General features: G+C 44.3%; 3 protein-coding genes and 1 long non-coding RNA gene across 10 annotated transcripts in view; all 4 read right to left on the bottom strand.

The window, feature by feature from the left end:
* Positions 1–83543: 83543 nt before the first annotated feature.
* DICER1 (dicer 1, ribonuclease III) lies at positions 83544–139253 on the bottom strand. Of its 4 annotated transcripts, XM_081172062.1 has the most exons (29): positions 138990–139159; positions 129372–129438; positions 128078–128173; positions 125658–125850; positions 124141–124303; positions 123477–123607; positions 122021–122155; positions 119069–119229; positions 118605–118773; positions 116279–116751; positions 114689–114821; positions 113470–113712; positions 112310–112464; positions 109843–109975; positions 109005–109080; positions 107662–107801; positions 106383–106562; positions 104996–105209; positions 104016–104169; positions 103356–103538; positions 102507–102612; positions 101855–102030; positions 99911–100691; positions 98500–98655; positions 92605–93487; positions 92208–92476; positions 91452–91614; positions 91284–91359; positions 83544–90501 (listed from the first exon to the last, which is right to left on the bottom strand). In XM_081172062.1, the coding sequence occupies exons 4-29, from the start codon at positions 125799–125801 to the stop codon at positions 90336–90338; spliced, it is 5763 nt and encodes a 1920-aa protein (XP_081028188.1). In that variant the 5' UTR covers positions 125802–125850; positions 128078–128173; positions 129372–129438; positions 138990–139159; the 3' UTR covers positions 83544–90335. The 4 variants fall into 4 exon arrangements, 3 of the variants coding, with proteins under 3 accessions (XP_081028188.1, XP_081028189.1, XP_081028190.1); XM_081172063.1 differs by lacking the exons at positions 116279–116751; positions 118605–118773; positions 119069–119229; ... (5 more) ...; positions 129372–129438; positions 138990–139159 and having other exon boundaries at positions 113470–113597; positions 114689–114818; XM_081172064.1 differs by lacking the exons at positions 83544–90501; positions 91284–91359; positions 91452–91614; ... (7 more) ...; positions 104016–104169; positions 104996–105209 and having other exon boundaries at positions 106412–106562; positions 107681–107801; positions 138990–139252.
* An 18528-nt stretch (positions 139254–157781) lies between these two features.
* Positions 157782–236630, bottom strand: CLMN (calmin). 4 transcript variants are annotated; one of them, XM_081172829.1, is made up of 13 exons: positions 236525–236630; positions 188051–188112; positions 186977–187072; positions 185606–185689; positions 180390–180482; positions 174096–174286; positions 172719–172912; positions 172423–172505; positions 170443–171711; positions 168147–168334; positions 166369–166429; positions 165329–165393; positions 157782–162733 (listed from the first exon to the last, which is right to left on the bottom strand). In XM_081172829.1, exons 1-13 carry the CDS (start codon positions 236613–236615, stop codon positions 162571–162573), a joined length of 2640 nt encoding a protein of 879 aa, XP_081028955.1. In that variant the 5' UTR covers positions 236616–236630; the 3' UTR covers positions 157782–162570. The 4 variants fall into 4 exon arrangements, with proteins under 4 accessions (XP_081028955.1, XP_081028956.1, XP_081028957.1 ...); XM_081172830.1 differs by lacking the exon at positions 236525–236630 and adding an exon at positions 235249–235500; XM_081172831.1 differs by lacking the exon at positions 236525–236630 and adding an exon at positions 188827–188925.
* A 49617-nt stretch (positions 236631–286247) lies between these two features.
* LOC308576066 overlaps positions 286248–288358 on the bottom strand; it is a 300866-nt gene continuing 298755 nt past the window's right edge. The window contains exon 2 of the long non-coding RNA XR_014003046.1: positions 286248–287932. This is a non-coding gene — a long non-coding RNA (uncharacterized lncRNA). The remainder of the gene's footprint in view (positions 287933–288358) is intronic.
* The window catches only part of SYNE3 (spectrin repeat containing nuclear envelope family member 3), an 87922-nt gene continuing 86263 nt past the window's right edge, over positions 286700–288358 (bottom strand). The window contains exon 19 of the mRNA XM_081172768.1: positions 286700–288358. This exon is cut by the window's right edge and continues 533 nt beyond it. The gene's annotated coding sequence lies outside the window, so the exon portion shown is untranslated.

Here is a 288358-nt window from a genome sequence, read left to right as displayed (position 1 = left end):
GCTTGTCTTCAAGGCCTTTTAACTTCAATTTCGCATGTTGTAAGCCTTTCGAGTCTGGTATTAATAATAAATATTATTGCCATGCATCCTTTATTTTTTGCTTAATTTAATTACGGAAAATGTAATAGCCTTATGAAAACAATATACGAGTTTTCAAACCTAATTATCATGATACAAGCGCTCTCAGGTCACTAGAGCTGTTGTTTTATCTGGAACCCTTCCATGCAAATAGATAAAAACAAAACTGCATTTAATTCAGCAACTTCAGCTAAAAGTTAAATCAAAGATGACTAGTTCTGGCCCGGGGGTGCAGACTTCTTGGTAATAAATACTTTCCTTTTGTCATGATTTTAAGGTGGGGGGGAAGAGATATACATACCCTATCAAAGGGAATTTTTTTAAGGTATGTCCAACTCAGCCATGACCAGAGCTGGGCTGTTTGAGCAGCTCTGGGTCAATAAGGAGAAAATCAATCCAGATGTAACACAATCTCTTATTGGACTGCAGAAAGTATTGGAGGGGGGGTAGAGAATAGTGGTTTCCAGCACGAATCATATGAAGATCAGAACTCTTATGGGTCTTGTTCTAGTAGGCAAAAGGTAAAGGCCCTTTGGATGGTTAAGTCCAGTCAAAGGCGACTATGGGGTTGTGGTGCTCATCTCCACTTTCAGGTTGAAGGAGCTGGTATTTGTCCACAGACAGATTTCTGGGTCATGTGGCTAGCATGACTAAACAGCTTCTGGCGCAACGGAACATTATGATGGAAACCAGAGCGCACGGAAATGCTGTTTACCTTCCCTCCGTAGTGGTACCTATTTATCTACTCACACTGGTATTCTTTCAAACTGCTGGGTTGGCAGGAGCTGGGACAGAGCAATGGGAGCTCACGCTGTCGCACAGATTCAAACTGCTGACCTTCCGATCAGCAAGCCAAAGAGGCTCTGTGGTTTAGACCGCAGCGCCACCTGCATCCCTGCAAAAAAACACAACAACCCAGAAGTACAAAATGGCCAATCAGGAGGAACAAGGAAAGCTGGCCTATACAGAGTGAGACCATTGGTTTATCTAGGTAAAAAAAAGATAGAGTGGTGCCTCGGGTTACATACGCTTCAGGTTACAGATGCTTCAGGTTACAGACTCTGCTAACTCAGAAATAGTACCTCAGGTTAAGAACTTTGCTTCAGGATGAGAACAGAAATTGTGCTCCGGCGGCACGGCAGCAGCAGGAGGCCCCATTAGCTAAAGTGGTTCTTCAGGTTAAGAACAGTTTCAGGTTAAGAAAGGACCTCCAGAGTGAATTAAGTACTTAACTCGAGGTACGACTGTATAGGACCCCTGGACAGTTAAGTCCAGTCAAAGGCTGGGGTTGCGGTGCTCATCTCGCTTTCAGGCCGAGGGAGCCGGTGTTTGTCCGTAGACAGCTTTCTGGGTCAGGTGGTCAGCATGACTAAGCAGCTTCTGGTGCAGCGGAGCACCATGACAGAAACCAGAGCACACAAAAACGCTGTTTACCTTCCCAACGCAGTGGGAAGGTTATCTACTTGCACTGGTGTGCTTTCAAACTGTTAGGTCAGCAGGATCTGGGACAGAGCAATGGGAGCTCACTCCGTCATGGGGATTCAAACCGCTGACCTTCTGATCTGCAAGCCCAAGAGGCTCAGTGGTTTAGACCACAGTGCCACCCACTCAGTCTACACTGACAATAGCTCTCCAGGGTTTCAGGCAGAAAAACACTCTCAGTCTTATCTGGAGGTGCCGAGGATTTAATCTGGGACTTGCTACATGCAAGACAGATGCTACTCCGCTGAGCTGTGGCCCTTCCTTATGTCAAAGGCTGCTTTGGAAACCAATGTCAGTTCCATAGAACTTGAGTGGTCGACCAAAGTGGATCCTCCTGCAATTGTGGCAATGCTTCCAAACCCTCATTATGGGCATCCAAGATACAGGGGAGGGGAAACACCAAGCAAGTCGGGTGAGAACCTTGCCTTGCCCTCTAGGCCAAGAAAGGAAGAACGGAGTGACCTCAGCTCAGCATGATATACATCATTTCATTCATATACATTCATTTCAGTTCCCTGGCACATCTCACCCCAACACCTTCCCCTGTTGACACCCATCCTACCCATAGGATCATATGTGTGGGAGATGTGTTGAGTTGCATGCATTCAGCATCACATTCAGGCAGCACTCCATGATAGCCCCACAAAAAGAGAAGAAAGAATAAGTATATTTATTTATTTATTTATTTAGATTTTTTTTTTTTTTACTGCTTTATATTCAAAAGAAACCCGGCATGATGTACAAAATATAATTCAATGCAGTGTATTAACAATCAAGCAAAAGGCTATTCAAAAATCAGTATACTATTCCACCGATAATATCTACAATCGCACGCCTACCCATGTCCCATATCAAGTTTTAACTTTCTCTTAGTCCCAGGCTTCAGTGAGTTTCCAAGGAAAAGAAGGAGCTCACAGGAACTGTGTGCAAAAACATCACCACCACCACCATCAAATTTGTATACCGCCCTATACCTGTAGATCTCAGGGCAGCATGAAAGCGTCTGTCTCTGATTTTCCTACTTGGTTCAGCTTTTCTGCCTGCATGATCCCACACGAGTTTAGGATGACCCACTGGATCATCACGAACACAAGTCAGAGCGAGGAAATCTCATGGCCTTCAGCTTGGACATTACAGTCTTAAAAAAATAAAAGATCTTGAATGTATTGGTGCTTAATTCAGAGCAAAAATGTCAGTTTTATGAGGACACATAAAAGCTTTAGGACAGGACTGAGCTGAGTGCAGGTGCATACATGAAACCAAGCCTTCCACAAGAAACCCCAATCATATGGCCAGCAGCTGTAATCCAAAAAGTGCTAAGTGTCACCATGATTTTATGGCGTTCCCCTGTTGACAGCAACAGCACAGTAGTGCAAGGCCAGAGGTATTTTGTTTTCTCACCAAACATGAACAGGTGGAATTAACCGCTCTTATGAGAACTACAATTGAAACTGGAATTGATTAATCGACAGTGGAAACCAGCTATGCATCCATCAGTTTAAGGTTTATAGCGGCCTCTTTTATTCTACCGAGATTTCAGACAGTCTGTATCTTGCAGGAGCGATTCGAGTAAATATTGTAAATTTAGTTTCGCACAGCCAAAGGGGCTAAAGTGCTCTGTTGCTGTGGCACAACTGCTCCAGTTTGAAAATGAATCAGACTTGTTACAATTTGGGTAGTGATACAGAAATGCTTTGAGTTTCCTTCCAGCTCACAATTCTATGATGAATTGTGAGTAATATAAACACTCTAGAGGCGAATCAGGATGAATGCAGGAATTATTTAATTTACTTATTATTTCACAACATTCATACACCACTTGATTGCAATAAAACTTTTAAGCGGTTTACAAAAAGAATAAAACATTAATATTATCAGGAGCAATAAGAAAGAAAAGAAAAGAAACCTTAAAGTTTTACAACATTTTAAAAAGAATTAATATCAACAATAAGTTAAAACCAGATTAAAACAGTTTCTACATATGTGGTTAGGCTAACCTAAACAAAAATGTCTTTCAGCAGGAGCCAAAAAGAGTACAATATGGGCACCTGCCTGGTGTCTATGCTTATTTATTTACTTTTATATTTCTATCCTGCCTTTTCTCCAATGAGCTCAAGGTGGTCTGTATAGTTATCCTCTTTCCCATTCTGTACTCAGAACAACCTGAGAGGTAAGTTAGGAAGGGAGACTGTGACCGGCCCAAGGTCACCCAGGGATTTTCAGGGCTGTATGGGGATTTGAACCCTGGTCTCCGGGTCTTAGTCCAACACTCTAACCACTCCACCACACTGTCTCCTTATCCACATCACAAACTCCTTGCCTATTGACTCTCTGTGCATAGCCGATCGTGTGAACTGCCCTTCAAAAAAGAGCTTAGCCTGTATTTCTAACAACATCATTTATAAGAGAAAAGGCTTGGGCTGCCTTATAAAGAATGCTGGTTTGGAAACAGCTAAGAAACAGGCATGTGGCCTCCTCTTAAAGCACCCTTGGGGTTGTAATACATGTGCATATGAGGAGAGAGACAGCATTAGGGAAAGGGTGTGTGCAGCTATTTGCATCCCACTAGCTCTCAACTGATGACATGGGTGGCTCTGTGGTCTAAACCAGTGTTTCCCAACCTTTTTTGGGGAAAGGCACACTTGTTTGATGAAAAAAATCTCGAGGCACACCACCATTACAGCCCCGTGACGTCAGCGCGCAGCGTCACGCCGGGAGGGACGCACGAAAGTGTAAGTTTCAATTTTTTCCCCTCCCCCTTGCCGGGGAACCTCCAAGCTTTAGGGGTGGGGGAGGAGGCAGCAAAGCGAGGCAGGAAGGAGAGCGCGGCTTGGCTGGGTGAGCTTTGGCAGGGGCAGGGAATGAGAGCCGCGAGGCGGGCGCTGCGGACGGAGGCGCTGCCCGCCGAGCTCGCAGGCAGCCAGGCAGGCAGACGGCGAGAGCCCTGCGCTGGGCGGCCTCTCCTCGCCGCCGCCGCCCCGCCTCTCGCCGCCCGACTCGCCCGCCTCCCTCCAGGCAACATCTCGCGGCACACCAGGCAACATCTCGCGGCACACTAGTGTGCCGCGGAACAGTGGTTGGGAAACACTGGTCTAAACCACTGAGCCTTTTGGGCTTGCCAATCGTAAGGTCGGCGGTTCAAATCCCTGCAATGGGGTGAGCTCCCTTTACTCGGTCCCTGCTTCTGCCAACCTAGCAGTTCAAAAGCACACCAAAAAGTGCAAGTAGATAAAAAGGTACCGCTCCAGCAGGAAGGTAAATGGCGTTTCAGTGCGCTGCTTTGGTTTCGGTGTTCCGTTGTGCCAGAAGCGGCTTAGTCATGCTGGCCACGTGACCTGAAAAACTGTCTGCGGACAAACGCCGGCTCCCTTGGCCTGTAAAGCGAGATGAGCGCCGCAAACCCAGAGTCATCTGTGACTGGACTTAACTGTCAGGGGTCCTTTACCTTTACCTTTTTTAGCTCTGAACTAAAAGCAAACCACTACCAGAGCTCGATTTGGGCACTTTAGAAATTCTCACAGTGCTTGGATTTCCATTCAAATATACAGTAGTACCTTGGGTTAAGAACTTAATTCATTCTGGAGGTCCATTCTTAACCTGAAACTGTTCTTAAACTGAGATACCACTTTAGCTAATGGGGCCTCCTGCTGCCGCTGCACCGCTGCTGCCCGATTTCTGTTCTCATCCTGAAGCAAAGTTCTTAACCCGAGGTACTACTTCCGGGTTAGCGGAGTCTGTAACCTGAAGTGTCTGTAACCTGAGGTACTACTGTAACAAGAATTAGAAATGCATTTTTCTTCTTCTTCTTGATTAACCTTGCCTTCTAGGAGCAACACCGTGTATACCTACAGATACGGAACCAAAGCTGTTTAATTATCAGGTTCCCAAATCTACCAGATGATGGATCTGCTTGTGGTTTCTACTGCAGTGAATATTTTATGCACAGATCATTGTGGCAAGGGGTATTCACTCAGGTTTTAACATTTTCCCTACATCCATTGCAACTGGCGCTATGCTATGCATTTACTCCTCCTCTGTTTTAAATGTTTTAACTGAAGCCCTTTCACACCACACGCCAGCGCACAGAAAAAGCTCCCAGGACAAGTTATGCAAGGTAGATTAAAAACAAGGCGATGGCTGCCTGAAGGCTTGGAGTGTAAAAAACACAATTCAAGGAAAAGTGACTCAGGAGGGCAGAGGAAAACAAGCAAACTCTGTTCTTAAGGCAACTGTTCTTAACTTATAGTAAAGGTAAAGGTAAAGGTAAAGGTAAAGGTAAAGGTAAAGGTACCTGTCAGAGCCGCTTCCAGGTCCCAGCTCACAGAGGACCACGCTAGCCGGCAGTACTGTACAAAAGTCTTTATTGAGTTACAGTTTCCATTTTCAAGCCGCAGCGCACAGCTCTACGTCTTAGAAGCTAGACCGGCGAAGCTCCGTCTGAGTCTCCGCCTCCTGTACACCAACTTAATACTCTAGTCTTACTCCACCTCTTCCGTCTTTCCTTCCTCCTCTGGGTCCCTCTACCCCCCGTGGTCTCTTCCTTCCTGGACTCTTCTGACGCGGACCCCCCGGACTCTTCTCCCTCCTTGCGGCGGGCTTTAGGACCTGGCTCCCTATCCGGGCTGCTTACTGTGCCGCCTTCCTGTGCATTTGAACTTGGCGCGCGCGCACAGCCTTCAACCTTCCTCTTGACCGTTTCCTCGCTCCCCGATGGAGGTGTGGCCACTCCTGACTCATGCCCTCCTGCTTGCGGCGAGCCGCCAGATCCCGATACCTGGGACCCCTCCCCCCTACTGCGCTCTGGCGGGGAAGCTGGTCCCGATTTCCAACTGCTGCTCTTTGAGTCCCCTCTGGTCCCTTCTTCCTGGGGTGTCCCCCTAGGCGCCCCCCTTGCTCTGACCACTGGCGCCCCTTTCTGTGAATCTTCCGATTCACTGGAAAGACTCAGAGATCTCGGGCCGCTGTCATCGCTCATATTTCCTTCGGATTCCTCCCCCTCGCTCTCTTTCCTGTGCCTCTGCTCCTGAACCCCTGACAGTACCCCTGCCCGTACGGGCCAGTCGTGACTGACTCTGGGGTTGCACGCTCATCTCGCTTAAGAGGCCGGGAGCCAGCGCTGTCCGAAGACACTTCTGGGTCACGTGGCCAGCTTGACGAAGCTGCTCTGGCGAGCTAGCACCAGCGCAGCGCACGGAAACGCCGTTTACCTTCCCACTATAAAGCAGTACCTATTTATCTACTTGCACTTAGGGGTGCTTTCGAACTGCTAGGTGGGCAGGAGCTGGGACCGAACGACGGGAACTCACCCCGTTGCGGGGATTCGAACCGCCGACCATACGATCGGCAAGTCCTAGGCACTGAGGTTTTACCCACAGCGCCACCCGCGTCCCTTAACTTATAGTAGCCAGGGTAAATTGAAGATGTTCAGGGTGTGAAAGAGCCAAACAGAACTATTTCCCAATAATCTGAGAGGATTAACAATCAATCTTTTTTCCCAGGGAACTCTGGGAATTATGGGGGGAATAGGGGTCTCCTAACAACTCTCAGCACCCTTTACAGTGGTGCCTCGCAAGACGAAAAGAATCCGTTCCGCGAGTCTCTTCGTCTTGCGGTTTTTTCATCTTGCGAAGCAAGCCCATTAGCGGCTTAGCGGATTAGCGCTATTAGCGGCTTAGCAAATCCGCTGATAAGCGGTTTAGCGGCTTAGCGGATCAGCTGTTAAGCGGCTTAGCGGATCAGCTGATAAGCGGCTTAGCGGCTTGGGGAAAGGGGGGGAGGGAAAAAACCCCGCAGGAACTCGCAAGACATTTTCGTCTTGCGAAGCAAGCCCATAGGAAATTCGTTTTGCAAAGCACCTCCAAAACGGAAAACCCTTTCGTCTAGCGGGTTTTCCGTCTTGCGAGGCATTCATCTTGCGGGGCACCACTGTACAAAGTACAGTTCCCAGAATTCTTTGGAGGAAGTGCTTAAAGTGCCACAGTGCTGCTTTAAATGTATAGTGCAGATAGGGCCACAAGATAAATATTTATTCATTTATTTCACAATGATTATATAATGCTTGATTGGTTTCAATAGGCAGGGAGTTCCAAAGATTGATTTCTTACAAATGCAGGAAAATTATGTGGCACCTGCGTCAGTTCTGCAGATTGAGTGGCCATATCTGGGGTAAGTCTATCCCACAAGTAAACAAACAAGGAGTCTTTTGGAAAGGGAAATCTGTTTAAAGAACCCTAGCACAAAAGAGCTGCATTGTAACAAGAAAGGAATTAGGTGGCTTTACTCCCCCAAAGATGCATCTGGATTGGGGGGGGCAGTTAATTTGCCAAGGACAGATGGGGCCAAAGCCTGCCTAACTTAAAATCAGCATTACAAGAGCTGCATTGCTGCTTTGGGGCAAAAAAAGGGTCTCGCTTCTTCAGTCACATCAGAGGAAATGCAGATTAACTCCTGAATTACAATGAAGCCTTGCCTGAATTAACCTCAGAATCTATGATTCTGCAAATGGCATTTTACAGCTAGCCACTCCACCCCACGTCCCCTGCTTGCGACTGTTTGTCTTTGCAAGTTGCAACACCAGTGTGTTAGAACTGAGCACAGTTTCACAAAAATCAAAAGGGTACATTCCAGCCAAAGAAAAACACTTTCAGTTTCCACTAATTCCACAGGAGTGTTCATCCCCCATTGGAAATCAATCATAACTTCAGGATGCAATCCTGTACTCACTTACACAGGAGTAAAGCCCATTAAAGTCAGTGGGATTTGCTTTCAAGTAGGGATGGGGAAATGAACAATTTTGGTTTCTTTTAGTTTCTCATTTTTTCCAATCTTTGGTTCAGTTCTTCACATTTCTTAATCAGTTTGCAATTGTTGTTGTTGTTACTTTTAAAAGTCCTCATGGAAATCCATAAGCATTTTTTCTAATATGCACATTGTTATAAGATGCACATTTTTGTAAGCAAAGTTCTGTAATGCAATGCATTCTGACATTCCCCCCCACACACACACCAGTTAATGCATTTCAATGCATACTTTCCCCTCATACTCACATTTTAGTACACATCATTTGGTTGGAGAACTGCATGACAAAATTCAGTGAAGTGCATGTTTCAAAGACCTACATTGGCTCCCAGTACGTTTCCAAGCACAATTCAAAGTGTTGGTGTTGACCTTTAAAACCCTAAATGGCCTGGGACCAGTATACCTGAAGGAGCGTCTCCACCCCCACCATTCTGCCCGGACACTGAGGTCCAGCTCCGAGGGCCTTCTGGCGAGTCCCTGACTGAGAGAAGTGAGGGAACGAGGCAGAGGGCCTTATCGCTGGTAGCACCCGCCCTGTGGAATGCCCTCCCATCAGATGTCAGAGAAATAAACAACTATCTGACTTTTAGAAGACATCTGAAGGCAGCCCTGTTTAGGGAAATTTTTAATATTTGATGTTTTATTCTGTTTTTTATCTGTTGGGAGCTGCCCAGAGTGGCTGGGGAAACCCAGCCAGACGGGCGGGGTATGCATGTATGTATGTATAAATAAATAAATAAATATTGTTCATATATTACACTGAGCACAAGAACAAGTTGTCTCTACACAAATGTCTGTATGAAAGAGGCACCCTTGTTCATCTGCATAGCTCAGCTATTGTATACAAAGTGGGGTTCAAACAACAACAACAACAACAACAACAACAACAACAACAACAACAACAACAACAACAACAACAACAACAACATAACGTCTGAACACTTCCAATACACACACACTTCGCTGTTGGTCTTCATGGTTGGCCCGTGACATTTTACTGCCTCAGACAGAGCAGCAAATGACATCCCCACCCCAAGTCATTTCCAAAGATTTCTGTACCACTTGGTTGTAATAAAATCTCAAAGTGGTGATACATAAAGGCGACCAAGTTATTTCGACACCGTTGGGAGAAAAATATCAGACAAGGCTCTTCCTGGTAGGTCAAAATAGAATAAAAGATTGTTATAAGATGTACATTTTTTGTTTCTTCAGCTTGTAAACCGCCTTGAGTATTGTAAGATAGAAAGACGGTATACAGGTTTTTTTAAAAAAAATGATGATGATAAAAACAAATTGATTAATTTAACAATTTCCTACTGCGGCACCCCAAACCAGCATCAGTTTGATCTGCCTTTTTCATCTGTCTCATAATAGTAGAGCAGGCATTCAAATATATGGTTATACCTCACAACCACGTTTTCATCTACTGGGTTCTTCTCTACAAGTGAGCTTTTTTCCCCCAGGGGAAAATTTTCTTACCTCCAGTTTTGATCCATGTAGCTTTAAAAAAACCAGCAATGATTTTTTTTAAAAGCCCACAAAATCCTTCACTATTCTTTAGCATTTGTCTGATACATCACAGCTTTTATTTTGCCCGTTCTAAAGAAACCCAATGAAATGTAAATTGTGCACCAAAATCAACTAAACCCATAAGTCTTTAATTTAGATCTGGAGTAAGGATGAAGTTATCGATTCATGCTTAATGAAATATGTAACGGTTCATAATATGATAAAGAAATCTGTTGGAGCTTTTAGAAAATGCTCCTTGGGCAGATTATAGTGGCTGTTTTGTTTTCTTAGTAATCACTTCTAGCTTTTTTTAATGCTACATTTTATTATTTTTTAAAAAAAGAAAAGAAATCTTGAAAGATGCATTAAGAGGAGCTAAATGCAAAGTAGACTTTAGCTGAGCCAGGTAAGCAAGGCTTTATTAAAGAATCTAATTCATTGCAGCTCCATTCTGAAAGCATTGCAGGATATGGTTAATGTAGTGTATCAGACGGGAATGGCATGCCCAGAGCCACCTGCATTTAATATACAACTGTCAGAATTCTCTACTCACTACCACTTAACCCTGAAAGAAATATGCAACCATTTGATTGGCCCAGAAATCTTCAATGTAAAAATGGAAGGAATTGTATCAAACATTCATGCAGTGATGTATTAAAACACAAAGCACAGGAAACAGGGTCCTCTGATGCACACACCTTGCACTAAAAACATAATCTAGATACGGTATACTGTTGTTGTTGTTGTTTTATTTGCACCCAGCCCATCTGATTGGGTTGCCCCAGCATATACAGAAACATAATAAAACATCAAACATTAAAAACTTCCCTATGCAGGGCTGCCTTCAGATGCCTTCTAAACATTGTATAGTTACTTATCTCCTTGACATCTGTTGGGAGGGCATTACACAGGGAGGGCATCACTGCAGAGAAGGCCCTTTGCCTGGTTCCTTGTCACTTCATTTCTCACAGTGAGGGAACTGCCAGAAGGCCCTCGGAGCTGGACCTCAGAGTCCAGGCTGAACAATGCGGGTGGAAACGTCCCTTCAGGTATAGAGGGCTAAGGCTGTTTAGGGCTTTAAAGATCAGCACCAACACTTTGAATTGTGCTCAGAAACGTGCTGGGAGCCAATGTAGGTCTTTCAGGACCAGTGTTATATGGTCCTAGCAGCCACTCCCAGTCACCAGTCTAGCCGCCGCATTCTGCATTAGTTGTAATTTCTGGGTTGCCTTCAAAGGTAGCCCCATAAAGAGTGTGTTGCAGTAGTCCAAGTGGGAGATAACTAGAGCATGCACCACTCTGGTGAGACAGTCTGTGGGCAGGTAGGGTCTCAGTCAACATACCAGATGGAGCTGGTAGACAGCTGCCCTGGACACAGAATTGACCTGCGCCTCCGTGGAAAGCTGTGAGTCCAAAATGACTCCCAGGCTGCGCACTTGGTCCTTCAGGGGCACAGTTACCCCATTCAGGACCAGGGAGTCCTCCACTACTCTTCCATGTTGGTAGATCAGGTCAGAAGCATCTGGAGGTGGAGAAATTAAAATGCTCCCCTCAAGCTGCTGAAATTTACAGATAGCATGTTGGTCACTAAACCAACATAGGGATATTGCAAATTCCTAAAAACGTTTGTTTGTTAATTGGATTGATTTACTGACACCATATTGATGTATAACTTGTCGGAAATCAAGCCTTTATCGGGAGAAACTGGCAGCTCCCCCAGGCCCCCGGCTTGGTCTCCTGTTGGCCTCCCTGGCTGCATTCCCCAGCAAGATCCAGGCTAGGTCACGATAGGCGATTCTTCCCAAACGTGGCAAGAACACACCCCTTCCCTCCTGCTCTCCCGGCAGGGAAAAGGAGATAGACAGAAAACGTATTTACTGCTCACTTCAAGCTCCAGCAGTCAAGTGACTAAGACTTCCAGTACTTCCTGTACATACGCAATAGGAAGAGCTCATATTACACTCTGAGCTAATTCCGGTGCATTGCCCTGTGAATTGACTGTCCCTCTGTTTACCACGGACAGTCCCAACATTCCCATCATGTGATGTTGTCAAGCTAGCAGTTTGCAGCTACATTGCATCCATATCGTAACACAACTTGCTTGTAATCAATCCTCTAAGTGCTTTACAGTAAGAATAAAACAACTATTTAAAACATCCCAAAAATAATTGAAATCAAAAATATGATGAAAACACATGCCAACATTCTACCTGGTGGGATACATGCCTAAACAAAAATGATTTTAGCAGGTGCCAGAAAGGGCACACCTCAAAAGATGGATTTCTTACAAGCACAGAACAAGAATTATGTGGTACCTGTAACAGTGTTAGTTCCGCAGATTGAAGTGATTATGGAAGCATATATCAGGTGAGGAGATCTTGCGAGTAAACTGGCTCCAAGGTGTTAAGGGCTTTATATACTAACAACTTGAACTTAGCCCAGGAGCCAACAGGCAGAAATTTCTGAGCAGAAAGATTATATGATGACATGGACACATTTCTGGCAGCATCATCGTGCCACAACATTCTGCACAAGGGATGCCCAACATAGTGTGCCTTACAGTAATCCAGGCTTGAAGTAGCCAAAGCAGGAACTTACTGAGTAAAGAATGAGACTCTTAATTACAGCTTTGTGGGTTCGAGCCCCATGTTGGGCAAAAAATTCATGCATTGCAGGGGGTTGGACAAGATGACCCTTGTGGTCCCTTCCAACTCCACAAATCTATGATGCTATGATTCTACTATGGCCCAGCATTCCCATTCCAGGAATGGTGGTACATGTTGTACCAGTCATAAGTGCTAAAACACACTCCTTGTCACTGAGACTCCAGTGGCAAAGCTGGATCTAGAAGCACTGCCAGCCTGTGAATCTGCTCCATTAGGAAGACAGCCGAACAATTTCTCAAACATGGCAGCTACTCGCTCACAGTCCCTCCGTATTGCCAGGATTCAAAAGCTGCCCTCCCTGCCCTCTGATGGAGGGCCAACAGGTTTTTTTTTCTAAGAGAAAGGCATTCTGGATGCGGTGGATGAGAATTTGCTTTTGTTGCTGATGCAATGGCTAGAAATACTGTTTATACATACAGGGAGGGGGCATGAAGTTAGTTTAAAGTGAAAGTTTAAACTTTTTCCAAACTGTAAGCAATGGCACAAGCACCACCTCACCCAGAATGCCTCATTCTACAGGAAGGACCAGGCTTGCGGGTGGAGGGCATACCCTCCAACACCACAACAGCAAAATCTGAGACACCATCTTCCTGGACACCATCTTCCCTTTTTTCCCCCTCACGAGAGCATGGCGGCCATTTTGGGAGCCATGATCTTGCATGATTTTGAGCTGCAGTTTCCACAGGAAAAGGCACTTGTTCAGGCATAGAGCTCCAAAATACATGTTTTGGGCTGCCGCACAAGATTGCTGCCCCCCAGCACTTTTTTGGGGGGGGGAATCGCAGTGTTAAATCACACGAGATCACAGTGCCCAAAATGCCTGCCGTTGTCTTGAAAGAAAAGATGGGATGTTTTCCAGAACACTTGTGGGGTATTGGGGGGGGGCAGAGGGCCTCACCAGGAAGGTGGGTGAATGAGTGGTGGCAGCAGCAATAATGAGAGCCGGTCAAAACAAAGCAAACATCCAGGGACTCAGGACTGTGCCAGTTTCCTGTGTCCCTGCTCCTGCCACCTGAAACAGTTGCCTCAGTGTGCCTCTTTATTGTGCAGGCCCTGCATACGACGACTTGTCAGCGTCTGTCAGCTGCTTGTGTGAAAGACTTTCTTAGAGGAATATGCATGCTGCTTTGACTTTCATGCTGGAAGAAAATGGGATATAGCTTAATAAATTTGGAACATCATAAATCATTCCCCCTTAAAAAAAAAGAGTTAATAATTGTAGTTACCACTAATGAAAAGGTCCAGCCATGAGCACTACAGATTCTAGCTTTCCAAACAGAACAGGATCGATATATTAACAATATGTTATGTGTCTCTTCACAAAAAGCAGCTTATGGCTAAATACAATTTTTAAAATATTCAAATAAATAGAGCACCATTTCCTGAGTTTCTTTCAGCTGAAGATCAAGATTTCAGTACATGAGCAACATACTGCTAGAAAAGTTTAGGAGATGGGAAATCCTGATTCACTGCAAACATTTGGTCTGGGTTATCCTTGAGATTGCCTGAAGGAGCCATGGTGTTGGGACATGGCATGAGTAACTGCTCCACAGAAGTTGTCTTCCAAGGGCATGAGGCATAGGCATCATTACCCCCAGTGCTTTTTTTTTGGGGGGGGGAGAACTCAGGGATACACATACCCCTAAACATTTTGTGAATATACCGGGAGAAGAAACTAAAAAAAATTTTAGTTTCTTCTCTAGCACGGTGAATCATCAGTTCCGTTGCTACCCTCAATGGCGGCCTCATTTCCTGTCACGGTGTTTCCTGAGTCTCAGACGGAAGTGAGCGTTTAATGTGTGAAGCAGGAGTTGGAATCTAGCACAGTGATTGGTCAGTTTCATTGTATTTACTTTATTTATTTCCCCCGATTTGAACTATAAAATGGTGATTGTCTTGAGTCAAAATGAGAGTACCCCTAAACATTTTTTAAAGAAAAAAGCACTGATTACCCCAATAGGTGGGCCAGGAGTTTGAGAAGCCAGCAAAGCTCACAGAACACTGTAACCTACAGCATGTTTGTCACTTGACTGAATTGTGTTGCTTTTTTAAAAAAATTAAAAAAAATTGTAAGAACGTTATAATTATATCTTTGCTGTTTTTCTAAACAAACCTGCAAGCTACCTTGAATGGATGACTAGTTGGCATGAAAGCAGTTAAATCATAATAATAATAAGGAATCAACACAGCAGACAACTTCTCCACAGGTATGGCAGAACTTGAGTTCATCCTTATTTCTAGTCATTTATTTCTAGTCCCCTGTGGTGAGTGCCTGAGGGCCCTGCTCTTGCCACTTACCATCTGGCTTGGGGCGGGGCCTGGGGCCTCACAAGGACTGCTCTGCTGCCCAGGAAGACTCCCCTGTGGTGAGTGCCTGAGGGCCCTGCTCTTGCCACTTACCATCTGGCCTGGGGCAGGGCCTGGGGCCTCACAAGGACTGCTCTGCTGCCCAGGAAGACTCCCCTGTGGTGAGTGCCTGAGGGCCCTGCTCTTGCCACTTACCATCTGGCCTGGGGCGGGGCCTGGGGCCTCACAAGGACTGCTCTGCTGCCCAGGAAGACTCCCCTGTGGTGAGTGCCTGAGGGCCCTGCTCTTGCCACTTACCATCTGGCCTGGGGCGGGGCCTGGGGCCTCACAAGGACTGCTCTGCTGCCCAGGAAGACTCCCCTGTGGTGAGTGCCTGAGGGCCCTGCTCTTGCCACTTACCATCTGGCTTGGGGCGGGGCCTGGGGCCTCACAAGGACTGCTCTGCTGCCCAGGAAGACTCCCCTGTGATGAGTGCCTGAGGGCCCTGCTCTTGCCACTTACCATCTGGCTTGGGGCGGGGCCTGGGGCCTCACAAGGACTGCTCTGCTGCCCAGGAAGACTCCCCTGAGTGAGTGCCTGAGGGCCCTGCTCTTGCCACTTACCATCTGGCTTGGGGCGGGGCCTGGGGCCTCACAAGGACTGCTCTGCTGCCCAGGAAGACTCCCCTGTGGTGAGTGCCTGAGGGCCCTGCTCTTGCCACTTACCATCTGGCTTGGGGCGGGGCCTGGGGCCTCACAAGGACTGCTCTGCTGCCCAGGAAGACTCCCCTGTGGTGAGTGCCTGAGGGCCCTGCTCTTGCCACTTACCATCTGGCTTGGGGCGGGGCCTGGGGCCTCACAAGGACTGCTCTGCTGCCCAGGAAGACTCCCCTGTGGTGAGTGCCTGAGGGCCCTGCTCTTGCCACTTACCATCTGGCTTGGGGCGGGGCCTGGGGCCTCACAAGGACTGCTCTGCTGCCCAGGAAGACTCCCCTGTGGTGAGTGCCTGAGGGCCCTGCTCTTGCCACTTACCATCTGGCCTGGGGCGGGGCCTGGGGCCTCACAAGGACTGCTCTGCTGCCCAGGAAGACTCCCCTGTGGTGAGTGCCTGAGGGCCCTGCTCCTTCTTGCCACTTACCATCTGGCTTGGGGCGGGGCCTGGGGCCTCACAAGGACTGCTCTGCTGCCCAGGAAGACTCCCCTGTGGTGAGTGCCTGAGGGCCCTGCTCTTGCCACTTACCATCTGGCCTGGGGCGGGGCCTGGGGCCTCACAAGGACTGCTCTGCTGCCCAGGAAGACTCCCCTGTGGTGAGTGCCTGAGGGCCCTGCTCCTTCTTGCCACTTACCATCTGGCTTGGGGCGGGGCCTGGGGCCTCACAAGGACTGCTCTGCTGCCCAGGAAGACTCCCCTGTGGTGAGTGCCTGAGGGCCCTGCTCCTTCTTGCCACTTACCATCTGGCTTGGGGCGGGGCCTGGGGCCTCACAAGGACTGCTCTGCTGCCCAGGAAGACTCTCCTGCGTGAGTGCCTGAGGGCCCTGCTCCTTCTTGCCACTTACCACCTGGCCTAGGGAGGGCCTGACAGGCCTCACAAGGACTGCTCCTGCCACTTACTATCTGGCCCAGGGTGGGGCCTCACAAGGATGGTTGTTGCCATTGATGCTGCTACTGCCCAGGAGGACCCGGAGGAGTGCAGAGCTCTTTTTAACATGTTTTGTTTTGTTTTTGTTTTTTAATATTTCCCTTTCCCTTTCGATTCTATATATGGGGGTGGGATGGATGTTTGGGTGGGCTGGGGAATTTGTTAGATTTTGATGAATTTGTAATTTTTGCAGTTTTTGTTTGTATTGTTTTACTGTTTTCTGGGTTGTTTTTGTTTTTTGTTTTTATTGTTTTAAGGTTTTATTGTTCTAGGCTGCGAAAGAATAATATTAATTGCCATCAATGGAGGCCACTATGAGGCCTGGGATTGCTACCGTGGAGGGGCGAGGGAGGTATGGCGGTGGGGGCAGATGTTACAGGCGAAGGGGATCGAGATATGGATACGCTCGTACCCTTTCCAATCTGCGCCCCATCCCGAGGGACGAGGGTAGGGTGAGCAAGGATTACTCACCTCCGTCACTGGTGCTGTGCAATGCCAGGTCTATAGGCAATAAAACCGCCACCCTGCGAGATTTCTTTATCTCGCAGGGGGTCGACCTGGCTTGTGTGACGGAGACCTGGGTGCGCAAAGGGGCAACAGTTACCTTACGAGAGATGGCGCCCCCGGGTTTCTCTGTCCTCCACCAGTCGCGGACTGTGGGCCGGGGGGGAGGGGTGGCATTATTAATCCGGGAAGATTGTCCTTTCAGGGCTCTACCATCGCCATCGATCCCCGGCATCGAATGTGTTGGCCTAGTGTGGGGCTCCGAGGAGAGCTTGGCTGTCTGGCTGGTGTACCGGCCACCTAGCGCACCAGCAGCCACCCTGTCAGGCCTGCTGGAGGCGGTGGCTGGCTGGGCCTTGGAGTTCCCTAACCTATTGGTATTGGGAGACTTCAACTTCCATGCTGATGCCACTCCCTCCTCACAGGCTCTGGACCTGGTGTCTTCCATGGCGACACTAGGGCTCTCCCAGTTTGTTTCGGGCCCCACACATCAAGCAGGCCACACGCTGGATTTGATCTTTGGCGTCGGTATAGATGTGATCATGTCTCCTTCGATTAAGGTGCCATGGTCTGATCACTACGCTCTGAAAGCCAGGATTGACTTTCCACCCCCACCCTGCTTAGGTGGCGAGCCAATTTGGGCTCGCCCGCAGAGGCTGATGGACCCTGAGAGATTCCGCCAAGCCTTGCGGGACCTTGCTCCCCCTGGCGACTCATTGACTGAGCTTGTTGAGGGCTGGAATGCCCAGCTCCTGGCAGCCATCGATGAGATCACACCTAAGCGCCCTCTGCGACCCCGCAGAAACCGGGCTCCCTGGTTTACCGAGGAGCTCCGGAAAATGAAGCGGGACCTCAGACGGCTAGAGCGAGTATGGCGGGGTGCCCGTGACGGAGCCTCAAGAACATCTTATAGGGCTTTTATGAAAACCTACGAGATGGCGGTGAAGGCTGCTAAGAAGTCATACTTCTCGGCCTCCATTGCATCCGCTAGCTCTCGCCCAGCGCAATTATTTAGTATAATCAGGTCTTTAACGTCCCTTGAGGGACAGCCAAATTTAAATAACAAATTGACACACGGCTGTGAGGCATTTGCGAGCTTTTTTGCGGAGAAGGTCTTGTCGCTCCGCCATGACCTCCCTGCCAATTTGGATACAATAAAGGAACTGGAGGCCCCTCGACTGTCCTCGGGTCCAGTATTGGACCACTTCGACCAGATATCCCCAGCCGATGTGGACAGACTCCTCCGAGCTGGAAAGCCCACCACCTGTCCTCTCGACCCGTGCCCGTCTTGGCTGATTAGAGTGTGTCCAGACGAGGTGCGGGCCCTCCTGGGGGATATCATCAATTTGTCCCTTGGCACGGGGACATTCCCAGGGGAACTGAAGGAGGCAGTGGTGCGCCCGCTCTTAAAGAAAACATCATTAGATCCTTTAGATCTATCCAATTACCGCCCGGTTTCGAATCTTCCGTTCCTGGGTAAGGTGATTGAGAGAGCGGTTGCTGAACAGCTTGGTGGGTTTCTGGATGAAACATCGGCTCTGGATCCATTCCAGTCCGGCTTCCGCGCTGGTCATGGGACCGAGACGGCTCTGGTCGCCCTAACAGATGACCTTCGTAGACAGCTGGATCGAGGCGGGTCGGGGCTGCTGATTCTTCTAGATCTATCAGCAGCTTTCGACATGGTCGATCACGAACTTCTGGACCACCGCCTTGCCGACGTGGGGATCCAGGGCACAGTCCTTCAATGGCTGCGCTCGTTTCTCTCTGGTCGGGGACAGAGGGTGGCGCTTGGGGGGGAATTGTCATCGCGCCACTCCTTGGTGTGTGGAGTACCTCAGGGTGCGATACTCTCCCCGATGCTTTTCAACATCTTTATGCGCCCCCTCGCCCAGCTTGTTCGGAGTTTTGGGCTGGGTTGTCATCAGTATGCCGATGACACCCAACTCTATCTGTTGATGGATGGCCATCCTGACTCGGCCCCAGACACACTGACCAGATGTTTGGAAGCTGTGGCTGGATGGTTACGTGGGAGCCGGTTGAAGCTAAATCCTTCGAAGACAGAGGTCCTGTGGCTGGGACGGGGCGATATGGGATTGGGGGAGCAACTCCAATCTCTTGCGGGGGTGCAATTAGTGCCAGCACCGTCCGTTAAGAGTTTGGGTGTAATCTTCGACACCTCCCTTTCCATGGAGGCGCAGATTGCAGCTATAACAAAGGCGGCATTTTTCCATCTCCGCCAAGCTAAGCAGTTGGCTCCTTACCTCTCTCGCCCTGACCTAGCCACTGTGATCCACGCGACGGTCACCTCCAGACTGGATTATTGTAACTCGCTCTACGTGGGGCTGCCCTTGAGACTGACCCAGAAACTCCAGCGGGTGCAGAATGCTGCAGCGAGACTCCTTACGAGGTCTTCGCTGCGAGATCACATTCACCCGGTGCTATACCAGCTGCACTGGCTCCCGGTGGAGTACAGGATCAGGTTTAAGGTGCTGGTTTTAACCTTTAAAGCCCTATACGGCCTAGGACCCTCGTACCTACGGGACCGCCTCTCCTGGTATGCCCCACAGAGAAGCCTACGGTCTTCAAATAAAAACATCTTGAAGGTCCCAGGCCTCAGAGAGGTTAGGCTGGCCTCAACTAGAGCCAGGGCTTTTTCGGCTGTGGCTCCGATCTGGTGGAACGCTCTGTCACAAGAGACCAGGGCCTTGCGGGACTTGACATCTTTCCGCAGGGCCTGCAAGACAGAGCTGTTCCACCAGGCCTTTGGCTAGGGCACAGCCTGACTCCCTCCCTCGGCAATCTTCGCAGAGCTCTGGCCCAATGGTTGCCAGTGGCTTGAATTAATTAATTTTTATAATGAATGATTTTAGAATGTTGTTTATGTTGTACTTTTGTACTGTTTTATTGTTGTTAGCTGCCCTGAGCCCGGCTTCGGCTGGGGAGGGCGGGATATAAATAAAATTTATTATTATTATTATTATTTGATTCAACCCACAGCTTCCATCACCCTTGACCATTGGGCTGTGCTGGTCAGGACTGATGGGAACTAGAATCCAGAACCATCTTCAATGCCACATGCCTGCTTTATGGTGTGGGTGGAATCAAACAAGGATGAAATTAAGTCCCGGTATCCCTGTGAGGAAAACAGTTTCCAGTATTGTTTTCTTTCCGCTGCAAAGGCCACAGTCACACCTTACATTTAAAGCACGGTTAAACAACCGTGGCTTCCTCGAAAGAACTCTGGGAACTGCAGTTTCATAAGGGTACCAAGGTTTGTTAAGATTCTGCTACAATTTCTAGAGTGGTATAATGACCAATCTCTTTTCACAAAGAGAACTGTAGCTCCATGAGCGAAAACCCTAACAACTCTTAGCACCCTTAACAAATTACAGCTCCCAGAATTCCTTGGGGGAAGCCATGTCTGTGGCTTTAAATGTGCTTTAAATGCAGTATGAATTAAGTCTAAGAATCGATGCGGTGCCTTGTGCAGTTCTGATACCGAACTCATTCTCTGCATCTCTCTCTATATATATGCCCAGAAAATTGGGTTGGTCCCTTCATCTTCTTCCCCAGCCCCAAGCCCAGACGAACGGTGTCATTGTTGCACAGCCTGTGCATTGCTTACCTTATAATCAAATTTTCGCTGCTCTTTCTGACAGGTTTTTAAGTTGCTTAGGGGATCTATTTATATGTGGAAGCATCAACATCATGCAGTAAATCCAACCACAAGTCAGTCACATATTTTATTAAGTCTAAGTTCAGTGAAAGTGCAGAGTAAACTAGGGCCCTCTGTCTCTCCGTTACATCTGATTTGCGGTTGCTATAAAAAGGCCCACATGCCGCTCTTTCAGATGTGTTTTGGATTGAAAATAGGATTAATGTGCTAAAGTGTGATTAGAATGGTTAAACACGATTAATTGGAACAGACTTGTATTGCCAAGGGAGCTCCGCTGTAGCTGGCTGGCCTCCAGTTTACCAAGTGAACAAAGCCGGCCAACTGTCCAACTTTTTCCCCTGCGTCTTTCTGCTTATGTGCCTTTTTCTCTCCCCCCCTTGCATTTTCTCATAGCCAGCTTGTCTCAGAGCAGATTAAATACAGCTGAGAATGTTGGTCTAGGTCTGCAACAAGGCATCCTGGGGGAATAAGCAGGAACCTCGGGGCCCAGACTTGGCTTCTCTGGTGCTGGTTGAAAACTGCCATGCACCTAGGGCAAGGGTCCAGGTGGATCGACTAGGGAGCCGGAGTAATTTGGGGTTTTTAAAATGATCTATTAAACCCCTGAACTTTAATCAAGCTGCTACCATACTGACAGCTATGATTTACTCTTCAAAACGGCAGTAATGGATAGGAAAAAGGACCCGGGTCTAAGCACTTGCCCTGAATTTTATAGAGGGCTCCGCCATATACAAACACACGGATGGCAGGCAAATGAACAGGCTGGGGGGGGGGTTGTTTCAATAACAAGCAAACTCACAGGTATCTGGCATAGGAAATTTATCGTGTTGTTTATTCGATATTTGACTAGCTATGTAGACCTCCTCTATTCTACACACACACACACACACACACACACACACACACACACACACATTAATGAGTTTAAATCTTGAAGCTGCAGACCTAAACTCACTTACCTGATAATAGACCTGAATAGCATTGCATTAAAAAAAGAAACATTTGGAAGGCCAGTGCCCATCCATTGTGTAGAAAGCCTGCACCAGCCATTATGCATCAGACAGATGTCAAGGAGATGAATAATTATATAACCTTTAGAAGACATCTGAAGACAGCCCTGTATAAGGAAGCCTTTTAGAGTGTTATTACATTTTTATATGTGTTAGAATCCATCCAGAGTGACTGGGGCAACCAATGCAAGTTGGGCTAAGGATAGACTAGGGTGGGGGGAGAAATTCAGTTCAGTTCACATTTTAATCTAAATAGACCTAATTTCACCTCCTGAAACAATAAACAAACAGAAACACACATTTCTTCGAATGTGAAATTCACATTTCTTCAAATTTTGCAGTAAATATGTGTGCAGAAGTGCATATATTCAGGGCAGGCCTGAATAGAAATAGATATACTCATGAAAGAAAATATACAAAGATGCGCATATTGAAATAAATGTGCACTAAAACACCAACACATTTTCATATAAGAAAGTATTTTGCAAACAGTTGCTCAATTGTAGAGAACTGAAAAGAGGCTGGGAAAATTAAACAGCTCAGAGAAACCAAAATTGGCGGATTCATCCACTCATAGAGAAGAACCAGTGAACTCAATCTGAATTGCATCCCACTTACCCTCCACAATGGAATGCAATGAAATTAAGCTCCAGAAAGATGCACTAAGGACATTCCTAGTAGTCCCAAGCTCTTCTTGTTGGCATCTGTCTGTCTCAGGATACAATGGAGGAGTGCTCCTTTCAGGTGAAGTCAAACTGTTGGACGGTTACAGTGTCTTCTGTAGCTGTGGAGACTGATATGGGAGAGACATGTTTTGTTGAAGCTGGGGCAGATGCAAATGCCCGGTTGTGCTGTTGCAGATGCACCATGACTTTTCTTCTCTCTGTGCTCCTCCCAGTGGTCATTTCTCCTCTGGTCACTGCTATGGATTCACAACCTGTCTGTCTCCAGGCACTGCGATCATCTGCAAGGGATTCCCACGCTCCAGAGTCGATGTTGCCAACTTTCATGTCATGTTAGCAGATATCTTGGTAACACACTGTTGATCTGCCAGAGGGCCTGGTGCCTGCTGTTGCCATCCTATGGGCAGCTCAGCTACCAGAAAGCCAGCTAGAATAAAAACCTTCATGTAAAAGCTTCGCCACTGGGTGGAAATGGAGCCACTACACTGGCTTCCCTGCAGATGGGTTGCTTTTGCTTTCTGGGAGGGAGAGGGGTGAGGCAATGAGGAGTCCATCGTGGCACAAATGCACCAGTGGGAGTGCTGGATTGCTTGATAAGCAACAATGACTCATCTGCCAGGAACTCCCATCAGCCCCCACCTGCACGGCTAACAAAGATGGGAGTTGGAATCCAACAACACTTGGAGGGCCATATTCCCCATCCCTGACCTGGATTATAGAACAGCCTTCCTAAAGGGCTCTAGATTGTAGGAACATACACTGTTGCTGTATCTAGCTCAGTATCATCTGTCAGCGGCTCTCCAGGGTTTCATCCTGGGGTCTTCCCCAGCCCCCGGAAAAATAGGGCTTGAACACAGAATCTCATGCATGGAAATTAGCTGCTATGTCACTGACCCTTCCCCAATGTGGCAGCCGTCTTAGAGGATTTCATTGGACCCTTTCTTTGCCTGCATTTAAGCTTGCATTCAAAACTGTTTGGTTTCAGTGGTGCACTTTTTAAGATATATAGTTAGTGCCACTTTTTTTTTTTGCACTGCTGCCATTCATTGCCATATTTTTATTGCTTCTGTTTGTTATTGCTGTAATTTTAGGCTCTCAGTTTAATTTTTGCATTCTTAAAATTTCATTTTTTATATTCCACTTTTTTTGACTGAAATTTTATTTTGTTTTTTTAAATTTAAACTTAATGTAGGAGTAAGGAGGCAGGGTGTAAAGTTGAAACCAAGAAACAGATAGACGCCTTAACAATTGGCCTTTGCATTTCATTACATGTAAAACTGAGTGCAGTGCTTCTGAATGCCAGTTGCTGGAAGCTACGGGATGGGAAAGTGCTCTTGTACTTTGGTCCTGCTTACAGGCGTCTGGTTAGCCACTGTGATAATAGGATGCTGGAATGGATGGACCTGGTGTGGTGGCTCAGTTGGTTAGAGCATGGTGCTGATAATGCCTAGCTTGTGGGTTCAATTCCCGTATGGGCCAATTGCATAGTCCTACATCACAGGAGGTTGGACTAGATGCTTCTCTGGCTCCATTCCAACTCTATGATTCTGTGACCACTGGCCTAATCCAGCAGGCTCTTCTTATATTCAGAGCCAATCTGATGCTGCCAGCATTGTGCCTGCACTGCACCAAGATCCCCACCACCTTCCCCCCCTTACCAGCAGTGACCTCCACATTGGGAAGCCATGGAACAACAACACCCCACAGATTTTTACTGAGCCCCAGCATCCCTGACAAGGGTGGAATCTACACACATATAAAAAACTCTGTGAAAATGCTTTTTTAAAAAACGTTTTGAAATATATATTAAATTTGTCATAGCTCACCATCACCATCTAGTGTCACATTTGTATAATGCACTTTACAACACACTTAAAATGTTTTATTTGCAGCTGTACAGCTGAGTCCAAGGGGGCATCCAGATTGTGCTTAAACACCTCCAGCAAAGGGGATCCCACCACCTCCCAAGGTAGTTTGTTCAATTGTCAAATAGATTCCCTTTAGGAAGATGCTGTTAATGTTCAGCCTTTAATCTGGTTCAAAATGTGGAGGTCCAGGATCCACCTTGGACACAAGGTGCCCAAAATGTAGTGTAATAAGTGAAATTAAAGCTGAAGTCCTGTGCACACTTACCCTGGGAGTAAGTCCCACTGAACACAGTAGGGATTACTTTGGACAGGCTTAGGGCTGAGTGGTGTCCGGTTTTCAGCATCATGATATATCACCAGCTAAACATAATAAAATATCGATATATCATGATGTCTGAAATAAGGATGTAACTATGTAAAGGCGAACAGCATAATCTCCTGCCAACTGCTACGACTTCAGGGTCTGATACATTTGTACCTACCTTTAACACATTCTTACAACTGTTATTTTATAGTACAGTCGTACCTCAGAAGTCGAACGGAATGCGTTCTGGAAGCCCGTTCGACTTCCAAAATGTTCGGAAGCCACGTCAAACGTTCAGGTTCCAAAGAACTTCCAGGTTTGCGCCGTTCTGGAGCCAAAATGTTCGGCGTTCGTCAACCAAGGTACGACTGTACAGAGCAAAAGGAGATGCAATGGAAGGCATCACAGTTTTCCCCACGTCACAATTTTTTTACAAAGCCCCCCCCCCCATTGTGATTTGCGATACATCGCCATGTTGAATATATGTCCACAATGTGGACTTCAAAACAATTTTGAACACTGTATTGGCACATCACCCATCCTTAGACGGGATTGGGCTGCACATCTTGGTACCTCCGGAAAAGTTCTCTGTCCTCCAGTGCAAGTCCTATTGCGCTAGCAGATGGGTGAGTTTTATTTTGCCCAGTGGAGGGATCCAGTGCTACCGTTGCACTAGCAGAAACCCATTGTGAAACAGACAACATCAACCTGCTTAGCTGTTTTCTTGCACAACAGCGTTCCACAGGCACAAAACAGTTTGCCAGCCGAACAGGTCCAAGTGACGTTAACTTAGCACTACGTTGGGTACAATCCAAAGTCAGGTTTAAAATGATATACCTGATGGTGGTGGTTCTCCGTGGCTTAAGTCCCGAGAACTTCAGTAGGATTTCAACAGCCCAACTGGGTGCAGGAATTCAGCTCTGGTTAGAATCTTCCGTGCTTGTTTACTGAAAACGCCATTGCCAATGATGTGAAGGCTTAGAAGAGGAAGGCGTTCTAGGCAGCTTGCGGAATAACAGGGCAGTAAAGCATTGTGCTGTGCATCTGTACCATGGCGTTCCTGTCATACGTCAGTCTATCAACATAAAACTACATTTGTGTATAGGTCTTATTAGATGAAATCTACTTGAAAGTGACTGCTCGGGTTACCAGTAATTACTTTCCAATGATTGCCTGCACCCCTTCACTCTCTCTCAATCTTACTTTCTAAGTTTGAAGTTTGCTGAGCCTCGGGCAGTAATCTTAATGTTGCTGTACGTCAGATAAGGAGAGGTCTGGTTTTTTATATACTCATAATACATACTGTATATTGGCCATTGCTAAAGGGAATCTCATTTTAACCAAAGCCAGATTTTTATGTCCTTAATAGAGTTAGGAATGGTGTATTATTTTCCAACTTGGACCGACTATTAATACTTTATAAGTTGTGAACATGGAAAGAATTCCCATAAATCTATATACAATATTGCAGTGTGCAGCTGAAAAGATAAGGATGGATCAAAGGTGGGCAAAAGAGAGTCTGTTTCTTCAATTCAGTCCTGGCTGCAAAGGCCACAATTCTGATGTCACTTCTGCACTGAGGCTCTATAGTCTTTGGAAGAAATTACGCACTTTAACTCATGACGGCGTCCAAAGTACATCAGTTCAGAGAACTCCCCACCCAAAAATGCAGTCCTCCAGCTCGGCATGTTTTCTGCATTTTGTAATGGCAAATCTCTCCCTTGTCTAAAGGTTGTGCTTTGGGCCAAAAGAGGAACAGTTTAGTAAAATAATTTAATCTCCTTTGTGAAGTTCTTTTCCTCTCCTGCCTGGGGAAAAAATAAACACAGGTATAAACATCAAATTTAATATATCCAAGGCATCTAATGAAATGAGTAGCATTTTTTAACTGGTAGCTGGTTAAAGAAAGGAAGCAGAGAGGAGAGTGATGTGCAAAAATAAGAGATAAGGATGGAGAAATCTGTCAATTTCAGTTTCCCATTTTCCCATTTGGCACATTTTTGCATCAGTTTTTGACCCCCCCCCCCAAAAAAAAGGCCTCATGAAGTTTCACCTGCATTTTAGCATGAATTTCTCCCAACAGACACATTTTTGCGAACAATTTCCCCTAATATAATGTGCTTCTGTGCGCTATTTTCACTGATATAGGAATTCATACAAACATTTTTGCACACATTGGTTGGTTGGAAGACTGCACCAGAAAATTCTGAAAAGTGAAAGTTTCAGAGGCTAACTCTTTCTGTTCACGTATTGTTTCAGGAAGTTCTAATTAGAGAGTTCTATATTTAAACTTAAAGTGAACCTAATTCCCCCTCCACCCCTAGTAAAAAGTGGGTTTCCCTCAAAAAACTGTATTAGGCCCAGTGCTTTTCACTTGCCCATAAATGCTCTTGAGTTAGGATGAGCAGTAATGTGGCAAAATATGCTGGTGTCACCAAATTATCCAAGGTAGTTAAAACAAAACAAAGTTGTGAAGGGCTCCAGAAGGATATCTCCAAACTGGGTGAATGGGTAGTAGAATGGCACATGCAGGCAGGTGTGCCAGCCCCATGGGGTGGAAGTGTCTTCAGCCCCCTCTGATTTGGGGAAGGGGGCTGAACCCCCTCAATGTCAGACTTCCCAACAACCTCTTTGATGGGCAGGAAGGCGCACTGGTGATCTCAAAGGGACAGGCAGGGTGAAGGTGCTTTGCCTTGGCACATCCCTTTGAGATCACCAGCACACCTTCGCAATTGTCCAAGGGACACGCCAGGGCGAAGGTCAAACTTCACGATGCTCAGTCTTCTCCAGTCATGCACACATCTCACACTCGTGACATGTGAACGTGTGCGATGTCATGTGTGTGCGACGGGCATGTGGGGTGTCCTGTGTCTAGAAAGCACAGGTCCAAGCTGTTTTCGCTTGTCCCATGCTTTCTATACATGGTCTGAGTGGTTTTGCCTTTGACTCACCACTTCCCCCCTGCCAATTCTTTTAGTGCTAAATCTTCTTCTTCTTCTTCTTCTTCTTCTTCTTCTTCTTCTTCTTCTTCTTCTTCTTCTTCTTCTATCACTCGTAGCTGAATAAGATTGTCTTCCATAAACACGGTTTTAACAGTGTTTATGTGACTATGGAGGCCAATTCTGGATCCACACGTCCTTCTACAGTGAGGACATTGGTTTCTGGGTGGGAGTTGATCACGGTGTGGATTTGCCAAGTGTGGCTTCCTCTTAGCACGTAATGCTAAATACCTGATCAGCACTGGCAGCTCATGCCAGTTGTGTAGAGCAAGTCGGCTGATTGTGTTCCCTGCGCTGAAGGCAGAGATGGATGGTGACACGCAAGGCCAGTTCCTGCTTGCTGTTCTTCCAATTCTGCAGGCTTGAGTCACAGAATCAGAAAATCACATAATTTCAGGGTTGGAAGGGACCCAAGGGTCATCCAGTCCAACCCCCTGCAATGCAGGAATCCAGCTAAAGCATCCATGACAGATGGCCATCCAACCTCTGCTTAAAATCCTCCAAGGAAGGAGAGTCCCCCACCTCTTGTGGGAGTCTGTTCCATTGGCAAACAGCTCCGACTGCCAGAAAGCCCCCCCCCCCCCAATGTTTAGCAGGAATCTCCTTTCTTGTAACTTGAAGCCATTGGTTCGAATCCTACCCTCCAGAGCAGGAGAGTCCAACCCACCATGAAAAGGGGTTCAGTCAGCTGTGGGATGTGAGGAGGGGCACCACCCTCCTAGCTGCCACACTGGGGTTGCTTGCTGTAACAGGATAGGATAGCAACTAGGGCAGGGGACCATCTGGTTAGTAGTGGCAGTGAGTGCTGCCCTGCCTTGCCCCACCGAATCCCAGAAAGTGGCAGCACTGCCAAAACGAGCCCTGACCAGACTCAATACAAAGCTGCTTGGCATATCCATACCACACTCATAAAACTATTATTTTGCACTAAGACTGCTCCACTCTGTTCTGAAACCATCTGTATTGCAGTGGAAAAAAGTAAACAAGCGCAGACCGCTTCCTAGTTGCTGTGATGAGCACCACTATGTGTCTATGGCTATCTGACATTGTTGTGGTAATATTCTGAAGAACACGAGCAAATGGTGAGATACTGGGGCAGGCTTCCCTAATCCAGACTAGCACCCTCCAGATAAGGATGGGCAAATCTGTCAATTTCCATTTCTCTCATTTCTCCCAGTCTGAAGTTTAGTTCTCCACACTTCCACAAATTTCATTTTGTGAGGTTTTTTTAAAAAAAATTCCTCATGAAAATTCACCAGCATTTTAGTGCTAATTTTTCCTAATATATACATTTGAATGCAATTTTCCCTAGGATGCCCACTTCTGCAAAGCAATCTTCCCAGTTACAGTATAATGCATTTGTGTGTGTTATTTTCACTAATATAGGCATTCTTATGCACATTCGATCCTAATATATGCCATTTGTTGCACATAACTTGGTTGGAAAACTGCATTGCAAAATTCAGAAAAGAGTGGATTTCAAAGGATGGTTGTGTTTCAGCCTGTGTACAATTATTGGGAGGGAAGCAGAAAAAAAGAAAGCAGGCATTATTTCTTAGTTATAGTATTACAGTAATGGCCACCTGGAATGGAAATATTTCAAGGGAAGGAGGAGCAAAAAATGGCCGCTCTTTCATCAGAAGGTCAAGGTCAAGGACCCCTGGACAACTAAGTCCAGTCAAAGCCAACTATGGGGTTGTGATGCTCATCTCACTTTCAGGCCATGAGAGCTGGTGTTTGTGCACAGACACCTTTCCAAGTCATGTGGCCAGCATGACTAAACCACTTCTGGCACAACAGAACACCATGACAGAAGCCAGAGCGCACGGAAACGCCATTTACCTTCCCGCCTCAGTGGTACCTATTTATCTACATGTGCTGGTGAACTGCTAGGTTGGCAGGAGCTGGGACAGAGCAACAGGAGCTCACCCCGTCACAGTGATTCAAACCACCGACCTTCCAATCAGCAAGCCCAAGAGACTCGGTGGTTTAGACCACAGCGCCACCCGTGTCCTTCTTTCATCAGAACTGATGGAAAGGCCCAGCAAATCCCACCTATCGCAGCCTTGACCTTTAGACATGCTGCCTTGGGCTGCTGGGAGTTGTACTGCTGTCTACAGCAGAGATTCCATCAGGCTATGCAAGAGGGAGAAAGATTGGAATTGCAGGGATTCTTCATCAATCCAGCAACATCTGAAGGGCACCATGTTGGGGAAGGGTGATCCAGAGTAACCACAAAGGGCTCAGACATTAGGTTGAAATCAGAAAGGCCTTCGGCTCTGAGAGACATATGAGAGGTATGCATGGACCATCTACCACTAATTTGCTACAAGAGAAATGTAATGTCTGAAAGCTGGCCTTCATTACTAATAGAGCCAGCATTCCAATACAGTGCTCTGTAGATCAAACCTTGGCTTCATAATCATCCTTTCAGGCTTTGCAGCACATGAATCTATAAGGAATTTCTAGGAGTAATTCCTGGCCAGTCTATGCCTCTCCAATTCTCTTTCTCTCTCTTTTTCTGTGATCTGGAAGAATGGTAATAACCCAATCTGGCAAAAAAGCTACAATTGCTGTTTTTTTAAATTAAAAAAATGGTCACACTTGGTAAATTAGCAAATGTAAAGATCAATTGTAAAGTCAATGAAGGAACTAAACACGCATACCAGAAACAAAACTCATGTTCCGAATGAGGTTCAGATAATTATCTCATTCTGAAATTACCTCATGAATCTGGCAGCCTGGTCGGCTTTTGCCCTTGGAGAAATCTGAACTGTTTGGCGAATCAGTGGCTCAATTTCCGGCTTAGCGTTTTGAGCTAAACTCCAGGGGGAAATGCTTCAGTCACTTAGCAGTAGTCTAGCTTCATTCAAAGATATTTGTTCCTTTTAAAATCTGCATAATCTACACGTGTCTGTGCCACTTCCTCTGTGGAGGGGAAGATGAACAGTGGAGACAGCTAAGTAGGCCTGGAATCAGGGGTGCTCACAGAATTTTCTGGACCCAGAATAATGTGTGTGGATCAGGCCCCACTCACCGCAGAGGACACACATCTACATAAAATGTACATAGATTTAGGGTGAAATGCAAATATTATACGGTGGTACCTCGGGTTACATATACTTCAGGTTACAGACGCCGCTAACCCAGAAACAGTAGCTCAGGTTAAGAACTTTGCTTCAGGATGAGAACAGAAATCGCGTGGCAGCAGCAGGAGGCCCCATTAGCTAAAGTGCTGCTTCAGATTAAGAACAGTTTCAGGTTAAGAACAGACCTCCAGAACGAATTAAGTATGTAACCAGAGGTACCACTGCACTCCCTTTGCGGGTAGCGTTCTATATAAGAGTTCTAAGGGCCACTTATGACTAATAAGATGTCAGACAGGGAGAATGTTCAAAAGGTGAAGCTTTCCCCATAATACTAGAAAAGTGCTTGACTGGTTGAATTTCTCCCTGCCACGCAGCTAAATGCCAAAGGACCCTGCTCTCCTTCAGTGGCAGACCTGGGGCCGGCACACCCATGAGGAAGGTGAAACAACCGTCTTGGGCAGCAGGATCCACAGGGGCAGCAAATCCAGCCTCCAAGGAATGTAAAGCAGCAGCAGCAGCAAACCGCTCAGACCTATGCTTTCTAGGCAAAAAGGCAAGTGGAAGTGGGGACAAGCCCTAAGAAATGTCGTGCCTGCTTGGCTTCTCTTTGCTTTGCTACGCACGAAATGGCTTATTGAAAAGGGCAGGGGAGAAGAAGTGTCAGGTCTCATTTGCTTCCTTTTTGCTTTGCTGCCTGCTGGTCTTGTGGAGCAAGCAGCGGGCAGCTGCTCTGGCCATAGAGTAGGTTTTTTTGAAAGTATCTGCATGTATGGAATGGTGGAGGAAGAAGGGCAGGATCTGCCTAAGGGGTTGCACCCGCAGTTAATTCACCATGCCTGAATATAAGAGAATTGCCTTTTTGGTGACCTTAGTGTGGGTAGTGCAGTGTTTGATTTGGCCTTTAGTCACTCCCTTACTCGAAAAGAGATTTGCTGTTTAATGAGTCATTTTTATGCTGAGATAAGTTGTGTCAATAGAACTAAAACTTAGTACCACAAGGAAAACCTAGAAAGCATTTTTTTTTCTGGAAACATTTGGAACGTCACTTATTTAAAGGGGATGACACTTCATACAGAAAACACTTAAAGTCAGGATAAAGCACATTTTTGAAGTAGTTCCCAGAATTAGCTGCTGCAGCTAGTACCCTGACGTATTCAGAGGTCAGGGCACTCTCTGCTCTTTGATAAGCAATCGGAATACTTAAGGAACAAAGCAATCAAAAACAAAACACAAACTTTAAAATGCATGTCCATTGCCCATTGATGGGACAAAGAAAAATGTAATGATTTTGTATTAGCTCATTGTGCATTAGTAGTACTGTAACAAATTATTTTTATTTATTTATTTGGCAGTTAATTCCTATTTTTACTACTGCTGACTACAATGGCAGTATTTAAAGAGCTATTTACTATAAGGAAGCCTGCCCCAACCTAGTGGACTCCAGCTTTGCTACGCACGAAATGGGGGTTGTACTCCAAAACATCCGGACAGGTTGGCAAAGGGTGCTCTAAGGCTTTTCATAGGTGACTGACATTTGCCCATTTGTATTGTCCATGCCTGTGTTTTACACACTTTTCTACTGCATTTACAGCTGTAGGGGAAAATTCATTGTTTCCTTTATTACGTTTTAAATCAATGCTTTATGTCAAATTGTATTAACTGATTTGGATATTATTATTTTCTAGGGAAAAGGCAGATACATTTTAAAAATAATTACATTAATAAGTAAATCTTAGCTGGCCACATTGGATTCCTCATTGTGTTAAGCAGACCACTGAACAGCCAGGATGATTTCTTCTGCCTTGATAACTCATGGAACTTTGGAGTGTCAGGCATAGCCCTACTGGCTTTAGCCCATACGTAGCAGAGTTTTCCTGCACAGCGAGGAAGCTAGTTGCGGCGGTAATGACTAGTCAGCTAGACTCAGAAGAACTATTTACAGGATTTATTAAAAGGAAAAATAAAACCAGCAGAGTTTCTGCATACAAATAAAACAAAATAAACCCTCTCTTTCTTTCTCTTTCTCTCTCTCTCATAACCATACACAGCACTTCTAACTCCTAACACACCTCACATCAAACTGTGCTAGCAATCCCTAGATAACAGAGTTGAGTGCTGCTCGTTAACCAATCAGAGTGAGTAGTTTCTAGGTCAAGCAGACCTGGGCTTTCTGCCAAGAGTAAATTGACACCAGCTTGAGTTAATTGGTGAAGCTAGAATCTGCAAGTTTCTCACGAGAACCAATTAACAGAAACTGAAACCGAAACTGAACACCCCCTCACAGATTCTGCTGAACAATTAACTCCAAATACACCTATGTAGGAGATTATTTTTCCAGCAAACCTAAACCCTTGCACATTCGCTTGTTCTTTATCTTTGCCAATGGTTTAGTTAACACATCTGCTACATTTTCTTCACTTGACACATAAGTACAGGTGATTACATTGTCTTGTACACAGCAACGTACATTTTGGTATTTTACAGAGATATGTTTGGAACGCGATTTGAAACCCTCTGTTTTACTTAAGGTTATACAAGCTTGATTATCAATGTAAACTTGTACTGGTTCTCCACAATTTACATTTAAATCTGCTAACAAATGCTTGAAATAAATCACCTCGTTGCACAATTCACTCAATGCAGCATACTCTGATTCCGTTGATGACACACTTACAACGTCTTGCTTGCGTGACCGCCAGCTGATTAAAGCTCCACCGACCATTATGACTAGTCCTGTGACAGATTTTCTATCTGGCAAATTTCCCCAGTCACTATCACAGTAGCAACTCAACATTTCATCCTCTGAAGAATTTAATTGTAACATATAGCCAATTGTCTGTTTGAGATACCTCAGAACTTGTTTTACCCCTTTCCAGGCATTTAGTGTGGGTTTTGAGACCAATCTACTTAATATGCCTACTGCATAGCTAATATCAGGTCTGGACCACTGTGCTAGATACAATAAACTTCCAATTACAGAGTGATATACATCAGGATGTTCAAATTCAGGACTCTCATCTATGTGAAGTGTTTTTATGAAACCTGGATCCATAGGCACCGCTGCCCCTTTGCAATCCTGCATCCTGTATGTAGTCAGTAGTTGTTTAACTTTGTTCTGCTGACTAATTAGGCAGCTGCCATCTTGGGCCCAGCACACTTCCAACCCTAGATATGTCCTAACCGGGCCTAAGTCCTTCACTTTGAACTTACTGGACAATTGCTTGGCAAACCTTTTAGTTTGTTTATCTGTTTTACAGGCATACAATACATCATCTACATAAATCAGACAAAATTCTTGATCACTGCCTGTACCACGTACATAAACACAATTGTCAGCTGTACTCTGCTTGAAACCAAATGACACTAAGGCCTCATGGAAACATTTGTTCCAAGATCTTGCAGCCTGTTTGAGACCATATAGAGCTTTGTTTAATTTCAACACTCTATTGGAACCTGTCTCATAACCAGGCGGTTCGGCTAGATACAGGTCTTCTGATATTGATGCATGTAAATATGCAGTCTGAATGTCAAAATGGTTTAACAGGAGTTTTCTCTTTGCTCCAAGCGTTAAAATCAGCCTTACACTGTCCCCCTTAGCAGTTGGGGAAAAAGTTTCGTCATAATCTTTTCCAGGCCTCTGAGAATATCCTTGAGCCACTAAACGAGCTTTGTATTTGTACTCTCCTGTCACCAGAGGTTTAAGTTTGTACACCCACCTGCAGCCTACAATCTTTGCCCCCTCAGGCGCTGCTACTGGTGTAAAAACCTTGTGCTCATTCAGAGAGGACATCTCTTCCTCCATTGCCTGTTTCCAGAGCTCTGCCTCCTCTTTTGGTAACTTTAACACCTCCTGAAAACTCTTGGGTTCTGCACTTACACTAAACACATTTGCAGTATCTGGAGAAAAACGCACTGGAGGCACTCCTTTGTTTTGTCTTTTAGATCTTCTGGGAGAAAATTTTTCTTCTGACCCACTTTCCTCCTCAGAACTACGACCTCTCTTTTGTTGCTTAGCAACTGGTCTCTGGCTAACTCCACTTTCTTGAGAGCTCTTATCTGAACTTTCCTCCCCCTCAGACTCTGATTCTCTGTGTCTACCTTCAGAGTCATAAAGCTCCTGGGAAGGTTCAAACCAAACCTCAGTATTGGCATGTAGTCTCTCCCAGCCACTATGTTCACAAAAACTGGCATTCCTGGAGATCACAATGCCATTTGTCCCTTCAGCAAAGCGGAAACCTTTTCCCAGCTCCTGGTAACCCACAAACACTAATTGTTTGGTCTTAGGATCTCCCTTCTTTCTCATTTGTTTCGGAATTAATACCCAGGCTTTTGATCCAAACACATGCAAATGGTCAATTTTAGGTTTTTTCTGAAACAATTTGAAGTACGGGGTTGTACCTATTGTTTGATGAAAGAGCCTATTTTGGAGATAACACGCGGTGAGCATGCTCTCCCCCCAATAAGACATGGGCAAATCAGCATCCTCAAGCATGGCAAACATCATATCTTGTAAAGATCTGTTTTTTCGTTCTGCAACGCCATTCTCCTCTGGGGAAAAAACGTTCGTTTTTCTATGCCCAATGCCACGCTTTTGTAACCAATCTCTAAAGGCATTTGACATAAACTCGCCGCCTCTGTCCGTCTGAATCCTTTTGAGTTTAATGGACAGAAATCTTTCCACAGATGCCACCCAGCCTTTAAACTTAGTGAACACGTCACCCTTATTCTTCATGGGAAAAACCCAGGAATAACGCGTAGCGTCATCCACAATTGTTAGTGAAAAACGCGATCCACCCCTGCTTACAGCAAATGGACCAATTACGTCCATGTGAACCAGCTGTAGCGGTGACTCACTAACTCTGTCACTTCTGGGGTAAGAGACTCTGTGGGTTTTAACCTTTTTACACACATTACAATCAAGGTACTTGTTACAACTCTTTAAATTACCCCCATCAGCCAATTCAGACATTTTTAGTACACTTTTCCAGCAAGCATGCCCCATTTTCCTATGCAATAAGTGCACACAGTTGTCATGTATAGCTTTGTTATTCACTGCAGGCTGAGATTTACTGACTACTGCTGCAACTTGAGATCCTGCTTTAAGCCAAAACAAGCCTCCCTCTGACTTAGCAGTGCCTAAAATCTCACCAGCCTTCTTAATAATGCAACTGTCTCCTTCAAAATACACTTTAAACCCAGCTTTTAGCAAACAATCTACAGACATCAGATTGCTCCTTAATGACGGCACACAAAGTACATTTTGCAGGCATTCACGAAGACAAGGAACAAAAACTGCACCCCCCGAAATCACTTCGGAAGTACTTCCGTCTGCTAGAGCCACCTGGCTGCGCTGTGCTGAGTTCTTGGAAACAAACAATTCATCTGAATTTACGATGTGGCGAGACGCTCCCGAATCGACCACCCAGACCGCTTGTTTCTCATCAGCAATCTTGACCTCGCCGGTCACCAGCTGAGCCGACTGTTTTTGTTTGAAGAATTTCTTTTTACGCTGCTGCTGCTGCTGCTGCTGATCTCGTCTCTGCTCCTGCACCGGCAACTGAGACTTGACCAACTCCGGACATTGTCGTTTTAGATGCGCTGAAGACCCACATCGGAAACAACGCCTAACAGCAAACGCTGACTCCTCACCGGTACGCTGCTTTTGCTTCACCTCTGGCACGGCATGAGAACTCCTTCCAAACAGCCCGCCTGTAGAAGCCTCTGCAGCCAACGACCTTTCTTGCCTCTTCTGCCATTCTTCAATCAAACGCCCAGTAACGTAACTGACTGATAAATCACGCTCCTGCATGCCTTCTAGAGACAAAACTAAATTATCCCAGCTTTCAGGGAGAGAACTCAAAATAATAGCCACCTTCTCCTGCTGGTCTAATGCACAGTCTCTTTCCTGTAGCGCAGCAAACTTTAACTGTAAACTGTGTAGGTGTTCCTGCATTGTAACCCCAGGCTGTAACATTGCCTTGTACAATGCCTTGCGAATGAACAGCTTGGAAACCGCTGTCTCACGCACATGGAGTTCTTTAAGTGCTTGCCACACACCTCTAGCTGTCTTGATTCCCCTCACATAGGGCAACTGGGAATCTTCCAGCCCCAAGACAATTGTGGCCCTTGCTCTTTGGTCTTTATCGAGGTCTTCATCATCAGGCTTCGTAGGAAACTTACTCACCACTTGCCAGAGACGATCCCTCTGCAGCACTGCCTGCATGCGTTCCGACCACAGCAAGTAATTGGAGTCATTCAGACGCTCAAAAGCCATCTGAACTGGTTGTGAGGTCATCTTGAGAGCGATGTCCCTGGAACCTGGAACCAGCTACTCACGACCACCGAGAGAGAAAACAGGAACCACAGCACCCAGCACTCACACGCTGCAGCTGTTGTCCTTGAGTCCGCTGCGTCACCAGCTCACCACGGTCAGGAACCAGCCAGAGAACAACAACTTCTGGAACTACTGGAACCAACGCCGTTGATGCTGACACCACCGCAACTCAGGCTGGCAGCACAATGCCCATAACCTCATGGAAACTTTGGAGTGTCAGGCATAGCCCTACTGGCTTTAGCCCATACGTAGCAGAGTTTTCCTGCACAGCGAGGAAGCTAGTTGCGGCGGTAATGACTAGTCAGCTAGACTCAGAAGAACTATTTACAGGATTTATTAAAAGGAAAAATAAAACCAGCAGAGTTTCTGCATACAAATAAAACAAAATAAACCCTCTCTTTCTTTCTCTTTCTCTCTCTCTCATAACCATACACAGCACTTCTAACTCCTAACACACCTCACATCAAACTGTGCTAGCAATCCCTAGATAACAGAGTTGAGTGCTGCTCGTTAACCAATCAGAGTGAGTAGTTTCTAGGTCAAGCAGACCTGGGCTTTCTGCCAAGAGTAAATTGACACCAGCTTGAGTTAATTGGTGAAGCTAGAATCTGCAAGTTTCTCACGAGAACCAATTAACAGAAACTGAAACCGAAACTGAACAATAACAGTATGGCTATAGAATGCGCACTTTCATTAAATGCAATTCTACATGGTCATTTGCAATCTACCTGCCTCTTTGCATTAAACCAACAGGTTAAGGTGGAGAATATGTCCTTCGGTGTAATCCTAGTTCATTGTTTTATTCTCTTTGCTTGCATGCTGCTTTACTTAGCCTAATAGCATCTTTGCCTTCTGCTCATAGTTTCGAATCCACAGGAACAGAAGCTTGTCAAAGGGAAGAATGTTCAAACGCTACTAGTTTCCCCCAGGTCACTTTTTCTTCTACTCTGTAATTAGGGACTCGGCATCGCCACAAAGCAGTTAATGCATAAATGCAGCAGATCTCTTTCCCCTGCTACTGAACGGGCTGGGGATGGGAAGGAAACACTCCCTCTTCTTCTTCCTCTTTTCATTTTTCAAAGAGAAAGACAAGAAGCAATAGATTAAGGAGCTAAGAAGAAGCAGCCCCATATAGAATCGGAACAGAGAAATGGGAGACAACTGCACCACACAAAACTTAGCAGAATACACAGGCACCGATGAATCCACCAATGGTCAGTGAGCTTCATTCAGGTGGACTGTGGCATTTCATTTATTATTTACTTTATTTATTAAATTTGTTTGTGGATTTGTGGTTGAAGCTGGGAGATGACACATGTATTCACATTGCTTTTTATTTGCATTTCTATTGCTTTTTATTTGTTATGTTGTGTTTTATTGAATTACAATTTGAATTCTATGGACTTACAACAGGCAGAGAAATGATTAGGTGCTCTACCAAGACCCTCAGCAATTTCAAAGTAGTCCATGAAGGAGAGCAAAAAAAGTTTGGGAACCACTGGTCCATAGCCATTCAAGCCTTGAGAATGTGTTTCAAGCATTTTCTTGGGTCCCGCCCCCCCAGTTACTTGTTATTATCTAATTTAATTTATTATGACCTTTAGATCCCACCTTTCCTTCAAGGAGCTCAAAATGGTAAACATGGTTCTCCCCATCCTTTGCTCACAGCAGTGAGATATTAGGCTAAGAGGCAGTGACTAGCCCAAGGACACACAGCAGGTTTCATGTTTGAGTGCACTCTAATCACTATGCCATACTAAAATGACACCATTGTAGTGATACCAACGCATAACCACAGAAAATGGAGCATCCTTTTGTCGCGTCAGTGCCAGAGAAGGGAAAAACCTAAACACATAGCAGGATTCCCCAAAAATAGACCAGAGGCAATTGTACTTCATCCAGCAGAGCTTTACTTGTACTGAAGGCAAATGACCATAATGGTTACAAATCCAAAACATTCAGGATTGGCACAGTCCATAAGAAATCCAGTTGCAGCACTTACAATAAAACTTACAAACTTATAATAAGACTAAACATCAGAACAAAGAGAGATAGGAGAGAAAGTGAGTGAGATCCAGGCTCCTCCTGATCTCCCTATTATAGTCAGTATAGCCACCCCTCAGTTCCAAAAAACCTCCATTTTGGAGCGCTTTGACTCTTGAACTCTGAAAACCTGGAAGTAAGTTTTCCGGAAGCCAAATGTCCGACGCAGCTTCCACTTGAGTGCAGGAAACTCCTGTAACTAATCGGAAGCCGTACCTTGGATGTCAAACATTTTGGAAGCTGAACGGGCTTCCGGAATGGATTACGTTTGACAACCGAGGTTTGACTGTATGACCTTGACAGAAAGAACAACAAAACTTGTTTAAACCAGCTGTACTCAGCTTCCCAGCGGCAATAACCCAAACAAAAACCTTCTTCCTGTTTCTTTCACATAGAAAGAAAACTTTCTTTCACAAAGAGAAGAAACCTTCTAGAACCCTCTTGAATTAAGCAGAATGGGAAAGATCTCAACACAGCAGATCAATACTTTCTGTTCTAAGAAATGCAAACTGACACCTTTTTCGTTGGTTAGTTTTATATAGCTGTATTTCCATGGCACAATGTGTCTGTATATGTGTAGCCGGGCATCTGTGAGGATGCCCCAAAATTCTTCTTATGTTCTTAATTACAGCGAGGAAATGTCACTTTATGGAGACATTTCCTTGTAAACATTGGCTGCGTTCAGATGTTGCAACAAATCATGGTTTATTGTAGTAAGGATGACCTAGCGCAATCCTTGGGCTAAAACACCCCTCCCTCCTTCATGGTTTGTAGCACACTGCACTTTCACATTTCTCCTGAATAGATTATGGGAAACTTAGAGTTAATTACCAAGCCAAGATATCACACCATGAAAGGGTGAATGGTAGTTAACTTCCATTGTGCATCATGTTTCCTGTGCTGCTGGGGCTCGGGGCTCGCAGGGAAAATAGGAACTGCTAACCAGAGTCTCTGCCAGGCTGGTCTTGTCAGGCAAAGTCAGATTGGATCTCTTTAATAATAATAATAATAATTTTTTATTTATACCCCGCCCTCCCCAGCCAAGGCCGGGCTCAGAGCGGCTTACAAGCAATAATAAAAACAAGATGAGTGATTACAACTTAAAAACAAAAATAAAATACAACATTAAAATAATGGAACATTAAAATATTAAAATGGAGCCTCATTGCAGGAGAAGGAAAAGAAAAGCCAGGGGTCAGCAAACTTTTTCAGCAGGGGGCCAGTCCACTGTCCCTCAGACCTTGTGGGGGGCTGGACTATTTGGGGGGAGGGTTGAACGAATTCCTATGCCCCACAAATAACCCAGAGATGCATTTTAAATAAAAGGACACATTCTACTCAGGTAAAAACACGCTGATTCCCGGAATGTCTGTGGGCCGGATTGAGAAGGCGATTGGGCTGCGTCTGGCCCCCGGGCCTTAGTTTGCCTACCCATGCTTTCAGCAAATGTCAGATGAATCAGTACCATGGAGAGATCCTTATAGGTCCTGTTAGCTGAAGCTTTCTCCCACACTGTAGCTATGGAGAAATGTTGCATCAGCAGAGAGCTGAAGGCATCTAAAACATTATAGTCTTGCAAGGCCTGTACTGCAGCTGACCCTGCCTCCTTGGAGGAGCTAGCTGTGTGGTCATATGGGACCCTTAATAAATTCTGGAAACTCTGGCTTCTAAGATGAGGAGGAGATGTCACTGAAGGCTCATCTCCTGAGTCTGAGGAAGGTAAGAGGGCTTGGAGGACTTGGGGGAAAGTGCTGAGGACCTCCTCTAAGGGAGCAGCCTATGCTTTTTCATCACCTCTACTTTACCTGAGGTCACACGATTGTGGTGGCGTCTGAATGCTACCATTATTTCAGACTCTAGAAGACCTGTGCCTTGTTACAGCTTAGCACATCTTGCTTCAACCCATTTATTAACGCATATAGTATCAATGTATCTGCTGCATGGACACCTTGTAGTATATGGTGACATATTGTGGCTTATAATATACATTAATCTGAATCTGCTGAACATGTCCGTCTCCTTGATTCTATTACTCTCTTTACATATCCTCAAAACATACCATAAATTAAAATGCATTATTTTAACCAGCAAGTTAATTCTTTCATCAGAAGTAGTGCAGTTAACCAACTCTTAAGAACCTACTCTTTTGGCAAAACATTCCTTTAAACTGAATATCACTTGTTACTCCTTATGTAATCACAAAGTTCTCAGACGCTGCTTAGAAAGTATTAAAAAATTCTTTCTGCAGTTTTGACTTTGCCTCCACAAGAATTATCTCAGTCTTTATTGAAAGGGAAAAAATATTAGCATGATTTTACTCCAAACTGCCAGCTGTTCCTCCTTTATGGATATTTCTTTCCTATTGGTGTCATAGTGAACCTTTGCAAAGTAAACTAAGTTAAGGCTTAGCAAAACAGTGGGATGATTCATGCAACCATAAAATTATATTGGTCTAAGGTTTTGGGGTTTTTTAAAAAACTGAAGGCTCTCTCAAAAATGATTTGGATTTACTGGTTTTCAAGCTGTAATCATAAGCACCCTAAACTGGAGTCAACCAAGACTGCACCATGAAGTCATCTAATTCAAAGTTACTGATGCCCATTTCCCCTATCAAAACAGACCTGTAGCCAAATGTACACCAGTTCCAGATTAAGAGAGCTTGTCACAGCAAGGTCTAGATTTTTAAAACTGGGATACTATTTTTTTCAGAGTTAAGTGACTTAATAGCTTACACACACACAAACACACACAGAAATTACTATGCATGCTGGCAATATGTGGCTTTCCCACAGTTCATTTGTCCACAGGTCTTCAGAGCATGCTGTGACACCTTGCCTTATCCAATATGCAACAGTAATGCAGTTTCACTGTACTCAAGAGGTCTGAATGGACTTGACCTAGGCTGCATCTGTTGAAACGGTCTGCAAGCACAGGTAATAATGCACAGGAGGGGAGCAGGATTGCGCCTGCCACCTCTACCTGCAACCCCCCTTTGTTCATCATCCCCATGAACAAAGCCCACAGGCAGACAAGCCAGAGGTAGGGAATTTTCAACATTCCCCATTGGGCAACCTTCACAGATTGCATGTTAGTGTTTGGTGGGGCCAGAGGCAACAAGTAGGTGGGGCAATGGGTGGAACTCAACCTTTGTTCAGTAGCCTATATTCCAGCTATACAAATCCAGTGGTTTCTACACATTGTACTCCAACGTCTCTTTGGCCCCCTCAATAAAATATTTGAGGGTGCTGCCCCTCCTAAGCTGATAGGCATTGCCATTCTAATAGTGTGCCTGCACCGCGTCTTGTGACTGATCATGCAAGGTGGGGCTTACCTATGCCTCCCCCTTTTATTCAAGTTGGCACCCCTGCAGGCAAGGAAGAAACATTATCAAAGTTCAAGAACACTTTCCAGCCTGGCCAAAGCATAAGCAAGCGTCAGGAGCAAGGCCAGTTAGGGGGTGGCCTGGGGAAGATAAATGTAGCCCAACATCCATTTCCCACAATAACCAGCCAGGTGCCCTGGGGAGCCCACAAGAAGAACGTGAAGAAGAATAGTCCTCTCTTGCTGTTCTCCAGAGACTGGTCATTTAGAGGAATGCAGGAATTTTGGGTTTGTGGTACTGTATTCCACAGTTTAATTATGCACTGAGTGAAGAAGTCATTCCTGTTGTTTATCCCTAGGTCTCCCAGCCTTTAGCTTAAGAGCCTGCTGGATCAGGCCAATGGCCCATCTAGTCCAGCATCCTGTTCTTACAGTGGCCCATCAGATGGCTGTGGGAAACCTTCAAGCAGGATTCAAGTACAAGAAGACTCTCCATTCCTCTGATCTATAGCAACAAGTATACAGAATCATGACTGCCTCCGGCTGCATGAGATGACCCCAAGATGTAGGATTATGAGAGAAGGCGCAAAACACATATTCCTAACCACTTTCTCCACAATGTGCATAAATGTATAAACCTCAGTTATGTCCCCTTTTCAATGGCATACTCAATTTTATACCAATCACAGCAATTTATTTGTTTCAATTGGCAGTGGCTCTGAATAAGTCTCCTGGACAGATGCATACAACAAATGCAGATTTTTTAAAAAAAACTTATGCCACACCCTTATGCCTCATTATACTTGCGGGAAAACAACATGCTCCCACATCAAAGAGAAACATCATCAACGAAAGCAATTTCTCCTTCACCCATTTGCTCTGCAACAGATGTCTCAAGAGTCTCCCAAGATTGTTCCCCAGTATTTGGACCTGTCTGTCTATTGTCTTAAGAGTAAAAAAAAAGAAAACGCTCAGCCTTCTGTAGTTATGTTAAACTGTAACAAAGACTCCCTAACTCTCTCCATCCAGGGATTAATTAAGATTATCAGTAGCTTGGTCCCTGTTTAATCTGTTTACCCCTATATTCTTCCTTTTACAAAACAAAAGAACAAACACCACTTTCCTTCTTTTCTTCAGCAGCAATGGGTGTAATTAATTTCCAAATGACTAGGAAATAGTGTGTCGCAGAACTCTTTTTGTCAGTCCAGTGGGAGGGAGATGGGTGAGTAGGAATATCAAATTCTCCTCCGCAGATTTCCAAAGGGTTGTTGTGTGTCTTTGACATGAAGGCAGTTCTTTGCTCACTGCTGACTTGGTCTGCCAGATCAGTGAAGAAGGACCCTAACCCTCTAATTAACAACCTGAAACAAATTGAAAACAGCTGGGAATAATTAGACAATTTAAGTGCTGTTAAGGAGGAATAATTTCTGCAGCCATTGTAATAAATCTTATGCTGTCTGAATTCATACGTCCTGCATGAACTTTCTTCCTCCCCCTCTCCCTTTTTTTTGAGTTAGTGCATTACTCATAAAAGAAACAGTATCCCTTTTGTTTTGATTGGGTCTGCTTAATAACAAAAGAGCATATCTTTTGAGAAGGGAAGTATGATGACAAAGAGAATAGGCCTTTGCGTTTCCTTAATTTTCCAATGTTGTGGTTCAAATCCTGTGTCAGATTCCTGGCGTGTGCATCAGGTTAAAGGCAGGGGGAGGAGGAGTTGCCTTGATTTACACTGTAAATAATACACATTTCCAATCCCTTGGACAAGTTCAGATTTGGTTTTAAATGAGCATGTCCAGAAAACACCCTTTTTAAGCAGAAAAAGAAAATTTTCGGGGAGAAACACGTTTAGAGATGGGCAGGCCAAATACTACATATAGCCCCCCAACAGGTGTTTGGTGGTTTGTTATGAATATTTTAAATCCATTTTATAAGATAAACAATAGCAACACACGATACATGTCTCAAGTAGAGATTCCAGCAAAGAAGTTGAGTTGGAAGGTTAAGCAGGCCCATTCTCCAACAAAACAACTATTGCAGAAAACCTCTCCGGAAATTTCTTTGAGCCTCTGGGGACTTCTATCCACCCTTTTAAGGTGGAACGGAAATATCCTAACACTATCAACTCAAAATAAAAATAAAAAAATTCCTTCCAGTAGCACCTTAAAGACCAACTGAGTTAGTTCTTGGTATGAGCTTTCGTGTGCATGCACACTTCTTCAGATACACACATGCACACTTCTTCAGATATGTGTATCTGAAGAAGTGTGCATGCACACGAAAGCTCATACCAAGAACTAACTCAGTTGGTCTTTAAGGTGCTACTGGAAGGAATTTTTTTATTTTTATTTTGACTATGGCAGACCAACACGGCTACCTATCTGTAACTGGAACTATCAACTCAGTCATTAATAAATGAGAAAAAAGGAAGTTTTGTTATGGTCACTGAGTCTTTCTCAAAACATCCTCTGGGCCTATAACCAACTCAATCACTTTTGCGGAGAGAGCCATAGACTGGCTCCAGTTGTACTTGTTGTCCAAGGTGAAGTCAGAGGACATCTTCCAGCGTCGTTGTGGTTACAACAAATAAAAAGTATATAAGGTCCATGTAAATAGGCAACTGTCCAGCTGCAGAAATAGCAAAGCTAGGAAGAAAGATTTGGGGACTGGCAATATTGGAAAGGTGATCAAAGACTTTGTCCCCAAAACAGTCAGCATAGGAGGGACATTGCCACCACATGTGAAAATATGTGCCAACAGGTGTTGAGCCTGATGACCATAAATATGTGTTGTATGTGAAATGGCACAGTTTCAATCCCAGTAATCTCCAGCAAAACAAAGCAGCAGGTGACAGAAAATATATCTACCCAAGACCCTGGAGTACAGTACCTATACAGTTCTGGATCAGGTGGAAAAATAGTCTGGCCTGGTATGAGGCAGTTTTCCATGTGAAATTGTAACCACTCATCTATGACGATTTACATGCTCAGTGGTGGAAATGTGATAGGGAGTGCAGATGTCATCATAGCATGCTTGGATAGTGGTCCTCTGTTGTGAACTGGATGCGTGAGAACATGCCTGCACTAAGGACTCATTCACACAAACATTGGGTTTACAGTAGACACTTGAAATCCATATGTATGTTCATTGTGGTTGTATGAATACATTGCATATAGTTCAGATCTTATTGCACTGGGGACTTACCGAGGGGCATGCAAAAGAGTTTAATTCTCTGCATCACAGCAGACTTTCATACATATGTTGACTATGGCTATATGTAGCTTCTGCCATCCACACAATTCAGATTTTAGGTCCATCAGAAACCTAGAGGGGTGTGCAAAGAGCTTAATTCTGTGCATGACAGGTTCTATACCAGGGTCAGCAACCTTTTTCAGCAGGGGGCCTGTCTACCGTCCCTCAGACCATGTGGTGGGCCGGACTATATTTTTTGGAGGGGAATGAACACATTCCTATGCCCCAGAGATGCATTTTGAATAAAAGGACACATTTTACTCATGTAAAAAGACACTGATTCCTGGACCGTCTGCAGGCCGGATTGAGAAGGTGATTGGGCCGCATCCAGCCCCCGGCATAGCTGTCAACTTTTCCCTTTTCTTGCGAGGAATCCTATTTGGAATAAGGGAATTTCCCTTAAAAAGGGGGGGAAGTTGACAGCTATGGGCCCCTGGGCCTTAGGTTGCCTACCCCTGTTCTATACAATACCAGCTAGCCTTATTTAAATGTTTCAGGCAGCTATGGGGGAAAGCTCGTTTTAAGCATTGGCTTAATAAGACTTAGCTGATTGAAAAGCTCATTCTTGCAAACTTTTATACATCCACTTAACACTGCAATAATGGTTTTGATTCCACTATCAATTCAATCAAACAGTAGTTTCAGTATTAAGTACAGTTGTTTTTTTACACTGTACTATCCAAACGGTTAAATACACAATTGTTTTCAGTATCAAGTAAAACCTCTTATAAAGAAGAGCAAAGACTGAAGAGTCTATCCTTTCTTTTTTTATATAAAAAAGCGGGGGGGGGGGTGTCACACATTGAAAAATCCCCCAAGATGTATTAGTAGGCAAGTGCATTTGACTTTTCCATGATTTGAATGAGTAGTTATGTTTTGAAGAAGCAGTTCTTTTTAAAGGATTTCGTAAGACTGCACAGAGAAAAGAACTCTGGGCATCACCCTTTTAAAGAAATCCAGCGATTTGAGATTAAAGGTGACCTAGGATTTATGGAGTTGCTTGTCAGAACAATTCCATTAGATTACATAAGGTCCTTGCAGGCAGGTTTCAGGTTTAGTTGCCACACTGGGGAATTAGGAAAATGTCCTCCAGCAAGAGCCATAATATACTATTCCACCATCAAGCAGAAGCACAAAGCAATGTCAGTGTGCATATCTCTAAAACCTCATATATCTTTATTCCCTTCCTCCACCCCTCATTTAAGAGGAGAGGCTGTCGCAGCAGGAAAGATGAAAAGCCACTACCCCCACACCACACGAGGGGGGAAAAGTGATCCAAAGAACATCAAAAACTGACCTCAAGAAAATAGAAATTGCATATCAGGAGCAATTCTAGGGAGATTTTAGACAGGTTAATTACGCTACACTTAAAGCTCGGGTTTAAATTGTCTCAAAAGGAGCTGGAAGGCTCATCATTAGGTTAAATAGGAAAGCAGTTTGTGAGAAAGCAAGCACAACTAATTTAAGGTGAAGGACTTGAATTGGGGTGTAGGTGTGGGGGAATTAATCCTTCTGAAGTCAGTGGAGATTAAATCAGATTCATTCCTACCACTTTAGTATATAGCTGGATTGCGCAGCCCCAAAAGAAGCTTTGGGATTGACTCCAACTAACACTCGGACCCACTGAAATCAATGAACAAGACTAATTTCAGAACATTCACTCCAATAGCTCTATGCTAAGTATGGCATGCTAGATCTTTCTCTTCCCCTTTCCTTTCATTCTCTAGTTCCATCTCAGAGGTGTAGTAGCCCAGGGTCACGGGGGGGGGTCAAAGATCCATTTCTATTTCTAAAGCAGGGCCCCAGTTTCCAGAATCTTGGAGCCACCCATTTGGCATGAAAGGGAAGCTTTTTAGCTACTGAGAGGAAGTCTTCTTACTCCTTGTGTTTAATGGAGCCAATGGGATAGAAAGGAGGTGAGGATCACTCTGGAGAAAGTGGGTGGGAAGAACCAAGGAGCAGTTCTTCTGTTTGCTCCATTTAGGAACACTGAAAACACAAGGTGCTTCAGTTTCAAGAGAATGGAGTGCAATTTGTGTTACGCACAATGTAACTTCAAGGAAACCACAACTTAAGTCACTTTGATACTGGAAAACTCCCAACCATCATCTGCCCATGTATGTGCACAGAAAATAGACTTACCGGTAAGCTGAAAGGCAACAAATGGAGATCTGCACTGAAGTCTGCAATACATCGCTAATTATTATTCTTGTATAATTATAAGATTCTTGTGTAATCGTAGAAAGCTTAGAAGGGTTGTGTGGCTGTGACCATCATGAAAGAACCCTGCAGTTATGAATTTATCAATACACTACCTGTTTTTTTTATTATTTAAAAACTCAAAGCGATTTACAGAAAGAGACAACAATAAAATCAATAAAAGTTCACAACCTTACTTTAAAATACACAAAGGTTAAAATACTAAAACAGATTAAGATTACCTCAACCTTCTGAGCATCTGCGTCTGCGTAGGCTTGTATTAACAAGAATGTTTTTAGCAGACACCGAAAAGAGTGCAGTGAGGATTCCTGCTTGATATCAATAGGTACCGCTACGCTACATGACTGAGTTCTTACAAATGCGAATCTTGTAAGTAAACTGGTCCCAGGTTGTTAAAAAAGAAGAGGAAATCTTTATCCCAGTCTACAGCTGTACTGGAACTGTTTTTTACTATCTTTAGAAATGGAATTATTTTTAAATGTTCGTCTTGTTTTGTTTGTTTGTTTTTTTACAGCTGGAATAATTTTAAGATGCTTTATAGATGCACCTGTTTTTTTCCACCCCTTTGCACTTTTCTTGCTTTATGGTTGCAATGGTTCTATTTGTTTTGTAACTGGATATATAATTAATAAACAAAATAAACCAAAGGCAAAGAGCATAAATAAATACTGTTACAGCAGGTTGAAAGCAGCATAAGCTTGGACGGTATTACTGAACTTGTTCTAAAACATTACAAAAAATGCCCATTTCCCCATAAACCTCGTTCGTATGTAATATATATATATATATATGCTTTCGTAGATTTTCACGGGTACAGGAATGTAGGTTTTGGTGTCTTCGGGTGTCTTCCCGTGTAAGAGTTGGGGTGTCTAGGCGACGTTTCGACGAGGTCTCACTCGTCATCTTCAGGCTGGTGCTTTCGGCTTCTTGTTACTAGAACAGAGCAGGATCTCAGTGTTTGAGTTCCTATAAATACTGTTGAGGGGGTGTGGTGTATAGCCTCCAACGTTCTGGGCAGAGAGGAAGTTCCTAGGTTAATGTGCCTTTTCTTCTTTTGTTCATTAATTACTTGAGGGATATCTTGAGTGATTACTTGAGTGATATTCTGAGTACCACTTAGGAGGGTCATTAGGTGTGGATTAGTTGCTAAAGCTTTCGTGTCTTGACCTCTTGACCTTGTAAAGAGTTTTTCTGAGAAGATGGCTGTACTGCACTTAGTTGTGCTCTGGCTTGGCTTCGTGTATAGGGGCGAGCTGTGGTTTTGTGCCCTGTGCCAGCCAGATCTGTGTAGGGATTGCAGGGGGGTGCAGCATCCGGAGGTGCCACTATGGTTTGGCTACTGGATGGTGTCTGTAATTTATCTGTGGAGAGGGTCTGGGTTTGGGTCTGGTGTGGTTGATTGGAGATGCACCTGCAATCCCTACACAGATCTGGCTGGCACAGGGCACAAAACCACAGCTCGCCCCTATACACGAAGCCAAGCCAGAGCACAACTAAGTGCAGTACAGCCATCTTCTCAGAAAAACTCTTTACAAGGTCAAGAGGTCAAGACACGAAAGCTTTAGCAACTAATCCACACCTAATGACCCTCCTAAGTGGTACTCAGAATATCACTCAAGTAATCACTCAAGATATCCCTCAAGTAATTAATGAACAAAAGAAGAAAAGGCACATTAACCTAGGAACTTCCTCTCTGCCCAGAACGTTGGAGGCTATACACCACACCCCCTCAACAGTATTTATAGGAACTCAAACACTGAGATCCTGCTCTGTTCTAGTAACAAGAAGCCGAAAGCACCAGCCTGAAGATGACGAGTGAGACCTCGTCGAAACGTCGCCTAGACACCCCAACTCTTACACGGGAAGACACCCGAAGACACCAAAACCTATATATATATATATATATATATGCTTTCGTAGATTTTCACGGGTACAGGAATGCAGGTTTTGGTGTCTTCGGGTATCTTCCCGTGTAAGAGTTGGGGTGTCTAGGCGACGTTTCGACGAGGCCTGAAGATGACGAGTGAGACCTCGTCGAAACGTCGCCTAGACACCCCAACTCTTACACGGGAAGATACCCGAAGACACCAAAACCTGCATATATATATATATATATATAGTTGTATATTGTGCCCTTGTAACTCACCCTGGGACCTTACAATAAAGAGGAGGTAAGAACGCCAACAAACAAACAAACAAAAAATAAACAAACACTGGGAATGGGAAGGAGATAGATAAAAGCAGGAATTGGTGTCTGAAAATGATATAGAAATGCTTTAGCGTTGGAGAGACACACCATTCTGACTCTGCCTCCGTCAGCAAAATATATTGGGGTGTCACGGGGTAGTTCCTTAAGCGAGGTTAAGCGCTTTCCCACAAAACACAGCAGTTTATCCGACACATATAATGACTATGGCACAACCAGCAAAATTGCCATCAATGACCCAACCCCATCGGAGGACCCTGCCCTGGCCCTGGCCTTACTTGGTGGCAACAGCTGAGTCTAGGAAACTACCCACCATGTCAAAATTCACACAGTGCCTGAAAACCCTAGCCCAACAATGCTGCAACAGGCCTAACTCTGGGGCATTATGGGTAATGAACATGGTGGACAGCTTTGCCAGATGCAGCTACCCAGAAAAGCCTGCAGCTAGGGAACAGGGTGGTTGGAGGGCAGGGCAAACAGATGTTGGTGTCAGTGCCAAGAGGCCTGGTCATGGTGGTTGAGTGTCATCAGTGGTCCAGGTAAACTGGCCGTGATATGCATATATATATAGTCTTGAAATGTGCAAATCTACAGACAACTGGACTGGATTGCATGCTGGTTGCACCAAGCTATAATTTAAGGAAACTTGTCTGCCATGACTATACTGCTGTTGTCTGCAAGGAATTCTCAATAAGATTTCTAGGAAACCCCCACAGGCTCACTGAAACATACACTAAATTATATCCACTGGTGTGGAGCATGTTGCTGGAAAACAAAACAAAACCCCTTACAAATATCCAAAACTCTAAAAGCATTATAAAAAATAAAATAAAATAAAAAGAGCATTGCCTGAGCTTCTCCTACATGAATTGCATCACCTGGAGGTTTAGCAAATGGACTTGGCTGGCCAGGAGTGAATGAAAAAGAAGACCCTCTGGTGTTTATAATTCCAATTGGTGTAAAATTTCCTGATGGTTAACACATCACGTTACAGGCGCTTTTGAATGAATGACTCATTCCCAGATAATTGACTAGCTTTGTAATCTGGGAAGTAAAATTCACTTTTATGAGTCCCTAGAGCAGAGGGCCTATATTGTTGTGCCTAAAAAGTAGATAAATCATTATTTAAAAAAGGGGGGTGGCTTCATTTATTTATTTGGTAAAAGCTTCCATTAGCCTTTTGTGAATACAGTACATTAGAGTAATGCTTTTTAAATGCATGCAGCTGCCTTAAATCACTGATGCATTTTTAAAAAATCAAGTATTTATATATTTTGAAGTTAAATTACATATTGGCTCTTGTAATGCTATCTTCCTTTTATTTTGGGGCCATCGTTTCCGAAGGGATTTCTTAGTAAGAAGCCTCTTAACAGGAACAATCTTAAATGTACACAAATAAATCCAGCCGTAAGTATTTCCCCCCCAACTAATCCGAAGAGTGCTAATTATGTAAATAGAAACAAATCAGAGCAGAGAGGATTAAAGGCAAACACATGGGATTATCAAATAAATGCCTTTCAGATACAGGTAGCCAACTTGTACCCCAGGTTCTTTCCCCTTAAGTAAGGGGGGCTGACACAACCAATACTTCATCACTAATAGGAGAGCTGCAGGAGATCGCTGCTGCCTGAGGAGACCGTCCAGATTGTATGAAGCCAAAACACCGGGCTGCATCCGACACTGGATGGCTTTCAAAGAGGATTGGACAAATTCATGGAGGATAAGTCTATCAGTGCTATGAACCATGGTGGCTATGCTCGGCTTTCAAAGTCAGAGGCAGCTCAAACATCCTCCCAGTGGCGCACAAGCAACTCGCACACGACCAACTATATGTGCTGCACCAGGAAATAATTTAATAAGGTCCCTATTTTTCATTTCCAGAAGGTCCTGATATGATCTCCGAAGGTCCTGCTATTCCTTAGGATGTCCCTATTTTCATTGGAGAAATGTTGGCGGGTATGGAATTACACGCAGTGGCTTCTGTAAATCTGGGAAACCATCCCTGGGAAATAGGGACACTTGGAGGGTTTGGAATCTGTTTGAATGTTGTTTGCTTGGTAGCCTTTCCCCCCAAGCTAGTGCCCCAATCTAGTGGTTTGGACGACAGCTGCCATCAGTGAGGAGCCTGTCTTGGCTGGTGCTGAAGAGAGTTGTGGTCCAAAAGTAAGAGGGCACCAGGTTGTGGGGAAGGCTATTCTATAGAAACCCACCACTCCCATTGTCATGTTGCAAAGGCCTTGTGTCAAAGACTGTGGAGAAGTCTACCAGGATCAATAGGATGCAGTTGCCCATATCAGACTTGAGGCAGACATACCTGATGAAAGCTATCAACAAAAATCTCAGTACCACCCTCCCAGGCCGTGCTCTAGAATAGTAGGCTCCAAGTGTGCCTGTATTGGAACTACTCACATTCAGCTGCCTTCCCCAATAAGGCCCAAAATGGCTGTGGTTACTCCTATTCAGGGGGAGAAGTGTATCCTGCACATGCTCACACATTCCATACTTATCACATCTTACAGGGCTGATCCCTGAGACTGAAACAGATTCCAGAGCTGGGCTTTGGTGATCTCCGGCTCAAATTAAATCTCGGGTAGTACCTAGAGAGAAAGGGAAAGGGGGTGGGGACCCATAATGGAAAGAATCTTTGAATCAGAGTTCCTAATGTGGTAATTAAATTGGGCAATAATCAGGTCCTTAGTGTGATTGCTCTTTTAATTGTGATGCTTTTGCAACTAAGAAGTTCCCCTCCCTTTCAGATACGCAGCTGTGTTCGCCCCATATATTTTTTTCCAAGAGTACTGTAAATGAGTTTAGTATGCTTGAAAGACCCTGTAATTGTTTCTCCTCTTGTTGACACACCAACTTGATGCCACACAGAACAAGACTGGGTTCAAACCCTTTGGTTTTTGCAGTTCCAGTGCATTTCAACCGCTTGACAGGTCCGGCGCTAAGATGTTCTGAATTAGATTTGAATTACAGCCACTAAATGCCCTTGTCAGAGCTAGTTATGCCTGACACTAGCCATGCCCATTTAACCAACTGTTCCTAAGGAAAGTATACAGCTTAAACAAAGACATGCTCCAAAGTTTCATACTGAATTGTCAGAATGTAATTGAGTTTAAAAAGCAACTAAACTATACAGAGAGCAATCTTTGCTGCTTTCTTGGGGTTTTTTTCTGCCTTTTGAAAATAAATCCGTAGGAAATTTTAGTGGAATCTCAAAATAAAAGAGTTTATATTGGTTTCATGGAGGCACCAACATCCCATAGAAACACCAGCAGTGCTCATCAAAATTGGACACTATGACTCTAGCAATGGCACACAGGGGAGCGACAAGCAGTTCAAAAGTTTGCAGAACGTTTCAGCACATGGAGACATTTCAAGACAAGAAATTAAGGTGTTCTGCACCTCTTAGTCCATGAAGTCAATGTAATAACACATTGCATCGGGCCAAAGGTCCATCTACTCCAGCATCTTGTTCTCAGAGTGGACAACCAGATGCCTATGGGAAGTCTGCAAGCAAGATCTGAGTTCAACAGTGTAGCAGCTGCACTTGGGCCAAGGGTTATACATGCATGGGTTACTAAATGCTATCCAGTTGCCCAGTTTTCCAGTAGTGATGTAGATGTATGGAAGTGAGAGCTGGACCATAGAGAAGGCTGATTGCCGAAGAATTGATGCTTTTGAATTATGGTGCTGGAGGAGACTCTTGAGAGTCCCATGGACAGCAAGAAGATCAAACCTATCCATTCTTAAGGAAATCACCCCTGAGTGCTCACTGGAAGGACAGATCCTGAAGCTGAGGCTCCAATACTTTGGCCACCTCACGAGAAGAGAAGACTCCCTGGAAAAGACCCTGATGTTGGGAAAGATTGAGGGCACAAGGAGAAGGGGACGACAGAGGACGAGATGGTTGGACAGTGTTCTCAAAGCTACCAGCATGAGTTTGACTAAACTGCGGGAGGCAGTGGAAGACAGAAGTGCCTGGCGTGCTCTGGTCCATGGTGTCACGAAGAGTCGGACATGACTAAACAACAACATCTCTTGTATTTCCCCCCAACCATTCTCCATCAGTTAATGAGGAATTTAATGTTCGAAAATTGCGACAGGGAAGATAAGATTTTGGAGAAAACCCCATAGGTGGGGTTCAAGGTTTTCATTGTGTATGACTTACTTTCGGAGAGATGCTTGTGAATGTCATTTCTTTCATTCTACAAATCATCACTCTGCAACCTTTCTGAAAACACCATGGCGTCTTTAGCTGGGCATCACTGCAAGTGTGGGATGCAGGGATGCTGCCTACTGTGTGCCTGGCTGCTGTTCATTAATGTAGAAGCAACATTTTTTTTTTACTTTTAAAGAAATCAGTGCAAAAAGCTTAAAGAATTCTGCCTCCCCCCCCAAAAAAAAAATGAAATTAATGATTATACTGACACCTAACATAAGACAGTAAGAAGAGGTTGCTAGATCAGGCCAAGAGCTCATCTAGCCTGGGATCCTGATCTCACAGTAGCCAACAAGATGCCCTTGGGAAGCCCAAAAGCAGCACAAGACCCCTCTGCCCTCCTGCAGTTTCCAGCAACTGGCATTACTGCCTGCAACTATGGAGGCAGAGCATAGCCAACATGGCTGGAAGCCATTGAAAGCCTTCTCCTCCAGACCAATGGAGGCTGGTGCTCATTAGCACTGGGAGGACAGAAGGCAGGGAGGCCAACAGTAGGTGGCGCTAGAGCCAATGGTTGGTATAGCCAACTAATTCTGCTTTTGTTCCCATCCTCCTCTCTATTGAGTTCTGCAAAGACAACACTGAACAGAAGGCAGAGGAGGAGGTGGGTCTAGAATGATTTTAAGAAAGGAGTTAAGGTCGGCTGAAGGCAGACTGATCTTGAGGAAGCTGTGCCTTTCTTGTCCAGTGCGTAGCAGCCCTCACCCCCAGCTTTCCGAATGCCAGGGGAAGACACCACAAGGTAACTCCTCCCATGGAGCTTCCTGAGATGATGACAAACAGGCAGCTGGGTAGGCTGGAGAGTTTTGGAGAAATGCTTCATGGGAAGAAAAACCCCAGCCACTTGTAACGATAAATAAAACTGCATCCTGCACACACCAAAAGTATAAAGAAATTCTAAAGCACCCGGAGAAAGAGGCAAGGGAAAATGGAAGCCTCCTTTCACAGGTGAAGAAAACTTTTGAAAAACTGGAGAACAGATTTCAAGCGTCGCACGACTAAATATCGCCGTCTTAGCCTACATCAAGTACTCCTGAAGTAAATAAAAGAACAAAGACCCTGGGAGCCTCCAGACTCTCAGTAATTTTGTGGGAGGGATTCAAGTGCATACCAGGAAATTAAGGTTTGTGCAATTAAAGTGGATTAAAACACTCTTGTTGCCCTAGTGCATATAATCCACTTTTTAAAAAAGAAAACAGACTTCGCGGGGATAGGAAAGTGATGGGGAGACGCATTGAAAAGTATGGTATGAATAGGTGGTTAATGGGAAGGCCTATAAACACCCTGTAAGCAAATCAGGATGAATGCAGAACAAAGGTTCAATGAAGACTGAATATTATCTAACCTCTGGATAGCTTGTGATCCATTGCCTAAATGGAAAGATGGGGTGGGCACATGTGTGTGTAGTAATCTCTGACTTTTGTGTGGCTGGAATGCACCCAACTGTACACAGGTGAGAGTCATTGCTGCATCTGTGTTTGACTCTGGTTTTGCCCACCATTGGCATGATCCCCTGGAAGACAGCCTATAAGGAAATGTGATTCTCTATTTGAAACAGGTTGCCCAATCCATGGGTATAATCTTGGTCTGCTGGATTTTATGGGGTGGGTGGGTTGAGCCTTTTATTGTAATTTTGATATTGTTCACTTTATAGTGTTTTGGTCTGAAGAAATGATCTAGAATAAACTAAACATCATCATCAGACTGCATTAGTGGGGGAGCTGGAAAGCAGATCTCACAAGCTTCCCATCCCTGATTGATGGGGCAAGAGACAAGTGGAAGGAAATATTCCTGAGGTCCAAAAGGGAGAGTACTGACACATTGCCTCGAAAGCAGGACACGGGAGGACAGAGATTTGCATGCAATTTGCACATGCTAATGAGTCAAGATGAAAACTTAGAAATAATTGCTATAATGTAAATATAAATGCAACACAGCTCCTCAAAGTGGGAAAGACTGGGACCAGGTGACCTGTGTGTCTAATGTCCAAGTGCTCACCATTGATGGAAACCTCAAGGCTCCTCCCCCTTCTAATTGTTGTTGTTGTTGTTTTAATAATCTTTCAGCTGGACTTGGATCAGATAACCCTTCAACTAGAGGATCCTTGGAAAGGAAAGACTGTCCTCTGACCATCTTACTCATGGAGGACTGACCTTTGTAAAGTAGGACACAGGATTACTGGCTACCCACTGCACTAATTAAACTCAAAGTCAGGAACTCCATTTCCCACCCACCCAGGAGGGTGTTGAAGAAGCAAATGCTAACTGCTTCCGGGGGGGGGGGGGATATATGTTTGCAACCCACATTAACCTTGAGAATCATGGGAGTTTTGTGCTGTGGTTTTCCTACTGTTTGGTTTGGTTGTTTATAAGTCACACTGGGTTATCCTGGGCAAGATAAATAAAACACAACAATAATTTAGTTATTGATGCTGCATATACTGTATGTCTGGGACGCGGGTGGTGCTGTGGGTTAAACCACAGAGCCTAGGACTTGCTGATCAGAAAGTCGGCGGTTCGAATCCCCGCGATGGGGTGAGCTCCCATTACTCGGTCCCTGCTCCTGCCAACCTAGCAGTTCGAAAGCACATCAAAGTGCAAGTAGATAAATAGGTACCACTCCAGCGGGAAGGTAAACGGCATTTCCATGTGCTGCTCTTGTTCGCCAGAAGCGGCTTAGTCATGCTGGCCACATGATCCGGAAGCTGTACGCCGGCTCCCTTGGCCAATAAAGCGAGATGAGCGCCGCAACCCCAGAGTCGGCCACGACTGGACCTAATGGTCAGGGGTCCCTTTACCTTTACCTTTATACTGTATGTCTAGTTCTTCTCTGGTGCTTTCAGTGCATTGCACCAGCCTGGATTCTGTCTGCCTTGATAGCAGAGCCTTGAATCATCTGCGCAAGGGCAGAATCTACCTCCTTCTTGACACAGAATTTTACTTCTGTAATTGACCAACCATACAACCTCCAATGTACATGAGACTCCTGGCAGGACCATATTGTATACATGAAACAACAACAACAAGTGTGATTTGGACTATTAAAAAAAATGAATGAATGGGTGAATGAACTAGACAGTCAGATTTTTAAAATCTTCTGGCAGACCTGCAACTATGATGAGTTAGATGCTTTTACAATCTGCCCGGCTGCATGCATTGTAACCACAGGCGGCAAATTGGTACACCCTTGCGACTGCTTAAAACCTTTTGAAAGTTTTAGTCCTAAGGGCTCTGTACTAAATAAGTGTAAAGTTTCATCGAAAGGCACTTGGGGGAGGCGGTGGCGGGGAGCCTGTAAAGGCCATGCTATTCTTTGTTAATTTTTTTATTCAATTAAGAAGCATATGCTGATTACTTTTAGCTGCGTCCCCCTGATACAATTCAGATGTAAATCACATCTTTGCAGTCAGCTGCTGCCGCTTAAGCAGAAATATTTTGACACAATAATTATAGGGCTGAAACTATGCTTTGCATTCGTGTATAAAACACTCATTAAATTAAAATTCTTCCATGAAATCACGAAAATAAACAGTCTGTCTGAGCTGGCATCAACAAATTCGCAGGATACTTCTGCGTTTTCTCAGAGCTGGCCTTCAGATGACTGAGTTACGGGGGCCCTCGCGTCGCCAGCAGAGTGCTAGAGTTCGCATTCTTTTGAAGGTTCCCATTCTGCTTGTTGTTTTTAATATTCCTGCTATGATTGTTTTTACAACTTGCATGGTTTTAAAGCTATTAAGCTTCAAAGGTGTGGGAGAAATTAGAAAGGCGATCGCCGGCCGCATTCAAAAGGGTCCGGGTGATCTAATGGTGGCAACACTTCTGCGCCAGCGTGGATTAGAGGCGGACGACAGGGCACGGCACCAGATACAGCACCTCAGGTCCCACTATTATGACTAAAAGGCAGGATATGCACTTCATGCTCAATTCCTTGAGAAGTTCAATAGAACTCTGGCAACCTGGAGAGGGGGGAGAAGGGACACGGATCATGGGTATTTGGATAACCCGTCCCTCTAAAGGGAGGGATTTCCATTTTCAGCTCTTAATGGGTCAGGAAAGGCTACAAGCCAAGGAACTCCAAGACAAAAGTGGGAATTAGTACTATTGAACATCTGTAAATGAGACGCGCAACAAAATGGTGCAGTGCATCGTTAAGGGTTCCAGTCGACTAGCCATGTGGTTTTTTATTTGTTTGTTTGTTTGTTCTGCAGTTCCCAACTCCATGGTTTTTGGGAGTGGGTCGGTTCCAAAGTGGCAGCCAATGGCTCCTCAGCACACTCAGTCATCCTTAGGCTGGTTTTTGTAGTTTTGAACACAGGTCTGGGGTTTTTTGTTTTTTTAAAGTTTTTTGTACTTCTGCAAACCTCCCACTTGTTTCTCAGTGATGCTGTTTCTGCTTGAAAACCACCGGCATTCAGAACCTGAATTCAAGAGCCCTGCTCTATTTATCCAGCTTTTCTCACATCCTGTTCTCACAGTTGCCAACCAGATGCCCAAGGAGAGACCACAATCAGGACTTGAATCTAATAGCTCTCTACCACTCGTGTTTCCTGCAACTGGTATGAGAGTAAAAAGGTAAAAGGTAAAGGACCTCTGGATGGTTAAGTCCAGCCAAAGGCGACTATGGGGTTGCAGCGCTCATCTCGCTTTCAGGCTGAGGGAGCCGGCGTTTGTCCACAGACAGCTTTCCAGGTCATGTGGCCAGCAGGACTAAACCACTTCTGGTGCAATGGAACACTGTGAATGGAAACCAGAGTGCACGGAAACGCCGTTTACCTTCCCACCTCAGTGGTACCTATTTATCTACTTGCACTGGTGTGCTTTCGAACTGCTAGGTTGGTAGGAGTTGAGACAGATCAATGGGATTTCACCCAGTTGCAGGGATTTGAACTGCCGACCTTCTGATTGGCAAGCCCAAGAGGCTCAGTGGTTTAGACCACAGTGGCACCCCCATCCCTATGAGAGTATACCACCTCCAATACTAGGGAGAGTAGCTGATGATGGCCTTGTCCTGTGTGAAATTAATCTCCTTTTAAAGCCATCCAAGATGGTGGACATTATTACACTTCACAACCCTCGGCAAGATAGGATGCCCACCTAATCTCCACAAGATTATTGTGTCCTTCCATGACAGCATGCCCCACCCTGCATAGTCTGAAGGTTCATCCATGGATGCCTTCCTGATAAAGAGCAGTGTGAAACACAGGTATGTTCTCGCTCCTCCAAGTCTCTTTGGCATATTCTTATCCCTCTTCTCTCCTATGCTTTCAGCTCTACTGAAGATGGTGTGTACTTCTTCCATTCAAGGAGGAATGGAGGTCTATTCAACCTGGCACATCTCACGCCAAGACAAAAGTGTGGTGGGTCCTTATCTGAGAGATGTTGTTTGCAGATGATGCAGCCTTGAAAGTGCACTCCGACAAAGCTCTACGCAAACTCATCATCCGTTTTGCCCAAGCCTGCAGGGAGTTCGGCCTCAACATCAGCATGACAAAGGCCAGTGTCCCAGGTCAGGACACCACCAGCACCCCATTAATTAAACAGCACTTACGTTTTGGGAAACCAAGCTCATTCTTTTTCAGCAAGACTTGCTCTTCTCTACTCTAGGCCATTTTATCTTTAATATTACTTTCCACCAGTTTTTTTTTTTTTAATGGAGCAGATGTTAAGCTAACCAACAACTGCTACTAGAGGTAGCGAACAGTATCAGCCAACTGTGTAGGCAGCATAGAAAGGACCATTCCTGGTCCAGAAGACTCGTGATCTCATCAACAATCTAATCCATACTCATCACATCTTTGTGAATTTCAGTATATTCAAGTAGGAATTAGTGTGGCACTACACAGTGCAAGGAACGTGGGGCTTCAACAACAACAAAAAGGCCGCCCAGTGTTGTGTTCCCTCTTTATAATTAGAACAGTTTACCAAGTGTCCTTCTGCCTTTGTAGTTCGTATTTTCCCACTCTTGCTCCATCACATTGGCTGCTTCTGAAATAATGTCAGGAAGGAAGAAGCTCCTTTAGATGGTTCAGAGGAGGAACCCAGAACTCAGCAGACTAATGTGAATGCAAAAGTGTGTTTGTTTAACAACTAGCTATGATGTACCGTATTTTTCGCTCTATAAGACGCACCAGACCACAAGAGGAGGAAAACAAGAAAAAAAAAATTCTGAATCTCAGAAGCCAGAACAGCAAGAGGGATCACTGCGCAGTGAAAGGAGCAATCCCTCTTGCTGTTCTGGCTTCTGGGATAGCTGTGCAGCCTGCATTCGCTCCATAAGATGCACACACATTTCCCCTTACTTTTTAAGAGGGAAAAAGTGAGTCTTATAGAGCAAAAAATATGGTATATCTGATTTCTCTTCTGCAGTCGCTACTGATAACACTCGGGAATGATCACACAAATAACATGCAAGATGCAGAAATGTCATATATCTGCGTGATGTAATTGCATGGGCTTTGTGATCCTTAGTTAGCTGGGATCATTTCAGGAAGGATATTGACAAGCTGGACCACGTGCAGAGGAGAGTGGCCAAGATGATCCAGGTTCTGGAAACCAAGCCTTAGGAGGTAGGCTTGAGGGAGCTGGGCATGTTTAGTCTGGAGAAAAAGAGAGGAGATATGATAGCCATCTTCAAATATCTCAAGGGCTGTCATGGAAGATGGAGCAAGCTTATTCTCTGCTGCTTCAGAGGGTAGGCCCCATAAGCACTTGGTTGTGCTTGACCACTGTGAGAACCGAGACCCTGGACTTTGATTTGTTGCAGCAGAGCTCTTCTTAAGTATCTGTAATTATATGAAGGGTCCAAGCACAGCCCAAAACGCCAGCTTCAGAGGGAAAGTGGCTGAATTCTCTCTACTCCCAACTTGAACTAGCGGCTCTCCAGAGTCTAAACTGAAGTTCAAACCACTAAGCCTTTTTCTTCTCCTTCTGGGTGTGCAAGTAAGCACACATGTATATACATACTAATCCTTATAAGCCCTAATTGTGTTTTGTTTGTGTTTTTGTTCATCTGTACAATGTCACTGATCTCTATGACATAAAAAAGCAAGCTGTGGTTTCTCTGGCTTTGGGAGTGAACAACACGGGATCTTTTGAAATAAAGATGATGTAATCTCAGTGGTCGAGAACATTTTTGTTACATCTATATTCCACTAGAATCCTCAATTATGGTTTGCTTGGTCTTTTGACTGAAGAGATTCCAGAAAGATGGTCTGCCACGGTAATTGCACCATTTAATCTTCAGATGCGAATCTTAGACTGATCCCTCCGGTCTGATGAAATTACACACACCATGTTATTTTCTCAATTTGCACAAAATGTATATACAATGGTGGCTGCAGGAATGTATACTCAGCTTTAAGTTGTCAGGATGTGTATGTGCATCAGCTTTAGGTAGCGGGGGGTGGGGAGGTGGGAATCAAAACCATTAAAAGAATTTATTAACCAAAAGATTGGAACGTTTAAAAATAAAATAGCTTCCAGTAGAATAATTTCATTTATTTTATTCTATTTTTTTATTGCACCCTCCCTTCAAGGATCTCAGGGTGGCATACACAATTCTTCACCTCATCCCTCTTTTATTTTCCAAACAACCCTGTAAGGTAGGATTGACTAAAGTTGCGCTGTGAGTTCTGCGGCTCAGTGCAGACTTGAAACTGGATCTCCCTAGGCCTAGTCCAACACTATCATACCTGCCAAGTGCCCTGAGGGGAAAGGGACATCCTGTTTCTCATGTGAGATCATGGTGAGATTTTGCCCCGGGGAAAGCACTTTTTTCAGGGTGAGAGCAAGGCACGGGTCAAGTGACTTGTCCGGGAGCATCTCCTGGAAGACGTGCGTCCCAGTTTTGGGTCTCCAAAACTTGGACATTATGCACGATCTCAGCACCTGGACTCTTCCAGATGTTAGAATTGTAGAGTTGGAAGGGACCACAAGGTCCATCTAGTCCAAGCCCCTGCAATGCAGGAACAGGGGTCTCAAAACAATGACCCTGAGTTGAAGAGTCTCTTACTCTACCCACTGAGCTATCCCAGCTTTTGTTGGACTACAGCTCCCATCAGCCCCAGCCAGCATGGCCCATGGCCGGGAATGATGGGAGTTATAGTCTGAGGGCACTAGGCAGGGGAAGGGCTACACTGGGCTTCATATTTAAGCTCCTCAGAATCTCTCTTTCAATATCACCTTTTCATTTCAGGAGGGAGCAGACTTCAGACTTGCTAGATCTACTTTATTTTTCACTAGAGCCCCGAAATCTACTAACCCGGGAGCATAAGAAGATCCCCGTTGCATCAGGCCAGCGGCTCTTCTAGCCAGCATCCTGTTCTCACAGTGGCCAACCAGGTGTCTATCAGAAACCCACACAAGACCACTCTCCTCCTCCTGTAGTTTCCAGCAAGCGGTCTTCAGAAGCATTACTGCCTCTGACCATGGAAGGAGAGGAGAGCCATTATACCTAGTGGCCATTGAAATGCTTAATCTCCATGCATTTGCATAATCCACTTTTCAGGCCACCCACGTTGGTGGCCATCACTGCCTCCTATGGGAGAAAGTTCCATAGTTTAAAGCTGCGTGTAGAAGTATTTTGTTTTGTAGGACAATTTTGTTGGTCAAAAAAAGCATGTGTGGCTTTCCCTTGCTCCCCAGGCTCACCTACAAGCATCTAACCATTTCATTGCTTACTGATAGGAAGGCTTCTTTTCAGAAACCAGCCCTCCTCTTCTGAACCAAGCCCCCAGCCAGCTGTCTTTGTACTTTCACTTCCCCATCTCTTTAAATAGCTCTTAATAAGCAGCACATCAAACATTCTTAAAGCTTCCTGTAGCTAAACCATAACATCTATGCGGGTGGGGTGGGGTGGGGAGAAGAGAGATATTCTTGACCCAGATTCCCAATCTGTTTCCTTTAAACCCAATAAAATGTACGTTGTGAGGCTTAAGGGCAGAGGGCTTCGCTGGGCTGAAAAATAAGTCAGCAAATGCAAAACATGAAAAACCCCAAGTATCGGTATATGATATTCTTCTATTTCAATATTCCTTTGATATTCCACTGTGAAACCTACACTTGTTGGGGTTTCATGCATTTTTCTCCATTTCCCCCACTTTGATTTCTCCTGACTTTCCCCCTTTGGATTTAGGTTCCTGCAACCACTGGACTGCAGGCTAGAAATACTTGATACTTGTTTCCGGAAAGTGGTTCCACGCAGCTGGTTGTTGGATGAGATACTATGCCGTTTGGTCACTTTCTCTGCTTGGAAACCGGGTTGTCCGCTGAAATGCTTTTTTATATATATCCCGCCCTCCCCAGCCGAAGCCGGGCTCAGAGTGGATAACAACAGTAAAATAATACAACACTCTAAAATCAGTTCATTATAAAATCAGTTCAAATCAAATTAATGGCAACCATTGGTCTAGAGTTCCGTGAGGATTGCCAAAGGAGGGGGTCAGGCTGTGCCCTGGCCAAAGGCCTGGTGGATCAGCTCTGTCTTGCAGGCCATGCGGAAAGATGTCAAGTCCTGCAGGGCCCTAGTCTCTTGTGACAGAGCGTTCCACCAGATCGGGGCCACAGCCGAAAAAGCCCTGGCTCTGGTTGAGGCCAGGCTAACTTCTCTGTGGCCTGGGACCTTCAAGATGTTTTTATTTGAAGACCGTAAGTTTCTCTGTGGGGCATACCAGGAGAGGCGGTCCCATAGGTACAAGGGTCCTAGGCCGTATAGGGCTTTAAAGGTTAAAACCAGCACCTTAAACCTGATCCTGTACTCCACCAGGAACCAGCGCAGCTGGTATAGCACTGGGTGAATGTGATCCCACAGCGAGGACCCCTTAAGGAGTCTTGCAGCAGCATTCTACACCCACTGGAGTTTCTGAGTCAATCTGAAGGGCAGCCCCACATAGAGTGAGTTACAATAATCCAGTCTGGATTTTTATTGAATACTGGTCTTCCCACACCACCCCCGCACCATGCCCTTGTATAAGAGAACTTCAGAGAGATAAAATGAAGGCTGGGACCTGTATCATAACGTTCCAGGACAGAATGCTTCTGTTTTGCCAGCCAGCAGTGCCCTGTTCCAGGATACCCCATTGCCTCTCTCTCCAGTTTTCCATCCCCACCACCACAATACCATCTGCTTAAAAGGATCGGGAAGCAGGAGATGGGAAAGACTTCCAACCTTTGACCTTGGAGCAGGGATGGCGAACCTTTTGCCCTCCAAGTTTATGGAAAGATAAAGTGCTCAGTGGCTGCTATCCCTAATGGCTATGCTCCACCTCCACTGTTGGAAACAGTATGCCTGGAAATCACAAGTGGGGAAAGCACTGTTGCACCCAGGTCCTGCTTGCAGATTTCCCATAGGCAACTGGTTGGCCACTGTGGGAAGAAGATGCTGGACTAGACAGGTCTTCCGCCTGATCTGGCAAGGCTCTTGTTGTATTCTTATGTTCAGGTGTTGCTGCATTACAACTCCCGTCATTCCTGACTGTTGACCTTGCTGATGGGAATTGGAGTCCAAAACATCTGTAGGGTACAATGTTCTCTGTTCCTGCCTGGAGCAGTAGTGAAGCATATGCCCGTGCTGCCCGGGGCAGGCACATGGGGCACGCCTCCGAGGAGGGCGGGGCGCAAAGGGTGCCCTCCCACGCGCCACAGTTCAGGGTAGGAGAGGGGTGGGGAAGCTGTGGTTCACTCTCCCCCTCCTCTCCACTACCGGGTCAGACATGACATGGCGACGGAGGTACAGAAGCTGGGCTTGGGGCACCAACGCCAAGGAGTGGGTGGCAGCATTGCCGCTGACCCTCATGCTCTCTGCCACTGGGTCAAACCTGACCCGGCATTGGAGCTGCTGTCCCTGGGTGTGCCTCGCCATGGCAGAGGAGGGCTGCTCTCTACTGCCAGGTCAGAAGAGCTGCTGCTGCCAGGTGTGCTGTGGCCAAGAAAGGTGGGCAGCAGCGGTGCCGTCCACTCACCTGCTCTTTTTGCCCTGGTTCAGGGCAGAGTTGCACCAAGCACTACAGTACCTTCTGGCGTGGAGCCAGGCTCCAATGAAGGAGTCTGCTGTGGGGGCACCTGTTTGCACCCAGCTGTGTTTTTAAAACACATATTTCTGCCAATTTGTCACCCCCCCCTCGGTGATGACACACGGGGCGGTCTGTACCCACCGCACCTCCCTTCCAATGCCACTGGCCTGGAAACGACTTCTCCTTCTCCTTCTTCAATCACTTGTAGCCGAGTAAGATTGTCTGACTGTGAAGGCCAGTTCTGGATCCCCACGTCCTTCCACAGTGGGGACATAGGTTTCCAGGCAGGAGTTGATCATGGTGAGGGTTTGCCAAATGTTCCTTCTTCTTAGCACGTTTCTCCCTTTTGTCTTGAGTTCGAGTGGTTTCAAAACCCATGACACCTTTGGTAAAGGCTGTTCTCCAATTGGAGCCCTTGCAGGCCAGTATTTCCTGGTTGTTGGTGTTTATACTACATTTCTTTATATTTGCCTTGAGAGAGTCTTTGAACATGAGACTAGACAACACTGGCTAGATCAACAAATATTCACACCTAGTATAAGGCAACTTCCTATTTCTCTTTTTAACAAAAAAAACCCCACTCTTATTATAATGGAATACTGTTTTCATTTACCCTTCTGCTTTACACCGTGCTTTTATACCACAAGTATAATTTCCACATCTAATATGGTTGGCAGAGCTTAAAACATATGAGAAGAAATCAGAATTATTAAGGGTTAACCAAAATATTTATTACTGATTCCCCCCCCCAAAAAAAAACCAATCTGCAAATGTTTCCTATTACAGTCTGATCCAAAGAATTTACTTATTTTATATAAATATAAACACACAATGGTATGGCCTCTTTTCAAAAGAGCTCAATTCCGCTGCTTATGCCCCAGATTTTGAAGTTATTCTCCTTTTGAGTGAAGCAGTAAACACAGCCAATACCTGTTTATTCAGAAGGAACCAAGAATCATTCGACAAATTTGTTGGCTTCCCTGTAATTTGCAAGTCATCATGTCATATGCCTCTTTCTTAGCGCAAATTGCTTAACACATCCACCCACATTGACTAAAGATGCCAAAAATCAATTTGGCAAGTATTCATTATACAGAAATCACTTCTTTTTTTAAACAACGCAGAAAGGTTAGCAAAAGAATCATAGCTATTAAGGAGGATGGAATTGAATAAGGTGCCAGAACATAACAAGAAGGAAAAAAAGGATTGGAACAAGTGGCTGAAAAGCAGCTCTGAAAAGCTTTTACCAGCTTACCCTGGGCTCATCCAGAAGACCTGCTTTTGGCTTGCACAAAACTTTCACAGAGGTTACACCACGTCCAGTCTTTAATGAGCATTCATTCTGACTTGTATGCTGGGAGGTTATGCGAGAACAATCATCCTGATTTGATTGCACTGTGATTATATGTATTCCCATTAAACATTTGTTCCTGCCGCATCTTTCAGTGCGTTTGTCCATCCCTTTCCTGTCCATCAAAAGTTGATTTAGTTTCAGGGTTTTAAAAGTGCAATAGTTGATCTAGAGGGTGACTTGCAGTTCAGTATCATTACAGTAGTGGGTGGCCAGGTTGATTTGTCTCTGCGGCTCTGCCTTACTAAGTTTTGCAGCAGACAGCAGCACAGGGTGCAAGAGGCAGTTTAGAGTGCAGTTCTCAGTCTGTGTCATTCCAGGCCCGTGTGTCACCATAGGCATGTGGCTTGCTCTGCAGCCTCTTTTTGTTTGATCTCCCTATCACCTATATATTGCTGTTGCATGTTGTTCTGCTCAACCTTGCTATGGCATAGCCAGTTGCCACATTCAGGGCCAGGTTGGAATTTTCTTAGTTAGAGAATTGGCTCCAGCCCTCTGGTTTTTGCCATCCTCATAGCAATTGTCACAACTTTGTTGTTTTAGGCATTGGATAGGCAGAGTCTTGGTTGGCGGGGAGGTTTTAGTCTCTGCCTGACCCCTCCGAAAATGGAGTACGTTTCCGAGCACATTTCAAAGTGTTGGTGCTGACCTTTAAAGCCCTAAACGGCCCTCGGTCCAGTATACCTGAAGGAACGTCTCCACCTGCACCGTTCAGCCCGGACACTGAGGTCCAGCGCCGAGGGCCCACTGGCAATTCCCTCGCTATGAGAAGCCAAGTTACAGGGAACCAGACAGAGGGCCTTCTCAGTAGTGGCACCCGCCCTGTGGAATGCCCTCCCATCAGATGTCAAGGAAATAAACAACTACCTGACTTTTAGAAGACATCTGAAGGCAGCCCTGTTTAGGGAAGTTTCTAATGTTTAATAGGTTATTGTCTTTTAGTGTTTTATTGGAAGAAGCCCAGAGTGGCTGGGGGGGACCCAGCCAGATGGGGGCGGGGTATAAATAAATTATTATTATTATTATTATTATTATTATTATTATTATTATTATTATTATTATCCCGTTAAAAGTAGGTGGAATGATGGATGCTAATGTTACCTTTGGGTAGTACAATCTAGTTTCTATGCACACTTATGCACCCCTCTCTATAATCCATACAAGCAAACAAGATGCATTGTCAGAGTTCAAGGACAAATTCCAGTCAGGCAAAGGCACTCGAGGAGGAAGCAAAGTAGGGACCAGGAGCAGGTGCATCTGGGCAATGGGTGTGGCGTAAGGAGAATCCTGAAGGCCAGGCAGAGAAGCTTGGAGAGTGGCGCTCCTGGTTTACAGCAATTTGCTTCCCGCATCCTACTTGCAAGGAGCATCTGCTTATAGAAATTTAGTCCTGCCTGCATGTTACGTTTTCCTTGAAAGAGAGCTGGGCGCGGGCGGGGGGGGGGGCTAGAAGAAGCCTCCTTGTTTCTGCTATGTCTGAGAGGTCAACTTCCACCAGTAAAGGGTCCTGTGAGCACAAATCGTAAGAGCTTTTGGGAGCTGTTTCCAATTTCTGCGAAACAGTAAATCCACTTGTTTTTATTTCTCCGTTCTGTAAACATTTCTCTGTCTCACATGGTAACAGCTGTTTACAGAGAGCAGCAGTAACAACATGGGACAATGGGATTATAGTATTACATCAATATGCCCAAACCATCATAAAACAAAAAAAAAATCAGAAATTAGAAAATCTGAAGATTATTAAATGGGTTGTATTATGAAGCATAGCACTTCTTGCCTCCTGCTGCAGTGAACTCTATCTGTAATTATTTTCTTCAAAAGCACAAAGCAGTCTTTAACGGCATAAGAATAATGGGAATACACTTTTAATGGTAACAAAAATCAATCCTTTACAGATTAGAACAGGGAATAGGTCATAATAATGCTCTATACAATTTTGCATGGGGTGGAGAAATAATAGAACTTGGGGTCATCCAATGAAACTGATAACTATAGAAGATTCAGGAGGAAGTATTTCTTCACTAGGGATAGTAGCATCTGTCATAGAAGCATAGAATTATAAAGTTGGAAGGGACCGTGAGGGTCATCGAGTTCAGTGTTTCCCAACTTTGGGTATCCAGCTGTTATTGGACTACAACTCCCACCATCCCTAGCTAGCAAGACCAGTGGTCAGGGATGATGGGAATTGTAGTCTGAAAACAGCTGGAGATCCAAGGTTGGGCAACATTGATAGTCCAACCCCTGCAATGCAGGAATCTCTGTCAATTTCAGTTCTCTCGGTTTCTCATTTTTCCAACCTTCAGTTCAGTTCTCCACATTTCTGCAGCAATTTGTGGGTTGTTGTTGTTTTTAAAGAAAATCTTCATGAAAATTCATCAGTTCTAGTGCAAATTAATCCTGTTAAACACATTTTTGCAAGCAAGTTCCCCATATGTAATGCAGTTTTGTATGTTAATTTCACAAGTATATTCATTTTTATGCACATTAATATATGGAGTTTTGCAAACAAGGACTGGTTTGAGAACTGCATCACAAAATTTGGATAAGTGTAAGTTTATTGTTGTCTCCCATACTGTTTGGGAAAGTGCCAATTCAATATATTTGCTTTAAAATGTGGAGGGAATTAAATTTCTTCACACACCATGTGATACTTTTATGGACCTCACTATCCATGGCTGTTAGTCATAACAGTTACAGAGAACCTCCAGGTTCAGAGTCAACACACTTGTGAATACCACATGCTATGGAGCAACAATGGAAGTGGGCTGTTGCCCTTGCCAGGTCATGCTTGTGGGCTTACCAGAAACAAATGGTTGACCGCTTTAGGGAACAGGATGTTGGTGTAGACCAGCCTTCCTCAGGCTGGTGCCCTCCAAATGTTGCAGGGCTACAACTCCCATCTCCACTGACAATTGTGCAATACCGACTGGGACTGATGGGTTTCCAGAGGACCCCATAATGAGGAAGCCTGGTCCTGGTGGGTGGTGGGTGTGTTGCAGCAAGGCGATCCTTCTGTCCCCATGTTCTTATAACCCACAGTTATTTTTAAATGTCACAAACTAATTTCAATCTAACACACAAAGAGTTGCTGTTGCTCATTCACAGTGCCGGATTAAACCCTGTGGAGTCCCCTAGGCAGTTGAAATCTCGGGGTGGGGACCTTGCAAATTATCTCCTAATACTCTTGAATATTCTACTAGGGCTGGAGTTGGTGGGAACTCATAAAAATAAAAATTATAATTATAATAATTATACACACACCGCCCATCTGGCTGGGTTTCCCCAGCCTCTAAGGGCAGCTCCCAACAGAATATTAAAAACACCATCAAACATTAAAAACTTCCCTAAACAGGGCTGCCTTCAGATGTCTTCTAAAAGTCAGATAGTTGTTTAGTTCCTTGACATTTGATGGGAGGGCATTTCATAGGACGGGTGCCACTACCAAGAAGGCCCTCTGTCTGGTTCCCTGTAACCTCACTTCTCAAAGTGAGGGAACTGCCAGAAGACACCCGGAAGTGGACCTCAGTATCCGGGCTGAAAGATGAGGTGGAGACGCTCCTTCAGGTATACTGGGTTGAGGACTTTCAGGTATACTGGGTTTAGGACTTTAAAGGTCAGCACCAACAATGTTGAAGGCGTCATTATGCTTGGGTTTAGAAGACACTTTAAGGAACATCATGAATTCCCAGAAAGCAACACACTAACTCACAAAAATCTTTGTATCTGGAGGTTTCTCATGAACTAAGAAAGCTTGATTGCAATTTTCTTTCAAAATCAAATCAAGATTATTTTGACCTATTATCGTAGGGCCCCTTAAAGTTGTGGGGCCCATAGGCCAGTGCCTACTCTGCCAATCTGGTAATCCAGCACTGCTCGTTCAGTGATTGCTTGATCGTGGGACTGCCGTGTGTTGGTGAAGAAAAGGATCTGAAATGAACCAGGTGACATGGTTCAGCAGAAGCCTGTTCATCTGTGTGACACAGCCTGCAGATCTACTGATCGAAGACGTGCCTGTTTTATCTCCATATGCTCTGCTGACATGGACTTTATTATTTCTGACAAGACAAAAGTTTTTGAAGGACATTAATCCTAACTCAATATTTCTCAGGTGTTTTATCCCGTCTGAAAAGCTACCAATCCCTACAGACCCTCATTTGCTTCTTGCCCTTTTGGTCGCGTTCTCTGGGATTGATCAGCATCGCGCTCTTTGCAGAACCTGCCATGGGGCCGATTTGTCATATTTCTCACACAGAGTTCTTTCGGTGGGGGCAAAGTGGATAGACAAATGATTGCCCTCAAGACAGTAATATGATGCACAGCCGGAATTGTTCTTTTGCCTGTTGTACATAAGAGGAGGAGGTTCAGGACTGAGCAATTGCACACACAGTGCTCTTCTTACAGAGCTCAAGAACAGCCCATCGCTAATGGCTCTTAGGAAGCTCAAGGGCTGACCCATCAGTCGTGAATCCTCCAGGATATGCTAGAGTCTAATCTGTCAGCGTTCTTATGGCTGCCATTAAAGGTGGTAGATATTCAGGTCCTGTCACATGACAGGGTTCTAACCCCTGAAAGGAGTCTGGACCGTGTCATGTGACTGGAGCCAGACCCATAAATACCACTCACCAAGCAGCACTTTTCCATGTCATGCCTTTATTGCACAAGACGATCCTGTTTCCTCTCTGTAATATCATGTTGTATTTCCCAGTATTCCCTGTAGCCTTTAGGTCAGTACTTAGGAAGCTTGAGAGCCTTGGCGTTTCATAAAATCAAATGGATTTTCTAAAGCTAATGAAAGAGCTAAAGTAAGGCGCCAGATGTCTGGATTTGACCTGGGAAGCACAATAATTATCTGCAGGAAAGCCTTTCTCCTTGATGCTGAATATCCAGTATATATATATAACACAGCCTTTGCCAACTTGGTCCCCTCCAGATGTTTTGGAGCCACAGTTGCCATAACTGAATCAGGGAACTGTAGCTATGCACCTTAAAAGAAGCATTAGGCCACCCCAAATGCCACTTCCACACCACAAAGGATCTCTCTCTCTTCTCTTTGGCGATCACTCATAGCCGAGTAAGATTGTCTTCCATAAACACGGTTTTAACAATGAGTCCATAAGTGACTGTGAAGGCCAATTCTGGATCCACACGTCCTTCCACAGTGGGGACATTGGTTTCCAGGCAAGAGTTGATCATGGTGTGGATTTGTCAAGCCTGCCTTCCTCTTAGGATGTTTCTCCCTTGCGTCCTGAGTTCAAGTGTCTTCTGTGGCATGCCATAGAGTTGAGTCTGGCCCAATTCTTTCTTTTTCCACTAGGCACTGCCAACTATAGCAACTTCACACAAAACCTCACAATTTCAAATGAAATGTTTATTTAGCTTGTCCTGGGTGTATCTAGTCTCTTGGTGTCTGTCTGTCTTAGGAAACAATGGATGAGTGCACCTTTGGGCGTGAAGTCAAGCTGTTGGAAGGTTGCAGCGCCTGCTGTGGCTGTAGAGACCGATATGGGAGAGACATGTTTTGCTGCAGCTGGGGCAGATGAAGGCATCCAGTTTTGCTGCTGCAGATGCGCTATGGTGTTTCTTCTCTGTGCACTCCTCCCAGCGGTCATTCCTCCTCTGGTCACTGCTATGGATACACAACATGGCTGCCTGTCTCTAGGCACTGTGGTCGTCTGCAAGGGATTCCTGCATGGCAAGGTTGATGTTGCCAGTCTTCATGTTATTTTTCCAGACATCTTTGTAACACTACTTGTTTATTTTCAGATGAGCCATCATAATGATCATCCATTTCCTCCTAAAATAGATGTTCACCGTCTGCTGAACTTAAATCCTGGTTACCACAGTTGGGGAGTTTGCACGTATCCATGCACATGAGCCCATTTTTTAGGCACACACATTTTGGTAGCTCACACTTCCTTGCGCAATTGCAGGCTGGTAGACGAAGCACAGCCTCAGACGCTGGCAGACTCTCTAGCCATTATATAGCTAGCCACCCATCTCTGACTTCCAGCCCCTGCCCACAGGACTTGGTGTTCTTGGGTCCTGCTCTAAACACCTTCTCCATATCATGGGCTGATAACCTGCACATTGAGCGCGTTTAATTAAACATTCCTGCATGGTGGCAATTGGTAGATCTCTACCTTTCCTTTCTTAGCACAGAACAGGTGGTACCTTCGATCCTCAGCATTCAGTGCAGAAAGTATGGGAGCACAAAGACAGCATAAAGACCTGGAGATACTGAATATAACCTAGAGTATCCACAAGTGTACAAGTTATAAGTTAGTGGAGGAAATGTCTGTCAAAAGGTAACAACAAACCAGAATACAAATGAAATATTACAGAGAGAAGCCGGGGGTGGGGAGGAGTTAATCACCATGGTCAATAAGAAATGCTATAAAATAAATAAAGATGGCAATGAGGAGGTGCCTTCTCACTATACCTGAAGAACGCTTCTGCATGCATCCATGCTGATCCAGAAGGCTCTGAAGCAGTTCTGGTCTGATCTGCTGACACAGAAGTTGTTATGTGCCTGGGATTTAGGAATAGAATTGTAGCGTAAGTGCATTTGCCAGTAAAAGGAAGGCAAGTTCCCTAGAAATCTTGGGAAACAAACAAGAAAGCATTTTTTGAATTGGATCCTTGATTATTCGTCTGCGGAGATAATGGGAAAACTATGGACATGTTGACTTTATGTTCCCAAACTTTCTGCTCTTCCAATTCCATCCTTCCAGGATAGCAGTTGCTTGTACTGAAGTGAACCTCATAATCCCCATTAGTTCCAGTGGTGAAACAAACAATGCCTTGCTCCACCACAGCTAAGGGACTTTCCAGACAATCAGCCTGTAGTGCAGCAAATTGGGCAGTTGTTGCTCATTTGTCACAGCAGATCTGCACAGTTCCCCCAAGGTTTATGCTTCTGTTGCAGAAGTGTAACTTTTCCAGCGCTCAAACCACAATGTGGAAGGAGAAGTATTTCCCTCCCTCCATAGTACATAGCAAGTACAGTGGCACCTCGGGTTACAGACACTTCAGGTTACAGATGCTTCAGGTTACAGACTCCGCTAACCCAGAAACAGTACCTCGGGTTAAGAACTTTGCTTCAGGATGAGAACAGAAATCGTGTGGTGGCGGTGCGGTGGCAGTGGGAGGCCCCATTAACTAAAGTGATGCTTCAGGTTAAGAACAGTTTCAGGTTAAGAACAGACCTCCAGAACGAATTAAGTTCTTAACCCAAGGTACCACTGTATTCTTGCCAGTGCTGTGTGCAGTATGATTGTATGAGCATCATGAACATCTATTGGATCATCATACCTGTGATATGGTTGTTGATGAATGGCGATGTCCATCATGCCTAAATAATTTTTGAATTTTGCATTTAGAAGCTGAGCAGTCTTGCACCCGCACTCACATAAAACAGCCTTAAAACAAAACAAAAACCAGCAAGGCGACCTCCGTCTTCCATTCTGAGAACTCTGCCTTTTCATTTCAGGTATTGTAGAGTTATAGAATCATGGGGTTGGAAGGGACCCAAGGGTCATCTAGTCCAACCTCCTGCACTTCAGGAATTACAGCTGAACAATCCCTGGCAGATAGCCATCCAACCTCTTATTTAAAAACCTTTAATTAAGGAGGTTATGCATTTACTTATATCATTTCTGCTCTACTGCTCCCATCCCAGCTACGTAACACGGCTCACAGTATGAAGAAAAAACCAGGACCATCAAAAATAAAAATAAAAATTGTCCACAGCTCTAAAGCAGTATAATTCAAAATCCCTTTAGAATGACAACAAAAAATGAACTGGACAATTCATTATTCATTCTGATTTGCTCTCTGCCGGTTTTATGCGCCCTCTCTGAGTTTCTCTGGATTGCACACAGGATTTTCCATTGTTTTGTTTTTATTTTAAGCAGTAGACACAATTCCCTGAAGCAGCCCTACTCCCACACTATCCATTAGGTAAGGGCTGAATGGCATATTACTGGCTTTGAATCAGGATTTAAGGGGCTATTCCACAAAGGCTAAAACGTGTTAGCCTTTGCTTAGGCTCTGCATTATATTTGTCTGGCAAGTGGAGCAGAGTTGCTTGGCACATTAAGGATATAAGATGAGCCTGCTAGACCAGGGCAGTGGCACAAATAGACCAGCATCCTGTTCTCACAGTGGCCAACCCAATGAGTCTGATGGGAGTTGCAGACCCAAACTTCTGAGAGGTACCAGGTTGGCAAAAGCTGATTTAAATTGGGCGCAGATATGGTCAGGTTTGTTGTTTTTTTAAAGTGCTTCCCACAAGTAACGGCAAAGGGCAAAAAAGGGGGTGAGAAGGTCACATATTCATACTCTTATATTTCTTCATTTATTTGATTTGTATCCCACTTTTCCTCCAGGGAGCTGCGAGTGGTTTTTGCCTTCCCCATTTTATCCTCACAACAACCCTGTGAAGCAGGTTAGGCTAAGAGGCGGTGACTGGCCCAAGGCCACCCAAAGACCTTCACGGCCAAGTAGGAATTTGTTCCCTGGTGTCCCAGGTCCTAGTTCAGTACTCTAACCACTACACCATACCCATCAACTGCCCCAGAAAAAAACGGGGCATCCATTTTTTGTTGCACGACAATGGTGCAAAATGGCCGCCGCTATCCCATGCAATTTCAGGCTGCACTTTTTCAGGCATAGCACCCATAAACAAACATTTTGGGGTAATGTGCCCCCAAAAGGCACTTTTGCATGGGTCACATGACTTACACAGAAGTGCGGGCCCAGAAGATAACATGCAAATAAATATTTTGCAGTTTAGTTTTTCAGGTTTTAATTTTGTTTCTTTGTCTTGTCTTGTGTTATTTATTTGTTTTGAATAGTATGTATGTATATCTATATCTATGCAGGTTTTGGTGTCTTCGGGTGTCTTCCCGTGTAAGAGTTGGGGTGTCTAGGCGACGTTTCGACGAGGTCTCACTCGTCATCTTCAGGCTGGTGCTTTCGGCTTCTTGTTACTAGAACAGAGCAGGATCTCAGTGTTTGAGTTCCTATAAATACTGTTGAGGGGGTGTGGTGTATGGCCTCCAACGTTCTGGGCAGAGAGGAAGTTCCTAGGTTAATGTGCCTTTTCTTCTTTTGTTCATTAATTACTTGAGGGATATCTTGAGTGATTACTTGAGTGATATTCTGAGTACCACTTAGGAGGGTCATTAGGTGTGGATTAGTTGCTAAAGCTTTCGTGTCTTGACCTCTTGACCTTGTAAAGAGTTTTTCTGAGAAGATGGTTGTACTGCACTTAGTTGTGCTCTGGCTTGGCTTCGTGTATAGGGGCGAGCTGTGGTTTTGTGCCCTGTGCCAGCCAGATCTGTGTAGGGATTGCAGGGGGGTGCAGCATCCGGAGGTGCCACTATGGTTTGGCTACTGGATGGTGTCTGTAATTTATCTGTGGAGAGGGTCTGGGTTTGGGTCTGGTGTGGTTGATTGGAGATGGCGTTCTGTGTGCCTCTGGTTCTGGTGTCGGTTTTTGTGGGGAGGGCTAATTTCCAGATGTCTGGCAGGCGGGACCACACCCCCCGAAGACACCAAAACCTGCATTCCTGTACCCGTGAAAATCTACGAAAGCATCTATATCTATATCTATATCTATATCTATATCTATATCTATATCTATATCTATATATATATATATATCAGCAACTTCATACCCAGTGGCTCAGGAACACTACAAAAGAACGAAAGATCAGTGCATTTTGGATATTAATGGTTAAAATAATAGAATCATTGAGTTGGAAGGGACCCCAAGCGTCATCTATTCCAACTCCCTGCAAATCAGGAATCACAGCTAAAGAATCGCTGATGGATACAAGAATGCATTATATTAGGCAAACTTGCACTGCGAAATTATGCACATGAGGGAAAGTTGCATACCAAAATGTGTTACGTTAGTAAAATTCGTCATGAAATGCTGATGAATTTTTGTGAGGGCTTTAAAAATGATGAAGAAAAGAAATTGCAAACCGGCGTGGAAAGCCGGAGAGCCGAACATAAGAGTGGGAAAAGGAGAAATTGAGAGAAAGCAAACTTGACAGATTCGCCCATCCCTTCGCTCTGCACATGTTGCCCCCATTCCAGTTTACATTTGTCAACCATAATTTATGCCCCTGCATAATTCATTGCTTAAAATAAATATTGAAGCCCAAGAGGAAAGCTCTGTGCAGGATTTGTAACGTTAAAACAGAAACGCACACCCAAAAAAAAAGTGCCAAGTAAATGGAAGTTGTGGTTAACTTCAGTTCCAGTCTTATTAGCATTCTCTGGGAGTACTGTAAAAGAGACTTAGCATTTAAAAAAATTGGGGGGGGGGGGTATTTTACTAGCCTCTTTTGTGTCTGTTGAACTGCTGCTCTGTCTTTAGTACAATCTCCCGCAATCGAAATCTTCTATTAAAACCACCTGCAGGGCTTTGTCAGCTGAGGCGAAGGCTGTCAAATAATGGGCCTGCTTAAGCCAATACAAGTCATTAGGACGGAGGTGAATTAGAGATCTTGACGTTGCCAATAGGAGCTATCTATGATCAATTGATACCTTCCTCTGATAAAGTGGGGCTCCGCAGAAGACACCCGCTCCCCCCCCCACAGTACCCCCCCCAGCCTCATCCACCTAGGCCTCTAGCCCTGGATCCAATTAGGAGTGAGGAATACCAGGCCCGGGTTTGTGCTGAAAGGCCATCAGTAGGCCTATCCATTAATAACTCTCCAGTGCGCTGTACATTGTAATTGTCAGGCTGCAATTTACAGTAATCCTCCGATGCAAGGGGGGGGGAGAAGAAGAAGAAGGGGGGGTCGTCTTAAAGAGCTGCAGCTGATTTGAAATTCATACAACCAGTTGAAAGAGAGAAAAACAAGATGCACGGGTTAAAAGGCCAGAGCGTGCAAGTGTGTGCGTTGAGTGACAGACATTTTAGTACTAGCAAGGGACCATATTTTAAAAGGTCACTGAAAACTTTTGGCTTGGGCCCTCTGACAAACAATGAACTTTCCATATATTTATTTGCCATCTCTTTGTTTTTACAGCAAGCAGAATAAATGAGTTAAATGACGTTGCGGGGGCCTGCACATTGTCAGCACAGGTTATAAGTCATTATTAAACTCCATCAAATCAGACCCAACCCGGTCTAGGCAACGAGACTAAAAGTTATTTGCATTCCTTCTGTCATAAAAAATCATATCCCCTTACCCCGAGACTTTCGTTTCTTTATTAAATGCAGCCACAAGAGTATTTCAGGTCTGGCAACGTGAGCTCAGGAAACCTTACTCTGTATAACTCAGTGTAACAGCTTAGAACCGATTCCACTAAAATGTCCCAGTTGAGTGTATCTGGGCACTCAATCAAGAAACACATATTACTTTTAAATAAGATTAGCCTTTCTATTTTGCTGCTTAAGTTAAAACTTTTCATGTCATTCTCTGGCTTTGTGTAAACCCCAAACCTTCCTTTCTGGGTTTTTTTTGGGGGGGGGGAGGGGGATGCGTCGCACAAAATTAAAAACCTGAGGCTAAAGGTGTCTGAGCAAACGTCACCTAATGGCAGGGCCGGCTGGTCGGTGACGAGCAAGTGCTATTAAAGAAGATGGATTTCCCTTGTGCTTCCCTGGGTTTGTAATTATGCTGGAGCGGTTAAGTGCCTTTTCCTTCCAATGGCAAAAGCAGCATCTCTGAGTCAAGGACTTAAATGACCTCTCCTCTTGCCCTTTCACCTTCTCCCAAATCCCAGGTCAATACCTGCAATCCCCTCCACGGTCCTTTCATACCTTGCCATTGGGCTAGAGAACACATGGCCCACTGGAGATTATTGGATTCCAACTCCCATTAGCCTTGGACAGTGTTGCCAATAGCCAGGGATGATGGGAGTTGAAGTTCCCCACAAGTTCCCCACCCGTCCTATAAAGTAAGCGCTGGATGAACCCAATACAGTGGTACCTCTAGTTACGAACTTAATTCGTTCCGGAGGTCCCTTGTTAACCAGAAACTGTTCTTAACTAGAGGCATGCTTTCGCTAATGGGGCCTCTTGCTGCTGCTGTGCCACTGGCACACAATTTCCGTTCTCATCCTGGGGCAAAGTTCTCAACTCAAGGTAACTCTTCGAGGTTATTGGAGTTTGTAACCTCAAGCGTTTGTAACCTGAGGCGTTTAATAAATCATACCACTGTATGAGGCTCCCCCTGCTTGTTGCATACATACCTGCCAACCACAAGATGTTTAGGAATGCCCTCCTGTATATTCCCCCAATTTGAGATCTGGTGATAAGGTCTACGTATCCCGTTGTTCTCTCGTGCTTTATTTTGCAATGCCAAAATTGGCTTCTGAGTAGCTTGCAAGTTTAAAAACCAATAACACAAGCATTGAAGTATAAAAATCCACATTAACATACCCAATAAAACAATTTTGCCAAAACATTAAAAGGTAAGCATCCATAATTAAAACATAAAAGGATCGTCATCCATGATCAGAACATGATTAGCATCCATGACTAGGTAAACGTAAAGGGACCCCTGGCCATTAGGTCCAGTCGCGGACGACTCTGGGGTTGCGGCACTCATCTCGCTTTATTGGCCAAGGTAGCCGGCATACAGCTTCCGGGTCATGCTACCAGTATGACTAAGCTGCTTCTGGCAAACCAGAGCAGCGCATGGAAGCGCCAGTTACCTTCCCACCGCAGCGGTACCTATTTATCTACTTGCACTGGCGTGCTTTCGAACTGCTAGGTTGGCAGGAGCAGGGACCGAGCAACGGGAGCTCACCCCATCATGGGGATTTGAACCGCCGACCTTCTGATCGCCAAGCCCTAGGCTCTGTGGTTTAACCCACAGCGCCACCCGCGTCCCAGCATCCTTGATTACACTTCCATATTTCACAGGTGAAAACAGACACACCTTGGTGATGCCCTTAAGTCTCCTAGAATTATAGAATCACAGAATTGTAGGGTTGAAAGGGAACCCTACAACTGAGAGCCAGTGTGGTGTAGTGGTTTAAAGCGGTAGTCTCGTAATCTGGGGAACCGGGTTCGCGTCCCCGCTCCTCCACAAGAAGCTGCTAGGTGACCTTGGGCTAGTCACACTTCTTTGAAGTCTCTCAGCCCCACTCACCTCACAGAGTGTTTGTTGTGGGGGAGGAAGGGAAAGGAGATGGTTAGCCGCTTTGAGACTCCTTCGGGTAGTGATAAAGCGGGATATCAAATCCAAACCCAGGTGTCATCCAATGCTGGAATCACAGCTAAATAATTTCTGACAAATGGCCTTCCAATCTCTGTTCAAAAACCTCCAATGCAGTAGAGTCTACCACCTTCTAAGGCAGTGTTTCCCAAACTTGGGTCTCCAGCAGTTGTCGGACTACAACTGCCACTATCCCTAGCTAGCAGGACCAGTGACCAGGGATGATGGGAACTGTAGTCCAAAACCAGCTGGAGATGCAAGTCTGGGAAACCCTGTTCTAAGGTATTCCTTTCCCCTCTCAAATACCTGTTACTGTCAGAAAGTTCTTCCTAATGCAGAGCTTTCCAAACTGTGTGTCGCACACGTAGGTGTGTCAGCTGCAGAGTGCAGGTGTGTCGTGTGAACGCTGCCTGCAATCCTCCTGGGGCTGGAGTGGAGTTAGTTGAACCTTGTTTGCTAGTAAAAACTGAATTACTGTGTTGCAAAATGATGCATGTCTAAAAAGCATGTCACCAACATGAAAAGTTTGGAAAGCTCTAGCCTAATGTATAGTCTCATTCCGAGGATCGCTGGCCAAGCCCTCCAGGCACACCATACACTTTGATGAAGACTGTATTCCAGTTGCTATATGCTAGGGTTGCCATATGTCTGGAATTTCCAGGACATAGCCGGAATACTGCAGTTGGAAGCAGTGTCTGGGCAGAAATGGCAGAAATGTCCGTGAAAATCCTGATGTGTGGCGATTTTGCCCAAAAAGCTCAACACGTTTGGCCAAAAAAATTAAAAATATATGGCAACCCTACTATATGCTGTATTCATTCACCCCAAAGTAGCCTGCAGCACACCACTTGAAAAAGGATAGGGAATGCTGTAATAGAAATATATAATTGTCCTCTAATATGTCAACTCTAGTTTTAAATAAACCTCAACACACAAGGCTAGCCCAGGACATTTTGCGGCTGGAGGCAAAGGAAAAGATGGCCTCCCATACACTGTTCCAACTGGGCATGGGGGCGGGGGCTTCCGAAGTTGATGGGCATTGCTATTAAAATGGTGTACATGGGCCACATCTTGTGATCAGTTATGTAGGGCAGGGTTTACTCACCCCCACCCCAATATTTTATTCAAGTTGGCACTTCTGCAGGAAGGTACTTGAATGGTCCTTTGTAACAGGTTGTGGGGCTGAACCTGAGGGCAGCAAACTGGCTGTGTGGCCTAAATACCGTATTTTTCGCCCCATAGGGCGCATTTCCCCCTCCAAAAATGAAGGGGAAATGTGTGTGTGTCCTATGGGGCGAATGCAGGCTTTCGCTGAAGCCCGGAGAGTGAGAGGGGTCGGTGCGCAACGACCCCTCTCGCTCTCCAGGCTTCAGGAAGCTATCCACAAGCCTTGGGAGCCCGCGGGAGTTCCCGCCGGGCTCCCAAGGCTTGCGGGCAGCAGCCTGCATCCCAAAGCCTGGGGTGCGCTGAGCAGCGCGCCCCGGGCTTCGGGCAGATATCCGCAAGCCTGGAGAGCCCGGCGGGAGTTCCCAAGGCTTGCGGATAGCAGCCTGTTCTGGGGGCTGGGGAAGCTCAAGCTTCCCCCGCCCCAGCCCCACGCCTGGGGGGGGGAATAAAACTTTTTTTCTTTATTCCCCCCCCAAAAAAAAACTAGGTGCGCCCTATGGGGCGAAAAATACGGTAGCTCTGTCCTCCAACAGAGGGGAATGCCCCAGGAGCAGCATTCAGGAGGAACAGCCAGGGTTACCAACTCTGATCACCACACTCCTCGATACAGTGGTACCTCGGGTTACATACGCTTCAGGTTACAGACTCTGCTAACCCAGAAATATTACCTCGGGTTAAGAACTTTGCTTCAGGATGAGAACAGGATTCGTGCTCCAGCGGCGCAGCAGCAGCGGGAGGCCCCATTAGCTAAAGCGGTGCTTCAGGTTAAGAACAGTTTCAGGTTAAGAATGGACCTCCGGAACGAATTAAGTACTTAACCCGAGGTACCACTGTATTTGATGTCTGAGGCAGGTACCTCAACCTGCCTAATGGTTTTCACCTGCCAATGGAAGGAAGTCAACTATGTCTTGGTAGCTCCCGCTGCCTGAGGCAGCAGCTTCACCCTGCCTAATGACGCATAGGAAACTGTTTTGCTGTATTTGCCATTTAGCTGCCTCACCAGCTTGCTGGTTCTCGGATCCTTATAACTAGAGGTTCTCTGACCCTGAGCTGTGGTTCTTTTTCACGCGACCATTTCATTACGGAGTGAAATGATTCTAGCCTGAATGCCCTGTTGCTAAAAGTGGTTTGGGATAGGAGGCAAGACTGTATGTGAAAAAAGAATCATATATATGCTATTAAATCAACGAAACTCCATTCATCATAGGTGATGAATTCTGACTTTGTGAATTTTGAATAGGCAGTTGCGACTCCATTGAGTTACTGCAGAGATTGGTTATGAAGAGTGTTTATGAATTGCTTTTACAGTTCTTTCTCACACGAAAAGTAGTTTTATGACAGCTTATGGCAAGAATTGATGCTGGATTCATGCAGCATGATTAGACCTTAAAATATTTTCACTGGGATTTGTTCACTAACGGTATATAATGAACCTTAATGTAATGAATTAGAAGGCTGTGTGGAGAAATTCTGCAGAAGTCTTATTCTCTCTCCCCTCCAATCTCCCCCGGCTTTTAAACTTGCAGTTTCTATTTTAAAGCAGCAAATCTCAGGTCGGCATTTTACAACCATGGCCCCAGCCCCCAGATGCTCTCACACCATAAAAAGCTGTGCACGTGTTGCTGGGCAGGAGAATCTCTCGTGCTGAATAAATGGATGTCAAGTCAACTTTGACAGAGGAGTGGGGAAGGAGCAGAGAACAGTGGTTCTGCCCCTCAAGCACGTGATTAGACCTCTCAAAGCTAGATTTGATCACACACAATTTTGCTTCTATGGCCACAATCCGGGGATCCATTCGTGGAAATCTCTGTCTCACTACGAATACAAAAGAAAGTTCTTCACACAGTGCACAGCTAAAATTGGATAGCTCTGAAAGATAAATTCAGGGAAAATAAGGCTGCTCTGGTCCATGGGGTCACGAAGAGTCGGACATGACTAAACAACAAGGCTATCAAAAACTACCAGCCATGTGAGCTACATTCCATCTCCAGGGTCGGAGCTGCTGGAAATCACAAGTCAGTAAGATTAGCTCACTGATGGCATTTTCCTCTTATTCTCACTATTATCTACTGGGTAAGAGCCCATTAATTTAATGTGCAGAGCAGTAAGGCAACCTTGATCACTCAGCTACTAGCTCTTCACTTCCACACTACTAATGCTCAAGTGCAATGAATACAGTTACCTGGAGTGCTGTTGTTTTTAACGTATATGACTCCATAAGATCTGAGTGTCAAGTTACGATTCCAAATACATTTTGTGAATATTTGAAAATAGATATCCCTCCTCCCAAACTGGTTTCAAACCAAGAAATGCAGTCACTTATATGATATCCTAGTCACTGTTGTGAGTTTTCATACATTTACTTTTTCCCTCTGAAATTGTAGTGAAAGAACCAACCTCACCCCATTCAGCCATGCTTAGGAAATAACTGGATGACCTCAGCACAGTCATTAGCTGTCAGTCTAACCAATCTCTCAAGTGTGTTGTGCAGATAAAATGGAGGAGGCAGAGAATTATGTACACTGCCCCAGGCTATTTGAAGGGCAAGGTAAAACGTGATCAATATTCATGTTAATACTAACACTTCTACATTTACATGCATTACATAAGGCTTTAAGGAAAACAGTAAACACAAAAATGAACAGACCATAACTTTATTGGAGATATATTCAGCTACAATTATTACAAAAAAATCTATTAAAGGTAATTGTGATCCATAAGGTGCAGACTGCAAATTTCTGCAGCATGATTACAGTATGAATGAATTACATTTTATGTCCCTTAGACAGCTGCAGCATGTGATGGGAAATATTTTATTGTCCATCAAATTATGTTATTCATTCTACTTGATTTTAACCATCTTTACAGTCAAACTATTTACAATAAAAAAGCCTGCAATTTTCAATGCTTGTTCAACTTCTGTTTCTCTAGATAACTTGCTGCTGTAGTAAAACTGAGTGCATCAATCATATCAATTTAAACAGTCTGTGGTTATCCAAATTAAACATATGCAAGTGGGGAAGCTATAAAAGGACTTAGGAAATAAAACTGATAATGTTGAGTTACTCTTGCATGAAGTTGCAATTAACGGTTTTGGGCTGGATCAAAACTAAGATAGCTGAACTTAAATTCCACTGAAAGCAATGGATCAAGCTAGTCGTAAGTCCCACTGATATCTATAGGAACTAAGTTCAACTCGCTTAGTCAAGATCCAACCCTTTGTATTCTACCTGACTTTATGGATATCTGTTATCAGATTTCTGCTGGTGAAAATGTAGGTTTCAGTTACATTTCATGGTTGTAAAGTCTTAAGGATTTAAAGACACAGTCTTATAAATATTAACACATCTTCGCTTCACTGAAAGTGAAAATATTTGCCATTAATAGTGTAACATTGCCCTAGGTTCAGTCTCTTTAATTACTCACACACAACTAATTCCATTACATTCAATGAGGAAGGTAGAACAGCGCATGGCTCAAATATTGTCAAATAACTTTTTTTCCCCGTTAGAAAAGGCTGTGACTTTGGGGAATGCCAGTTTATGCCACTTGCAGATGTAGCCTTACCCCTTACAGGACTTCTCACAGTTCAATCTGGTTAAAAATTCTGCCCTCTGCACTTGACCAGATGATACCTACAGATAGATCCCTTTGTATTCAAAACGAAGGAGAAATCTTATTGACTGTTATGTATGCATGTTCAGTGAATTTACAGCAAGGCAGGGCAAGGGAAGGGGGCTGGAAAGAGTCCGTTTTAAATGTTAACCGTTTCACAAGACAGTAAAAGGATGGCAAAAAAAGACACTGCTGGGACCCCAGGAGTCCCTGGGCAGTGTTCTGCTTGTGCAGTGTGGATCTCACGCCTCCTTTTTGCAGCCCTTTGCATCCACTGAAAAGATAGGGGAGGGACAGGGACTGGTGGCCAGCCAAATGTTCCTGAACTACAATTCCAATCAGCCCCAGCCTGCATGACCAATGGTCAAAGATAATGGGAATTGTAACCCAGCAACATCCAAAGGTCATAGATTCCCCATGTCTGGGTTAGTGGATCTCCAGAAGGAAATAGGATGAGGTGTGGGTAGCTGCATCTGGGAGAGAAGACTCATTGGAAATTGGAGAATACCCCTCCCTTCCCACTTGCAGAAGCACCTTCCAGTCATGCAAGGGGCTCTCTGGATCCTAGACCAAAGTCTTTCTTCCTTAAAATATAGAAAAAGTTACAGACAAAAAACCAACAAATAGCCTATTTCAGTTGTGCAATTTAAGTGACACATTGCAGGTATTCTAATCATCTTTTTTCAAATTCAGTAAATCAAAGCAGCAGCAAGGCCCAAACCACATTAATTCCTCTAATTAAGTATCTTTCTCCTTGAAATGAGGTAAAGCACGGTACCAAGTGCAATGCTTATTTGTGCTAAATGAACAGAACAGCACAAAACAAAGCCATAACAAAAATAAAAATGCAGCATAGTTAGGAGGACTGTTTTAAGTATACAGTGTAACAGAACACACAAACACACACACAAATCCAAAATTAGGTTCATGCCAATTAACCCCTCTGCTGTCTACATGAGGGGTCTGTGTGATACATTGTGAAGACAGGCTTGCAACAGTCCATTTCCTCTCATGCTTGTAGCATGTCAAGGGATTTCGATCCCAACCTTCAAAGGGTGAGATTTAGGTCTAAATAGCATACATTTTGCAATACTCCAACTGTACTAAAATGGGGACGTGGGTAATGCAGTTGCACAGCATGGAAACTAGTGTGTTTTTGCATTCTAACAACATTATGTAATATTTGAATTAAATCATACAGCAAAAAGGTTGTTGCATTAAACACGCACACACACAAACAGCAGCAGGACCTACATTTACCATTGGCCCCTACTCAATATTTTCAGTTTCAGTTCATTAGCTTTCTTCAACAGGGAGGCATTGAATACTTCTGATTAGAGAGTGTAATTATTCCTATTGCCATCAGGCTACACTCTTAACCTTTGAAATTATCCAAGTATGAAACATTTATGTGAAGCATTTACTATCTTTCAGTCTCATGAGATTGGTTTTGATTTTACATATGGCATTTCACAAAAAGAAAAGAAAAACCAAAGCTTATATATTTGATTGGGATAATACATGCCCTTTTTTTGAATTACAGAAACTTGCGAGCTTTTAAATGCTGATCTGGGCAACAGCAAAGAAAACTATCAACATTAGTAGCTATTATTTACTAGAGCTGCAAAATCCTTGCTGTGGGCTGCAATTGTAGATTTAACAGTGTTTATTCATAAACTACCTATGCATGAATAGAATTTAGATGGTAATCCTCAATCCACTTACCACTGAAAAGTCTTGTTAAACTCTGTTTGTAAGAATACTTTTACAGCACCTCAGATTAGTGGTTTGAGGACTACAGCTTTACCTAAACGTTGTAACAAATGTCACAATACAAAGCTAAATTTCGGGAATACTATGCATGTAATGGGCATTTTCACAGACATTTTCACAGCAGCTGCTCATACTGAAGCTGAAAAGGGCCCACTGGAATCAGCTGGAATCACCTGAAGGGTGTTTCTCTGTGCCATCCTGGACCCAGGTAGGTTAGTGCTGCCTAGAAGTCAAAGGCAGGAATATCAATAGGTTCACGGGAAGTTTTAACCTCTGTGTTCCTGTGAGCAGTCTCCAGGAACAGTTTTGCCAAGCTAAGAAGAAGAGACAGACAGAAGACCACGCATACAACATGCAGACAGGTTGAACTCAGTTAAACATCTCTGTGTGTGCATATAACCACTCCCCAAAAGTTTGATCTGTAGGCAGCCATTCATGGAAAAAGTAAGATGCGGCCCTGGGTGCCAGGAGAAACACCCTTCAGGTGAGCTTAACAGACCCCTCTCCTGTACTGGCATACTGGACCCAGATGGGATGTTTGAAAGCTGACCAATATCAATAGGGTTATTGGTGGCTGCCTAGGGTGGAGGAAGCACACTTTGTAAGACTCATCTTCCAAAGGCCACTTCAGCTGAAGCAAACAGGTCTACCTTATGACGACAAATTACCCTGTAGCTCCCTGGCATACCTCCTAAAGAGGTGTGCTGGTTGAAAAATGCTGCTGGAGCGAGCGGTAAATTTGTTGTGGTGGGCAACTTTAGGAAGTTACAAGCCAGGGAAATGCCAGCCTTAATCTGCTTTGCCTGGGTTGAGGGCAGAAAAGATAACAAGGTATTTTTTATGTTTGAGTCCTAGAGATGTAGCGCTTTAAGGCATCTTAGGGAGTGCCACACTTTCTCAGTGGGGTGGAGTGGGGAGCTGCAGAAGGTAGGCAGAATGACCTCTTGGTATCAGTGGAAGGTCAAGTTGGCTTTTAGGATGAAGAAGGGATCCACATGTCTGGGAAGGTGCACAAATGTTTGGCCAATGAAGCCACTAGTCTTGTCAGTACAGAGAATTGAGTGTCTTGCAAGGCTCCAGAAAATACTTGGATGCCCAACATTTGGACACAGTGGACCTGCTTCCCATAACTTTGCCCAACACTGCTTTTGATTCATTCATACGGAGACTTGAGTGCAAATCAGGGTAGTCATGACATACAAAGGCAGGCCGCAGTGGCACAAGTAGAGCTGGCCCAGGCCCTGGCTGTTGTGCAACAGGTGCTGCAGTAGGCTGCTGCTGAATAGGTTAAGTTGGGGGGAAAGAAATTTGTAATTTCTGCTAACAAAAATTGCATGTCGTTAGTTAATTGTAGCTGCATGAATAGGAAAAATTATTTGACTCAACAGCTAGGGAGTTTAATCAGAGGGAAAACCTGGGAAAATCAACAGTGGGAGGGGTAGAATCCATTGCAGAAGGTATTTTTTTTCGGAATAAAAATGATTTTAACAACAACCAAACCTCTCACACACAGAGACAACACAAACTGTAAGAGAAAAATAAAGCTATCTGAGGTAGCCATGGTGAGCTAAAAAGCAGGAGGATGCTGAACTCTGACTAGGACTTGGGTAGATGGGAAAATCCCCCATGGAACACAAAAAGCAATCAGTGAAAAATACAAACAGATCAAAGCACGCAAGAAGAAAGGAAATTAGAAGGATCCTGGCCAAGTACACAGTACAAAAAGAGCAAGTAAAGAAATAAGCAGGTGAAAGTAGAAAATGCAAGCCTGAAGCAGAGGAGAAATCAGAAACCTTCCTAAAGCTGCTGCTCTCGAGGAACGTATTTGAAGACCGATTCCAGGAACAGTTAAAACATCCTGTGACTCTAATGACATTCCCGTCTTTGAGCTCTAGGCAGCACTAACCTACCTGGATCCAGTGTGCCAGCATGGAAGAACGGTCATTTTCCAAACTGAAAATGAGGCTTGCTTCCTCATCCAGGGGGGTGGGGGTAGGGGTGGGGTGTCTGCAGCAAAAAACAAAGAAACTTTTGAGCCATGTGTGTAGTTCATCCTTGCACATGAGCTTGTCTTTTAATCCTTCCATGACATTTTACTTGCTCACTATGACTGAAGTCACACAAAAATCTTTCATTTCACTGTCATCGTTAGAAAGATTTGTTAAACTAAATTCTGTATTTCAGAAAAAGTTTAATGTCTTCTGCCACTAAGGTATGATCCTTCTCTTTTAGAAAGGTAAGCCAGATGTTTTTCCCTCTAAATTTTGAATGCACATGTGTGAGGAAGGGGGGTGTCTTTAACACAGAACACAGTATTATCTGTAATTTAACACATAAAACAGCATCAAGAGCAGACCACTGTGCTGGAAAACATTAAAAAAAACTTGCTCAGCTCTCTCAAACTTCAAGCATAATTAATGGGGGGAAATTGCAGCAAACCTCTATTGATATTGGTGGGAGTGCAAGACGACCCACAGCTTTTTAAACAAGGTAAAATTAAGAGGTATTATAGTTACAGTGCAAAAATTAAAATTTCAAGCATAATACATACACATAGCACCAAAAACAAACAAAAATGCATGCAAAAGGGAAAAAAGACACAAAAAGAACAAAGAAGAACTGAGGTATTTAAGTGAAGGGTGCCTACAAATATCTAAAGAAACTTAGGCATAGCCTAAAAAGTATGCTTTCATATCAACTGAAACAACAATAATGAGCTAGTTATTCTAAGGTAAAGGACCTAAATCACAGATGTATCAAAAGTATGGCAATTTCTCTCACACAACAACTTCCATGGCATTTAACAGCACAGCTTTGGTAGGTGAAATATGCATGCAATTCTGAAAAGTACAGTAAGAAATTTACGTGGAAATCGCTCTTAAAGGTGTAAAGGTGCTCCGTTTGTTAAATATGTATCCAATATAAAATCTGCAGCATATTTTAGGTGCGATATGTCAAAAGTTCTTTTTAAAGCAACAGTTTGCACTGTGCAGTTAGCTATTATTACAAAGTTCCAATACTGGAAGCAATGCCTGCAATCCACCAAGAAAATCTCTTGCACAAGTCCCTTGAAGGGAAAGGAGGTTCCACAAGAGTGATGGACTGTGCTCAGTCTCGGTTTCTGTAACAATGGAAATCAGCGAGAGACTTTTCTGTTTGCAATAACAAATAAGATCTGTACTAACCATTTCCTCTGAATTGTTAAAAAATAACCTCACTACATATATATGAATACGATTTCTATTACAGTCCTGTAATAAGTTAGGTCACAGCTAAACTAACATGTTGTACTGTAAATATGGAGCTTCATCATTGTAAAATGCGTTCTAAAAATGAAGGGAATGTAATACGGTTTGCTCCAAGGAGTTCAGAAATGAAAGGTTGCATTAGTGAGGGCTTATGTACTTTTAAGGCAAGAACCTTTTGATGCAAGACTATGCAGCATCAGTTTTAAAATCTATCTGATGCCAGACATTTCAATTTAAACCTGTCCCTAACAAACAAGTGCAATAATGATTGGGAATGCCATCTTAATGCAAAGATGGCATGGAAAGAACAAGGACAATACTGGCACACTTAATCCTTACACCAAATCATCCGGTGCAGTTTATAAACTGCTTCGTGACTGGCACTAGTGCACAGATTTGAGGAATTTCAAGATTACTATATATATATACATATATATATAAATCTAGTAACTGCAATAGGCATAAGCTCCCTGGCCTTTACACACTAAGCAAAGCTGTACTGACAAAGTAAACCAAAGATACCTGACAACAATTATTTTGAACACTTGCTAAATGTCATCATTAAAGCACTCTTGTGATTAAACAAAGCAGAAGTGAGGAAAGAAGACAAGATTGTGTTTGCGCAAAAAAACCCTATAACTACATTTCGTTCCAAAATTATGTGTACATGTTAAATGTTGTTAGCTATTTGTTATCAAACTTTAAATGCTGTCTTCAGTTTGTTCCTCTCAACATATATCTTTTAAATTTCTCTATTGAGTGTGTGGTTGTTGTTGTTGTTTTTAAGAGGTGTCTCAGCTATTTGGAACCTGAGGTTGATTTGCTTTGAGGCTTCGTAGAGCTCTTCTTGCTGCAGCAGATTTGGCGATCCGATAGCTTCTTCCAACACCTTTGAACTTTCCCTTTCCTACAACTTCCACAGTTACTCTGACCTTTCCATCATAGGTTCTTTCCGCAGGACTGCGTGAGTGGAGGGGGAAGCAGGAAAAACAGAAATAAACACATATGCCAATTAAAACAAAGATACTCAAAGTGGAATCAATTCCGGAAGAATAACCATGTTAATCTGAAACAGTGTACGGTCCTGTGAAACACAATTTATTGCAACATGAGCTTTTGTAGAAGCAACAGCCTGCTGCAGGGATGCATGAAGTATAAAGACATTGTGTACATATACAGACATGCATCCAGTGGGAGGAAACAAAAACCCTTCACATACTTCAAATGGAAGCAAAAGTGTAGCTGGAAGTTCGTTACTGTTTTTCCTCAGTTTTGAGATTTCTTTTCCAGAAGAGTATGTCATTAAAATTATTACAAGAACACTGGGTGGCATCCAGCTAAGCAGTTCTACTAGCAGACGCACTTCTAACTGTGCAGCAGAACACCCCACTCCTTCTCCCCTCCGGTCCCTAAATCTGCTCCAAAGTACTGGAGGAAACCCTAGAACATATTAAAGGGGTGTACAGCAAGAGGAGGAGGTCCACTGTTAGGCCAAAAAAAGAAAAGCTTGTGCCAGCAGAGCTGTTTAGCTAGACATCACATATTACTATTAACTCAATTTCTTACCTGCCCTTCAATATAAGGTCACGAACAGTTTTAAAATGCAGCAATTTTAAAATACAGGGGTTTTTTCAATAATACAAATATAATTCCTATTATACAGTAAAACACAATTATAATCCATTGCAAGGTGCATGACTTCAGGAATATTTTACAGAAATATTAAGCAGATTAATTCTTACCTAAATTTAGCTGTCTCTGGCTCCATTTCCAGCAGCTCTCGTACTGGGGAACGGGGCACATTTGCAGAGAATTTCTCTGTGATTAAGAACAACAACACCATGTTTGTAAACCCTCTTAACGACAAACAATGAATTACTGAACATTTCTTCTGAGAGCTCCAATGTTACCTATTAATGGCCTCATCATTGGATAGTACACTTGCCAAACCATTTCAAGAGACATTCCACTATCCATGTAAATGGCACCAGCGAGTGACTCAAATATATCCCCCATGGCCTTTGGTACTTCTATGTCCTCCTCTTTTTCTTCATCTTCTTCAGATCTTCGGAGCTAAAGCAAATACCAAAACAAAACTGTGTTACAAAATTGTTTTTCTGTTCTTACAGCTGTGAAGAAATGTTTGAGTGATGCCTGTTGAAGTCTGAGAAGCAAGAGGGTGACTAAGATATCAGTGACTGGGAACAGGCTTCAGTGTCCCCCACTCCCAACTAAATAAACCTCCAAGAATTATATGCAAAATTGTAGCATTATGCAAAAGAGAAATGGTGTAAATATGCTCCATTTAAGTAATTTATACTGGTCTCAGAACACTGTTTTTATTGGCACAGAATTTGAATTACTTGGCTACAAAGTTTAATTTAAAAAATAAATACAAATGCAACACACAGCCCTGGTCATAGGGTCAGTAGTTCACAATAATTCTGAAGTAGTGTGACAAAAGTCCTTGCTTGTATGCAGCACAGACAAGGATGAAATTTAGAATGCAGCCAGAATCCAATAACTAGTTGCTATTCACAATGTCCTATTCAGTAGAAAGCCTCTACTTGATCTTGCCATGTTGTGCTAGATGTTTAAATTCTTCAATATAAACTCACACTAAAATGAGCTTCAACACACGCAAATGATTTTCCAGTGCCACTAACCTCGGAATCCATTCCTTGCATTTCGTTTTTTTCCATCTGAAACTGCACAAAGTCATCAATAACATGAAACAGCTCGGGAGAGACAGCTTTGAAGTATTTGTGGTAATCGTACTTTACAGCCAATGAGGCAAAGATGGTGTTGTTAACAAGAGCAGATCGCAGGTCTGTTAGAACTCCAGGAGAGTGCTGCCGTGGGTCTTCGTAAAGGTGCTTGGTTATGAGGTAGTCCAAAATTGCATCTCCCAGGAATTCCAACCGCTGGTAACAATCTTAACACACAAGGGTTGAGGGATTGGCAAGAAATAGATAGCAATATAATTAACAATCCTCCCAAATAATCTGCATCTCTTAAGACATGTAAGCTTAATGCAAAAAGGGGATTTTTCACATGACTTACCAGTAATGGTGTTGTAATGATAGGAGGCATGAGTAAATGCCTGAAGTAGATAAGCCTTATTCTTAAAACTGTAGCTAATTTTCTTCTCGAAGTTTTCAAAGCCAGATATAAGGTGATGTAAGGTTCGCTCAGCATCTGGATGATCAAACATACATCTTGGAGGAATCTTTAAACAGCCATACATCAAGTCTTTATACAGAGAAGACTCTTGATTGGCTAGAGAGGCAGAAACACAGATTGCTGAAGAATGTTTCTGCTGGTGGTTAAAATGCTCTCTGTAGGAATACAGAGCACTCTCCCAATCAGTTTTCTTAATAACCGGAAGCACTTTTAGCCCCAGTGAACAGAGGAAAAGCTGGGCAGCTCTTTCACCGCAGCTGGTCAGATAGCAGCCCAGAAGGGCTTCCACACAGTCTGCAATGCTTTTGTCAGCAATGCATTGTTCCGTATGTAAGTCATAGGAGATGGACTGTTTTCCAGCATCAATACCACAATTTTCCTCTGATGGATTCCAGAAACCCACTACAAAGTCATCCTCTTCAACAGCCTTGCTAGGGTCTAGATAGCACATTGCATCCCAGGAGCTGTAATCAAAATCATCAAAATCTGATGCAAACTGGACATTAGTCAAGGTTGATTTTTTGGGTGCTTTCCATTCATAACTGTTATCAGTGGGTGAAAATGGGGAAAGGGATATTTTCTTCACAAATGCTCCAGAACCCATTAACATATTGTCAATGAATTTGATATGCTCCTGATCGTATTCCATAAAGTCATCCTCAAAGTCAGCTTCCTCCTTGGGTACTCGCCACATTAAGTCGTCGTCATTGTCATCGTCATAATCATCATCAAGTTTTCCATTAGACATCAATCCCTCTTTTGCCTGAAAGTAGGAAAAAAATAAAACAGGAAGGGCCACTTAGTTTAATTACAAAAATAATTCCACAGCATCACAATAAAATGGTTATGGACAGTATTAACTATGCCTTCCTTCCTTCCTTCCTTCCTTCCTTCCTTTCTTTCTTTCTTTCTTTCTTTCTTTCTTTCTTTCTTTCTCTCTCTCCTACATTAGATCTAAATACATTATTATTTATGCTGTCCAAGAACTATAGATGCCTGAACCACCTAGAAACAATGCTAGGCATTGGGAGACACTGTTCTACAGTGTTTTCAGTCCTTTTTGGAAAGTTTGTCTCAGAATGTGGCACAGCAAAACTACAGAGAAAACAGAAATCTCTATTATCTTGGACTACTGCAATTATATTGTGCTTAAGCAGGAAAATGTCAATTTCTCACTTTAGTAAATAGAGCTTTTTGCAAATCAGTGAGAAGCCGATTTGCTCAGCATGAATGAAACCAGTTTAGACTATTGTTAAATTATATCTATAAACAGATGCAAGAGCTGTAGACCAAATATTTTAAGCAGGGGTTGACACTGATGTAAACAATTACTCGGATAGTACTGAAACACCATGCTAGGAATTTGATAGCTTGGTAAATGCCATAGGTTTAAAGAAAGTTTTAGCTTTCAGATACATATTATATTTGGGGTGGGGGGGGATCACAACAAATTGTGATTTTTTTTTAGTTTTAATACATAACATTTTGGATATTCTGCCAACACATCAATTATGATTTAGGACAAGAATGATACTGTATTCAAATCTGCAAAGTAAACGAAGCTAAGACTGAAATACATCCAAACAGAAACAAGCCATTTCCTTTCCAATGCGCTCTCGTTTTTACAATAGAGTAAGAAGAGACAATGAGGGACATCCAATTGTGCCTGTGAACCAGTAATATGAATGGACAATTGAACATTGGGTTTTCTCATCCCTGCAGTCCCTTGTATACCTCCCAAATCTGCTTTGGATGGTTAGGTGACCTGAGCAATAGGCCTGGGCAACATATCAATAAAAGGTAAAGGTAAAGGACCCCTGGACGGTTAAGTCCAGTCAGCTATGGGGTTGCAGCGCTCATCTCGCTTTCAGGCCGAGGGAGCCAGTGTTTGTCCGCAGACAGCTTTCCGGCTCATGCGGCTAGCATGACTAAACTGCTACTGGCACAAAGGAATATTGGACTTTTTCGTCAACACAGTGTGCGCAGCGACTGGAGCATAGAAATAAAAGGCTGTCCGCAATATTTTTGCTTATTTTTATTTTCGAAAACGTAACAGTCAAAAGCTGCAAGCTATCACCAGTCCTCACCAGCAGCTTACAAAACATTTGATCAACTTAAATACAATTTCAAATAATCAATTATCCTATCACATCCCTTCCTGCATCTGGTGCAGAAAGTAACTCCCCTTTCTAATTAGGGAAAAAGTCAAGAGACCACAGGTGTGCAGCTAAGTAGGTCAAACTGCAAACATACACCTGTGAGCTTCAATTAACCAACCCCGTTCCTGCGTAGCATCATTGACCACTTTAAGATAAAGAAAAACCAACATGAAACACTGTGACGGAAACCAGAGTGCAGGGAAACACCGTTTACCTTCCTGCCACAGCAGTACCTATTTATCTACTTGCACTGGTTGGCAGGAGCTGGGACAGAGCAACGGGAGCTCACTCCGCTGCAGGGATTCGAACCACCGACCTTTTGATCGGCGAGCCCAAAGAGGCTCAGTGCTTTAGACCACAGCGCCAGGATTGGTATGAGGAGCAGACCACGATGTCAGCTTCGCTGAGTAGTATATCACTGGTGAAACTGCCACTGCTCCTAAGTCCCTCTGCTAGCAACTTCCTCCAGCAAGCGTTGCTAGCAGAGGGACTCAGGACAGGAGCAGTGGCGGTTTCACCAGCAATATATCTGCCCTCATACTGCGTAGAGAGAGAAAAAAGCTGCATTGGTGAGGTGCCGATACAGCTTGTTCCCCCCTCTGCATCTTTTAACTGGTCGGCTGAGGAGTATGCGGTTGCTGCCCCCTTCAGCCGAACAGTTAAAGGATCCCCCAGCCCGGCGCTGGCTCCCCCACGAGTGGGAAGAGCACCGGGGACGGGGAGCCCTCCCCACCCTCGGCAGAGGGCAAAGGATCCCCGCTGCTTTCCCCTCTCATGCACGAGCAGGAAGAGCACTGGGGATGGCTCAGCTGGGCATCAGGAACCCTCATCACAGGCTCCTGACTGCAATAGTGAGGCAAGAGGACAAGTTTTCTTATGGATCAGTAACTGGTTAAAGAACATTTTCACAATGGTGGGAATCAGTGGATTATCACAATGATATTTACTAGGGTTAGTGTTATTTTAACGTGCTCATGAGCAATGAGGAGTCGTGTGAGTGCTGAGATGGTCAAGTTTGTGGATGACACCAAGCTATTCAGGAGGTGAAAACTGAAGAGTTCCAAAGAGCTCTTCCAAACAATCAAAGACGATCAAGTTTAATGTAAGTGTAGAATAACTCCCATCTTGCAGCAAAAACATCAACTGACAGGACCTTAAAAGGCTGTGACTATGAAAGAGATGCTACGTCTTGATGGATGAAGAAGATGCCAATGTAGAAAATAGTGACAAGGAAAATAATAATGTTAGGGATCAATTTTAGCATAGTCACATTTGAAATATACCAAACATAGCCTGATATTGTTGGACTACAACTACCATCACCCCTTACCATTGGCCAAGATGACATCTCTCTCTCTCTCTCTCTCTCTCTCTCTCTCACACACACACACACACACACACACACACGGAAAGACAGTTCTGATTTGGCTATCTCAAAATTCCCAGATTTTTTATTATTATTGCAGAGTGAGTGAACAAGACTCAGACGGACAGAACAGCTTCTTCCCTTTTTTCCTGAGGAATTCCCACAATCAGTGCATTCAATCTATACAGCTAGAGTGTAATGGATTCCCTGTGTGCTAGTGCTTGTCTTATCCGTATACCTTCAAGTGTTTCATGGTGTTGGCAGAAACATTCCCCACCTTCATGTCACCCTCTCAATTTGTGTACCTTCCCTTTCTATAACAGCTTACATGCTGCTAAGAGATTATAACATACAAACTATATTACATGTTATGTGCACAAGCTATATCATTAAAACCATTCCATTTTAAGAGCATAATAAAATAATACTGTTTGAAGTGAGTATACTTGAAACGTTTTACTCTACAATAAATATTTCACAGTGCAAACATTAACAGTCTTTCAGTGTGCCCTCTGGTGGCTCTGTAGTCAAAATATGAATTTCAGAAAACTGATGAGCTCAAATAAAGCATTATTTGCTTTTTTGAATCAAAATATGATTTTTTTATGGAGGAAAGCTAATCATAAAGTGAAGGACCACTGTAGTCCCCCCCTATTGAGCTGTTTTATATGAATATTGAAAAAGAAATAATAAAATACAAACAAGGCTATTATTCAGGAAGTTATATCACCAATGAATCAGTAGAAGTCTAGCAATCTTTCTAGCAATTTGACATCTGATTATTTTTACCAGTCAATATTCTTTACTCAACAGTGAAACAATTCATAGTACTAGACACATCTGGACTTTGTCCAAACACTATCTGTGTCAGTGTTTCCAGTAAATTGAGCGATGGCTTCAGAACCCCAGTAAATCCCACTAGGCAGTGACAGTTTTGGCAAAGCAAGACAAATATTAGTTCAGATCTATGTTTTTGATCCTTAATGAAGATTTAATGAATGTTAATGAGCTAACAGTCCCATTGCAAAATGCCAGCAAGATGACACCCCGCACTGAAAGCACTACAAGTAAAACCTTTACTTTTGTACTCCCTGGGATAAACACGCCAGCCACAATATAATGCAAGTCGCATATGAACCAAGCATAAGAAAAGATAAATGTAAACTCACAGCTTTCCTTACATCCCCTCTTGGAAGGAGAAGAGGATTGCTTAGGTCCAGTAAGCAACATGCAAATCTGTACATGCAGTCTTACAAATATTTCCATGCATATTTATATATCTGTAGAAGCAAATAATTACTGCTCCTGAGAGGAGGGGAGAAGCATGTGAACCTGAGGATACTGACTGGTAGTTAACGTAACACCAAACCATGGTGGGGGCTACATCTGAACCACCTTGTGTTTGACACTGCAGCAAGTGCATGGGGCAGAGAGGGGTTCTTAAAAGACAACCCTCTGCCGTGAGACATAGTAAAAGCTGCATACACACATCTTTAACCCAGACAATCTTGCTCGTTTGGTCACATGAGGCTGGAATTGCTGAAAACACATTCTTTATCAATTTCCATAATAGGTGCTAGCACCAAGGTAAAAAGGCCATCTAGATTTTAAAAAACCCTTATTTTTCATGAGTATTCATGTTCATTCATAGCAAAGAGATAAATGTTCCTGAGGGACATTAGGAGTTTCCTAACAGCACGCCAAGGAAAATATTGACAGTATATTTTCACTGCAAGTATTTCTGTTCTTTTCCACTTTATTAGTGAACCAATTTCCACAAATTGCCCTTTGTTAGTACTCCAACATCACTTTGCTCCCTATTTTTATTAATTAAAGCAGTGGTTTAAGAGGAGTTAAACACAAAGATGTAGTAGGTGATATTCTGCTGAAGTATGATAAGAAGCAGAAACCCCATTTGCCTGTTTCACTTGTAATGATATACTTATACACCAAGACATTCCATTTTACATGAAGAAGAAGAAGAAGAAGAGTTTGGATTTGATATCCCGCCTTTCACTCCCCTTCAGGAGTCTCAAAGCGGCTAACAATCTCCTTTCCCTTCCTCCCCCACAACAAACACTCTGTGAGGTGAGTGGGGCTGAGAGACTTCAAAGAAGTGTGACTGGCCCAAGGTCACCCAGCAGCTGCATGTGGAGGAGCGGAGACGCGAACCCGGTTCCCCAGATTAGGAGACTACCGCTCTTAACCACTACACCACACTGGCTCTCATGTATTTCAACAAAGGCTTACCATTTCATCTTTTTCCCATTTGTCTGTATTACTCTTGTCTTGGTTTACTATGTAACCAGGAGGAAGCCAGTTGACAGGTGGGTCAAAAATAGATACCACCATGCGACTAGGAAGCCCTTTCTTTTTTCCAAGACGATACAAGTTACAATTGCTGACCTTTAAAGAAAAAGAATTTATTATAATCTATAGGCAATCAATAATTCTGAGAACACAGTAAACACAAACTTTGATTTAAAACTTCCATTTATAAGCTTAATTTTGTGGTAAATTCCCCCATATATCTCAAAACCACAGCATTTAAATACACACACACACCCCTCCATAATTGTTATCTAACTATGCTCAGATATGGGCTGTTACCTACTATTCGTGGTTTATCCAAAAAAAGTTAATATACAGTCCGTGTGAAGGACAAGGAATTAGGACAAAACAAAGCTGCTCTTAAGTTTAGGGTGACATGATATAAGACAAAATCCCATGCTCCTAATATTTGCATTGTATCTTTTATTGAAATCAGGAACAGTAAGCTATCATGTTTCACACTCGAATCAAAAAGAAAAACTCTTGGTGAACAAGGATATTGTAGAAATGGGAAAGGTTGAGGAAAGGGCAGCCAAAACGATCAAGGGGCTGGAGCAATTTACCCATGAGGGTTTACAGCATCTGGGGATTTTTAGCTTAGGGAAAAGAAGGAGAGTAAGGGACACAACTGAGGTGTGTGAAATTATGTATGGTGTGGAGAAAGCGGATAGATAAAAGTCTATTTCCCTCTCTAGTTCTAATCTAAGAATTTGGGCAATCCCTAATCATGCAAATCACTGTGTGAAGTGCTTCTGCAGATTGGGGTGAGCAACAAGGGGTGGGGTGGGGGAAGTTTAAAGGGAGGGAGAGTTGTTCAGGTGTGGGGAAAGGTCAGCTGCCCCTAGTCAGATATATTCAGCCGTCCCTTCTCAGTGATGATAAAGCTGCTTGCCTTTAGAAATCCCTATTAATTTATACTAGCATTGGTTATATAACATTCAAAAGCTGCCTTGTGGAGTCAGACCACTGGGTCTATCTAGTTAAATACTGTCTACACTGACTGGCAGCTGATCTCCAGGTTTTTGTCTCTCCCAAGGTAGAAATGCTAGGGATTGAAATGTAGGAATTTTTGCATGAAAAAAGGTGTTCTTCCACTGAGCTATGGTCCTTCCACACAGCATATTTCTATCCTGCCCTTCATCCCAGGATCACAGGGTGGTTTATAAAACCACAAAAATACTTAAATCATGCTAACAAACAAATAAATCCAGTGGCTGAAGTTCTTAAGAAATCTGTGCATTACAGTGCTACTGGCATACCCATCCATTTCCATCCTGTATGTGGACTTATTATTTTTGGAACAGTTAAGGATCATGGAAGTATTACTCACTTTTTTGCTTCTCATATACGACAGGCGTCCCTCATGAGCATCGGGGTAAGTGCAAAACAAATATGTAGTGATGGCATGCTTTAGAAATGAATCACCAAGCATTTCAAGACGCTCCAGATTAAATCCATCGCTAGCATTTGAGAGAGTCAAAGCCTGAAGAATGAGACCAGGGTTTGGGCCAAGGGTTTTTGAGGAGTATCCCTTGGAAGGGCTTGTTACAGAATCCATTCTTTCCTTTGAAAGATCACAAGCATCTGAAGCACTGGTGTTCAGGGCCATTCTGGGACATCCATCTGAGGTAGATTTGTTAGCATTTCCATCAAGATATTTATTACTCAGTAGAGTACATTCATTGCTGGGCTTGAGCTGGTTCTCACTGTTGTATAAATTCTGAATAGGATACGAGGTAGTTGGTTGTACAGGTATTTCCTGCCTGGAGTAATTTAGCTGATTTCCTTGGCAAAAGTCTCGGCTAGCTAAGTCAAAATTGCCGTTGGCAAGATTTTTATTGTAAGAAACACCATTAACTGTTGCCAGTTCTACCGAGACGTCATTTTGGAGTTTACTAGGTGACTCAATCAATGTTCTGTTGCTCACAGACATTTGGTCATGCTTATCTGCAGAAGAGGTTTTATTAGCACCTTGATATGCAGCATTTTCAGGGACTACAATTGCGCTGTGCTTAAAATAATTTTCATTCTCTGCTACAGAAGAGCTAGAAGCAGAGATGAAGGATTTGCTGTCAATAGACTTCTTCCACCCAAAGTCCAGGTTAGGATATCTGTAAAATAAATTAACTGATTAATCATGTGTACACATACATGTAGATAGATGCTGATGTGATTATTATTTTTTACTGCAAATGTTAATTATCTGAAAGCATTTTAATTGATTTTGTTTTTACTGATAATGTTAACTGTTCTTGTAAACAGTTTAGAGGTTTTATGACAATCAAGCAGTATATAAATTTTGTTAGCTAAATAAATAAGGCACAGGGCCACAACGTTGGTGCTTTCCATCTACCTACAACAATCACACACCCAAATAGCACAAACTGAAAACTGCTTTGAGAACTCACATTCCAAGTCAGCTCCTGAACAGGAATTGAGCCACTCCTAGTAGCAAAAGAGGAAGATCCCACTCATAGGAGCCAACTTCTAGGGGCTAATGACCCTCCCCCCCATAAAATATTTGAGGTGGGCAGACCCCCGCAAAATTGATGGGCATTGTGATTCAAATGGTGTGTGTATGCTGCATCTTGTGATTATGTGGGGCGGGGCTTACCTCCCCCCACCCCAATTTTTTATTCAAGTTGGCACCCCTGATCCCGCTGTAACACTTCATTATGCTGGGCAGTGGGCATAGTGTAACAGTTTGATATCTATATTTTTTGATAGATGCTGGTTATAAAATACGAAGAACCACAAGCGGAACAATGTAGTTGCTTGCACTGTTCTACAAATACGTGAGCCACATGCTACTATAAGAACTCTGAAACTAAGTGCCTAAATTAGTTCCCTGCCACCCAATTCCTTTTCCTTCTGCCATGCCTTTTAGATGAATGATAAAGTCTGGGATTAGGAATAGTCTTTTTATTGATCCTGGTAAGCTGCTCTGGAAGACTTTTTTGGTGGATGCATGGGATAAAAATCCTTCAAAGACACAACTACAGACGAAGAGTCTGCATAGTGCTATAAGAGGCATGCTATATAATATATATCATGCTTGCGCATCGAGAGCATTATGTTTGAATTCAGCTTCAATTATTGCACAACATATTAGGCGTGAGGTGTATAAATAGCCCTTCCATGAGCAGAAGATGGTTTCTACATATGGAAGGCACACCTTTGGCAAATGAGAAGCTACCAGAGGACATAGCAATGGCAAAATGTCAGACTACTATACAACATAACTTTATAGAGATTAACTACAGTATTCCAATACCTGAAATCTGAAGGAAGTGACTTAACTCCTACACCAGCATCAATGGCGGTTTGGGATCTGAGTTCCTCAGCTGTCAAAAGGCAGTGAAGACGATAAAGAATGCTGGGGAGGCAAACTGCTTTTCTCCACAGCGATGCTGGAATAGGATGGATAGCACAGAGTTCTGGAACCAGAATCTTTAATAAAGAATAAAATTTGCCTTTAGTCTCTCGATATTTCAGAGCACAGGTGGCAACCCACAGTTTAAGGGCCTGATTTCCCACCAAGGTTTTATTTCTACCCCCCTTCCCTTCCCCAAGACCAAACTAATTTTGGCAACAGCAGCCAAAAGGGAAAGGAAAAAAAGGAGAATATTCAGCACTGGGAAGGATAAAAGCCCAACACCTTGATAGAGTTGCAGATTCCCACCCTACCCTCCACTCATCAGATCGAACATTTGATGAGTTTGGAGTGGGAAACAGCCTCTCTTCAGACAATCTAAGTGGAGGAGTGCATACCTTGGAGGGGGGACGTGCAAAAACGTGCGTGAGGTGCAGCCTCCAGAGGGTTGGGGCAAAAGTGAATACAGTCCTCAGACCAAAAGTGGTTAGTCAGCCCATTTTAGGGTACTAAAGAGGTGCTGAACACCATAAAATAGGAAATTTGTCATTACCTGTTTGTTCTGTAGACTTTCCCACTTAGCTTTCCTCTTCTCAGCACTACTCAGTGGAAGAGCTTTCCCCTTCTGATTCAGATGACGAGGAGTCAAAAGATTAAGTCTAAAGAGAAAATGGGAAGGGCTGTTCTTTAAAACATGCAGTATAACTTTGCATTTCACCCTGGAAGGTGGTGCAAGGAAAAATGAGGAAAAGCTTGATTAAAAGATGTTAAAACCAGGGATGTGGGAAAATAATATTAGATATGTTACCAGACTTTGAGAAATTATTTTTGTTTCCCTTGAAATTCCCCAGATATTTCTCCTGAGCAGGAACCACCAAATGCATTTCAGGTAAAAACTACCGTATTTTTTGCTCTATAAGACTCATTTTTTCCCTCCTAAAAAGGGGAAATGTGTGTCCGTCTTATGGAGCGAATGCAGGCTGTGCAGCTATCCCAGAAGCCAGAACAGCAAGAGGATATGCTGCTTTCACTGTGCAGCGATCCCTCTTACTGTTCTGGCTTCTGAGATTCAGAATATTTTTTTTCTTGTTTTCCTCCTTCCAAAACTAGGTGCGTCTTGTGGTCTGGTGCATCTTATAGAGCGAAAAATATGGTAATTTCAACTCTATTTAACAAGTGGGGCCTGCAGCAAAATATTGCAGCACGGAGAGCAGCTGTTCTGGATTCCAAGCATTACATTCTATTCTTCCCCTTCCCATATCTCTCTCTCCCCACCCTCTCTCAAACATACGGCATTCTGCAGCCATTTTTTTCCACTTCTGCAAACCTTGAGAGATCCCATGTTGACTATATTGAAACAATACAAATTAGAACTATTTTAAGCTATCAAAACCCTCTTTACCTTGAAGATGTGTGGTCCACATCCAGCAATGGCTGGTTGAGATTGGTCAGGTCAAGGTTATACTTGGTTTTATAATATTCAGCAAAAGTTTCATATTCTGGGGAAGGAAATTTGCTCAGTGGAGTAAGATCTGTGTAGACATCAGCAACATAAAATCGATGAGGCTGATCAAAATTTCGATACCTAGACAGAAGCAGATATTTGGGTTGCAATGTCAAATGTTCTGCTGAACAGGTTCCCTAACATGACCTGAAGTTATACATCAGAAAAGAAGTCCTACTATACAACCACAAGCAAGTCCAAAATAAAATATAAGTTATTTCCATTAATGCTGAGTGGAATGACTGGATTTATCAAAATAGTTAAGCACTGGCCAGGACACAAAGGGCTACTCTGGGCACATCCAGTAATCTGTGCCAATGATAATTTTATTGGTTTTAATTTTATTTTTTTATTTCATTAACCATATTATTTTTTACTCTCCTGCATATCAGGAGGTGAGCTACTGTAAGCCAGGGTTAAGAATCTTTAACTATGTTTATATCTATGAAGTATTAGCAGCTGACAAATACTGGTCTCTCTCTCTCTCTCTCTCTCTCTCTCTCTCTCTCTCTCTCTCACACACACACACACACACACACACACACACAGTATAATCACCTTGGAATGATAACTGCATCCTGGTAATCTTCTAATTTAAAAATAAAAGGTGTCTCTTTTGTATACTGTGTACTGGGAATGCCTGTACGTGCTTCAGATTTTTCAATATCTTCCATAAATTTAAAATCAATGTCCAAAGTGCTGGAGCCATCAACTTGAAAGAAAGAAAATGTATTTGTTTTAGCTGTCAGAACAGATTTTTTTAAAAAAAACAAACCCCCTTGTGTACATTCCCAATCATCATCCATTTAACTATTGTAGCAAAACCTACTAAGTCTTAATGCTGCAATAGATCTGTTAGTATCACAGGACTCTTGCTGAACTATAGTTGTAATCCACAGCATCTGGAGGGCATTCTGCAGCCCACAACTTCTAAGAGAGCACCAAGCTGGTTATCCCTGCTGTATTATATACCTCTGATGTAATTCCAACTATAACCATTACCCTTTTCTCAAACTGTGAATCTAAAATAAACAGAACAATTCACTGGATACAAAGAAGAATAGAAATTAGCCAATGCAAACATATTCTGCACAGGAGTGCCTGAAGTGATGTAAGGGGTAGCTTCTACAACAGTTCTAAATATCCTGTTTTGAAGTGCAAGTGGAAGAACAAAGCTGGATTTATTTCATTTTTCTTGTACAATGCCCCTCACTTAAGCAGAAAACCCCTTCTGCATGCAGATGGATCCAACCCATTGTATAGAAAAAAACTCCCAGGTTGTGGAATTCCCTACCCATAGAGGTGTGCCTGGCACCTTCACTATACAGCTTTCAACGAACTCTCAAAAATACTTCTTTACCCTGTCCTTTGATACCTAAGGTGTGTGTTTTCAAGACCCACCCACAAAGTATAATTTGTTTTAACTGTTTTTAATAATGATTTTTAAATTTCCACTGGACCTTCTGGGATGCATAATAATAATAATAATGACAATAACGATAATAGCAAATTAATATTTACAACAGTCTTCTCCTCACCAACATTAAGAGGTAGAACACAATAGGCTGAATCAGCATCGGTAGGTCTGAATTCTAGTGCAGGTTTCTCAAGCCGAAGAATGTGAGAGAAAATGTACTGGTGAAGTCTTGTGATCAACTCAAGCATTTGTAAAGACAAAGTGAATCCTGATTTTTTTAGCTCAATAGATATGGTCACTTCTCCCGAGCGGGTATACACAGGAAAGTGAGGAATCTGAGTGAAGAAAGGGGGGGAAAGACAAGTCAACATGAGATTGTTCCAACAAAGAACTGGCCAAAGTGCTAATGTGCAACTACTTATGCATAGTTTTTCTACCTGAAGACAAATGACTGGAATCTCATAACCACAGTAATACTTCTGGATTGAGACTGGCTGAGTGGTGAAGAGAACTGATGCACAGAAATGTCTCTCCAAGAATCTCTAAATTCAAATGGATTCTGGAAGGGTATGTGTGGCTTTGAGATTTTGGGGAAAACTTTTTTTTAATTGCTTGGCATATCACTTGGTAGGGCTAAGCCCTGGGTACCTAATGGACCAGCCTCCACTGACTTTAATCATGAAGTAGGAGAAATGAAGAGTGGAAATAATGCAACAAGCTAAAATACCAAAATTCATTAAGCACCATTAATTGCTTGTAGTCATGTTTCAAAGGTATCCTCTCAGCTAACAATATAAACTAAATAAGTTGGGGGCGGGGAGGCTCAGTCGAGCATACCTATAAATCCACCGCCTGGGATGTGAATGGCTCAGTGGTCTAAACCACTGAGCCCCTTGGGCTTGCCGATCAGAAGATCAGCAGCTTGAATCTGTGCAATGGGATGAGCTCCCGTTGCTCTGTCCCAGTTTCTGCCAACCTAGCAGTTTGAAAGCACACCAGTGCAAGTAGATAAATAGGTACCACTGCAGAGGGAAGGTAAACAGCGTTTCCGTGCACTCTGCCACTCGTCATGGTGTCCTGTTCTGCCAAAAAAGGTTTAGTCATGCTGGCCACATGACCTGGAAAACTGTCTGTGGACAAATACTGGCTCCCTTGGTCTGAAAAGCAAGATGAGTGCCGCACCCCAGTCTCCTTTGACTGGACTTAACCATCCAGGGGTTCTTTACCTTTAATAAATCTACCACTGTCTGTTTCCAAGTCATTTTTATAAGATACAAAAGCCACTGGATTGCGACATGGAAAGCCACAGATACCAAAAAGCCCTGAGCTACTGCTTTGAAAGGATAAATTATGCTGGAATGATTGAGGCAACTCTTTGTAGTGAGCTAAAATGAAATGATTTAAGTTTGTTTCATGAATATGAATGAGTGATGTGGCACAATGACCTGCTTCCAAATCTGCCACATCTCAAAGCAGACTAGATAAGACTACAAGCACAAATTTACTACCTGAGGTATAGGTTTGGCTGTCAGTATTCCAAAACATCTTGCAGTATCTTCAGGAGGATATAGCTTTCGCCGCCTGAAGTTGAGCTCATCAGGTAGAGGGGTAGTTAATACCATTCCAATTACATAAAGGTAACAGGGTTGGTCAGGTTTGGGATAACTATCCGTCAAACATTCTGGAATCTATAGGTATAGGATAAATTGAATTTATTTTTAAAATAAAAAGTTCCCTTATGAATTACTTTTGTGCTTATTTTTTTACTTATTAATTTATCTTTGTACACAAGTAGTTTAAAATGGAAAAGACATCAGGATAAAGGAACACATTTCAGTGTGCATTCTGAGTGTAAGCAAAACAAGAAGATCAGAATCTCTGCTCCACAACGTGCATAATTTCTACCCTTACAAGTGTTCTGCCACAACAACAGTAAAATAATAAATCCGCAAATAAGAGTGCAGCAGTATGGAACAAATAATTCATGGAGTGAACTCTAGCCTACAAAATGCACATGATCCAATAAGCTGGTGAATCTTTGCAAGGACTCTGGCTGCACACGGGGGCATAAAAAGCAGTGTATGAATACACTTGTTCTTGTAATAAAGTAGTTCATTAAGCAACCGTTTAAAAGATGGAATTGTTAAGAGTTAAAGGCTAAGTGACTTTACTACACCATAAAACTTATGGGTAGGACTGTAGCGTAGTGCTAGAGCACCTATTTTGCACACCAGAAGTCAGAGCATCATTCTCTGGCTTTCTGAGGACTTTCACACAGGCACTAATTAGTCCTACATCTACTTGGCTTAAGTAAGAATGCTGCAACATGCGCCATCAACCATGTCTTGTATCACACAAGCAAAAACCTGAAGTAGCAGCCTGCCTTTCTTTACTCTGCTGTCGTTTAAATATTAAAAAGTACTATACATTCTTAAATGAAGCAAAAAGTATTAATTTTCCACAATGTCAGATTGGCGTCCACAACATAAAACTTTATACAGAATTATTTCCTCCCTCAATCTCCTTCTCCACCCGCCACCCCCCAGATCTGAATGGAAAAAGTCTGTCTTAGCCTATGTGATCATAGTATCCATTACTCCGTGGTAGAGTATCAAGACTCCTTTCCCCAAACATATGGGAATTATTGTTTGCAAAACATTCCTGTAGGACCTTGGGGTTAGTCTATTCATATCCTGCCTCTGCTATGCAACTTAGAAGAATCTTAAGTAAACATGGTTCAACACCACAGCACAGTCACACATAGTGAGGGCACAGAACTATACTAACAGCTTTAGGGTAGCATTGCCTTCGTTTTGTAGAGCCTGGCCTTCCTGGAACACTGGTTTCTTCTTCATCATGCAAATCAAGTTCCTCCTCATATTTCACTGTCTCTTTCCCAACAGGCATCAAGTGATCATCCAGTTCACCTAAAATGCATTGATAAAGAACAAGTTATAAATCCAATTTTATTTCATAAAATGTGGAAATATCTATCCCTTCAGGGCCGGGGGAACTTTTATAAGACCTATGATAAAAATGTTGAGGAACTGTGACATTTCAGTGAACTCAGTAACAAAGCATCAGCAGTCAATCCACATGCACCTTATATTCATTGCCAATGAAAGGTCTTAAATTCCTCAGTTGTTTAAGGCAATGTTGTTTTTTGGTTGCTTTTTTAAAAACCTTTCCAAGTACATGCAAAAGAATTAAAAATAATCCTTTGTTGGAAGTGACAGGGAACTTAATTTCCTGCACCAATGGCTTGGTGAAAGCTGCCTAAATTTAAATAACCGACGAAAAGCTTTTAAACGTTCTCAGATGCTACACTATTTTTGTTAAATGCTATTGTTTAGAGACCAATCTATAACACTTAGCATCTAAAAGTAATATATTCAGCATGATCCTATTCATGTTTACTCAGAAGGAAGTCCCACCAAGTTCATTGGGCTTTATTTCCAATACACGTTTGCATTATTCCCAAACATATTGACTGGGATCCAGACTTGTGAAGGTGGAATTCCACTCAAGCAAATGGCATGGCCTCTCCTCTTGACGATAACCCCAATAGTCTCAAAAAAGCTGCAACAGCTGGCAAAAATGGGGTGGGGTAGGAGAGTTATAATTATGTTTAGTTGTATATATTAAAAATGTAACAACATCTATAAAAATCAATAAAAAATATTTACTACAACAACAAAAATGCTGCAGAGGATCTGAAGAGCTTCCGTAACAGCGGGGGCGAGAAGAGAGGAGTTTCAACTTGTGGAAAGAATTGGGGGAAATCAAGCTGAAATACCTTACAAGTGACCCTCACGAGTTAGGGGTGGGCACATGGGGGCTGCATAAAGGAGGAGGTGGGAAACTGGCATTGTATGAGTGGCCTTCCACTCACATGTTTTTGGCTCCAAATCCTATTTCCCTGCAGCCAATGATGTATCAGTTATATAATCAAATATATATATATCTGGAGGAAGTGTTCCCAAATTTCTGTTGTGCTTTCCACAGTTGCATGAAATGTTTTTGGCAGCAAATATGTAGGCGTTGACAAGCATATCAATAAAAAAGTACAAAATTGTATCCTTTAGGTTTTCATGACTAAATAAATGTTCCTCGCTTTCAAATATGCTTACCAATCTTATGCAATTTTTCACAGCAAATAAGAGCAACAACTCTCTCTGCCAATCTTGTACAATTCATTGGAGGACCCTAGAAATAAAATTTGAACCAATTGTATTAAAGGAAGCATATGTTCTCATACTCATGTGTGTGTGTGTGTGTGTGTGTGTGCGTGTGTGTGTGCGCGCGCGCGCACACACACACACACACACACACAGCTCCTATGCAAAGGACACCTTAAATAATAATAAAATCACATTAAAAACACATGACCCTAAATAGAATAGATAAAAATTTGATTACCAGCACAAGTTGTTAATTTTTTCTCATGCAGCAGCAAATAAGATACATGGGATCTTACTGTATAATAAATACCAAACCACAGATGATTAGTGAACACAGAACATGAAGGAATAATGTATTTTCCTTTAGATTCCAAAAGCTCTGTGCTGAGACAGCTGCTAACAGAAACTGGGCCCGGACCCAGCTCAATGAAGCACTTCCTATGCAATTTCCAATGAGTTCATTCATGTCTTAATATGCTAGTCTAGTCAGGATGATGAAAAAGATTAAGATTATCTTTTCTCACTTCCTATTTTGGGCTCTATGCTCTACAGGGTTTAGAACAGTCAACTGTGCCCCATTTGATAGTTTTAGCTGATGCAGCATAATTCGCTGCTTGCACCAATTATCGAGCTTATGGCAAATCCATGGGATCAAGCTGCCAAGCAGAACAGGGCTGCAAAATAAGCACTACAGCAAAGCGTTATCTTAAACCAGTGCCAATGGAAAAAAGTAGAACTTTGAACATATTCCAAGCATAAAGTAACCAAAATAAACTGAAATACTTACAACTATTGATGCTCGTAGAGGAGAATTGATAGGTAGATAAAGAGTTGAATAAAATGTGTTATCAGGCAGTTCTCTAGTTTTACACTTGGGAGCTAGATGAGTAAACGGGTCACTTGGCAGTCTAGCACAGTACCTATGTAACACAAGATTAAAGATAATTAAGTTATTCTAGGAAAGAGCCATGCCACTGAAGAATTTAAAATAATGCATTGGGTTTACTCTGGGAAGGGGAAAGTGAGCATCACGTGCTAGCCCTGCTTCCAACATCCCTGCAGCTGCTCCACCTCTGATCTTTTTGAAAAGTCTACAGGAAACCTGAATGTTCAGCTGAACACAGTTGCAAACTGCCTCATAATCAGAAAGGTTCCTGGTCATGTGAAGGCTGAATGTACTTATAAGCCCCCTCAGAACTCCTTGCTAAACAAGGAAAGGTCAGGGATTTAGTGGAAATTTTTAAAATCAGATACTAGAAATGAATGGGGAAGGAGGAGCCAATATGTTAAAAGTCAAGGCTCAGAGTCGTCAACTGGAATCACTGTTAAGGAATGAACAGTAATAACTATCTGACAGCCATCGAGCAGGAACAAATTGGGCTTAAGGGCAGAGAAGTTCTAATATACAGTGAGAATGATTAATTCAGTTGTTAAAGCTTAGGTAAACTGGATTCTCTGCTTAAAATTTCAGTTAAAAATGAGATTTAGTAGAACATTTGTACACCAGAAAGTGTTACAGAAATAAACAGTGTCCTAAGAGTAGGGGGGGGACGCAGGTGGCGCTGTGGGTTAAACCACAGAGCCTAGGACTTGCCAATCAGAAGGTCATGGTTTGAATCCCCGCGACGGGGTGAGCTCCCATTGCTTGGTCCTTGCTCCTGCCAACCTAGCAGTTCGAAAGCACGTGAAAGTGCAAGTAGATAAATAGGTACCACTCCAGCATTTCCGTAAATGGCATTTCCGTGTGCTGCTCTGGTTCGCCAGAAGCGGCTTAGTCATGTTGGCCACATGACACGGAAGCTGTACGCCGGCTCCATCGGCCAATAAAGCGAGATAAGCGCCGCAACCCCAGAGTCGGCCACAACTGGACCTAATGGTCAGGGGTCCCTTTACCTTTAAGAGTAAGGGAGCACCATGCATGGGTAAGGTGGGTGAAAGGCAGTGATTAATCAAATTTGAGGTCTGTCCACTGTCTGCAGCCAGAAAGGATCCTGCCAGCAGAACTTCCACCCACTAGTGCTTGACTCTAACTCCAACCCAGCACAAAGGGGTTTTGGGTTGCTGTGTAAGACGTACACTGGTCAGCATTTACAGTGGTGCCTCGCAAGACGAAATTAATTCGTTCCGCAAGTCACTTCGTCTTGCGAGTTTTTCGTCTTGCAATGCATGGTTTCCCATAGGAATGCATTGAAAATCAATTAATGCGTTCCTAGGGAAACCGCCTTCAGACCAGGTCCGGGGACAGTCTGAAGGCTGGGGGGGGGGGGACAAGGGCTTTTCTTCCCACCCCTAGCATTTTAAAAAACCCCGGGACAGCGGAGGACTTCTCCGCTGTCCGGGGCGATTTAAAAGCCCCTGGGAAGGCAGGCAGGGGGGGACAAAGACTTTTGCCCCCTGCCAGCCTTCAGAAGAGGTCCTGGACCTCTTCTGAAGGCGGGCGGGGGGCGAAAGTCTTTGCTCCCCCCCGCATGCCTTCAAAAGCCCTCCGGGACAGGCAGGCAGGGGGGAGCAAAGACTTTCGCCCCCCGCCCGCCTTCAGAAGGTGTTCCCTCCCCGCCGCCCGGCTTCGGAACGATGCTCCGAAGCCGGGCGGCGGGGGCAGGTGTTCCCTCCCCGCCGCCCGGCTTCGGAGAATCGTTCCGAAGCCCGGCGGCGGCGAGAGGAGGCGTTCCCGCCCCGCCGCCCGGCTTAGGAGGAGGTCCGAGGACAGTGGGGAAGACGCGCTGCGCTTCCCCGCTGTCCCGGATATTTCCCTATGGGCTGTCGTCTTGCGAAGCAAGCCCATAGGGAAATTCGTCTTGCGAAGCGCCTCCAAAACAGAAAACCCTTTCGTCTAGCGGGTTTTCCGTCTTGCGAGGCGTTCGTCTTGCGAGGTACCACTGTATTTATGCCAGTGAGCCATGCTAAGTGGAAGATAACATAGCAAGAAAGCAGGGTAACTGGTATAATTAGTTGCTTCCCTAAGGGGAACAATTTCAAGTTCACGGAACAATACTTGTTGATCCTTATAGGAGGATTTAAAACATAAGCAGATTCTTCTGTACCATTAAAACATTCTTCCGCACGAGTATCCTAATAATGATATAAATCAATATTTTTAAAGATGTGATTGCCTTATTCTTTTAATAAAGGGAAACCATAGCACTACCAGAACAATTTCCTCAGATCTAAAGACAGTTCCCCTCAGGCTAAAGCAGGCTGTATTAGAAATTCAGCAAATTATGTCAAAATTGAAACACCAATAAATTTCATACCTATTAATGTGCCCAATAGCAGTGTTTATTGTGACTCTCGGACCGCCGTCTTCTGGTCTTAGCACATATGGTGGGAATATATCATCGTCATCTATAATGGGTTCATTTTCGGTTTCACTAGTATCCACAGACTTCGAGCATTTGTTCCTCAGGATCTTTAAAATATACATATGACAGTGATGATAATTCTATGTAACTCAGAACTGATCTATGTATTTTGCAAAGTTTAATGTCTATTTCCTGTTCTCCATGCATTTCGACACCTCTTAAAATATAGCCAAATTTTGCAATATCAATTGGTTTCCAATATCAAGAAGCTGGATTCTGTCTATACAATTAGACATGATTTTGAATCAAGACGGCAGACTAAACCTTTCAAAACTGCAATGATTTTTCCCCAGACGCTTAAATAATTCAGTATAAGAATGTGGGGGAATGAAGAGAGAAGCTACCTAGAGCTGTATTAAGCAGCTGTGGCTAAGCCCTAGCCTATGTTACAACCTCCTCATACTGTATACAAAAGCTACTGACTAGCTCCAATAACTGATTTGCCACTTTTAGCTACCCACACCACCTTTAAAGAGGGCACTTGCCCTGGGCATCACAAATGGAAGGGGCTGAATCAGTATTGGCCAACAGTACATTTTGTGGGAAATTTGCAACCTGTTACAGGGTGTAGTGAAAACAGAAATGGAGGTGGAAGTCTCAAATGAATGTTCATACCTGGAATACCTAAATTAAGGAAAGAGGGGGGGGGGAGTCTTCCATCCTTTTACTCATCTGCTATGTAGTAGGCCTGGGGGAAAAGGCTGGCCAGATCCTTTTTCAGACCCTGAGGCACCCAGGGACTGAATTTTTATTTAACCCACCCCTCACACTTTACTCACTAGGCCCCTTCCTGCAGCTTTTCCAACCCATCCAAACAATTGATATTCAAACCTTCTGCCCTAGTCACTTCCTCCTATCATTTTTCAAGGCATAATTTTCAATTAAGCTTGGATTCTCAAGTCTCCAGCCCTTAAGTCTTCTTCAGCCCAGGTTCACCATATTTATTCTAAGAACAGTGTTTTGATTGGGGCCAAGCACCCTTTCCCCCATTTTTATTGCTGCTTGAGTGTCTAGCAATTTTTATTTGTTACTCATTCTCTTTTGCCACATACCTTCTCAATTGCCTTGTATGTTTTAAGATCTTCTTCAAAACATTTGATTTTGTCTGAATCTGCTAACATGATGTAATTCGAGATAGGTGCCCTGGCCCTTCCTTTGGACTGCACATAGGAACGATATTCTGTGGGCAAATCAAAACGAACCACCAAATTGCATTTTGGTATGTCAACACCCTCTTCTACAATACTAGTTGCAATTAGTAAGTTGGTCTCGTGTGCTCGAAATTTTCTAAGTACCTACAAAAGCAACCAAGAAGATACATATCTAAGACCAATCAGTTATTAAATCATCAGCTTGACAAAAGTTTAATACATACTTCAGAATTCAATAATCAAGTGTACAAATTTGTTCACAAGCCATCAGTTAGCAAAGACAGGTTTTAACCAGAAAAATAATTTTGTAATTAGAAAAACAGCTTACTAGAAAAAAGTGGGATTTGAATACTTTCAGCTCTTCTTCATACTAACAAGGTAAATATTGTAACAGCCCTAGAAGCAAACCACTATTTTTATCACCACAGAGGCCTTTGATAGAAACCCACTGGTTTTGAAGTCTTTGATGCAGACAATGGAAATCAGATCACACAGCAACTATGGTCTTACGGGGGTGGCGGACACTAAAGAATTCCATGATGTTGTCTGTTCTATTCCTTCTTAAATACAGGTATTATTCACCTTTGAAAGCAGGCTGGCACACTTTTGCCAAAGTGTAAAACTAAAGCCCGTTACATTTTTCTGGGGAGGAGGGACCCAGTCTGTTAAATTTTATCGCTGCTTTTAGAAAAAAATATGATTTTGTTTTAAAAGTTGCATTTTTCTTTACATTTCATTTTGTGTGTGTCACTCACACAAAAAGAACTAAAACTATCAGTATTTCAGAAACAGGGCATTTACAGTACCTTCACAGAGACTACAAATCTGATATCAAAGTAACATTTTGAAAAATAGCTAAAGTTTTAAACCAGGAATAACATTTTTCATTCTGTAGTATTCAGCATAAACCTTAGCGCATAAGCAGTACAATTTCAGCCAGCTGTTGTTTGTCATTTTTGTTTTAAAATTCAGGTTTGCTTCAGAAACTCATGTGCTTCTACATACTGATCTATAAGAACTATGCAGAATTTGTAAGATGCAGAATCTCTGGACTTTGCAAAGGTTCTAAAGGTTAAGCAACTATACAGCATTTTTGTACAATTATTTTCATTAAAGTTACCTCTTCCTGCTTTCGGAATTCTACTTCCATCTGTTTACTACGGGGCTGATTCTTTCCAATGCCATGTCCAGTTATAAAATTGCTGCTGATGTAAGCCAGCTCTGGGTCTTGTTTGCCAGCTTCTTTTATCAACCTAAACACATTATACACATTTTGGAAGTAGTTGAGAAAATAGTTGAGAAAATGTAAGCTAATCATCTTCTTGATATCAAGGTGGCATTTGCATTTAAAATTCTTAAAATAAATTCCTCCAGTGGTTCTATACCCGACACAGAGAAAGACAGCCTTACTTTTGAAGAATAAAAGAACATCAAGAACATTTAGTTCATGTATTCTTAATGGTCCCAAAGTCTAGAAGAGAAAATATTGTATCTAACAAGTCCCAATAGTGAGTGCCAATTTAGTAGGGACTGATCGTCACATAACCCCACCATGCAGCAAAACCAAGGTTCTTATTTCTGAGAAAAGCAATCCATAGGAAATTCCTATTCTCTTGGAAACCTGTTCCTGGATTTAGTCATTCTGATGATAAGCTTCCACTGGCTTAATTTACACATTACCCACTTGACAAGGGAAGATTTAAAATCCATCATGCTTTAAGTGGCATGTGGTTCTAACAGCCTCTACAAGTAGCTATGGCCAGACCTTGCCCTGCCCTACATTTCTGTGAAGGAGACTGCTGCCATATATTCACTCACAGCAGTGCTTCTCTTTTCTTTGGCAGAGAAATCAAGGAAACTGCAAGTGTTTTCCTTTCTTGCTCTCTCTGCCAGCAACTAATTTTATCCCTCATTGGGAAGTACAGTGGTACCTCAGGGTGAGTACTTAATTCGTTCCGGAGGTCCGTACTTAACCTGAAACTGTTCTTAACCTGAAGCACCACTTTAGCCAATGGGGCCTCCTGCTGCTGCCGCGCCGCCGGAGCACAATTTCTGTTCTCATCCTGAAGCAAAGTGCTTAACCTGAAGCACTATTTATTTACTGTTTTAGTTGTTGCTTTGTTACACATCTTGTATACCATAAAGCAGCCCAAATTAAATTTGTTTCTGTTAACAAGGCTTTAGTTTTTCTGTTTATGAAGAGGACATGAATTGTGGCAATACACAAAACTAGTCAGGATACTTTTAAACAGAAAAGTGGAAGTTGTTTTATCTCTATATACATACATACATACATACATACATACATACATACATACATACGTGCCTTTCTCTTATTACTCTGTATATTATCACCTTTGCTTGTGTGCCTGGTATTTGTGGTAAAAAAACCTTCTGAATTCTATTAAATAATTATCCTAAGCTTTTAAACAGTTGATAACTGCATATTCCACATAGCCTTACTACATTTAAATCATTTAAATAAATTTAGAAGTTGCTTTTGCTAATTCTTAAGGGTTTTTACGTTATGTTGTGGCTATATAGACCATCTTTTTCTTCTTTTTATGAAGTGTGGTTTGCAGATATTTGCAAAAACTAGCAGGCTTCATGAGCATTTGGACATATTTCTTCTATAATAATTCCGGATTAGCGTTCAATTAGCTCTTTTGTAATTCATAATATTATTATTTTTTAAAAAAAGGAACCATACCTGTTCAAAACAACTGCTGTGTATCTTCTTTCCACAAAAATAATTCCACATAAAATATTAGTAAAGGGAGAAGGAAAATTAGTTTCTGTTTTCTCTTTCTCCTCTATTTCTTCATCTTCATCCTCATCCTCAGAATCACTCCAGGACACATAATTATCCTGATTCCGATTATTATACCACTCAACACTTTCAAACTGTTGCCGTTCATAGGGCTTGTATTTACGCAAAATTTCAAGCAGTTTTATTACTTTTGGGGTTACAAATTTCAGGTCAAGTGAGGCAGGTGAGAAGTGCTCTTCACAGAGTGCATGTATTTTCCTTAGGAAAGTATCTGTAAACAATAAAAATTTCCTGTGCAGCTCCTCTTGCTCATGCTTTATGTACTTCTGTAGCTCTCTCACCATCATCCCAGCTACTTTATCAGCACACCAGGGTCCCAGAACAAGCAACACTGCTCGGCAGTCTGACAGTATCTGCAAACAAATTAAATTCATCAGTTTGGTATGGCACTGTAGCAGTCGACACAGCTTACACTGAGCCTGCAAACCATTATTTAGAGCAGGGGTTGGCAATTTTTTTTGAGGCCGGTCCGGTCCACTCCCCGGCAAACCTCTCGGTGGGCTGGAGCACCCATGCCCATGCCCAAGCTATTTCCAGCGTGTGCGCAGGTGCTCCTCCGTCCTGGAAGTGAGCCGGAAATAACGTATATTGGCACTCCTCCGGGTGAGGAGCACCTGTGCAAGTGCGCGCTCGCTATTTCCGGTGCACTTCCAGGACAAAGAAGCGCCTGTGCAAACGCACACATGCTATTTCCAGCACTCTTCCGACCCAGAAGTCGGTCCCCATGGCGAGAAAAAAAAAAAGCATGGAATCCCCACACCAGGAAACTCATGGGCTGGAACTAGCCCATGAGCCTTAGGTTGCCGATCTCTGATTTAAAGGGTGGGGGGAGAACTGCAATTTACATTTGCTTCTTTGTAGATAAACTAATGATATACACAGTGGTACCTCGGGTTACATACGCTTCAGGTTACAGACCCTTCAGGTTACAGACTCCACTAACCCAGAAATAGTACCTCAGGTTAAGAACTTTGCTTCAGGATGAGAACAGAAATCATGCTCTGGCGGCGCAGCGGCAGCAGGAGGCCCCATTAGCTAAAGTGGTGCTTCAGGTTAAGAACAGTTTCAGGTTAAGAACGGACCTCCGGAACGAATTAAGTACTTAACCCAAGGTACCACTGTAAAGGGATTACTGTTCCAGATAAGTATCATTTCAGAAGGCAACAAAGGGAGGGAATGAACTGCATAGCTACATTTTCCTGGGATTTTGTTTTTTTAAAATCACACATTGGTCTGGTTTAATAGGTGACCAGATTCTGAATGCTAAAGGTTTAGCAGAGAGACATGGCAGACAATCACAGAATTGTGCATCAATACTTGTTACCATACTTTGTGAAGAACCTGCAGTTCTAGGTAAGACACACGAAGGAGGGTTCATCTAGAGATTCTGAAATTTGTTCCACTGTGTTTTCGCTTTGCTAATTAAAAATAGCTTTCACAATTCTGTTAGTTTCGTAAGCAATATTGTGGAAACACCATGGGGGTGAAGTGGGATAAAACAAATCAGTACACCTGCAGCATGATCTAAGGATATTATGTGCTAACCGTAATTTGTCTTGATGTCCAAACTGCACAAATTATCATTACTGCAAACTATAGTATGCCTCCATAACAGATCCCGAAACTCATTGTGTCACACTGGTTCAATATGCCAAGGAAAACTATAGTTACCATGAAAAAGGCTGTGAGGGAGGGAATTGGAACACCCAGGAAGGTGTGAAGATTAGAAATATACAAGTTCATAACAAGTTTCATGACTGAAACAGATCACAGTCTGAACTACTTTTTCTCGCTCAAGTACAAGCTGCTTGTAGGGAAAATCTTGGAAAGTTTCTACTGTATATTTGTTCAGATGTCATAAAATAATCTCAGACTAGGTAAAACAAGGGACAGATTCTGAGACATGTAAAATTTTGTGGTACTGAGCAAATTAGCATCAAGAGTGACCTCAGTCCCCTGCCTACCACTTGGTCATTATTTGAAGTGCACTTTCTTTCTCATACTTGGCTGAAGTACTAAAGACTGATATTCTGGAGAAGTAGCTGAAAATGTATGCTACCTTGCCAAACTGATTGTCTTAATAATGAGTACGAATAATTTAAAAGTGGCAGTAGTTCTGGAAGAAAGCAGTAAATATTTCTATTAAGAGGCTAGACCAAACTGCAGTTAAGCAATGCAGGAACAATGATAAATCATGTGCCCATACCTGTTTAGAAATTAAGGTAGAATCTCTCTCTCTACACATTACAGATATGTTGCAATCATTCAGAAAGTGAAGTGCATCATCCAGCTCCGTTAACAACCTTTCATAGAGCCCACTTTTGTCAGCATATGGTCCACAATCTACCACAATCTCACAAGGCTGAGAAGTATACCTTTAACACAAACAAACAAGCTTGTCAGCCACATTTTAAACTGCTATTTAAATGGCACAATTACAGATTTGGTAATTCTAAAAAGCTATATGGGCTGCACAGCAAAATGCAAATTCAACCTGGCTTTACTTTATTGAAATAGGTTTAAAGAATGCCGTTGAGTGTTTAGATTAATTTTAGATTAATTTAAAACAACAACAACAGCACACCAAGCATATAGATATCAAGTCACCTCTTCCAACGTGTTTTTTTATGAATGGTATTCAACACAAAATTCAAAAATAACAAAATGTACCTGTCCAAAACCACTAAATCAGTTGCAGTTTCCGCACTACTCTTTAGAATGTTCTCCAATTTCTGAATCTTCTCTTCCAACTCTGCTGGATCACATTTCCCATTTAAAATGGAAGCTGTTAATCCTAAAATTCGGGGGCATGATGGACAACTCTCACAAAGCTGAAAAATAAACCAGAATAACCTGCAATGTTAAGTTTGCTCTTAAGTAGGGTGGGGGGGATCCAAATCAAGAAAAGGAACCCAGTGGCGAACAGTGACGTTCTGCACCTTCTTTTCCAGCATGACACAAATCCTAGAGGAGCAGAATGAATAAGAGAAGAGGCTTACTGAACTACTGCAGGGGGGATGAAAAAAAGAGTTCATGCCTCACACACATAAACCTGGTGACCCCAGAACTGGAATTGATCCTTCTAATATTTTTATATTTAAAAGTAACAGGACTTTTGTTTTAAACAACAACTTTTCAAGTTAGTGGAGTAGGATAACAGTTTTGAAGTCCTATAGGTCATGTGATCCTAAATAAGAGAAAATTAATGTAGCTTCAATCCCTCAACTGCATGCTTCCAAAGGAGGAAGCCCAAGAACTCTGCAGAACCAGGTGCAAGACCAGGTTCATTGATTTGTGCAATGTAATGGCTACTTAGTAAGCTCTCCTGATGTTTCTGATTTAACATTTGGCAATGAGAGGTCACCACAAATTTTCTGCCAACTCGTTCACTGGATAGTTTCAAGGAAGCCTGCCAACATTTAAAACAGCATCTAGTGCTCCCCTTTTAGACCTCCTTGATGGAACATGTTTAATCAGGCCATTTCCACCTTCATTAGCCTCCCAAAACTTAGAGCAGGCTTCTGACTCTGTTAACCATTACAGTCGGCGGTGACTGAAGAGAACTTCGAAATGTAAGAGGCACAACTATCCTTGCACACTGAGGACAAAAATAGTTTATTATTGACCATTCTGTCTGCACTGGCTCCGTTCCTTTCTTTTCCCAGTCACTTTGCAGCATCTGATGAGCAAAGAAATGCAATCCCTCCACCCCAATCCTTGGCAAGTGGGAGAGCTATTTCCTCAAGTGAAAGCAGCTGGCACGAGAATGAGAGAAATACAGAGAAGGAAGCTTGGTGCACACTGAGTGAGCAACAGTGCCCACATGGGGGTAGGAATGCAAGTCAAGGAAAGCACACACTTCAACCAGTGCTGCCTATTATGGTCTGTTCATTTATTCTAGAAGCAAGGGGGAGGTGGATATCCCCAATTTAGAGAGTACCGTATTTTTCGCTCTATAACACGCACCTGACCATAACACGCACGTAGTTTTTAGAGGAGGAAAACAAGAAAAAAAATATTCTAAACAAAACAGTGGATGTATGATTTTTGTGGTTCATGCTGTGGCCACAGACATGTGATCTGACAGTGAGTTTGGGGTAGCCCAATGCAAAAATCCTGAGGATCCATGTGGGTCCATGCTTTGTAACCACGTTTTTGCCCCATTGCGGCCCCATGAAACAGTGGGTGCGTGTGTGTTTTTTGTGCAGGCTGTAGCCATGGACATGCTATGTGATCTGATGGTGAATTTGGGGTGACCCAGTGCAAAAATCCTGAGGATCCATGTGGATCCGTGCTTTGTAACCACGTTTTAAGTGGGGAGGGAAGGAAAAGCACTCAAGGGACAAGGAGCACACGTGGGGGGGGGGTGGAGAAGGGTGCTGCTAATAATGCAGGAGAGGCTCCTCTCCGGCTTTGCTCCTTTAGAACAAGCAGGCTCTGCATCTCTCCCTCCTCCCCAGCAAGGAAACCACGATAGTAACCACTCTGAGACAAATCAAGAAAAAGTGCGACCAACACTCTCCCCCAACAAGCACAGTGAGGTCAACACACACACACACACAGAGAGAGAGAGAACTGGCCCTAAAGTTGCAGGGCGCTGGAAGTCGCAGGGGCGCTGGGGGAGTGAATGGGAAGCAAGAGAAGGAGAACGATCCCTCACACACACAGAGACACACAGAGTGTCAATTCTAAAGTCGCAGGGGCGCTGGGGGAGTGAATGGGAAGCAAGAGGAAAAGGAGCCCTCACACACAGAGAGACACACAGTGTGGATTCTAAAGTCGTAGGAAGAGTGAATGGGAAGCAAATCACACACAGAGAGACACACAGAGTGTGGATTCTAACGTCGGGAGAGTGAAGGGGAAGCAAGAGGAGAAGCAGCCCTCACGCACACACAGACACACAGAGTGTCAATTCTAACGTCGCAGGGAGAGTGAGAGTGAACGGGAAGCAAGAGGAGAAGCAGCCCTCACGCACACACAGACACACAGAGTGTCAATTCTAACGTCGCAGGGAGAGTGAGAGTGAACGGGAAGCAAGAGGAGAAGCAGCCCTCACGCACACACAGACACACAGAGTGTCAATTCTAACGTCGCAGGGGCGCAGGGAGAGTGAAGGGGAAGCAGGAGGAGGAGAACGATAGCTCAAGCACACACACACACACACACACACACACACACACACAGCCCCTACAGTGCCTAATCCAAAATCGGACAGCAAAAAACTGCAGGCAGGGACAGAGAGCACGGGGTTGTTTTAAAGCAGCCAACTCCCGCTCTGCTTCTCTCCCTCCTCCCCTGCTCCGCTAGCTGACAGGAGCCGCTTACACCCGCTTTGCTGTTTCAAAGCGAGCCACTGACTGCTCACGACTGCAGCAGATTCCCCCGCCATCTGTAGGCATTCGCTCCATAACACGCACAGACATTTCCCCTTACTTTCTAGGAGGAAAAATCTGCGTGTTATGGAGCGAAATTTACGGTAATCTGAAGGCCAGTCCAAAAACGGATAAAAATTAATAAATGCCAAGGTAAGTTAAATATTAATGCGTAATATGCAAACTCTTCAGTTTGCCTACTTATTTGTTTTGTCAGTGGTTAAAGCGATATAGACGGGTCACAACCTACCTGCATAATTTCTCGATAGGGGTGATCCTGAATTGCAAGATGGCACTCATCAAAAATAAGAAGATTAATGTTTGACAGCGATAAATGGTCATTTTTAAAAATATTCAAAGCGACACGACAGGTCATTACCAGAACCTGAAATATGAAGAGATGGAAGAAAAAAACTGAATGTTATTTTATAAGATTTTTAGTCAGCATTAATAAAAATTAAGCATTCATTCTTCCCTCTATACAAAATGTAGGTTAAAACAAACAATTGACCATTCACTTGTACCTGAGACAACATTAAGTGAAGTGCATTTTAATTCTGCCCAAAGGCCACTCAACTGAAATAAAATATTCCATTTCCATCTACTCTAAGGACCAAACTAGACTTGTGAGCCTCTCCAGGAGCTTTTCTGGCTAAAGAGTGGGGTATAAATCTTTTGAACATGCTGCTCAGTAGTGACTCCCCATCTGTGGAATGCTCTCCCCAGGAAAACACATCTGGTACTGGTTTTTACGAGCCATGCTAAACATTTTAATCTACCCAGGTTTTTAGTGGTTAAGTAGTCTCTACTGTTGTGCTCATCTTTTAGTGGGCTGGGGTAGTACTGGAATATAGGTATGAAATGCCTACAGATAACCTCCATAGCATTTTATACCCTGCCCATCTGGCTGGGTTTCCCCAGCCACTCTGGGCAGCGTCCAACAAAATATTAAAATACAGTGGTCTGTTAAACATTAAAAGATTCCCTAAACAGGGCTGCCTTCAGATGTCTTCTAAAAGTCTGGTAGTTGTTTTTCTTTTTGACATCTGGGGGGAGGGCATTCCACAGGGCAGGTGCCACTACTGAGAAGGCCCTCTGCCTGGTTCCCTGTAACTTGGCTTCTTGTAGCGAGGGAACCGCCAGAAGGCCCTCAGTGCTGGACCTCAGTGTCCGGGCAGAACGAGGAGGGTGGAGACTTTGCAAATCATCCTAAAAACAATAAAACCTTAAACTATGACACTGGTTTATAATTTGCAGGGGCTTATGGTATATTAAAGCTATGGTTTTCCCTGTAGTGATGTATGGAAGTGAGAGCTAGACCATAAAGAAGGCTGATCGTCGAAGAATTGATGCTTTTGAACTATGGTGCTGGAGGAGACTCTTGAGAGTCCTATGGACTGCAAGAAGATCAAACCTATTCATTCTGAAGGAAATCAGCCCTGAGTGCTCACTGGAAGGACAGCTCCTGAAGCTGAGGCTCCAATACTTTGGCCACCTCATGAGAAGAGAAGACTCCCTGGAAAAGACCCTGATGTTGGGAAAGATGGAGGGCACAAGGAGAAGGGGACGACAGAGGACGAGATGGTTGGACAGTGTTCTCAAAGCTACCAGCGTAAGTTTGACCAAACTGCAGGAGGCAGTGGAAGAGTTGGACACGACTAAATGACTAAACAACAACAACAACATGGTATATTAATTTGCCTTACCTGATACTTAGCAAATTCTTGGTTCCATTTCTCTTTTGTCCATGCTTCAGTTATTTCCAAACTTGAATACTCTCCCACTTTGAGATCTGAATGCGTCCTAACAGTTGACACTTGCTGAGCAACTTGGTTTGCTGCATAGGGAAGAAAAAGTGGAATTTAGGCAGCAAAGCAACTACTTTGAAATGGGATTCCAACTGTGTACATGCAATCATAGGGGTGATTCCATAGCAAGCATTTAGTGTGTGATTGTCATGCTTCATTCACTCACATTTTACAGGGCATCCATAAAATGCAGTCAACCAATCATTGTCATCTTTATTTTCTCTGCAATTCTTCTATTTTTACCCAACAAAACATTTTACTTTCAAAAAAAAAGTTTTGGCATGGGGGGGGTGTTAAACAAGCTTTTAATTAGTGCTAGGTGGCCATGCTTTCTTTTTTTAATTAAAGAAACTGGTTAGGACCAGAATTAACATTCCTGTAGTATAGTGTTAACTGTAGTATAGCACCATAACACCTTAATACAAAATTAACATTATAAAATTATGGTACTACTTAATTTGAAAATGCTATAGTATTGCCCACTAATTTTATGGTACAGTTTGAACACTTATCCAATCCTTATCAATTATGTCCCGTACAAAAATGTGTATTACTTCCTTACCAGAGTTGACCAAGAATACTGTTCTTTTCCCATTTTTGTTAAAATCTCCCCTGATCTGATAAGACAGTTCTTTAATGAGTAGTACTGCAATAAAAGTCTTCCCTGAGCCAGTGTTTAAACAGACTATTGTATTATGATCCAGAGCTGCTTCCAGCAGTTCAACCTGTATTGGCAAATACAAAATGTTTTATTTATTTTTTTAAAAAAGAATCCTTAAAATTACATGTAGACAGGTTTCAGCTGACTCAATGAAAGACAATTCAAGACACAGATGTCTCTCTGATGTATCAGCCAAAGAAAGTCAATGAACTGCATACCTAAAACATCTAAAAGTCTATCTGACATTTCTCCTTCCACCCTGTGATATACCTTTTGGAATTTTTCTGTGAACGCTTTACACATGGAATAGTTGCAGTACAGCAAACTGTCATGTAAAGTTTTCAACAGGACCTTAAGATCCTTATCCCCTGAAATCCTCTTCTAATATAACTTTGTTGCATGGATGAGCTTACAGGAGTAGTAACACAAAGACTTCAGTATGAGCAACAAATGGATTACCTAAATCAGCTCTAAAATATTTAGTATTCAAACCTTTAAAACAACTGACGTTGTGTGAATTTTTCATAAAAGTTGTAATTTGCCAGAATCACTTTAAAATGCAGAGCAGTGTTCTTGAAACATGCAGTTCTGAAAGTTTTACTGAGCTCTTATTTATTTAGAATGCTTATGTTCCGCTTTATATCCCCATATATCCTCATCATCCCTGACCACTGGTCCTGTAAGCTAGGGATGATGGGAGTTGTAGTCCCAAAACATCTGGAGGGCCGAGTTTGGGGATGCCTGCCTTAGAGGCTCTCAAAGTTGTTTTAAGACTTCCAAAATAAAAATCATAATTAAGTCTGATATCAGAACAGAAACATCATATGATGGCAGGATTATACAAGTGGCATTTCCTGCACTCATCTTTGTTTTTTCTTGGTGTTTCCACATAGTTCCTGTCTACTAGGAAGTAGAGACCAGAAGAAGTCCTCTCAGGCAGGGGAGAGGCTGAGCAGCTGGAATCATTCAGCCCATGACAAAGGCAAGACACAGGTGACAAATAATAATGATAATAGAAAAGAAAGTAGTTCCATTTATGCACAGAGGAAGACTGCTTATTGTCACGGATTTTTCCTCACATATTTTTATTCACTCTTATTTATTTAATGTTCATCAAAGTAGCGACTTCATGGTAAGACTATGAGCACTTTAATCAAATACTCTTCTGTTTAGTCAAATATCCCTCAAGTGTGACAAGCTAATTGCTGGCGCTATAATAAATTATCTCAGTAAGCCAAAGACACTAGTGCTGATATCTTCACTGCTTCTAGTGTTAGCGAAGAAGAGAAAAGGGTCTCTTTTCACTGTGGTTCATTCTAATGGAAATGCATGTAAGACGGATACCAGCCTCATAGTCAGTCTCCAGGAAGCAGCCAGATTTCATTTTGCTTAACAAATATTAACATTGTCATTAGTACCTGGTATTTTCTTGGTGTGTAAATATTATCATGAATTGCTTCTTGTTGCCATGGAAGTCCAAAAAAAGGACCCATTGGTGAGGAAGCAGGGGTCATGAGTTGTAGTCCTGCCATGCTGAGGAACTGCAAAGCAGGGCTTTTCATTCATTCATCCAGTGTTTCTTTCATTGCATTTTTGTTCCAACACAGCTTACTGTGAGGGGGGGAAAGAGCGTTGAAACCAGTTACTAATCATATCTTACAGAATAAAAATTAAAACTTTTACAGTATGACTTTTCAACTCAGGTTTTACGTTTTTAAATATGCCCATGGAATCTTCAAAGACAAACTACAGGCAATATTCCAGTATGATAAAATTCAGCCGAATACAGGCAGCAATGCTATCAATAATAGAATAAAAGGAGTATTTGCATAGTGTTCTCAATGTTCAAAACGAGTCGTATAAATCATATCTCACTGCAAGTGCTATGTAAATACTCACAACAGCTATGTAAGTAGTGCAAATGGGCACTAGGTAATGCCTAAAGTGGCTTGCCTAAAGTAACTTAGGGAGTTAGTAGCAAATATAAGATTAAACTGGCAACCTTCCAGATCATTGCTCTTTCACCACTACATTATATGAGCTCTCCATCCTGGATAGATTATGTTAATCACTTAAGGACTAACACAACTATATTTCATGGACTTTCAACTTGAATTTTGCATACCTACCTCTTTATGGTCTTGTGCAGTACACCAAAGAATATCATATAACGTTTTTAAAAATCCGTAAATAATTGAAAGTTTATTTCCACATGCCACGGTTGGAAAATTGAGACCAAACAAGTAATGGAAAGCACCACAGATATACCCAGCAAACAAGGCAGTACCCACTTTCCCTATAATATGCTCATTCAGTGCAGTTAAATGAAGAGGAACTCAGATGATGAAAATACTTGTAATCCTGAGTTATACCTGTCCTTGCTATTCTCCAAATTAAACTGGAATGTTCTCTCAACCTATAGCACTTAACAGCAATTATTCCACTACGTTCTCACTGTAGATTGCTATGGGCGGTGTGGGGGATAGCCTCCATTTAATTGCACTTTGAAAAGATACTAATGCTATAAGCCAGTGGTTCCCAACTGGTGGTCTGCGGACCTCAGAGGCTCTGCATTACCCACCCAGGAGGTGTGTGGCAAAATTAACATAACAAAAACCACCACAGAGATATCAACATTTTCAAAAGTAGTGGTTCCACGACTTGGTTTTTGAAAAACAGGGGGTCCACAGTACTTAGCTGATTGGGAACCGCTGCTATAAGTAGTTACTTTTATTAATGTCAAACAATAACTAAACAATTGTGAAGTGATTTGAGAACTTATTTTAAATAGAAATGTCCACAATCAAGATCAAAATAGGTATCACCTCTACCTGCATTGGTGAAATTGCAGGATAAGCCACATCACCACCTTATCCAATCTCTGCCTAGAGTGCAAATTCTATGTGAAGGTATTGAGAGAAATAATGCTTGACAGGGGAAGATAGTTTGCAATTGCTTTACCCTACCTGATCCCTTAACCATTGTTAAGATATAGGCCACACACTGGTAGTGATATTAACTTCCAGCTGCCACAAGAATAGAGTTCATGGACTAAGCTCAATATAAAGTCATACATATATTTTGTGCTTTGCATTAGTTCAATTCTCTTTATACTGGTTTTGATTTTATTTTAAGGGGGCATTAACTCCAAACAAGTATGTTGCAAGTACTTAATTATACCAGTTTCCTGTACAGAAAAGAAAACCTAGATATTGAAAAAGCTATGAACCAATAAGCATAACCAAAAAAGTACTATCACCACTTTAATAATAAGTCGTATATAAAGTTTCAAAGCTAAACTCCTCAATTTAACACAATATAGATTGCTTTTTCAGAAACCCAAAAAGTTTTGTTTTAGAATTAGCAATGTACAGCAATTCCAAAAAAATATGGGTGCTACATGGGCCATTTCGTACGTGGATTTAACCTCTCTGGGGAAATCCGAGCTCAACAGGAGATTGGAGCTTCACAAAGGTGCTGTGAGCTCCAGAAAAAAACCCAAAAGGAAGTTTTGGGTGATGGGGACCCAGCGGCACCCCTGGTGTATCTCCCCAAAGGCAAATGATCCAGTAAAAGGGTTTGGAAGCTTGAGGGGATGGAGGCACAGGTGCGATGGGGGTCTACTCGCTACTGCTGTTGAGCGACGCCTCTGGTTCCGATGGCAAGCTGAAATGTTTGTGCTGATGGAACGATCAGAAGACCCCAATGGTGAATTCCTCCCAATAGTCGTAAGAGAAATTGAGCAATGTGATTTGAAGTTTTCTTCCAAAGAAATGCCAGCATTATGTAGACTATTTAAAAAGATAGTGATTTCTGATTGAATTAGATACAGACTTACCATATTAGTTTCTGTGCCCTCTAAGTATATGTTCTCTGAACTGCATTTTGACACCATTATATCTGCTTCGAGGCTAACCACATTGCTGCTCAGCTCCTGCTCAATCAATATAAGAAAATTGTTAGCGAAGAGCTAAAATACTTTTACACATATTAAGAATAAGATTCCATTCAAGATTTCAGTCAAAAGTGGATTTCTATTTGTAGTTTCTCTTTAGAACAATCAATTTATGATACTCAGATAACTGATGTACATAAACTGTGTTATTAAATTTGAAATAAAGTGTTATTAAAAACAAGAAGGGGTGGAGAGAAAAAAGTTAGTTCAATCCATCTTTGGATGTGCCAGCCCTCCCTGCAACCGAAAATGTCAGTTTTTGAGAGGGCTGTCAATGAAGAGGATGGAAAGACCCAAAGGAACTCCTGTACAAGGAGCCACATATGCGGGAAGGGGAGGAAATAATGCATTAAGTGACCATATTGACCCTAAACAGTTTTTGCTAGATTTGAGAGCTTTAAAGCTAAGTAAAGAAAATTATCATGGTAAGCCCTGTGTTATACCACAAATCCCTTGTATCTAGAAGCTGGGATAACAGAAGTTCCTGAATGAATATTTCCTCCACCACCCCAGTAAAAATGAAAAATATTGTTATTAAAAGGATAAACTCTTCAAGTTTTATTTTATAATGTTAATAAATTGAGTTATACAAAAATGGTGAACATGGCCAATATACAACAATAAACCAGCATAATAATTCTTCATTAAATAAAGACAAATATTAGTTTTAAGAAAGAGTCCTTTTTACATATGAAGCAGCAGGGATAATGGCTTCTACTCTTTCTACAGGTTGAGTAAGAACGTGTATATTTATACTCATCAAAATGACTAAAGCAGCAAGGTTCCCAGCCATTGTAGAAGATACATATAATCATTTTCTAAAATATGGATGCCATTTTTAAATAATTATCCTTGAGAATTTAATAAGATCATTATGCAACATTACATTTTAAACGTAAAAATAAATAAATCCATACTGGTAAAAATCATCAAGGATTTGGTAACCACAATATAGAGTCAAAGTTTTACATTTTATGTACTGAATGAAAGACAATTTCCTACTCCTAATGAACTGTTCAGAAAGGGAAATAGTATGCTGATAGCAGGTCATTTTTAAAAGTTAAAACAAAGTCAGAATAAAAGGAAACAATCTTAATGAGTAAACTTCTAGCCCAAGTAGCATTTAAAAGTTAAGGAGCACCATAGCATTAAGGAGCACACGTTAGCATTTTTCTACCTTGAATCTTGATATTGAGCTTATCCAGAGTTTCCAAGCCTGTAACTTTGTTTCAAACCTAGATATCCTAGAAGGCAATAAAAAGACAGCACATTTTCAAAAACTCTAATAAAACCCAACCACACCATGCAATACTCTTCATCCTTGCATTTTAATGTTTAGCTCTGGAGAACAGCACATTACCCTTCAAAAGTCCTTTTTGGCCAAGGATGCAGACAGTGAGTGTCTGAAAGATTAAGGGCCTGAACATATTAGCTTATTTTCTACTTTACCTGTTAAAACAATTGCTCACTAACATCCATTAGGTTTACAACTGGTTCTACTTCACTTTCTTTCACTATGAAAATGAAATCTTAGGGAAACTTAATATTCACTTTGGAGGAATTCGAAGTTGTGCTAAGGCAATCCTTCTGCCAGACAGAACGATTCCTACTGTCTTCCCCACTTCACACTATCTGCAGTTCTGGGGTTTCTCCTGACCCACCAAAGCCATTTGGGGGGCACAGGGGGGGGGGGCTGATACGCAAGCCGAGTTCCTTGTGCAGGGATTCCACTGACGGGATTCATTAGTTGAAAACAGCCCTATGTTATAGGGCAGAAGTGACTGGCATCCATTTTATTGCAAATTTCAAACACAACTACCACATTATTTATTATACATACTGAGAAAAATGGCAAAACAGATAACCATTGCCCATTTGTGTGTCCTCATTGCCCATTTGTGTGTCTTCATGTAAAACAAGGCAATGTATCAACAACCCTTTTCCCACTTCACTACGAGAACGGTACAGAAATCAATGGACACTTATTGGATTTAAAAATTAAATGTTAATAGGCTTTTCAGTTTAACTGTTCTATTTCCCATGCATTTTAGCCAAGTGAAATCAAATTCTTAACAGCATGCTTTTAGTCTGTGTAGTCCAAAAACAGCCTATTTAGCAAAGAGCAAGACAAAATTCATCCACAGGAGTTGAAAAAGCAGTTCACTATCAGTGAAGAATATTGAGGCTATTATCAACAGCAGCTTTGGGGTATGGGTATTCAGGTTCACATTGGGAAAGTACCAAAACAAAATATCCAGCCAGAACTGTTAATCTTCCTATCTCAGCTGTAACCCAGATCAAGGGGTGGCATGGAACACCATTACAATTTAGATGGTCCTTCTGCAATGAACATATCCCCAATATGCGACAGAAATTCAGCACACAGCATAACACACTATTTTGTGTCAGACTACACCATCTTCTTTCCTCATAAGACTACACCATCTTCTTTCCTCATAAATTTATTATACCCTTCCCGCTAAAGCAGGATGGGGAACCTGTGGCCCTCCAGATGTTGTTTGACTCCAGCTCCCATCATCTCCAGCCACCGTGGAAATGACAGTCCAACCATATCTGCAGGACCACAGATTTGCCATCCTGATTAATCCCATGCTGATTGTGTGGGACAACTGATTATTCCACACTGCAAACCAAGTAAAGATACCAGACCTTGAAAAGTTTGCAGCAGATGGCTGCCCTTGCTAAAACCATGGCGAAACCACAGGAATCTCAGCTGTAGTTTCTGCCCAATGTTTCTGTAATAAATAGGTATGGTTATGCCAATGAACACAAACCTGCTTCCTTTTTCCACAGAAACTCTGCGGTTGCTTTCAATCCTGTAAAATTTCACTGAATTAAAACAGAATTTAGTCTTCCCTGGCAAGATAAAAGGTAATGCTGCCTTTCATTACAATCAGAACATTTGTCTGAACAGAAACATTTCATTGGTCTATCCCACCTTAACACTGGTAACTCATCACTTCAATCGCCAAAATATTTAAGATTAAGATGGAGGCCATTAGTTTTCCTCAAAAGTGGTGTAAACAGAAGAGTAGAAGTGTAGCTGACAGAAAAATATAAACTGGATACTGCTGCCCTCGGTGCAGCAGGCCCTTTCAGTTCCTAAGCTAACATACTGCTAGACAGGCTTCACGCAAAAGACTGAGCCAAGTTCTAGTAGGAAAGTGCAAGCTTACATCATATTACCATGTCGATTGTGTTGGTGCTCTCCTCTGGACAAAAGGCCTGTTGCAGCAGGCAGGCAGGCAGGCAGGCAGGCAGGCAGGCAGGCAGCCAGCCAGCCAGCCAGCCAGCCAGCCAGCCAGCCAGCCAGCCAGCCAGCTTCTGTTTGATGGTCAAAGTCATATACCATTTGCCAGGAAGCATAGCCTCACAGCAGCAATACTCGTGGTCCTAAAGCAGCACCACTCACCAGTAAATTTATTTTACAGATAAAGATCCAATGTAAGGAAAAGGAATATCTGCTAAGTACGGAGCATGCTGTTTTCCATTTTAGTTCTTTATGCAAGGAGATTGTGTGACCACAGTACGTACAAAGCCATGTGTGTCATATAAATGTGTTTTTATTTGTGCAACTGCTAGTTTAATCCTAGCATACATGCCCAGTAATACTAAGTCCTATGCTCTAAGAATATTGTAAAAGTTAAAGGCTCCATATTGCTTCTTAGTGCTGGTCTTTTAAAATGCAGACACTGAAATTTGGCAACTCCTTAGTTTGAAGTATAATGAAACCTACTTAACTTTTAGAATTCCAAAGCTATCAAAGTTTAACATTAAAAGCTTTTTTTAAAAATGCACTGGATTTTTCAGGATGCAATTACTTTCAAATAATAATGCGAAATATGAGTTTTTGAACACAAAAACTATCTAGAAATACCTTTAACACTTTCCCTCCCACTGTTAAATCATTCACTTAAGAAGAAAAAAAAGATGATAAACCAAACTGAGACTAATCTTGCAGTCAGGTCTGCAGAGTCAGTTAGTTTTTTCCATACTTTATAAACTTAGGACTCACTGATATAAGCTTCCTTTTCCATAACAACACTAGAGGCAAATGGTAGAGCTGGGGTCTTTTCAGAGCCTCAACCATTTTTTACTTCATGGGAGCATAGCAGCTGCCTATGTGTGGTTTCCAGACACAAGATTTGCATAAATGTAAATCATATACTTCTCTTTTCTACACTACTGAGTTGGAGCTGGCAAACTGCCAAACTATTCCAAGGAAATGTGTGTTCAACTCATTAAGGAATGGCTGTGCCACATTTCTCACCAAGGAAGCCCTTTAAACAAGCACTTTCTATGCAGACATCATCAGCCCTAGCTAATTTTCTTAAACATGGGCTTAAATGTCCCAGACCTGTAGAATGGCATGGGTCTTGAAACTTAGGAAGCTCCCCCCCCAAAAAAAAACACAGTACCCCTCCCCTACACCAATTGAAAAGCTTCCAGCTCCAGAACAACCTCCAAGAGATCAAGCCAGTTACAGCTCATGGATGTTTCCTGCTCAAACCAAGAGTCTTCTGCATACAGCTGGAGAAGCTTGTATCAACTGCAATCTGGATGTTGAAGAATTCCCCTGAGTGAACTCACTTGGGCAGCTAATGTGAGCAAATCTAGCAACTTCTGGAGGCCAAATGCAACTTATAAATTATCTTCTTGTACAGGGGAAACAATATCCACTGTTGAGGCCTGAAATAACATACATATAGCACATGGGTCACTAGAGTAATTCTCATAAGGCTCCCAATTTTATAAGGTACTTCAAAAGTTTACTGTAAAGGAGCTATAATCATATCTTGTCTGAAGACTAAAGATATTGTCACCATTTCCCATTCTACTGGTTGTATGAGGGCAGCAACGGCGTCTCGGTCATTCATTCCCTGAGATAAAACGGTGAAGTGCTAGAAACAAGGATAGAAATGCCAAAACAGTCTAGTCGCCACTAGGGGGGCAGGTCAACAACACTTTATTTCTTATTTTGATAAGCAGGAACTCATGCACAATTCACATAAGTGACACATTGATAACACATTTTTAGCAGAAATTGTTAATACATGTTTAATTTGATGTTGACAATAAAAATATTACTTCAGTTTTCAAAACACTCTACTTTATTGTTAAACATATACATTTGAAAACTGAGTTCAGCATGCTCCTTAAGAGCATAAGTCATGAAAACTTCTTGCATGAAAGGACGGTCAGTCTACATGTGGAAGCCTTTTTCCATATCCAGGAGATCTATCCAAATGGTTGCCACTGACTTCAGACCTCTGTTCATTTCCTTGTGCCAATTTGAAGGAAATGTGCTTTAAAGTTTATTTTCCCACATTTTCTTTCCTACAGAAATTTTGCCAGTGCATTAATTATATTATTTCTATATAATTATATACATTTATGTGTGAAAGCAACGTTTAGCATATTTGGTGCCAGGCCATTCTGTTGTTAATTTTCAAGGTACAGGGGAAGACTTTTGTTTCAACTGTAGCATTTAAAGCAACCTTTACCAACCTGGCTGGAACTGATGTAATAGTTATAGTACAGAGCCTCGTTTCAAGAAAATGTGTGTTGTTAGATTCCAGCTGCAATCACATCGTTCACTTTATATACCTCTCAAGCACTCCTAGCTGTGCTCTTATAGGCTGTTAAACAATTTCTTTGAATACAGAAAGTTTGTTGTAGCACTTCCAATTACTGGATGGAGGTTTATTCCACATGCCTAATTAAGCAAGATCAGAAAAGAAATGTATTAAATGGCTCTTGCCCTGTAAAGGTTACATATGATTGAAGAGAGCGAGCTCACTCTCACGGATTTAGTTTAGCTGGGCCCACTTACAGCTAAACTATCAGAAACCAAATACAGGATGCAGAATACCAATTTTGCATTGCCATCACCCACTCAAGTAGTTTCAGCTAAGGTTAGAAGCATGTGAATAATACTCCTAATTTGGAAACACTGGCTAGCTCTCTGCTTCTCTCCAATATATCTCTTGGGTTCTAGATTGCAACCACCAGAGTTCATGAACTTGTCATGACATTCGTTGTTTTGCTTCAGATAAAAGCATCTTCTAAAACCACCACCGTAATTTATTGATCTGTCCACTTTGTGACAGGCTCAATCTTGTGGAATTTCTAACTTCCCCTTGAAAGAGGAATGGGGAGCCTGTGACCCTCCATATGCTGTTGGACTTCCATCAGTCACAGCCAACATGGCCAATGGCCCAAGATGATGGGGGTGTAGACCAGCAACATATGGAGAGCCACATGTTCCCCATCCCTGCCCTTTTTTTAAAAAAAAATGCCTGCTTTGACAGTATGATTATTATATAAATGATTACATTTATTATTACATTTATTACCTGCCCTTCACCACCAAGACTCAGTGCAGGTTACAACTATTTAAAATTCAGTATTAAAAACAGTTAAAACTAATCACAGGACTATGGTAATGTTCACCAAGTTACTACTGCTGCCAATACTTCTTGGCTAGGAGCATCAACAATTAGAAAGAATTGTATCAAGTCTAATAAGCCATTCTGAGGCATTACTATTTTTTTAATGTTATCCTTTGCAACATGTGCCCGATTCAGCAAGGGACTATACAGACAGAGAAGCAGGTATATTCATGCATATCCTAAGCTGGAGAGGAAACTGAATGCATGGACAGGGAAACTGCTGCACATGATTCCCCAGAGCAGTAAGAGCCACTCTTACAGAGAAAGGGATGGCCAACTGAAGTTGCCTCCAGTCAAGAATGGCAGGTGAGGGCAAAGTTTGAACAGTTCAGTCTCACCTCATCTCATCAACCTTTCAGATAAAGACATAGGCAGGAGAGAATTTAATAATACCTATAAATTAGAACGTAACCGGAAGGATGATCAATTTTTTGGATGAAACATGTGAAAAGGCTGAGGGCACATGCCCTCAAAGGAAGTAATATTAAAAATATTAGCATGAAGACAAGTAGTTCTAGGTTGCATTAGAACTGCTATTTAGATATCAGGATATTGATTATTCTAGTGATGTTGGATATATTGCCCAAAGTATTGTGGAATCCCCTGTGCTGCATAAAAATAAGGTTTGGATAAGCGATAACTTAACAGCAAGGAAGAAAAACTTGCACAATACCTAGAACAAGAAGATGGTCAGAATCCCTGTTATAAAAGTCTCAAGGTTTCAGGTAATTTTCCATAAATATGCACCCCAATCTAGCTAGGGGCTCTCAGATACACAGGAAGTAGCTCAAAGCACAAAATAATTTATGGGCTCATTCAAAGGAAGGGCAGGGTATGAATTTAATAAATAATAGTCATAAGATGGGTCAAGTGTTCTAGCCCTTAGAATATTGAAGCTCTCTGGTGTCAGGTATACTTCTTGTTGTAACTGAATTTCTAGTAGATATCCTATTTCATTGTGAGTCGCCTTGAGTTCCTTCCAGAAGAAAAGTAGAATACAGATTTTTAAAATAAAAAAATTATTTGACTCATACCCAAACTTTCTAACTAAGGTACACAGTTAATAAAAGGTGAAAAAATTATACGATCTGAAGAGAAACCAGAGTTCAAAGAAATAGTTAAAAGGACTAATCATTTCTGGTTGTGAAGTCAGCTCAGCAATTATTCTTTTGGCATTCTTAACATTGCGGCAGTGTCATAACTGATCTCTGATGGTTTTAGAGTTTGACTTGTTGAAGAATCAGCTTCCATTTAATATATTTTCAGTAAATGCTAAAATGCTTATTTCAATTTGGGGAGGATACAATCACACAGTCCTGATAGATAGTTCTGACTGTAGTCCTGACAGCGCCTGTCCACCTCCACCAATTCATAGCACTAGCAATTACATCCACTTCTCTGCAGTTTACATTCAAATACTATGGCTCTTATGGGGTTGCCAGTTCTAGTGACAGGGCATTATATCAGCATAGAAAGTAGGCTTCTGGATAGTTTCCTCAAAAAGAAGCTTTATAACCTCTTCCAACCTTCACAACTTGCCCTTCAAGGTGTAGAATTGTACAGTAGTACCTCAGGTTAAGTACTTCATTCGCTCCGGAGGTCTGTTCTTAACCTGAAACTGCTCTTAACCTGAAGCGCCTCCTCCTGCCGCCGCGCCGCCGAAGCACGACTTCTGTTCTGATCCTGAAGCAAAGTTCTTAACCTGAAGAACTATTTCTGGGTTAGCGGAGTCTGTAACCTGAAGCGTATGTAACCTGAAGCATATGTAACCCGAGGTACCACTGTACTCTGAGGGACAAATTACACATAACATCAAGAGTGGTGAACCTGTGGCCCTGAATATATTGTCAGACTCATTTCCATCAGTTTCACTTGGCATGGTCAATAGTCAAGGATGATGGAAGATGAAATCAAACAACTTCTGGAGGATCATCTGTTCCCCATGACTGCTTTACAGAGTTGCCTGCAACTTTTTCCTTTCCTTTGTAACAAACATGGCATTTCAAATTGCAGTTAGGAAAAAAGAAGGGGATTAATTAACCCTTTCTCTGCTAGTAATTTTGCCTTTCCAAAATTGCCTCACCAATCAAGCTTCTTTTCCCCATGGGAAAAGAATACAGGGTGGCAGCAGCAGAAATAATGGTGCAGAGATTCTTATCAGGCAAAGGGTGAAAAGACAAAGGTCTTGAAGCAGCAACAAGTGTCAGAAACTGTAGTTAACGGGAATCAGAACTGTAGAGTTGGAAGGGACCCTGAGGATCATCTAGTCCAACCCCCTGAAGAATTAATTCCTCTTCCCCAGCAGTAGCAATGGGCACTTTTGTTAAAGCTGTGAAATTTCACTTATCCCTTAAGTTCTTTAAAGGTGATAGCTGGTACTGTATATTGAAGAGAATGCATAACATACAATTAGCAGTGAATCAGGATAATACTTGTAGAGTGTTACCAAGGGGCAAAATTGCTTTATTGTTGCTTGGATGAACAAAGAACCTCATGAAATGTTACTGGATAAACTGTAGGATCACTGTTCCATAGCAAACTATTGTACGCACAGCCCAAATATAATGAGCATGAAGAGAACTAGCTTCTTCCCATTACTGAGACTGTAATGGGCCAAGATTATACAGAATATAAAATACTACTTCTGCATCATGTGATTAGTGTCTCCTTACACTCATCAAGAGCAGAAAATTTGCTACATCAAGGGAATTCTGCTTTAAAAATCATGCCTTTCAAAAGATTACTCTACCACAGTAAAACATCCAGTTTATTATTTGGTGTTACTTAAAGCTTGATTGATACAGTAAACACAGTAAACAAAACCCCACCACCACCTTGCCCTCACTATGAAGTTACAATTCCAATCTACTCATGGAGCCACGAGGGAAACATTAGAAGCAGCAGTGAATAAAATTCACATCTTTTTTTGCTCAGTTGCAAACAGAGGGATGAGAAGGGAAAATATATTTATTCCAAGAAAACTGAGTTAATTTAAAGTGTAAGTGTGTGTGTGTGTGTGTAAAAGAAAGAACCCTCCTGTTATCCCAACAATGCCAGAGACAGACAGCTGGAAGAGACGTGAGGCAGCAGCGTGCACAGGAAAAATCGAGGTTACCAGACATCTCTTATTTATTCTAGCCTCGTTGACATGGATCAATGGCAGTCACTTCAATTCAAACCCCTGTAAGCCCACAGTGTTATAGTGAGACCCCTTATTTCTTGGGACATTGTGTTCTGGTAATCCTAAAGGACAATGGATGAAGTAGGACAAGGAACTGGGAGGAAAAAAGAAGAACATGCCTGCGAAAGCCCATTTCTGCTGCTGCTGCTGCCCTATGGCCCACACAATTGGCTGGGGTGGGAGACAAGGAAGCACATCTAGCTGCTCTCTTAATGCAAAGTGTGGCAGCCTCATGAATTATACCCGTAGGAGCACATGGACGCTGAACATCCCTCCCCTCCACAGCCTGATCCATACCTCATTTTTTAAAAAGAAAATGGAGAGAGAGAAAAGAGTCTCACAGACCCCAACGAGACTTGTCTCCACAGGAAGCAAATGCTTTATCGAGCACCACCATTCTTTTTAAAACAAAGACACAGGATGTTTTATTTGGCATTACTGCGGGTGTTTAAGACAGAAATGTGCCAGTAGCACGGGTGCCTTCTCGGAACTGCTGGGTGAAACTTATGAGCTGCATCCAACGTTCATCACGCTCAGCGCACATGGCTCACATGGGCCCCGTTAATACCAGTGGATCTACTCTTGAGAAGGAACGCAGCCTTAAGGGGGATGCATTTCAGATTCATGGGCGGGTGGCCGGAGAGGGAAGAGCATTTGATCAAAAAATAAAAAATAAATAGAGAAAACGTTGGAATTCTGAACCCCTCTCCCCCCCCCCCTGGGAGTTCGCCAAACTGAAGAAAGCGGGATATCCCCGGGGAGACAAAGAGCAGCGGGAGGAAGCTTGCTGCGCGTGGGGAGGAGGAAATAAAGCGAAATAAAGGCGACACGGCCGCCCACCCCCTTTAGGGAAACGGAAAGGAGGCGGATTAAGCTGAGCGGAGGCCCCGACCGCGCCGCCTGGGCGAGACATAGACAGACACCGGGAGGGAGAATGCGAGGCTGAGAGGAAGACAAAGGCGCCCTTCCTCCTCCTCCTCCTCCCACCCGGCGGCGGCCCACAGCTCCGCTGAGGGGAGAAAAAAAGGGAAGCCCCCCCCCCCCGGCAAGTGCTGGGCTCCAGGGCAGGCCCGTTGAGGAGCAGCCAAGCGAAGGAGGCGAGCGGGTTGTGAGGGAAGAAGGGCCGGGTGGAACCTCCTACCTGCCAGGCGGGACCCAGCCTGGAGCTGCCCCGGTTACAGGCGTCGCCTCATTATGCCGCTGCCGCTCCTTCCCCCGCCGCCGCCGCCATTTCGCCGCCTCCGCCTCTTTTAACTGTCAGGCTCCTCCATTCACCTGGGCCCGGTTAGGACAAGCCTCCTCCCCGCCCCTGCCTACGCAAAAGGAGCTCCACCCTCCTCCGCCTATAGGGCCCGACTCTGCGCTGCTGGCGCAGAAGCGTTCCGAGAATCCGGGACTCGCCGCCGCCTTCGCTATGCGTAGACCAGCGCACAAGAGAGAGAGAGGAGAGAAACCACACTCGCCTGAATTTGCGCCGATGAAACGGCGGGCGCGATTGGAGAGGAGGGCCGGGTGAGAGGTGAAAGGTGGAGGGGCGGACCAATCGGGTGGCAGGAGGCAGTGTAAACGGGTAGGGGGCGGGGCTTCGCTTGGGCAGAGGCTCGCGTGCGCTGATGGCTGCGGCGCCGGGTTGCCAGAGCGCTCGCTTAGTGAGGGGAGCGCAAGGGAAGCCCTTCTGGGTCAGTCGATCCGCCCGTGGTGGGGAACCCGCAAGCAGGACCCTGTGGCTTCCAGCAGCAGTTATTGGGAAGCATTGCTGTAGGTTGACTATGTGCTCTGCCCTGAATCTGCCAGCATTCAGCTTGACTTGCATGGATGTCCCATGAGTTCTAGTCAGCGTTCGAAACTGCCATTGTTCCAAGGTGCATTTTGCACCTAAGATTTTGGATTTGAAACTGCAGAGTGGAAGAAAAGGGGGAGCTTTTTCTGCTTCCCCACCTACAGCTACTCTCTGAAGAATGGAGAAGAGACCCTCTTAAAAATATTAGGGGGCGGGCAGGGGAAGGACCAGACCATGTGGGAAATGAACATAACATTTGTCTGCAGTTCATTCATTTTCAGCTTTGTATTCTAGTTATATAAAAAAGCACGCCTTGACATTCCGTTGTTGCGCCCATAACCTAGGTTCACAGCATAAAAAATTAAAAAGCAGCAAAAAACCATAAAAAACAAACCCATAACCCCACCCCAGCCCATTTTTTAAAGGACGCCCTAAATGGAAATACTCCCCCATCCCCACAAGGTACTTTTAAATATTTCTTCCAGCCTTTGAGATTGGATGGAGATAGAAACTCTCCTTCTATCTGGGATGTCCTCTCCCACTTAGCTTGGGAAGCTTGGAAGCCAGACCTTAGTGCGACAGTGCTTTCCATATATGTGATTCCTGCCAAGCAGCATTCAGAGGCATACTTCCTCCAACTGTGGAGGTAGAAAATTGTTATTGTGGCCAATAACTATGAATTTTGGTTGATAAAGGAATTATAACATTTACTCTAGCTTTCTGTTTTTCACTAATGAAGCAGCATAGCTACCTACAATGGGTGTGTACATCTCATTCTTACAAATGCCCTTCATTATATGAAGGTATGTTGACATGCTTAATAATAATATTATAATAAATTTTATTTGTACCCCACCCTCCCTGGCCGGGGCCGGGCTCAGAGCAGCTAACATCATATAAATAACACAGTATACATAAAAACAGGCATCAATTAATTAAAATACATCTTAAAATTAATTCAGACAAATTAAAATCTGGACAAATGGCAGTTATCAGGTTAAGACTGAGAGCACTTGCCAGGACCAACTGTTTTCACTGATCATATAAGGACCTGTGAACAGGCTGGGAGGCCTCCTTCATGCTTGTTCTTATACAAAGGGAAAAGGTCAGACTGCACCCTGGCCAAAGGCCTGTCGGAACAGCTCCGTCTTGCAGGCCCTCCAGAAAGATATCAAATCCTGCTGGGCCCTAGTCTCTTGTGGGAGAGCGTTCCACCAGGCTGGGGCCACAGCCGAAAAGGCCCTGGCTCTGGTCAAGGCCAGTCTAATTTCCCTGGGGCCCGGGATCTTCAGTGTGTTATTGTTTGCAGATCTTAAGCATGCTTATTCAAATACAGATTATTACTGCATACCAGGGGGTTGGACTAGCTGACACTTGGGAGTCACTTCCAATTCTACAAGTCTAAGAATCCGGATCCCATTATAGTCAATGGGGCAGACTCCCAAGCAAATGCACACAGGACAGTACCCATAATTTTACCTACTCAGCCCCTAAGGGACCAGTACCCTGATTCTAATTATATTTACTTGCAAAGCAGTCTCTTCTTTTCAAAGCCTTATGGTGCAAGCCCCTCTCTGTACAAATTTTAAACTGCAGCCAAACCCACTTAAAAGTGACAGGTCAAGGCAGGAGCTTAATCACTCCTTTCTTTTTTGTCTGAAATTCTACTGTAAAATGGAGTGCCCCTATCTTATGAGCATCAATAATTTCCTAGTATCCTGATTTCCACATATGCCTAATCAGTTGTTAAGTGGGTCAAAGTGATTTTGTTTCAGATTGCGGGCTGTATATGTGGCATGTGGCATCTATCCTTGTAGATTTGTTTTGTTTTTGAAGCTTAAAGCAGAAAAGGAATTTACATAATGAAACAGACCAGAACAGACTCCAGCAAAATACTCAGCACTGGGAAAACAAAACATAATGATGGAATCAAGAAATTAATAAAAAGATCAAGCACTTGAAAGTGTGTTTTATTTGTCCACAATTTAGAACCCCAGCAGAAGTCTGCAGAAAAAAATGTTTAGATGTGGGGAAGGGGCTCTATCAATGGCAACTTAGAAGATACATGGACTAAAGATCATTTGAGGGGGTTGAAAAGGATTTGACAGCTGCTTCCAACTACCATACTATATACTGTGTAGTTAGCGTTCCCTTCCTTCGGTCTCATCTTCAGCTGTCCTGAGGCCTCTAAAATTCCAGTGTCTCATCCAAGGGAACATAAATGCCTTAGAACTCCAGAGTGTAAAAAAATATTTTAGATTCCATACGCCCATATTTCTGTTAAAAGAGCCACATGTAAACATTAAAATCTCAATTACTCAGCGGCAAGAGTTACTACCTAGTAAAGGAAAGAATGATACTGTTAAATTGTGCATTTATATGTTTCACATTATTTGATATCAACCAATGGCTTACATAGGAAACAGTAAGGGGCTAGCAATGTGCTTGTTGCAGTGGAAAGCTTCTAAGCTAAATATATTTTCTATTAAAGAGCCATTTGAAGTACATCGTCCAATCTCCTTTAAAAAAACCCATGCAATTTTAAAGGATTATAGTACTATTTAGCATTTATATGATGTTTACAGTGTTCAGAGCACTTCATATACGTTATTGCAGTAATCTTGTTTGGATAAAGGAGAGGTTATAAAAGAGCCAGCTTTCTATATAGACAGACAGAAGAACAAGTATAATCACTTGGGGAAGGGCCATTATAGCTTAATGGCAGATCACATACCTTGCCCACAAAGGGTCTTTGTTTTACTCCCCAGCATCTTCCAGTAGGGCTGAGGAAGACTCCTGCCTGACACCTGAGCCACTGCCAGCCAGTATAGCAAGGCAGAGGTGGGGAACCTTTGGACCAGAGGATGCTGCATCACTTCCATCAGCTCCAGCCGGCATGGCCAATGGTCAGGGATGGTGGGAGTTGTAGTCTAGCAGTATCTGGAGGGTGAAATGTTCCCCATGCCTGAGATAAGGGCTGGGAGATCTGTGCCCCTCCACTTGTTTTACCTACAACTTTCATCATCCATGACCACTGGCCATGCTGGCTGGGACTAGGGGGCTTTGAAACTAAACCAGGGACTCAGCTATACAGCTGCAAATGTGTTGTAAAGTGCAATATACAAATGTGACACTAGATAGCAACAGTGAGCTATGTCAAATTCAATGTAGTTTTCAAAACTTTGTTTTTAAAAGCATTTTCACAGCATTTTTAATATGTGTGTAGAAGATTCCACCCAGATCTGGAGACCTGCAGTTCCTCACCCTTGGTGTAGACAATGGTGAGCTAGATGAACAAGTGGTCTCACTCGGTATAGGGCAGTTTCCCGCAGTCCTAAGAACGAGGATTGGGTAAAGGCTATGAATAACCACTGTTTCCATGTTGCTAAACAGTGTTGGTTTCATTACATCTCCTTTCCTATCTGAGCAGAATGCTGGTTATTTAAGAATGTATGTTCTGCAAATAAAAAAGAAGGGACATGTTCCAGGAAAGGGTGTATGTAGTATTACTAGTATTTATTTATTTATTCAATTTATATACCACCCTTCATCTTAAGATCTCAGGACAGTTCATAGAATAAAATACAGCACAAAACAAGTAAATAATTGAAAACAAAACAGCCAAACAATATCCGCCCTTCCCACAGACACATTTAAAAGGCCATAGAATATTAATCAGCCAAAGGCCTGATTGAAGAGGAGTGTTTTCGCTTGGCACCTAAATATATATATAATGAAGGCGCCAGGAGAGAGCATTCCACAATTGGGGAGCCACTATCGAGATGACCCATTCTCGTGTTGCCACCCTCTGAACCTCACATGGAGGTAGCACACAAATAAGGGCCTCAGATGATGTACAGGATGGTTTATACGGGGAAAGGCCTGCACATCAACCTACCAAGTAGAATTCAGCCCACCATGAGGTCAACCTCCTGTTGCTACTGGTTGGGGCTGCAAAAAATGGAGGTGTGCCGAAGGGACAGGTAGGTCTCAAATTATGGCTGGAGGCTTCTGCTTGCCCTGGTGGGTCAAGTGTAACTCACACTTAATGAGGGGAGATGGGAAAAAGTAACCAGGCTCACAGACCTCAAAGGAAGCTCCTGCTGTCTCACAAGAATCCTGCAGCCTGCCCACAAGCTGATGCCCTCCACATGCTGTGGGAGCACAACTCCCACCATCCATTAACCATGTTGGACGGGGCTGATGGATGTTCTTCCAATACGGGAACATTGGAAGACTCCAAAGTCCCGATGCAAATGTGCTCTAATCAATGCTGCACCAGAAAGGAGTCTCTGTGTTCCCTACATCTGAGCCACAGATGTACCAACTGTTCTGTTTGCAGATAAAATGCTGGAAGACTTTTATTTTTATTTTATTTTTTGCATTCATCTAGCACTTTGAGCTGTACCAGGTGGGACTACCAAAGCCATTCTTCGTCCGTTTCCGAAATTACACCCGCTTCTTCAGCGCTGCTCGGGTACTAATCGCTAAAGCTGTAAAGTATCTGTGGTTCATTCCAGGGGCATCGTTCTGCTCTCCATGGCTGGAAGAAGAATTATGTCCTGTGAGGAGACCGAAGGAAGGGGAGCAGCTGTTCTGCTGTACGCCGTGGGAGTTGGTCAGAACATGTGAGGCCGTGCGTCTGCTTAGGTCAGGCAAATTTTGAATTCTTCAGTGTATTTTTAAAGTAAAATATAGCAGCAAGGTGGAAAGAGTGGGGGAACTCACACAAACCCCAAGACTAACCCGTGCAAGTGCTTTGCAGGCTACCATCAAAGGAGGTGGTTTATCATGATGTGCAGGAAGTTCAGATAAAGGCCAACATGGAGGATTTATAGACCCATGATAAAAGACGTGATAGGAAGATAAGGATTCTTTAAGGGTGCTCCTCTATTCCTCCTGCCTCATTGCAGAAGGAAGCGGGTTTGAAGAGGCCCTGGACAGAGAATACCTCTGTGTGCCAGTGTGGTGTAGTGGTTAAGAGCGGTAGTCTCATAATCTGGGGAACCGGGTTCGCGTCTCCGCTCCTCCACATGCAGCTGCTGGATGACCTTGGGCCAGTCACACTTCTTTGAAGTCTCTCAGCCCCACTCACCTCACAGAGTGTTTGTTGTGGGGGTGGAAGGGAAAGGAGAATGTTAGCCGCTTTGAGACTCCTTAAAGGGAGTGAAAGGCGGGATATCAAATCCAAACTCTTCTTCTTCTTCTTCCTCCATCCCAGTGCTTTAACCAAGTGAGAGTGGGTGACATCAGCAGCACCTGGTTGCTGACTCTGAACTGCCATTTTAATTTCCCACTATACAGTGGTACCTTGGTTCTCAAACTTAATCCGTTCTGGGAGGCTGTTTGACTCCTGAAACCGTTCGAAAACCAAGGTGCGCCTTCCGATTGGCTGTAGGAGCGTCTAGCACTCAAGCGGAAGCCGCGGGCTTTCAAAAACCGTTCAAAAACCGGAACACTTACTTCCGTGTTTTTGGCGTTTGGGAGCCGATTTGTTCAACAACTAAGCTGTTCGAGAACCAAGATACCACTGTTTTTTGCCTTCAAGGTGTTGGGAAGGTTTGATGTGGTAGGCCTTGCCAGAACACAGGGCACGTTTCTCAACCTGAAAAACAATTTAGTTCAGAACAGGTAAATTCACTATTACAGCAGGGATCGTGTTAGAAAACTATAGGGATGGAAAACTTCTGTGCTTCTTACAGAATCTAATAATACCTTAGGCGCCAAGCAAAAGTGTTCTTCTTCAACCAGTCCTTTGGCTGATTAACATCCTATACTCTTTTAAATGTGTTGTGGGAGGGAGGGAGGGGGTTATTGCTTTGGCTCTTTCTTGTTGTTTTTGTTATGTATTTTGTTTTTATCTTGTGAGCTACCCTGAGATCTATGGATGAAGGGTGGTATGCAAATTTAATTAATACTACTACTACTACTAAGTGTGGCCTCATTATTTCCCCAATGGGGGCTTATCACTAGGCTGTGCTTTTTCTGGGAGTACTCAAGAGTATGCAGACCCCCACCTCCCCCCCATGTTAAAAGTGTGGCACTTATTGTAGCAACTTCATGTCAATCAATCAAACATCAATCAGTCAAGCAAGCAAGCAAGCACTGAGTAGGCGTGACTAGAACCAGGGGTGGTTGGGGCCTAGGCTATTCTCTTTTTCTCTTTCTTTCTCTCTCTCCACATACACTTATGGGGAGTGGGGTGTTCATTTTTACAGACATGACTCTTCACCCCATCATCACAATACATACATAAATTTATTTGTATGCCACCTTTCCATAGTTAAATCCATGCTCAAGGCAACTTACAACATGAAGGGGGGGCGAATCACATAATTACAAACATAGTAAAAGTAGTCATAAACAATAAATACAACATCAAAAGTAGACAACGAAATTGAACCATTACCATATAAATCATAATAAGATCTAAAATAAAAATACAAAAAAAATAATGAATGTCAATAACGGCAACAACCCCCTCCCTTAAACATTGCCCCCAGCCCAAGAGTGTGTTCAGCAGCCTCAGCTTTTGTAGCTGGAGTCAGTCCTCTCAGATCAGGTGGGGAAGGCCAGCAAGGCAGGGAGCAGGTCTTCCAGGACATAGCCAAGATCTCAACCACACTCCCTCCCAGCTCACCTAACAGTTGGGGGGCGGGAATTGGAGGTAGGACACCCCCGTTGGCCACACTAAAGGCCTCTGAAGACCGCATGATTACCATCTGTAAACTGGGAATTTTTAATTATGTAAAATGATTGGAGGTGTGTGCACTTATATCTCAAATGTGGAAGAGAGAAGGCTCTCTCTAAGGTACAGGCTCTTTGGTTCATTAATAATTGGGCTTGTTCTGGCTTGCAGGCTCAATTTGGCAGTGATGCTGAGTTCTGAGTGTAACGCGGCAATTAGGTGCAGGTTGCTTTTTGTATATCTTGTTCTTGTTGTCCTTCTCTCATTCTTTTGTCGCTTTTGCAAAAGGTCAGTGCCTCCCAATTTGTAACGTTGGTTTTTACAATGCCAGCCTGAATTTACGGGCCCTAGATATCCGCTTCAGGAACTCCTTCCCGAAAAAGAAGAGTAAAATCAATTCTAGCATTGAGCTGCATCAAGAAGTCTGTAAAAGATTAAAAGGTCGCAGAACATTAACCAAATACAGCAGGAGCTTTATCCCCTGAAAGAGCGAGCCGTGCCTCTTGTTAGCGTGGGCTGATTGGAGAGGGAAATAAAATCAAAGGAAAGGGCATCTAACGTCTACGAGGAATCAATGACAGGACAACTTTGTGTGCAGAAGGTAAGGGACGTAGCAAGCTGCCTTAAAAGCAGGTGAGAAAATCTAGCCCAGTATACCCTGCTCTGATTCACACAGCAATGCTGCTGACTCCAAACCCTTCATATTGTGTGGTCAGTCAATCCTTCCTTCGCCCAATGTCTGCACATTGAGCATGGACAGGTATGCATCACAGATGGGACTCCACGTGACAGAGGTGCCTGGGAATTAGGAGTGCAGGATGCTGTCTTAGGTTGAGTCAAACCATTGTTCCATCTAGTTGAGTATCATCTACATGGGGCAGCCAATGGGGTTCCTCCCCTCCAGGTGTCACTAGACTGCTGGTCAAGAGTGATGGAGGTTGAGTGTCCAACAAGATCTTGATGCCCTAATGTTGGCTACCCCTAAGTCTACACTGACTGCCAAAGGCTCTGCAGGGTTTCAGGCAAGGTTTTCCTCCCAGTCCAACTTGAAGATGTTAGGAACTGAACCCAGGATCTTTTGCACTTTACAATGCACTGAACTAAGGCCCTTCTGCAAGGAACCACTAGGCATCATCAGCTGCTCAACTGGAAGGTTCCAAATGTCTACCTGTTAGGGGAAGGACTGAGTCAACCATCTGACAGTAGGGCAGGGGGCAGGCTTTGGTCATTTTTTGTAATGTGTGAGCCCAAAATTTGGTGCCCCCATATTTTCAAGTATGGATCTTCTCAATTTTGTGCCCTCTTGGCTGTGCCCCGGGGGGGGGGGGGGCACAGCTCGCACCTCCCTGAATCCAGGGCTGGATATGGGGTAGAGCAGTGATTCCTAAACTTGGGTTTCCAGCTGCTTTTGGACTACAATTCCCATCATTCCTGACCACTGGTCTTCCTAGCTAGGGATGATGGGAGTTTTAGTCCAGCTGGAGACTCAAATTTGGGAAACACTGGTAGAGCCAGTTGCACAATTTTCCTCCTCAGTCTAATCATGAATCCCACTGTAGTCTGTATTGTTATAAATTTGTGGGGAGGATCCCCCTCCCCCCAAAAACCCCTAATAAATGAATGAATGTCAGGATCTAGTTAATATTTGGAATATTGAAGAGAAGGTTCCAGGCCATTGCAGAATACAGGCTAAGCTTCCTTTACAAGCCAGGGCCTCACCTGGGATAGAGACATTAGTATGACAGAATGTGTTGATGACCAACATCACAGAGAAATCCTTGGACCCTGGCAGACTGTGCTGCAGGAAAAATGTGGCTCTAAAAAACAAGGCTTGGGATAGCAGGGGAGGAGTTGCTTGCCAGAAGGGTATGCTGAGAACAAGAAAGCACAACAAAGGTCAGAACCATCTTGGCAGGTAGAGAGGGAGGGCAGGGGTGCCTCTGTCTGCCAGTAACTTCTGCACTCCCCCCACCTACACTCAGTTTGCATATATGTGCATAAACCACATATCTTAAAAGTCACTAACTTTTCTGCCGCACCTTCATTTCCCCAAAGGAACACAGACCATGGAAGAGGGCCCAAACCCCTGTAATCTTGGGCATTGCTTGGCAAAACTTGGCGTTGCTTGTACCACTGTAAAGGGAGGGAGTTTCTCTTGCACAGCTCCCAAGATGTTTGTCCATTTGGGTATTTCAGTTTGGTAACTCTGTAAGCCACAGATGTCATGAGACAGCATAATGAAACAGTAACCTTCCTACTCGATTGTGGGGATAGAATAGAATTTTGCTCCACACGGAAGGGATAAGTTTTCAAGATTAGAATGTGAGGGAGAAGGCAGGTGCTAGCCTGACACGTTTTCTACGTAAGGGATTTATTTTTGCTGAAGTAGTACAGTACACAGACTGCTTTCACCTGCTGCTTATGAGAACAAGACCTAGCAGGAAATAAGCACTCTGAGGGGCCAATTTTATCACACTGTTAATTAGAAGGATGCGAGGAGGAGGACATGATGGTAGGCTAGCTTGTAAAGGAACGTAATGGCTGGTATAATAGTTGGATTTTTAAAAATAAACTGTTCTGCATTGGTGATCTGAATCTTAACAATAGGATGAAGCTTTTTCACCAAGTCTTTCCAGCAGCAGCAGCATTACAAGAATGCAGCTTGAAAATTGCCCTTTCTAGAGTGCACCAGTTGAGAAAGCAGATGGTGGACCAATTATTAAGATGCTGACTCCCATTAAAAGTCCCCTGCCAGCATCAAAAGTTAGACTGCCAGGGAGACTGTCACAGGTATGCTAGTTTTTAAAATGTAGATTTATTTTACACAGGGAAGCATTAAAAACATACCACCTCCATAAACATGCCATTTAGCCTTTACCATGAAAATAAATTCTGAGCACCTTTGGCTATTTGCTGAGCTGCTGTGATGTCATGGAAGGTTAATGAACACTAGCTGGTTCTATGGAATAGTATGCTGAAAACGGTGAGGCTGTTGAGTGGGAAATGGGAGGCTAGATTGGGGTGGGATGGAGGGGAAGAAACCAAGTCTATTGTTGTTGAGAGGGGATGCACGGACATGGGGAGGGTGTCTGAAATGGACATATTAAATTTGGTTTCGCTGGACTGATTTTTGGCGGCAAGTCTGTAACGTATCAAATGTCGGGTATGGAAATTAATAGACCAGCTGCTACGAGCCAGATTTGGCCTGCGGGGTCTTCCAATCCTGTCAATCAGACCGGAACTGAAGCATGCCGATGGAGAGTTTGTGGGGTACGGAGATAATAGAGATGACCAAAGCTGGGAATTCCTCTAAGAAGCAACTTTCCCCCTATGAGGAGAAATTGCAGGAACCCTTTCCTTCATGATTGACCCAATAAGTGTGACTTCCATACAAGGAAAAGTCGAATCAAAAGACTAGGTTGTCATCGTTTATAAATGCCTTACAATTTTATTTTTTAAAAATGATGAATTGATGGCTAAATTGGAGCAAGGTACCAGCCCTCTTCAGGAACATTTATGGAAACATAATGTCATGACTAAGCCATTTCTCACCTTCTCACGCCTTGCCTTTTCCTGTAAGACCTATTACAGTCGTTTAGAGTCGTCAACAGGCTCATCTCAGCTATCTGCCAATCTCCCATTCCCACCACCCTTCTGAGTAATACCCCTCCCCACCTTCTCACTATATAGAAGGATCTGGCAACTTCTATTTCAGTGTATCTGAAGAAGTGTGCATGCACACGAAAGCTTATACCAAGAACTAACTTAGTTGGTCTTTAAGGTGCTACAGGAAGGAATTTTTTTTAATTTTGACTATGGAAACATAGGAAGTGGGGACACATGTACAGTGGGGCTGTGCCTTTGGCCCAGTTTCACGTCACACCTCTTTCACTGTCTCCTTGGTGTATTTGCAGCAAACTTCTTCGGGGCACAAAGTGAGAACGCTGAGTTTCCAGGTTCTCACTCATTCAGGCAGCCTCCATGGAGGGGAAGCTGGCCCAATAGGGCAAACAGGGCACTGCCATGCCATGTTCAATCTGTCCTCTGGCAGCCCCAACCTCCTTACTGAAAACCTGTCCTAGGGCTGGCATGGCTGTCAGCTTCTGACACCTTCTTAGGGTTGCCTTTGCAGAATTCAGCAGGGAGGGATGGGGACCAAAGAAGAATTCGGTGGCTCCACCTACCATTGGCTCTGGCTCCCCCTACTTTTGGCCTTCCTGCCTTCCTCCCCACAGACACACAATAATAATAACAATAATAATTTATTTATTTATACCCCGCCCATCTGGCTGGGCTTCCCCAGCCACTCTGGGCGGCTTCCAAAAGAATATTAAAATACTATAATACATCAAACATTAAAAGCTTCCCGAAACAGGGCTGCCTTCAGATGTCTTCTAAAAGCCTGGTAGTTGTTGTTCTCTTTGACATTTGGTGGGAGGGTGTTCCACAGGGAAGGTGCCATTACGGAGAAGGCCCTCTGCCTGGTTTCCTGTAACTTGGCTTCTCGCGATGAGGGAACCGCTAGAAGGCCCTTGGTGGTGGACCTCAGTGTCCGGGTAGAACAATGGGGGTAGAGACGCTCCTTCAGATATACTGGACAAGGCACCCATGCCACAGATGTTCCCCATAAACTCATAAGTGCCGGAGGAATCGTGCAACTCCAGAGCCCTGCTCCACCCACGTCCCACTGATCATCCCTGGAGAGGCTGGCAAGAGCTTCTTAAGGATGCCGTGGCTTAAGTAATTAAAATATGCAATTCTTCCCGATATTGCTATTTGTATAATGCCAGTACCAGCATACATTGCACTTTATAAAGTGTAAGAGGACAAGCCCTCTGCCCCAAGGAACTTACAATCTACAGTTCAACCCATGGGAGACAACAGAAGACAGGTGAGGGGAAAGATGTAGTTGGGGGAGGGTCTGTGTTTATTTTTGTTAAACTTATTATTCTTGGTTACAGAATGGCAGTGGTTCCCAAACATCTCCCTGCCCCAAGACCATTTGAAAATTGCGGAGGATCTTGGTGGACCACTCAACAATTTCTATGCCTGTTTAGGAATCATGATATGCTGTGTATGCTTTTCGAGTTTCCCTCTGCTCCTCTTCAAGTTTCTTGTCTCTCTTTCCCCAACTTGGGATCTATCTCTATCCTGCACAAGCCAAAGTTTATTCACCTGGGGAAGAAAAAAGCCTCCTTTCTCTTTAACTTCCACAGACCACCAGAATGAAACTCCTGGACAACGCGCTTTGGGAAGTGCCTCGCAAGACAAAAAACTCGCTAGACGAAAGGTTTTTCCGTTTTCGATTTGCCTCGCAAGACGAATCTCCCTATGGGCTTGCTTCGCAAGACGAAAACGTCTCGCGACTATGTTTCCTTTGTCTAAAAACCGTTAAAACCAAGGGTGCTTAGCTTGAACAGCTGCAGTTGCGACTTGACTTCGAGGAGCAACTGTTAGCACGTGGTTTGGTAGCCTTTTCTCAGACTTTGCTCACTTTTGAAGCTTTTCCAAAACTTTTCCAGAACTTCTCTTGCATCCATTTGGTAAGTTAAACTTTTAAAACTTTTTTGGGGGGTTTTGGATTTTGGGTTGGGGTGTTTGGGATTCAAGGACTTGGTGTTGTGGGGGGGTTGCGATAATCTGTGGGCTTGTGGGCCTTTTTTTGGAATTTTTATGATTTTCTGTGACCATTGGGCAAGGGTGTTTTTTTCAAAAAAAAAATTCTGAGTTTGAATTTCTGAGTGCTGGCTGGCTGGGGGAACAGTTGGGGAGGTTTCTGCAGGAATCTGTGGGCTTGTGGGCCGTTTTTTGGAATTTTTATGATTTTCTGTGACCATTGGGCAAGGGTGTTTTTTTCCAAAAATTTTTCTGAGTTTGAATTTCTGAGTGCTGGCTGGCTGGGGGAACAGTTGGGGAGGGGTTTGCAGCAGTTGGGGAGGGGCTGGGGGAGCAGTTGGGGAGGGGTTTGCAATTTCTGTGTTGTGGGTGGGTGGGTGTCTGTGGGAGCAGTTGAGGTTTTTGAAGACATTGGTGATTTTTGAAGCTTTTCCAAAACTTATTTTGCAGCCATTTGAGGTTTCTGAAGACTTCGGTGATTGATTGTTGAAGCTTTTCCAGAACTTCTCTTGCATCCATTTGGTAAGTTAAACTTTTTTTTTTTTAATCATATTTATTATAATTTCCAATAATAACAGAATAGAAAAGATAGAAAAGATAAAGAAAAGAAAGAAATAAAGAGACCAACTTTAAACCCTTATTTTCTTAACCTTCTTTCTGGGACTCCCTCCTTCCCCTCCCGACTGTATTCCCCTTTCCCTAATTTAGTTCCACAAGCTCTCATTCCCAATTTAAACCTAATATGTTGTACCTATTAGCCAATTTGAATTACAATCTTAACATCACTCCTCATCTTTAACAAAATAGAAAAAGAAAGATTTTTCCTCCAAGATCTACCCCGTTTCCTCCCACGAGTTCCCCCCCTTTTTTTCCCCCCAAAACATATTAAATCAAGATAGAAAGATAGAAGATAAAAGATAGCAGAAAATTCAAAAATTTGGTTACATAGCCTTTGGATTCTAGAATTCCCCCTCCCTTCCCCGGTTTGGATTCCCCATGTCCATCAGTCTATGTGTTGTCGGCCTGGAGGTCTCAAGTCCACAGCCAGAATTTTCTCAATCCATCTTGCCGGTTTTCTTTAAATTTGCTTGTTTTAATGATGTTTAACTTCAGAAATCCAGACTTATAGAGGCCTTTAATTTTCCTTAGTCCTTATTACTCCTCCCATTGTTCTTTCTGTGACGTAGTTGGTCCTTTGCTCTTTTGTTTCTTGCTTTCTCAGGTTTCTGTCTTGTTCAGCTGCAAAACCATTCTTATTCCGAAATCTAGTATCTCCACAGAGGTTTGTTATTCAGGAACAAAAACTTGCGTCCAGTTCCTACCTTACTTCAATAGAAAAATTCTATTATGTTGTCACCTCTGTAGACGAAACAATATTTCAGTTTAGCTGCTTTCCCAGGAGATAAGACTGTACACATCCCAGAGTAGTTTTCCACTTACGCCAGTTGTAATGTCTCAAAGCCCCTCTAGGGGGGTTGCAGTAACTTTGTGTCCTCTAATCCAAAAGTCAAATTGTTGTTTCTTTTTCCCTCCGACATTTTGTATCCATATTTATGTCCAATTGTAAGAGAATTAACCAGCAAAATACTTGTAACAGAGTCCTCTTTATATACTCAAGATTTGACAGCTACTTTGACAGCTGTCAAATTCTCCGTCTCTCTCCACCAGGTTCTCCGAATCGCCCCGGTTCCCAGGGGGGGGGGTTGCCTTTTCCCTCTTCGACTTTTTCTCCTCCAGCACAATTCTTATTCTTATAATATCCCATCGTGGAACTGATCATCTTTGTCAGCGATAAACTTCTGAATCGATCTTGGTTTCCCAGTCCTTGTTTTAGCATGTTTACAATCAGGAAGGGGACTGACTTCCTTTTTAGATCCCCCCCGCTCGTGCCGAATTCGAAAAAAAAAATTCTTTTTTTTCTCCTTTTGTGCCCGATTACCCAATTACTCACGGGTTGTTGTTAAATGTCCGAATTTCCAATAGAAGAAGCCAGCGCTCTCCAACGAATGGCATGCGGCTGCGCTCGGCAGGGGAAGCGATGGACTCTCAGCACCACGCCGCTCCCCGGCACCCGATCCGTAGCCTTTAAAAAGGCTCCTTCACGAGTCGGGAGGGCGCTAACGGTACCAGCCGAGTCCCCATGTCCACGGTCTCCGTGCCCGTGGTTTTTAAGGGTCCCCGCGTCGCCGGTGCGGTAGGACCCAGCCCCTGCCGAGCAGACTCCCTCCGGAGCTCGGAGGGAGTCCGCCATTCGGCGATGGCGCCAACCCGGAAGTTCCGGTAAGTTAAACTTTTAAAACTTTTTTTGGGGTTTTTGGATTTTGGATTTTGGGTTGGGGTGCTTGGGATTCAAGGCCTTGGTTCTGGGTTTTAATTTCTGTGTGGTCGGTGGCTGGGTGCTTTTGAATTTTTTGGATTTGAAGCACATCACTGATTTTTTTTTCTTTTTCTTAGTTTACGAAGGTAAGAGCTGTGCTGCCATGGGACCCAAGAAGACTGCTGCTGCGGTGGCCGGCGAGAAGAAGAAGGAGAAGGTGACGCTGGAAATGAAGAAGGAGATCATCCGGAAGCACGGCGGCGGAATGCGTGTGACGGACATCGCCAGGGAGTACGGGAGGAATCCATCAACCATCGGGACCATCCTGAAGATGAGGGAGAAGATCCTGGCGACTGATGCAGCCAAGGGAGTCACCAGGATCGTGAAGAACCGCCCAGCTGTTCTGGAGGAGGTCGAGAAGTTGCTGCTCATCTGGATAGAAGAGAAGCAGCGTGCAGGGGACACAGTGTCTGAGGCCGTCATTTGTGAGAAGGCCAAGGCCTTGCACGCTGACCTCATCCGGGAACAGCCAGGAACCTCAGCCGAGCCAGAAGTCGTCAAGGCTAGCAGAGGTTGGTTTGAACGGTTCAAGACAAGATCTGGCATCCACAGCGTGGTCAGGCATGGAGAGGCTGCCAGTTCTGATGTTCCTGCGGCTGAAGACTTTGCAGCGGAGTTCCTGGAGGTTGTGAAGACGGAGGGCTACGTTCCACAGCAGGTCTTCAACTGCGACGAGACCGGGCTGTTTTGGAAGAGGATGCCCAAAAGGACTTTCATCACTCAGGAGGAGTCCAAGTTGCCTGGCCACAAGCCCATGAAGGACCGTCTGACCCTGCTCTTCTGTGCCAACGCAAGCGGCGACCTGAAGATCAAGCCCCTGCTGGTGTACCACTCGGAGAACCCACGGGCCTTCAAGAGACACAAGATCGACAAGGAGCGGCTGAGTGTCATGTGGCGATCCAACAGCAAGGCTTGGGTCACACATGTGCTGTTTGTGGACTGGGTCAATCTTGCTTTTGGCCCTGCTGTCAAGCAGTACCTGCTGGACAACGACCTGCCGCTGAAGGCTTTGCTTCTGATGGACAATGCTCCTGCCCATCCTAAAGGCCTTGAGGTGGACTTGTTGGAGGAGTTCAGCTTCATCAACATCATGTTCCTGCCGCCTAACACCACGCCACTGCTCCAGCCGATGGATCAGCAGGTCATCGCCAATTTCAAAAAACTCTACACCAAGGAGCTTTTCAGGCGATGCTTCGAGGTGACTGACTGCACCACCATCACCCTGCGGGAATTCTGGAAGGACCACTTCGACATCGTCACCTGCTTGAAGATGGTCACCATGGCCTGGAACGGGATCAGCCAGAGAAATTTGAATTGCGCTTGGCGCAGCCTGTGGCCGGACTGTGTGGCACCAAGTGACTCTGATGCACCAGAGTCAACAGTGGTGCAGGACATTGTTGCCTTGGGGAGGACCATGGGCCTGGAGGTCACGGAGGAGGACGTCTGCGAGCTGGTGGAGGAGCACGACGACGAGCTGACCACCGTGGAGCTGGTCGAACTGCAGGCAGAGGCTGCGCAGGAGCAGGCCTCACTGGAAGAGGAGGAAGCAGCTGAGGAACGGCTGTCCTCCGAAAAACTGAGGGACATTTGCCTGAAGTGGAAGGAGGTGCAGACTTTTGCAGATCTACACCACCCTGAGAAGCACGTGGCACATGACGTTGGGAACTTTTATGATACGAGGGTCATGTCGCCTTTCAGGGAGCTGCTGAAAAGGCGGAGGAAGCAGCAGACTATGGACAGGTTCTTGACCAAGAAGCAAAGAGTGGAAGAGGAGCCTTCTTCGAGTGGTCCCCCAGAGTCTTAGAAAATGTACTGTGCACTTTGTTGATTTTTAAATGTTTTTCTGTCATGTTTATAAAGTTAATTTATTTTCCCTTCAATTTTTGAACTGCTCTTTACAGTATGTGTGACTTTAAAGAGCAGTTAATAAACTGTTGTTGTACCAAATTTGGCTTTGTTTGGACTTTTTTTGACCATAGGAACGCATTAATTGATTTTCAATGCATTCCTATGGGATTTCGTGATTCGCAAGACGAAAAATTCGCTAGACGACAAAACTTGCGGAACGAATTAATTTCGTCTTGCGGGGCACCACTGTATGAGAATTGTAGCCCAACAAATATCTGAAGGAAAATTGGCTCCCCAACCATGGATTAAGATGTTGCTTGGAAGCCCTAGTACCTGTCTGCCACTTCTCAAATCTTTTCTGCGAACCGCCCTGAGACCTCTGGGTATAGGGCACTATATAAACTCTAACAATAATAATAATAATAACCAAATTATTTCAGCTTGTGACAAAAACGGTATGAATAGCTGTTCTGACTTCCTAAATATGCAGATGTTAACATAGATTTTGAAGAGGAAAGTAGGCAAACAAACCAATTTAGTACAGAAAATCCATCTATTTATTTGAAAATCAGAGGCATTAGAAAATAAAGTTTCAAGCTGTTCACTATTGCACTCTCCTTTTAATATAACTACAGATCAGTGGTTGGGGCGGGGGCAACCCACGTCCCCTTTGCTGTTTGTTCCAACTATACATAAAACATTTTATTTATTTATTCTTAAAAAAATACTTTTGGAGACTAAGTGCAAACATTCAGTGTATAGAAGTGACCAGGAAAACATACCAGGAGTACATAATGTGCTTGCTTATTTCTGTGCTTTTAAAAACAAATCCTTCTGTCTTAGTAACACCATGTTCAGATTGTCCCCGCTCAAAATGCCAACGCGCCACAGAACAAAACCTGAATAAGCCAAAGGTTGCCAGTAGTTTGCAAAGAGTTCAAATCACAGCACAATCCTTTGCATATTTACTCAGAAGATCTGTTAAGGATTTCTGCCACAAAAAAGTGTGTATAGGACTGCAGCCTAAATAAATGAACTGCACTATGCACCCCAGAAAAAAATACTGGTGTGCAGTAGTGTGAGTTCATAAAGGAAGTTTTGTTGCTTTGTGTGTTTATTACATTTATATCCCATCTTTCCTCCAAGGAGCTCAAGGCAACATACATGATTGCTGCCCCGCTTTATCCTCGCAACAACCCTGTGAGGTAGCTTTGCCTGACCTAAGGTCATCCTGTGAGCTTCGCGTCTGAGTGGGGATTTGAACCTGTAACTCCCCGGTCCTAGGTAAGAGTGCTGAACCACTACATCACATTGGTTTGCTTCAATTCATTTACAAACTCTGGTTAAGCGCCTTCAGGATCTTCTTTTCCTTTTTAAAAAAATAAGGTTCTCTATTTTTCTCTACAACCCTGAGGACTAGAATACTGGAATACAGTATATATTTAAACAAAAGTTCTGGGTTTCAGGATTTCACCTCTGGAAATGCGAGCTTCTTCCTTTGGTGCTTTAAGTGAAGAATTTTAGTTATTTAACTACTTGGCTGAATGTGGCCCATTTCTTAAACAGTTCAGCAGTGGAACAGACTGCCAAGGGAGAGTGTGGCACCTCTTTTTTTGGGGGGGGGGGGAGCCTGCACAGAAAGGTTGGTAGGCATCTGCTGAAGATCCCTCGGGTGCAGGAGATGCTGCCTTTGGAAGGGTCTTGTGTGTCTTCACGTTAACGCAGGCATGGGGAGCTGGATCTGGATTGGCAAACTACATTCTTACCTCCCCTGCCCCCTGCAGGATAACTCCACAAGTACTGTATTTTTTGCTCCATAAAACACACTTTTTTCCTCCTAAAAAGTAAGGGGGAAAGTCTGTGCGTCTTATGGAGCGAATGCGTTGTCCCTGGAGCCAAATTGCCCAGAGGCAAAAAGCAGATTGTGTTTTGTTTTGTTTTTTTTAGAAAGAGGAAAGGGGGTGTTGAAACAAAGCCGCTGAGCAGCTGATTGGCAAGCAGTTGGGAGGGAGATAAGGGACACTAGCGATAAAGGAGGCTGCCTGGGAATGGGGAGGTAAAGACAGCGAACTTGCAAGGAGAGGAGACAGGAATACTAAAACAAGCAATGAGGAGAGAAATTAGAAGAAAAGGAGGAGCAAAAAACTGCTCCAGCTAAGGAAAAGACGCTCAGGCAAACAAGAGGGAAGGGGGTGTTGAAAGGAAGCCGCTGAACAGCTGAATGGCAAGCGATCAGGAGGGAGATAAGGGACGCTAGCAATAAAGGAGGCTGCCTGGGAGGGGGGAGGTAAAAGCACATGGATCCTCGGGATTTTTGCACTGGGTAACCCCAAATTCACCATCAGATCACATAGCATGTCCATGGCTACAGCCTGCACACACAAAAAACCACATCCACTGTTTCATGGGGCCGCAATGGCACCAAAACCTGGTTACAAAGCATGGATCCACATGGATCCTCAGGATTTTTGCATTGGGCTACCCCAAATTCACTGTCAAATCATATATCATGTCTGTGGCCACAGCATGAACCACAAAAATCATACATCCACTGTTTCGTTCAGAATATTTTTTTTCTTGTTTTCCTACTCTAAAAACTAGGTGCGTCTTATGGCATGAAAAATACGGTAAGTGCAGCCGCCCAAGTGTCCATCACTGAACATCAGAGTGACATCAAGTGACCCCTTTTCCTTTGTCTGTATGGTCTAAAATCAAGCTGCGCCAGAAAAGGCACAGAGCTTTGCAGATGCTAAGGACCACCTGATTGCCAGTGCTTGCAAACTCCTGTGCCTTTGCTGGGATCACTGGCTCTGCCTCTGCAAGCCCAACAATCAGCTGTTCGTTGGCAGAGAGCCATGAGGTCTCTCATGCTGCTTAAGGGACGGAATTTGACTAGACGGCACTAGATGGTTTTAGCTGTCCTTGTTGCACGATTGGGCCTGCAGTCCTAATCAGAGTTACATGGGAGCAAGCCCCACCGAGTGAAAATGCTGAGGATTGCGCTGTTAATGGGCAGGAGGGCTGCAGCTGCAACAGGGCAGTTATGTGCTGCAAAAGCTAAGAAATGGGATTTCTTAGCCTCCTACAACAGCATCCTCCAAATTACACTAAGAGCTATGGGAAAACTGAGTGGGCAGACAACACACCACTGTTTGCTTCTCCCGCAGCATTCTCCACTTCCCGTAAATTCAGGAAGGTTTCTCGGCACTGTTCAAGAGACAAATTCTGTTTTGCTAACCCGCATGATCTATCAACTGCATGATGTTTAGGGCAGCAGCTGCAGACTGCGTCTGGTTTAATCTGAGCGCTCTGCCGCTTGAATGGCTAGTTAGTAAGCACTGGGGTGAAAAGGGAGAAATAATAATAATAATAATAATACAGTCATCCTTGCAGCCCTTTTGTTTTCCTGGCAGAGGAATCATTTTGGAAGAATATCAGTAGCATCGAGCGGCAAGAGAAACACTTTTCTGACGTATCGTGCTGCTCGTCATAGATGACTTGACTTTTTTACAAAACAAAAATGCAGCTATGACACATTTGGGGAAATTCAGCAGGATTGCCTTCAAATGATTTCTCCCAGTGATCAGGATGCTTGCCAAAACGGACGTGCACAATTCAAAACAGCCAAAATCATGTCACACGGAGAAGGTCCTCTTCCTGCCACGTTAATCTGACACGGAAATAAAACCCCAGAGGTTTGGCCGCTGTTACATGCAGACGGCAGCAGAGGCAATAGTAATGGAGTTAATGCGGCTGAGAAAAGCCCAGCAGAACCGCCATGCGTTTGGGTCAATTCAGGGACATCAAAGAGGCTTGAATAATTTGAAATTGGGACAAGGTGAGCTTGGGATGTCAACAGGCTGGATGGCCTTTTAAAACCTTCCCTAGGGCAAGCTGAACTGACGGTATTATTTCTTACTGCAGACAGGCGACATCATTTCTCTGTGTTCCTTGTCTCTAGCAAAAGACAGGACACAACAAAGAAAGGCTGTTGATTCTTTGGAACTTTTATATATATCTATCAATTTATCTACACAGGAGAGCTTTTAAAAATGGTATTTTCCCCACCTGCAGTCTGAGGTGGCACAGGCTATTCTATTTCCTCATTCTCTGCTGCATGAATCTAGGGAGTGTGGTAACAATCTTCTCATTGCATGAACTGGGCCTACATTCAAAGAGGTGCAACAGACTCTACCCTCTGTATTCAGAACATGTCAAGCCTGCTGGATCAGGCCAATGGCCCACCCAGCCCAGCATCCTGATCTCACAGTGGTCAACCGGATGCCTCAATGGGAAGCCTGCAAACTGGACATGAGCACACTGCCCAGCTGTGATTCCCAGTAGCAGGGATTCAGGGCAGGTAGAGGAGCATCATCATCATGGAAAGTAGTCATGGATACGCTTGTCCTCCATGAATTTGCCAAATTCTCTTTTAAAGCCATCCATGCTGGTGGCCATCACTGCCTCCTGTGGCAGCAGGTTCCTTCATGCTCCGTTTCTGAGCTCTCCAAAAGGATCTGCTTAGCTGCTTTTGGAAACCAAATGGTGGACAAAATGGATATAGGTCTGATCCAACTTATGTCCTTATTGCCATCCACTGGGACATTATGAGTTTTATCTGGGAAACCTAACCATTATTGAGACCCCATTGTTCACGCTTGTTGACATCCCAACTCTGGTTCACGTTCGTTGACATCTCAACACACGAAGCAAATTCCGGTTGTGCGAAGGTAGAGGAAGAAGCATCTACAAGACACACACTGGAATCCACTATATAATAATGCCAGCCATTGACACTGCAGCTCTGGTGCTACGGGATTATGCTGAGAGAACCATGGACTGAGCATTTTACAGATTCTAGTATGGCAACCAGAGGCTAACAACTTTCCTACCTTGGTCAATAAAACACAGTCTCTCACCTCACCTCTATGGCTCATCTTCTCTCCTGTCCACCCTCATGACACTGATACAGTTCTAAATAACAACATTTCTTCCATACATTTCCACTAAAAATGATAAACAGGGTCCCTCCTTCATTTTTATCTAGAGCAAGGCTGAGGGGAGCCTGTGGCCCTCCAGGAATTGTTGGACTACAACTCCCATCATGCCTTGCCACTGCCTGATGGTAACTGGAGTTTCTTGCGATGTAAGCAGGCATCCATTTCTATTCTGCCCCATGTCTATAGCACGCCACGCCGGTTCTGTACCACTGCAGTTCAACTTCCATCAAAAGCCACATTGTTCATCTTGCTGTTCACTGTGGTGAAATTTTACATAATTATGTAATTAATCCATGGTACACCTGAAGCAGCAAAACCAGAAGCCTTCATCTGCCCCGCCTGCAATAAAACATGTCTCCCCTGTAGCAATCTCTACAGCCACAGCAAGCACTGTAACTCTCCAATGGTTTGACTTCACCTCCACAGGTGCACTCCTCCATTGTCTCCCGAAACAGACAGATGCCAACGATTGTGATACTATACCACATCATTCATTTAAATACAAAGGACATTGGATTAAAAAGGAAACAATGCAAAGGTTGTGTATCACATCAATTAAGTATTGTTTGAGGACTAAAAACAACAACAGTGAAGACCTGAAGAGCCGCAGGTTCCCCGTTCCTGACCTAAATCACTGTCTGCCATTCCTTCACAATCCCATATACATTAACTTCAAAGTTGGTTAAATTCTGGTCTTGAGCCATATCACATACTTCTTAAAAAAGTTCTCTGGAGCTATTCCAGATTCTTCTAGCATAGACTATATAGTGCAATCCGATACATGTCTACTAAGAAGTAAGTCCAATGAATTCAGTAGTGGGTACCGGACTGCAGCCTTAGATTGGCTCTAGCTGCACATGTTAGATAATAAAATAATTACATCTTGTTTCAGTTTATGGAGGAAGGACAACTTTCTTCAATCAAAAATTTCTACTGAAAAGGCAACACAAAAAATACACACATATATATTTTTGGCAGATTTCATGGCTGTAGATAAAATCCGAAGTATAAGAATGATTCTTTTTGAAGACTAGAACTCTCTAAATCTAGGATTTTTCCCCTAAGAGATTATTCATTTAATTTAACATCCTATAAAGCAAGGCACAGACATACAAAAATTGCCAGTATGAAGTAATTATCCCAACGTCTTCATTCTCTCTCTCGATATATATATAATCTCTACCTACCTATCTATATAAATATATACTATATGTACACAAAGTCAGGTGAGCTGAATGTTCATAATGTAACAAGCCACCTGAGTAAAAGAACGAGCTCTGAATTCAGGGGAGGGGTGTGTGGAGTCCTGTACTTTGGCTAACATTTCTACCTCCTGAAGAAACGCATTTAGGGGCACATCAAACAAAGAACATCAAGCCGCTATCTTTTATTATTCTGGCTCACTCACAGGGATCAAAGGGGGCTGCTAACTAGCTGTGGAAGGAGCAATAAGCAGTAGACCAGCACCCAGAGGAAAACAATGAAGTAAAACAGCTCAGGCTGGTCTGTCCGCGGAGAGGGTGTAGGCACACTGGCCTTGTCAGAAGAGTCTTTCTTTTCAAGGTCTTTTCTCTTCCTGCAAAGGAATAGGAAGAAAGATAGTCACCGGAGGCCTATCTCAGAGTACCTTGGCTGAAGGTGGGCAGCTACTGCAGAGAGGGAGCCTTGTGGAATTCCAAATTTGATCCACCAGGCCAGAAGCAGCTCACTGGGATTGGGACATTATGCTAGCCTCCTAGCAGGTGGGTCGCTGTTGCCTACCAGGAGAGAGAGAGGCAAGGCAGCAGGGAGATGGGCGTGGTGCAAACACATCATCAGAGTCAATCCAGTGCTCCTGCCAATGGAACTGCACTGTGCTGACCTCCTTGCCACTTTCCCTCTCACTAAGCAGCAGCGACTCACGTGCCAGGCTCCACCACATCCACTAAGTCACTTCTACTCCGGACACCTTCATTACTACCCTTCCAGGTTCAAGGAAAAGAAAATACTGATTATTGGAGCTTTCAGTAGCTAGTTTCATTGGTTTAATGCATCGCAGAATTTGGTTTGCTTCACTGCATTTGGCTTGTGTATAGTTTAGAGCCTGCTGAATTAGTTAAATTGCTATTATCGACTTTTTAGCCCCCCAATGGCAGATTTTTTTATTAATTCGGCTGGCTATTCTCTATTAGGATAATCATTTTTAAAAATAATGGAAATTTCGTTATGTCATGCTGAAATGCCATTTGGCAGAAAAAGGTGGCACACAGATATTTCAAGTGTCAGTGAGTCAGTTTTTTTAATGCTTGGGCCATAGGCCATTCGCATAGAAGATAAATACAGTGGTACCTCTGGTTATGTACTTAATTCGTTCCGGAGGTCCGTTCTTAACCTGAAACTGTTCTTAACCTGAAGCACCACTTTAGCTAATGGGGCCTCCCGCTGCTGCCGCGCTATTTCTGTTCTCATCCTGAAGCAAAGTTCTTAACCTGAGGTACTATTTCTGGGTTAGCGGAGTCTGTAACCTGAAGCATATGTAACCTGAAGCATATGTAACCTGAAGCATATGTAACCCGAGGTACCACTGTAAATGCAATATAAAACCCAACAGTATAAAATACTGCGTAAAATCACGTTGCTGCCTGGAATCATACATAAAACCTACATCTTTGAAACGCTGCATAAGTCACATCTAACTTACATATTTAATACAGACAAAATCATTAATCATTATCCCCAAAGCAATCGAATGCAATCTCCTTAATAACCCTTGTCCGGATTTTCAACGCTGCTAGGGCAAAAAGAGAGACCTTGTGGGTTACCCTACAATCGGTGTTTGACAGGAAGTAGAAAATCTTTTCTGGAACAGGACTTTCAAGTGTAAAATAAATAAATAAAAATGCAAATAAAAATGCAAAGTCAGAATTACCAATCATTACATAGCGCTGGAATATGTGGCACTTTATGGAGGAAGAAGCAAAAAGACAGATTGCTGTTCTGATTGGCATTAATCTAAGTTACGTCTTCGTGTCTGTGTGCATGTGTAGGGGGCAACATGGAGTTGGGATAAGGAAGCATAACAAGGAATAAATAACAACCAGGGCATAATCCTTCTTGTCCTCAGACTCCACTGCAGGCATAGAGAACCTCTAGGCCAGTGTTTCCCAACCGGTGTTCCCCGGCACACGAGTGTGCCGTGAGACACCGGCTGGTGTGCCGCGAGATGCCTGGAGGGAGGCGGGCGAGTCGGGCGGCGAGAGGCGGGGCGGGGGTGGCGAGGAGAGGCCGCGCCTCCTGCTGCTGCCTGGCGCTCCTCCTCGCAGCCGGCAGCGCTGCCTGGGCGCCTCCGCGCGACTCTGTCTCGCTGGGTTTGGTCTCCCAGCAGAGACGGGTCACACGCGCCCCTCCCTCCCTCCCTCAGCCTGCGCGGAGGCGGATTGAGCGCAGCTGAGAGGAGCTGCCGAGGGAAAAAACGTTCACTTTTGTGCGTCCCTCCCGGCGTGACGCTGCGCGCTGACGTCACGGGGCGGGGCTTTAATGGTGGTGTGCCGCGAGATTTTTTTTTAGTACACAGGTGTGCCGTTGCCCAAAAACGTTTGGGAAACACTGCACTAGGCCATGGGCCAAATCAGGCTAAGCAGGGTCCTAATTTGGCTATGAGGCTGTTTTCCCTAAGCCACGCCCACCTGCCCCATAGGTAAAGGGACCCCTGACCATTAGGTCCAGTCGTGACCGACTCTGGGGTTGCTGTGCTCATTTCACTTTTATTGGCTGAGGGAGCCGGCGTACAGCTTCCGGGTCATGTGGCCAGCATGACTAAGCCGCTTCTGGCGAACCAGAGCAGAGCACGGAAACACCGTTTACCTTCCCGCCAGAGGTATTTATCTACTTGCACTTTGACATGCTTTCAAACTGCTAGGTTGACAGGAGCAGGGACCATCACGGGGATTCGAACCGCTGACCTTCTGATCAGCAAGCCCTAGGCTCTGTGGTTTAACCCACAGCGCCACCTGCGTCCCACCTGCCCCATACTTAATGCCAAATAACGTAAGGTGTATGGTAGGTAAAGAGACAAAGTTCCACTTGCAGCTCCTGACTGGAGCTTATCCTTTGCAAAACTGAGGCTTGCAGTCAAAGCTGGTGTCTGTCTTCACCCTGAGGCTCAACTTATGAAAGAAGGGTAAGTGCCCACCTGGAAGAGGAGCTAGCAATTTCACTTGTAGCTGTGCTCTTTGGAACATCAGTGCTGCCAAGTTCCTGGAAAATAATCAAATCCAAATAGTCACAACAATATAATTAAATAGCCTGGACTGTAAAAGATATAACAGGTGTATTTACAGTATTTATATCCCACACTGTAAAAAAGTCTTCCGGACAACTTACAATCAAGGGGAAATGGTTACATTTAAAAAAAATGAAAACCATGAAATCTAAACACAGCAATAAGCCAGCATCAGAGAACAAAACAAGAAATGAAACACACCGCAGTACCCAAACTTTCACAGATCTTAAGACCCTAAACTGGTTAAGTATTTGGGATTGTTGTAAGCTGTTATGGAGCTCAAATCTTTTGCCATGAAATCAGTAACTGATCATTTGAATAGTTAAAGGTAGGTAGCCGTGTTGGTCTGCCATAATCGAAACAAAATAAAAAAATTCCTTCCAGTAGCACCTTAGAGGCCAACTAAGTTTGTTCTTGGTATGAGCTTTCGTGTGCATTCACACTTCTTCAGATACACTGAAACAGAAGTCACCAGACCCTTATATATAGTGAGAGGGTGGGGAGGAATATTACTAAAAATAGCTTTATCGTGTTTTATCATCTCACCCTTTGCTTTTTCCTGTAAGACCAATTGCAGTCATTAACAGTCGTCAACAGGTTTACCACACCTATCTGCCAATCACCCATTCCCACCATCCTTCTGAGTAATACCCCTTCGGAGGCTTCGGGTTCCTTTTGCTGAAGGGTAGGTGCCCCTTCAACTAAGGCGCAGCGCCCCTTCAGCTAAGCGGGAGGAGAGATGGAAGGGGCTCTGTTTCTCCTGCCACTTCGCTGAAGGGGCGCTGCACAGAGAGGGGCATACTTTTTTTTTCTTGTTCTCCCCCTCTAAAACAAGGTGCGTCCTATGGTCGGGTGCGTTCTATAGAGCGAAAAATACGGTATTTAAAGCCATCTTGTACTAGCTTGATTTTGAATGAATATGCAAAAGAGAGAGACATGCATATATTTACCTTACTGGTCGACTCTGCTAAATATCTTTGGGAAACGACATTGGGATCGCTGTGGCTGACCCTGAAAAGGTTAATTGAATCAATATGTAAGAGAAGCTTGATTGGAAAGACAGCCCATCTCTAACACTTTTGCAAGGCGTGGTCTAAAGAGACAAAACACTTGCTAGACATTCTTCTCCACCCCAGTTTCAAGTTATGCACAACACCGTATCGTCCAAAGACATTTATCTCCTGCATGGTTCTCAAACTCCACTGCAACCAGCATTCCCATTTACTGCAATCTAATTAACGATCCCAGCCCAAATTCATATGCAACACTGTAGAGAAACCATAGCTCTGGGAGAGAAAGTGACCAAACTCCCAAGTTTGCATCTAGGGATAAAGCATGAACTTCTGCTGCCCGCACCCTTTCTCTCCAGAATGAGTAGAGCTTATGGAGAAGAGGACAAGGCAGTGAGGATTAAGGGATGAAATGAGGAACATCCAAAATAGTTTCCTAGGGGTTATAGAGCAGGAAAAGGAAATGGTGTTGAGGTGGCCCAGTGAAATTGCTAGGTAGGACAAAAAATCTTGAAAGTGAGAATACCATATTGGCTCAAAATACCCCCCCCCCCAATTCTGACCGTGAAAAGTGCTGCTTATATTCGCAACATTATGGTATACAGCCAGGAGTGTAGGGCAAACAACACCTAGAGCGTGGTGAAGTGGCGCCCGCCCTGCACATACTTCTCCATCTGCATCCAAGGCCAGGAAGGGAGCAGCTTATATTTGGGTGAATACGGTAGATATAATACCATCATCATCATCATCATCATCATCATCATCATCATTTATTACTTATACCCCACCTGCTAGGTTTCCCCAGCCACTCTGGGCGGCTTCCAACAGATTAAAAATACATATAAAACAATGTTACTTGAATGCATAAAGCTTGCTTGAGAATCCCCATTGTGCTAACAAGGTTTAACGAGTTTGGTTCATTGTACTAAATGATGATTCTGGAAGAACAGGATCAGAATCCTATATTCAGCAGTGAGTCCCCCACAAAGTCTCCTTTCTCCCCCCCCCTCTCTCTCTCCCTCCCTCCCTCCCCCTCCCTCTCCACATGCACAACTCATCCAGACATTTAATAGCCTCCCACTGAGTGCTACTGCAGAGATGGGTCAAGGCCCATAGCTCAGCATCTGCTTTGCACACAGAAAAGTCCTAGGTTCAAACCTTACAAGTCTGGATAGGGCTGGGAATGGCCCTTGTCTGAAACCCCGGAGAGCTGCTGCCAGTCAGTGCTCATCTAACTGTTCCATCTGCGCAAGTATTTCAGTTTACCAGATGAAACGAGCCCCTTTTCTCCACCTGTGTGCTGATCTGGGGGTTCCCCTGACACTCCAGAGCCAATTTCAGGGGCGGGCAGGTGGGTGGGGGAAGCAACTTGCTCATTCTGCTTGGAGATCAGTCATCGTTAAGAACCGAAGCATGTTTGTGCTAAATTCTTCCACTGAAGCCAATGGGGCTTAAACACAATTCGGCACTTATGGGAGCTGATCACCCAGCAGGTCCCAGAAGTGCTTAGATTTTGGCTGCACCTCGCCCTTCCCGAATGCATCCGGCTGCCTGGACTTTTCCTCCCCTGCCTGTTCTATGGCTGTCCAGGACTACAGCCAAGAAGGCCAGCAAAATATGAGACGTGGCAGGCAAATAAGCTTTGCCTGGAAACCAGACAAGAAAAAGTGGCAAGACGGGTTTTGTGTTTAGGAACCAAAGAAGCAAACGGAAAGCACCTTGAAAGCCCCTGATGGTCTGTGGATTCTTCCTCTAGCTTATCTAGTAGCCGGGTGGAGCCAGCTTTCGGACTTGGGTTGTTTTCTCCTTGAAAAATTGACTTGTTCTTCCTTTTCTCTTTCTTTTTGCTCCTTTCTTCTGGCAGTTTTCTTTCTTCAGCCGCAGCATCAAACTGGTTTACCACTATCTGTTAAAAATAAAAATGATGATAGTTCAGGTTTTTAAAAGCAAGAGTTCGTACAAGTTTATCAAGATCCACCTATTTAATCTTTGAAGCTCCTTTTTTCTTCTTTATATTGGCAAACTACATCCACTTGCTTGTTTAGCTAGCAGGCTAACTAGACACACACATACTTAGACAGAGGGATTTCTATTTTGCCCGCTACCCAGCAAAATAGAGGTTCCCAAAGTGGCAGGAAGCTGGCAAACAACATCAAAATAAAATAGATACAGAGGTGGGTAGCTGGGTGGAGGGAAGGATTTCTGCCCTGTCTCCCCACCACTACAAAATAAAAGTGGCTAACAAGCAACAATCAAACGAAAAGTCACTGAAAATACAAAAGGCAGCGATCTTAACACTGAGATACCCTAGACCAACTAGAAGAACTCTGTACAACAATCAACTTAAAATCTCATTGGAAAAAGAAATCCTCAGGTGGCAATGGAAAAATTGTGAAGTACAAAGCTATCTATTCTTCTGGGGCAGATAATTTCACATACTGGGTTCCACAACTCATTTGGCGCCAGATGTTGCTGTACTCCAACTCCCAATATTGCTACGCATTGGCTAGGCTGGCTGAGGCTGCTGGGAATTGGAGTCTGACAGCATCTGAGGGCTGCCATGTTGACGACCTCTGTCTCAGAGGGTGTTTTAGTGCGCCAGAATGCAAGTAGGGCCCTACCGATACCAAAACAAGCTGAACAAAGTGGGGTTATGTGTGGACAGAACATGTTGTCCATCCTTAAGCTGATCTTCTCATTTTGACAACTGTTTCCTAAACAAGTAAATGTATACAGCGTCACTGCCAAATGATGCTTGGGACACTTTCAAGAAAAGCGAAGGAGAAATGAAACCAACCAAGTATCCAGGTTCAGGGCTGCTTCACACATCATGGTTTGCATCGAGGCTAATTTAGTTGAACTTTGGCCTCCTTGAAATCAACAGGGCAAATTAATTCTGACTGATGTTCCACTGATGTCAAAGGGAATGAAGTGCAACTAAGTTGGTCTGGATCCAACCTTACGTTTGGTGTTTAGGTATAGGTGTTGCACCTATAGTGCAATTGTGACAGATAGGTGTTTGAAACCAAGGGCACCATAGAGGCAAACTCACAAGAAAAGGCAGGATTGGCTACAGCTCCCTGTTGAGAGTACACCTGCATGGTAAATCTGGGATTGTGTTATTTGTGAAATGACCCCTGGGATTTTCTAACACCCAATAAAACACAAACACATCTATGAACACAGCTGCAGGATCAGTACATACAGTGAGAGACTTGCCACTTGAAGATCTCACTTCCCCAAACAGAGCTAACCTCTTAGGACAATACATCAAGCCAAACAGAAGCGAGTCCAAATTAAACTATCATTTTAGGCTGATATTACACCTTATTTTAATGGCTACCAAATCGGGTCATACGGTTGTATCCAACTAAGTCCTACCCGGAGTAGAGTCATTGAAATCAATGGACCTAAGTTAGTCACGACCACTGATTTTAATGGGTCTACTTTGAGTAGGATTTAGTTGGACACAACCCATAGTATACCACATGAAAATACTGCATTGCTCCAGAGGCTCACAATCTAAACTGCAGTACCATCTACTACTTCTGCCAAGAAGAAGTCACATTGGTGGAAGACAAGTTCCCTGACTCTCATGGGAATAAGACTCTCTATGGGAGCAGCAACCACCCAATTTGGTTAGTGTGTGTTTGACCAGTCAATGAGCCTGATCCCAGATATTTAAATATAAGCATTTAAGTCAGGGGTGGGGAGCCTGGGTCTCTCCAGATGTTGCCAGACTACAACTCCCATCAGCCCCAACCAATGGCAATAATTGGGGCTGATGGAAGTTGGAGTCCCAACAGCACCTGGAAGGTCACAGGTTCTCCATCTCTGCATTTAAAGACTACTTCTAGGTGCAACACCAGGGGGGTAGACCCAAGCAGTTGCTAGTCACCAGAGCTCTCAGAAAAAGAACTATGGTGTAAGCTTCTCTATAATAATTTAGATGGCATCCAGTGCAAGGGAAGAATTTGGCACAAGCAAACAAGTAAGTGCAAAAAGCAACCGTACCACAGGGACATCTGAGTGAGCAGAATCCACGCTGTTTGCTTTGAGTATCACATTCTTCCCTTCTGCAGCAGCCTTGTTAAGGGAAGCCTTGGTGTGACCACGAGCATCTTTTTTCTGCTTCTCCGGGCTTTTATCATCCAAGGCTGTTGGTGCTGCATTACTCGTGTGTAGGCCTGCCTTTGAAATATCCTTCTCAGCGTTTTGGTCAAGCAACTCTTTCTCCGCCAAACAGTTTACTAAAAGCTCGGCGCAGATCTTGTTGTTTTCCGAGAGGGTAGGGTCTGCGCCGGGTGTAGCAAAAGCATCCAAGACGTCCGATATGGGAACGTCATAATGGGGGTAATAGAAGAGGTCATGGGGGATTATTGAGATTTTGGAAGGGTTTGCCATCATTTCACCCACCGAGCTGTCTTCATTAGTAATATCTAGGCTCTTGGGAGTGTTTCTAACTGGAGAAAAACGTTCCAATGGGTAACACTCTTCTGAATAATCGTTGAAATCAGGTCCACCAGTTTCCTGGTGAGTAGCATGTCCTTCCTTTAAAGAAGAAGACTGCGTTGCATGGTCATATTTTTCTGGCAGCTTAGATATTTCCTTGTTCAACAATTCTAATATATATTTCTTTGTGCTATCTTGCTCATCAGCAGCTGGAATTGGATGTTCAAATTCCGTTGTCAGATGTTCCGGTACGTTTTCAGGTAGAGGGGATGAGCAAGGCTTTCCATCAGATGATTCTTTTGTTTCAGTGGCTGGCTTGTTCTTGCTGAATTCTTCAGAATCGACTCCCGAAGAGTCAGCAGGTTCAACAGAATGTTTGTGATACGGAGGTGAACTTGGCGGAAGAAGGTCATCGCTCTGGGTTGGTGAATCGGACATACTCAGCTGATCCCCTTCAGACCCGTTTACATTATTGGCAAGAATGTTGGCAGCAGAACTGGACCGATAATCAACAGGCTCTGTTATTGGCAGTGAGCTCGGCCTCTGAGGTTCTTCTGTGGAAGTCTCTGAATGATCTGATAGTTGCTGCTGCAGATTGTCATTAATCTCCTCATTTGCCATATGAAAACTTGGGTTCTCTGGATTAAGGGGCGAACCAGGAATATAGATTTTTGGAGGTGAAGACTGGCTTCTGTCCAGGTGACCGGTATAGGTGTGCTTCCCATTCTCATTCAAAATCAAAACCTTCCCTTGATTTTCTTCCCCTGGTGTCCCTTTGACGTGGAAAGGAGATTCAGCTGCAAAGTCCTTGTCCGGATCTGAAAAATCTTCCTATACAACATTAAATAAATCATCATCATCACCATCACCATCATTTGATAAATAATATTTCTTTTTGCAAGGTAGTTGTTGGAACAATTAAGCCACGCTTCCACCAGCCCACCAAAGACTTGCTATCATCATAGGAAACAATAAGACTTCTCTGCCTGAGTTGCTGCGCGCTTCCCAACCGTAAGGAGGCAAACCAAGAGCAGTGACTCACATGCAGACATGCAATGGCTGGTCTCCTCTGAGGGCAGAGGGTGTTTCTGCTGTGTCTCTGCAATAGTCAGAAGTGACCAAGCCACCTTATGCAGAGATGCATTGGGCGGCCTACCGTGAGTTATGGGAGTGTTTAGTTGATGAACATCTAATGATATACCTGCAGCCCTCTCAACTTCCAGGTTTCTCAGGTGCAGTTCAGGAACTGCTCATGCAGAGTCAAGATCCCAACAGTGTCTCTTTGATTCTTGCCATTTCCAATCTAGGGGGTGGGGAGACAAGAGGAAAGCCACCCACACTTGCTGCCCACTGTCCATATTGTTGGGAATTGGGTTGACCTAGTGAAGTAAATACAACTGAACTGAAGTAAAGGAGGCCAGGTGAGGGAAACAATCACCCAACTTCCTCCTAAGTGTGGAGGAGGTGCTTATCGCTGAGAGTGACCTAACTACATTTACAGGAAAGAAACATTCAAAAAGCGAAGTGAAGGAACATACGTACCCCTTCCAGCTCTGGGAAATGTTCCAAAAACTGTGCCACATAGGTCACAATGGACTGATCATCGGGCGACTCAACCATGATGTCTGGGGAGACACACATATTGTCTCGTGATGAATCTAAATTTATTTCCTTTTACTTATTGATTTCATTAAAAAATTATATGACACTGGAGTGTAGAAAAAAAATTCAGAGTGGTTTACAAACAAAGATAAAACAATGTAACGATCACAAGGCCCCACTGATCAGCCTGTAAATCCCAAAAGCCTGCAGAAGACATTTAGGTATGAACAAGTTACCTTCTGGCTCCAGAAGTCTTGGGATACCTAGGTGGTTATGTGCTGTAGTGAATGCATCCTCTAAATTCTCCCGGGGTGATTTCTCCAAAGCTTGCTTCATATCTACCAAGCTCGAATCTATGGCTTTGATTACCGCCAAGAAAGCCAGGCCACTTCGCCAACTGCTGGTAAAGTCCTGAACAGCAACCCCATACCTGGAGGCGAGAGTACCAAGGAGAGAGGTGGTATGAAAATCCATACAGGGAGATGGGCATGTTCAAGACTCTCATAACACAGAAATTTATTCCAGTGCAAAGGCTTCCTAGCTTTAGGGAAATGCATCATACTCTAAGCATTCACAAGAGGGAGTTTTTGTACACCAGGTGCCTTTTCCTCCATCATGGGGTGAGAGAGATCCAGCTGCTTAGCCCTGCTGCCCACCCTCAGAGGACCACAGTGGGAGCTTTTGCCTGGCAAATGGTAACTGTCAGCAAAGGAATGTAGGAAACCAACCAAAGCAGTCCATTGGTCCATCTAGCTCAATATAGTCTACACCAGGAGTAGGGAACCTCCAGCCAAATTTGGCCTGGCATGCGTCCCAGTGGCATGGCGAAGCCCCATGCACATCATTTTCCAAGCATCCAACAACCCGTTTACCACTGGGCATTTGGGAAGCGCAGCACGAGAAACTTTGACAGGTGGACAGGACAGTGCATCTGTCGGTCACCTGATGCCACTGATGATTTCACAGGTGGGTTGTCCCACTCACCTGTCAAAGTTGTCCCACAGTGGTGGGGATAGGGAGGGATCTGACCCACCAGGCCGAAAAGGTTCCCTACCCCTGGTCTATTGAAATCTATTGATACTGATGCTGCATTTTATGTTGTATTTTATGCTGTTTTTAAGTCATATTTTAATCAATGTTTTATATTTCCTGTTAGTCACCCTGAGCCCAGTTTTTAAACCGCGAAGGGCAGGGTATAAATAAAACTTTATCATCATCATCATCATCATCATTATCATTATTATTACATTAGCTGGGAGATGGCCTTGTGCCTCATGTCAGCTAATGAAAGGGCCAGCCATGAGCACATCTTTACACTTGGGATCACCCCAAGGCAACGTATGCTGCAAAGAAGAGTCGGAATAGGGTCTTATTACTGACACAAAACACAGAACTGTGAAACAGGAAGGACAGGGAAAACCCAGCTGCATAGCCCAAGATCTTCCTTGGCTGATACAGGCAAAATTACAGAGCCTGTTCTATTGCTTGCCCTCAAATCCACTTTGAATGCATCCAATCCATTTCATCACACAGATAACTAATGGAAATCTTTCATTTGATTGGCAGTGGGATTTGCGGCGACTTTTAAGGGGGGGGGAGAAAAGTTGGCTTACTTTCTTGTTTTCCTTTGGACCCAGTTCAAAAGGGTCTTGATTGCTTTTCGCTGATCCTTCACCGAGACAGACATGCTTCTCTCGACATTAGGCGTGTTGGGATGAGAGGTGTCTGAATCAGGGCCACTGGGTCCCGACGACAGGCTGGAAGACGAGGAGTTCCTATTGAGGTTGCCTGTGAGTTCTTTAATCTGTTGCGGGGGGTGGGGGGAAGGCAGCAGCCAGGGTCAGAAAAACAGAGCAGAGAATCCATCATTCTGTCATGCTGCCTTGAGGACAAGCAACCCTATTCATTTCTTCAGGCAAGCAGCCGCTTCCAAACTTCACAAACAGCACTGTCATGCCAGCTAGCCCCGTGTGAAAGGCAGCGTTGACTTGGGGCCCGGTTTCATGCTATCTGAATGAAACCCCTCGGCGAGACACACGGCAAGACTCAAGCCAGCAGCCTCGGCTGCTGCATTCCAGACACAGCGAGTAAAAATGCATAGCAACTTCTAAATCAGGGATGTGGCTGGACTTTAGCTCCCGTCAGCTTTGCCCATTGGCCATGCTGGCTGGGGGGAGGTGGGAGTCCCACAGTATCAGGAGTGCCACAGGTCCCCACCCCCCAATTCCTGCTCTAAAGGCAAGGATCCTGCAATGGAATGAATATGGCCCACATGTCTTAAGGTCGTATTTCATGTCAATGTCCTGCTTGCACGATTCCCCTAAGCTCCTCTGGGTTGGTTACTGCAGTTAACAGGAGTGCTAAGATGGGCCTGGGATTTGATCCTGCAGGGCTCTTCTTATGTTCTGGTATAGCAACAAGAACCACAAGAAGAAAGGTCACATCCGTACCGTGCGTTTTAAGCACTCTTATGCTATTTCAACAGTCAGGGGTTCCCTCAGAGAGTCCTGGGAACCGCAGTTTGCTAAAGCTGCAGAGAGTTGCCAGGAGACCGCTCACACAGCTAACGTTCACCAAAGCGACTGCTTTGAAAGGTGCTTGGAAGTCCTGACTTTGGGACTTCAAAGCACCTTGCTCACGGCATCATTATGATGTCATGGGTGCAGCCTTGCCCACCAGACAAATGCAGTCCATGAGGCTGACCCTGATAAGGATCTCGCCCCTGGAGCCAAAAATGATCCTTGCTCCTTGTATAGACAAAATGGATTTTCCCATAAACTATGGAAGACACAGAATGCTAGAATGCAGAGGAGCAATTCTCTCAGTGGAGAGAGATCAAATGGTGAGAAGAAAACTACAACAGAGTTTTCGGGAACATATAGGCAGCTGGGGGATGGGGCAGACTGGGGTAAATGAACCATATAGTGCTGGAGAGAAGAGCGAATCCTTGCTTCTCAGTCATTTGATCTTGTGGTGCCAGAAGACCCCCATCAGCAAAACCAATATTAGGAATTCCTTTGCATGAGATAACAGAAAAAATCCAGAATCAATTTGGGTGAATGCAGACGTCACATCCTGATCTCTTAAGGGCAGTTAAAGAGTTCAGTCATAGACATGCCTTATGCTGTCTTAATAGCTCAGTTGGTAAAGCTTAATCTCACAGTTGTGTGTTCAAGCCCCACATCAGGCAAAAGATTCCTGCATTTCAGGGGGTTGGACTAGATGATCCTAGTGGTTCCTTCCAACTATACAATTCTATTCTTTAATAATAATATTATTTTATTATTTATACCCCGCCCATCTGGCTGGGCTTCCCCAGCCACTCTGGGCAGCTTCCAACAAAACACTAAAATACAGGTTATGTATGAGCACCTAGGGCAGGAGTGGAGACCCTGTGGCCCTCCAGAGGTGGTTGGACTCCTCAGCCAGCATGGCTAGTGGTCAAGGATGATGGGAGATACGAGTCCAGCAACATTTAGAGCTTCTCCAATTTAAGGGGCAGAGTTGGGGGTAGGAAAGCTGTCCTGCTGGGTTTGCTGACTTGGGAGGATCTGCTTTCCTGTTTTTGAAAACTTGGCTCACCTTTAAAGAAACAGAGTCTGGGTCAATCTAGAGGCGGCTACAATGACACAGCTGGCATTAAGCATGATTGTCCTTTGTTTAGTAAATAGTAGCTGCCAAGGGGTCAGTTGAATTTGGATTGGGACCCTGGTGGCAGCAAAGGGTAAATTCCCTTCTCTCCACCTATCACCAGCTGCAGTCCTAATCTGGACACACACATACACACACAATAGCCCATGAGTGTGGTTGCTATTTAACTGAACAAAGAACAATCACACAAGCTACCAGCTGTGCGATTATCATCATGTCTACTTTGGCCCTTTGTTAAGCAATGTCGGAAATTTTTGGACGGGAATTGTGTGGCTAAGAGGGTGACATAAGAGATGCTTATGATGCCAATTGGATTTGGCCTTCTTGTGGGGGAAGGGGGAATAAAAGATTTTAAGTGTTCAAACTGGATTTTGTTTAGTTGACTGACTACATCCGCTAGGATGTTTGGGGATGAGGAATTCCAGGGGCCCAAGCAAATATATCAATATCACCACCACTACCACCACCACCGTCATGTTTTCATCAGTTCCATTTGGGAGGATACTGGAATCCAGAATGTAAGAAGTGCCCTGCTGGATCAGACCAGAGGCCCATCCTGTCTTCTCAGTGGCCAAACAGATGCCTGTGGGAAGTCCACAAACATGACATGAGCACAACAGCACTCTCTCCACTTGCGATTCCTCTTCTTCTGACCCAAATCTGAAATTTGGATTCTTCACCTGAAACTCTCTAGGAGCTTTCAGATTCCCTAAAAGGGGATGGTAGGCTTTACACAGAGGAGAGGGCATTGCTAGGCCCTCAAAAGACTTGAGGCAAAGGGCCATGATGCAAATGTGAAAAACAATGACATACGTTAATTTGTAAGTAGAGGTGCAAAGTTAGACAGACTTTCAGAGGGAAGGGGAAGGTTGGCCATCAAAGTAACCCTGAGCTGTGGAATGCCAAGATTTTCTAGGCCAAATACTGTATGTGGATTGTGCCCTCTACCTTGCCTGATATTAAAACTGAAACAAGTGTCTCTGGGCAAATGAGGTCGGCAGATGAATAGGGCTTCACTAGTACTGTGCTTTTATACTGTACCTGTTTGCACCAACAATGCCCCTGTATGGAGATGTCATAGTTTTTCAAGGAAGCTCAGGACCATGTCAATGCTTTTCAAAGAATCATAGACTCTTATGAGTTGGAAGGGACCCCAGGGGTCATCTAGCTCAACCCTCTGCTATGCAGGAATCTCAGCTAAATCATCCATGACAGATGGATATCCAACCTCTGTTTAAAAACCTCCAATGTGTCTATTTTAAATGGTTTGGGCACTCGTTGTTTGATCTCTGGCCTTTTAAGCAGGAAAAAACTATTCCAGGAGTTTTCAGAAATCAATTTCACACTTTAAAAGCTTTAAAAATACTAGGAGGAACTTGGCACACTTTGATGGGCTCTCCCATAGGCCATCAAGGTCTAGTTTAGGAATTACAGTAACCAGTCTCCTGAAATGGCCCATAGATGTCAGTGTCCTTCCTTAAATTCTGAAGGCTCTCAAAAGGTGATATCCAGATCCCAAGGCACAAGAAACAAGGTGCTCGCTTGCGGCTATTCTGTAGAGCATGATAATCCAACAGTCCACACCTTCCCTGAGTAACAGGAAAGTGGTTCAACTTAATGGTGTAACGTTGGAAAATGTCGACCACTTTTCCTACCCGAGCAGTTACCTTTCCACAAGGGCCAACTTTGATGCCAAAATCCAGCATCGCCTGAGTTCTGCAAGCTCAACTTTCTCCTGATTGAAGCAACAAGTGTTTGAGGACCAGGACGTTCACAGAGAAACCAAAATGCTCATTTACAAAGCCATTGTACTACCAACTTTACTGTATGTTTGCAAACCATGGACCACTTATAAACCCTATCTCCAACTCCTCGAAAGATTCTATCAACAATGTCTCTGAAAAAAATTACACATCTCTTGGGAAGACAGGCGAACAAATGTCAGTGTACTAGAAGAAGCAAAGATCACCAGTGTTGAAGCAATGATTCTTCAACATCAACTTCGTTGGACTGGTCATGTTGTTTAGATACCTGATTACCATCTTCTAAAACAACTACTCTATTCCCAACTCAAGAATTGAAAGTGAAATACTGCTGAACAACAAAAGAGGTTTAAAGATGTTCTCAGGGCAAATCTCTTAAAATGTAGCATAAGCACTTATAACTGGGAAACACTGGCCTGCAAGCGCTCCAATTGGAGAACAGCCTTTACCATAGCAGCCATGGACTTTGAAGAATAACAAACTCAGGGTGAAAAAGAGAAACAAGCGAAGAGGAAGGCACGCTTGGCAATCCCTCACCGTGATCAACTCCCACCTGGAAACCTATGTCCCCACTGTGGAAAGACATGTGGATCCAGAATTGGCCACCACTTACAGACTCACGGTTAAGACTGTTTTCATGGAAGACAATCTTACTCGGCTACGAGTGCTCGCCAAAGAAGCAGCAGCAATACAGTAAAAGAACAAGAAGTGGGATGATTTTGTGAAAGGGTATAGGATTGCATCCAATGATGATTTTGAAAGCCCTATTTCACTGCACAAATTAGACTGCCCAGTTTTTTCAGATTATCCTTGCGTACTACCCTCAGGAACAGCATTAGAGGAGGACAGTGAGAATCAAGTGGCTTGGGAAAAATGGGGTGCCATGCCTGGCACAACTGGGGCGTGCTTCGCCAGAAGCAGCTTAGTCATGCTGGCCACATGACCCGGCTGTACGCTGGCTCCCTCGGCCAATAAAGCAAGAAGAGCGCCGCAACCCCAGAGTCAGTCACGACTGGACCTAATGGTCAGGGGTCCCTTTACCTTTTACTAGCCCTCTGCCTGGCTCTGCCAACAGGGGGCAGAATCACAGCAGAGTAGGGCTAGGCAATATATCGATTTATTGTCCCAAATCGATTTGAAGTCCACATTGTCGTATCGGATTCATAACTATTGACTTGACAATATATCGCCAATTGTGTGTGTGTGTGTGTGTGTGTGTGTGTGTGTGAGAGAGAGAGAGAGAGAGAGAGAGAGAGAGAGAGAGAGATGCAAAAATCACAATGTGGGGAAAACTATGAAGCCAGCCAGTGCTTCTATTGATCCCGGTAGTGCCTGTTAACTCTGCTGACAAAGTTCTCCCCTGCCTGAGGCAGGGGGCAGCGAATCACAAGATCAGGTGCTGGCAGAAATCATGGTGAGGGGAAAACCGTGCCCCTAGATAGCTCCATCCTTATTTCAGACATTGTGATATATCAGTATATCGCAATGTTTAGCTGGTGATATATCACAATGCTGAAAACCTGATTATCACCCAACCCTACTGCAAAGGATCTTGCAGAGGGCGGGCAAGATATGGTAGCCAACAAGGGGACCCTGAAATGAGACATGTCAGGCTTAGGGTGAGAGCAGAACTGTGCTGGCTATGGATCTATTGGATCCTAAGCTAAGTGCTTCCTGGAGAGGAGCCTAATTTGGGTGTAAAGCTGGTGTAGAGGTGGAAAAGTGTGTGTGTGTGTGTGTGTGTGTGTGTGTAATGGCTGCAGACTCAGTGAAGGACCCTCCATACTGCACCTCCCTCAAAATCTGCCCAGGGAAGGAGAGGTGGGTGTGGGTGGGTAGGTAGAGGGGTAATACACTAGCCCATTGTCTGCTCTTATCCATGATTAAAGAGATTGAACTAGGTTACATCTGCACCAGACTTTTGAGAATGGTCAAGTTCACTGGCTGCATTCAATTCTTGGCATTTCAAGGCTCCCAGATCATTGAAATCCGTATCAGATTCCATCTTAGTACATGAAAGTAGTGCAAGTAATGCATATTAAAGGGCTTTAAAGCCTCGTTTCAGGACTCAGGTCTTAAGACTCATGTTGCTAAAAATGCACAAAGCAGCATTCAAGTGTTTTCAGCACAAAAATAGAAAACAAGATCTTCTGATCTGGGTTCCGGCCAGCAGCCACGTGCACACAAGGCAGGCTGGACAAGTACTTTGAGGCAGAAATCCATTTGCAAGGGCAATGAAGTGGACTGAGGGGTTTGCAAGGTGGGGGGAGGAAAGTGTAGTGACACCCAAGTGTCTCATCTATTTCGGTTTATCCAGGTTTGTTCATAAATTTACGGAGTCTTTAATGTAAGAAAAATGAAGACCCGACACAAAACGAGGTACATAGGAGAAACAATTCTGTTTCATTCCTTGCCTTTAGACATAACAAATCTGCATTCCGATGAAAGGTTTAATGGAAAAGCCAACATGTAACATTACCATTTGCTCCTTACCTGAAAAAACAGGATTATGTTCCATATCAGGCCCAGGACCATGGAAGAGTTTCCATCTGCTATTTCAGCTGCATCAATGCTAACCAGCTTCACCTACAGAAAAGGGGGTTGCAGGTTTTAAAAGACGTTTAAAAACAGGTAGACAAATGCACTCAAGTGCAGTTTTAATTACAGAATGCACATGTGTCACAACTAAAGGCCAGGGAACAGGGAGTTGCATTTTGCACTCATACTGGGTGAGGTTTTGGCTTGCAATGTATAAAGCTGGATTGCTTGCTTCTATGTATATCTAGTTCATGCAATATGATTGCAAGATAGCGGCTCACTGAAGACTGTTTTCTTTATGGGGGGGAGGGAGAGAGAGAGAGAGAGAGAGAGAGAAAGGAAGGAAGGAAGGAAGGAAGGAAGGAAGGAAGGAAGGAAGGAAGGAAGGAAGGAAGGGTGAAGCCACAGTGGCTGCTATGCACTCATGTAACTAGTTTGACCCTCAGTTGCATTATTCTTAAGGCCCTTGTGATGAAGTATTTACTTGATTATATTATGCATATTTGCAGATACATAATCTGCTGTCATTGTTCTGCTGAAGTCAGATTTATCAGGTCCATCTTGGCAGACAGCCTGCTGACGTGCAGCATGTGTGATTCGGGGAGGGGCAGGCATGGGTAGGCAAACTAAGGCCCGGGGGCCAGATCCAGTCCAATCGCCTTCTAGATCCAGCCCACGGACGGTCCGGGAATCAGCGCATTTTTACATGAGTAGAATGTGTGCTTTTATTTAAAATGCATCTCTGGGTTATTTGTGGGGCATAGGAATTCGTTCATTCCCCCCCCCAAAAAAAAATATAGGCCGGCTCCCCACAAGGTCTGAGGAACAGTGGACCGGCCCCCTGCTCAAAAAGTTTGCTGACCCTTCCTCTAAGGTGCCATCTGAGCTTCTGGGGTGATAGGAAAGCGGAACAGAATGCCACTCCAATACTAACTGGGCAGAGAAACACCTCTCCACTATCTTGGGAGGCTCAGCTATCACTCCAGATGCCTTCTCCATTTTTAAATGCTTGTTGAGCACGATCTGGGGAAGGGCCGTAGATCTGTGGCAGAACATCTGCTTTGCATTCTGAAGGTCGCAGGTTCAATCCCTGGCATTTTCAGGTAGGGCTGGAAGAGAACCCTGCCTGAAACCCTTGAAGCACTGCTGTCGGTCAGTGCAGACAATATTGAGCTAGATGGACCAGTGGTCTCTGTATAAAGGCAGCTTCCTACATTCCTATCAAGTTACCAAGGATTCTGGGTTTGAAGCCATGACAGGGCCCAGAGTTCCCACAGAGAGGTTTAATCCATATGACAAGGACCAGCTTATGTTTCTCCTTCAAACGACACACTCTCTTCTCTTGCTCATTCATTGCAAGCAGGATGGCAGAGCAGAAAAGAGAGAAATCCCCAGGCTGCCCATGATAGTGTTAAACCCTTGTGTTGCAATACAGGGCCTCAGACCTTTCTGAAACGCTGACAGTAAGAATATTGAGCCTCTCCCCACCTGTCACAATTCCTCTCAAGTTCTGCATTAACTACACACCATGGCTGTCCCTTCCCACCTCTTTCATGGTGGTTTAATATTTAAACTGCTGGCTCTCCATTGCCAAGGGAATGGTAACAACATTTCCCTGCCCTGCCCTGACTTTTCAAATTTGGTTAAACTGGCTTGAGATCAAGAGGGAAACCTTTTAACCCGTGGCTCAACTGCAACAATGGTTCAGTCCCGGTAAGATGTAACCAACGTCATATCATTCCTCAGAGGGGAGGCCACAAAGGCAGCGCATGGGCTGGAGCAGGTCCAGCCTACAAATCTTGCCAGTTGCAGTCAACATGGCCAATGGTGAGAGATGATGAGAGTCAGCACCATGTTTGATGCGCATGGAAAAATTTTAGGCTGGAAGTTTTTTTTTGGGGGGGGGGTGTTGTTTGCGTGTCCAGGCACAGTCCCACCCACTTCCGGGAGCCAGACCTCAGACCAAGGAAAACACATGACAACATATTTTAGGATTAAAATGGCCACAACTTTATTGAATTTCAAATGTAGGAAACCTTGGCTTAGGCATTGGGCGTATATCCCTCTCAGCCCCCAGCTGGGGGTCTGAGGCAAGACAGGGTCAATCGGTAATATGGGGGACACTGCAAAACGTGCGTTTACACAGCTGGCCCCCTCCCTGCACTGCTGAGGGAAGCTCTATGGCCCACTGCTGAGCGCTTGTGGTCAGAGACTCCCCTCAGGACCCCTCTAAGAGGGAACCCTGATATCGCCACCGCAGAAAGGGTCACCACAACATCCCTTCCTCTATTGTTGGACTAAAGGATTCTGCCCAAGGCCTAAAACTGCCACCCAAGACCATGAAATTGCCACCTCGCCGCCAAGACTACCTACAGCTGAAAACCACACCTCATGTCCTCATTCCTCAAGGCCCTGCTTCACATCCCACAACCAGTGTTCATTTCCCAATGGTGCATGTCGTCAGCTCTAAACAATTCCAGCTTGTACATTTTAATGTCCGGATGTTTAATCACTCGGCCCCCAATACACAGAGTCACAATGAAAATAGCCCTGTTCATTTAAACTTGTATGCTGGGCCGCAAACCTCGCCCACCGCCAGACCCGGTGAGCGGTTATTTAAGCACATCTCTATCCCACTGTAGCACTTACAGTTTGCAAAGTATAAAGTAAAGGTAAAGGGGCCCCTGACCATTAGGTCCAGTTGTGACCGACTCTGGGGTTGCAGCGCTCATCTCGCTTTATTGGCCGAGGGAGCCGGCGTACAGCTTCCAGGTCATGTGGCCAGCATGACTAAGCTGCTGCTGTCGAACCAGAGCAGCGCACGGAAACGCCATTTACCTTTCTGCCGGAGCAGTACCTATTTATCTTACTTGCACTTTGACGTGCTTTCGAACTGCTAGGTTGGCAGGAGCAGGGACCGAGCAACGGGAGCTCACCCCATTGTGGGGATTCGAACCGCCAACCTTCTGATCGGCAAGTCCTAGGCTCTGTGGTTTAACCCACAGTGCCACCCGCGTCCCTTTTTTTTGCAAAGTATATAACCACCCATATCTTTGTTTGGTTCTTGCTGCAACATCCACAAGAGGTGGATCACTCTTATTCCCATGCTGAAGATGGGCAATTATTGTGGGGAATTTGGGGCCCATCTCTTCCAGTCCCAAGCCTGACTTCTCGTTTTTTTCTGAGGTTTTCCAAAACTTCATACATACACTTCAATACATAGTAAAAACTCCCCCCCAACTTCCCAGCCCCATTCCCATGGTGTTTCTGTTTCTTTCCTTCTGCTGCACTGTCTTTTATCTCTTAAACCTTAACAAGAATACCATAACCTCTAATCCCTTCTGTTGTTCATAGTTCAAATCGTGCTCATGTGTTCATCATATAATAATATTTCTTTAAATTAATCTGAAAGGGTTAGACCTTCATTGTTAGACCAAGCCTGACTTTTCTTATCTACTGCCCAAGGTGGGTCCTGTGTTGGAATTTAAAATAGCCTATAAATGGGAAGCTGGTTAGATTTTGCCAGTGCTGGACTTCTCTTGAGTCACACAGCTGTTGCAAGTCCTTGGATTCGAGACCTGGTGGCCCTGGTTTCACCACCATACGTGAATAACTCTTCTACATCCTTTCCAACTAAGCATGACTTACAAGAATGAGATTGTGAAGACCCTTGGAAGGGGCTGGACACAAGAGACCAAATCAGTCCATCTGGCCTCTGAAAAGTTCAGTGTGTGCCTAAAGGAGTGTTTCACCTTACATAAGCTTTTAAAGCAAGGCAAGGCACCTTACTATGACATACCAAGGCCCCTGGCAACAGGGCTAGCATGAGCGTGTGAAGTGTGATGTCAGCAGCACATGCAGAATCCAGTGATAAGGGAGCAGAGCAACAACGGCCTAACAGAGACACTGCTGTGAGGCTGGGTGGTGATTTATAGGGCCACAGCTAAGCGACAGAGCATCTGCTTTGCGGGTCCAATCCCCGACACCTTCTGCTTGTCAGTGTAGACCAGGGACAGCCAACATGTCTTCCAGATCTTGTTGAATCACAGCTCCCATCATCTCTGGCCATCTTGCTGGGGATGATGGGAGCTGTAGTCCAAAAACATATGGAAAGCACTATGTTGGCTATCACAACGCTGAGCTAGCTGGGCCAACTGCCAGACTTGGTATACACAGTGGTGGTGTTTAACTGCTTGAGGTGAAACAGGAAGAGCCACCCTGTCACTCCTGCCACCACCACCACCACCAGCACTGATTTCAGATGGGAGCATGCTGATTTCAGGCGAGATCTCACCCAAATTGGGACAGATGGCAGAGGTGCTTATTTGCTGATGCGGTTCTCATGGCTGCCAATACCTGACTTGCTTTACATTGCTGCCCATCGCCCAGCCTTGAGAGGGAACTGTATCCATCTCCTCACCTTCACATAAGACTCCAAAATGGGTGTGAGTCATGCTTAGGGAAAAGGCCACAGCTCAGTGGTAGGGTACATGCTTTCATGCAGAAGGTTGTAGGTTCAATCCTTGGCTTCTCCAGTTGGTGCTGGGAGATAACCCAATCCTGGGCAGCTTCTGACAATGCTGAGTGAGATGGACCAATCTTCTGATTTAGTATAAGGCTGCTTTCTACATCCCTCCTTCTGCACTTGATGCAAAGGCAGCCTGCATAGCATCACTAGAGTGGGGTGGCATCCCCCCCACATAGTTACACAATGTTCAACCCCAGACCTTGCAGAATTCTAGAGTAACAGTTTCCATCTTTCTTTGCACAAAGCTCAAATGAGCTCTTGCTATAAATTGGGCAGAGAAATATAGAACTTGTGATGCTGAAAGCATTTTTTTTTGGGGGGGGGGGGGAGGAAAGTCAGATGACTCAAATCACCAACCGTCAGAGCAACTTGAGCCCAGCTGCTTAAAGGTTGCCGAACACAGGCATTTCTTTTATTTTCTTTTAATATTGGCCTCTTGATCCTTTAATCCAGTTGAACATTACGACATTAAAATAATAATTTGCGTCGAGAAGAACCCCTCCCTCTGCATACTGTATGCAGCCTTTCAGACACAACTTTAAACAAAACATAATTCCTTCAGCTTACACATTCCTCATTTTGGAGAGAGATATATTGCACTGGGAGAAGTGAAAAACAATTCAACAGCTTTCGAATCACTTACATTGCTGTCCTCCAAAAACTTAAGGGCTTTTGCGATATTGTTCAGTCGAAAAATACGATGGGTTGAGGGCTTGTATTCATGTAGCTAAAGAAAAGAGGGAAGTAAGCCAGTTAGTGCTTTTTAAAATGCATTATTGAAGGGGGAAAGGCTGTGGCATCTGCTTTGCATGCAGAAGGTCCCAGGTTCAAACCTACTGCCTGAAACCCTGGAAAGACATTGCCAGACAGTGCAGACTCTACTGAGCTAATTCTGAGCACATCTAAAAGGAAGTAAACACCAGTAACTCAAACTGGAACGTTTGCAGAGGAGAGTGACTGAGGTGATCAAGGGTCTGGAAACCAAGCCTTATGAGGAACGCTTGCGGAGGTTGGGTATGTTTAGCCTGGAAACCTGGGAGGATATATGATAGCCGTCTTGTCACATGGAAGATGGAGCAAGCTTGTTTTCTCCTGCTCTGGAGGGTAGGACTCGAACCAATGGCTTGAAGTTACAAGAAAGAAGATTCTGACTCAACCTTTTGACAGCAACAGCTGTTCAGCAGTGGAACAGGCTCCCTCAGAAGATGGCGACTTTCCTTCCTTGGAGGTTTTAAAGCAGAGGGTGTCTGGCCACCTGTCATAAATGCTTCAGTCGAGATTCTTGCATTGCAGGGGGTTGGACTAGATGACCCCCCCGGATCCCTTCCATCTCTGCAATTCTATGATTCTATGACTGCAGTTATAACTGCCAACACTTGCTGTGTCCATGTACTTTCTATGAACCACATGCAACTAGGATATACAGACTGGCTGCAGCTGCCCACCTCAAGATATATTTCTGATGTGGTCCTTGGGTGTTGAAAAGGCTCAATTTTATCACAAATGCTGGGAAAGCAGTAACTGTGAGTGTTTAGCTCTGCCTGGACCTCAGACTGGAGGTATCTTCAGAGGATGAGCAGAGGAACTTGACTCACCCACCACCTGCAAACCTCACACTGTCATTGGCTATGAAGAGCCATTGGATCCAAACCCCATTCCTTCCACAGGACTGGCGTCCCCCTGCACCAACTGCCTGAGCTAGGACAGTGACCCACCATTTCTGCCCTAGCCCCATAGGAGCAGGACAGCCCGGCTGGAGCAACCACCAAAGAGGACAGCTAGCTGAACACAAGGCCACACAGATGGAAGGGGAAGCCACAGGGTACACTTGTCCAGATCAGGGCCTGGCTGAGAGCCAGAAAGGGGTGGAGCCACCAGTTCCTACGTAAAGCGTCCGATGTGAGCCACTTCATGGCTGAAGAAACAGCTTTCTTACAAAATCCAGCCCTCCTGACCTGGTAAAAACAGGCAACATCATGTCAGACAGAGGCTGTTAACGAAGGTTTACACCTACCAGATTTTGCCCAGAGAGAACTTCCAGCAGAGCCATCAAAATTTTGCCATCTTTAACGTCAACCAACAAATCTTTCACTTCCAGAGGGGGGCTGCACTGTGAAGAAAGAAAGGGGTACAGGATTGAGAAAGGTGACCTTTGGCTCTGTCACAGGGCGAGCTAAACAGTAAATCACACAGTTCAAAATTGGGAGTCAACTCGTTATTTGCAAACACTGTCTTCATAGACTTAGAGGGGTATCAGACCTAAAGAGCACAGAAGCTCATTCCCTGTAGGTCTTACTCCACGAAATCAGTTGCCGAGACTGAAGGTCCCCCCTCCCCACGGTTGTCTATGTCTCCACCTCTTCAGGACAAGCAATCAGAGACTATGCCTGTATGCCTGTTTTTGCTCCTCCCATTTCATGCTTCTTCTAGTTTTGGGCATCATGGGGAAAGTGGAGACACCCGTGACTCTTCACCACCATGACTCATCTCTGCCTCTTCACCTCTCTCCTTCCACTAGCCTGATGAGGCTTCTGATTCTGAACTTCTCTTTGCCACAAACTCTCCCTGTTCACTAAGCCCTGTCACCTCTTCAGCTTCCAACACCTCCTCCTCCCAGTCTTCTCCCTCTGACCACTCATCAGCGTTCCACCACCAATCCCCACGCTCTGAGTCTTCTTCCTTTGGGGGTTTCCCAGCTGGTTCCTCCCACCACTTCTCTGTGTCCAACGAGTCCATGATAGGCACTCAGTTGGAAAGGACCTCAATGGTCATCCAGACCACCTGCAAATGTATAATCAGATAATAAATATTTAAGGAATAATATAAATCCCTATCCTTTCTCATCCACTTTTCAATAACTGCAATTTTTAAAAATGATTGTTGGTTTATTATTGCTGTTGTTATCTATACAACCTTCATCCTAAGGTCCCAGGGCAGGTTACAATTAAAACATTATATTCAAAACAGTTTTAAACAACTTAAAATCACAGAGATAAGGTGGGTCCCAAAAATACACATCCAAAATGCTAAAAGCCAAGATAGAAAGGTGTATAATATCTGAATGGGCTAATTTGTTCAGCAGACTTACCTTTTCCAAATGTAGATTTATCCAACGGGTAAAAGTCCTTTTCTGCACATTTTCCCTTTCCACTAGAAAGGAAAGATATAAAGAAACTCGGGTTTATTAAAAAGGGAAAGCGCCTATTTAGCAAAGTGAATCTGCTTAGGAGAAGCAAGGTTTGGCTTTCAGTGCAACTGTGGACTTATATGTCATGCAATCTACGAAAACAACATTAAGGACACTTGCCGAAAGAACACCAGAGGATGCTCCCAGCATCATTGAGCCACATTTGATTCACATGTCTCTCGCTGCTTGCCCCTTTTCTATTGCAGAACTCCCAATACGAACCATTTCAATCTGCATAGCTCACAGAGGCTCCATAAATGTAATACCATTTCCAAAAACCCAATTAAACATGTTCTTTTTGCACCTATCCTTGTGAAAAGCAGCAGTCAAAAAGGAAGAAAGAAAAATCTGTCCAAGTCTTAAGATGTCTGCTCACATACATATGGTTTACTGAATCTGTGTTGGCTTTTTCTGGGCATCCAGAGAGCAGTAACAGGATTATAAATCTCATAATTACATACAACACACGGCTAGGCCTGTTCACCAATCCACGGCACCATGCCAGAAAGAAGTCATGTTTGCTAGAACTCAGTAATATAAACAGTAAAAAAGAGAGAGAGAACAGTCTGGTTTCAGTTTTAACCTTCCAAGAGTTCCAGACTCAATAAAGACAACAGGAACTCAAGAGGAGAAATGATCACCAGGCAGCTGACTTCAAAACTAGGCTTAACTCTTACTCTCAACTCAAGTTTGAAGCAGCACACCGAGACCAGTCGTTGCTTGTTCTCCCTCTGCACTCGGGACTCCAGAACCCCTTCAGCATTTGTGTGTAAAGACGTGACAATGGCTCATTGGCATTCTAGAGCCCCGGCGCACCCAGGTCATGTTCCCATGGTATGCCTCTGCAAGATGATGCAAACTGAGTCAGCAGCAAAAGTAACCCAGTCTGAGATTCATAGAGTTGGAAGGGACCCTGAGGTCGCCCTTGCAATGAAGGAATATGCAGCTGTCCCATATGGAGATCGAACCTGCAACCACGGAGTTATCAGCACCAGGCTATAACCCACTGAGCTTTGCATGCAGGTGCTGCAACTCAGATTAACTAGTTAACAAAAATCAGAGCAGGGTAGCGAGGAAATGAACAGTACGGGACAGGAAAGGGTTGTGTTGGAGCTACCCTTGAGGTTGGTCTGGAGGCTGCAGTCAGTGCAGAGCACAGTAGCTAGATTGCTTGTGGGAGCAAACTACTGCCAGCATATAATACCTGTTATATGTTATAAAAAAAATCATTCCTACACACACAAACATCCTAGATCACTGGATCAGTTTTGAATGAAGTATGATTGCATCTTGCGTGCAAATAATTTGTGCTCTCTGTTCCTGTTCTTGAAAATGCAAATAAAAATAAAACAACAAAAACAACTTGTGCAATTTCAACCTTATGCACTTGAAAGCCGGCCAGTTGAATTTATGGACATGCATAAACAACATAGAACAAGGGAACCGGGGGGTGGGGGTGGGGGTGGAGGGAAGTCAGGGGATTCTAGTAGTCCCGGGTTTTGGATTCAATGTGGATTGTTTATATAGTTGTTTTAAGGTTTTGATGTATGGTTTTTCTTTTCCATGTGATGTTTAGTTGTTGTAAAATTAATAAAAATATTATTTCTGTTTTTAAAAAAGAAAGCCGGCCAGCTGAAATCCCGCAAATTAATTGCATGCAAAGCAGAAAGCTTAAGAGCTCCTTTTGCACCAGGTTTTTCTGGTGCAGAAAGAGCTTTTAAGGTATCTGCCTTGCTTACCAGGTTCTGGGACACTCTCACAAGTTCTTCAGGGATCGTGAGCTCTTGCAAAAGCATTCTGGAGCCCAGGAAGCAAGGCTTAAAAGCTGCCCATCTTGCTTAGAAGGCAAGGATGGTTTGTGTGGAAAGAGAAGCAGAAAGGTGGCAAATGAATTTTACAAGCAATGTGGACAAGATGACTAAAGCATGCAAAACCAGGCTCTGGCACATTGAGTGGACAAGACCAATAGTGGGACCAACGGTCAAGAAGGTGGTTTCTGCACATGCTGTAGAGGGAAGTGAGGGGCAGATGGGGCTCATCAACCTGGGAAGGTAGCCCATCTAGGAGAAGGAAAACTCTGATCCTAAACCTCTGCTGCCTTGCAGGATATCTTTGGGAGAAGAAAAGGCTAAGGAGTAAACGCTACAGAAATTTGGAGTCCCCAAGACTAAGATCATGGCCACTGGTCCCATCACCTCCTGGCAAATAGAAGGAGAAGAAATGGAGGCAGTGAGAGATTTTACTTTCTTGGGCTCCACGATCACTGCAGATGGTGACAGCAGCCACGAAATTAAAAGATGCCTGCTTCTTGGGAGAAAAGCAATGACAAACCTAGACAGCATCTTAAAAAGCAGAGACATCACCTTGCCAACAAAGGTCCGTATAGTTAAAGCTATGGTTTTCCCAGTAGTGATGTATGGAAGTGAGAGCTGGACCATAAAGAAGGCTGATCGCCGAAGAATTGATGCTTTTGAATTATGGTGCTGGAGGAGACTCTTGAGAGTCCCACGGACTGCAAGAAGATCAAACGTATCCATTTTTAAGGAAATGAGCCCTGAGTGCTCACTGGAAGGACAGATCATGAAGCTGAGGCTCCAGTACTTTGGCCACCTCATGAGAAGAGAAGATTCCCTGGAAAAGACCCTGATGCTGGGAAAGATGGAGGGCACAAGGAGAAGGGGACGACAGAGGACGAGATGGTTGGACAGTGTTCTCAAAGCTACCAACATGAGTTTGACCAAGCTACAGGAGGCGGTGGAAGACAGGAGTGCCTGGTGTGCACTGGTCCATGGGGTCACAAAGAGTCGGACACGACTAAACAACAAGACAGTTGAATAGCACCTTGTATGCCTCTTTCCGGCAACTCCTTCAGCCAAGCTGGTGCCAAACATATTGCTCTGCTTTCTTTTGGACCACATCAGCGAGACCATGGGGGGGGGTCTTGTTGTGTGGGCAGCCCAGGACCCCCATACACACTGCCCAGGCTTGCACCCCAGGGAGGTCACTTTGGTGCTGCTAACACAGCCATTACGACTTCACCCCCGGAGGCACACTCCATTGTCTCTCAACAATGTGCATCCAACTATCAAACTGCAATAGTAGGAGGAAGGCTAGGCAGGGGGAGGGCTGGAGGGACTGGGAGTCCCTTTTATATTACAGTTGTTTCTGCCCTTCAACATCTTTTAAAATACATACTTTTCACAACCAACACGAAATTAACACTGGCTCAGTTCATTTGAGGCTCTTCTCAAGGTTGTGATGTGACTAGAGCATACTAAATTCAGGCAGTGCAATCCAAATCCTTGGAGATAGTGGAAAGACCGTGAAAGCAAACAGAATTAGAGAGGACAGAGTATTAATAGTTCTGAAAAAGGCTGTGCAATGGTTACTGGCTTTATGGGAACATTACTGAGGCTAAACAGAATCATCTCTGGCTCAAGTCAGAACTTCTGGAGCTCGCCAGATGGATCCACAGCTTCTTCCAGAGTGGACTTGCATCTGGCCAAGCCATTAAGGGTGTGCAACACCACACATTTAAGGGAGATTTGTTTAACCAGATCATGGCAGCTAGGCAATTGCCTTCTTCCAGTTTTTAAGCAAGGCCTCTAAAACTGGTCCATCTGTTCTTTAGGAGTGCAGTAGAATTCTAGATTTTATTTTTCTTTCTTTTTAGTCATGGGAAATGCAACAACTTTTTCTGCTGTTTGCAAGACCAGCATCCACCATTTTGTACTACCCAAGGGATCTGAGAAGGGGCGGGGAATTTGCTTCTTCAATTGAGTAGTACTTTAAACAAAAACGACAAAAAGGCCTCATGAGTTTGCATTGGATTTGGCTACCACTTAATAAAATGATGTTAGTTACTAAAAATAGTCCCTCTTGTTTTACTGGATTAGAACAGTAAAGCCTAATTTAATTGAAAAATAACTTCACCCTGTGTTCTTTTATTCCTGGAGGTTGCCAAGCTTTAAATTGCTCAAGTTATGAGTTTACCTACTCCGATTTTCAAATCATTCGTAGTGGCAAAATCGCACAGATATTCTCTTTCTTCTCTCCCCCTCCCTTTATTTCAGGATTCTGTGGAGATTTCATTTGGTGGGTAGAAAACACTCCATTGGGAGGACTAGACGGTGCTGGATTTTGATGGGATCCAGCAGGCTCCTTCTTATATTATGGGATGGGATGTGGGAGAGAGACTGAGTTAAAGAAGAAAGGGTTAAATTCCCTTCACGTCTGCTCTGATCCCAGCAAATAATTATACAAACACCTCGCTGAAGTTTAAAAACCTGTATCCTAGCATTTCTTTCGGCTCTTTGTCAGAGGTATTTTCCAGAATTGTTGAACTGTCAGTGTTTTTCTTTTTTTAAGTATTTCACACACCTGTTATTCTCCACTCTCCTATCATATCTCAACAGAATCTCTTCTCATTCAGACAAACTGGTGTCAGAAAATCTGGTTGCACACTTTACGAACTACCGTCAGCAATCCCATCCACTCCCACTTCCTTAAAAATCCAGATGCCGTTCCATTTCAGTTTTATTTTTGGCCACTGTGAACACACCGCATATTTTAAAATCTATTCCTATCTTCGAGAAACAGAGTTTATGCTATAATTTTCTCTGGCAATGGGTTATACAGCCATTCTTGATGGGATTATCTTCTATCTTGTTAATTATGGTGAAAAACACCCTGGAATTCTGAAATATGAAGTTACAGCGGAATGGGTAATTATACCAAATTACATAATGAAACATACACTTACTGCTATTTCATCCATGGCCAATACTACTCTGTAAGATTCACAAAGGACCAGCCCTACCATTGGGTAGGATGAAGCAGACCTCAACCTCACCTTCCTCTTTTAACAAACTTTTTGGTCTTTCCCAGTCTGCACCTGTATCAGAATTGTTTTTATTTTTTTATTTTATCACTTGCTGTTTGCCAACTTGTGCTCCTCTGGGAAGAAGGGCAGGATATAAGTTAAAGAAATGAATGGCAGGCTTGGGGTTGCTATTAAAAGGGCAATTTGTCATTTAGTTAATTTCACTGTTTTACCACTAGGGTTCCAGCAACTGGTATTCAGAAAAATTGCTACCTCGCAACTGTGGGCACAGAACATATCATGTCTTGCTAGCAACCACAATAGAATCATAGAATTATAGAGTTGGAAGGGACCCCCAGAGTCATCTAGTCCAACCCCCTGCAATGCAGGAATCTCAGCTAAGGTAAAGATAAAGGGACCCCTGACCATTAGGTCCAGTCATGGCCGACTCTGGGGTTGCGGCGCTCAACTCGCTTTATTGGCCGAGGGAGCCGGCGTACAGCTTCCGGGTCCTGTGGCCAGCATGACTAAGCTGCTTCTGGTGAACCAGAGCTGCGCACGGATATGCTGTTTACCTTCCCGCTGGAGTGGTACCTATTTATCTACTTGCACTTTGATGTGCTTTCAAACTGCTAGTTTGGCAGGAGCAGGGACCGAGCAACGGGAGCTCACCCCATCGTGGGGATTCGAACCGCCGACCTTCTGAACGGCAAGTTCTAGGCTCAGTGGTTTAACCCACAGCGCCACCTGCGTCCCAATCTCAGCTAAAGCATCCATAATACATGGCCATCCAACCTCTGCTTTAAAAACTCTAAGGAAGGAGAGACCACAGCCTCCCAAGGGAGACTGTTTCACTGTTGAACAACCCTCCCTCCATAGAAAAGGATCCTTACTTCAGATCCTTGCCCTCAAGCACATGGTTTGCTGTACACAGAATAAATACGTTTCATGGGACAGGGTGGAGCTCAGCAGCCCTTCGCCTCCACCTAACTGCTTACATGCCGCAAACACCCATACAAGGCTCTGTTCAGATCTCAAACTATCATCTGCTTGTAGAGCGTTGTGTTTATACAAAAACATATGGCAAACAGTTTGAAAGTCCTGCTAACTTAGTTTGTGAGAACATGGGCCAGGCTGCACAAGGCTGAACCGGTTTTGCACCTTAGGAGGAGGAGATGAAAGACTTGACTGTGTGTGTGTCGTTGTTTGTTTCAATTCACCATGTCTTCATTTGCTTCAACCTTGATAGGAAAGTCAGAACTAGAGCAAAACGTTCTGTCCATGATGGAGCTTAACATTTGTCCCAGGAGTCGTGTGAAATTCCATGTCCCCTGCCAGGGAAAGGAATCATTGTTCATAAAATGTATTTCTAAACTGAGTTGCTATTACTATTTGGTTTAGAATACAAATTGTCCTGTAACTGTCTCCTTCCTTGTCTCCTTCCTTGGAGGTTTTTAAGCAGAGGTTGGATGACCATCTGTCACGGAAGCTTTAGCTGAGATTCCTGCATTGCAAGGGGTTGGACTAGATGACCCATGGGTCCCTTCCAACTCTACAAATCTATGATTCCATGCTAATCAATGTCTTATGCAGACTGTTTTGACTCACCAATTCCACCACCATATTCATTGCAGAATTTAGCTTTAAATAAATCAGTTCTCTGTCTGACGGGCTGAAAGAGGACAATCCTCTATTAGAGGGAGCCCTGTATCTGAAAGACCATCCAGTCCTAGTTCAGTTTAAAGATAAAGAACCCTAAGAGAAGCAACCAAGAAGGGCCTGGAAGTTACCACCAGACTAGGCAGGACACACCACATCTGTTTTCAGCCTTCCTCACTATGGAAAGTTGTAAAAAAGTAAAGGGACCCCTGGCCGCTTCTGGCGAACCAGAGCAGCACACGGAAACGCCATTTACCCTCTTGCCAGAGCAGTACCTATTTATCTACTTGCACTTTGACATGCTTTCAAACTGCTAGGTTGGCAGAAGCAAGGACCAAGCAACGGGAGCTCACCCCATTGCGGGGATTCGAACCGCCAACCTTCTGATCGGCAAGCCCTAGGCTTTGTGGTTTAGACCACAGCGCCACTTCTGTACTTCTAATTCACATTATAGTAAATCTTTCTAAATTTGCACCTATGCAGATACAAATTAGCACATGCACATTTTATGCAAACGATTCCCCCACTTAGTCCTCTTTTGGATTGATCGGTTTCCTCTCTTTCATTTATTATTATTTTTTAGGATGATCCTTCCTTCCCCTTAGATGCATGCTGTACTTTGGTGGGCAGCCACACTGATCAATTAATCTGTGTCCCCAAGACTAGAAACACGACTGGGCTAAGAAGGAGGTAGCCACTGGGGTACCATCCAGATGTTGCCATACCCATCACCCCTGACTATGGGTCATACTGACTGGGGCTGGTGGGAATTGTGGGACAATTCTATGATCTTACGAACATATGGGAAGCACCACATTGGCTACCCGTGACCTAATACTAAAAACTGATGTTTATCGGCAGGGGAAAAACAAAAAACAAGGCAGGTTTTACAGTTTCTTTGACTGATAATATGGGGATACAATCAACTGCCAGTTGTCTTCTGTGCAAGCCCCACTGAAAAGGACATCTGTGGTCACTGGAGTTTGCTTAATGAAGGAAGTTGGAGCAATGATGATTGCCAAAGGCCGGAAAACTGATTTGGACTTAACTATGGTCATTTGGTGCACTCGTATCTGGACATTAGCCCTCTTGGGAAAAATGATTTATGCAGTTCGTAAAGCCTGTAGGCACTCTAGGAAGGCCACATTTTAAACAACATGGATTGCCTTTTTCTCAGTTATCAACGAATTGACAGAGGGGAGGAAGTCTTCGTGAACTAACGGGTTTCTGGAGACATTTCTCCATCAACTAGACCAGTGGTTCCCAATCCGCTAAGTACTGAGGACCGCCTTGTTTTTCAAAAGTCAAACCATGGACTCGCTACTTTCGAAAAATGTTATATCTCTTTGGCAGTTTTTGTTAGGTGAATGGCGCCACAGCCCCCCTGGGTGGGTTATGAAGATTCCCTGGGGTTGGTGGACTACCAATTGGGAACCACCAGACTAAACAATTACTGTCAGATCCAGGATATTTCTCCTCCATTTTCCTCCTCCTTAAACTTTTTTTCTGCTCCTACTCAGACAAGAGTACCTGTACTATTTGTTCACTTTATTGAGAAAGCAATAATACGTTGTTTTTAAAAGAAGCTAGCACATGATTGCACTTTCCCATAGGAGAAATCTGCCACTAGATAGATAGATAGATAGATAGATAGATAGATAGATATTTTTCTAGAAAAAGAGGTGCCAGATCTCACCATGAACACCTCCCTTATTCTCTTGTAATAGCAATGGCGCCCACCTGAGAGGTGCCATAACTGAGTTCCAGTGAGTTCCGGCTGAAAAAACAGTCCTGGATATACAGCTATATGGCACTCAACCTAAATGGGATATGGTCAAAATAGACTACAAGGACAGCACAGTTTTCTGGTCTTAGCTGAATAAAAATTCAATGCAAGGAAGGCGGGGGGGGGGCAGCGGCAACAACTGTGCACATGACAGCAGGAGGGAGAGTGAGTTGTCATGGCCCACTAAGAACCTGCACCACCCTTAAAGAGGTCAGATGGTCAAGTCTGCACTGAGTCTAACAGTTTGTGGGTTTCAATATTTGAGTTCATTTGGCCATTAGCCCATACTGAAGGTCACAGGTCCACTGAAAATGCCTGGAATTTCCCAACAATAATTTAGCTTCCCTGCTAGCTACAAAATAAGGTAACTCTTTGACAAAATTCTGACTATGCCAGGCTTCAGCAATGTCTAAGGAGTATTTGAACAGCCATTTCCTGAAAACGGATCCCCACTTGTATCACAAACAAATCATTTGCAGCACTTATCTCCTTGAGCTTTCTACATTCTGGAACTTGAGCCCATGTGAAACACGCAAAGAATTTTCCACAGTGAGCCATTGTCATATTTTATTTTTTTTTACAATATAGTGAAGAGGACAATATGTATTTAGCCCCAAAAATTTGTATCAAGGATGGGAGGTGCAGTCTAAAAATATTTAGAGGGCACCAGGTTCAGGAAAACTGATGCAAGGTATCAAGATGTGTTATATATAACCCATTGAGCATCACAATTATTAGGCATCGACACCAGCATGCATGTTGGGCTTCATTTTTCTCATCACCCATCAACAAAAAATTTTGCTACTGGCCTCAGAGAGGGAAGGAGGAAGACAGCTTTGCAAAATGAGTTATCAACCCACAAAAATGTTTATGAGGCCTAGATATATCCATGACTCATTTGTAGGCTAAAGGAAGGGGAATCAGCTCTTGTAAAGCTTCCCTGCCCAGTTGCTGGACGCTGTTGCATGTGGCTACTTCAAACACTAGGTCAGGATTCTTCCTTTTTGCCTTTTTAAAAGTAAAACCTTAAAGGCTTCAAAGTGTTCCGGGTGGCCTACCGTAACCATAGCAATGCAAACAACACCAAAACTGGATTAAGGATCTTAAATAGCAACCAACCCTTAAAATCCAAGGACAACCTGGTGCCTCCTCAAATCCCTGCCCATTGGCCATGCTGGTCAGGGCTGGCAGGAGGGATGTGTGTATTGATGATATACAATGTCCAGACTCTTTATAGTCAAAAGAACTTTACATTCATAAGCATATAACTGAGGAGAATCGATTTACAATCCCATGTTTTTTCACTTTGTTCCTTATAGAGAGCTCTTCCTATTAACTTTTAGGGATCTTCCTCTTTGTCTATTTTGCTTCAGACAGATCACAGTAACACACACTGTCCTCATCACTATCCAGAGAAGCCTCTCTCAGCAGCCATTCTCCTCTCACAGAGAGAGAAGAACAGAAAACAGTAAAAAAATGACAGTTACTGGAATAACAGTCACAACAGAATGGAATGCCTCTCTCATGTGATTCACAGTCAGCCAATCACATGAGAGAGCTACTGCCAAAGGAAAAAACCCATGCTAAAAATACACAGCAATTTGAAATAAGCAAACATTCCCATTTCAGGAAATTAAACCATTATCAGCCCAGCTATATGATTGCCAGGACAATGGGAGTTGTAGTCCCAAACATCTGGAGGGCACCACACTAGCAAAAGCTGTTTTAGGTCCTATTTCTGTGCAATTAAACAAAAAATGCTTTCCTGCTAAGCAGCATTCAAACTGGAGGCAGATAAGGCAACTGCTCACCTCCTGGGTCTCTTGGATAGGCATCAGAGGAGCCATAATAAAATATCCAAGCCCTTCAATCTGTGACACTGATCTGAACTTAGGATTCCCCTTGAGGGGCTCAAGAATCATGTTGCCAGGCAGCAGCGGATCACCATGTGGCCTAAATGTTTGATGACGAGATTTTGGTCCCTACACAGACTCATTAAAAGGATGTATCACATGGCACCACAGTCTCTGAGCAGATCCTACATGGTGGTATGAAGCCTCTGTTCACTTCCTTATCCATGCCTCAAACATTTCATGCTTTAATGAAGCTGGTTTAGCATACAAACAAATTTTAAAACAGTATTTCTCGGAATAGCCAAGCTCCTACGACACAACTCTTTAGATCCATCAACCTAAGAATGCAAGTGAGAGGCCCACAGAGCTCTGTCCCTGTTATGTACTGAGTTGAATAGGATTCAGAATGCAGCAGTCTGATTGGTCCTAGAACAATAGGGTCTAGAATGCAGCAGTCTGATTGGTCCACAGGAGCCACCCAATCCAGCTCCAGGTGGAAGTGAATCCGCAACCTGATTGGCCTACAGGTGAATCCCGGAATTAGCCAATCACGTGGGGCCCATTGTGTAAAATAATGTATATAAAGCAGACATTCTGGGGGAACTTCTATTCTCCTCACCACTATGAGCTCAATAAAGAGCATGAAATCCACTCTCGACTCCGAGTATATTTCTTTTTTTTTTTATATAAATTTTTATTTGGTTTTCTGCTTTTATAAAAACAAAACACACACAAAGAAAAGACACAAAACAAAAACATGTATAAAATCAGCAAATCCCCATTTCATAACCTTGTTTCCTGACTTCCCCCCACCCCCCCTCGTGCATCCCAGTTCCCAAGATTATATCAGCAAGTTGGTGTTTCTCCTCTTAACCATCTTATTCATCTTATTACCTCTTTTATAATAAAAATTGATTTTCCTAAGTTGGACTTAAGTTCTCTTCCATCGATTTTCATTTTGTCTTAATTAAGAGTCATATTAACCAAACCTAAAAGTCTTAAGAGTTTTTAAAAATCTCCTCTTCCCTCCCTCCCATCCCCGGTTTTTGTCCCTTCCCAATAGAAATCCAAATTCGAGATTCTCAGCCTGGGTTCCTCACGTCCGAGGCTTTCAAGTCAATTTCAGTCCCTCTCCGCCTGTCTTGTTGGTAGTCCTTTATGTCAGTCGTCGAGTCTGGAAAAAGTTCTTTCACCATCAAAGTGTATTCTCTTCCCACAAGGAGATTTGAAAGTAACTGCTGAAAAATTTCCACAAAGCCTGTATCTTCAAAATCAGAGTCCAAACGGAGGCCCCAGTCATATTTCTTTATTTTAAGTTCCTGTATTCCATATTGCCCCGGGACCTCCTCCTTCTTCTTCTGTGTCTTTCGCAGACTTGTGGTAGATAAGTTCCCAGCGTCTCCTTGCTTGTGTTCCACAGATGTCAGCTTTTGGTTGTTGCTTCCCAAGGTTGCTTCTTCTTTTTCTTGTTGTTTAGTCTCTTCCACCTCTGTAGATATTGTTTCCCATTCAGCTGTGGATTCTTTCTCATTCAGGTCCTCAATACAGAGAGCAGAGTTGCCTGTTCCCAAGGTCATAGTCACAAGTTGTTTATTCATGGCCAAGCTCTGCTCTTGTAAGGTTCCCACCAATTGAAACATCCTTTCGATTTCCACTAGCAACTTTCCTTCCACAGCCATTGTATCCATTGTAGTTTCACAGAATTCCCCCTAGGGGGAATCTGGTTACTTATTAGTCTTTTCTCCAACAGTCCTTTAACAAATTATTATTACTTTGTTTCCAACAATTTTGGCTCAATTATAACTCGCCTTAGTCCAGAGGGATCTTAGATAGTGATTTTTTCACTTTAAACCGCCCGTTTGACAGCTTTGACAGCTGTCAAACTCCACAGCTCTTACACAGGCACAAAGGCAGGACTTTCCCGAGCCCGGGAGGGGGGGTTGTTTAAAACAAAAAGAAGGTTTCCAAAACTCCACTCTCCAGCCCAAAATTTCCTTTAGCCAAATCTTGAAAGTTAATGTCCTTTTTAACTCACCCCACCAAGGGTAGGCTCTCCAGCTTAGCTCTTATGTCGTTGCTTAGATCGTCTGCAAGGGGGGGGTGCGGACTTCCTTTTAGCACACCCCCCGGTCGTCTCCAATTCAGAGTAATTTTTTTTTAAAGTCCCAATCCGTCTTACTCACGGGTGATTCTTTCAGTCCAAATTTTCAAGGAAGGAAGTCAGCGCTCTCTGGTCATGGCTCGCGGCTTCGCTCCACCGAGGTAGCGATCGACTCTCAGTGCCACGCCACCCCCGTATCCTCTCCGCAGCCTTTAAAAAGGCTCTTCGTGGATCAGGGGGGGCGCTTAAGGCACCCGCCGAGTCTTCAGTCCGCAGGCATCCGCGCCTGCGGTTTTTAAGGGTCCCCGCGTCGCCGGCGCGGCAAAGACCCGTCCTCGGTAGAGCCGATTCCCTCCGCAGCTCGGAGGGAATCCGCCATTTCCAGATCGCGTCAACCCGGAAGTCCCCCGACTCCGAGTATATTTCAGTCCCTAATGCACCTGGGATTAGACAGGCTACCTGCAGGCATCACTCTGGTCCACTCCCCTTCCCTATGACTTGAAACACAAGGAAAGAAAGCCCTGCTGCTGTTGGCATCTGAAGAGACAATGGAGTGCGCCTCTGGGATTGGAGCCGAACTGCTGCATTAGTGACCTTCTGGTGCGCAAGCCTGGGCAGTGTGTAGTATGGGGGTCCTGGGATGCCCTTGGCCTCACTGATGTGGTCCAAAAGAAAGCAGAGCAATACGTTTGGCACCAGCTTGGCTGCAGGAGTTGCCGGAAGGAGGCATACAAGGTGCCATCCAACTGTCTTAGGGACTCCCCTCCAGATTTCTGTAGCGTTTACTCCTTAGCCTTTTCTGTGAAGAGAACCTGAGCTTACAGGGTTAAACAGCTCAGAGTGTACGCCCTGCCTACTGTTGGGAGGAGGGAGACTCTGCGTCATTTCCGAGTCTCTCAAGTCTTTGTCCTCTCTACTTTCGCTTTTGAGGAGAGTGGACGTGTTTTCACGATGCTGTACGACAATGGATAGTTTGCTGTAAATAAAACTGCTTTTAGCTGCTAAGATCCTGAGTGGACTTTATTTGAGCACACTGAAGCAAGCACTGGAGTTTTTTGGAGCTTTCTCTTGCCGCTGCTGATCTCTGCGTTTTGCCAGAACATCGGAATGTGGCCTTTGAAGTCCGGGGCCTGGCCGAGGGGGTGCACAGCCGAAGCGGGCCGGACGCCAATCTGAGCAATAAATCAATCACCTTATCTAAGATTTTCTTCTCCCAAAGATATCCTGCAAGGCAACAGAGATTTAGGATCGGAGTTTCCATCTCCTAGATGGGCTACCTTCTGAGGTTGACGAGCCCCGTCTGCCCTTCACTTCTCTCTAAAGCAGGCATAGGCAAACTCGGCCCTCCAGATGTTATGAGACTACAATTCTCATCATCCCTGACCACTGGTCCTGTTAGCTAGGGATGATGGGAGTTGTAGTCCCAAAACATCTGGAGGGCCGAGTCTGCCTATGCCTGCTCTAAAGCATGTGCAGAAACCGCCTTCTTGACCATTGGACCCACTATTGGTCTCGTCCACTCGTTCACATACAGGGGAAGTTCTTAACTCACCGAGAGTTTGAGACCCATTGGCTACCCTCACTTGATTTAGCCGGCTAGTCAAAGCCAGTCCTGTGGTGTGACAGCTGTCACATGCTGACTTCTTCTACGAGTCACAAGTGAGAACTGAGTGCAGGGTGGGGACCAAAGATACAGAAACTACCCCAGAAGAAGGACAATGTTTCCCTCATCAGAGGCACTAGCCCTCCCCTAACACCCCATACACCCCAAAGTATCTGTTTAATCAGGGGGTGGAAGCGTAAAGCATTGCTGTACAGTGGTACCTCTGGATGCGAACAGGATCCATTCCGGAGCCACGTTTGCATCTTGAAGCAAACGCAACCCGCATCTGCGGGTTGCAATTTGCCTCGTCCAAGCACGACGTCATCTTGAGCTTCTGCGCCTGCAGCAAAACCCGGAAGTAACACGTTCCGTTACTTCCGGCTTGCCGCGGAGCGTAACCTGAAAACGCTCAACCCGAAGCTACTTTAACCCGCTGTGGGTTAAACCAGAGCCTAGGACTTGCCGATCAGAAATTCGGCGGTTCGAATCCCCGCAACGGGGTCAGCTTCCATTGCTCGGTCCCTGCTCCAGCCAACCTAGGAGTTCAAAAGCACGTCAAAGTGCAAGTAGATAAATAGGTACCGCACCGGCTGGAAGGTAAACGGCGTTTCTGTGTGCTGCTCTGGTTCGCCAGAAGCGGCTTAGTCATGCTGGCCACATGACCCGGAAGCTGTATGCCAGCTCCCTCGGCCAATAAAGCGAGATGAGCGCCACAACCCCAGAGTCGGTCACGACTAGACCTAATGGTCAGGGGTCCCTTTACCTTTATGCCTGTATTACTTAAACCAGGAACCTGTGGTCCTCCAGCTGTTAGAGGACTACAACTCCCATCAGCCCCAGCCAGCAGTCAGGGAAGATAGGTGTTGGAGTCTAGCTCCTATGGACCCAAATCAATGTCTCAGTGGGAGGTACCTGGGAGCCCCACGTAAGCTGCTCTGAGCTTTCCAAGCTACAGCAGAAGTGCAGGCATAAATCATGCCCATCTCCACCATTCCGAAAGGATGATGTCTGCATGCAACCCACGTGCTAGCAGAAGCCTCATAACATTACCGCTGCCAGGATGTGAACAGCTGCTCTCGGAGTCAGCCTTTGGCAGCTTTCGCATGTTTAGATTGGCCCATCCCTCAAAGCTCCTTCACTGCTCAGGAAATGTATGTTACCTTTTAACACAGCAAACACTGATTAAGAAAGAGGGGGCCGCAAGTTCAGAAAAACCGAGTGTGTTACGCTTTGGAGGCACTCCTGATGAGTGCAAAAAGAAAAGAAAAACTGCTCTCCACATATGCACTTAATTGTTCTCACAAGGACTGTAAGTGCAGGTAGCACATGCACAAGTGCTTTCAAATGCTTCACAGATTAGCATCAGGGGGAGCAGAGGGCATCATGCAGAAGTCTGGAATCATCTCAAAGAAAACAAAGAAAAAGAATTAACGCCAATCCTTCAGGATTTAAATATTTTCTCAATTCTCTTTTCAGCGCTCACTCCTTTTTTCTTTTCGTTTTTTAAGGGAACACTTCCTTAGCCCTGCAAAGCCAAAGCAATTGTTGACATCTGTCTGTATCGGGAGACAATGGGGGAATGGACCTTTGGGGTTGAGGTCCAATTGCTGGAAGATGGCAGCACTTACTGTGGCTGTAGACACCGAATGCCACAGAATTGCAAGGCCTCTCCTCCTTCCGGAGGGGAGGTGTTGTGGGCGGGAGATGACTCCCGCGCCATGCAGGGGGCATAACGCCCCCTACCCCATCCACATGGCTGGCGCGTCACACCTTCCGGTTGAGCACCCAGTCGGGCGGCTTGGTGGGGGCGTGGTTTGCTGCTCAAGACGCAGCCGTGCCAGCCATTCGGCCCATTTCCTCATCTTCACGTCGCGAGTCACCCACCCACCTCTCCGTTAGGGCTTAGCTTTCTATTGACCTTGCTATGGACCTATGGTTGGTCGCCCAGGTTGCCCAGAGGGCCTGGTAGGAATTTTTCCAATTGGCACTAGGCCTTTTGGTTTTTTTGCCTACCTCATAGCAATTGTCACAACTTTCTTGGTATTGGGCGGTTAGGCATTGGAATGTGTTGTTGGCGTGTGGAAGGGCAAGGTGTAGCCATCGCCTACCCCTTCAAATTTGGGTATTCCGTTACAGGAATCCGGTGGTCGTGAATCCTGTCTGATGCCTGTGTGGCGGGGGGCCATGGTACGACCCTCGGTGTCATCAGGGGAGAGCTTATAGTTGTATTAGCATCAACAGGCTCCCCCTACTGGTGGTTAATCCCCTCTTCAGACTCACCCCTCTTCGAGTGGGTGGAGTCAAATCTTCCGTGGTTCAATGCCTAAGCCAATACCTTCTCACTTGCTGTAATCAATAAAGTTGTGGCCTTTTCTTGCCCATTAACCTTATATTCTGTGTCAACATGTCTTTATTCCACCAAGCGGTGATCGGGTCCTCGAACCACAAAAGGTCGTTTCACACATTTCCCAATCTGTGAGGTTTTAAAGTGAACATCCAGAAATGCACAGTGCAAATGTACACAACAGAAGCACATTTATCAGGGAACCGTGATTGGCTACAATGATCCGCAGCATGAAGATGGGTGGAAAACCTGTGGTTGCCTTTGTGCAATGTGTGAGCTATTCCCAAGAATCCAATCAATGGGACTGGATTCAGAGAGCCATAATGTACACCGTTATCCTTTGGGGCCTGGCTCAAGCTATAAAATGCTCTTGATATCATTTAGGTGAAAAGAAAAAAATGTGGCCAACTCAGTGTCAGAAGCGGAGTGAAACTTTAGTATTATTATTCCCACGCTGGGGTTCAGTGCAAGTGAAGACTACTACCCTGTGCAAAAATTAGCCTGTTCAGTCAAGTCTTAAGTTACAAGTGTGTGCAGCCCATGCATTTTCCAGTAATATGAACAGATAAACTAAACACAGCCAGACCCAAAATTTAACTCTGATCTCTGGAACACTTCCTGAGATTTCAAGTAATCTAGCCTGACAACCTTTCTCAACTTGAAATTAGACCTGCCCAGATCAATCAGGTCCTGCCTTTTGTTCTTTCTAGCTTGCTTATGGAAAAGTCAATATATGCAGAGAGTTCCTACCCATAGCAAACCCAAAACCCTTTTGCTGACTGCTGGCAAGCTGACAGCATTACATAGCGAAGCCTTGCTTGCTGAGACTTCTCATTCGGATCACAAGGTATGAATTACAGCCAGAGAAAATCAAGTTGTTAAGGATGAAATTGCCTTCACAGGAAAGTCTGGGTCCAGTATATTCCAAACCAATTTATATCACAGATGATTTTTATTTTTTTGGTGGTATGCCTAGGAGAAAAAAGGCCTGGTCCAACAGGGCAGGATTTGAACCCGAGCTACATTAGCATTCAGATTCCATCCAGCTGTAACCCCGTCAGATGGAACCAATTTTGAAACAAAAACTGGTATCCGCTCTTTTGAAAGATGATGCCAAATATTCAGTATGACTCATTCTTTCAGCAAGAACTACAAACGGACAGCCCATTTTTGAGAGTGGCCTCCATGCATATGACCCAGGAACAGTGTCGGAAACTGACATATTCTTGGGAGGGTCCCTTCTCCAGTCTTCAGAAAATAGCTGGAAGTGGGGAGGCAGAAAAAGGTCCTCCTTTCCTTCCACTCTGCAGTTTTAACCCAAAATCTTAGGTGTAGTACTGTGGGCCCAGGGCTCAGAAACTGCTTGCGCTAATGAAATTCCCTGTCACAAAATGTGCCTTAGAATAATGGGAGTTTTGAACACAGCCTGTGAATTTGCAGGAAGCATCCTTTCCATGAACCAGAACCTACATGTGGGCACAGTGCATACAGTAACGTAAGATGACCCTGCTGGATCAGGCCCCAGGCCCATTTAGTCTAGCATCCTCCAGATGTTCTTGGGCTACAAATCCCATCAACCCTAGTCTAAGGTTACCAGACGCCCCTGTTTCCTGGGAACAGTCCCCGGGTTTACAAATCAGTCCCCTTACAAAATCCTATCATTCCTATTGAAGTTGAAAAGTGTCCCCAGATTCATTGAAAAAAATCTGGTAACCTTACCCTAGTCCACACATCCAATGGCTAGGGATTGTGGGAGTTGTATACCTGAAGGAGCGTCTCCACCCCCATCGTTCTGCCCGGACGCTGAGGTCCAGCGCCGAGGGCCTTCTGGCGGTTCCCTCATTGCGAGAAGCAAAGCTACAGGGAACCAGGCAGAGGGCCTTCTCGGTAGTGGCGCCTGCCCTGTGGAACGCCCTCCCACGAGATGTCAAAGCGATAAACAACTACCTGACATTCAGAAGACATCTTAAAGCAGCCCTGTTCAGGGAAGTTTTTAATGTGTGATATTTTAGTGTATTTTTGGTTTCTATGGAAGCCGCCCAGAGTGGCTGGGGAAACCCAGCCAGATGGGCGGGGTACAAATAATAAATTATTATTATTATTATTATTGTTGTTGTTGTTGTTGTTGTTGTTGTTGTTGTTGTTGTTGTTGTTGTTGTTCAAGAACATTGAGAGGGCACTATGTTACCTATACTCTCAGCCAATGCCTTTTATTACAACTAACAGATTGGAGAAAAATAATTTAAAGACAGAGAGAGAGAGAACCTGATGATTGTTCAAACTAAAATTACTTTCCATCATGTTTTATTTAGGCCTGCATTGTTGTATAGGGATGAGCAGTCCAAGTCTGTGACCTGCAGATGTAACTTGTGTTTATCTTCTATGAAATGGCTGTGAAAAGCAGCAGCAGCTTGGAATTCAGAACCCCACAACCAACCATAACAAACATAATTTGATCACATGGAAGTCCTGAGCACCCATTTGGAAAATTGAATTTGGAATGGGAGAAGAAGAATGCAAGATAGATACTAGCCTCATGACATGAATGAATGCTGTTGAACCTGATTCACCACAGAGGTTAAGATGACCTGGTCCTCCCACTCACCAGTGTAGCTTGTTGAGTCATGATCCTAGCTGTTCCCAATAGCTGTGCACTGCAACTTGGCTGAACCTCTGAAATTCTGGACCCGTGAATATCTAGAAATGGAAATGGCGCAATCTGCACCAGGGGTAGGGAAGAGATGTGGCTAGGTGGCTATCTGGGAATGCGCTATATTGAATCAGCGTCTCCACTCCCATTGTCCAGCCCAGACACTGATGTCCTGTTCAGGGGTCCTTCTGGCAGTTCCTTCAATGTGAGAAGTGAACGTCTTGCAAGTTTGTTTCCTTTTTCTTAAAACCGCTTGAAGAGGTGCAGTTGCGACTTGACCGTGCTTCACAAGACGAAAAATTCGCAAGGCAAAAAAACTCGCAGAACGAATTAATTTCGTCTTGCGAGGCACCACTGTATTATTATTATTATTATTATTATTATTATTATTATTATTATTATTATATTATTATTATTATTATTATTATTATTATTATTTTATTATTATTATTGTTATTATTATTATTATTATATTATTATTATTATTATTATTATTATTATTATTATATTATTATTATTATTATTAAACCAGGTCCCTGCAGCTACTGGGACTGAACCCTCTGCTCATTAGCTGATGAGTGGAGGGTTCCATCCTGCTGGTACTGCTTCTCCAGCACATTCCCTTCATGAAACACACTGCTGAAGCAGATCCCGCTGCCTTATTCCATACAGTCGTACCTCGTTTTGCCGCCGGGATCAGTTCTGGAGCCCTGGCTAGCCAAAAAGGACGCAGGGCAAAGCACCGCGTCTGCGCATGCACACAGAACAGTTTCCGCTTCTGCGCATGTGGCAAACCTGGAAGTAACCTGTTGCGGTACTTCCGGGTTTGCCGCGGACATTCGCCAGAATGGACACTAGACAAGGCGGACACTAGACAAGGCGGACGTTTGCGGAGGTATTACTGTAGTTAATACCATTTCCACTGTGTGTGTCTCTCCTTCTTGCATACTGGGACAAATGAATTGTTTTAAGAGCAAGCTACAGTCAAGCAATGTAGTCGAGATCATAACGCTGGAAAGGTCCCAAGGCTCATCTAGTCCAACCGCCTGAGAAATAGACATTGCGTTGTGACGAACGTAACTTAGGCTTGAGGTGCCATTTGGCACCTAGCTTATATGTATATTAATTTCTAACACTGGAACAAACACAGATGACCTTCCAAGACAACCAAATATGCAAGACATAGAGTTGGGTTTGGATGTTAGCTAGTTGCACTTAAGTCCTATGCGGATGGCACTGTGGTCTAACCCTCTGAGCCTCTTGGGCTTGCCGATCAGAAGGTTGGCGGTTCAAATCCCTGTGACAGGGTGAGCTCCTGTTGCTCTGTCCCAGCTCCTGCCAACCTAGCAGTTTGAAAGCACACCAGTGCAAGCAGATAAATTGGTACCACTGCAGCAGGAAGGTAAATGGTGTTTCCGTGCGCTCTGGTTTCCATCATGGTGTTCCGTTGTGACAGAAGCGGTTTAGCTGGCCTCATGACCCGGAAAGCTGTCTGTGGACAAATGCCAGCTCCCTTGGCCAGGGACGCGGACTTATAAAAAATATTGGGGGGGGGGCCCCGGGAAAGCTCATGAATAATAAATAAGCTCATGAATATGCAAATAAAGTGGGTGGAGCTTTTGCTCGGGAGGGAGGGCAGGAGGCATGCAGCCCGACCATGTGCATTTTGGGCTGGGGGAGGGGCGGCGATGGCGCTCTGCTGGAGGGGCGCCGGAGATTATTGGGGGGGCGGAGCCCCCCCAAACGAATTTTTGAGGGGGCTCGAGCCCCCTCAAGCCCCATGGAGTCGGCGCCTATGCCCTTGGCCTGAAAGCGAGAAGAGCGCCACACCCCATAGTCGCCTTTGACTGGACTTAACCATCCTGGGGGTCCTTTACCTGTTTTTAAGTCCTATGGGAACTAAGTTGCATCTAATTTAAAGCTGCATCCAAACCACCGTCTGTAAGTGCAGTTTGCCCTACAAAAGAACTTTGGCTTACCTTAAATCCTCGCTGCTTTGCCCCCACACGGTTCCCTCGAGTCTACTATTAATTTTTAACATGCTACATTTTTCAATTTTATGGGCCAGTTTCAGAGGGATCATTTCAGCACAGTGGTTCCTGCCTCTGTGCAAAGGAAGCTGGATTAAATAAGCTTTGAGTCTGCTTCCAGACCGATGGATACCACAAGGTATATCCAGATGTAGACAACAGTGTGCACTCTTAAGTGCTTAAGAAAGGATTGCACTGTCAGAGGAAGTTCACCCTTGTTGAAACCAAAGCAACACAGCGTTCTTCTCTCTCACCGCCTCAATAACCAGCCTCTTTCGGTTTGCTCCTTTAAGTAGCTTCTCTGTTACTACCTAGAGCTATGATAAGAGCAGCCATCAGTTTTTGAGACACACACACTGTCCTCTGTCCAAAGCCACAGTCAAAGTCGTATTTGTGCTCCAAATTGCTTGTGTGCTGCTTGCTTGTAGCCCAGCTCCTCTCCCTAATCTCTCTGCTAAATATCAAATCCTGTTGCAAGAACCTGTGTCAGATATACCACCAAAAACAAAATAAAAATAAATCACTGTGCATCTACCCACGTTCCCCTTGGGGCTTAATTTGAGGCAGAGCTCTAAACTTAGTTTAACACTAGCATACAGACTTGCGGAAAATACAGAGGATGGTTGAATTTGCCAGAAACCAATCTATGAAACTGCCTTATACTACTGCATCAGGCTGCCCATTCTACCCAGTCCAGCCTTTCCATATTTGATAGAATCATAGAATTGTAGAGGTGGAAGGGACCCAAAGAATCATCTGCTCCAACCCCTAAAATACAGGAATCTCAACTACGGCATCCATCCTCTGCTTAAAAACCTCCAAGGAAGGAGAGTCCACCATCTTCCAAGGGAGCCTGTTCTACTGTCCAACAGCTCTTACTGTCAGAAAGTTCTTCCTGATATTTGGTCGGAATCTCCCTCCAGAGCAGGAAAAAACAAGCTTGCTCCATCTTCCATGTGACAGCCCTTGAGATATTGGAGGACGGCTATCATATCTCTTTTTTACCCAACTACCTCAACCATTCCTCATAAGGCTTGGTTTCCAGACCCTTGATCATCTTGGTCTCCCTCCTCTGCACATATTCCAGCTTGTCAATATCCTTAAATTGTGGTGCCCAGAAATGGAAGTACTATTACTTCCCTTGATTTGGACACTAGACTACTGTTGATGCAGCCTAGAATAGCGTTAGCTTTTTTTTGCTGCTGCATCATCATCACACTGTTGAGTCATGTTAAGCTTGTGGTCTACTAAGACCCCTAGATCCTTTCCACATGTACTACTGGCAAGCCAGGTGTCCCTCATCTTATACTAGTGCAGCTAGTTCTTCCTGCCTAAGTGCAAAACCTTAAATTTGTCCCTATTGAAGTTTGTTTTGTTAGCTTGGGCCCAGTTCCCCAATCTGTTGAGGTCATCTTGAATGCCCTCCAACTTGTTGTGGATTGCAACTCCCAACATCTCCGAACCAGTTGACCAAGCTGCCTGGGGCTGATGCAAGTTGGAGTCCCATAACATCTAGAGGACACCGGGATGTGGAAGGCTAGCACAACACTCTCGAATCTGACTGCCTATAGCCCTCCCTGAAACCTTTTAACTGGAGATGCCAGGAAATGAACTTAGAATTTTCTTCATCTAAGGCACGTACTCTAGTAGGGTGTGTGTGGCCTGTAGACAGTCTCAAGGGCCAGCCAGAGAGCTCCAAAGAGCAGCATTTGGTCCCCAGGCCTGAGGTTCTCAATCCTGGCTCCAAGGTATCACTTCTTTTGGAATAGCCTGTATTTTACTCTTGAAATAGGCTTCCTCAACATCTAGAGGGCACCAGGTTGGGGGAAAGCTGCTCTAAATAGTAATTCCTATCTGTTCCTCAAATTAAACCAAGGACAGGCTGAAATTACCCATCAATTATAGTCTCACCTCCAGGGAACGATTTGTGCTCCATGGGAAGGCTTGAAGTTGCACAGCTAAAAGCAGCTGCCTCTTGGTTTAGCAATGGCAGACAAAACGTGCAGAAATGCCCTTAAATAATACATCGAAACACAAGATTTTAAAGTCCACCACGGCGCACACATTTCATGCATTATTCCTTGATGGCCACATTTTTTTAAAAGACGCTACAGCTGATATTTTTAGCCGGCTTCGCTGCTCTCCAGTATAGTAAAAACGAACAACAAAATTTGGGCTTTAATAATATATGGGGAAGACGCAGCTGATGGTTTTGTATATTTTGCACACTGCTATGGGCTTTTCGAAGATGTGCGATGGGACACGGCGTGGCCTTAAGGTATTATGCTCTGCCGGACAATTTTCTCTCTGCCAGGCCTTGGTCTGCTATTTTTAAAGGTTGTGAAGAGATTCCTCCCTTTATTTATTTTTTCAACATTGTTAGATATGGACAATTGACACAGGGTTGTGTTAATTACAAATGAGGCACATGTTGGTAAGCAGAAGACCTAACCAAATGCCTTATACTGAGTCAGACGATTGGTCCAGCTAGCTCAGGGTTGCTTACAGCACTGACTGGCAGCAGCTCTCTGGAGTTCCAGGCAAGGGGCCTTTCCCAGCCACTACCTGGAGAGGCCGAGCATTGAACTTTGGACATGCAGAGGAGATGCTCTACCACTGAGCTACACCTCTAAATGGCTTGCGCCACCCTTGTACCTGCACAAAGACACAGTACTGATGGCAATTCATCTACAGTGGTACCTCGGGTTAAGTACTTAATTCGTTCCGGAGGTCCGTACTTAACCGGAAACTGTTCTTAACCTGAAGACCACTTTAGCTAATGGGGCCTCCTGCTGCCGCAGCACTGCCGGAGCACAATTTCTGTTCTCAACCAGAAGGAAAGTTCTTAACCTGAAGCACTATTTCTGGGTTAGCGGAGTATGTAACCTGAAGCGTATGTAACCTGAGGTACCACTGCACTGTTCACCTGTGCTGCCAGGGGGTAGCTGCTTATTTACTTATTTATTTGCCGCCTATCTGACTGGGTTACTCCAACCCCTCTGGGCGGCTTCCAACAAATTAAAACACAATTAGACATCAAACATTAAAAACTTCCTTATACAGGGCTTCTTTCATATGTCTTCTTAAATTCAGATACAGTGGTACCTCGGGTTACATACACTTCAGGTTACAGACTCCGCTAACCCAGAAATAGTGTTTTAGGTTAAGAACTTTGCTTCAGGATGAGAACAGAAATCGTGCTCTGGAGGCGCGGCAGCAGCAGGAGGCCCCATTAGCTAAAGTGGTGCTTTAGGTTAAGAACAGTTTCAGATTAAGTATGGACCTCCAGAACGAATTAAGTACTTAACCCGAGGTACCACTCTAGTTGTTTATTTCCTTGACATCTGCTGGGAGGGCGTTCCACAGGGTGAGTGCCACTCCAAGAAGGCACTCTGCCTGGTTCAATGTAACTTCACTTCTCGCAGTGAGAGAACCGCCAGAAGGCACTCAGTGTCCAGGCTGAGTGATGGGGGTGGAGACACTCCTTCAGTTACACAGAGCCAAAGCTTGTATACAAGGCCAAAGCCCCTCCATACCTTAAGGAACACCTCTCCTCGCCATACAAACCAACCCGGATCCTGCACTTGCCACCCGAGGCCCTTCTCTGTGTCCCCCCTCCCCAAGAGGTTCAGATGGTAGCAACATGAGAACGGGCCTTTTCTGCGGTGGCTCCCCATTGATGGAATGTTCTTCCTAGATAGGTTTGCCTGGTGCCATCATTACATGTCTGCAGGCGGCCAGCTGAATAATATTCCTCTTTACACAGGCCATTATATGATCCATGGCCTGTTCAATGTGCTGGGCTGGGGGGAGTTTGTTATTATAATTATTTTTGTGCTGTGTATTACTATGCTCTGATGCTCTGTATTATTTTTTTATCATTACATTGCGTCCATTATGTTCAGCTCTCCTGGATCTTTGGATAAAGGGAGGTACAGAAATTGAATGAATGAATGAATAACAAGAGGAGGCTGGAAACCTGAAGCACAGGTTGCAGGCACATCAGTGCAAGCATGTAGTCACCTGGACCTTAACCCCAGCAGCCTACACCAGAATTCCTGTTGTAACGCAGCTCACATTCTACAGGTGTTGGGAGTACATTTCTCCATAGGTTTTGGAGCAGAGCCCTGATTAAAATGTTAGCAAGTCAGCTTTTTCCAGGACAATATTAATTGTTCAACACCCCCCCTCCTTCCCCCAATGTCATCTATGTCGGGTTATATTGAAGCCTGCCCTAAATTCTTGAAACAGGTCAGAAAAAAGTCTAAAAATAAATACAGGGCATGTTAGCCTGCCAACTTCATTCAGTTGGTCTTATGCTGGTGACCATAGTTAGCTAAATTAATGTATAACAGAAAATGGGAAAGCGGGGGGCAGGGAGGAAGCTGCTTCATTGTTCCTCCATTGATTACAAAAGCTGGTTGTATCTGCACTTGTTGTGGTGCAACCCAGAGCCAGCGATGCTTTAGGTCTTCAGTTTCACCTAAATTCTCCATGCATGCAAAATTAATACAGTAGGATTGCATCTCACACAGATTTTACTTACTCACATCTTTACATGCTTGGCCAAATTCTTTTTTTAAAGTATGGGGGGGCAAAGTAGGAGCAGACCATCAGCAAAAAGGTTTTAAGCTCTCCACCTTGCTTTCCAGGCTTTGGAGGCCTTTGCGCGATCTCGCAGGACCGTTCAAGATCTCGCAACGTCATGCGAACGTTTCCAGAGCTCAGTAAGCTCTTCACCTGCCTTGCCTGTGGGCAGGGTTAACTTAGCTTTGGAAAAGTAGGAAAGGTCTTATGCAGACAGTTGTGGGAGAGCTCAGATAGCATGAGACTCTTAATCTCAGGGTTAGGAGTTCGAGGCCCATGTTGGGTGAAAGACTCCTGCACTGTAGGGGGTTGGACTAGATGACCCTCACGGCCCCCACAAACTCTACAATTCCATGATTTTTTACTTTATGTGCTTCCCGCCCCACACCTCACCCTGGAACGTAACCCCAATGCCATATGTGATCCTACTGTAATAATTATATACAAATGTCAGGGTAAGAGATGCTGAAAACAGTTTTAGGATTCCTCAGGTTGATAAAACAAAGTTATCAATAATCAGAATGTAGGTTTCCTTTTTTTTAAAAAAAAAAAAGGTGGCACTTCTGCTCTCCAGATCATCTCCATAATATTTTTAAATGTGACATATTCAAGTTTTGCTCCTCCACAGCATGCTTTCTGAGACCAAAATGCCCAATGCCTAATTGACATCAGGACAGAACTATTACACAAGGTAAATAAACGCTTTCCAGAAATGGAAAGAGTTACAGCATTTTTAAAAAACCATTCTAAATTCTAAAGTTTGGTTCTGTGGAAGGAGAAAAAAGAAGAAAAAAACACAGCTCCCTTCCAAACCTGAAGGCATCTAAGGTATCAATCTGCTGTACCCAGACATAATTTGTTTAATTATCTGCCTTTGCTTTTGATCCGAACATCCATTACTATGGATGAGATATTATTTTTATCTGCATGCGTTCCAAGTGTATCTTATGCATAAGCCTCCTCTGGTGAGAGCTTGCTTTGAGGATAGGATTGCTTGTGACCTCAAATTGCATTAATCAATTTGGATGGACGCAACAGCAAAACCCTCCTCCTTCTTTTGCACAAGGGCATAGGAATAGCTGTGCTGGATCAGGCCAAAGACCCATCTAAGAGAGCCAGTGTGGTGTAGTGGTTAAGAGCGTAGTCTCCTTATCTGGGGAACCGGGTTCGCGTCTCCGCTCCTCCACATGCAGCTGCAGGGTGACCTTGGGCCAGTCACACTTCTTTGAAGTCTCTCAGCCCCACTCACCTCACAGAGTGTTTGTTGTGGGGGATGAAGGGAAAGGAAAATGTTAGCCGGTTTGAGACTCCTTAAAGGGAGTGAAAGGCAGGATATCAAATCCAAACTCTTCTTCTTCTTCTCTAAGTCCAGCATCCTGTTCCCACAGTGGCCAACCTGACACCTGTGGGAATCCCATAAGCAGTACCGGAGCACCACAACACTTTCCCACTTGTGATTCCCAGCAACTGATAGCGAGAGGCACACCGCCTCTGATAACGCCAGATGTGTTGTTCTTTTACCACATTCCACTCTGGAAAATTCCCACTTTGTGCTTCCCTATAGAGACAACTGATAGAATTCATTGGCTTGGCGTCTATGGATTATCACAAGAATTACCATACCAAGCTATAGAACGTCTCTGGAAACTCACAAAGAGCACATGGAGGAAACACAGGAAGCTGCCTTAAACTGAGTCAGACCAGTTGTTCCATCTAGCTCAGATTGACTGGACCTGGAGAACCCGGCGGTTGAATTTTGGACATTTGCATGCAAGGCAGGTGCTCTACAACCGAGCTACAGCCCTTCCATAATGGTGATGGCTTGACGTCCCTGGAGTCCCACACAAGACCATGGCCCATAGAAATGCCTGGGTAAATGACAGTAACTGTCATGGACTGTCTGGGTGCAGAGGAGTAGTGGGAGGCACCAGATGGGGAACCCCAAAGGGAACCCCCAGGGGAAGAAGGTTCAGAGCCAGGGGATTGGTGGTGGGATGACGAAGAGTGGTCAGAGGGAGCAGGCTGGGAGGAGGAGGTGTCGGAAGCTGAAGAGGCAACAGGGTTTAGTGAGCAGGAAGAGGCTGGGCCAGAGAGCAGTCCAGAATCAGAGGCAGGAAAGGAAGGGGGCTAGGAGACAGAGATTAGGCACGCTGCTGAAGAATCCAGGGAGTCTCCCCCTCCTGCTGCAACAAGCAGCTCCCCTCCTAGAACATGCAGAGAAATGAAGAGAGGAGACCAAAGAGAGGCTAGACCAGGGGTCAGTAAACTTACTGTGCCTCGGGCCGGTGTCTCCAGCACCGACTGCGCAGTGGGCCGGTGGGCAGTGGAGCGCGTGCCCATACGCGGGCACACATGCTATTTTTGGCATACTTCCAGGTCAGAGGAGCGCCGAAAATAGCTTGTGTGCATGTGCACGGGCCTCCTCCGACCGGAAATAACGCTTGCACGTGCACAAATAACGCTTGCGCATGCGCACAAGCTATTTCCGGTGCTCCTCCGACCCAGAAGTGGGGAGCCACGCAGCGCAGCACTGGTAAGAGCTGGTGGCGGCAGCAGGGGTCACTGCGGGCCGGATAAACAAGTCCCTCGGGCCTTATCTGGCCCGCGAGCCTTAATTTGGGGACCCCTGGGCTGGACGAAGGAGCCTCGGGTTGCTTGGAAAGGACCTGGGAGAGGAAGCATCTTAGAAAGTGCTGGGATGGTGGGGACCTTCCATCCTCGCAACTGCTCCATTGGGGAGGTGTTGCTGGACTCACCAAACCTGGGCTGTTTTGTTTCTTTGAGTAAAGAAACTTCATCAGGTGCTTTATTGTTTTATTGCTGATGTATGCCTGACGCCAGCTTCTTCACAATAACTAACTAGGTGTTGCAACACCATTGCAGCTGTCCATTCTTTCTAGGTTTTTTTAATAACAATGCATACTAAAGCAGGAGTAGCCACCATCCTGTGCTTCAGATGTTCTTGGACTACAGTTCCCATCATTCCTGACCACTGACCGTGCTAGCTGGGGCTGATGGAAGTTAGCAACCTACGGAGGGTAACCATACTGGTTGACCCTATGCTACAGGATCAGGATTTCAAGGAATGTTATGCCAATAATGCGCTTGCCAGCAGACCAGGTACATCATGTGCCCATTCCTAGTAGCAATCCAGATCAAAGGAGCCCCTTTTTTGTCTCCAAATTATATGCATCTATTAGATTTCTGGCTGCTTTTGATCCTTTTGACAAAGGCATAATGTTTCAAGTTAATAAAGCCAGAATGCAATATTTCAAAAAAACACACACAAAAAAGCACACAATGGTTGCCACAGGAGAAAATTAAGCCTACCGAGCAAAAACCTTTTCTGACCTTGGCATGGGCACAAGAGAATAGTTACTTTTAGAACCTGTATCAAACTTGTCAAAATGAAACTGGAACAAAAAGTACTTTCCCAACCTTCCAACTTTGTGTACCTATAAAAATGAAAACTACTTTCAAGAACTGGGAAGAAATGAAGAAGTTTGCAGAGTTATTTGAGTATTAAAAGATTTCTGCCACAAGGGTCTCTTTCCTTAATAGGATTTAGGACCTAGCATTTATTTATTTAAAGCTGGCTGTCAAGGTGGAATAATAATAATAATAATAATAATAATAATAATAATAATAATAATAATAATAATAATAATATTTATACCCTGCCCATCTGGGAGGCTTCCAACAAAATATTAAAATACAATAGTCTGTTAAACATTAAAAGCTTCCCTAAACAGGGCTGTCTTCAGATGTCTTCTAAAAGTCTGGTAGTTGTTTTTCTCTTTGACTTCTGGTGGGAGGGTGTTCCACAGGGTTGGTGCCACTACCGAGAAGGCCCTCTGCCTGGTTCCCTGTAACTTGGCTTCTCAGAGCGAGGGAACCGCCAGAAGGCCCTCGGCACTGGATCTCAGTGCCCGGGCAGAACGATGGGGGTGGAGATGCTCCTTCAGGTATACAGGACCGAGGCTGTTTGGGGCTTTAAAGGTCAGCACCAACACTTTGAATTGTGCTCGGAGCCAATGTAGGTCTTTCAAGACCGGTGTTATGTGGTCTCGGCAGCTGCTCCCAGTCTCCAGTCTAGCTGCCGCATTCTGGATTAGTTGTAGTTTCTGGGTCACCTTCAAAGGTAGATCCACTTAGAGCGCATTGCAGTAGTCTAAGTGGGAGATAACTAGAGCATGCACCACTCTGGTGAGACAGTCTGCAGGCAGAAAGGGTCTCAGCCAGCATACCAGATGGAACTGGTAAACAGCTGCCCTGGACACAGAATTGACCTGTGCCTCCATGGACAGCTGTGAGTCCAAAATGACTCCCAGGCTGCACACCTGGTCTTTCAGGGGCACAGTTACCCCATTCAGGACCAGGAAGTCCTCCATACCTGCCCGCCTCCTGTCCCCCCAAAACAGTACTTCTGTCTTGTCAGGAATCAACCTCAATCTGTTAGCTGCCATCCATCCTCCAGCCGCCTCCAGCCACTCACACAGGACCTTCACTGCCTTCACTGGTTCTGATTTGAAAGAGAGGTAGATCTGGGTATCATCTGCATACTGATGAACACCCAGCCCAAACCTCCTGATGATCTCTCCCAGCGGCTGCATGTAGATGTTGAAAAACATAGGGGAGAGGACAGAACCCTGCGGCGCCCCAGAAGTGAGAGCCCAGGGGTCTGAACACTCATCCCCCACCACCACTTTCTGAACACGGCCCAGGAGGAAGGAGCGGAACCACTGTATGACAGTGCCCCCAGCTTCCAGCCCCTCTAGATGGTCCAGGAGGATGTTATGGTCGATGGTATCAAAAGTCGCTGAGATATCCAGCAGAACTAGGATCTTTGTACAGCTCCTACCCTTCTCTTCCATATGTACCATATTTCAAAATCAGTCCGGCCTCATTAGTTGTATTATTATTAGCAATATCCCCTCAGGCATTGCATTTCTGAATAGGCACATCAACACTGGACACCTCCAGGGCGGTTCCCCCCCCCCCACAGGTGTATTCCAGAGCATGTCACTGATGCAACAGAATTTTGTTAGTGGTTCTGAAATGCTTCCCTAATGTTACAGCAAGCCCAAAACTTACGTTCCAGGGATCTCACCTAAAACCAAAATCTTGGAAAGTCAAAATACCTTGGGTTCAATGGCAGATGGGATTGCCAAAGACATTTTTCTCGGACCCCTGACCCTTTTCCAATCCCTTTTATTTTTGGGGGGGCAGGCACACACATAAAGCTGTATGCACACGAGTTAAATGCACATAAGTTATGGGCTTACTGCATTGTCTTCTGTGGGGGTACTCTTGCATTGCAGCACAAGAAAAGTGGGACCCTCCAGCCTGGAACATTTGTGGTACAAAAAGTTACAGGGTTTAAGCAGGAAGCCAAGGGACATGCGCTTCTTGCAAGCAAATCAGTTAAGTCCATTCCAAAACATTTGCAGGTGCGAATGTTATTGAAAGCTCAGTTGTGTATGACTGCCTTGAAAGCATCACGAGTACAAACCATGATGACTTCTCAATACAAATGAAGTCTAAAGGGGCCCCTAATCATACCATCAATTTAAGAAGAGACAGAGACAGAAAGCACCTCCAAATACTAAATGCCTTTTAAGTCTGACTGATTACTGTTTCTGCACAGACAGTTCCCGACTGCAAAGCTGCAAGTCCTATCTGTTTGGAGAAATAAATCCTCCCCAAGCCCTTCTTCAGCAGACAGTCTCTAGCTATTGCTTTGTGGGGGGAAAGATGCTTGATTTAAAAGTGAAGAAGCGTGGCCTTAAAACTGCAGATTGCGGCAAGGAGATGTGTTTCAGCTGCTTGCTAGGAAACACACCAGCAATTATGATCGAGTACACCCCCCTCCCCTGCAATTCCCATTGTTAAGAGTCACCCGCCTCTACTGAATTTAGCTGAAAAAGAGGGATTAAATAATAGAGAAGGAGCTGTGTTAAAAGAAGTTCAGTCAGTTTAGCTGGTAAGGATGAGGCTAACAATGGCTATCGACCACAGTGTTCTCCCTTCTTCTGTGGGAGGCAGTGTGCCTCTGAATACCAGTTGCCGCGAATTGCAAGTGGGGAGTGTGCAGGAATTTTCTTATGGTCTTAACTCACTGTAAATTTTGACAACCTCAAACATGGATTATATTAAAGCACCAGGTTCACAACTAGTTTACACACACACACGTATTTTTCCATGTATAAGATGAGGTTTTTTTAATTTAAAAATTATGTAAGAAATTGGTGGTCGTCTTATACACGGATATTGTCAGTGTTGGTCTGGTGGGTGAACGATTTTCGGCAACCCTCCCCCAAAAAGCTTAACAACTCTTGGCAATCTCCCCCATTTTCTAAATTTGGAGTCCCCCAAAACAGGGGGCGTCTTGTACACGGGGCGTGTTATACACGGAAAATACAGTATATGCCACAGTTCACAGTGAAATGTGCAGATTACACTCACTGCCAGCGTCAATATTTCCCTTTCAGAGTGTTTCCAAAACTCAAATTCTATTGAGCTGCGTGTGTTTTAGCACAACCCTTGTAAGGCTGGCAGTGGGAGCTTCCTCCTTGTACAGTTTACAGATCACAAGTATGCAAATCTCATCCCTTGGTTGGGAAGTTTACTAAATGTTCTAGAGCTTCATGATGTAGCTTTGCACCCTGCAGATCTTGTCAAATTCATTTATTTTAATTACCATTCCTGCTCTGAGTGATAATGCTCCAGAGATGTCACCGACAGCATAAATAGCTCAAAGGTATTAATGAAAGACATTCGGCTGGACCATTAAAAATGAAATAAATGAAGGCGAAGATTCTAGGCTACTCTCGGGGTCACGCTACTTGCTGTATTAAGCAGGGAGCTCCAGTGTAACATGTAGTTTGGCCACCACAGCCTGATCAGCAACTGGTCTACCAGGATAGCTGCTGCTTTGGCTGCTGCTATTATGTTTTTATATGCACTGGTAGCCTCTCAGATAGGTGGGGTATAATTGTTGTTGTTGTTACTACTACTACTACTACTACTACTACTACTATTATGGCTTAAGCTAAGCAGGCCTGAATCTGGTCACTTATTACTACTACTACTACTATTATGGCTTAAGCTAAGCAGGCCTGAATCTGCTCACTTACTACTACTACTACTACTACTATTATTATGGCTTAAGCTAAGCAGGCCTGAATCTGCTCACTTACTACTACTACTACTACTACTATTATGGCTTAAGCTAAGCAGGCCTGAATCTGCTCACTTATTATTATTATTACTACTACTACTACTATTATGGCTTAAGCTAAGCAGGCCTGAATCTGCTCACTTACTACTACTACTACTACTACTGCTATTATGGCTTAAGCTAAGCAGGCCTGAATCTGGTCACTTATTACTACTACTACTATTATTATTATGGCTTAAGCTAAGCAGGCCTGAATCTGCTCACTTACTACTACTACTACTACTACTACTACTATTATGGCTTAAGCTAAGCAGGCCTGAATCTGGTCACTGTCTATGGCTGACTGCCTTGGAATGACATGCATGCCACCTCAGGCACCACTATGGAAGAAAGGCAAACGTAAATGGAAGAAAATACTGTACTTTTCTGTCTGTAAGACATGGATAAGACACCCCTTATTTTGGGGGACTCAAAATTCAGAAAATGGGAGTGGGGGAGAGATGGCTCCGCTTTTTTGCAGAGGATTGCCCAGAGTTTTGCAGCTTTTGGGGAGGGGGAATTGCCAAAAATCACTCACACGCAGCATCAACGCTGACAATCACCGGCACCCAGCAATCACCCACTTGCCACAGTGACAGCCAATTGCGAACAGACCCTTCCCCAGCAAAAAATATTTTACCCGACTGAGAAAAGCTGTCCGCTGGCAATCACATGCGTTCCAGAACAGCAGCCACCAATCGCGGCAGCCAATCCACAGCAGTGTTTGATGCCGAAACCAATCACCAACCCCATTAGAGAAGCAGCAGCCAATCCAGAGCAGCCCTTCTAGCAGCCAACAATCGTTGGTGACAAGCTCCTGCTTGCAGCTGCAGCCAATCACCCATCCACCCCATTCACTCACTATCCATGTATAAGACGAGGCACGTTTTTGAACATAATTTTAGAGTAAAAAAAAATTGTCTTATAAAAGTCATACCTCATGTTACGTTTGCTTCATGTTACATTTTTTTCAGGTTGTGTCCCGCGACGACCCAGAAGTACCGGAAAGGGTTACTTTCGGGTTTCACCATTCGCGCATGCTAAATCGTGCCTTGCACATGCGCACAAGCGCCAAATCGCGCAGCACACCTGCGCAGATACGGCACTTCAGGTTGCGGGCTTTTCATGTTGCGAACGGGCCTCCAGAACAGATCCCGTTCGCAACAAAGGTACCACTCTACAGTGGTACCTCGGGTTACAGACGCTTCAGGTTACATATGCTTCAGGTTACAGACTCCGCTAACCCAGAAATATTGCTTCCGGTTAAGAACTTTGCTTCAGGATGAGAACAGAAATTATGCGGCGGCAGTGGGAGGCCCCATTAGCTAAAGTGGTACCTCAGGTTAAGAACAGTTTCAGGTTAAGAGCGGACCTCCAGAACAAATTAAGTTCTTAACCCGAGGTACCACTGTACACGGAAAAGTACGATACATGCAGGAGGCTCAACCCATAGCCTCCAAATGTGGCCTCTCAGCCACGTTCTGCTGCCACAGATGTCCTTTTCTCTTGGCACCTTATGTCCCAAGTTGGCAGCTGGAAGGAGGGAGCACCCAGCATCTGTCGTGGGACCATGTCTGCCCATCCCTTCAGGACAACAGCACCCCACCTTTTCCGATGTGAGTTCTCAGACAGCTTAACTGCTCCATCTGAAACAGAAGCTGCTCCTGCAGATTTAAGCACCGTCTGCATCTAATGTCTCGCTCGGGTGGCAGGAAGGCAGCACCATGGTAAAAAACCGAGTTTGGAAGAGAAGACAACGAACAGAATATCATCATTTTTGCATGGATGAAGCCCCAGATGCCAGTGCCTGTTTCAAAGCTGATGTTTTCCCTCCTCCACTTATTCCAAGGATGAAGAGTGGCAGCTTCCTTCAGTTAACAGATCATAGAATCATAGAGTTGGAAGAGACCACAAGGGCCATCGTGTCCAACCCCCTGGAAATGCTATAAACGAGCCCAGATAAACTGCAGAGACGGTATAATTTCAAGGCAGGAGCAGGGAACCTGTGGTTCCCTCAGCCTAATTTCACGCAACATTCTGCAAGTAAGTTAGTTCAGATCAGAGGGGGAGTGGGAAGAAGGGATCTAAAACAGGCTGGTTCACATGTTGCAAGGAACACTAAGCTGTCTCTACACGTGTACAAGTGTTTGTGTGAAAAGGTGCTCACTTGATGACTCAACTGTTGTGTACAAAGGCATACAGCCTCTTTATATTCAGTGCTTCTTTTTCAGGGGGTACTCAAAGCTATGCAGTACCGGCACCTCTTTTTGTTGTTAAAAAGCGTGGCACTTACTTTAACAATTTCATGGCGAGTATCGGCACCTATTTTTCTAGGTAAAAAGCACTGTTTATACTCACTGAACTTTCCATGTGAATAACTGCACGGATATACAGTCATACCTCAGGTTACAGACGCTTCAGTTTGTGTTTCTTTGGGTTACGGACCGCCAAAACATGGAAGTACCGGAATGGGTTACTTCCAGGTTTTGACAGTCACGCATGCACAGAAGCGCTAAATCGTGCATGCGCAGAAGCACCAAATCACAACCCGCGTGCGCACAGACGCGCCGCTGCAGGTTGCGAACGCTGTTGGTTGCGAACGTGCATCCCGTATGAATCACGTTCGCAACCCGAGTGTCCACTGTACAGGTCAATTACTTTGTACACAGACTGTATACACTTGCTGAATGAGACACGAGAACAACCCTAGAAAGATGGAAGAATGGGGGAGACAGAGAGAGAGAGAGAGTGCGCACAATGTAATGCCCCCCCCAAGTGTTAGAAGCTGAGGTATATGAAAGCTAGGAGCTAAATGGCACCTTAAACCTAGGTTACGGGCGCAACAACGGAATGTCTAGGCACGCTTTTTTAAATAACAAGAATACAAAGCTAAAAAGGAATGAACTGCAGCTAAAATATTATGTTCATTTTTCACATGGCCTAGTCCTTCCCCTGCCCACCTACCCACCCTAATATTCTTAAGAGGATCTTTTCTCTAGTCTTCAGAAAATAGCTGGAAGTGGGGAGGCAGAAAAAGGTCCTCCTTTCCTTCCACTCTGCAGTTTTAATCCAAAATCTTAGGCGCAGTATTGTGCCCAGAGCTCAGAAACTGCCTGCAATCCCCCCTCACAAAATGCACCTAGAACAATGGGAGTTTTGAACACTGACCCCACCCCACACACCCCAAGCCATTCTGGTGTCTGAGGCAGATAATCTCACAAGGGGTCTCTCCCCCCTCCCTGTTAACAATCATAACACAACAGAGTACTACCCTAATGAACAGTTAACATTATGCTGTCCTTTGAGGGCAGCTGCCTGAGGCAAACGCCTCACTCTATGTGATAGTAGGGCCAGACCTGTGAAACCTTTCCTTATGCATGCCTCTCAAGTCCTCACTAAACCAGAGACCTGTGGGAGACTAGCAGTGAAGAGACCACATAAGGTGTGTGCTTTGTCAATTAATTGCTAGCCAACCTCTCGTCCTAAAAGGTCATTTAGAATGCCATCAATGTGGCCATCCAGATCCTGTATCAAACGATCCCCGAGAGAAAGAGAAAGCCACTTGATCCACATCCAGCGTTATCATTAACAGGTTGTAAATTGCCAAGCATCGTGATTAATAATGTGCCTATGTTTTCTAAGGACTTTACAGAAAATTTAAGCAGTTATTTGGTGCATTTCATTTTCATCATTGGGTGGGGCGGGGAGGTTCAGATTTTCTGCCTCTGGCACCAAAATGTCTTGGGCATCTCAAGACAAGGAGTGTCTGAACTAACAGAGTTCTGATATCCTTGAAGCTAAGGTCAGAGGATCTGTCCTTTATCAAAGAAGTCAAACTACAGTGCCATAAAAATATACAGTGGTACCTTGGTTTTCAAACATAATCGGTTCCAGAAGACGGTTCAAGTTCTGAAACATTTGAAAACTGAAAACTCAACAGCTGACAGCTAGGCCTCAGGGTCTTGCACTCAGCGGAAGCTGTGTGGCATGTTCGACTTCCGAGGCGTGTTTGAAAACCGAAGCATTTATTTTCGGGTTTACATCAGCGTTCAAAAACCGAAATTTTCATCAACAGAGACATTAAAAAAACCGAGGTACCACTGTAAAGCAAATTATGATTTCTATAGCTTACAGAATGGAAGCATGATGACCTAGTCATTATAAAGGTGCATGTCATACAGGTAAATAATTATTTGGCTGTAACAACAATGTAAGGCTATAGGAGCCTCCTTTATACAGAGTCAAGTCTACTGGTGTATTTGGTGTAAACCCTTTGACTCTGACTACCAGTGGATTTACAGGGATTCAGACAGGAGACATTCCCAGCCCTACTTTATAGCCAGGGATAGCTCAGTTGGCAGAGCATGAGACTCTTAATCTCAGGGTCATGGGTTTGAGCCCCACGTTGGGCAAAAGATTCCTGAATTGCAGGGGTTGGACTAGATGATCCTTATGGGTCCCTTCCAATGTTCGGGTTCTATTTGGAGATGCTAGGATTGAAACTGGGACCTTCTGAATGCAAAGCATTTGCTCTGCCACTGAACTATGCTCCTTTTCACCAAAGGATTCAGAACAGGATAATGTTTATGCAAAGCAATTCCACGTAACTCCATAAATTTCAACGTGCATCTTTTTGTCAGTGGCTTTCACCCCGCTCACAAACTTAGATCCAAACATTTCGAGTAAGCTTTCTAAACATAACCTCTCGCATTCTATTTGGGAACAAGCAAGATGTGATTTTTTTTCAACTTGGTCAAAAAGAATTCCCTGAGTTTGAGAAGTTCTCGCTCAAGGTCATAAAAGGACTTTAGGCCTATGTTAGACTATCATATTCACAACAGGGGTTTTTATTATTATTATTTATTTTAAAAATTAGCAGCTCTGCTGGTGAACACACTTTGGCAGCCGAAATTGCCTTTGGCACCATAGCAAATGGAGCTTTAAAGCCCTGCCCTCTCTAAAAATCAATTAAAAAATTCCCCCTGGACTTCAGAGTAAGAGCAAGGCAAACACTCTGTGCCACTTCAAAAACCTCACTGGTGCATTCAGATCATACATCACATTGGGTGGAAAAACAGATTGGATTTTTAACTGGATGACTGCTGCACCAGGTCCATTACATCAGACAATGCAGCCTGTTGCCTATGAGAATATAATATATTTGACTAGTTAGTCCTTGTCATCCCAAAGCAATAACTCGGCTATAGTCAATCACTGCTTATCTTCTAGAATTGCATTTTTCATCTTTTTGTCAGGCTCCAATTAGTCCCTGAACAGATTTTACCAATGATGTACAGGGGGGGGGGGACAAGAGACAAAAAGCACCAGTAAATTTGCCTTAAAAGACAACCAGCTGTATCCAATGTTAATCATACCCAGAGTAGACCCATTGGAAAGTGGACTTGAAATTAGATCCATTAATTGGGGTGGGTCTACCCTAGGTAGAAGTCAGTTGGCTAAAACTCTCAGCTATGGAGAAGATGCAACAGAATTCTCATACAGCATTTTATCCTTTTATTTATATCATTTGTCTATATATTGCATTGTATCCTGCCCAGGTATCTAGAAGAATGGTGGGTTATAAATACTTTTAACAGTTAAATAAACATACAGACAAGAACCAGGTGCCAACCCTTAATTCAAACACACCTATAAAGTCCCATGAGTCCTGGGACAAGTAATGTACTGTACAGTAAAATGCAAACAAAAGCTTGCTTGGATGCAGAAAGGTATCTCTGTTTGCTTCTACAGTTGTATTATATAGACACTCAAGTGTTCCCATTTTCCTGCTACTTGGACAGTCTACTCCTGCGCATTGAACTGGTCCTCTGCACTGGAGTTAGCCAGATATACATGCTTGGCTTGGAAAGCCATCCACCCATCCTATTGGGAACTGGGAGCCCATTGAGACAGCCATTTGGGCCCACGGCAGCTGCTTGAATTCCTGTGCGTGTTGGATCCCTGTACGTGGCTAGCTGGTTAGGTGTTGTTGCTGCTGCCTCCAGGCACAGGGAGATTAAATGCTTTGCATTCCACCACAAAGCTTTGAAAGAAAGAAAAAGAAAAAGACCTTTAAGGGTGGTGAGCAGAGCAAAGTCCGCTTCATGGTGGCAAATACAGATGCAGCAAAATTTCTGTTAGGTTTTGTATGTAGTTGTTTGCAGCTGTATGTAGTTGGTTTATACCGCTTTTAATATTTGCTGGTTGCATTTTGTACTTTTTCTATGCTTACCCCTGGAGAGGGGCTGGTAGATGAACATTATAGATATGAAACAAATATGTAAGCAAATAGCAAGTTCTCCACTTACACAGTGGAATGATTTCAACCAACATAGCAACTGAAGAAAACTTTATAAAAGGTTATACTGCAAAGGTATTGTCTATTTTTCTTTTTAAAAAACATTTTTAATAATAATAATAATAATAATGCAGATAAATGTTAGTGATGCCGTGTTAACAATGCTTGATTATTTTTTTTTATACATTTGGAGACAGTGTTAATATTTACATTACAACAATTTAGGTATGCTCTCAATTACATACAGGAGATGTTCTATAACAGGAGATGTCGCAGGGAGTGCTACTGAATGAGCCAAGAAACTGGGCAGAAAGCTGAAGGAATGGCTGGGTAGTTTATTAGCTGGAGCAAAAAAGCTTTGCACACAAAATAGGAATGTGAAAACAGCAGTGGGGGGGGGACTACTAAAGAAAGAAAAAGAAAGTACCGTATTTTTCGCCCTGTAGGACGCACTTTTCCCCCTCCAAAAATGAAGGGGAAATGTGGGTGCGTCCTATGGGGCGAATACAGGCTTCAGGAACCTCTGCGCAACCCTCCGGAGCCCGGCGCCAAGCCACGCCGGGCTCCGGACGGTTGCGCAGAGCTGCCTGCATTTCGAAGCCTCGGGCGCGCTGAAGAGCACGCCCGGGCTTCGCACAGCTGTCCGCAAGCCTGGGGAGACCGGCGCAGCTCCCTAGGCTTGCGGATAGCAGGCTGTTCTGGGGGCTAGGGTCGGCGGAAGCTCAGGCTTCCCCTGCGCCAGCCCCGTGCCTGGGGGGAAAATATTCCCCCCCCCAAAAAAACTAGGTGCGTCCTATAGGGCGGTGCGTCCTATGGGGCGAAAAATACGGTATGTGTTAATGTGCAGATTGGCCATCAGTATTAAGACATGAAAGGAATTGTAACGCTAGGAAACGAGAAAATTTAGCACATGGTGGTTGGTGATAACCAATAGTAGTCCAACTCAAAAGCAGACCCATCAAAATCAATACACTTAAGTGACTCAAGACCATTAATTTCAGTGGGTGTACTCCGAGAATGGCTTAATTAGATATTACCCTTTGGGGGGAAAACTTTCAAAAGAGTAGGTGCACACAAATATTTATTTAGTTACTGAAGTACATTTCTGCAGTTCACTATAATGAAAACCGTAAAACACAGACACAAGGAATCTAAAACTAACCGTGCAGTATAAAACCTACGACAGAGAAAACAGCAGCACAAAAGGTATAAAGAATAGTAAAACACTTTTCTAATGGCCCTGGGGGAGTAAAAAGATCTTCATCTGGCACCAGGAAGACCACAGCATGAGTGCTAGGCGGGACTCTCTATAACAACCATAAAAGCATAATATTTGTTTCAACATTATAGCCCTTCTTTCCTAGATTTTATTTGACAAATGATAAACACCATGTATGTACTCTTTAATATATGTGTGAATGCATGATCTACAGCGTTAGTCAGATGGACCCACTGAAGTCAAAGGATTTAGCTTGTCAATTTCAGTGTGGATCTATTTCACTGAAGGAGCATCACCACCCCCATTGTTCAGCCCAGACACTGAGGTCCAGCTCCGAGGTTCCCTCACTGTGAGAATTGAGGTTACAGGGAACCAGGCAGAGGGCCTTCTTGGTAGTAGTGCCTGCCCTGTGGAATGCCCTCCCATCAGATGTCAAAGAAATAAACAACTATCTGACTTTTAGAAGACATCTGAAGGAAGTCCTATTTAGGGAAATTTTTGATGTTTATGTTTTATTGTGGTTTTAATATTCTGTTGGAAGCCGCCTTTTAAGTGTTGTTAAAAATGTTTCCTTTTAAATTCTACGGCAGTGGTCAGGAAACCTCGAAAGGAACAACGATGAGCTTGAAACACATGTAGCCTGAACCTCACAACCTTCCTAGCACATATTGAGATACCGGTATATGTGTGTTTATGTTTGTGTACACTCTCTCTCTCTCTCTCTCTCTCTCTCACACACACACACACACACACACAGACAAGGCTGCAGGGGCGCCATCTCACCCTCAGAATCGTGGGTGCCCTCCACCACAATGCAAGCATGCCATGTCACATGCACACGCATGTACATAGCATATGCCACATCACACGCACGACGTGCAGGCGTGTGCATGTGACATTTCATGTCTGCCTTGCAGTGGTGACAGCGGCTGCTCTTCCTCCTCCTCTCCGTAGCCAGCGAGGTACCCTTTTCCACAGGAGGAGCTCAGACTCCGAGGAAAAGGGTGCCTCGCTGGCTGGCTGCGGAGGGCAGAACTGAACTGCTTCTCTCTCGGAGGCAGCGCCGCTGCTGCCTGCCAGCTTTTCTTATTGACTTTGTGGGTGCCTGCCCCCCACAATTACATTATTGTGGGTGCCCAAGCACCCATAGCCCCTTGGAGTTGGCTCGATTCTCATTTGTGACTTTAACGACAAAAGTCTACTGCACTTTTCAACAAACACTATAAAAAGGTGGCAGCTCAGTCCTACGCAAACAGTGCAACCCTATGTACGTTTACTGAGGAATAAGTCCGAGCACTGTACTTAATAGAGCTTGTTCTCAGGTAAGTATGCGTAAGATTTCGGTTTCAAGTCACTTGCTCATGGGCAACACGATCCAAACCGATTCCCACTGAGTGCAATGTAACTTGCTTCTCAGCCAAGTGTGCTTAGGGTTGGTATTAGTAGAAAACAAGTCTGTTATAAAACAGAAACCACGTCGCTTCCCATCAACTGCAGCAATTTTCTCTGCATGCTTTCCTGTCGTATTAAGAACATTTACTCCCTGCTCCTAATGATAATGGCATGTAATCCCAAACCTATTATTTTAATACAAGGTACAGCTATACTTCAGCTTAACATCAACTGTTGATTAAAAAGATGGGGATAGGCTACATTAAGCAAATTGTTTTCCCATCCCTGTATAACCACAGCTCCTCTTTTACTGTTACTTGAGTTGGCACAGCCCCTGCCAATTCAGGATTACTGGAGATGAGCAAACATAAACTTTGCTGGACATATCTCATCCATACGGAATGAAAGCTAATGAAAGTCAATACAGCTTTGCTTTTGCATTAGACGATCTATAGGCATTGCGGACAGAACAATCCATGTGCCATTTCTCCCTTAATTTGCTCCAGCGAGGTTCCATTGCAAGGAAACCCTTTTCCACCACCAGTCAAGTTCTGGTCTATTGTGACAAGAGTGCTGTAAACCAAGCTGGTTTTCCCAGTGAAATTTCTTTCCTAGCACAGTATACACCTTTGCAGTTGATCCTAAAACTACCAATATAAACCTACTGCTGGACTCCCCTTTAGACCAGCACTGCCAGAATAAAATTCCAACCCAGGGAAGTAAGACCTAGGGCCCTCTAGACACTGCTAGACTAAGTCCCATCTTCCCTGTCCACTGGCTGATGCAAGTAATAATAATAATAATAATAATAATAATAATAATAATAATAATAATAATAATAATAATACACTAAAATATCACACGTTAAAAACTTCCCAGAACAGGGCTGCCTTAAGATGTCTTCTGAATGTCAGGTAGTTGTTTATCGCTTTGACATCTCGTGGGAGGGCGTTCCACAGGGTGGGCGCCACTACCGAGAAGGCCCTCTGCCTGGTTCCCTGTAGCTTTGCTTCTCGCAATGAGGGAACCGCCAGAAGGCCCTCGGCGCTGGACCTCAGCGTCCGGGCAGAACGATGGGGGTGGAGACGCTCCTTCAGGTATACTGGGCCGAGGCCGTCCAGCTCAAAGCATCTCAACACTTCTAAATGAGTTCCACTCTCTCAAAATCATGGCTTAAGATCATTCAATTATGGCCAGACACAACAACAACAACAATTATTTCTATACTGCCCTTCATCTGAGGATCACAGGGCGGTTTAAGATATTAAAACACAAAAATGCACAGCATAAAAGCAAACATCTGAAAATAAAGTTCCAAATCAAAGGTTAAACTTCACTTTCAAAGTGAACTAAAAGAGCCCCCAAACCCTGCAAAGATCACAGGCTCTCAAGTTGCTTTGTCTACCTCACAATATTTGACCTTTAAAGAAAAAGAAGAAGAAGAACCAAGATTGTTACAAATACTGGCCTTTGAATAACAGATTGTCAAGAAAGTGCCTGGGAGAAATACTCTAAAATTACTTCTTCGGGGATGGCTGTGTCAGGTACCTAGAACAGAGATTTTGTGGAGGAGCATCAAAGCCAAACTGCATCATACACATGCCTCTAAGCGTTCATGGAACTCACATTTAAGTGTATTTCTGTTAGCAACCACTTCCTCGTAGTTCCTACTGATCTTAAGAGGAAGACTAGCAGCCTACTGCATCTGGGCCAGTAGCCCATCTAATTCTTCATTAACCGGCAATAGCTCTCCAGGTTTTTCAGAGAGGACTCTTTCCCAGTCCTCCCTGGAGATGCTGGCGACTGAAGTTGGGACCTTCTGGAGGAAAAGCATGTGCTACAGTCCTTCAGCCTTGTATGAAGAAAGCACGCAAATTATTGCTTTTAAAACTCAAACCTAAACATGTCAACTCAGGCCTAAGCCCACGCGAGGATTACAACTGTAAAGAAATTCAAGCAAAGCTGGCGTGGCACAGATCTGGGGGCTAGGTACACAGAAAACTCTGGTGAGCATGGGCACTTAAGAAACATAAGTTCAATGGTAACACTCGAGAGATATACATACTGGAAGGATCATTTCCTTCCAGCAGCAGCATGGACTCTGTGTCCAGTCCTTTGCAGAAATACTACTGCAGAACAACCTTGACCCAGAAATGTCTGAATTCCCAACGGTGAAAGAATAAGCCTTATTTGATGTTCTACCACAGATCTGGAACGCTGAGCAAAAGACTCTCTACACTCCCCAAAAAACAAACCCTTGACAAACATATAAATTGTCTGGAGGAATTCATAATGTGTAAGGCCACTGAAAGCATTAGTTGTAGAAAATGTTCCAGGCAAGTCTGAGGAAGCCTCCCTCTCTTTTACTTATTTCAAATATAAAGATAACCCAGCCTCTCAATACAGAAACCAGGGCATGCATGAACATATACATACAAACACACACACACTTAAGAGTCCATACAGTGGTACCTCGGGTTAAGTACTTAATTCGTTCTGGAGGTCTGTACTTAACCTGAAACTGTTCTTAACCTGAGGCACCACTTTAGCTAATGGGGCCTCCTGCTGCCACCGTGCCGCTGGAGCACAATTCCTGTTCTCATCCTGAAGCAAAGTTCTTAACCTGAAGCACTATTTCTGTGTTAGCAGAGTCTGTAACCTGAAGCTTATGTAACCTGAAGCGTATGTAACCCGAGGTACCACTGTACTTGCAAAGATGGCTTCCATCGTCTCTAGCTCTTCCTAGCTATCTATATTCAAGCAGTCATGTTCAGGAAAACATGATTTAAACTTAGTGACCTAAGAGGAAGAATGCAGTGGCAAATGCCTGTAATCCTAGAAGCAGAGGCTGGTGGATTGCTTGAGCTCAGGAGTTTGGGGCTGCTGTGGGCTATGCCGATCAGGTGTCCGCACTAAGTTCAGCATCAATAGTGTGCTCCAAAGGATGCCATTTCTGAAAGTTACCCATCGCCAAGAGTAAAAGCCATCCTAACGATGTCACATTCTTGGGCGGGTTGACCAGGTACCACAGCTATCCCATGAATAACATAGATATCCCATGAATAACAGCATGGACAGCCCTTCCTGTTGCCATGTTGGCTCTAGATCAAAAGCTTGGCAACCTGTGGCCTTAGGCCTCATTTCATGCAGCCCTTGGCCCAGTTTCAAAATGCCTCTGCAATTGATCAGGACCGCTGGCGAGAGTGATTTGTCCCTCCCTTGGCAACCTACTGGCCAGGTATGAAGAGGAAGACAGAGAGGGAGAGAAGGACGGAAGGAGAGACAGAGACAGAGAGAGACAGAGAAATGGGTGGCAGAGAGAAAGAGAAGGAGTGGCCTGTCCAATATGTCCTCTAGCCCCAACCGTTGCTGGCTTTGGCTCCTGATGATTACCCTCAAAGGAATAGACTGATTTCACAAATTAAGTTAAGCTAAGCTAAGCAGATATATAAGATTGAATGTTTAATTATTAAGATACAAAAATACAATCTCAATAATAAAGTTATAAAATAATAACAAGGGAGTCACACACGGATGGAGAGAAGACACAGGGCAAGAAATAAGAAATGGATAAATGTTGGTACATAATGAAATGTGAAAATGTGAATTTACGAATATAATGTATATGTATCATTATGTAAAGATTTCATATATGTATTGCAACATTAATAATAAATAAATAAAAGGGATTTTCTCCCAGAGAAAAATGGCTGCCGAGCTATCCTCTAGATCAGTGGTTCCCCATCTCTTTTGGCCATGCCCCACCTAAGCATCTCTAAAATCCTGATGTCCACACACCCACACCCCCGGTGACATATAATTCTTATTATTCAAAAAGTGGACTGCTATTCACGTGGAAGAAACCTAAAAAGCCATTCACTGTTAATAACTCATTCTCGAATTACCCCCCCTAAAAATCAAATTGCCCCCCTGTGGGGCATGTGCCCTACGTTGACAACCACAGCTCTAAATGATACCGTGGGTCTTCTGTCAGGTGCGATTTTAATGGACTTTTCCACTTATCCAATGAAAGCTTAATATTTTTTAAGCTACCTGATGTGGAGGAGGAAGCAAGGGCAGATTATAGGAAACAGTCCATTACAATTTCCCAGGAAATTTTCACTGCCCTTGCTTAACCATGCTCCAAATTATATACTTAGCACATTTATTCCCTTAATCCGCTGAAAATGTGAGTATTTGTGATAGGCTTTAGAAGCTGTGGAGGAGAAAGAAAGGACAGTGCAAGGATGTCTATGAAATCAGAGTATCCAGCCTTATGAGTCCATTAAATCAGGACTAGGTTAGATGTAGGCCTTGCCCTCTCTAGTTTTTTCTTTCTTTTTTACTAAAATCTTCATGGTCTATCAATGTACAATGCAAGAATACACACCCAGGATCTACTGCCATCTATACAAAATACCATCAATATGACTGGCATTTCACAAAGTATAAATGGAGGGAGAGAAGAGATGAAGGCAGCAGCACTGTATACTGTATATTGCTTCAGTTGCACACACTTAAACTTAGTTGCCGTGGCGCATGGGGAGGTTAAGGAATGGCTAATCAGTGCTATGCGCTCCTGAGAGTACATTATTGCTGAAAAAAGTGCCTTGCTTGCTCAGACCAGGGCCCATCAATTCCAGCATGCTTTGCAACAATCCCAGCAGGCCTTGGGGGCCTAGAAATTAGCCCAGTGGTTTCCCAGTGAACCATGATCTACCGTCACATTTCCATATTTACTCAAATGTAATGCACACCTTTTTTGGCTAAATTACGTCATGAAAATTAGGTTACGCATTAGCTTTGATGCCCCATTTACATTCGCCAGCAAATACTTTTTTGGTTTCAAGGTTCTGAAAATGGAGGTGCGCGTCAGATTCGATGGTGCATTAGATTCATGTAAATACAGTATATCCCATTTTTAGGTTCTCTGCAATGCTGATTGCTTCAACTTTTCCTAAAGTTAAAGACCAAAGCTAATGCACATAACCGCTTCTCCTTCTATGCCCAAGCCTCTCTTTCTATGATTTCCAAGCAAAAAATTAGCAGCAAAAGCAGAATGATACCTTCAACAAGTCACCTAAAATTACATCTTTGGCCTCCTCCGATTCCCCAGTCCTGCATACAGAGCATCCCACCACCACCAATTCCTCTTCGTGCCCCAGCGTCAGCTATTTTATCCTTAAGTTTACACACATTAAGATAAACACCCATACACTTTCTTTTTATTCTTTGGTCTCACAGGCACAGCGGATCAAAGCAGCCAGCGAATGGGAAGCTGTGCTCATATGAACAGGCGGAATTAAGACGCGGGAGTTGGGGGGGGGAGGGAGAGAAGGAAGGAACCGGAGTTTAAAATCCCCAAATCGAATCCATCTGGAAGCCAAAGCCGGAGGGGAGCGCGCTCTTCGGGTGCGGACGCGCACGCCGCACGCGCGCACACAAACTCGAAACACGGAGGGGCAGGATTGGGGTGCGGGGTGGGGGTGGGGGGCACAAATATAAAAATCTAGGTATTTTATTTGTTTGCTTTTACCTTGGAGATTTTGGACTCTGATGTCGCTGATCTGTCCGATCAGCTCCTCCCGCTGAAACCAGTCCCATTCGTTCCCAGCCATGAAGGAGCGAGGCAGAAGTGGCGATGGAAACGCCGCGGCTGCAAAAGCGGGGGTACCCCTCTCCGTGAGCTCTCTCTCTCTCCCCCTTCTCCGAAAGCGCACTCGGGCGGAGGCAGGATGGGGGGGAGAGAGGGAGAGCAAAACGAGGAAGAGAAGGAGGAGAGAGAGAGAAGAGAGCGCAACCGGCAGGGGAGCGATGGGAGGGAGCAGGAACTGCTTGGCCAGAAGAGTTTGGGGAGGGGGGGTGGCGTTCAAAGCCACTGAGCAGACACAGGAGGGGTATAGGGAGGGTGGGTCCGAAAAAACACACCAGACCTCACATTTACGCACAGGAAAAGGGCAGTACGCGGAGGAGAGGGGTGCAGAAGGTATGGGAAGGAGGCTGGCTGGAGAGGGAACCCCTTCCCGGTGGGTTCAAGTTTTTAAAGGACGGAGGTGAAGCCTGAGGATTCTCGGTTGCATATTGTGATGTTTCGCACAGAGGCGACGCAGCCGCTGGTTTGAGTGAGGAATGAGCCGCCGCGCAGAAATGCGCACACAAACACCACCTGGTTAATGTTTACTGGAGAGCAAGACGCGTAACGCTGGCGCCGGCCACCCATTCACACGCCTCTCTCTCTAGGCCAACGTCAGCCTCGCCTCCTCTGCTCTCTTTTTTTTCTGGCCAAGAGGATAAAAAAAACAATCGCCATCTGATTAATCATTTTTTTTCCTATTGCCAATTAGTGGGTGGGAGGGAGGCAGGAAGGAAGGAAGGAGAAGAGGGAGGGGACGGGGGGGTCTCCAAATCTCTGGGAAAAGCAAGCAGATATTCTGGTTAGCGCGACCGTCCCCTCTGCCGGTAGCAAGAGCAGCAGCAGCAGCCCCCGTTTGCAAAATGAAGACATGAGACCAAGCTCTGCATTCCTGCTTGGGGATTTCAAACCGTGTGTGTGTGGCGGAGAGGAAAGGAAAGCAGCGCAGGGGGGCGGGAGGGAGGAGATCCGTATCACCCGAGCAGAAAAAAAGGGAGGAGAAAAAGGAGAGAGAGAGAGAGCGCAGGAGGGACGGGAGGAGGAGCAAAACCCTCCAACCTGTAGATTCCGGGGGCATCCAGGACTCAAGGAAAAATAAACAATGCAAATGTTTTTAAATGCCCAGAAGAAGAATTTGGGCAGACTGGATAATTTATACGAGGGCTTCTTCCGGTCCTACCGTCTGCCAGTAACAAGCTGCAACAGGAGAGAGAGAGAGAGCTCTTTTCAGGTTCTTGTATACAGTAGTTTCTCGCCTCCAACCATCTCATTTAGCACTGGATGGGTTCCAGATCCGTTTGCCAGTTGAGTGTTTCTCAATATGCGATACTCGATAAATACTGTAGCTTTGTGGTCTAGCATAGGGCACGTGCTCAGCCGATTTCATGTTTCACGTGGGAGCAGGTTGGAAAAATTATTTACGCAGGGATCGAATGGTCCTAATTTGGGAGGCGACTCGCACGTTTGGGGCGCTTCTGAACCGGAGGGTCTCTCCGGATGATGGCCTTGTTATTTTAAGGAATGCAAAACCAGTGCTTTTTCTCCCCTGGGGGTACTCACGGGTACGCAGTACCGGGCTACCGGCACCTTTTTTCCCTTTTTAGAAAAGCACTGTGCACAACTCTCTTTAATTTATTGCAGGCAATCCAAATGCATTTCTTCCGGATAGCAACAAGGAAATGGTGTTTCTTGATCAGGATTCAAAAGTGCAATTTGGCCAGTTTGCAAAATCCTCCCTACTAGCACCAGTAGTGCTGTTGGGACAGCTTGGGAAGATGGTCCTAGGTGCCCATAAATATCACAGAGGGCAAGTGACACATTCTGCTCCCCCTCTTGCTTTTTAACGTTGCCAGATCTCTGGATCTGATCCAAAGTTTTCAGGTTTGGACCTCCTTTTCTGTGTCATCAAGGAGAAGGAGCTAAACCTCTGGATGGCTGGAAGAACAAGGATAGCCATAAGTATTTGTGTGAGACAGTGCACACCGTGGTGGGTATTGGGAGATGACAGAAGCAGGTACCTTGGTGAGCTGAGATCAGCCTCAGCTGGAGCCACAATAGCAGGGTGAGCAGGTATCTTACTTTACAGAAGGGCGTTTGAAGAACTGTCGGAGGACAAACCTCTTCTAGAAGATGCCCTCAATCTGAAGGGCTGTTCAGTCCCAGGGACCCCAAAAAGGGAGAGCAAAGGGGTCCTTAAGGTTGCCCACTAATGGTTAGAAGTTCCACAGCAGGCACACAAGTCACATGGTCATAGACTCTGTCTGTATTTAAAATATTTGCATCTTTACATATCAGCTAGCATATGCAAGTAGATAAATAGATAGATACCACTCCGGCAGGAAGGTAAATGGTGTTTCCATGTGCTGCTCTGCTTCGCCAGAAGCAGCTTAGTCATGCTGGCCACATGACCCAGAAGCTGTCTGTGGACAAAAGCCGGCTCCCTCGGCCTATAGAGCGAGATGAGCGCGCAACCCCAGAGTTGTCCACGACTGGACCTAACAGTCAGGGGTACCTTTACCTTTAGCATATGCAAATTTTATGCAAATACATTTCTTCTTTAAAAAAAATGTGTCAGTGGCTCTGTACCCTATAGTGAGTTCCTACTTTGCTCAGCCTTTCTCTGTTTCTTCTCTGCCGTTGTCAGAGGTGACTGGGAGTTGGTTCCACATCATAAGCCGTCTCCCCCTGTTCAGAGAAACACGACACTCAAGGTGTCTTGCGTGCAACAAACTGTATGGCTTAGTGTCATTATACTGTCGGGCTCCAAAAACTGGTTTTACCCCACTGGCCAGCTAATTTTTCTACTGGGGCATCCAATTCCTTCACCCCTTTAAAAATCATCGTGAACTTTGGGTGGAAGCAGAAGCTGATGGTAAAAAATCCTCAAAATGACCTGTTTCGTTTTTGCTGCCAGAAATGCATACAAATGCTAATTATGATGTGGAGAAAGAGCGCTGCTCTCCTGATGCAACTGCCTTCTTTAAGCAAATATGGAGGAGGTTATCCCATAGAGAAATGACGATACACCCCCTCCCCCCAAAAAATTCCTGAGCTGTTAAATAAATAATGGCCACTAGTAATTGAAATAAATATTTAATTATGCACTTTATAGCTTTTCCATCTTGCTTGTGTGCTCAATACATGGGCAAGTGCAATAAAGATACGTGCAGCACGATCCTCCACATGCATGTTGACTTGGATGTAAAACCCACTGAGATTAGAATGGATCACTATAGCTCGGTGGTAGAGCATCTGCTTTGTATTGCAAATACTCCTGAGTTCAGTGGCATCTCCAGGCAAGGCTGGCGAAAGGTCAGTGTGCCTTGGCTGAAAGTATTATAGCTGCTATCGTGGTTCAGATAACATGCTGAGTCACATATTAGCACTTTCCCTCATACAGGGCTCTCTCGGCAATCTCGGGACGCACGGTTAGTATTCTATAGATCCATAGATTGTTGTGATTCCAAATGGATCTCTGTTCTGTGAACTTGGCATGTTTTAGCCAGAACTCAAAGTTTCCATAACTGGTCTAGCAACTTTTAGTATCGGTAGTAACAATCAGATAGGGTGGACGGGGTAGGTTCAGGTATCAGAATCATACCCATAAAGCAAAGTATAAAACAAACAACAGTTGTGGGTGCCAGCCAGTTGCGACGTGCGTCGGCTCACATATACCTCTTCCACTATAAAAACATGTATTGATTTGCATGCATAGGCACACAGGAAACTACCTGTGCCAGGCTATTGGACCCTCTATCTCAGTTCTGTTTGCACTCACTGTTATATATATATATATATATATATATATATATATATATATATATATATATAATTTTTATTGATTTTAACATATAAATTATAAAATGTACCACAAAACCTATCACATATACAATATTTTTAGACTTCCATCAGCACCTCTGATGATCCACCGTTTTAACCACTTTTTATGCATTTCTTAACTTTATATTGCCTTTAAATCTTTTAACAAATCATCCTGTAGTACCCTGCTTGTGGTTAACGCTTAGCTGGAATGAAATATTCAACGCAGCAATAGAGAAATTAAAATAATAATTTATTTGTCAGACAAATAAATGAGAGACACAGTGGTATATGGTTACCAAAGCTCTGCCCACTCCAGCCCTGATGGCTAGCACTTATATTTCTTCAGCCCAGCCCCCGTGCTCCTCCTTTGGCTGCCTCTGTCCAATCAGCCTGGTTGAAATTCCTATTGGCTGTTTGCTAGAACCAATCATAAAAGATACACCCATTTCCTATTACCTTTTATGGGAGACAAAGAGCTATATTTCCTTCTATCCATAAATGGCAGACAAGTAGCCATATATCTTACATTTGCCTCGACAAGGCACCTTAATTACCAGATCATCTTTGCCCTATTGCCCTATTCACTCTAAAACAGATGGCTAAAACAGATGGCTCATGGTAACAGAGATCTTGGGTTCACCTTCTCACACACCATCAATGAAATAAGAATCTAACATAAGAATCTAACATTTCTTACTTTCTAAATCCTTTGCATACTTACATTTAAGCCAATATATTTCATACATTAACATATATAGCTTTTTAGAAGAAAAGGAACTTAGTAAAAAGGAAACAGCTTCAGAGAGAAGCCTCTTCGGTTTACAACCCCCCTTTCCCCAGCAAGCTGCTGTTCCTATTAGCTCTTGCCCTTTAACCTTATGAAAATATGGCTCAAGTCTAATGGGAGGCACCTAGTATTATTTTCTGCTAAACAATAAATTCACTATTTACCAACTCTTAATTGTGTTTTTGCAGCTTGATTGTATTCTGTAATATGTATGGTCAGTATGACCTTTTGCTCCCAGCCTGTAATTTCCTTTTACAACTTTGAGAAACGTGTCTCCTGCTACTGCTATAAATCAGAGGGGCCTCTGAGCAGGAAGACAAACAACTGCCAAAGCACCCAGCCAGCTGCTTTATGCCTGGCATGAAACACACAAGCATCTGCAAATATATCTTTTAAGCTCATTTTAAAATACAAGCCTTGATCAGATGCCTCAATCCTTCCCCTTAAACATTTTTGCAATAATTCCAATAATACTCCTCACAAAACTTCTTGCAAACCTACAAACGTCGTCTGGTCTTCACAAATACTTTTCAAATAGTCCGTAAATTTACTCCAGTCTTCCGTGAATTTCTGGATCCGCCAGTTTCGAATCCTTCCTGTTAATTTATCTTGTTCTGCATAGTCCATTAACTTCATCCTGCACTCACTGGTAGTGGCTCTTCACGGTGGCAGTCAAGGGACGTTCAGAGCCCTACCTTGAGTTTAAACTTGGGACCTTTTGCATGCAAAATAGATGCTCTACTAGTGAGCTACATCTCTTCCCCTTATTCAAAATTAAAATGTCATTTAATTAATTTATACTCTGTGTACTCATCCATACTTGATTCGTTTCACTGGTTTGGGTATCATCCAAAAGAGGAGGGAAATCATAGATCTATTCAAGAAGGCATTTGGTGGGAATCTCCCACAGATATGGAACACATTCCAGAAGAACAGATACATACATCAAAAGCAACACAGTCCTCTTGCGCCTTAATCAGCCATAGATACATCCATTTATCTGGGAATAAACCCTACTTAGCAAAATGGATTTTATTATTATTATTCATTACGTGGCCACCACCCCAAGGTCCCAGGGCAGGTTACAACAATTTTAAATACAGCATTAAAGCAACAAACAATTGCAAAATGAGAGTGCGTCCTAAGAATATACTTCTCAGGCTTCAAAGGGGTAAAGAAGTGCACATACATTTATAGGATCGTGCTAATTATTGTGGCATGCACTTTCACAGACTAGATTCTTCTGTGTATTAAAGTATTTAGATAATTTTGGCCACAATGCTAAGCATGCTAAAGGTGTAACAGATTCTATTGAAATTGATGGATCATACTTCAACGTACCATATTTAGGATTGGCAAGAAGTCTAAGTCCACAAGCCTATACACCCAAGTACTTCTCATTCACATACGTTGATGTTTATTCCGAATCTCTCTCTTCTGACCAACAAGCATCTCACGTACAGTTGGTTACACTTTGTTCTCACAACCATCCTTTGAACTGGATTGTCAGTTCTCACCCCCCAATGGTGCTGTAGTGACTCTTACAAGATCTTATAAACAAGTCAGGATTCAGCCACTACACCTTTCACTCTTTTCCTCCATCAGTCAGTGCCGGCCCTACCATTAAACAGCGGTTACCTCAGGCGGCAAAAGATGGAGGGCAGTGGCAGCAGCCTGCTTGTCATTTCTCTAGAACCCTCAACTTTTTGTCCCCTTTTCTGGAGTAGAGAACTGTTTCAGCACAGGACCTATTCAGTAGTGGGATTTTTATTTATAGAATATGAACCCACATGAAGTCCCTTCGGCTTCTTCATTGGTGACTTTTAAAAAGACTGCCAGTATTTCAACCTGCTCTTTATTACATATGTATTAACTGCTATCAGTGACGTTTTTACTGCTGATTTTAAAAGGGTGTAATTGTAGATTTCAAGTTACTTATCTTACATGTTGTGTGGTTGATTTTGTATGCGGCCTTGTGGTGAAACTTCTTGTGAGGACACAGATGGGATATAAATGCAATAATAAAGGGTTGTCTCCACTAACGTACTCCTTATCCCTTGATACAAAAGTTGCCTGCTATCTGTACTTTCCAGAAACAATTAAGCACATTTCTGTTTCGACAGGCTGCATTTGTTTCTCTGCATTTGTTTCTCTGCATTTGCTGTTCATTTTGCATAGCTTTTAAAGCATGTATATTTTAAAAAACCAATATTTTTAGCACTTTTTATGGTATTTTTGTAAATTGCCTTGAGGCTCATGTAAAATCAATTCCTGAATCGATAATAATGATAATAATGGATTTTAAAATCCATTACTTTCTGTGCCCCAGCAGGATTTAGGATTATGTGGCAGGGGATGCAATACAATTGCATTTGAAGCTTAACGTCTTTTATCAACCAGTGATAATTAAAGTGATTTTCAAGACATGTGTGACAATGCCCTAAGCTGAGATGAGGCCTGGAACAAATTAATCACTGAGTTATGCAAGTTTGAATAGCACAGTTTTGACTGAACGATTACAGAAAAGGAGCTGTGGCTTATTCCAGTTCCTTAAGTGGCTGTAAGTGTCAGGAGTGGCTCCTCTTTATAACGTACAGTGGTACCTTGGTTCTCAAATGCCTTGGTTCGCAAACACTGAAAACCCGGAAGTAAGTGTTCTGGTTTTCGAACGATTTTCGGAAGCCAAACGTCTGATGCGGTTGTCGGCTATTGTTTCCGGGGCGCCTGCACCAATCAGAAGCGGTGCCTTGGTTTTCGAACATTTCGGAAGTCAAACGGACTTCCGGAACGGATTAAGTTTGGCACTTTTGTTTTTGCTATGAGAGGAAGTGTGGATAAGTTCAGTGAGAATTTCATTGTGAACCTACCAGATTCACACTTTCAGAAACAATATGAAAAACTAAGCATGGCTATCCTTAAAAATCAGCTCTTCTACAGATTTGGTGATGCACCTCTCTCCAACCAAATAATGCGCATATTAAGGGAAAGTGTGGCTAACATAGATTAATGTGCATATCAGGAGAAATTTGCACTAAAATAATGGTGAATTTGCAGAAGGGCTTTTTTAAAAAAAGATCTCCATCTGGTGCAGAAATGTGGAGAACTGAAGACTAGAAAATTGAGAGAAACTAAATCGAGGAATTCATCCATCCCTAGACTCACCCTATTCTTTTAGTTGTAAATTGTTTTAAATAATACTGTGTTTTTGCATTGCTATGACTTACCTTGTGATGAAGGGCAGCAAAGAAATCTAATTAATAAAAGGAAGAATGAAAACCATCCCTCTCTCCACAGCGCATTTCCTCTAGCCAGCTTCTTTGTTCTCTCTCTCCCCACCAGGATGCCCATCTTTCGGATGTTCATACAACAGAGATTCTGGTGGGTTTCTCTGTGCAGGTAAAACAAACCATATTCACCCAGGCATTTAGGATAAAAATGCCCTTATTTTAATGTTGCCGTGCTATTGCATTATTGCTTATTTTACTATTTAGTAGTACTTATGTACGATTGCATCTTTGTTGGAAACCACAATGGAGGGCGGGTACAAATTGGAGGAATAAAAATAAATAAATGAATAATTTGCCTCGGTCAGTAGAGCATGAGACAGGGGTCAGCAACTTTTTTTCAGCCATGGGCCGGCCCACCATCCCTCAGACCATGAGGTGGGCCAGACTATATTGGGGGGTGGGGAATGAACGAATTCATATGCTCCACAAATAACCCAGAGATGCATTTTAAATAAAAGCACGCATTCTACTCATGTAAAAACACACTGATTCCTGGACCGCACATGGGCTGGATTGAGAAGGCGATTGGGTCACATCCAGCCCACAGGCCTTAGGTTGTCTACCCCTGCATGAGACTCTTAATCTCAGGGTTCTGGATTTGAGCCCCACATTTGCCAAAAAGATTGCTTCTTTTCAGGGGGTTGGGCTATATGAGCCTTGTGGTCCCTTCAAACTCCCCAGTTCTGTGTGCCATGATCTGTAACAGAAGTACTATTCTTTTCTTGCAATACACAGCTGTCAGAGTAGTCTTAGGCTTGATATTATTACAAGATCTCCTCTCCATTAAGGTACAACAACTTCCAGGCCCAAGTGAAAGGCACCCAGGAATGTGGCCCCATAATCCTTTGCAAAATGCAGAAATTCTATGTAAAGTGGCAAGCTGCACATTATTTAAAAAAATGGCAATGCTAATTTATAGTGTACTGGAAGAAGCAAAGATCACAGTGTTGAAGCAATGATTCTTCAACATCAACTTCGTTGGACAGGTCGTGTTGTGTGGGTGCCTGATGATCGTCTTCCAAAGCAACTACTCTATTCTGAACTTAAAAATGGAAAGCGTAATGCGGATGGTCAACAAAAGAGGTTTAAAGACTGTCTCAAGGCAAATCTAAAAAAATGTAGACTGTCAATTGGGAAACACTTGCCTGCGAGCGCTCCAACTGGAGAACAGCTTTTACCAAAGCTGTCATGGGCTTTGAAGACACTTGAACTCAGGACGCAAGGGAGAAACGTGCTAAGAGGAAGGCACGCTTGGCAAATCCACACCGTGATCAACTCCCGCCCAGAAATCAATGTCCTCACTGTGGAAGGACGTGTGGATCCAGAATTGGCCTCCACAGTCAGCTGCAGACTCATTGTTATGTGTTTATGGAAGACAATTTTATTTGGCTATGAGTGATCGCCAAAGAAGATACATGAACATTTAGAGATATATTACTATAGTAGAACTTCAATACTGTACATCTCACCACAGTGACCTGTGTCCAAAGTACCTGAGTGTCTAATCAGTATGCTTTCCTGGTGCCAACTTTTGACTGACAACTTCAAATTGCTCTCCCTTCTCATGGTTCTTTGCCTTTAAACTGGGCATGGGCCAGACAGCACATCAAACGGGAATGTATATCTGGCTGAGCATTCTTTGTTTATATCTTTGCTGAGCATTTGTTCTGATTTGTTTGTGGGGAGGTTATATGACAATGACCATTCATCCTGGTTTGCTTGTGAGATGTTTGTAGGTCTTCCTGTTCATCCTTTCATCCAAAATGTCTCAATGCGTTTCGCTGTCACTTTCCTGATCGTAAAAAGTCGGTTTCTTTTTAACAGTGGATTATGTGCACTAGGGGCAACAACAGCATTTTAATCCACTTTAGTAGCACAAACCTACATTCCCTAGTATGTGCTAGAATCCCTCCTGCTAAATACTGATAGTCTGGAGGCAGCCAGCATCTGAACATTGGAGGCGACGTTGCACACTCTTCCTCCATGTGAAGGCTAGGTAAACATCTGAACCATAGAAAGAGCCAAAGGGAAAATGTATAATTGCTATGAAAAAACCCCCCTCCTTCTAATAACTTGCAGCCTCGTTGCTGCACACATTTTCTTTTTCTGCAGACGTTCTCACTGCCAGCGTTTGGTGCTGCTTGTTGATAGGATCTCTTCTTTGGTTTCCGACTCCACATTTCTGTCTAAGAAGGATTAAGTCCTGCAGCTGTTCCGCCCACATGAAAAGTCAAAACGTTGGCTGCTAAATTGCTGCAAACTGGCTGTAACTTTGCAATAATCTGCAAAGACAGCGAGGGGCTAATGTAGTCGGGTTGGCAGCACTCCGCAGCTTATGGCAGTTCTCTGGCAAGCTTATAAAGGAACTGTCACCAGCCTATGACAGGCAGAGGTCCTGAGGCAAGTTTGGCCAATTACATCAAATTGCCATTAGTTTGTGACACAATTATGATGACTGTTAACCACAGCATGGGTCAGCCGCATGGCCTGAATGCAGAATTTCCTGACGTGGAACAGAAAGATGACTAATCTAGCACCAGAACCTTCAGCAATAGCATTTCAGCAAATTTTATCTTAATGATCTTCAGCCAGGCACTGAGCATTGTTGATGGTCACTACTTATCTAGTCTATAATACTAAAGTTGCTTACATTTCAAACATGATCAAGAGAGAATACGTATGCAAAAAAAAAAGGGGGGTGAATACTTCATTTTAAATTGGGTAGGGAACAGAATAAGAGGGGCAAGTAACACCTATTCTCATAGGTGCCCATTGGCCTCATGTATAGCACATTGTAATAATCTACACTGGATAATGGGATGCGGGTGGCACTGTGGTCTAAACCACAGAGCCCAAGGCTTGCCGATCAGAAGGTCGGCGGTTTGAATCCCCACGACAGAGGTGAGCTCCTGTTGCTCGGTCCCTGCTCCTGCCAACCTAGCAGTTCGAAAGCATGCAGTGCAAGTAGATTAATAGGTACCGCTCCAGCGGGAAGGTAAATGGCGTTTCCATGTGCTGCTCTGGTTCGCCAGAAGCGGCTTAATCATGCTGACCACATGACCCGGAAGCTGTCTACGGACAAACGCCGGCTCCCTTGGTCTATAGAGCGAGATGAGCTCCACAACCCCAGAGTCATCCGCGACTGGACTTAACTGTCAGGGGTCCCTTTACCTTTACCGTTACACTGGATAATATTTGAGCATGGATCACAGAGCTCAGACTATCGCAGCCCAGGAATGGATGATCTAAAGTGGATAGAGAAAAGTTTTTCACCCTCTCTCATAACATCAGAACTTGTAGGCCTCCAATGAAGCTGAATGTTGGAAGATTCAGAACAGACAGAAAAAAGTAGTTCTTCACACAGTGCATAGATAAACTATGGAACTCCTTGCAACAGGAGGCAGTGATGGCCAGAAACCTGAATGACTTTAAAATAGGATTAGGCAGATTCATGGAGGATAAGTCTATCAGTGGCTACTAAGCCTGATGACTATGATTTGCTTCATCATCCCATCCCCCACATATCTTGTATGTTGTTCTGCATCTTACTATCGTCATCTGGAGGTCTGTTCTGCATTATGTCAGAAACAGGCCTTTAATGTGGTGGCACTTAACCATTTGCAGTACCTTCCCATAAAATATCAGGCAGGCACCTTTTCTGTTGTGCTTCTGCCACCTGCTGAAGATCATCATCATCATTTTATTATTTATATGTTGCCCTCTGTTGAGCTCTAAATAGGGAATTCCATCCCATGTGGTATCTACTAGATTTCAATGGATTTATATGGGTGGGTGGGTTGTTGTTTTGATTTAAATTGTGTTTATATATGCAAATGCTTTGGCTGGGTTTTTGGTTTGTGTTTTTTTTTTGAGTATGCAATTGTTCTGAATTATGCTTTTTATTATATTGCGAATTGCTTTCATTTTTTAAAATGAAATTAATACTTAAATAGTCCTTGGGACCCAAGATATTTACAGTTTTTTACACTAGGACCAACACTAGGAATTGGGTCCAAGTAGCTCACTGGCAGCCAGTGCAGTGATCTCAGAATTTACCGTGCCTGTTCAGACTCAGGAATCATCAAGATTGTTGGAGGGAGGTCAGAGAAATTGGATTTTGCTGTGCTCACCCTGTGCTGCACAGGGTATTGTTTTGTTGTTTTTGTGTTTAACTTTTTATTTATATTTTTATCTTGTGAACCGGCCTGATATCTTTTGATGAAGAGAAGTATATAACTCTAATAAACAACAACATTGAATCAAAACGAAACACAATTGGGAGCAGGTTTCCTATGGGTGACTGGAAAACTGGGCAAGAAAGCAATTATACTTCCACAAAATCCCAAATGCATTACTTTCCCCAAAGCTTTGCTCAGGAGAGCCAGACTGTTGAGAGAGAGAAAGCTAAGAGGAAGAAGTGCTGTCTGGGTGTTTATCTTCTTTTCTTTACCTCCGTCAGCTACCTGGTTCTTTCAAGAGCTGGCTGAGAGAAGAGTTTCCTCATGATGCTAGACAAAACTTATACAATCTCTTCCCATTTCCAATATTTATTTCAGTTCATCTGCTGATTTAAGTACTTGCTTCGTCAAGTACTCCACAAGTGCAATTCAGACTGCGTCTTCAGTTTCTATCAAGGTAAACATCTTTCCGTGGAAACCGGGCGATACCTGGGCACCGTGCCCAGCAGCTGATAGTTGAGTCATTAGCTTGTTAAAAACGACACTTCTTGCTTGGATTTCATATGTGGCAACACAATGCTGTACCTCTTTCAAATAAGAGAATGCCCTGAGGTACAGTTAAGGCATGAAATCTGTTAGATAGTGGGTTGACATAGCAGCCGGCACAGCGATTTCTTCAAGTAGCTCTTTATTAAGGTAAGCTGGAATAGAACTAACTGCGAACAGCTCAGCCGGCCTGTATTTATAGGCAGCCGGCTGTCAACATTGTAACCACAACAGCCCAGAGTTCCCGCCTAAAATAACTGCCGCGGACCTGAGTGAAAACTATCTACAGACCTGAGTGAAAACTATATACAGTATTCCCCTGTTGGCCCAGGGTGAAACTACACTACATAACACCCCTCCCCACCGAGATAAGGCGTTAGTTACAATCGTAATGGTTTCCTTATATACAGCACTACGCGTAATGGTTCAATTAGGCACAAAGCATATCGGTTACATTTCCCATACTTAGCCCAACAGTGATACCTGTCCAACAACATAGTCCTTTAAATAAGTTGGGCGCTTGGAAACTCTGCCAGACCGCCAGGGACTGGTAGCCAAGTCCGGAGGGCCACACAGTTCTCGCTGAGGCTGTGGTGCGACCCTAGGTAGCGTTGGAACCAACTCCCCTGGATCCGCTGCTGTGGGTGGAGCCTCCGCAAGTGGAGTGGTCTGAGTCTGTTCTGAGACGGCTTGGTTCGGCTCCACGCTGGCAGTTTGCGAGGGAGGTGTAGGTGGGGCCTCGCCATCTGTACGTGTCTCTTCTGGAGCCGCAAGCGCAGTTGGGGGCACCTCGGTAGTGTCCAAGTCGCCAACCCTGCGCCTAAGCTGGCCTATGTGCCGTCACCACAAACGTCCGTCTTCAAGTGCCACCTGGTACGAGCGAGGTCCAGTGACTCCCACTACTGTGGCTGGCACCCAAGGGATGTCCCCCACATAGTTCCGGGCAAAGACCTGGTTTCCTGGGACAAATGACCGTGGTGCGTTGGCACAGCCTGGGGGTTCAGCCACGGCAAAGTCTGGGTGTAGCCGGTCGAGCGGTGACCTGAGGCGGCGGCCCATAAGCAGTTCAGCAGGACTCCTCCCTGTGGCCGCATGAGGGGTGATGTGTTGCACGAACAAGTATTCAGCGACCCGCTCATGCCAGTCTCCCCGGTCCAGGCGCGCCAGTGCCTCTTTTGTCGAGCGCACCATTCTTTCCGCTTGCCCGTTGCTGGATGGATGAAAAGGTGCCGTTAGGGCATGGCGGATGCCCAGTCCCAAAAGATACCGCTCAAACGTGCCTGACGTGAACTGCGGTCCGTTGTCAGAGACCAGGACATCAGGACACCCATGCGTTGCAAACAGGCCTCGCAGCACCCGGATGACAGCTTCGGTAGTGGTGGAGGGCATCAGGGCGACCTCCAGCCATTTGGAATAGGCGTCCACCACTACCATAAAGGTCCGGCCGTGAAAGGGGCCAGCCAGATCGATGTGCACCCTCGACCAGGGTGTCTTTGGCGTCTCCCAGGTGTGTCCCTTAGCTGCCGGTGGTGCAGGCCTCGACTCTTGGCACGCTTGACAGGCGGACACCCAGGCAGTGATGGCATCGTCCATATTAGGCCACCAGACGTAACACCGAGCCAACGCCTTCATTTTGACAATTCCCGGGTGGCCAACGTGCAGAGCCTCCAGGACGCGCTGACGGAGTCCCTGGGGAATCACGACGCGGTCTCCCCACAGCAGACAGCCGCGATGAGCTGAGAGTTCATGTTGTCTGGTTGCGAAGGGCTGGAACTCCGATGCAAAAGGCCCTTGTGGCCACCCCCTCCACACCCAGTTGAACACCCGGCTGATGGTGCGATCCTGGGCAGATGCGGAGGCCACAGTGGCAGCCGATACAGGCGCTGCCGGAAGATCCTCAATCAGAAGGAGCGATGAAGCTGGAGCCGGGTCTTCCACAAATGCTGGAAGAGGGCAACGGCTGAGGGCGTCGGCATGGCCCATCGATTTCCCCGGGCGATGGATGAGCCGGTAGTGGTAGGCAGCCAGGAAAACAGTCCATCGCAGCATGCGTGGTGAGAGGACCGGTGGAGTTGGACGATCACCGGCGAGGAGGCCCAGGAGTGGCTTGTGGTCAGTGATGAGGTCAAAAGTCCTGCCATAGAGGTATTCATGGAACCTCTTCACTCCAGCCACAAGTGCCAATGCCTCCTTGTCGAGCTGGCTGTAATTCCGTTCCGTCGGAGATAGTGTCCTGGAAAAGTAGGCGAGCGGTGCTTCTCTTCCATCTGGAAAACGGTGACTAAGGACAGCACCGATGCCAAAAGGTGAGGCGTCGCAGGCAAGGACCAGCGGCCTGGATTCACTGTACTGTACCAGCACACTGTCTGAAGAAAGGAGAGCCTTGACCGCGTTGAAGGCCGCCGTCTCTCGATGACCCCAGGCCCAAGGCGTCTTAGTGCTAAGGAGTCGGTGAAGAGGCTCAGCCACTGTGGCTTTGTGGGGCAGGAACATGTTATAAAAGTTCAGCAGCCCCAGGAATGCCTGCAACTCCGTTTTGTTCTTTGGGGTGGGGGCCTGCTGGATAGCGCGGATCTTGGATGTGGTTGGATGAAGGCCAGAGGCATCGATAAGATAGCCCAGGAACTCTACCTGTGGAACGGCAATCAGGCACTTCTCCCTCTTTACCTTGAGCCCGGCCTCCTGGAACCTGGTCAGCACGGCACGGAGGCGCTCGAACAGCTGCTGGTGTGAGTCTGCAGACACAGAGACGTCATCAAAATATGGTACCACGCCCGGAAGCCCTTGCAGGAGACGCTCCATAAGGCTTTGGAAGATGCCAGGAGCCACACTCACCCCGAACTGCAACCGGCGGCAACGGAATGCCCCCCGGTGGGTGACGATCGTCTGGGCTTCAGCAGTGGCATCATCGACTGGCAGTTGTTGATAGGCTTGGGCAAGGTCCAGCTTAGCGAAGACCTTACCCTCACCCAGGGAATGCAGCAGGTGTTGGACAACAGGAACCGGATAAGCGTGCTGCTGAAGTGCCTTGTTGATTGTGCACTTGTAGTCAGCGCAGATTCTCACCGACCCATCTGGCTTGACAGGCGTGACGATGGGGGTTTCCCACTTTGCGTGGTCAACGGGCTCCAAAACTCCTTGGGCGATCAGTTTGTCCAGTTGTTCGTCCACCTTAGCCTTGAGAGCAAAGGGAACCCGGCGTGGCTTTAGCTTGATGGGGGCGACTTGTGGATCAAGGCTAAAGGAGATGGGCGTACCAGTATATTGTCCCAAGGTGCCGTCAAAAACCTCGGCAAAGTCTTTGACCAGACCCTCAGTCTCTGCGTTAGAGATGCAGTTGATGCCGGTGACTTCCAGGCCGAGGGCATCAAACCAGTCTAGCCCTAGGAGGCTTGGCCGCTGACCTTCGACCACCACCAACCGGAGCAGGCCCGAAAAATCCTTGAAGGCGATCCGGAACCGGCCAACGCCTACCACGGGAATGTCATTTCCCTGGTAGTCTCTCAGGTGTACGCGGTGAGAGTCAAGCTGCCTTTTGGACACTCTGGGTACCAGTCTTTTGATGGTGCTCCATGACACGACGGACAGGGCAGACCCGGTGTCGATTTCCATGTCACATGGAGCTCCTTCAATGAGCACCGTGACGTTCAGCTTGCATCGCGTAGACGAGTCAGTTTGGCCAATCGTGGTTCCAGACAGGCAGCGGCAGTTGGTGAGAGCGAAACAACTTTCCTTGGCAGACTGGAGTGAAGACTTGAACTTGCGAGTCGATGAAGGGGGGGTGTCAGACGGAGCCAATCGGCAGACCTTAGCGATGTGGCCCCTTCTGGAACACCTCCTACAGATGGCGTCTCTGAATCGACACTTGGCACGGGAATGGTCGCCTCCGCAGCCAGCACATTCCGGTTGGCCCTTGGACTTCTGTTGGAACTTCCTGCGCTCCCGCTTTGTCTGGTGCACGTCATCGTCTTCACTGGAGGATGCCTCATCACTGCTGGCCTCTTCATGATGCACCGGAACTGGCTCCCTAGCAAGACGCGGGCTGCTGGACTTGCGGATCTCCTGGGCGGAGCGTTCAGCAGCTTCTGAGGCCACAGCCTCCTCAATGGCTTTCTGTAGCGTGAGGTCTGGCTTGGCTAGGAGACGCCGTTGCAGATGGATGTCCCGGACCCCGCAGACGATTCGATCCATCAGGGCATCGTCTAAGTCTCGGAACTCACAGTGCATTGCAGCCTGTCGCAAGGCGGTGGCGTAGTTGTTGATTGACTCCCCCTCTGCCTGGTTCCGGTGGTAGAACGCATGGCGGGCAGCAATCTTGGACGGCTTTGGTGCGTAGTGGTTGCGGAGCTTCTCTTGGATCGTATCCCATGGTGTTGCCTGGACTGCTTCAGGCGCAACCAATGCTCGGGCCGTCTCAAACACCTCAGGCCCACAGAGGCTGAGGAATAGGCCCCGCTTCCGATCCATTGATACTGCTGTCAGCTCGTTGGCTTGGAGGTAGCAGTCGAACCGAGCGAGGTAGGAGTCCCATGACTCAGAGGCTGTCGCAAACGGCGGTAGAGGCACAAGTGAAGCCATGATTCCGATGCCGGCGTGAAGGGCGATGGATGGAACACAGTGCTCTAGCCAGAACAGTCAGCTCTGAATTGGTTCTGCCCAGTGATTTCGCCCAGTGATTTCGCTCGGTGATTTCGCTCTGTGATTCAGCTCAGTTCAGAGGCTGGCCGCATCTGGCTGTGCTCTGATGTCCATCGATCCCATCCTCGTCGCCAGTGTTAGATAGTGGGTTGACATAGCAGCCGGCACAGCGATTTCTTCAAGTAGCTCTTTATTAAGGTAAGCTGGAATAGAACTAACTGCGAACAGCTCAGCCGGCCTGTATTTATAGGCAGCCGGCTGTCAACATTGTAACCACAACAGCCCAGAGTTCCCGCCTAAAATAACTGCCGCGGACCTGAGTGAAAACTATCTACAGACCTGATTGAAAACTATATACAGTATCCCCCTGTTGGCCCAGGGTGAAACTACACTACATAACAAAATCATAGAGCCTTTTGTCTTCCTTAGCAGCAAAAGCATACACTATGTTCTATTCATATTTTAGGCAATTTGTTTATCTATCTGGTTATCTATTCGTTTGCAGTTTTCATTAACCTGCCCTTCCTCAAATCAGGAGCACAGTGTGCTCACAGCAAAGCTATTTATGTAATAATAAATTTAAATTCATTGTAATGTAATAATAAATTTTAATGTCAATAAAATTAAAATCAGAGAACGACAATCCAATCTTAGGGGAGATGGCAGTGACAACATCCATAGCACTATCACACTAAAAGCCTCTTTTCCTCATGATCCTAAAGCCTAGGAAATAAAAGTCTAAACCACAGAGCCTAGGACTTGCCAATCAGAAGGTCGGCGGTTCGAATCCCCACGATGGGGTGAGCTCCCGTTGCTCGGTCCCAGCTCCTGCCAACCTAGCAGTTCAAAAGCACATCAAAGTGCAAGTAGATAAATAGGAACCGCTCCGACGGGAAGGTAAACGGCGTTTCCGTGCGCTGCTCTGGTTCGCCAGAAGCGGCTTAGTCATGCTGGCCACATGAGCCAGAAGCAACAGTAGCAACTTTTTGTAACTATCCAATCACTGAACGTCACTTTCAATTCCTTATTTGCATATGTGGACCTGAGTGAAAACTATCTACAGTATCCCCCTGCTGGCCCAGGCTGAAAAATTCAGTACATAACAATAATGTTTGCCACCCCTGCTGTATTCTATAATTGTTTTAGGCAACAATCCTCTGTACAATCACCTGGGAGTAAGTCCTATTGAAATCAGAGGGCCTTACCTCTGCGTAGGCATGGCTAGGGTTGCACTGCCAATTATACTGCTTCTTCCTGTTGCTTTCATTGCCATAGCTCGGGGGAGGACCTCTGCCTTGCATGCAAAAGGTCCTACCTGTGGATGCTGAACCCAGCATCTGCAGGTAGGACCTTTTGCATGCAAAGAACCCTAGCCATGCCTACTCAGAAGTAAGCCCCCCCCCCCCGAAACCCTGGAGAGCTGCAGCCAGTCAGTGTAGACAATACTGACCTAGATGGACCAATGATAAGCTCCCTCTGCTCTTGCTTTCTCTTGCAAGCTGCCTGGACTGGGCCCCTAGAGGACTGCAAGGCATGCTCATTTGGAATATAAACAAAAACTCAGAAGCAGCAGTCTTCAGCATATGCAAAGTGTCTGCTGTTTAGCATGCACTAAGTGCCGGGAGGAACTATTTATCATATTGTTGGCTCAAATCCTGACCAGACTCACTGTCAAGTCTTGCGGCATCCGTGCAGCTTTATTGAAGACCTGGTTTTCAATCTCTGACATTCCCTTTCCCCTCCGTTTCTCCCTGAAAGAGGCTTGTAACAATGCACACCGCGAAGCACATTTTGCAGCATGCATTTCTGGACACAAAACCACCATTGAGAACTCCCCGGTGGCCACCGGCAGCTAGTTGGAATGAGATGTAAATTCTATGAGGAGCCATTGTTGTTTTTTGCAATGATCAGATGCACTTTGTCTCCTGGCAGCCTACATAAATATTTGAAGGCAAGCCTCCATGATCAGCATGCTAAAAAAAAAAAAAAAGAGGCAGTGAGCACAGAAACTGTTTACTTTGTGCTAGGAAGTAATTCACTTCCTCAATCATTTATTTCTGGTTTGCCAAACAACAGGGAACAGCCTGTTTGCCATGGAAGAACTTAGTTGGGATACCTGCATTTGTTGCAGTGTCTGGTGAACTATTAATTAATACATAAATTAACAACAGGATTTCTAGCCTGTCCGTCATATGCAAGGAAGTCTGGCTTATTAGGGCAGTGGGGTTGTTATGTACTGAGTTGAATAGGATCCAAAATGCAGCAGTCTGATTGGTCCTAGAACAATAGGATTCAGAATGCAGCAGTCTGATTGGTCCACAGGAGCCACCCAGTCCAGCTCCAGGTGGAAGTGAATCCGCAACCTGATTGGCCTACAGGTGAATCCCGGAATTAGCCAATCACGTGGAGCCTATTGTGTAAATAATGTATATAAGCAGACATTCCGAGGGAACTTCCATTCCTCCTCACCACTATGAGCTGAATAATGAGCATGAAATCCACTCTCAACTCCGATTATATTTCATGGGTACTGCCCCACCAAGCCTAGTCTGCCCGCAGGTAGCCTACTTGCCTACCTCCTTACTTAAAACTGGTCTAGAGGGTGGCACCCACCAGCAGTCCGCTTCCTCCTCCTCCATGTTGCCTTGGTAAAATTCAGCAGGATTAGTTGGCTGTGGCACCACCTGCTGGTAGTCTCCCAGCTTTCCACCTGACTGTTCCCAATGAGCATCCGCCTCTACTGATCATATGATCCCAGGGTGGGTTTCAATGCAGTAAAACAGTTCAGCCCAAATTTCAGGAACAGAGAAAACCAACTGAGCAACAGAGATTGGTCCTAGGCAAAACAGGTGAGTTTTCACCTGGTGCCAAAATGGCAGAAGACATGGCACCAGTCAGGCCTCCTGTGCATGAGATGCTAATAAAAGGGGGGGAAACAGATTTGCCTGAAAGTTGCATATGCTATTTTATGCTCACAGACGCAAATTTAGAACAAATAATGTAAATGAAAACACAATATATATCACCCAGTGCTTTTCTTCTAGAAAAAAAAAGGTGCAGGGGCCCTTGAGTACGCCCAGGGGAAAAAAGCACTGATCTCGCCAAGGATAGCTGTGACTGGGTGATTCGTGGGCCAGCTCAATCTGCTGTCCAAGTGCCCACTGTTGATATGTAGCTTCAAGGCCACTCTTCTTAGGGTTTCATATGGTGTTTTAACTTTAAACCAGGCTGGACAGTCCTTTAGTCAGAGGACTCCTTTAAACACAGAACTCCTCTGAACAGAGGATGATCTGTTTTCACATTTATCATAGGCGAACGACCTTTGAGCTAACTCTGTTTTGAGCCTCCCTGCCACACACGCACCTTTTTTATTATAGCTGTCACTGAACTGAATAAATCTTAGTTGATGAATTGTATGTGTTTAAATAGTTTTGATTAATTAATTAATTAGCAGTCCCCTTGTGTGCACTTATTCAGAAGGAAATCCCGCCTTATTGACTGGGATTTACTCCCAAGTAAGTGTCCGCAGGAGTGCTGCCTAAATCTGCATATATTTGCATATGAATCAGATAACGCCTTTGAAGGAAACAAAAGCACTTCTTCGCTTTGTAGGTAATTTTAGATGCGCCACAGCAGACAGAAGCTTAGAAGAGGCATCCCCTTCTGTTTAGACCCAATTGCAATGTTCTAATCTGCCATTCAATCAGTGGCAGAAGAATGTGTGAGAACGAGAGAAGGAGAGAGAGAAAGATGCATAAACACAGGGCAGTGTATCTCTGTATTAAATAAAATACAGAGAAGCACTAAAGGTGCAATCCTAAACTCAGCCCAGTGTGGCTTTGTGGAGCCGCAGGGCAATCATTTCACCTGCAGCCTTGCCCTGCATGGTGGAAAGTGCTGGTAGACATCCAAATTGGGCCCAATGCTGCCACATGACAGCATCTGGACAACATCAGGATTTGATAGATCCTGGGCCAGCTCAACCCCAGCTCTAGAAAACCTTGTTTTGGATCCCACTGTTGGCACCTGCAGCCACCCGTGGCGTGATCATAAACCTCTCCTGAAGCCCTCAGTGACCAGACAGTGCCATGGGAATTTTTGCAATAGTTATGAATCAATCCAACCTTTCCCATTAAAAAGATCAGGAAGGTGGTGATGTGGAAAGTCCCCCCTCTGGAGAGCTACTGCCTGTCATGCTGCTGTGGTTGGTTACTAGTTCCCAATAGGCATAAGAGTTCACAACATTCAGAGCTGACAATGCTACATGTGATTATTGCAAACCCTCTGGGGGTTGCGGCACTCATCTCGCTCTATAGGCCAATGGAGCTGGCGTTTATCCGCAGACAGCTTCTGGGTCATGTGGACAGCATGACTAAGCCACTTCTGGCAAACCAGAGCAGCACATGGAAACACTGTTTACCTTCCCGCCGGAACAGTACCTATTTATCTACTTGCACTTGACATGCTTTCGAACTGCTAGGTGGGTAGGAGCTGGGACCGAACAAGAGGAGCTCACCCCGTCACGGGTATTCGAACCACCGACCTTCCGATCGAAAAGCCCTAGGTTCTGTGGTTTAGACTACAGGGCCACCTGCATCCCACAGGCCTCTGTACCCTGATTTATAAGGGATGTGGGTGGCGCTGTGGTCTAAACCACAGAACCTAGGGCTTTCCGATCGGAAGGTCGGTGGTTCGAATACCCGTGACGGGGTGAGCTCCCGTTGCTCGGTCCCTACTCCTGCCAATCTGGCAGTTCGAAAGCACATCAAAGTGCAAGTAGATAAATAGGTACCGCTCTGGTGGGAAGGTAAACGGTGTTTCCGTTAGTGTATTTTTGGTCTTTCTGGAAGCTGCCCAGAGTGGGCGGGGTACAAATAATAACAACTTCTTCTTCTTCTTCTTCTTCTTCTTCTTCTTCTTCTTCTTCTTCTTCTTCTTCCGTGCGCTGATCTGGTTCGCCAGAAGTGGTTTGTCATGCCGACCACATGACCCGGAAGCTGTACGTCGGCTCCCTCAGCCAGTAAAGCGAAATGAGCGCCAAAACCCCAGAGTCGTCCACGACTGGATCTAACGGTCAGGGGTCCCTTTACCTTTACCTTTACCTTTACCTTTACCTTTACCTTTACAGAGGCCCAAATCTAAGTACAAAAGAGGTCATGGGGGAAGTGGTGCTGTAACCTCTCCATTAGTCAGTTTCTCAAAACACTTTTCTCTGTGCTCAGCTCCTGTATGAGACGTGAGCTGAGAAAGGACTTGGAGCGCTGTGCTCAGAGGAGAAAGCAAGATGCAGAGGGATGAGGGTTCAGCACCTCTCTCCTCCTTGTACTGTTCCATCTCTACCACTTTCTATGTGAATAGGGAGGACCATTCTCAGGAACTATGATCAGGTAGCCTCAAGGAAATAATGATGAGACCCGCTGCCCTCTGCTGGGCCGAAAATGTATCAGACAACCTGCTCTTGTTTGGCTTGCAATGAAGTATCGTCACATGAAGCTATCCTTTGGTTCATATGAAATGAGGTGGGTGATCACATGGCAGAGGAACAATGTGGAGACCTCTTCCTTCTATCATGCAGATGAGGTTATGTGAGCTCAACAATCCCACAAGACTGCCTGATCTCACAAAGACACAACTTATGTGATTATTCCTGTCAGAAAATGATGAAGACGTGTGCAAGCAGGGCCTCCATGGAACTGGGCACTCATATGAGCTCTCTTGAGAGCTGGTGCGGTGTAGTGGTTAAGAGCGGTAGACTTGTAATCTGGGGAACCGGGTTCACGTCTCCTCTCCTCCACATGCAGCTGCTGGGTGACGTTGGGCCAGTCACACTTCTCTGAAGTCTCTCAGCCCCACTCACCTCACAGAGTGTTTGTTGTGGGGGAGGAAGGGAAAGGAGAATGTTAGCCGCTTTGAGACTCCTGAAGGGGAGTGAAAGGCAGGATATCAAATCCAAACTCTTCTTCTTCTTCTTCTTCTTGAGCTGTTATAATCCTCCACTCTAGAAGAAACATGTGGCTGCGAGAGGGAGGGGGAGAGGGTGCTAAGCCTCTAAGCTCCACACCACATCTGTTGAGGTTCTGCATCATATGGTGGACCTCCATGATAGTCCTCCCTCTTCAGAATGTTGTGCTCTGACTTATGGAAAGCAATTGGGATTGCAGTAGAGGTCCCTAAATTTACCACACTTGCCCTGTGGACATCCAGAGAAGCTGAACATTGGAAGATTTGGGATAGATGAAAGAAAATACTCATGCAGTTCATAGTTAAAGAATGGCACTCCCTCCCTCAGGTGGCAGCACCAACTCAAAGGGCTTTAAAAGAGGAGCAGACAAATTAATGGAAGAGAAGACTAGATGGCTACTAGCCACAATGGCTATATTTTATCCCCACAGCTGAAGGCAGCAATGCTTCTTAATACCAGTAACTGGAAGCCACAGGGAGAGGACGTTTGTGCTCGGATCTTGCTTCTGGGTTAAGTCCAACCAAAGGTGACTATGGGGTTGTGGCGCTCATCTCACTTTCAGGCCAAGGGAGTTGGTGTTTGTCCACAGACAGCTTTCCAGGTCATGTAGCCAGCATGACTAAGCCGCTTTTGGCGCAACAGAACAGAACCAGAGCACACGGAAACGCTGTTTACCTTCCCGCACAGTGGTACCTATTTATCTTCTTTTCACTAGTGTGCTTCCAAACTGCTAGGTTGGCAGGAGCTGGGACCGAGCAATGGGAGCTCACCCCATTGTGGGGATTCGAACAGCCGACCTTCTGAATGGCAAGCCCAAGAGGAACAGTGGTTTAGACCACAGCGCCACCCACATCCCAGACCACTGTGAGGACAGGATGCTGGACTAAATGGGCCTTTTGCCTGACCAACAGGCTCTTCTTCTGATCTTATTCCATGGCCACTGATCAAGCTCATTCTTCGTGGGAATGTTTTTTGTTCCCTCCTCTATCCCCTCTAAATTTCTTTTTTGTACCATTGCTAGAACAGGGGTTTACTGCTCAGACCTGCTTAAAAAATGCATTGTTGGAACGTTACCCAAGATGTTGTCTTCACCAGCAAGCAAAGCCTCCAAACTTGTGAAATAGATTCCCTTGTATTTCACAGTCGATTCCCGCCTTACCAAAGGAGTTCCCTTGCAATGTTGTTAACCTTGTTACCTTGCGGTTCGCCATCCTGCACTTTTCAGAGCCAGAAATGCATTTGGTGGAGAGAAGTAATAAATCCTTTCATGCTGTTTAATGAAACAAGAAAATGTGTTGCTCACACTTGGATGCTAGACTTTATTACCCAAACACAGCTAAAAAAATAAATGGAGTATTTCCTGTTTAGAAGTGCCTCCAGATCATGTGATCTTGATTTTACCCAGGTGTGGTGAGTCAAGATGAAACTGGTGCTCAAGTTGTTTTTAGGGAAATAAATACACACACACACACACACACACACACACACACACACACACACAAACACAAACACACACCCCTTGCCATTCAAGTGGAGAAGAGATTGCCAAAGAAAAATAAGCACATGCAATGAAATGTGATATGCAGGAGTCGCCAAATTACACAGGAATTTTGCAAGATGTTATGCAAAGCATTTAAGCTCATTCCTGGTTTTCCTAACACTCTACAATCAATGATTTACGGAATCATAACAGAATCATCATAGGATCACTGCATAATAGGACTGAAAATGGCATCAAAGGTAAGAAGAACCACACATTTTGTTGTTCATAAAGTGATGTTGGCAAGAGTATAGCAGTAAATTATATTGTTTCTTATTAGAAATTATTGTCTTAAAGAAAAAAATAGATGTCAGACAGGTACAAATGGAGAGGGATACCAGTATTATGTAGTATTGAATTAACAAGTACTACCAGGGCTTATTATGCCTGATTACTATTTTTACTTTTGATTTGAAGGATTCTTATCCTAGTCTTTGGCTGAAAAAAAAGGCTTCCAGATGTTGTTGTTGTTGTTGTTACAGCCTCTACTTATAATCTAAAGAACACAACACCAAAGAAAGGTGACGGGGAGGGAGAAGGAACAAAGCAAACACAGGTATTTGACTTTTAGCTATAGAGTTCTTATAACAAACTGCTGGAAGGGGAAAATGAGATGAGGAGCCAAAAGCTGTTGGCTCCATTCTGAGTCAGTGGAGAGGCCCTGTAGTCTGTTTTTTTCCTCTGCTGCTACATGGCTATAATTATATCTGCTATGTAATATGAATTTAGCAGTGGAGACATGCTCATTAGAGATCCATCTAGCTGTGATTTTGCTAACATGAGAGACAAATCAAAGTCTCTGATAAAGCTTGACTTGCTAGTGACTTTATTTTTTAAGCAATATCCATAGTTAGTGGAGAATAGTAGGGGAATAAATTATAAGTTACTTGGTTTATTAGACTGATCACTTGTCCATCTCCAAGGGCATGTGTGCTTTATTTCTTGGCGGGGCTGCTCCCCCCCCCCACACAGCACCAGTCTGAATAAAAGGGATTTTCACATACCATCCAACTTTTTCAAAAGCACCAAACTTCTTCTGGGTGAGTCATGTGATCCACGCCTCACTCTCGCCCTGGAAAAAAGCGAGAGTGCAGCTCAAGAGTTTGCAGGATCATGGCACCCAAAATGGCAGCCACGATCTCGCTTGAAAAAAACGAGATGTCCCTTTCCCCCAGGGCACTTGGAAGTAAGCTTTCATCACTTGCAGTAGATGTAGACTCTATGAGTGGTGTATCCATCATCTCCAGCTCTGTCATCAAGCAAGAAATTTGAATGGGTGACAAAACAGCCCATGTGAGCTTTTTAGCAGAGGGGTGGAGGTGCTCAGCCTTGAAAAATTGTATAATGTTTTCTCGTTGGCATCTGTCTGTCTTGAAAGACAACCGAGTGCACCTCCGGGGAATCACCTCTGGAGAATCACAGCACCCGCTGTGGCTGCAGGAACAGATAACTCGTAACAGTGTTGTTTTTGCTGTGTTAGCAGCACTGAAGTGACATTATGTATGGCAGTGGTGGCCAGACTTGGCCCTCCAGCTGTTTTGGGACTACAATTCCCATCATCCCTGACCACTGGTCCTGTTAGCTAGGGACGATGGGAGTTGTAGTCCAAAAACAGCTGGAGGGCCAAGTTTGGCCACCACTGTTGTATGGGGTTCCTGAGCTGTCCAGGCAACAAGACCCTCCTCCTGGCCTCACAGATGTGTTCCAAAGGAAAGCAGAGCAATACAATTGGCACCAGCTTGGCTACAGGATTTGCCGGAAGGAGGCATACAAGTGCCATCCAACAGATTCCGCTCCAGATTCATGTAGGGTTTACTCTTTAGCTTTATCTTCTTCCGAAGATGTCCCATAAGGCAGCAGGTACGAGTTCACTTCTGAACTCTTTCTTCATGACTATAGCCACAAGGCAGCAGAGGTCTTTTTTCCCTTCTTTTCCTTCTCCAATATATTAATAAATTAATAGTTGTAACAATCACCATAAATTTAATTAATTTGGTCTCTCTCTCTCTCTCTCTCTCTCTCTCTCTCTCTCTCACTCACACACACACACACACACACACACTTGCCAAGGTGCAGAGGCATGAAGTAGGAGCTGCTGGAAAACCAGCCATGCTTTGGAGAAACAAGCTGTGAGATGGCTCGTGGTTTGCTGAATACGTTTTAAAACCAACGATGGCCCGTTTGCTGAAGCCACGTTGAACTGAATGGAACGGAAGCACCCTGTTAAATTTCTTCGGGTCATTTGCAACTGCAGCTTGCTCACCTTTATGCGCATGGGTCTCCTGAGCATACGCAGCATTCCCTGCAGCTGTCAAGCTAGCACACGTGCTTTCTCGGTGAACCTGCAGGAGTTAGTTGCTCAGAAGTCGTTACTCTCTTCCTATTTTCCGATGTGTTTTTATAGCAGCTTGTGCAGAATTCCTAGCTTCATTTATATGGATCTGGGGTTTCTTTGTATGCTTTAAAAAAAGAGAGAACCTGTTGTTTTTCTTGTTCTTTCTCCCCAAAGGCAGCAGTTTTACATCATCATCAGCTTGTGTCTCCAGGTTTTATGCTATGGGACTCTTGTTTGATTTTTCTCATGGAACAGCCTTGTTCCCCTCACCCTTTACTATTTCCCTCGTGCCTTGTATTGCATTTTTATTACAGTGGAGACTGCGTCTACAGGTCCTTCCGGTTATTTGTTCCGAGACTTTTATTGGATTCTCAATAAATATGTGTGCCATTGGGGGTCCTTAGTTGGTTTCCTTGCTTTTTTTATTTATTTATTGAAGCTGTGCTTTCCAGCTGAAATGTTAAGCGCCCATTTCTACAGCAATCTGGTTTCTTTTCTGCGCTCTTGCAAAGGTTTCCCGACATGTTTGAATTGGCTGAGGTACATCTCAATTTTTTTGATCTGTCCCTCGTTGTTGGCCACTGAGGTGAGCGAGGTGCTTTCTCCCTGTGTCATTTCCATTTCACCTTGTAACACAAACAAATCAGTGCTTTGTGGCAGGTGGAACTGAAAAAGCTCAGGTCCCCCACTTTTTTAATATTTTATTTTATTTCTTATTTTAGTGAAGCAGAAAATCCTCAAGGTTGTGGGCAGGAAACAAAAAACAGGTTAGAATAGGTTCATGGAAACTCACCTCCTCTGGTTAATGAGTTCCAGTTCGTTGAGTCAGACATGTGCAAAACAGACATTTAATAGGAGGACCAGTTGGTCATGTAGATCAATTAACGTATTGTTCTCCATTAATTGTGCTACTTTCACTTAAGAATGAGCCCAGCTGAATTGACAATGACAAAATGTCAATACTACGAAGACGTATAGCTATTTTAAAGTGGGCGGGCATATCAGTTTCACACCGTGACCCTTTAAAATAGCCCTGTGAGGCAAATGACTGTGGCGGCAACATAGTAAAAAGGCTGAGGGCATCTGGGTGAGCCCAGCTGTAGAGAATGACAACAGGAGGCCCTGGGCCAGGAGTGGCCCATAGGGGTGCCCTTGGGATTTCTTGGACTACAACTCCCATTATCCTCGGCCATTGGCCACACTTGCTGAGGCTGATGGGAGTTGTAGTCCAAAAAATCTCACGGGCACCACATAAGCTACCACAGCCCTGGCCCATATTGAGCAGTTGAAATAAGGATTTTGAAAGGAAGCAAACTCCTCCCTAATAAGTAAACCTATTGACAGGCTCCAGGGCCCACCAGAGAGGACTTTGCCCAGGGCACATTCGCTTTCAGCTTGAGCCTCAAAAAATCAGAATAACCCCAGCCTAAAATCTGCTTCCCCCTGAAGGGTGGTCAGGAAATCTGGCAGGGACTCAGCCTTACCATGTATTCCTCACTCCCCCAGTAAATGTGCTAGAAATACTTTAAAAAAAAAAAAGTGTTGTCAGCATCTCCCTACGGGAAGACAAACCTACAAGTCACTTCATAATCTACTTTTGATGAGAGATATCTCTCCCTTCGTTCCCATTTAGAAGAGAAATAAACTTGACAGCTCTTCCCACCCTCCCTCAGGGTTGGCGCAGCAGAAAATCCCCCCAGCCTTGATGAGTCACTGAACTGACAGCCCGGCTCATATTGGCACCCCAATTAGGTGCCTGGAATAGACTTCAGTGGGCGATAGCGGAGCAAAGATGCCACACAGGAAGCGGCTTGCTTGCTGTTCAGGACTGCAGCGTAGGAAAGGAACTGTTGTTCATGGGGGTTTCCATGCAGCAGCAGGTCCCAACTTCAATCCTCGGCATCTCCCGATACGACTGAGAAGGACTCTGGCCTCAAATCTTGGAGAGGTGCTCCCAGTCAGGGTGGACAACACTGACCTAGGTGGACCACTGGTCTGACTTTGCATAAGACAGCTTCCTAGGTTCACCCATTTCCCTTATCCTCACCTCCCTGTAGAAATAAAATGTAGACTTTTCCAAGTGTCTCTATATTCCAGGGACAGTCCTGGATTTACAGAAGCCGTCCCAGTTTCTGATCTGATCCTGGAAGGTCCCACTTTTCCTTAAGACATTCCCTGTTTTCATTGGAGAAATGTTGGAGGGTAGAAAAACGTGTTCTGTGCTTTCTGAAGAGCCAGTGTGATATAGTAGTTCGAATGTCGGCCTAGGACCTGGGAGCCCAGGGTTCAAGTTCCCACTTGGCCGTGAAGGCAGCCCTGTTTAGGGAAGCTTTTAATGTTTAATAGATTATTGTATTTTAATATTCTGTTGGAAGCCGCCCAGAGTGGCTGGGGAAACCCAGCCAGATGGGTGAGGTATAAATAAATTATTATTATTATTATTATTATTATTATTATTATTATTATTATTATTATTATTATTATTATCTCACCAACAATTATCTTGCTGCCTCTCAGTCTAACCTTGGAGAAAAAGGTGGGGAATAAATGGAATAATAATAATAATAATAATTAACAGACTTTCTTGGATGGTGGTATAATTACCAAGGAAATTATTTCACACAAGCTGCACTGAAATGCCAGAGCTCTGTAGGATTGCCAGGTTCCCTCCCCTGCCAGGTTTTATCTGTGTAGCACAGGCATAAGCCTCTTTCAGCGAGAGCTCACTTTGAGGGTTTGTTTGCTCCATATTGCATTCTTCGCTATGGGTGGGTACAAGAGCAAGGATCTCTGTCTCTTGTACATATGAACCTAAGAAAAGCCCTGTTGGACCATACAAAAGGCCTGTCCAGCATTCTGTTCTCACTATGCCCTAGCAGATACCTATGGGAAGTTCACAAGCGGGACCTGAGTGCAATAACACTCAATAATTTTCAGTTGCAATGGTTCTTCTTCCTCTTCTACCTGCTACCTCCTTGCCCCCACTTGCTTCAAAGAAGAACAGGAAAGAGCTGTCATAAATCACACACAGAGAATCACGCCTTCTCATTGTTGACATTGAAAAGAAGAGGAATGAGTCATTTAGGATTGTTAAGTAAAATGATATCGTGCTAACTCTGTTATTTTTTCATTGTGTTGCTTCTGTTGTGTAGTCTTGCAAGATGCCCCAAACTTTACATTGATTGATACTATGTTGTTGTTGTTTAGTTGTTCAGTCGTGTCCGACTCTTCGTGACGCCATGGACCAGAGCATGCCAGGCACTTCCACTGCCTCCCGCAGTTTGGTCAGGCTCATGTTTGTAGCTTCAAGAACACTGTCCAACCATCTCGTCCTCTGTCGTCCCCTTCTCCTTGTGCCCTCCATCTTTCCCAACATCAGGGTCTTTTCTTCTCATGAGGTGGCCAAAGTATTGGAGCCTATAAATGTGTTAATTTCATTTTCAGTTTGTTTCTGTTACCCATGCTGTTGTCAAATGTTGTAGTTGCTTTCTCAAGCAGAAATCCAGCATGCTTGTATTGACCAGCATAAGGTGTAGCAATTACCCACCCTCCTTCTCTTTCTAGATGTAGTTGGAGAATACTAAGTTTAGATAGGATTTCAGGGTAGGATGATTGTTCTCAAGAGGCTTCAGAAGTCCAGCCTGGCCCAGGGAGAGAGACACTGATCCAGAAGAGTTGGGAAGGCCTGAAGACTCTGATAACTTACAGGCCTGCTTTAAACATTTTGCAGAACTCCGGTAGGAAAGAATGAAGAGTGTGCCCTCTTCAAAGAACAATCTGAATTATCAAGTCCAAAAGATTCTGAGCCGTTTCAATTAGACTGTTGCTTGGTGCATCCGAAGGGCATTGAACGTATTTGTAATGCAGGATCCCTCCTACTTTTAGTACTGTTTGTGCCTGCAAAGATTTTGGGGGAGCCACACTGCTTCATTTCTTACCAGTGCATAGCCCATAACTTCCTGCTGAAATTCCAAAACTTTTTATACCACAAATGTTCTGATTTATTTTTGTCCTGCTTTGGGTAGCAATAATTCAGTAGCCTAGTCATCCTTCAACAAAAGTTCTCAGGGCAGTGTACGAAAATAAATAAAAATACCACATAAACTCTTTCCCCCCAAAATGACATCCATTTATCCAATCAATTAATTATAAAATAGTATTGATCCACAATTTGCAGGGAATAGAAAGCAAGCCAGAGGCAGGATGTGTGGTGGTTGCTTTTTGTGTGTGTCACTGATAAGGAGTACTGGTGTCTGTGACCTCTTCTTTGCTACCCATAGCAGCCATCTTGAGCTGGCATCTACGGCACTTTTATCGATATATGAGCACCAGCACCTCACTTTTCCATGTAAAAAGCATTGTGTGTATGGATGATTGTGGGTTGCACACAACCATACCACTTCTCCTAGTCTGAATTCTGGAGAAAAATCAAGGGAAGAGTTCAGGTGCACTCCCTGAAACCTCTGTTGCCCCTTGACCAAAGATGCCTGCATTATGTAAATGTGGGCAAAACACATGCATGTTGCATTCACACTTCACAGCGTCCCTGTAAATTCTTTCCAGGCCTTATACTCACCCCGCCCCAAATCTGTGTCGCTCTCCCTGTGCACCGTTGCTTTGCTTTGATAATTTTTAAGCTCTTCCGTCTGGTTTGACTCCCACCTCCTCCTGGATTATTCTTTGTTTGTTCCGCTTTTGTTCTGCTATAGAATTTCCATCTGCTTTTGCTTCCATTTCTCTTTAGTTCTGCTAGAAAGCTGTCATTTCGTTTTTCTCACACACCCCTTTTAACTATCCATGTGCGAATGCTATTATTTTAACCTTAACTACTTAGCTCCTCCGTTGAATTTCTCTCACTCGGGGCTGGTTCTTCCCTCTCCGCCCAAGGTTTTCATTTTTCTATTTGACCAGAACTGTGTTCACCAGAGGTGATACTCTGGACCCAAACTTCTCATTACTCTAGATTATGTGTCCACCACTCTTAACAACTACATCACACTGGCAAATGCATTTTTCTCCTCCCAGACTTTATATAAGTTTTCATTCTGACTCCTATGGATTTCATTTTGGATCCTATCTACCGTATTTTGCACCCCATAAGACGCTCCGGCCCATAGGACGCACCTAGTTTTTTTGGGGGGAAATAAAGAAAAAAAAAATATTTCCCCCCCAGGTGCGGGGCTGGAAGAACCAGCTCGGGGAACAGTGGGAAGGCACGCTCTGCCTCCCCGCTGTCCCCCGAGCTTGTGGGGCTGGCGATGGGGAGAAGTGCGCTGATCCCGCGACTGCAGGCAGCTCTGCACCACCATCCGGAGCGCGGGGGGGAATTAGCGCCCCGCTCGGGATGGCGGCGCAGATCTGCCAGCAGTCCCGGGACGGCAGACAGCTCTGTACCGCCATCCAGAGCGGGGCGGGACTTAGCGCCCCGCTCGGGATGGCGGCGCAGATCTTCCTTCAGTCCCGGGACGGCAGGCAGCTCTGTGCCGCCATCCCGAGGGGGTCGGGACTTAGCGCCCCGCTCGGGATGGTGGCGCAGATCTGCCTGCAGTCCCGGGACTGCAGGCAGCTTTGCGCGGCCATCTGGAGCGGGGCGGGCTTCGCCCCCAGCTCCCGGTGGCCGCGCAGAGCTGCGCTGATCCCGGGACGGCAGACAGCTCTGCGCCGCCATCCCGAGCGGGGCGGGACTTAGCGCCCCACTCCCGATGGCCGTGCAGAGCTGTGCTGAGCCGGGGACTGCAGGCAGCTCTGCGCAACCCTCGGAGCTGGTCTCCCGAGGGTTGCACAGAGCTTCCTGAAGCCTGGAGAGCGAGAGGGGTCGGTGCGCACCGACCCCTCTCGCTCTCCAGGCTTCAGCGAAAGCCTGCATTCGCCCCATAGGACGCACCCAGATTTCCCCTTCATTTTTGGAGGGGAAAAAGTGCGTCCTATAGGGCGAAAAATACGGTATATCATCTCTCTCTCTCTCTCTCTCTCTCTCATCTATCTATCTATCTATCATCTATCTATCTATCTATCTATCTATCTATCTATCTATCTATCTATCTATCTATCTATCATCATCTATCATCTATCTATCTATCTATCTATCTATCTATCTATCTATCTATCTATCTAATCTATCATCAATCAATCAATCATCTATCTATCTATATCTAGTGCTTTTTCCCTGGGGGGACGCTGGGGTACACATACCCCTAAACATTTTGTGAATCTAAGTTTGACCTCATTGAGGTGCAGTATTTCAATATGAGTAGGAAAATGAGAGTACCCCTAAACATTTTTAATAGAAAAAGCACTCTATCTATCTATCTATCTATCTATCTATCTATCTATCTATCTATCTATTCTAACTATCCTACATTTTTTAAAAAATGTAAGCCACCTGGGTGCTTGGCTGATTTAGCTGTCTGAGCAAGGTGTTTGGGGTCTTGCTGGAAGATAGTTCCCCCCCCCCAAAAAAAAACCGTGTGTGTGTGTGTGTGTGTGTGTGTGTGTGTGTGTGTGTGCTGTAAGCCACCCAGAGTGGTTGGGGAAACCCATCCAGATGGGCAGGGTATAAATGTTGTTGTTGTTGTTGTTGTTGTTGTTGTTGTTGTTGTTGTTGTTGTTGTTTCTTCTTCTTCTTCTTCTTCTTCTTCTTCTTCTTCTTCTTCTTCTTCTTCTTCTTCTTCTTCCACTTGATTGTTTTAAAAACCCCTCAAATAGGTTTACAAAAAAAGATAAAACAAAAATATTTTTGCTAAAAAATTATTTTAACAACCATCTAAGACATTCAAAAAGTTAAAATAACAACAGACAGAAAACAAGATCAAAACACACACCAACTTTCTAAAAGTCTGGGTAAGGTAAAAGCAAGAATGTTTTTTTAGCAGGAGCCCCAAAGAGTACAGTGAAGCTGCCTGCTTGATTTCATTAGGCAGGGAATTCCAAAGTTTAGGCACTAAATGACCAAATTCTTACAAATGTGGAACGGGCATTATGTGGCATCTGTGATAGGGCCGAATCTGCCGATTGAAGTGGTTGAATGGGCACCTATGGGGGTAAGGTGATTTCGTAGGTAAACTGGGTTTTATATACCAATAGCAACACCAACGTTGCTGCTTCTAAGGTCATAACCTTGTGCGTTCATTTCGTTGTACCGTCTGAAGCCAAGTGTCTGATGTGTTCTTGGCCAGCGGCCTAGTCTGGCCTAATGCAAATCTTCCTTGACTTGTTCTGGCACCTTGAGAGGAACAGATGATTTAGAAGAAAAAAGGTAATCATAACCAAGCATCAGAAGTGCTTTGCTGGGCTTGAAGAGAAACTTCCTCTTGCGCTTCCAAGTTATCTCCAGGAACATTTCCTCCAAGTTAAACAATTTCAGAGGGACTGGGAACGCCTGCTTAATTTCAACCTCAGCTAGCCTCTGTTGCTGTTCACTCCAATGTATCAAAATTAAAATGTTTTAAAACGTATTTATCTAGTTGCTATGGCTCCCCACCCCCTCCACTGGCTGCCCATATCTGCATCAGGCACTTGATTCATCAAAAGTGACAATTGATATATATATATTTTAATTTATATTTTTAGACATGGTTCACAGATTCTCTTCGCCGCGACTTTCCCCTCCGCTTCTCTCTGTGTGTATCTGTTCTGTACAACTGCAGCTAAATGAATTACTGCCGCAGATGGCCTGCAGAGATTTCATACATGTTACAGCAGTTCATTTGTACAAGAATAAAAAGGGGGGAAGGGTGGAACCCATAACTCTCATCTCGTGTGGGTATTATAAGTGACAGTGGATCAGACACCGCCGGGGTCACTTGCATTCTGGGCTGTACTGTTTCCTATATTTGCATGACTCATAGTTTAACATTATTGATCTTTTTAAAAAAGAAGCGAGTTTACCTGAATGGCACATAAGAATTTACTGGCATGACCTAGGGTTACAGTTCCTTTTAAATAATCCAGGTACGAACTGTTGCTGCAAACAGCTTAATGGATACGCTTGTTGTGTCGAGTGAGGGCTCCCATCATTCCTCCATTACATAATAAAATAATAATAATAATAATAATAATAATAATAATAATAATAATAATAATAATAATAGTTTTATTATTTATATGTCACTCATCTGACTTGGGTTGCGCCAGCCACTCTGGACGGCTCCCAACGAAATATTGAAAACAAAAAACTTCCTTGAACAGGGAATATAACACTTTGTGTGTGCAATTTTGCCTTATGCACACTATTGCAAGCCACTTTCCCTAATGCCTTTTTGTATGTTATTGTCACTCCCTGCATTTTTAAGCAACATACACATTTTTGTGCCCGTTTTTGTTTTTGTTTTGTTAGAGAACTGCATCTCAAATTTCAAAGGACAGCTGTGGTTCATTTTGCAGGTTGTCTCAGGATGAGCAAATTGTGAAGGTGAACCTAACCAAACTCCTCTTCCATCCTAACCATGGCCACCGTTAACCATGGTTTGTTGGCTTGGACTGCATGACAAACTGCAAATGGTTAAAACTGAAAGTGAAAGCTTGTAAGCTCCTCTCTTGGCCTTAAAAATGTTGGAGGGGAGCAAGGTACTGTAATGCGCAAGGGCTAGCAGGACGCTAGACTAATTTCACATGCCATCAAACCAAAGTTTAGTGTGACAGCTGAATGTAGCCATGGCATCAAGTCTCCTCTGTTGCTGCTGTTTGGATGCATGCATGTAATTGAATCAGGCCAGTGGGGATGGGGGGAGCTTTGCCACTTTGACGGCTGCTTTCCCCCCTTCCCCTTTCGTTTTGACAGCCCTGCACTCCCGGGCTGCTGGAGGAGGCAGGCAGGCAGGCAGGGACAGGACAGGAAGGAGGCAGGCGAGCAAACAAGTGGAGGGTGGAAGGAAGGAAAGAAGCTCCTTCAACTCAGGACCCAAACTCTGCAACCCCCCAAAAAGCTCAACAACTTTGGCCAACCCTCCCCTAACAACTTTGGTCAATCCTTCCCTAAAAAAAGGTCAGCAACTTCTGGCAATGACAATGGGTAGATCACAGCCAGTCTTTTTATACTATGAGTAGAACGCAGTCTCTTGGGACTCCAAATAGATTTCAATGTGTGTGTGGTTGGGGGTGACAAGAAATTTTCCACACCGGGTACCACCTGACCTTGCTACGCCACTGCTACAGACAAAGGTAATTCACCGAGAGAAGCATCATTTTATGATCTTCCTAACCTACATGTAGGTTTGGCTTGTTTTTCCAAAATGTATTTCATATTTTAAACTTCTTTGCATAATTGCGTCATCAGGAAAGGCAAGGAGCCTTCTATGACAATGAAACTTCACCCCTGATCACTGGAAATATCATCCTTTGGCTTCCCATATTTCATCAGGTATTGGTTCAATACTTCCAGCCAAATCCAACAGGGACTAGAAACTTGTTTCTAAAAAGAAAAGAAAGCTGAGAGTCTCAGTATATGGCATTATACCATATTTCTGTACTCCCATGGAATCATGACATGCACACACCCTAGGTTATGGGTCAATTCAATTTAGATAGAAATCATAGTTCTTTAACTTCTGAAAATCAGCCTTTATGTTCACATTGGGAAGCAGCCAGAACCTTTGCACAGTTTTGTCATTTGCAAATTATCAAAGATGTGGCTCCCCACCCCCCAAAATGGATTTGAATGTGTGCCTGGAAGTTAAACACACACACAGCCCAATGCCTAAATTATAGAGATGTATCGTCTGGGTGCTTTGCAGCCCTTGTGCTAAGAAATGATATGACGAGAAATGGTTGTCATGTAGCACCATTGCAATACTTTATTATCCCATAATGAGAAAGTGGCTTTAAGTCATTGGTAATAAAAAGCACTGCTGATGGGAAGGAGCAACGTCATTAGGTAGCTCCCAGGTATTCCAAATGACCCCCTTTCTGGCATCCGGTCATGATCTGCTCCCTGTCTCCATTTTCACTTCATTGTGTTATCTCTTTGGAAGTCAGGAAATCCCAGCAGATGGAACAGATCGTCCATCATCTCTATTTCTCTTTCTCTCTCTCTCACCATCAATAGTTGAAGAGGGAGGAAAAGTCATTTAAAAGTTCACGGAGCCTTGCTTTGGTTCAGCTGACTGCCTTAAGGGGATCCACCAAAAAATATAGAAAGATGGACAGCTAAACAGTTTTTTTGTATATATAATGTATACATTCAAACTGCCAATCAGGAAACATTCCTCTGAAAGATTAGCTCTCTTTTTATTTGCCTGAATAGTAAAACAAAAAAAGAGGAGAGACAGAGAGAAAGAGGCATGAAATACTTAGTGCATTTGTAATGCACAGCAGATGGGAATTATACATATTTATGGACACTGTTAACCACATCTCTCCCACATTACTCTGATGGAGTGCATGCATAGACTTGGCAAAAAATTATTAAAAAAAAATTAAACAGCCCATTAGTACAATTTATGAACAGGGCTTCCACTAAGGGAGCTGTATCGAGAGGTCTATAGTCAGTACGGTGCAGCCCAGCTGATACCATCTGTTTGGTGTATTCACTGAAGAAGATTATATTACAATCCTTAGTAATGCCACAAATGCTACAGCTAAACTGGATGAGACTTCGGCTTCATTCCACTGCAGCAATATGGGTTTTTCGTGAGTGATTTTCCACAGCTGGAGACTTGATTTCATGGAATCACAAGAAATAAAATTCTGAAAGCTTGAAATATTAACCTGAAGGGGGACAAAACCAAAAAACAACAACAAAAAATATCTAATTCCTCTGCATTATATCTCTCCTGCATGATGCATTTGGCCGAACCCTCTAGACAAGGTCAGATTTCAGTGCTAAATGTTTCTGAGAGGGATTGAACCAATGATGGCTCCAGCTGTGTAGCTGCCTGTTAGTGCTCATTTCATGACTATCACTTCACCTCTGGCAGTCTTGTCCCTTTCCGTTCACTTTTATAGAATTCTAAATGATGGTGCCATTGAATTGGGGAGAAGAGCATTATGGCACAGCTCCTGAAATTGCTTTTATTCTGGCAAGCGCATTTCCGACTTGAAGGGAAAAGCAGAAGACGCAGACTGAAATGCATTTGATGCACTCCCTGTCTCAAGATGCCATGACGTAGCTAGGGACCATTTGAAAACATAAATAGGCGCTCTCTTTTTGCGTATATCTCTAGTGCAGCGGTTCTCAACCTGTGGGTCCCCAGATGTTGTTGGACTGCAACTCCCATCATCCCTGAGCTCTGGCCTTGCTAGCTAGGGTTGATGGGAGTTGTAGTTCAACAACATCTGGGGACCCACAGGTTGAGAAAGGCTTCTCTAGTGGGATGGAGAACCACTTGTGTGATTGGGAACTGTGTTTACCCTTCTCCTGTTCCACCACACTCAGAGGTTCACGTATGTGGCCTGGGAAAGGACATTCACTTTGGTGTTCCCTAACCTGTGGCATTCCCTTCCACACAGAGGCACATTTGGCACCTTCATTGTACAGTGGTACCTCGGGTTAAGTACTTAATTCATTGTGGAGGTCCGTTCTGAACCTGAAACTGTTCTTAACCTGAAGCACCACTTTAGCTAATGGGGCCTCCTGCTGCTGCCGCGTGGCCGCGCGATTTCTGTTCTCATCCTGAAGCAAAGTTCTTAACCCGAGGCACTATTTCTGGGTTAGCAGAGTCTGTAACCTGAAGCGTATGTAACCCAAAGCGTATGTAACCTGAGGTACCACTGTATAGCCATCATATGCTGAAGACACAACTCTTTTACCCATCAGTCTTTGACACTTGAGATATGCATTTTTGGGACCCCACCCTATTCTCATTCTGAATTGCTTAAAAAACCTGATTTTGATGTTGTATTATTATGGATGCCACGTCACTCTAGGATGGAGAACAGCAGGCCAAGGGTGATTGTGTATGTGAGAGTTGGGAAGCTGGAGACACAGAGGTACGTCAAGCTGGACCATGTGCAGAGGAGGGCAACCAAGACGATCAAGGGTCTGGAAACCAAGCCTTAAGAGGAATAAGGGGAGACAGAGAGATATGATAGCCATCTTGAAATATCTAAAGGGCTGTCACAGGGAAGATAGAGCAAGCTTGCATTCTCCTGCTGGGGAGGGCAGGAATCAATGGAGTTACAAGAAAGGAGATTCCTACTAAACATCAGGAAGAACTTTCTGGCAGTAAGAGCTGTTCAACAGTGGATTGGACTTCCTCAGGAGGTGCTGGACTGTCCTTCCTTAGGAATCCTAATGTGGAAGCAATATCTATTTGAATGTTAATGATGTGACACCCTGCCCACCCCACCCCCACAAATATCCTATGTTCAAATTATGCAATGCATACATAAACCCACAGTCTCCACTGATCGTCAGTACAGTGGTACCTCGGGTTAAGAACTTAATTAATTCCGGAGGTCCGTTCTTAACCTGAAACTGTTCTTAACCTGAAGCACCACTTTAGCTAATGGGGCCTCCCGCTGCACGATTTCTGTTCTCATCCTGAAGCAAAGTTCTTAACCCGAGGTACTATTTCTGGGTTAGCGGAGTCTGTAACTTGAAGCATCTGTAACCTGAGGTACCACTGTACGTGGAAACTGAACCTGAGTAAGCTCAGAAACCCCTGGAGTCTGTTGCCAGCTGGATCTTCAGGCTGTGTGCAACAATATTGTAACTTCCTCTTGACCTTATGGTGCAGGATGGGTAAGATAACAACTGTCACTGTGTTCATGTAGCTCAATAGTATATCCAGCAATTTCCCTGACCATCTGTCTGGAAGCAGGGAGCTGCACATGGTAACTACTGCTTTCTTCTCTAATGTAATTCTGGAGCCCCCAACGTCGAGTCCTCAGACATCCCCATTGGTGCCCCTTGTTGGAGGCTGGAGCTGTATGCCCCACAGGCCTGTCATATGTTCCTGAAACTAGCCTGCTACCCTCAAGCACATTGGAGAAAACACTATCCACTTGCCAATGTCGAAGGAAAAATCAACTGCTGGGCCATTCAGCCTCTGTACATGGAAAAGTGGCAGGGTGGGAGGTCAGAGGCGCCATCTTGTTTTTTGCCTCAGGCAGCAAAATATCTTCTGCTGGCTCTGCTGCCTGGACACAAAGGTCTACAAACATGTTCCTGTTTGGGCTGAGACTTTGCCTCAACGTCTCCCTCCACCTGGCATGTATCTGTGTGTTCTTCAGCTCTGGCTTCCTGACTCACCTCTTGACAGCTGTTTATGGCTCAACCTTGACAAAATGGAGTTGTTTCATTGGCCCTGGATTACTTACTTCTAGATGTGTGGCCTTGCTTCTGGAAACAGACCCAGAACTGCTGTTCAACCGAGTGGAAATTGTGAGGGCTCGATGTCGTTGGTTGAAACTATGTTCCTTGGCGATTTGGTCCCCATTTTTCATTTAACGGGCTAGACTTCAGCCTGCCTCCCGGCATCGCAACAAAGATAGTATTACGAACAGAAATTCGCAGCGCCGTCAAAGTGGGCAGCAAAAGGCTATTCTGTCACTTTTCATTCACCTGGGGTACTACAGTTAAACTAATTAGAAAAGACTGAGGAGGCCAAGGAAGCTGAACATTCTTAGCCCTAGGAAGAAAGCTGTGGTGAGGGAAAGCCCAGAGCTGCCATAATCTGAATAGTAACCACTTGTTCTCAGTGACTGCCTTGGTCTGGCACTCGCAGAGAAAAGATTTGGGTTAAATAGGAGGATTTTTGTAATGCCGAGGCTAGCCCAGCGGCAACAGGATAAGCAACCATCTGCAGCAGTGTTTTGTTAAATAAATAAATGAGAGATCCACGATTCTCAGAGAGGTTGAAGTGTGCTTTGCTAAATGAAGCCACCTACCCCCACCATATATGACCAGTGGTGTCATCCCAACGAATGCCCACTAGGGCTGCAATCCTGTAAACATTTGCCAGAATTAAGTAAAGATGCGTTAGGATATTGTGCGCGAGGGTGGTAGGACTTGCGCTTTTTCTTTTCTGTACACTCTGCAGGCTGGAGATTAAGCGGGTATTAATGCTTATTAGGAGAATCTTAGAATTGGAAGGGATACCCCAAGGGCATTCCAGTCCAAACAATCTCAAGACACGGTCTCCCATCCACTTTGGAACCATGGTTAGCTTTGCAAATGTGCTAGCTGTTTTATTGCTGCACCACTCGGTTGCATATTTAATGGCGCCAACTACTGCCTGTGTCATAGTGCCATGTGTCAGAAGGGGGATGGAGGAATAAACTGAGTGAAGCAAAGGCGTATGAAAGGCAGCACTTGGAGAGAGAGCAGCCAAATCATACTATTCGCCTAAGTTAAGAAGCTGTTCTTTTAATAGGAAACCAGTGTGCTATTGATCAGACTGAAGGGAGAAAGAATAAATTGTCTACAATAGGCTGGCATATTACATTCCTCCATAACGAATAGTAAGAAGTTCCCCAAATTGATTATTTTATTAGTTGCAACTAGGGTCACAGCCACATCATGCGTCTAAAACACATGGCCTCCCCTTAACAAACCACAGTTCCCTTTTTCATTGATTTAGTAACAAAAAAAGTGCTATGTTTGTACAAACCACCATTCCCATGATTCTTTAGGGGAAACCATATGCTTTGAATGTGTTTTAAATGAATAGTGTGGATGTGCCTAAAATTAGCATCATCTGCTCATTGTTCAACATCCTCAGACATCTGGATTCCATGTGACATGTGCAGAACCCCTTTTGGAATAGAGCCCCCCCCCCCAAAAAAAACCCCAAGCTGAAACGACAGCTTACAAACAGGAAGGCATTTATTAGAATAAAAATATATGCATTTTTTTTAATTAAAAAAAGCCATTTACAAAAATACCACAGTGACATTAAATGAGCACGCAGAGGATTCTTCTTTCTATCTTTTTCTTTTAAAAAGTGCAGCTCTTCAAAAAGACAACAGTCTCATGACAGGGTTGCCAAATGTCTGGAATTTCCTGGACATACCTGGAATACTGCATTCAGAGGCAGTGTCTGGGTGGAAATCGGCAAAATCCGGACATATGGCAACCCATGTTGGCAGTGTCGTTTTTGCCGATTTTCCTTAAAAACAGCTCAAAAACGTAACTATTGTGTCCAGATTTTTACTTTTTGAAATATGGCAACTCTACCTTGTGAAGGAGTTAGGCTGCTCAGCATTTCTCCGTATGACGCCAGAAAGCTTTAAAAAGTCCAGGACACAAAATCTGCCTAAGATAAGGTACAAACTGCCATATCTCGCACATGTACTGAGACATCTGTTTGGGCCCACACTTTTTAAGCTAAAATGAGCCCAGCTTCTACAAACATAGTTCAAAACCACACACCCTAGGACAGTGTGATGGAAATGGTCCCTACAGTATGGGGTGTTTATAAGTGCCCAAGCTAAAACATCAAAGAAGGGGTGGGGTAGCAGGAAAGATGAAGCCTGTGTCCTAGTAGTCCATTGTCAAAGGACCATGATTGCCAAGGAAAGCTGGGAACGATGTACACTTGCTTCAGCCACCTGGGTTGTTTTACGAAACCCGTTCCTTGAACTATGCAGGGCCTTCTAGGAACACATATCTGCATGTAGCCAGTCTTTCTATATATTAACAGATCCACTGGCAGATCCACGCCATGCATTTAAAGCCCACAGCTTCCCTCGACGAATCCTGGAACCTGTAGTTTCTTAGGGGTGCTGGGAATTAAAGCTCCATGAGGGCAAAACTCCAGTTCCCAGGGTTTGTTGAGGGAAGCCATGTGCTTTAAATCTGTGCTGAATGTGCTTTAATTGCTCTCTGAAGGGACCCAGAGAATCTCTCTAACACGTGGAAATGCTCTGTCCCAACTATTTACCACCACCAGTAAGCTCCATTGATCATGTGTCTTGTCAGGTAGGATGAGATGAGATGATAAGTTAACTTGGAAAGAAGGGCCATAGCTCCATCTTAATGCCTCTGATTTGGTCTACAGCAGTATTCCCAACCTGGTGCTGTCTAGACATTTTGGATTCTGACTCCCATTGGTCCCAGTCCGCATGACCAATAGTCAGGGAAGATGAGACTTGCAGTCTAACAGCTGGAGGGCATCATGTTGAGGAAGACTGGTCTATAGCATCTCCCATTCAAGATCTCGGGTGCTAAACTGAGAAGGATGCCTGCCTGAGATTTGTTGAGCTGGTGACTAGAAGGCCCAGGGCAAGGTGCAGCATAGTTTTGATTCAATATAAAACACATCTCTATCTCTTCTAGGTGATGCAGGGTAAGAAACGAGGTTCTATCTCTGGAATGCAGGAAAGACGATCTTCTCCCTGGGCTAAAGAATGATCATGATCCTGCCTTGCTCCCTTTTCCTGAGCCGACAACACACTCAAGTTAGCACGAATAGAAAAGTTACAGAAATGAAGTGGTTTACTTTTGACACACACACAAAAGCATTTTGCTGCCTGGTGCACTGTACAGAAGAAGCAAAGATGGAACACCCAATGAGTTGACTTACGTTGCAGAATTGCAAGTAGAAACTGGTGTCACTGCAATTTAAAGCACAATTGATATTCCCGTGGATTGGAGCACTGGTCACACTTAAGAGTCCATTCATTTCACTGGATCATGCATAGAAGCATTGCTCCATGGTTTGCATTCCTAGACAGTCATTGGTACCAGACTTTTTGTGATGATCTGTAGCTCATCAATTTGCTTGACTGGTACTATATCGTATTATGTAAATAAGCCTTACACATAATGGTTCCCCTTCCAAAAAACACTATGGAGCGGTGTCCAGTTCATAAGAAAAATTCATGCATGGTTCAGGTTCACTGACTAAAGAAGTCCCAGAATGCTATCTGTTTTTCTGACACCTTAAAGAATAACAAATATATTGTCATGCCAGCTTCAATGGACCAGAGGTTATTTCATCAGATACATCCTTATGCCACAATATATATGCTAGTCTTTAAGGTGTCATAAAATTCTTGGTTGTTTTAACACTGGAAAAACATTTCAAACAGCCATTTGTACAGACATCTGCATGTAAGATCAGCTCACTGTGAAGTCACACACACACACACACACACACACACACACAGACAAAAGTGTTAAGTTTTGGGGTAAGTTGTTTGAGATGCTTTGGAGATGAAAAATCATTATCATGTGAAGCTAAAGGTTTCTTCACATATTAGGATTGTGAGATATTTCTTCCTAGGAGTTTCTAAGCTTTTACAGATGGGTGACAATAGCAGAGTATCTGATAAAATGTGGTGTATGGGTAGAAGGATCAACAACAAAAGGACTTGAAAAATCTACCTCTAGGACAGAACCATAGAGAAAATAAATACCAGGAAAGGTAGCATGCTTAGATAAGGTTTCTAGGCAATCACCCATCCAGATACTGGCCAGACTGAAAGTTCTTAAACTTCAGAGACATAACTAAATCTGGCACTAATGATATTATGTGTATAGTGGCTAGAATTCTTAGCACCCTTCCAAAACTACAATTTCCAGGATTCTGGGGGGGACGGGACAGGGAGCCATGGAAGTTAAATTGTCATAAATATTAGTTATATATATTAGTTTGCTGTGAAAAGACACCCCCAGATAATCAGTATTTTCACAATTTACTTTGCATTTATGTCTAAAAATTAAAAACCCTGATAATTCAAAAACAAATCCATGGGTATCCATGTAACTTGAGACAAATACAATATTCAGTTCAAAATTCAAACACCCCCCCCCCCAAGGCAGCACCATAAAGAGGTCAATTCCAGCAAAATCCCAATAGCATGGATGGAATGAATGAGAACCCTTTTTATTATCTGAAACTAACAGGATCAAGCCTTAGCAGAAGGGAAAGCTTAGCACAATAAGCCCCCCCCCCCCAAAAAAAATTATCCACTTTTATGAAAGCATTCTTCCTTTTTATAAAGCTGGGCATGAAAATTATATGGATGTGGAACGTCACCTTCCTTTAAATAGTGCAATTATGACATTTCCTATTATATACAGATCACAGCAATGGTTAGGCTCTGCTTATGGAGCTATGAGGCAGATGCATGTGCGAGGCAATGCCAAGCCTGCACTCTTTTACTCTTATTGGAGTTGACAAAGGCTTTTCGTTTTGAGAAAAATAGACACACACACCCCAGGTAACAACTGGGGTTGCAGGAAAACGATGGCTTCAAGGGGCAGAAGCGCTAGGCAAGTGAGTGGGAAGAAGACCTGTTTGCCGCCTTCTCCTCCTCTAGAAATTTGCTATGCCTTTTTTGGAACCAATCTACACTAATTCCAGGAGGAGATGTTGATCAATGGCTTGTGAAAAAGAGAAAGATTGCGGGTAAATGCTTGTTACTGCCGCCTGCTCACGGTTACCCCCGTCTTTTCCTTCTGAGAAACACGAGACCCTGCTGTGTAGTACAATCGGCCTAATAGTGGCATTTTCACACATTTCCAGCAGGAAGTGGGGCTCCGGGCATCAAAATGCACGGCTGAGCTTGTAAAAGCCAAATGACAAAGCTGGAGCAAGAGAGTCGTGTTTGAAAAAACATTGCCTTTCCTTCCTGATTGAATGACACATTAACAAGTAAACAAACAAACACCCCTGTGTTGCAAAATATGAGCCAGCAATATCAAAAGCAACACGATGGCCAGAAACAATAACAATGTGAAAAACTTCATGGAATAATTCAAAACATCAAAACTAACAAACTGAAGTCTAGTCTCTGAAAGTCCTTAAATGAATCATGGTGCTAGACTTTACCTGGCAGAGAGCAAGCTGTGAAGCTTTGTATAATCAGCAAATGTCCAATTCTGAACTCTGCTGTACAGTGTTTCCAGATAACAACTACTGTTTCATTGAATTCTTCATCAGCCAATTAGTTCAACACTCATAAGTAGAAAGATATGTAATTTCTTCATTAACCAATCTTTTTTTGAATAGATATAATGAAAAATACTCTGGAACAGTGCTCATGTGATTATGTAGTCACTGTTGACTACGGTTTGTTAGTTTTGATGTTTTGAGTTATTCCATAAAGTTTTTCACATTGTTATTGTTTCTGGCCATCGTGTTGCTTTTGATATTGCTGAATGACACATTAGACAGGGGCTGCTTCCTGTGTACCTAAAGTGGGGTGTCCGTCTGCCAATTTGCTGCTTAATTGTGGGGAGGGCAGAGTAGGAAAGGGTATCTAGTTATGGCAGAGAAAGCGCTTCCCCTGACTTCACATCACCTCCAGTGAGGCTAGTACCCCAATTTGAGATGCTGGAGAGCTGCCACCACCAAGCAAATGGTTTGACTCCTACTCTCATTGCCCTCAGCCAGCATGCCCAATGGTCGGGAATGATGGGAGTTGGAGTCCAGCTACATTTGGAGGCCCCCCAATCCTGCATCTCTGCTGTAAGGCACTCTCCTATGTTCAAGTCAACTATCGCTTCAGGACAAATCAAATGTTGTGGAGCCTCTAAAGCACAGACCCTACGGGGAGACTTCCACTAACTTGTCCTGCCTTGAGGGTGGCTTGATTTCTATGCTAGGCACAGGGATGAGAGGGAATACTCTAACTCTCCTCTATCACATTCTAATGCACATTCCAAGAACCAGATAGTTACAAAAAGCAGCAAAAAGAAGTAAGATCCTAGCCATATCAAAGATAAACACTACATTCTTTTAAACTGCTTTTTAATTGTATTTTTTGATATATATTTTTAAAATGTTTTTAACTGTTTTATGGGGTTATTCAGCTGTTTATGTTTATATTTTGTTTATGTATTTTGTGTTTTTATATTGTAATTTTACCTTGAGAACCACCCTGAGACCTGTGGGTATAGGGCAGTATATAAATTTTAATAATAATAATAATAATAATAATAATAATAATAATATCAACCTGCTTATTTGCCTGCATTGGATTCCCTGTACATACCTGCATTTACAGTGGTACCTCTGGTTATGAACGCTTCAGGTTACGAGCTCCACTAACCCGGAAGTAGCTGCTCCTGGTTGTGAACTTTGCCCCAGGATGCGCACGGAAGTCACGTGCCGGAGGCCCCATTAGTGAAAGCACGCCTCAGGATAAGAACAGTTTCAGCCTAAGAACGGACCTTCAGAACGAATTAAGATTGTAACCAGTGGTACCACTGTAGTTTCTTGTAACCTATAGCTATCAGGTTTAAATAAAAGGCTGGCTTACGATATCCTTAAGCTCCACAAGTCATTCTGCACTGGATGCTCGAGGCACAAAATAGGCTCCCCCCCCCCCCCGGCCACCATTCCCTGGGAGTTGAAGTCAGTTTGAAAGCGGAAACCTGGCATGTTGTGTTTGTTTGCTCATTAATATATGCATTTACACGAGCACTTTGCCCTAGTATAGGCATTCTTTGTACACATTACTTGACTGAAGAACTGCATTGCGAAAATTCGGCAACGTGCGAATTCCGAATTTCTGCTAGTGCATTTCCAGAAAGTGCGAATTAGGTAAGTTTAAGTGCAAACTGAATCAATTTCCCCTCCTTCTGCCCCCATTCCTACTTGGATGTGACCTCAGTTAGCACCACCACTTTCCCTACTCCTTGACAATCCAGCCTCACCAGCAGTATGTGTGAATGCCTTATGGGAAGACAGCCTGGAAAAATATGCGACTAGCCAATCCTTGTGCAATTTCCAAAGCAGAAAAAGTAACAATGGGTTGCTTGTGGATCCCCTTGTGCAATTATGGTGGTGCCGTTTAGACTACAGGTCAGCTCAGCTTTTCCAAGATAAGTCTTATTCTTTAGAGACCCCTGATAATACTTTAGTAAACACATGCCCAGTTTTAAACTAAACAGAACTGAGGCAGGTTTTTAATTTTTTTTCTTTTTTAAGGAGGGATATCGAATGCTAAATTTCTTTCTCTCTCAGAAATGAAGACCACAACATGAACTGCGTGGAGTAATGGCAGAAAATGAGTGGATCTGCTTGCCTCTTAGCCTTACAGAAATATAATGGATCTAAACAAGAAAAAAAGCTAACTTCTATGTTCCACAGAAATGGGGGGGGGGAAATCACATGAAAGAGAAAGCTAGCGTAATATTTTGGAAAACACCATGATTCTGCAGAGAGCAGGGATTAAAGGCGATAACGGCTGCTAAAGTGATCATAGTCTATCAGCAAACAAACCATTTCTAGGTTCTGAGCAGGGAGGCTGAGACAAAAGCTGAGCAGCTGCAGCAGCAGCTGGGTTAAAGTAAGAAAGTGGAATGTCTCGGAGCAGACTGATACGTCGAATACCAAGCTGGACTTGTCTGCCACCTTAGATGACCCCTGCATGGGCTAATGAGTCTTCTTCCCAACCACACTGTGCTGGTTTGAGCAATGAACAAGTCAGCCTCCAGTGGACACTCGAGTAGCCAACAGCATAAGAACATCCCGTGCAGTTGGGCTGCTAATATCCCTGTGAAGCAGCCTCCTTATTTGCAAAACGTTAATAGTCTTAATCCACAGCGGCAAAATATTTTAAGCACAGTTAAGCGATATCAGTAGACCTTTCCTCTGAATAATTTTTATGGGACCAGAGTGCAAAAAGGCAGTGAAGGATGCCAGGAACAGGCGCGGAAAGAGAGAGGAAGGGGGTGCAGTTCCAGTCTTTTTTTTCCGGAGCGGAAGGGATGAAATCATCTTCCAGATCACCAGGGTAAGTGGTGCACCCTCCTTGCTCTACCAAGTGGTTGAGTTGTTAGTGAAGTTTTTTCTGTTGTTTGGGACAGATTAGCATAGAGGAAGTCAGAGAATGGAGGGGGGGGGGCAGAAATAAACAAGCAGAGGTTGGACACATCTTTCCTTTCCTTTGATGGAGTTCCTTCTTCATGCTGGTCATTCAAATGGTAATACTTCTTTGCAAGATTGTTTAAAAGCTAAAGGCTTAGATTCAGCTGGCTGAAGGCCTTTTGTTAAAGCTTAACATGCTTTACAACTTGGAACTGATAAGCATCAGGAAGCTCAATCAAGTTTATTTGCAGGTAACTATGCAGAGGGTTGCAGCCAAGCCATGCAGCTGTGATCAGGGATGGGAAGCAATTCTCAGAGTGGTTTAGCAATCAATCCCTCTTCCCTGGGAACTCCAGGGGAATAGGAGTCTCCTAACAACTGTCAGCACCCGTAACAAACTATAGGATAGGATTCTTTGGGGGAAACAATGATTGTTATAAAGGACAAAAGTGGAAAGGACCTAACAGAAGCAGAAGACATCAAGAAGAGGTGGCAAGAATACACAGAGGAATTATACCAGAAAGAAATGGATGTCTCGTACACTCCAGGTAGTGTGGTTGCTGACCTTGAGCCAGACATCCTGGAGAGTGAAGTCAAATGGGCCTTAGAAAGCACTGCTAATAACAAGGCCAGTGGAAGTGATGATATTCCAGCTGAACTATTTAAAATTTTAAACGATGCTGTCAAGGTGCTACACTCAATATGCCAGCAAATTTGGAAAACTCAGCAGTGGCCAGAGGATTGGAGAAGATCAGTCTACATCCCAATCCCAAAGAAGGGCAGTGCCAAAGAATGCTCCAACTACCACACAATTGCACCCACTTCACACGCTAGCAAGGTTATGCTTAAAATTCTACAAGGCAGGCTTAAGCAGTATGTGGACTGAGAACTCCCAGAAGTGCAAGCTGGATTTCGAAGGGGCAGAGGAACCAGAGACCAAATTGCAAACATGTGCTGGATTATGGAGAAAGCTAGAGAGTCCCAGAAAGACATCTACTTCTGCTTCATTGACTATGTGTCGACCACAGCAAACTATGGCAAGTTCTTAAAGAAATGGGAGTGCCTGATCACCTCATCTGTCTCCTGAGAAATCTCTATGTGGGACAAGAAGCTACAGTTAGAACTGGATATGGAACAACTGATTGGTTCAAAATTGGGAAAGGAGTACGGCAAGGCTGTATATTGTCTCCCTGGTTATTTAACTTATATGCAGAATTCATCATGCGAAAGGCTGGACTGGATGAATCCCAAGCCGGAATTAAGATCGCCGGAAGAAATATCAACAGCCTCAGATATGCAGATGACACCACCTTGATGGCAGAAAGTGAGGAGGAATTAAAGAACCTTTTAATGAGGGTGAAAGAGGAGAGCGCAAAATATGGTCTGAAGCTCAACATCAAAAAAACGAAGATCATGGCCACTGGTCCCATCACCTCCTGGCAAATAGAGGGGGGGGGGAAATGGAGGCAGTGAGAGATTTTACTTTCTTGGGCATGATCACTGCAGATGGTGACAGCAGTCACGAAATTAAAAGATGCCTGCTTCTTGGGAGAAAGGCGATGGCAAACCTAGACAGCATCTTAAAAAGCAGAGACATCACCTTGCCAACAAAGGCCCATATATTTAAAGCCATGATTTTTCCAGTAGTGATGTATGGAAGTGAGAGCTGGACCATCAAGAAGGCTGATCGCCGAAGAATTGATGCTTTTGAATTATGGTGCTGGAGGAGACTCTTGAGAGTCCCATGGACTGCAAGAAGATCAAACGTATCCATTTTTAAGGAAATGAGCCCTGAGTGCTCACTGGAAGGACAGATTGTGAAGTTGAGGCTCCAATACTTTGGCCACCTCATGAGAAGAGAAGACTCCCTAGAAAAGACCCTGATGTTGGGAAAGATGGAGGGCACAAGGAGAAGGGGACGACAGAGGATGAGATGGTTGGACAGTGTTCTCGAAGCTACCAGTATGAGTTTGACCAAACTGCGGGAGGCAGTGGAAGACAGGAGTGCCTGGTGTGCTCTGGTCCACGGGGTCACGAAGAGTCGGACACGACTAAACGACTAAACAACAAAAATGACTGTTAAAGTGGTACGATCCTTTTTTTAAAAAATTGTATAGCACAAATGGGGCCTAACTTGCAAAGAGAAAAGGGCTGGATTGGGCAATATGAGAGGCTGAGGAGTGGAGGGTGGTGACTAAACTCTGTTAAGTCCAGTGATGATTTCTCCACGGTTGGGTCATCTAGGCCAACACCCTGCAATGCAGGGGCCAGGAAGGAACCCTCACAAGAGCCCACTGCAGAGTGGCCATGTAATGCTGAATATTGTGGGGTAGTGAGTGAGTGAGTGAGTGAGTGAAAAACTGGATCAAAGGGGAAACCAAAGTTAGCATCCTGGAAGAGGAAGTCTTACAGGGCAAAGTTTTAGAGACCCTGGATGTGCTGTTATATTCAGCAGAAAATTAATTCCATGCTGAGAGGAGGTTGGTGGGGGTGGGGAGACCCTAGGCTGCCAAAATGTGTTTCCAATTTAGTTCCCCCTTCTCCAACATTTTTTTTGGGGGGTGGAGGGAATATCATAACATTCGAAATGTTGAAGTGACGCTGCCACTATTTTGCTCTGACCTCTGCACATGGAAAGAATGTCTGCTATGTTGCCTACAATCACCCTACGCTTCTGCCTCCTCCTCCTCCCCCAGAAACATCTCTCCTGCTGAGGTTGGCAGGATCTTTTGCCGGTTGGTAAGAAGCGAAACGATAGAGAGGGGTCAATCGGACTCAAGCATTTCAAGTTATGTTAAGGGTGCGAGAGAGAAAGCGTTGATAACAGGAGAGTAGCAGTAACGGGGAAGAGAGACGAGATGGCGCAGCAAGGTTCAGGGGCCTCATCTTGCATATAAGATGGTTGAACATAGGAAGTCTGTGCAGGATCAGGCCAAAGACCCATTCAGTTCTCAGAGTGGCCAACCAGGTACCTATGGGAAGCTCATAAGCATTCACTCGGGGGCACATTGAGTCTTCCGGTGCCACAGAATTCCCAGGATAATCTCTTACCTTCTCACACTTTGGGTAGAACTGGCGGTGAGACGCTCAATGGTTGCCACTAAAAAAAGGCAACTCCATGTGGAGTTCCCTTCCTCCGCCCATAGAATGTAATTATGAAAACGTGGTATGATATCACTATCTTGCCACAGCCAATCGCGTGGAACAGGTACAAGGTTGCAACTGTTAGCTGATTAATTGATTGGATTAACGGATTAATTCCTTTTTGAACAACTAAATAATAATAATAATAATAATAATAATAATAATAATAATAATAATAATGCTCCAATTAACTGAGTAGCAGTTTTTTTTAAAAAAATCTTTTAAATGCATGCACATATAAAAACAGAAGAAAGAAAGCACCACCTGTAAAAGAGATATTTCCCATTTTCACTCACATGGAGGAGAAAAGATAGGGCCTGCCAGTGGAATGCGGTGATTTTTTTTGTAGGAGAACAGAGTCAGCTTGTGGGGGGATGTTGCAGGTGTGAGCATCGTGCCTCCCTCCCTAAGCTTCCTGGGCTTCGGGAAGGAGGCACCAAGCCTCTGATAGGATGCTGGATCCCAGCTGCCCTCTTCCCAAAGCTGAGCAGGCTTTGAGAGGGTGGCAGGAGGGCTTTTGGAGCCTTTAAGGGACTAGCCTAGTTCCCCTAGTCCACTGACCGCATGTTGCTGGTGCCTGCTGGAAAAGCAGATGTCCACCCTCTAAAGCAGGCATAGACAAACTCGGCCCTCCAGATGTTTTTGGGACTACAACTCCCATCATCCCAGGCTAACAGGACCAGTAGTCAGGGATGATGGGAACTGTAGTCCCAAAACATCTGGAGCGCCGAGTTTGCCTATGCCTGCTCTAAAGATACAGACAATATGTGTTTGCTGTTTCGCTTTAGTTCATGCTCATTTTCAAATGCATGCAAACTGAATAGATTTAAGTACTTAATCAACAACTACAACTAATCAACCAGGATCTCTTCAAGCTGGTGGCGGCTGTAGTTTTAATAACATTCATGGGTTGAGGAGATGGAACTTGACTTATGTGGCTATCTTTCTGCCGCCCCCACGACAGCCTCACATTTGTCCCCCTTTGTGGTTATGCCTTAGCTTTTGGTTTCTATGCTTACACAAGGATTTAGTTGAAACATCTACTGTTACTCAACAAAGACAAAGGCATAAAAT

Source organism: Podarcis bocagei (assembly GCF_964188305.1).
Source record: "Podarcis bocagei genome assembly, chromosome: 1".
NCBI classification, from domain to species: Eukaryota; Metazoa; Chordata; class Lepidosauria; order Squamata; family Lacertidae; genus Podarcis; species Podarcis bocagei.
The sequence above is the reverse complement of the archived record's forward strand: the minus strand, read 5'-3'. Positions and strand labels throughout refer to the sequence as shown.

Coding starts and splice junctions, on each gene's coding strand:
- DICER1 (XM_081172062.1), bottom strand. CDS start 125,801: ATGAAAAGCCCTGCTTTGCAGTTCCTCAGCATGGCAGGACTACAACTC. Junction 107,802..109,004: donor TGAAAAATTGCATAAGATTG/GTAAGCATATTT, acceptor AATGCATTTTAG/GTGAACTGGATGATCACTTG. Junction 104,170..104,995: donor TGTTCTACCTCTTAATGTTG/GTGAGGAGAAGA, acceptor CTTTCTTTCAAG/TTGATGGCTCCAGCACTTTG.
- CLMN (XM_081172829.1), bottom strand. CDS start 236,615: ATGAGATGGTTGGAGGCGAGAAACTACTGTATACAAGAACCTGAAAAG. Junction 166,430..168,146: donor GACCATCAGGGGCTTTCAAG/GTGCTTTCCGTT, acceptor TAACCTTTTCAG/GGTCAGCCACAGCGATCCCA. Junction 162,734..165,328: donor ATTGCTAGCTCCTCTTCCAG/GTGGGCACTTAC, acceptor ATTCCTTTGCAG/GAAGAGAAAAGACCTTGAAA.